Source organism: Rattus norvegicus, chromosome 10, assembly GCF_021556685.1.
Source record: "Rattus norvegicus strain SHRSP/BbbUtx chromosome 10, alternate assembly SHRSP_T2T, whole genome shotgun sequence".
Taxonomy (NCBI): domain Eukaryota; kingdom Metazoa; phylum Chordata; class Mammalia; order Rodentia; family Muridae; genus Rattus; species Rattus norvegicus.
Window position 1 is genome coordinate 42078802 of NC_141543.1, and position 285708 is coordinate 42364509.

At 45.3% G+C, this 285708-nt stretch overlaps 7 protein-coding genes, 2 long non-coding RNA genes, 2 other non-coding genes and 2 pseudogenes across 75 annotated transcripts in view; 8 read left to right on the forward strand and 5 right to left on the reverse strand.

Annotated features, from left to right (window-relative positions):
- Positions 1 to 21620: 21620 nt before the first annotated feature.
- Positions 21621 to 23818, forward strand: LOC134480788 (uncharacterized). Its single transcript, XR_015631213.1, has 2 exons — positions 21621 to 21866; positions 23643 to 23818. It is a non-coding gene; the product is annotated as an uncharacterized LOC134480788 (long non-coding RNA).
- A 43853-nt stretch (positions 23819 to 67671) lies between these two features.
- On the reverse strand, positions 67672 to 69318 carry LOC148002858 (uncharacterized). The gene is made up of 3 exons (XR_015631597.1): positions 69204 to 69318; positions 68756 to 69027; positions 67672 to 68390 (listed from the first exon to the last, which is right to left on the reverse strand). It is a non-coding gene; the product is annotated as an uncharacterized LOC148002858 (long non-coding RNA).
- Positions 69319 to 87065: 17747 nt separating this feature from the next.
- LOC120095363 (U6 spliceosomal RNA) lies at positions 87066 to 87172 on the forward strand. Its single transcript, XR_015632536.1, has one exon. It is a non-coding gene; the product is annotated as a U6 spliceosomal RNA (small nuclear RNA).
- Positions 87173 to 87748: 576 nt separating this feature from the next.
- LOC120095388 (small nucleolar RNA SNORA70) lies at positions 87749 to 87872 on the forward strand (annotated as a pseudogene).
- Positions 87873 to 90778: 2906 nt separating this feature from the next.
- Xtbd1 (XRN2 binding domain containing 1) lies at positions 90779 to 100205 on the forward strand. The gene is given in 3 exon segments (NM_001008278.2): positions 90779 to 91025; positions 93057 to 93156; positions 98770 to 100205. Coding segments are annotated over 3 exon segments (351 nt in total). The 5' UTR covers positions 90779 to 90786; the 3' UTR covers positions 98782 to 100205.
- Positions 100206 to 108069: 7864 nt separating this feature from the next.
- On the reverse strand, positions 108070 to 122988 carry Ube2b (ubiquitin-conjugating enzyme E2B). 2 transcript variants are annotated; one of them, XM_087574631.1, is made up of 7 exons: positions 122892 to 122988; positions 122506 to 122574; positions 120239 to 120319; positions 117803 to 117828; positions 114034 to 114123; positions 111090 to 111178; positions 108471 to 109734 (listed from the first exon to the last, which is right to left on the reverse strand). In XM_087574631.1, exons 1-7 carry the CDS (start codon positions 122948 to 122950, stop codon positions 109606 to 109608), a joined length of 543 nt encoding a protein of 180 aa, XP_087430757.1. In that variant the 5' UTR covers positions 122951 to 122988; the 3' UTR covers positions 108471 to 109605. The 2 variants fall into 2 exon arrangements, with proteins under 2 accessions (NP_112400.1, XP_087430757.1); NM_031138.2 differs by lacking the exon at positions 122892 to 122988 and having other exon boundaries at positions 108070 to 109734; positions 122506 to 122650.
- Positions 122989 to 123083: 95 nt separating this feature from the next.
- On the forward strand, positions 123084 to 208728 carry Cdkl3 (cyclin-dependent kinase-like 3). 51 transcript variants are annotated; one of them, XM_087574024.1, is made up of 15 exons: positions 126614 to 126843; positions 127198 to 127380; positions 133962 to 134156; positions 141807 to 141985; positions 143238 to 143350; positions 145852 to 145991; positions 149009 to 149097; positions 149911 to 150070; positions 150161 to 150489; positions 152433 to 152526; positions 154304 to 154466; positions 155780 to 155877; positions 158187 to 158260; positions 203900 to 204007; positions 208603 to 208728. In XM_087574024.1, exons 2-14 carry the CDS (start codon positions 127216 to 127218, stop codon positions 204003 to 204005), a joined length of 1905 nt encoding a protein of 634 aa, XP_087430150.1. In that variant the 5' UTR covers positions 126614 to 126843; positions 127198 to 127215; the 3' UTR covers positions 204006 to 204007; positions 208603 to 208728. The 51 variants fall into 51 exon arrangements, 18 of the variants coding, with proteins under 18 accessions (XP_087430145.1, XP_087430146.1, XP_087430156.1 ...); XM_087574015.1 differs by having other exon boundaries at positions 127201 to 127380; XM_087574023.1 differs by having other exon boundaries at positions 126614 to 126750.
- On the reverse strand, positions 134961 to 135517 carry LOC134480789 (large ribosomal subunit protein eL21-like). The gene has a single exon (XM_087574943.1). The coding sequence runs from the start codon at positions 135474 to 135476 to the stop codon at positions 134994 to 134996; it is 483 nt and encodes a 160-aa protein (XP_087431069.1). The 5' UTR covers positions 135477 to 135517; the 3' UTR covers positions 134961 to 134993.
- Positions 208729 to 217573: 8845 nt separating the features above from the next.
- Ppp2ca (protein phosphatase 2 catalytic subunit alpha) lies at positions 217574 to 237361 on the forward strand. 3 transcript variants are annotated; one of them, NM_001429961.1, is made up of 8 exons: positions 217574 to 217899; positions 228727 to 228800; positions 229826 to 230035; positions 232165 to 232338; positions 232855 to 232944; positions 233341 to 233502; positions 234912 to 235030; positions 236526 to 237361. In NM_001429961.1, the coding sequence occupies exons 2-8, from the start codon at positions 228750 to 228752 to the stop codon at positions 236596 to 236598; spliced, it is 879 nt and encodes a 292-aa protein (NP_001416890.1). In that variant the 5' UTR covers positions 217574 to 217899; positions 228727 to 228749; the 3' UTR covers positions 236599 to 237361.
- An 11881-nt stretch (positions 237362 to 249242) lies between these two features.
- On the forward strand, positions 249243 to 250072 carry LOC120095320 (protein FAM162A-like; annotated as a pseudogene). Its single transcript, XR_015631598.1, has one exon. The product of XR_015631598.1 is annotated as a protein FAM162A-like (transcript).
- An 11146-nt stretch (positions 250073 to 261218) lies between these two features.
- On the forward strand, positions 261219 to 276285 carry Skp1 (S-phase kinase-associated protein 1). Of its 2 annotated transcripts, none has more exons than NM_001007608.2 (6): positions 261219 to 261301; positions 266259 to 266355; positions 272178 to 272251; positions 273223 to 273366; positions 274455 to 274595; positions 275458 to 276132. In NM_001007608.2, exons 2-6 carry the CDS (start codon positions 266259 to 266261, stop codon positions 275491 to 275493), a joined length of 492 nt encoding a protein of 163 aa, NP_001007609.1. In that variant the 5' UTR covers positions 261219 to 261301; the 3' UTR covers positions 275494 to 276132. The 2 variants fall into 2 exon arrangements, with proteins under 2 accessions (NP_001007609.1, XP_087426417.1); XM_087570291.1 differs by having other exon boundaries at positions 261221 to 261786; positions 275458 to 276285.
- Positions 267521 to 267656, reverse strand: LOC120095419 (small nucleolar RNA SNORA42/SNORA80 family). Its single transcript, XR_015632472.1, has one exon. It is a non-coding gene; the product is annotated as a small nucleolar RNA SNORA42/SNORA80 family (small nucleolar RNA).
- Positions 276286 to 282664: 6379 nt separating the features above from the next.
- Positions 282665 to 285708, reverse strand: part of Tcf7 (transcription factor 7) — a 29928-nt gene continuing 26884 nt past the window's right edge. For 4 of the 10 annotated variants that reach the window (XM_087573383.1, XM_087573382.1, XM_087573389.1 and 1 more), the window contains 2 exons: positions 285379 to 285451; positions 282665 to 284334 (listed from right to left, as the gene is read on the reverse strand). In XM_087573383.1, the coding sequence (XP_087429509.1) occupies positions 284037 to 284334; positions 285379 to 285451 (371 nt within the window). In that variant the 3' untranslated portion in view covers positions 282665 to 284036. 10 annotated transcript variants of the gene reach the window in all.

Below are 285708 nucleotides of genomic sequence, written 5' to 3' on the forward strand. Positions count from 1 at the left end.
TACAGAGCTCACTATCCATTTAGCCACCTACAGTGTGCTGAGGGTCACTCACATGTCGTACTGTAGGTCAGACCCTGTCCACCAAGGGTGTGCAGTCTACAGTGAGACCCACATGCCCACCAAGTCTACAGGCTTACTGAGGGGGGAGGGGCTCAGAGTTGGGGTGCATAGGAGAGGATGTGTGGGGCAGGCGATGACGGTCAGTAAGGGAACCTGCCGAAGAGGCAGGGTAGGGGTACACTGCACTACAGGAAGCAGAGACAGCTTGAGTTCGTTACCTTCATAAGGAGGATGTCATGAGGTACCAACAAAAGGAAGCGTTAGTCACAGAAATGTATTCTCTCTGGAATCTGGAAGCCAGAAATCAGTGTTGACAAGACCTCTTCCTTCTAACGCCTGACTCAGGGGAGGATGCTTCTGTCTCTCCCAGCTTCTGGTTGCTTCAAGCATTCTTTGGCCCGTGGCCACATCTCTGTGGTTTCTGCCTTCCTCACCACGTGGCTGTCTCCTCCATGCCTGCTTAAGTGTCTCTGTGTCTTCACGTGTTGTCTCCTCCTCCTCCTCCTCTTCCTCCTTCTTCTTCCTCCTCTTCTTCTGTATATATACCCAAACCATGCTCCTCGTACCCAATCTTTTCCATGCCTTTCTTCCTCTCCTCATCCTTTCTTCCTCCCCTCATCTCTCACATCATTACCTCCTTTCCTCCTCTTCCCCTCCTTTTCCCTCCCCCTCCCCCCAAACTTTTCCCCCCAGTAGACTGTATTTCACTTTGTAACCCAGGCTCGCCTTCAACTTACTATGTATACTGTATAGCCAAGGTTGCCTTAAAACTCACAATCCTCCTGCCTCAGACTTCTGACCGCTGGGATAGCAGGTGCACTGTACCACTGGATTCAGCTTCAAATCTTCCTGTTTTTTATAAAGATACCAGTCATACTACATAGGCGCCCACTCTACTCTAATGGTCTAATTTAACTGTATTAGGTTAGCTTCCACACAGGGTCACCTTGCAGGTACCAGTGACTAGGACTTCAGTGCATCGTCCTCGTGTAGATGGGATATTGGGACGCAATTGAACAAAAGCAGTGAGCAAAGGCTCGGAAGGGACAGAGCTCAGGGCCAGATGTCTCCCAGGCTGGCCTCATACTCACCATCCTCTGACCTCAGCCTTCGGGTACTCATCATCATATCATGGCAACTTTCTTTTCTCAGTTGGTATAGTGGTTTGGATAAGATTGGTCCCCTAGGGCCATAGGAAGTGGCGCTGTTAGGAGGCATGGCCTTGCTGGAGTAGATGTGGCTTTGTTGAAGGAAGTGTATTACTAGGGGGTGGGCTATGAGGTCTCAGAAGCCAGACTCAGTTGTCTCCCTTGCTCTTCCTGCTGCCTGCCAATCCAGATGTAGAGCTCTTAGTTCCTTGTCCAGCACCATTTATGTCTGCTTTCAGGCTGCCATGCTTCCCGCCATGATGATAATGGACGAGACCTCAGGAACTGTAAGCCAGGACCAATTAAATGCTTTCCTTTGTAAGAGCTGCTATGATCATGGTGTCTCTTCACAGCAGTAGAACTCACTAAGACAGTCGGCAACCTGTCTCTTCAAGGAACCCTCTGACCCTGACATCGCTCTGTGTGGGTGCCTGCCTCTGGTGTAGGGCCCACTTTGTCTACTGCCCAGTGCTTAGGTGAGGCGTCTTTCTCACTGTTCCTTGCAGACTCATAGAGCTCCATGTCAAGTCTGCCTTAGAGCCTTGAATCTGGCCCCTCACTCAGATCCTGAACACTTTTCACCGTCTCTGCCAGACATCTCACCTGGGCTCGGATGTCTTCGCCACAGGGTGCACACAGAGCAAAGTCGCCTAGGACTCAACGGCTCCTGACTGCTGGACCCCACCAAATCCCTCCCAGCATCTTCCTCAACCCACCCCAGACCCACAGATTCCCCCTTGGCCCCACCTACCAGGACTATGGCGAATTACAAGTCAGCTGAAAGCCGCCTTGACCCAACCATCTCCCTTACCTGCCTGTCAGTGTCACCCCGACAAGGGTTATGCCCAGAGAGTAGCTGGGCATTTTCTCTTCAGGAGCCTGACAGGCGGTTGACAGCAGGTCCTAGTCCTACAGGAAAACTGCCACCCAAGCTGGGGATGGGCTAGTCTGTGGGCTTCGTCCACAGTCAGCAGCCTCTGAGGTGAGGGAAGCCAGGCAGTCCTGGCTGGCAGCTGAAGAGGTCTCAGGCCTCCTTGTGTAAGCCTGAAGCTCTAGGGCTTCCCCTCCCTCTAGTGTCTTTCCTCATCCTGGCTAGTGCACAGCCCTTGGTGTACTCCCAGTCTCTGGCTGTTAGTGGCCTTTGGACTGGGGAAGTTAGAGCTCCTGGGGCCCCATGCCAGGCTGGCACTCATAGAATCAGGGAGAGGCTCAAATTGTAACTCTATAGCAGCCACAAGGAAGTCCCACTGAGCCTTCAACCAGCCAGTCCTGTTCTGCCCTCTCTAGCTGAGAGGTGGAGTTCCAAGGTGGACCTGGAGGATAGCTGAGCAGAGAAGCATACAGGACAGACCTGGCTGTAGGCACCATGTGACCACTTACCCTCAGCCCATGTGTGTGGTGCTATCAGGTTTGGCCTCTGAGTGGAGACCCTTGCTACTCCTGCATCGTTGGGGGTGGAAGGCAGTGAGGTGTGCTCATCACCAGATCCCCCAAGACTCATTTAGGTGGGTGAGCCAGTCATGTTTACTTCGGAACTATTTCAGGTCTCTGAACCACTAGTCTAGTCTGGGGCTTCCCAAAATAGCTAGTTAATGGAAGCCAGTGTCTTCGGGAGTGGTTAGGGTCCCAAGGCTCCTGCTGTCCAGTTGAGTTCCAAGTGGGATGTCAGAGGTTCACCTCAGCCCCTGCTCCCCACTTCTTCCCCTTCTCTCATCGAAGACATGGCTTGCTCTGCCGCCCGGGATGCCTCTGGGCCTCCTCCCCTAACAAGCTTCTAGGCAGCCATCATATAGCTGCTCCTTAGATAAATGGCTTCCCGGGAAACTGCATGATGCCTAGGAGAGAATGGGTTTCCAGGGCTTTGAACCTGCGGCTCAGAGGGAGACGCCATCTCTGCGCCTGATGTGAGCCCGTGCAGGAGGTCAGGTTGAGACAGCTGGGCTGACGTCTTTCATCAGGATCATCCATCTTGCCCTTCTCACTGTGATTTAGGGCCATTTGCTTTCCCTCACAATGCCCAGAGGGATGTCTTTTGACTTGCTCCTTGTAGCCTCCTCCTTGTGCCAGGCCTGGCTTTTGAGGCCTTGAATTCAACCTCTCAGTGATAATCTGAGCTGGGTTTGGATGTCCCCCAATAAGCACTGAGTAGATTTAGTCCCCTTCATGGGCTTGGTCCTCTACTAAAGGTGGTAAACCCTGCTGTGTCTTCTTTGTCTCCTCCCTTTATGCCTCAAGTTTGTGATCCCTTGAGAATGGCACCCCTGCTAAGAGGGGTGAGACACCCAAAGCACCCCCTTGGGACAGCACAGTCAGCTTGCTTGGCATTTTCAGATGACCTTGCATGTAGCAAGATCTTACTGTGTGCAAAATCCTCATTATGGTCTCAGAGACCATAGGATCAGCCTGCTTAACTTGAGACTGCTTATCCAGGGGTGTAATACCCCAGCCCAGCAAACCTGACCTCTTTGTAACTCCCTGTGTAGCTAAGGATGACCTTGAGTTCCAAAGTGCTGGGTTACAGGGGTCTATTACCATGCCTGGTCAATGGACTGAGGATTAAACCCAAGCAAGCAGCCTACCAACTGATCTACACACCCCAGTCTCCTCAACATTAAAACATTTTTAAAAGATCTATTACACACACACACACACACACACGCACACACACACGCACACGCATGCACACACACACTGTCATTGTCTACAGACACACCGGGTCCCATTAAAGATGGTTGTGAGCCACCATGTGGTTTCTGGGAATTGAATTCAAGATCTCTGGAAGAGCAGTCAGTGCTCTTAACCACTGAGCCATCTCTCCAGCCCCCCAGGGAAAACATTTTTATTTCCTTATCTTATTCCTTGTGTATGTGATGTATGTGTATGTTCATTATGAAGAGTGCGGGTGTGTGTGGCATGTGCTGTGGCATGTGCTCAAGTGCATGTATGTGTGTATATTTATCAGAGGACAATCATGGGTGGCAGTCCTCCTAGGCTATCTGGTCTACCAACTTCCAGGGATTCTCTTGTTTCTGTGTCTCTCCCTCTGTTACAATTCCTTCTCTTGGGAAGATGTAAACAAGGTCTCCCCTACTACTTAATGTTCCAAAGACAGGCAGCCAAAGTTCACTCTGTGGAACCAATGAGGTTTCTGGGCTTTCTTCCTAAGAGCATAGGGGAGGGGTTACCTACAGGGTAACAAGAGACATCAACCTAAAAGCTTCTGCCCAGCAGGGATGAGCCCCCTCCCCCGTTCTTTCCAGAACTATATTCTCTAGCTCCTCTTCCTGGCATGTGTGATTAGGGAAGATTTGCATACAACAGGTGGCAGGAAGCAGCTGGAACCTCAGGCAAAGATCTCCTGATGCTCCCCACTCCTTTGTGAGGGGGTGTAAAGAGCCAAGCCCAGTGGGGATGGTCTGTTGCAGGGTGCACAGGTGGACCCCCAAGATGGCAGTTGCTATGCTCAGAGGATTGTTGCCACTCACGGTGGGAGTGCAGATTTGCTCTGACCTCACATTTGGAGTAGTAAGTGCTTTATTCACAAAGCCAAGGCCTCAGGCCCCTAAACAGCCTTTTAAATTATGTGTCCCTGCCTGTGCCTGTGGACACCACCTTCAGGTAGGATCACCTGAGGTCAGTAGAGGGCGTCAGATCCCTTTGAACTGGAGTTAAGGATGGGTGCTGGGAACTGAACCTGGGTCCTCTGTGAGAGCAGTAAGTGCTCTTAACCACTGAGCCAATTCTCCAGCTCTCCTGTGAGCTCCCCCTCCTGACTTCTTCTTCTTCTTTTTTTTTTTTTCTTTTTTTCAGAGCTGGAGACCGAACCCAGGGCCTTGCGCTTCCTAGGTAAGCGCTCTACCACTGAGCTAAATCCCCAGCCCCCTCTCCTGACTTCTTAATGCTCTCTGATGTCCTTGAGCAGCGGTAGAAAAAGGCCACTCCTCCACATCTCTATGCTTGCCTTCCCTCAGAAGCTCATGCTATAAAACTCCACTCTAACCCTGGAGTCAGTGCCGGCCCAACCTGGATGACTGAGTTAGTGCCCCTGCACAGGTATCTACTACCTCTGGGCCTCCTGTACATCATTTGCACGATGGAAATAATGCTTGGTTGTATCTTAAAAGTCATTGTGTGACTCAAAGGAGATACCCCGGGTCTGGGAGTATTGCAAGTGTGCCCTAACCCCCACCCCACTGCTAGAGAAGGAGTTCAGGGCCTTACTGATACTGTGCAAACTATCCCCAGCCCATAGAGAATGCTTAATAAACAACAGGTGGGGATTGTTGAGACAGCTCAGTCCGAAAAGGTGCTTGCAGCCGAGCCCAAGGACCTGAGTTTTTGATTCCTGAGACCCAGATGGTGAAGAAGAGAATGGATTTCTGCAAGTTATCTTCTGATCACCACGTATGTGCATAAATAAATAAGACATAAAACCAATAAGTGCTATGATTACTGCTGCTGGAAGGAAGTCCTTTAAGCTAGCCCCTCCTGTGCCTCTCCCTCCAGGCTCCGCACCCATCCACACCGCACCCCCTTCTCACCTCACCTCCTGATGCTCTTTCCTGAGCCTCCTCAGTCTGCATAGGGGTTCATCTGTCCCCAAGCTGGACAAGGATCTCTACTGAAGCATCCTTTGTCCCTGCTAAACCCAGGAGTCTCCTGGAACCCAGTGCCCTCTCTCTTCAGTCACATACTCGCTCTTGACCAAGTTTCAAGAATCAGAATTCTGTGTTGGAAGCCAAAGTTAAGAGACAAAGAGAGGGCGAGGGAGGCACAGAGGGGACACAGCTGGGGACATGTCAACCAGTTCTTCGCACGTGTGTGACTCAGTGACTCTTGTTTCATCAAACGTTCTTACTCTGGGGCTCTCCTTTCTCAAGAAAACAGAAAACAAAGTTTGGAGCCAGGCACTGGGCCCGAAGCCTGAGCTCTGGGGCTGACCCACACGCCACAGAAACCTTACCAGAGCTGATGATTCAACTTCCTGCCTATTGAGAGAGCCCTGACCACAAAGGGCTTGCTGGGAAGAGGGAACAGCTCCCTTTGGAAGGCCAGCTATGATGGGATAAGGGTCCACCACATACCTCAAGGACCCAAGGACCATGCAGTGCGTGAGCAGACTGCAGATGGTCATTCTAGGGCCCTGTTTGTCTTCTGAAGTCTGGTCTCTAAGGGTTAACAGTTGCCAAATAGGGTGACCAGCTGTCTGTTTTGCCTGGTACTGCCCTGGCTTTAACATCTAATATCCCAAATCCTAGAAAATCATCTGTCCACGGCCAACCACAGCCACTGGCCACTCTACACTACCCATGACTTATGGGCTGTGGTGACTGGCACTGTAAGCCCTAGGACAGAACATTCTAGACTAGAGCATTCAGATACAGAACGGATAAACTATGGCCCAAAGGCCACATTTGGCCCTCCCCAGAGTATTTATTTAGCCCATAAGCTAAGACCGGTTTTTACTTTTTTTGTTTGTATTTAATACACATAACCCAGCCTGACTTGAAACCCATTCTATAGCCCAGGATGACCTTGATCTTCTGATTTCCACCTGTGTTGGTTAGTTTTCTTCTACTTGACCCAAAACTAGAGTTACCAGTGAAGAGGGAGCCTCATGGAAGAATTGCCCCCATCAGATTGGCCTGTGGGCATGTCTGTTGGATGGGTCCCGGCTTACTGAGGGTTTGTACAGACCCTGAGCAAATAGTCCCAGATTGTATAAGAAAGCAAGTTGAAGGTCATCCACAGACTGCCCCACCTGGGGGATCCATCCCATATACAGATACCAAACCCAGACAATATTGCGGATGCCAAGAAGTGCATGCTGACAAGAGCCTGATATAGCTGTCTCCTGAGAGGCTCTGCCAGAGCATGACAAATACAGAGTCCAACTATTGGACTGAGAACAGGGTCCCCAATGGAGGAGTTAGAGAAAGGACTGAAGGAGCTGAAGGGGTTTGCAACCTCATAAGAAGAACGACAATATCAACCAACCAGATCCCCCAGAGCTCCCAGGGTCTAAACCATCATCCCAAGAGAACATAGGGGTGGACCTATGGCTCCAGCCGCATATGTAGCAGAGGATGACCTTTTCAGGCATCAGTGGGAGGAGAGGCCCTTGGTCCTATCAAGGCTCGATGCTCCAGTGTAGGGGAATGTCAGGGTCAGGAGGTGGGAGGGAGTGGGTGGGTGGGTAAAGGAGCACCCTCATAGAAACAGGGAGAGAGGGGATGGGACAGTGGGTTTCTGGAGGGGAAACCGGGAAAGTGGATAACATTTAAAATGTAAACAAAAAAATCCAATAAAAGAAAAAATGTAAGAAAAAAGAAAAGAAAGACAGCAAGTTGAGCAAGCCATGGAGAACAAGCCAAGTGACGTTCCTCCATGGCGTCCGCTTTGGTTTCTGCCTTGAGTTTCTGCCTTGGCTTCCCTGTTTGACAGACTGAAAACTGTAAAATGAAATATACCTTCCCTCTCCAAGTTGCTTTTGGTCAGAGTATTTATCGTAACAACAGAGAAGTAAACTGGGGACACTACCTCTGCCTCCCAAGTGCCGAGACTAGGTTTAGACATGGTTTGTAGGGGTTGGGGATTTAGCTCAGTGGTAGAGAGCTTGCCTAGCAAGCGCAAGGCCCTGGGTCAGTCCCCAGCTCCGAAAAAAAGAAAAAAAAAAAAAAAAGACTTGGTTTGTAGGATGCTGGGAGTCAAACCCAGCACTTTGAGGGTGGTAAGCAAGAACTCGACCGTCTGGGCTACAGCCCAGCTCCAGAGTTTACAGTTTTTAAATAGCTGAGGACAAACTTAAGACTAATACCTGATGGCATGTAAAAGTTACATAAGGGGCTGGAAAAAATCTCCCAGTAATACAGAATGCTTACTGCCAGGGTTGAAAAGATGTCATTAAGAGCACTAACTGTTCTTCCAGAGGACCCTGGTTTGGTTTCCAGTACCCAGATGGTGGCTTTCAACCACCTATAACTACACTCCCAGCGGTTCTGACAATCTATTCTGCCGTCCAGTGGTAGCAGGCACGCGTGCATGCAGGCAAAGCACCCGTACACATGAAATAAAAATAAGAGTGCTTACTGCAGCTGCGTGTTGGTGCCTTTAATCCCAGCACTGGAAGGCAGAGGCAGGCTCTGTTGTGAGTCTGAGGCTGGCCTATTCTACCAAGCAAGTTCCAGGTCAGCCAGGGCTATAGAGAGAAAAGACTCTGTCTCAATACAAAAACAAAAATAGTGCTGTCTGCTCTCATAGAGGACCTGGGTTCAGTAAACTTGGTGGTTTGCAAACATCTGTAACTGCAGCTGCATGTGATCTAATGCCCTCTTTTGGCCTCCTTAGGCACCAAGCATGTGTATGGTACACAGACATCTATACCATGAGAGCATTCATACATACAAAAGAAAGTTACGTGGAATTCCAACTTCAGATTTTAGTGCACAGGAATAAAGGACCTAGCTTTGCTAGTCATTCGCATATGGTTTGTGTTGCTTCTGCCCACATGAGTGGAGCTGGTTTCCCTGCAGGCCATCCTTAGGGAACCCATGAGCTACAAAGCCTATGAGACTCCTCAACTGACCCTTCCTGGAAGGAGATGGCCTCTCTAGTTCTAGAACAGGGCAGAGGTGCATGTGTGAGAGAAGGCAGTGGTAACTTAGTAAAGAAACGCTAAGGTGAGGCGGGGGAGCTTAGAGGTCAGTGAGCACCAAGCAAGGCCAGTGTCAGCACATGAGCTGCAGGGACAAGGCAGCAGTCCCCTCTGTGACTTAATTTGCCTGTCTGTACAATGGGATGAAGGGAGAGCAGTAGGAAGCCATCCTTCTCTCTGGTTTCATGGTCTAGATTTCTAGGACATGCCTCTATTCTCCAGTAAGCCATCTATATACAAGGACTGCTGTGTGCCCAATAAGGACCCAACCCTAATCTCTTCAGCCCATTAACTGGGTGTCCATATGGCTTGCAGGCAAAAACCTCATCCCATTCAGACTTCACTCAGGAGTCTCGAAGAGCCCGTGGCACACCTAACACTCTTAGGGTCCCTTTGCTGGAGGGTTCCAAGGGTTCTTCTTTCTGTGTCATAGGGATGGGAGTATTTGCCCTGAAAGCGGGTATAGATGGGCCACAGTCCAGCACCTCCTCCTCCATCACTGGAAACCTGTCAAGTGCCCAGACTGCCTGCCCTGTGTGCGGGCAAGCTGAGCTGAGCCAGCAGGAAGTAGACAAGCTTTGAGTTCAAACAGCAGAGAGAGAGAGAGACTGGGCTCAAGGCCAAGTCCAACCCTCCACCCATCCTGCCTTCACTCTACCACAGGTGCAACTCCCTCTATCCCCCTCCCCCATCTCTCGCTCTCTCCCTTCCTCCCCTCCTCCCTTTCCTCCTGTTCCTCCTCCTCTTCCCCCCTCCCCCTTCCTCTTCTTCCTCCTCCTCTTCCTTCTTCCTTTAGACAGTCTTACTACATAGCCCAAGCTATCCTGGAACTCACTAAATAGTTTGGCATAACTCAGAACATATGCTCCCTCGGCCTCTGAAATGCTTTTCCAGATCACTAAGGAAGAGGACAAGCCTGAAAGGCCTCGGGGAGCAAACCCCTGCTGAGCCTCCACAGCGCCCCATACAGTTTGCTTAGATAAGGCCAGGACAAGTCCTCTTCATGCCACCCGGGGAGTCTCTGATGTTCCTGTATCTTCCTAGGGATGTGACCCTGGGAGGTCATCTCTCTTTTTTCCTAGGTCCCCAGAACTCTGCTTGCTGACCTCAGGTTTGAGCACTTAGGAGAATCAAGGACCTGAGAGGTTGACTGCGCTGGTTCTGGGCTGGCCCTGGAATTCCTGCATGGAGTGGCTTGGGCCACAGGGTCTCTCTCTCTCTCTCTCTCTCTCTGTTTCTCTCTCTGTCTCTCTGTCTCTCTCTGTCTCTCTGTCTCTCTCTCTGTTTCTCTCTCTGTCTCTCTCTCTCTCTCTGTTTCTCTCTCTGTCTCTCTGTGTGTGTGTGCACGCACACACGTGTATTTACTTAGTCATTTTGTGCATATGCATGTTTTGCTTGCATGTATGTCTGTATTCCTGCAGACCTGTGTGCCAGATGTCAGAAAAGGCCAGTGAACCTCCTGGGACTGGAGTCACAGATGGTTGGGCGCTGCCATGTAGGTGCTGGAAATTGAACCTAGGTATAGAAGAGCAGCCAGTGCTAGTAACAAACAAACAAGCAAACAAATAAATGTATGTGCATGTATATTTTAGGACAGTGTCACATGTAGGTACTATGTGTGTGTCCACTCATACCCAGCTTAAATAAACTTAGTAAAAAATATATTTGATGAGACAGCCACAGTAACTTATGCCTTTAGTCCCAGCACTGGGAAAGCAAAGAATCTTTGTGAGTTTGAGGCCAGCCTGGTCTACGTAGTGAGTTCCAGGATGTCCAGACCTACATAGTGAAACTGTCTCAAAAAACACCAACTGAAAACCCAACAAAAATTGGTTTGTGTGAATGTTTTGTTCCCATGCACTCTGCCTGGTGCCATCAGAGGTCAGAAGTGGGTGTTGGAGTCCCTGAAACTGGAGTAATGGATGGTCGTGAGCTGCCACATAGGTACTGGGAATTGAACCTGGGTTCTTTGCAAGAACAAGTGCTCTTAACCTCTGGGCCATCTCTCCAGGCCTCTTAAATACACTTTGAACTGAAGCGCAAATACACACAGGAAACGCACAGATGCTCCCACCCTGCCAGCACTCCTGGTGAATGGAAATAACCCCTTCAGCCCAAGGCTCCCGTGCTCTCTGCCATCTCATCCCAAGGGCAGCCACCGTTTCAGCCTCCACCACCACAGACAAGTTTCATCTATTTTTGAACTTTGTCAATGGAATCTTATAGTACGGGCTATTTTTATGCCTGGCTTCTGTTCACTTGTGTTGTGAAGGATAGAACACTTTGCCCAGCCTCTTGCTGTATTCTGTTCCATGACTCTGTCACTGCAGGGGAAAGAGAGCTGTCTGTGTTTAGCATCTGAGGTGAATGCTGAACTGGTTTTACATGGGGGGCACTCATTGCTTTTATGATGAGCGGGAACTTTATGATATCATTAGAGTGGTTTAAATGATCAGAGAGAGAGCCTTTCAACCAATATCTTCATTCTTTCCTTCTTTGTTGATAGACTCAACCTTCTTTTTTTTTTTAAAGATTAATTTATTTATTTCATATAAGTACACTGTAGCTGTCTTCAGACACACCAGAGGGCATCAGATCTTATTACAGATGGTTGTGAGCCACCATGTGGTTGCTGGGATTTGAACTCAGGACCTTTGGAAGAGCAGTCAGCGCTCTTAACCACTGAGCCATCTCTCCAGCCCATGCCTCAACCTTCTTATTGCCATTATATCCAGTTTATTCAGTGCTGAGGATCTACCTCAGAGCCATGTGAACACTAGGTAAGGACATCCACAGACCATTTATTTACTTATTTGTTTGTTTGTTTATTGGGACGGAGTCATACTAGGCAGCTCTGGTTGTCCTGGAACTCACTCTGTAGACCAGGCTATCCTCAAACTCATAGAAATCCCTCTGCCTCTGCCTCCAGAGTGCTGGGATTAAAGGCATGTGCCACCACAACCAGCCCTTCACATACCCCTTTCAACCTTTGACTTCTGGCAAATACTTGCCAATGTGGCATGTGACTTCTCTGAAGCTGTGAACCACCGTCTTTTCACCCTAGATAGGGCACCGCCAACCAACTAAATAAGCCTGTCCGCTCAAGCCCAACTCGGTGAATCAATGCACTTATTGGACTTATGTATAGGAACTGGGTGTGGAGTTACAGGAACATGGGAGACTCGCATCAGTCACGAAGAGTCCCGTCCCAGCACAGAGAGGCATCCATCTTTAGTTAACTTTCTCCTTTCCATATGTTCTAGCACCTTCCCAAGATCAAGTGAAGCTAAGGGGCAGAAAAGGGTGATGGGAAGAGAAGAATCTCCCTCTACTAGAGGGGACCTGAAACAGAGGGTATCTTTTTTTCTGTTGCCATGACTACACAGCCAAAGGTTTCTATACTCTGGGATGGTAAGGGGTTAGTCATCTTGTACCTGAGAGAAAATCTGTATGTGCCAACTCCCAAACAAGGCTCCAAGATGATGTTCCATGGGATGGGAGTGGGCTGACCCTAAGCTAAATGAACTCTAGAGCTCAGGTCAACTGAGTGCCGGGAACCTACAGAAAACACATATGGGGAGGGAGGGCCTTAGTCCCAAAGGCCACAAAGCCCACTCAGGTGGCACAGAGACCCAACCCAGATCAGACTGACTGATCAGATCAGTCAGAAAACTGAGGCTAGGACACATCTCCCCCAACAAGCCTAGTTTTCTGACTCTGGGTGAACATATATAAGGTCAGGTACTCCAGTGTTGTCACATAATGATACCGGAAGCGAGAGGTCTCCCAACCTAGTCCAAGGCTGCTTTGAGGGACTGACATATAATAGCTCAGGGCTAGAGGTTAGCAGGCTGTTCTCAGAGCCTGGAGGGGAAGGTCTTGATCTGGTCCATTTCTGAGCTGGCTTTAGTTACCAGACTTTAAGATCAAAGTCTTGACTCTGGCAGGTCTCAACAAGCTAGGCTTGGTCCCCTGTCCATAGTAAGTCACTTAGAGAGATACTTAGCCACAAAAGGCGAGGAAAGGATATTTATTCATCTGGGGGTGTGAGGGTTCTGTGTGTCCTCCGAGTTGTGTGCTGGATGTCTTGAAGGAAGGTTAAGGAGCACCTCTCACTGAGGCTTCACACAAAACACAGAGGGAACACAGCCGAGATGCTGGCCTGCATTGCCTTTCTGATTTCTTTGTCATTGTGAATATTACAAGCAGGCTCTCTCAACTCTGGGCCTTGTCCTCCTGTTTGTCTTCCCAGAAAGATTGGGAGAATGAGCTGGGGAGTCATTTTGTTTGTTTCGGGGAGGGGTGGGCTGTGTTTTTAAGACAGGATCTCCCATGTAGCCCTGGCTGTCCTGGAACTCAGTCTGTAGATCAGGTTAACACTGAACTCACAGAGATCCACCTGCCTCTGCCTCCCGAGAGCTGGGATGAAAGCTGTGTGGTTACTATGCCTGGCTAGAGGCTTGGGGATCTTGCTTAGGAAAGGATTCTGTAAGGGTTTGAGTAGAGTCATCCCGCAGTGTGAGGGGCTGGGCTTGAAGGCTGGCACCATGGTTAGCTTACCATACTGAGACACTGACGAAGGTCAGCGGTTGCCTTGGACTCATGGGTTCTGGATTATTGGTGAGAGGAGCTGGTCTCTCTGGAAACCACCTGAGTTTCTTTTCAGTTAATATATTACTTTTATCTGCATGGGCATTTTGTCTGCATGTATGTCAGTGCACCATGCACGTGCTTGGTGCCTGTGGAGGCCAAAAGAGGACATCAGGTCCCCTGGGACGGAGTTACAGATAGCTGTGAGCTGTCACGTGCATACTTGGAATTGAACTTAGGTTCTCTGGAAGAACAGTCAATGCTCTTGACCAATGGTAAGTCATCTCTCTAGGCTCATGGAATCTGTCTTTTTTTTAAAAAACCTTTTTCTTTGTTTGTTTTTGCTTGTTTCCTGGTTTGTTTGTTTGGAGATGTGTTGTGCTGAACCTCTGGCTTCTACCTCCTGGACTCTAGTGAGCCTTCTGTCCTAGCCTGTGGAGCTTCTGGGATCATCACTGGTTGCTGCCTGCATACTCTGTATGTAGCCTGACCTTGGAGAGACAGACCTGGGCCAAGAGTAGGCAGGACCCTCAGTTTGAATATTACCACGAGTCTAGTTTTAATATGGGCTTTTAAACACTTTAGCCTTCCTTCTAGCCCACCACCCACTAGAAGTAATGGAAAAGAAAGGTTATTAGGATACAGGGGAAATACACCTGTTTAGAAATGGTTCTTTGGGGGTTGGGGATTCAGCTCAGCGGTAGAGCGCTTGCCTAGCGAGCGCAAGGCCCTGGGTTCGGTCCCCAGCTCCGAAAAAAAGAAAAAAGAAAAAAGAAAAAAAAAGAAATGGTTCTCTGGAGTAAATCCCGTCTGTGTTGTCAGGAAATCAGGAGTTCAGTTCACAGGAATCAGCAAGCAGCAGCCCCTTGCAAACACAACACAAATACACCAGCAGTCCAGTTCAGTAGTCAGAACAGCAAACATGAAACAGCAGGGGTGGCATGATCCAGCAGAAACAGCCAGGCCTCAGCTGAATTGGCACAAGTCAGCAGGAGAGACCAGGACCACTAGGGACACAGTGCTTTTCTCAATGAAGCAGAGATCAGGGAAGACTTGAGACCAAGAAGAGTTGCAAAGTTAGCTATGCCAGCAAACCCCTGTCACTGTCCGTTGGGTTCTATTTATACTCCCTCAAAACATCATGTGTCTTCCACAAGTCTTGCTTCACCACGTCTTGCCTCAGTCCATGAGTCTGTCTTAGCAAAACTTCACATGAGTCTGTATTAGCTGACATCACTCTGCCAATTGGCCAGAATCTTTGGAAGAGGCAAGAAGTCGCAGGCACCTCTCCGTGTATTTCTTTCTACAGAGTCCCGACAAATGGAGCTCAACAATGCATGTAAAACGAACCAATACATGCATGTCATTACTGAAGAATCCTTAACCATGTGTTCTTTCACATGCTTGCTTTAGCAAAACATTCTTTCACCTGTGTCTGCTTCAGCGAAATGTTCCTTCACATGTCTGCCGTGGCGAAACTCCATCCGACACACTGACTTTCCAAAGAACTGTTAAGTTTCCACTTCCAGGGATGGAGGTACACGCATGATGTGTATGGAGGTCAGAGGACAGCTTGTGGGCGTTGGTCCCATCTTTCCACAGTGTGGGCCCTTTAGATTGAGCTAAAGATGCTCTGGTGGTCATCAGGCTGGGCAGCAAACACACTGAGATGTCTCTTTCTAGCCTAACCCTCAGCTTTTCTTTCCTCCTCTCCCTTTCTTCCTCCTCCTCTCCTTCCTTGTCTTCTCCTTTCTCCCATCTCAGACATAATCTCAGTATCTCACTATAGAGCTTAGCTTGTCCTCAAATCATCCTGCCTCAGTCACTTAAGTGCTGAGATTATAGGTTTGAACCACAATCTGATTCCAGGCACCAGGGAGAACTTTCTAATAGACATTATAATAGACCTAGCTTAGTTTTCTCAATTCTATATGGACAGCTTGGATGAATATCCTATTAAACACACACACACACACACACACACACACACACACACACCCAGTGGAGAGGCACTTGTTAACAAACCTCACACACGGGGCTGGGGATTTAGCTCAGTGGTAGAGCGCTTACCTAGGAAGCGCAAGGCCCTGGGTTCGGTCCCCAGCTCCAGAAAAAAAAGAACCCCCCCAAAAAAAAAAAAACCAAACCACACACACACACACACACAAACACACACACACACACACACACACACAGTGTAAAGGCACTTGCTACCAACCTACACCCCCCAGTGTAGAATCACTTGATACTAAACCACACACGCACACACACACACACACACACACAAAACCAATAACTAAGTATAATTTTTCATTAGTTTATTTATTTTGTATGTGTAGCATGTATGAGTTCATGCATACACATTTACATGTGTGTACCTGAAGACAGACCAGTGGTTGATGTCAACTGTCTTCCTCAATCACTCTCTACCTCATTTAATTTAATTAACTTACATTTTTTTATTATGGGGGGCGTGTATGCTACAGGGTGCATGTGGAGGTCAGGGGATAGCTCTGTGGAGTTGGTTCCCTTCTTTGCATGGGTTCTGGAAATCAAAATCAGGCCATCAAGTTTGGCAGCAGTTTCCTCTGCCTCCTCAGCCATCTTGCCAGCCTTCTACTTTAGTTTTTGAGACAGTATTTTTTCCCCCACTGAATCTGGAGTTCACTGGTCACCCAGTCTAGCTGAGCCAGTGAGCTCCTGGATCTGCATGTCCCTGCATGCCTGCCTTACCCATCTGCTAGGGATCCGAAGTCAGGGCCTTCTGCTTGCAAGCCCTTTACCAACTGAGCTACTGGGGGTCAAGCTCAGGTGACCTGGCATGACTAGCTCTTTGACTTGATGAGCCATCTCCCCTCTCCTAGTCTCTGTGACAGCAACACATCCATCAACAACTCCAGGCTGACACTTTCATATCTTCAAGCCCGGATGGATAGCAAACATGCTCTCCTGACTCTCCAAATATCCACACTTAGCTATGATTGGACCACACGGTTGGGCACAGGATCACAGCCATCTCCAAACCAGCCACCGTCAGCTCTGCACCGTCTGGTAGGCGCCCTGCAGCTAAGCACCCTGCAGAAAGGACTCTGCAGTTTTGCACTATGGTTCTTTTTTTTTTTTTTTTTGGAGCTGGGGACCGAACCCAAGGCCTTGTGCTTCCTAGGCAAGCACTCTACCACTGAGCTAAATCCCCAACCCCACAGTTTTGCACTATGAATAAGGCGTTATTCAGCTGCGTATGTGGGTAAGGCTCTCTGCAACTCAGCACTGTGCACAGCTCGGCAGACACTCAGCTCAGGTAAGATGCTTGAGGTTAGAATAGGTTTGGCCCCCATAGACTTGTGTTTGGATGCTTGGCCCTCAGGGAGGTGTGTTAGGTGTGCTGTTGTTGGAGTGGGTGTGGCCTTGTTAGAGGAAGTGTGTCAGAGTGGGGACGAACTTCGAGGTCTCATAAATATGCTCAAGTTTGTCCAGACTGAGATTTCTGGCTGCCTTTGGATCAAGATGTAGACCTCTCAGCTCCTCCAGCATTGTGTCATGCTTACCGCCATGATGATAATGGACAAAACCTCTGAAAGTGTAAAACAGCCCCAATTAAATGTCCTTTATAAATAAAAGTTGCCTTGGTCACCAAGTCTCTTCACAGCATTGGAAATCCTAGGACAATGCTCTATAGCTCTGTCCATAGGCAAGATCCAGCCAGGCTTGGCTCAGGTGTGACTCTCATGGCTGGGAGTTAACCCCATCTGAAGCACGGGAGATGGGAATGATGGGAGCAGTAGTTGCCCAGGTAACAGGGGGATGCTGGGGCCTGACTGGAGCGATCACAAACTGCTCCTGCAGAGGACCTGAGTACAGCTCCCAGCGCTGCATGTAGCGTCTCACAGCCTCCTGTAGCTGCAGCTCTAGGCGTATCTGATGCTTCTGGCCTCATGGGTACCTGCCCTCATATGCATGTGTATGCGTGCCCGCGCGCGCGCGCGCACACACACACACACACACACACACACACACACACACACACCGCTTAGAAAGTAACAAAAATAAATCCTTTTTTAGAAAGATTTTTCTTAAACAAATTAATGCTGTTGCCAGAAGAAGGGAGAATGGAGACTAAGCAAGGAAGCTACATTATCAACAGGGGCAGGCGAACGTGGATCAATTCTTCTGATCTGGAGCTGTCTTAAGATATCCATCCATGTTCCAATACGCAATAAGCTTGTGAGATGTTACTCAACTCTGAGGAAGTGTGGGGTTTCCTCGGCAGCCCCTCCCCTCAGCTCACCCCTCTAGGACCTAATAGCTTATTATTACTGTTCAGTCTGGGCACCCTGGTTCCCGCAGAGTCACTGTCTGGGCTAAGGTTATTGGCCCCTCAATGTACTGTGCTGTCTGTGAGGGCAGGGACCACAGCGTCCTCCCTTCTGTCACTGCAGAAAGACTTGCTGAGTGGATGTGAATCGCTGTTGGCAGATAACTAGAGCCTGATATCTTCCAGAGCGCTTTAGTATTGATGTTTGCTTTGGTTCTTGGTTTTCCTTTTGGCTATTCAGAATTGAGACCAGAGTCCTGTAAGACCAAGAAGTCCTGTGTCCTGTTCCCTCCCTCATCAGCCAGTCAAACCCAAAGGCTGGCTCAGGAGCTGACAGTCCCATGAAGCCAGGACCAGAAAACTCTCAGTGGAAAGGCACTGTGGGACACTGTGGGGGTGGGGCAGGATGACACACCCAGAACAGCAGAGATGGTTGCACCCCAGGTGAGGGCAAAGCTTGCAGTGCCTGGTGGATGGTGCCATCAAGACCCTGACCGAGCCTGACCGGCAAGGTGCTCTGGAGCCTTGGTCAGCTTTGCTCGGGGGATCTTCGCATGCTTTGATTGTCTTATTATTGTCACACATGTCTCAATGACAGTCTACTTAATTAGGAGCCGTTTTTTCAGGACTCAGAGAATAGGTCAGTGCCAGAGCACTTGCCTAGTATCTCCAAGGCCCTGGGGTCAGGTTACACGGTGCTAGGAGAGCTGACTATTAGAAGCCTAAGGAAGGATGGCTGAATAGTCCCCCTCTTGAGTTGAGGCTTAGAGTCTGGTTCCGAGCCTGTGTGAGACCATATTTTCTGAGTTGAGACGAGAACAAGCTGGGAGAACCCACAACTGGGAGTGTAAACTAGGAAAAGATGTCCACGTGAGCAGAGGTACCTCAGGCTGGGAGCCCCTGTCACCGGAGGCATGCAAGCAGATGTGGGAGCAGAAGACGCCATGCAGGGAGCTCCAGTTCCCCTTGTGGATTACACATCGTATCATCTCCCCTGGATGATCCCAACCAGCAGTTTAGGACAAAACCGAATGCAGGGCGTGGTGGTGCACTCCTGTAATTCTGGCCCTGGGGAGGCTGCAGTCGGAGGATCCAAGCCAGCCTCAACTACATAGGAAGTCTGAGGCCAGTCTGGGCTACAGAAGCCTTGTATCAAAAGGTAACTAAATAGGGCCAGCAAGATGGCTCAGTAAAGATGCCAAGAACGGTGACCAGAGTTCAATCCGTGGGACTCACATGGTAAGAGGAGAGAGCTACTTCAGGTTCTCCTCTGATCTCCACGTGTGCTATGACCCTCACATATGCATACTTGTACACACAATAAAGAAATAAAACGTGCAGCAAAGTGCAGACAAATCCTCACATACACAAACAGAAAACAAACAACTACAAACAACCCATGGGTCAAAACCACAGCTCAGGGACCACAGCTCTGAGTCCTTCTAATTTCTCCCACAGCCTGACAGCCAGGCAGGGTCTGGCCCTGCCCTATGACACAACTGCTACTCATCCTATGTCCCAGAGCAAAGACAAGTGGTTTATTGGCCTCTGTCACTTTAATGAAATAGCCCCTGCACCAAACCAATACAAGCACAGACATTTGCAACTAATTATGGTATTGCTGATCAGTCAAATTCCATTGCAAATTGCATGTTGAAATTGATAGTGTGGAGTCATGAATAAACTGGCCGTCTGAGTAAGTGACACGGGCACACAGGACTAGATAAATAATTCAATTTAGACTCAGCCAGACATTCCAAAGAAGAGGAAACAGCAGATTAGCATGACCCGGAGAATGCTTCTTCACTCCGGGTAGCTGCTGCCAAGGTGCCTGGCTTCCAAGGGCAGCGGAGCCTGCTGTAAGGCTCCTCCCTCCTACTCTGGAAAACCGCAGGGCTTCGAGTGTTCCAGGCTTTAATTCTTGGTCTCTAAATTGTAGCTGTGAGTAGTGGTGGGAGGGAGAGCCAGCCTGTGCTACTGTTTGCTGCCGAGAAGCCCACTCAGGAGTGGTCTTAAGGGACGGACACCTCCCACTCCTGATTCCTGGGCCAGGGAACCCTAAGCCACCTTGAAAGCTAGGTTGTAGGTCTGGGGATGTGCGTCAGATGGCAAATGTTTGTCTAGTGTGGACAGCTCTGGGTTCATCCCCAACATAACGTTAAATGGGAGTCACATGCTTGTCGTCTCAGCATTTGGGAGGTAGAGGCAAGAAGATCAGGAATTCGGAGCTATCTTTGGTTATATATGAAATCCAGGGCTAGCCTAGGATACTTGAGTCCTTGTCTCAAAAATCAAAAGTTACTTATGTTGGCACATGCCTTTAATTCCAGCGCTTGAGTGTCAAAGGCCAGTGGATTTCTATGAGTTGCAGGCCAACCTTGTCTATACAGTCAGTTCTAGGCCAGCCAGGGCTACATAACAAAGGCCTGTCTCAAAAATAAATACATTGAGGGGTTGGGGATTTAGCTCAGCGGTAGAGCACTTGCCTAGGAAGGGCAAGGCCCTGGGTTCGGTCCCCAGCTCCGAAAAAAAGAAAAAAGAATAAATAAATAAATAAATAAATAAATAAATAAATAAATAAATAAATACATTTATTAAAAATTAAAAAGCAAAACAAACAAATCAGTCAAATAAACAAATGAAAGCCAGGCAGGTCAGGAGCCAAGACGTCATTTGCAGAGGTCCCCACCAGGATTTGCATGGGCCTTAAAAACAATAAAACCCAAAGGGAAGTTCATCTCAGCATGTCATGGAAGCCACAAGATGGGATAGCAATGTCTTCAGGACTCAGACTTTAGCAGTGTTCTCCTGGAATGTCATTATAGCCTCATGTCTGGGGTGGGATGGGGGTGGGGGATAGAGGCAAGGTGGTCATACAAGGGTCAATTATCAAATACCTGTGAGATCTGTGGGGTGGGAGGGGCAGCCATTGTAGCCCCCTAATCCTGGGCCAGCCCAGGGTGGAGAGGGTCCACTGGCAGCCATGTTAGGTGAATTGCCACTGCCCTCCGGATGAAGAACAGAGAGCCTGAGAGTCAAAACCGGAATGTCTGCAGGAAAGTGGGCCAGCTATGGACTGGGAGAATTGGCAAGCTGAGCCTGATTGTTCGGGGTGGCTGTGAGTCAGCCTGAGGAGACAATAGGAACGGAATTCAGAAAAAGGTTCAGGCTGGGATATATATTTGGAAGTTACTCACTGCCAAACGATGTTTAAAGCCAGGATCTTGGAGGAGGTTATCATGGTGGGCACAGTAGGTAGAGGCAAGGTCTCCAAGACTGTGCCTTGGAGAGGAACCGATGTGGGCAAAAGGGGTGGAGAAGGGTGGGCCGAGAGTTGGTGCTGAGGTGGGGAGATGAGCCCCTCCTCCTTTATATTTATCTTTGAGACAGAATCTCACTCTGCAGTACAAGCAGGTATAGAACTCACGATTGGGGCAGGTCTAACTCAAGGTCTTCTCGGGTTAGCCTCCCAACCATGCCTGAATGGAGATGAACTCTTTTCTTCTTAAGAACAATTTATTTATTTGTCTGTGTGTGTATGGGTAGGTGGGTGCATGCATATGGAGATCAGAGGATTCCAGGGATTGAACTGAGACATCCATCGGGCTTAGCCGCAAGCACCTTGACCCAGTGAGCCATTGTGCTGACCCAAGATGAACTCTCGTATGCTAAAGAGACAGAAGGAAGGTGAAGTCCGGCAACTGACTGTGGGACTTAAGGATATGGGTGGGGATGACTCTGATGGCATCTTTGGACTAGTGAGAGGTGAAGGGGGCGGTCTATGGGAGTGAGTATGATACAGGAAGGGAGGAGGGCTTGAAGGAGGTCCAAAGGATCTACTCCTTCCGGGAGTCTCGTCACAGAGGGACGAAGAAAGAAGGAAGGTATTTGCGAGCATAAGGTCCTGAGGAACTAACTTTTCCTTTCAGAAAGAAAACTCAGAGGCTTTTTGTGTGTTGGTGGAAATAATCACAGAGACAGGAAAGCACAGTTGAGGAGAGGGTGAGCGTTGGCATGGAGCCCTGGAGAGGCAGGTGGGGTTGGCATCTGGTGCACAGCCGGGTGGAGTGGTACATGCCTACAATCCCAGAAGGCAGAGGTAAGGAGGAAAATCAGGAGGTTTACGGTTAACCTTGGCTTCATAGCAGTTTCAAGGCTAGCCTGAGCTATGCAAGACCCTGTCTGAAAACAACAACAGAGAAAGAGAGAGAGAGAGAGAAAGAGAGAGAGAGAGAGAGAGAGAGAGAGAGAGAGAGAGAGAGAGAGAGAACAAGAAACAGGCCTCCCTGCTGGGGGACAAGGGTGGGTGCCGTCTCAGTGGGAGGAAAGGCAGAGAGGACAGGCACAGATGCCGGTGGGTGGGGAGCCGCAGAGCCAGCACAATGTCTGTGCCAAGGGCTTCTATTTTCTTAGCAAAATCGGAAGAGGTTGTCAGCTGAGAGTGAGGTGGAGGAGGAGGTGTGAAGCAGTCGTCTAGGAGAGCGGGTGTGAAGAGACTTAAGGGATGGGGCGCAGCGGCTGGGCAGTCGTGGACCTTAGAGTGGGACTGGGGGCTGAGTGTGCAGCTCAGGGGGCGAGGAGTGAGCAGCACCGAGGCTTGGACTCCTCCATCTCCGCAAAATAAATGAATGAGTGGAGGCCGGTTGGTGAGAGAAGGCTTATCTTCAGTTCTGGTCTCCTGTGGGGCCCGTGTGGGCATAGAGGGCTGAATTTACTAGGGCTGTGCCTTTGCCAGATGATGGTACTATAGCAGGATCGGATGGAGAGATAGGTAACTTTAGGACACAGCCTCTAGGCTGGGACCGGAGTGAAGCGGGACACTGGACAGATGAGAGTCACAGATGTTTGCTCAGATCAGTGGATTTCAGGGTGAAGTGTTGAGTCGGGGAACCAGAGGAACCGGGTAGGCTGCAGAGAAGGGCAGCGTCTGAAGTTGAGAGGTGGAAGGCTCACACTGACACATAACCACTGCTCAGAAGCCTATCTATAGCAAGGGAGGCTGAGCTGCTGTAAAGAGAGTGTGTGTGTGTGTGTGTGTGTGTGTGTGTGTGTGTGTGTGTGTGTGTGTGTGTGTGAGAGAGAGAGAGAGAGAGAGAGAGAGAGAGAGAGAGAGAAGAGAGAGCACACACTTGGAATAAAGCACTCATCAGGCAGAGGCAGGGGGATCTCTATGAGTTACAGACCAGCCTAAACTGTACAGTGACTTCTAAGCCAGGACTAATACTAAGACCCTGTTTCAAAAACAACAAACAACATCAAAAATCGACCCCAGTACAGGCTCATATACCTGTAATCCCAGCAGGGAGAGGGTGGTGGTTGGTAAGGGAGTAGGTGGATCAGGACTTAAAGGCTAGTCTCAGCTACAGAGTAAATTTGAGTCTAATGACCCAAAGCCCATGTGAAAACTGAACCACTGGTGACATTGATCTCTCTCACTTCGCTGGGGATCAAACTTGGGGTCTGTGCGAATGAATCAACTTCTTTATCATTTTACCAATGAGCTATTTTATAGCCCCTACCCTGACATCACTAATTTTTAATTAATTCTGTATGTGTATGAGCACAGGTGCTCACGTGTCACTCCGTAGAAGGTCAGAGGATGAATTTCGGAAGATGCTTTTCTCACCTTCCACCTTGTGTTTGAGGCAGGGTCTCCCTTGTTTCTATTGCTGACACGAAGCTGGAGGGCCTGTTAGAGTCTGAGGATTCTCTGGTATCGGCTTCTCATCTCACTGGTGGAATGCTGGGATACAGTGAGCACTCAAGCGGCTTCAGGCCTTTCATATGGCCTCCGGGGCTAAACTCGTGTTGTCAGATTAGCAAATGCTTGTGTCTGCTGAGTCCTCTTCCTGACCTGTCATTGGTCTCTAAGCAGGAGGACAAACAGGAAGCAACCCAAGAAGACACAGTGAGCTGGACTTGTTGGCATCTGGTGTAATCGCAGCCCTGGGGACGCTGAGGCAGGAGGATCTCCGGCAAGCTTGGATTGTATAATGAGACCATTTTCAAATTAAAAAACAAAACAAAGGAACATCAACAAGAACAACAAAATCCCAAAGCACAAATGGAACTTCCCTGTGTGGAGGGAAAAACCCCTCATAGTTGAACTTCCCTGTGCCTAGACCTAAGGGGCACATGGATTACCTGAGAGGGGAAACACATGTCCTTAGAGGCTGTTTCTGGTCAGAGCAGGAAAGTGACACAGACTATCAGAAATGAGGCTGAGAATATGGGAGTAGGTTTCACCTGAGATTCAGACAGCCACGAGAAAAGGGGGGCTGGGAAAAGGGCAGTCTGAGAAGAGCAGTGAGTACCTGGGCTGATAGAGGACAGAGGGTTTTGAGTCCCAGAAGAGGATTTGTAAGACCAGGACAAAACGAGAGGGACAGAGGCACGGGATGGATGTGGGGCAGAGAGGAGAGAGTTCTTCATGCTGGTTAAAGGTGGTGTGAGGTCTCTGGAACAGATCTTCCTCAGAGCAGATATGTCTCTGTCTCCTTCGGGTAGAGAATTTATTTATTTTTGGGGTTGGGGGTAATGAACCCAGAGTCTTGGCCACACTAATCCCATTTCTACCACTTAATGCTTCACAGAGCTGATACTGATACTAAACCACAAATACCACAGTGAGAGAGAATCGTCCAAAAGTAGACTTGTGCGTGACAATACCACATTTGTTTGCATGACAATACCACGCAATAAAGTTTGCCCTCAAAAAATAGAGCTTAAAGGGTGCAATTTGGGGCTGAGGGTGGGGGACACAATGGGTTAAATGTGTAGGACAAAATAAAACTAGGTTTTCAAAACCTGTGCCGATCAATTAACAAACTAGTGTTCAGCTGGGGATGGGGCTTGGCTGGTAAAACCTGCACACGGAAAGCCTTGGGTTGGATTCTCATCACTATATAAAACGGGGTATGGTGCACACCTATAATCCCAGGGCTCAGGAGGTAGGAGCATCAGGAGTTCAAGGTCATCCTTAACAACCTAGCAAATTTGAGGTCAGCCTGGATTATATGAAACTCTTGTCTCAAAATAAAATCAGCTGTAGAGATGTCCCAGCATCCAGAGTGCTTGCTCTTTCTCAGGAACAGTATTCAATTCCCAGCATTCAGTGACTCCCAACACCAGCTTGCAACTCCGGCTCCCGGGGATCTGGCGCCCTCTTCTGGCTCCCATGAACACTGTGCATGCACATGGCGCACATACACTCACGGTGGCAAAACACTCCAAACATTCACAAAAATGTGGCACTGCCCTAGAGTCACTCGTAGGCAGCCCGTTGACTTTCAGCAGAAACTGCTAAATCATGAATTGACTTTGCCAACAAACGATGTCTGAGGTAGTGTCTCAGCTGGAAGCAAAACGATCCTTTCTCTTCCACCACGTGAGCTCTGTACCAGTCACCAGCCTCCATTTATGAACCGAAACCATCAATCTTCTTAAAGACAATTCTAAGAACACAAACTATAACAATTGCTAGGTTGGGTTTCATCAAAATTAAAAACTGGGCTGGTGCAGAGGGTCAGACATTTGGCATCAAACCTAGTGACCTGGCTTTGATCCTCAGGACTCGCACGGCAGGAGACAACCAAGTCCTGAGAGCTGTCCTCTGATGTCCACATTCAGGGCATGGCGCATGCACTCCACTTACCCACCTGTCCCCTGCCCTGAGAGTAAAGAAGTGTAAACATTTCAGGAATTATCCAGGGGACCAGATGCCCTCCTCTGACCTCCCTGGGTACATTTGGGCACAAATGTTAACATAAAAACCAGGTAAAAAGGGATGTGCAAAACAACTCTAGCCTTTAATCTCAGCATTCAAGAAGAAGAGTTAGGTGGACCTCTGAGAGTTCAAAGTCAGTCTGATCTACATAGTGAGTTTCAAGACAGCCAGTAATATATAGACTCTCTCAAACAAAACAAAACGAAAATATATTTTAAAATTTTAAGTTACAAAAACTCTTACGGCAGTCTGGATTTAACAATCCCCCCCCCCCTCCACAAGCCATCTCTCCATCCCCTAAAGACAGTCTTTATAAGATTAGGGACGTTTCTTTCCATTTCTGGTTTGGCAAAATACTTTTTAAAATTACTCACCCATTTAATCCAATCAGTGCTGGATTGTGGCTGGAACTCTCTCTGTCTCTATTGAGATAACCAGCCGAGTTTTCTCCTTTTGAAGTCTGTCCTGATCAATTCACACAGACTGCTTTTTGAACATTAACCAAACTTTACATTCCTAATGCAAATATGGCTTGGTGGTCAGTCCTTTGAGTATCCCTTTGTGTCTGTCAAATTCTGTTCGTTAAACTTGTTTGGGAATTTCATAGCTGTGTTCATAAACAAAGCTGGCCCTTAAGTCTCCCTTATTGATCTTCAGATTAGAGTCAGGGCCAACGCTGACTCTGTAAGGTGAGTTAAGGATACCTTCTGTTCTTCAGATGGAAATTCCTAAACTTATGGAAAAAGTGCAATGGTGGTCTATTTTCCCCTTGAATACTCAACATAATGCAAAAGAGAAACCATCTGAACTTGTAGTGTTCTTTCTGGGAAGACTTTTTTTTTTTTTTTGGTTCTTTTTTTCGGAGCTGGGGACCGAACCCAGGGCCTTGCACTTCCTAGGTAAGCGCTCTACCACTGAGCTAAATCCCCAGCCCCACTCGGAAGACTTTTTTAAAAATGGGTTCCATGCAGCCAAGGCTGGCTTAAAACTTGCTTTGCAGCCAATGATAATCTTGAACATCTGACCCTCCTCCCTCTACCTCCAGGGACTGGGATACTGACACAGGCCACCTCGTAACTTTGATTTTTTTCAAAACCTACTTTTGGTTCTTTTTTTTTTTTTTTCCGGAGCTGGGGACCGAACCCAGGGCCTTGCGCTTCCTAGGTAATCGCTCTACCACTGAGCTAAATCCCCAGCTCAAAACCTACTTTTAAGGATGGTGTTTAAATGCTTTAGCCTTCCTTCTGGCCCACCATCCACCAGAGGCAGTGGGAAAGGAAGGATACAGGGGAGGGAAGTGGACCTGTTTGGAAATGGCTCTTTGGAACAAATCCATCTGCACTGTCAGGAAATCGGCAGTTCAATTCACAGGTCAGTAGAGGTAGCCTGATCCACTTGCAAACACTTCATGGTTACACCAGCAGTCCAGTTCAGTAGCGTCAGGATAGCAGCAGCAATGGCATGACCTAGCAGGAACAGTCAGGCCTCAGGCGAATCAGCATGAGTCAGCAGGAGGGATTTGGATCACCAGGAACTCCAGGAAAAGTTCTCAGCTGTGCCTCTCTGAGTGTAGATGCAAGACCAACAAGGATCGCACAGCTAGTTCTATAAGCAAGCCTAACCCAGCCTCACTGTCCATAGAGTCCTATTTAAATCCCTCCAGACGTCACTGCCCTCCACTGGTCTTGCCTCAGCATGTGTCTTGCCTGAGCATGTGAGTCTGTCTCCGCTGACATCACTCTCCCAATCGGCCCAAGTCTGCAGAAGCAGCGAGCAGCGGCAGCACACCACCAGAAGTTTTTTGGTGTGTTTCTCTCTGCGGAGTCCTGACAAATGGAGCTCGACTACACAATCTAAGGCAGACCAATACATGTGTATTGTTAGCAGTGAATGGTTCATCACGTGTCCTTTCACGCGCTTGTGTTAGCAGAACATCCTCTCACCTGTGTCTGCTTCAGCGGAACACCATTCAACACAACTGCTTTTCCAAAGAGCCCTTAAGTTTCCACTTCACCACCACACCTGTTTTATTCAGTGATGTGAGTTGAACCCAGGGCCCCATTCAGGCCAGGCCAAGCACCCTCCCAACATCATCTATGAACAGCACTTTCCTCTCTTGTCTCTCTCTCTCCCTCTCTTCCCTCCTCCCTGTCCTTCCCTCCTACCTTTCCCTTTTTTCTCTTTCCTTTCTTTCCTCTTTTTCTTTTTGATTGAATAACATAGTTCAGGCTAGTCTCAGACTTGCTACATAGCTAAGACTGGCCTTGTTTTTTTTGTTTTAAATATTAGTGTGTATGCACACTTGTATAGCACAGTGCACATGCCAGAGCATGCAAGTGGAAGGCAGAAGACAACATGTGGGAGAGACTGTTCTCTCTTTCCGCCTTGTGGGTCTGAGCAATCAAACCCATCTTTCAGGCTCTGGCCTTGAGTACTTGGTCTCCTGGAGTTCATCACTCACGTTCTCACGAGCTGGGGTTCTATGTGTGCAGCACCGTGCCCCACTACAGATTCGTAACTGCCGTTTGAATCCACAGGATTTATAGGATATTGTGGTTTTCTACTTCTTCATGAGTCATTTGATAACTCAATATTTCTAGGAATTTTCCATTTCATCTATGCCTTTCATAGTTGTTGACATTAAGCTACTCATAACAGCCTCTTGGTATCTTGGCTCCTTGTGGTATTTTACTTACATTATCTGTGTGGTATGTGTATGTGCATGTTCACGTGTGTGTGTGCAGCATCTCTGAGAGTGCACATCGTGTGCATGTATGTGGAGGCCAGAGGTCAACACTGGGTCGCTTTCTTTCATTCGGCACCTTATCTTTTGAGACAAGTTCTCTCGTTAAACCCAGTGCTTGCTGGCTCAGCGATTGTGTGGTGCTGTGATCCAAGCTCAGTGCTTACTGGCAGGCACGTCATCCACAGAGTCGTCTCCCCAGCCCCACTCTTAGTAGCTTTAAAATGTGCAGAGGAACTCTTATCGCCCTTTTTCATTCCTCATAACTATTTCTTCTTCTTCCTCTTCTTCTTCCTCTTCCTCTTCCTCCTCCTCCAACTTCTCCAACTCTTCTCCTTCTCTTCCTCTTCCTCCTCCTCCTCTTTCTCCTCCAACTCCTCCTCCTCCAACTCCTCCTCTTCCTCCTCCTCTTCTTCTTTTTCTTCTTCTTCTTCTTCTTCTTTCTCTTTCTCTTCCTCTTCCTCTTCCTCTTTCTCCTCCTCATCCTTTTCCTCCTCTTCCTCTTCTTTGAGACAGGGTTTTCCCCTGTAGCCCTGGCTGCCCTAGAACTTGCTCTGTAGACCAGATGCTACAGACTAGCTCTGCTGGCCTCAAACTCAGAGATCTGCCTGCCTCTGCCTCCTGCATGCTGGGATTAAAAACTTGTGCCACTACCAACTGCCTAGTTATTTATTTTTAATTAATAGTCTCATCAGAGTTTTATCAATCTAAAGTCTTGCTGGAGTTTGATTTTTTTTTTTTTGATACAGCAGTTTTTGTTTTGTTTTCTTAAACCAAAGTCTTACTCTGTAGCCCAGGCTGGCCTGGAACTTAGGATGTACCTCAAACTCAAGGCAATTCTCTTGCTTTGGTCTACCATGCTGGGGTTATAGGCATCACACATAGTATAAGAGCGCATTGTTTTTAATATGCCCAAGATTGTAGGTTTGGTTTTCAGCACTAATTTTTTAAAATTGATGAACAGAACTTAGTAATATAAAAAATTCTGTCTATTATGTGCTTGGCTTTCATTGAATTCTTTTTTCTCTTGAACAGACTTGGTGGCTCATGCCTGTATTCACAGCACCTGGGAGGCGGCAGCAGAAAGATTAGGAGTTCAAAGTCATGCGCGGCCATGTATCAAGTTTGAGAGGAGCCTAGACCACAACAGACCCTGTCTCCAAAATAAAAAGGCTGAAACTGGAGCTCAGTTACTGGAGTGTCTGCCTCAAACGCACAAAGTCTGGGCTTCGTCCCGGGGCTGCATAAACTTGGTGCAGTGGCGGACACCCCCAATCCCAGCACTCTCCCTAAGGAGGTAGGAGGATGGAGGTTCAAAGTCCTTCTTCACTATTTAGCAGGTTCAAGACCAGCCTGAGCTACATGAGTAAGCCTGTTCCAATAAGAATTTTCTTTCAACACCATTATCCACATTGTTACTGAAGCTGTAGGAGAAAATTGGAAGTTTACTAGAAGAATCTCTGTGTGTGTGTGTGTGTGCGTGTGCATGCATGTGTGTGTCACATGTGTATATGTGTGTGTGCCTGAGCCCAAGCGTGTGCATGCGTATGTGTAAGCATACGTGTGTATGTGTGTGTGTATGTGTGTGTATATGCATGTGTATGTATGTGTGTGTGTGTATGTGTGAGCGTGGGCGTGCTTATGTGTAAGTGTGTGTATGTGTGTGCATGTGTGCTGTTTTGAATGTGTGCATGTGGGTCTGAGGGTGGGGGATGCCTGTGTGCTGAGACCAGGGCAGGATGCTGGGTGTCCTCTGTCTCTCCAGCTTATTCCCTTGGGAGAGAGTCTCTCACTGAATCCCGAGCTCTCTCTTTTTCAGCGAGGCTGGCAGCCAGCAAACCCCATCAAACTCACTGTTGTTGTTCCAGCATGAGACCCCTAACCTCAGCTCTGAGGGTACAGGCACAGAGGCGGGGCACGTAGAGCATTGCGCATGGCCTTTGCGTGGGTGCTAGAGGCCCTCACGCTCAAACCGGGAGCTTTTATCACTTCAGGAGCCCTTGCTGGTGAATCTTGCCAACGTTGACGGCTCCCCTTTGACCTAATCACTCACTTCTAGGAATCAATCTTAGGGAAATGATTCTTGGGAAATAATGAGTCACTTCTAAGAAGCAATTGGAAGGATAGCCATTAAAGCATAATATATAATAATAATAATAAATTTTAGGTGAGTTAGATATACAGTAAAACATTATGCTCAGTATAATACGCCATAACCATTGGGAAATCCCCGCATGGTCCTGAATTATGCACATAAACCTCAGCTATTATTTTAATTCACCACGAGGAAAGAGGAGGTGCATATCATCGTGTTAAAATCCCTTAAAATATTTTCAAATCCTACTCAAACAGCTCTAAATCACAGAGTGGTGTCCACAAAGTACCATCTAACAAAATTGATTTGGTTCCTTTTCTTTTATTGAGGATTTAAAAAAAGTATTTTACCTTAATTTCTTTATTGTGGGGGTGGGGTGGGTGCTTTTTCATCATGGTACACAGGCGGAGGCCACCGTTCAACTGTAAGACTGGCTTTTCTCCTTCCCTGTGGTCATCAGGAATTGAACTCAGAACCAGAGGCTTGGCAGCAAGCCCCTTTACCCACCGAACCATTTCAAGGGCCCTTGCTGCTAACATTAATATTGATTTTGCTATGAGACATTTGGTCTTTGGTTCCTTCTGTGTGGTATTCTTTAGCCTGGCTTTGATACCAAGGTAATACTAACCTTTTTTTTTTTTTTTTTTTTTTTTTTTTTTTTTTTTTTTTTGGTTCTTTTTTTTTTCGGAGCTGGGGACCGAACCCAGGGCCTTGCGCTTCCTAGGTAAGCGCTCTTCCACTGAGCTAAATCCCCAGCCCCAATACTAACCTTTTAATGCAAGTTTTATTTTTTACATTTCCATGTTAACAACTAGTTAATTAGTTGATCTCAGGTCTCCTGTATCCCAGGTTGTCCCTGAACTTGCTGAATGTGCAAGGATAGTATTGAACGTAACCTCCTGCCTCTGTTTCGCAAGTGCTGGGCATCACGGGTAGACACCACCACACCTGCTTTATATGGTACTGGGGGTGCCCTTAGTCACTGAGACATCCCTATCCCTCCTCACCCCAGAGTTTTAAAAAATAGAATACTTGGGGTTGGGGATTTAGCTCAGTGGTAGAGCGCTTGCCTAGGAAGCGCAAGGCCCTGGGTTCGATCCCCAGCTCCGAAAAAAAGAACCAAAAAAAAAAAAAAAAAGAATACTTTTATTCATCATTTGAGAAATTTACACGCACAGTGTATTTGAATTATCGACCCCCTTCCTTTCAGATCAAACCCTGACTCCCACCCCCTGTATATTGGATGAATGATATCCCATTGTAGATTGTAGATTGAACATTAAAAGCAAACTAGTACACAGAACCTCTTATGAGGCCAATTTTAGTATTTTAACATGCACATAAAGACAGAAGAAAAAAGACAAATGGGGAGATACCCAAATATGAACAGAGATTACTTTTTTTGTAGCACAATTACATAGAGTTTCAATGTTAACTACACCTTTGTTTCCATCCTCCCCTCCCCACCCACTGGGCCTTATGTCCCTCCCTGAAGTTTCTGAACCTTGGATGGTGGAGTTTGATACCCATGACCCAGCACAGCTCAGCTCTCAAAGTTATTTATTCTTTAATCAGTTTTGAGCCTTTGCATTAACCTGGCGCTGGACCCTGCATACTGCAGTGCTGAGCCGCCAGCAAGCCGTGTTCACGGTTGCAATGGCGGAGTGATGGTTTCAGAGAGCCGTGAGAAACTGACTTCTGGCACAACGTGGCCACCACATGTGTCAGGTCACCGCAGCTGAGATTACCTGCACAAGATCAAGCCAGCCACAATCACAGGGTGGAGGAGCGGAAGGGAGGTCCCACCCCTACCGGAAGAGCTATCCTCAGTCCCCCTCCGCTTCGGACACAGCTGATAGTGGCATGTGATGCCCCACTGGATGACCCTACACCTGTGTACCTATGAGCAGCACTAACTGGATTCATCAGGTTATGAATAACAGTAAAAGGAAAAGGACGTGGATTTGGGAGGGAGATGAAGTGGGAGATAGAGGAGGCAATGGCGGGTGGATATGACCAATACACATTACATTTTGTCAATGTATGACACTTTCAAAGGACGAAAAATATTTAGCTGGATGAGGTGGTCCACACTTTTCTTTGGTCCTAACACTCAGGAGTCAGAGGCAAGTGGATCTCTGAGAGTCTGAGGCCAGCCTGAGCTACTTGGTGAGTCCAGGCCAGCTAAGGCTACTTAATGGGACTCTATGCAGAGATAGCTCAGCGGTTGTGAGCATCTGCCGTTCTGGTAGAGACCCTGAGTTCGGATCCCAGCATCCATGGTGACCACTTACAACGCATCCAGCTCCAGAGGATCCCGCACCCATTTCAGGCCCCCGTGGGTGCCTGCACACACATGCACACACACAAACATATACATAAATTAAGTATGTAAATTTACAAACAGGATTTAATGCTGAGATCACAGTGTTTTCTAAGTCGATTTACGAGTTCATCGCAATCGTATTGAATTCCAATCTGATTTATTTGTAAAAAGTGATTTTAAAATGGTCCTAGTAATCGTATGAAAATGCAAAACGAAAACAAAACAGGATTGTCAAAATTATGTAAAAATAAACATCAAAGTCCCGTGCTTTTTATTTCTAAACTGACTCAAAGCCACTACCAGGCCTGTGCACTCCTGGGCACAAGGCTTAAACATACAGATCAGTGGAGTAAAGTGGAGACTCCAGAAAGGATCCCCGACCAGTTTCTTACCATGTTGGATCAGAGTTCTCTAGAGAAACAGCAGATAGGATGCATCAAAGGCACGGACAGAGAGCAAGGTGCACCCCTCCTCCTAAAGTCCTAAGGTGATTGACTGGGAGCGTCCCCCACATGGCTCATGTGTTTGAATACTTGATCCTTAGTTGCAGAACTGTTTGGGGATGATTAGGAGATGTGGCCTTGTTAGAGGATGTGTGTCACAGGGTGGGCATAAGGGTACTCTGGGGTTTTAAAAGGCCAAGCTTTTCCCAGTTGTCTGCCCCCCTCCTCTCTTTTTCTCTACCTGCAACTTTTAGATCAGATGTGAGCTCTCAACTATTGCCCTACCAGGGTGCCTGCCTGTGCCGCCATGCTCCCCACCATGACGGTCATGGAGTCACCCTCTGAGACACTAAGCCCCCAATAAACTCTTCTTAAAGTTGACCTGGTCGTGTTATTTTGTCCTTCTAATAAAACAGCAACTAAGACAAGTCTCGGTGACAAACTGAGACACAAAGTTCACTCTAGGCAACTAATTTGTTTATTGTGCTTCTTCATCGAGCATAGTTGAGGGGCTATTTCCGGGGCTGTGGGAACAGGCTATACATGGAAAGCCATTACTCAGGAGGGATGAGGGTTTCCCATAGCCACAGAGATGGAGTCCAGTCCCCTAGTCTTCCCTGCCCGTATTTGTGAGCCCCTCACTGAGGCCACATACAATTAAGGCAGGGTTCTATTCAATATATGTCAGGGGGGTCTAGACACTCAGGCGAGGGTCTTGTGACCCTCTCCGGCCCTCAGTTAGGGAGTGTAAACAGCCAATGAGCCCAGTTAAGATAATCCTTTCACAGCTGAACTCACGAGATGACGGTTACTTGTCTCAAAGACAGTCAGGTACAATGATTGACTTAGTCAATGCTACCTGCATGTTGGCGGCACAGAACATGGAGCTGGAGGCCTCAGTGGTCTCAATTTGGTACCGAAGGCCTTGGATTCCTGCAGAGGACTCAGTCTGTGTCGGGAGGCTGAAGAAGGTGGGTTCTGACGTTAGTGAAGGCCAGCAGCAGCATAGATGTGCTCACGAGCAAAGAGCAAACGTAGGTCTTTCCTCTCAGACTTCTGTGTCTTTGGGTTTGGCTACAAACCGAAGGCGCCTACTTTTAGAAGTGTCTCTTTTTCAGTTAGTCCTTCTAGGAAGTACCCTCTCGGATCCACCCAGAGGCGAACTTCCTAGCTGATTCCAGACCCAATCAAGGTAAGAGTCAAGATTAACCAGAACAGTTTTGACGTGATAGCCCCTGTGTTCTGAAGCTTCCTTTTGGGAATAAGAAGTATGAGATCTGTTGTTTCATTTATAGGAGAGCACAGTTAAGAGACCTTGAACTTTTAAAGCATTGGAATTTGTGTTCCATACCAAATACACGTGTGTGCATACCCATATACATGCAAACACACATGGTTTGCACGCACCCCCCCCCCCCACTGAACCAAAAGCAAACAGCAAGAAGGGCAGCTGGAGATGGACAGATGGCCCAGTGGTTAAGCGAACCAGCTACTCTTTCAGAGAGGACCTAGTTTCAAGTCCCAGTACCCACAGGGCAGCACACGACCATCCATAACCCTAGTTCCAGAGGATCTGACACCTTCTTCTGTCCTCTGAGGGCACCTAGAACACATGGTGCACAGACATTCATATAGGCAAAACAACTCACGCTTAAAATAATAATTTGAAAGTGGAGATGAAGATGTAACAGAACCAGAGATGCTTACAAAGTATATGTTCGTAAGAGAGTCGCATGGATGGCCGGACTGGGTCCACATACTCATATTCTCAGCACGGGGTAGGCTAAGGTAGAAGGCTAGCCTCAAACTTGAGCTAAAGAGAGATGCTGGCGTTTCTCCAAAGAAGGTGTAAAACAGCTAACGAAGCTTTGGGATATGGCTTGGTGGTAGACTTCTCAGCTAGCAATATGGAAGATCTGGATTCAACTCCCCAAGCCCCTGATAGTGAGCACACAATATACCATCCACCATCAGGGAAACAGAAACCATAATGAGATACGACTCCATTCACGATGGTGCTATACTCAAACGGACAGACAGTAACAAGCGTTGGCAGGGAGGTGGAGAAATTAGAATTCTCCTTCCCAGCTGCAGGAATGGAACGTGTTCTGGCTGCACTGGAAAGCAATTAACAGAGGTAAACCACAAACAGTTAACCCCCAGTTCCTGTATGATCCTGCAGTTCTCCCAGGCACACGTTAAAGGGAAGTGAGAACAGTCCACCCAACAGTTCACCCAGGAGTGTTCACGGCAGCAGTACTGACAATGTCCAAAAAGTATACAGATTCCAAATGTCTGTGAACCAATGAATGGAAAGATAAAAGGTAGGATGTCGACATAACACAATAGAAATATTATTTGACCATGACAATCTTTCATAACAATCTTTTTTTAAAAATTTTATTGTATATATATGCAAGTACACTATAGCTGTCAGACACACCAAAAGAGGGTATCAGTTCCCATAACAGATGGTTGTGAGCCACCACGTGGTTGCTGGGAATTGAACTCAGGACCTCTGGAAGAGCAGTCAGTGCTCTTCACCGCTGAGCCATCTCTCCAGCCCTCAAAACAACCTTCTGAGGTAGTGTCTTACTATGGTAGTCTAGACTGGCACAATGACAAACATACACCCATGTATTAGTTTGGGTTTTACTGGTGTGGACAGATATCATGACCAAGACAACTCTTATAAGGACAATATTTAATTGGGGTTGGCTTACAGTTTCAGAGGTTCAGTCCATTACCATCAAGGTAGGAGCAACATGGCAGTATCCAGGCAGGAATGGTGCAGGAGGAGCTGAGAGTTCTACATCTTCATCTGAAGGCTGCTAGCAGAATACTGACTTCCAGGCAGCTAGGATGAGAGTCTTAAAGCCCACACACACAGTGACACTCCTACTCAACAAGGCCACACCTATTCCAACAGGGCCATGCCTTCTAATAATGCTACTCTCTGGGCCAAGCATATACAAACCATCACAACTCATAAAAATAATTTTTGAAAATTTTACTTAATTTAAAAAAATACTTACTTTGGTGATGGAGAGATGGCTTAGAGAACCGAGACTATTTGCTGCCCAAGATGACTTTGTTCAATTCCCAGCACCCACAGGGTGGCTCACAATTACCTGTAACTCCAGTTCCAAAGAATCCAAATCCTGGTTACAGATGGTTGTGAGTCTCCTAGTGTGCTCATAACCACTGAGCCAACTGTCTGGCCCTCTAAGCTGTGATTTTGCCAGGTGAAGTGGTATATGCCTTTAATCCCAGCACTTGAGGCAGAGACAAGAGGATCCTTGCAAGTCTCAGAGCCACGTAGTCTACATGGTCTGTTTGAGGTCAGCTAGAGCAACACAAGGATATCCTGTCTCATAAAACTAGAAACCGCCACAACAAGGCAATGGAGCCAGATCTCTTGTGACCTCAGACAAAGCTACCCTGGGCTGATGGGAAGCTGCAGGCAAACAATAAAGGAAGGAGAGAGAGAGAGAGAGAGAGAGAGAGAGAGAGAGAGAGAGAGAGAGAGAGAGCGCACACTGGAGACTGTGCTGGCTGCGAAGGCAGATGGGAATGAATGAAAGTAGAACTGTTTATTCTGCCATAAGAGACACTGTGGTGGGGTTGGGGACTTAGCTCAGTGGTAGAGCACTTGCCTAGCAAGCGCAAGGCCCTGGATTCAGTCCCCAGCTCCGGAAAAAAAAAAAAGAAAAAAAAAAGAAAAAAAGAAAAAAAGAGAGAGAGACACCGTGGCGTTCCTCAGCTTGTCTCATCAGTCCTCTTCCCTAACTGCCAGGCACCTGCCACTGAAATAGAGCCACCTGGACAAACCACATCCAACCTGACCTTGGACCCCTTCCCTCACGATGTCCACTCCCACTAACCACCTTCTTCTCAATGCCAGGAAGCACCGCCAGATTGAAGTTTAGGGATTCTAAGAACAACTTTCAGGTTTGGCAGGGGTAAAGGGAGCACTCACTTCTTTGAAGCTAGGGGGTGGGGGGAGGACCCTGCAAGATGGCAGTCCATTTGCCTATGTCCCTTACTACTTTCCTCTAGTTGCTATGACAACATACCTACAGAAGTGACCAAAGGAAGGAAGGACTTATTCCAGCTTATGGTTTGAGGGGGTACAGTCCATGATGGAGGAGGCCAATGCAAGGCACCTGGTTACATTGTACCCGAGGGCAGAGGGCAGAAAGAGACACATGCCAGTGCCTCTCTCACTCTCTCCATCTTCGCTCTTTAGTCAGCCATGGTAGAGTGATGTGTGAGTGTGTGTGTGTGTGTGTGTGTGTGTGTGTGTGTGTGTGTGTGTGTGTGTGTAGGTGTAGGTGTGTAGTTACTTTTCTATAGTCAGGACAAAACAACACAACCAAAGCAACTTATAAAAGACACCGTTTAACTTGAGGCTCACAGTTCCAGAGGGTTATAGCCCATGGCTACTGTGGTGGAGAGCATGGCAGCAGACTGGTAGGCGTGGTGCTGGATGGAGCAGTAGCTGAGAGCTTACATCAGATCCACAAGCATGAATCAGACAGAGTGAGAGGCCTACAGGAATAATGGAAGCTTTTTTTTTTCTTTCTTTCGGAGCTGGGGACCGAACCCAGGGCCTTGTGCTTGCTAGGCAAGCGTAATGGAAGCTTTTGAAACCTCAAAGCCCATTCCCAGTGACACACCTCCTCCAACAAGGCCACACCTCCTAATCCTTCCCAAACATTTCCACCAACTACAGTGGGTAGGGGTCAAGCATTCACATACATGGGCTTATGGGAACCATTCTTATTCCAAATACCTCAGTTAGTCCTTTCTCATCAGTTACACCCTTCTAGAAAATGCCCCAAAGATATACCCAAGGATATTTTAAATCCAATCATGTTGACAGTGAAGACTGACCATGGCCCCGTTCCCCTATACACACACTTATTACCCACCGAAGTGTCCATTCTACAGTCCCTTGCCTGGAGCTCTGGGCACCCCTGGAAGCCCCAAGAGATGCTTTGGGGGGAAACTCAAGTCTTCACTCTCTTCTCTCTGCAGCTCCTCTAGCCACCCTCTGCCCCCCAGCAGAGGCACGGGTCCTAGTGGTGTCACCCCATCTCGTCAAGCGGTCCCTGGCCAATGTAACCCCGGCTGCCTTACTGAAGTAAAGGGAGCTTGTAGTCAGAGGTCAGCTTTGGCCGGTGCTTCTAATGGATATAGATGTGTAGCCTTGCGGGGCCTAGCTTAGGCTATGTTGTGGTGGAAGAATCAATTCTAAATTCAGCCCAAGACACACGCCCCTGCCATAACCTACAACCTCTGAGTAGTGTGTATCTGCTCAGACCGCCAGCTCCCCAGCAAGCAGGAAACTTAGAGCCTTGGATGCTGTGTTGGAGACTGGATCTGAGAAGGAAATTGACTAGGGTGTGGGGCCTAGAACTTTTCCAAGTCTGCCAATTCTCATTCTCTCTCATTCTCTCTCATTCTCTCTCATTCTCTCTCATTCTCTCTCTCTCTCTCTCTCTCTCTCTCTCTCTCTCTCTCTCTCTCTCTCTCTCTCTCGTAGCCCAAGTTGGCCTCAAATTCACTAGGTAGCCAAAGCTGCCCTTCAACTCCTGATCCCCCTGCCTCTGCTTCCCACCATCTATCGCTGTACACATGCATCAGCCTCATTCTCTTAGCATTTTACCAGAGCCATCAGCTTTGCCCAGGCTTTGCTCAGGCTGACACACCTTGGAGGAGGTAGCCATCGAGTCTGGCTTTCTCCGTGCCTGCACATACAGACTCACTCATTCCATCTGGGCCAGAGCCAGCAAGGAAGACACGCTTACAAATCGGGGCTCAAACAAGTTCTAAGGGAATTGGGGTGGGAGGAGGCTATTCTGAGCTTTTTCTGTCGCTGTGACAAAATAGCCACCAAGAAGAACTTGTCTGGCAAAGAGATCATTTCATCGTACATTTTATAGTCCACCATCCAAGGAAATCAAGACAGGAACCTGGAGACAGGGACAGAAGCAGAGGCCATCGAGGTTGCTGCTTAGTAGTTTGCTTCCCACCTGGCTTGCCCAGCTTCTTTTCTTATAAAACACTGGCCCACTTGCAGCGGGATGACACCGCCCACAGTGGGCTGGGCTCTTCCACATTAATTAGTAATCGTGAAAATGCTCCACGGACATGCCCATAAGCCATTCCATTCCCCAATTGAGAATCCCTCTTCCCACAAAAGTCTAGATCATCTTAAGGTAACAAAAGCTAACACAAGAGCCTTCTACATTCAGGTCTCTCCTGGAGAGCAAAGAGGTTAGTGACTCAAACAAAGGATCTGAGGAAGCCAGTAGTAAATGGCCTGTTGGTGTGGGCCATTAGTTTTGTTTTAGTTTTATTCATTTATTTATTTTAAGTTGCTCTCACTGGGTTTCCCTGAATGGACTGAAACCCCTCTATGTAGCCCAGGCTGTCCCTGAACTCACAGAGATCCCTTTGCCTGTGCCTCCCAAACCAGTCTCTGACTAGTTTGTTTTTGAGACAAAATCAATAGCCAGTGCTGGCCTCAAACTCCCCACATAGTAGGATGTAGCTCAGGGATAGGTTTGAACTTGTGACCCTCAGCCTCTGCCTCCCAGATGTTGAGATTGCTGGCTTGAGTCACTATGCCTAGTTTCTGCAGTGCTGGGATTGAACCCAGGTTCTCCTGCCTAACAACTGAGGAACAAGCCCAACTAAAGATCATAGGAATCTGTAGGATTCCCTAGCAGATTCCCATCCCCACTGTAAAGTCTTGTGGCTACACTAGAGCCCTTGGTCACCCTCTCCTCTCCTCTCCCTGAGGGCAGGGTGAGTGTAGGTGGGTGGTGGACACACATACTCCTATCCTCATTTGAGGACACAAGTTGTACAGCCTGCTGTGGCCTCCACTTGCTGGGGTACCAAGATCTTTAAATAACCACCAGGGACTCCCCCTTCTCCTCACACTGTAGCTTGAGTCACCCCAAAAGCTTGCCTTTTCCCCAACCTCCCTCTCCAGGGCTTCCTCAGCCTTCTGAGTTGTCCCTCTGAGGTCATGGGCACCGCAGACCACATTTGGCAAGAACCTACAGGGGTGGGTGGGACCGCTTCTTGAAGAGCTCTCTCAGAACTGGAGATTCATTGGTCAACCTCTCTACCAAGTACTCTACCTCAGACGGAGGAGAGAAACAGGAGACTAAAGGTGGGGACGGGGTGGGGCGACAATCCAGCACCCGCGTCTGGGAAAACGGGGAATGTAGGCTGCCTGGATCCCTGAACTTTATACTGTGTAAATGAAAGATGAATAACGTTTCTTATAGAGACGCCCCCTCCCACCTCACCTCCCGCGGTGCTCAGTCCCATTCCCCTGAAGGGAACTAGCTATTTCCCAAAACTCCGACACATCCTGGCTGGAGCTGGCTGTGGGCCGGGCACCCCCGGGCAGCTGGGCAGGGCGGGGTGTCCTGGAGAGCCACGGATGGGCCTCACACCCAGGCTGGGCCAGGACACCCAGTCCTTGGCTGAGGCCCAAACCGGCTCTGTTTACAGAATCTGTCAGCCTGGTTCCCCTCCCCCATCCACCACTTCCCCTGGAGTCCTGGGGGCTGGGAGAAGACAGGCGGGGCCGGTGGGAGCCCTAGCCGCCGGCCTCCCCATGCAGGCTCTGATATTCATCTGTTTCTAGCATCCTTTCTTCTGGCCTCCTTCTCTATGCTCGGAGCGGCACTTCCAACCCTGAGGCAGGTGCATTTCAAGGGGGTTCTGTGGAAACAGAGCTTGCCCCCGAGGGAAGCTGAGATAAGAGGTGCAGAGATAGGCTCGGTGCCCAGCGGTGCCAGGGAGATTCCCAAGGGCTTCCTGGAATTCTCTAGACAGAGGAGAATGAGGCTTTCTGCTTCCTCCACACCCCAAACCCGTGGGCCCCTAAAAGCATTTCCAGAATTCCTGGAGGCACCTGGAGCAAAGTGGATTAGCCCGGAGGATAGATTCGGGACTTTCAGGTCTACGAAGTCCAGTGACGAGGATACCAGGCGAGCCTGCATGGTGACTCAGCTCCTGCCAGCAGCAAGGAAGCTCTGCGTCGGAGAGGACAGGGGGTGGGGGGGTGGGGGGGATGGGAGGTTTTCTGGACGCCCCGCCCCCTCTGCTCCGGGAAGGCCAGCCCACCACACCCAGCTTCTCAGAGGAGCCTGCATCTCCCAAGGGTTTTCCCTTCTGTATGAAGTTACTGACAAAGGCTGGTACTTGTGAAGAGCTCTCTGTGATAACGTACTTTCCTTTAGAGATAAGGAAACTGAGGTACAGAGAGGCCAAGCTACTGAATGGCTGAACTGTAGTTTCCAGGCAACCAAACATCAGCTTTCTCTGTTCCAAGTCACACTGTGTTAGGTGGTAGTGGGTGACCCCAATGTTATCTTCCTAGGGTAAAACCAGGAACCTGGAGATCCCCTGGGCCTAGGGGCTAATTCTGTTTAAAAATGTATTATTCTTGACCAACGTGGTGGCCCTCACCTTTGATTCCAGCTTTCAGAAGCAGAGGCAGGTGGATCTCTTGAGTTTTAAGCCAGCCTGGTCTACAGAGTGAGTTCCAGACATCAGAACAACATAAGAGAAACTCTGTCTGGAAAAACAAACAAACAAACAAACAAACAAACAATCCAACACACACACATTATTTCTCTAGTCCGGTGGCATTTACTGACACCTTGCCCTGGTGGCAGAAGTGCCCCATTCTTGAGTTTCCTCAAGGCCTCTCTCTGAGGAAAACATGTGGGTGCTAGATTAGGTTCCTCAGAGGAAATTACCACCCCAGTGCTCAGCTATGTGTTGCTTACAGATGCTCAGGTCTTTGAGACCTGAGATCTTGGTCAGCAACAGGTCATTCTGCAGCCATGAGCTTTTAGACTTGTGGGGTCAAGACCAGGGCAGTGCCACAGAAAGGTAGTGTTAGTCCAAGCTTTCATCCCAGCACTCTGTAAGTATAAACAGGCAAATATGAGACTAACCTGGTCTACATAGTGAGGGGGAGAGAGAGAGAGAGAGAGAGAGAGAGAGAGAGAGAGAGAGTGAGTCTAAATTCCAAAAGATCAAAAAGCAAAAACCAATGAAGTAGCAGGGCATGGTGGCATACACCTTTAATTCCAGCACTTGGGTGCTTGATCTCTATGAATTCAAGGCCAGCCTGGTCTACATAGAAAACTCCAGGCCAGACAAAGTTACACAGTAAAACCCTGTCTCAGAACAAAACAAACAGCAACAAACCATACAAAAGGCACCAATGGGATGCCCTGTGAGGGAGGGAACAGTGCCTTAGGAAAGAAGTGACTAAAAGAGGCAGAGATGATCTCTCAGGCCCAGCCCCCTGTGCCATCAGCCAAGCAGTGTCTGTTTGAATGTGAAGACTGGTTCTGACAGCCGCACGGAATGGGAACTTTCCCAGACTCTCCCATTTCCTTCCCCTTTGACCCCTTTCTGCTAAACCCTGTGATCTTAATGTCTGTAGACCCACAGAATAGTCAGAAAGAGAGCCCACTGCTTGTCTCCGCCATACATCCCTGCCGCAGTGTGTCCCTTGGTCTCAGTGACCCGTGTTTGCAGATCTGAGAGGTTCTGACTCATGGGAAAATCTGAGGAGGGGAGGGAAGAGGAAATCCTGAGATGGACCCTATTCTGTGGTTGAGATGGTTTGACCTGGTCCCTGTCTAAGATCAAAGGACCTCTCAGAAAAGCACGACCTTAGGCAAAAATCCCTTTACCTCCCAGGGCCTCTGCAAAACTAGAGAATCCAAATACCAGGCCTCCTTCCAGAGAAGGATTGTAGCATTCAGTTGAGTGACTCTTCTGACCAAGCATGTGAGGGTGGGGTCATCGAGCTACCCCAGCTTTGTAGGCAAACTGCATTCTTCTCAGATGTTTCTGGAAGAAGTCAGCTCCTAAGACTAGGAGGAAGAGAGAAGAGAGAAGGGAACTTGAGCAGGGAGTTCATGGGATGGGTTTCTGGTACTGGGAAAGGCTCAGGAAACCTGTGTCCTAAGGACAGACATTAGTAAATCCAGCTTCCGCATGTCTGGCATGGTCCTGGGACTTTTCACTGGATGTCTCGTAGCCCTGCTCTGTGCAGGTCATGGTCTGACCTCCAGGCTCCACCCCTCCCCTGTCAGTTGTCTTGGAGGCTGGTGCAAGATGATCAGGCTTCTTGTGAGAAAGATCTCTGGGTACCATCCTTCCCTCCTATCTCAGCTAACCTTATAGGTCAGAGCCACTCTACCCAACAGCCTGGCACTGGACCTTGTACAGAGAGACCAGCATCTCTAAGTGCTGGGATGGAGGCCCCAAATGATAGGAGACTTGAGAGTGTGCTGCTGGAGGGGCCTTGCATAGCAAAAGCAGGTTGGGAGGGCCTACAGCTCCCAACCCCTAAGGTCAAGAAAGGATCCCAAGGCATGCTGTGGCCTAGGGCCAGACCTAGTTCCATAAGGCTTTAGAGTTGGGAAACTGAGACTGGCCTAAGAGTTAGAAGATTCGGGGTTGGGGATTTAGCTCAGTGGTAGAGCGCTTGCCTAGCAAGCGCAAGGCCCTGGGTTTGGTCCCCAGCTCCGGAAAAAAAAAAAAAGAGTTAGAAGATTCTGGAAGACCACAAGGACTTCTCCCAGCTCCTCACTTGTTACTTTGCTGTCAAAACGTAGCCTTGGCCAGCTCAGTAGAAGGTGACACACATCTCTCCATTGTGGAACGTCAGTTGCCATGGGAGCCTAAGTTAAAGTCTTGTCATCTGTCACATCCTTCTGTCTGTCTGTCTGTTCGTCCATCCAGCCACGCACCTATCTATCTATCTATCTATCTATCTATCTATCTATCTATCTATCTATCTATCTATCTATCTATCTGTCATCATTATTGTTTTGCACAGAGTTTATGTACCTCAGCCTGCCTTCAAACTCACTAATGGATGAGAATGGCCTTGTACTCCCATCGATCCTCCGACCTCCACCTCCTCAGTGCCAGGACTTAAGTCATATGCCGGGTTTTTGCTGGCGACCAAGCCCAGTCCCGTGGGTGTTAAGGGAGGCTCTACCAGCTGAGCTGCAGCCCAGCTCCTGTCGCTGTCCTATTGCTGGGCTCACAGGCACACCATCTTTGTCTTTCTTTGGAAACAAATTGCTCCCGACTTCAGCGAATCATAATTCCCCCCCAAAGAGCAATCTTGAGAATGTCAAGGGGAAATTATTGAATTATCCCAGTTGGCAGAGAAACCTAATTTATAGCAAAGCATTTCTCTTGAAGTTTTAATAGATTTTTTCCCCCTCCGATGAATTTTAATGCTCAATTGTTTCCCGGGCTTGGAAATTTCGTCTGAAGCACTAACATCACTTTTCTCTTCTTGATTTATCACCAGCTCCTGGCTTCTGAGTCTAATAGGAAACCCAACAGCCTATTTCCCTTAAACGTGAGAGAGGCCTTCAGCCTCTGATCAGCCTGTCTCTAGCTCATTAAGGCCTGAACCCTCCCTTGGACCTGGAGGAAGTCTCCTCCTTGTGAAGTTTGGTAGAATTGAACCTCAAGACCATTTCTGTATAAGTGCCACTGGGCAGTGATACTCTTAGTGGTCATGTACCTGGCTGACCCACCAGCCCTCCTTTCTGCCTACTCCCTTCCTCCAAGCCTATCAACAGGTCTGCTGTATCAGGAGGAGAAAACAGGTGTCACATGAAATACAGGTTGACATGGCTGAGTGACAGTGCCCCTGTTTGGACCAGCGGCAGCTCAGCCTCTTGTCAGCAAAGGAACATTTGTGTTGACGTCTTTGTGGTTCAGTGAAATGAACCATCTGGAAATAGCATGGGGAACAACCTGGAAAGGAAGCTGTCTGGGGGTCTCTGTTTATAGGACTCCTGTGGAGAGATCTGAAGGCCCTGCCGAATCCTCCTTGAGAGATTCGGCATGCTGGACCCTCGGCAGCCTTCTTTTATTTATTTAAAAAAAATTAACAATAAATCGCACTTAAGACCCCTAGAATATGTAACGTAAATATTTAAGAGATCTTCTTATTTTATTTTGCATGCGTGAGTGTTTTGTTTGAGTGGATACACCACACACCAGGCCTGTAGAAGTTAGAAGAAGGTGTCCTTTCAGGTGTCTGTGAGGTGCCATGGGGGTGTGGAGAACTGAACCCAGGTCCTCTACAAGAGCCCCCAGTCTCTTCTGAGCCATCCTTCCAGCTGCGTTTCCACAGCTAGCTACCTTCTGAGTGACAGATGAATGCTGTCATGCTTGCAAAGGAAAGGAGGCTCTGGAATGGATGACAGGTACAGAACAGAAATATTTGGGAATAAAACTGACTTCTTTATAGCCCTCTTGGAACCATGGCACCATTTTTTTTTTTTTAACAGAGGTGGCAACTAAGGTTCTGAAACGAGGTTGGGGGACCCACGCAGCTTTGGCAAAGGGAGACTGAGACCCAAGGTCTCAGTGTGTGAGGTTCTCCCAGGCTCTGGCTAACCTGACTCTGGCTCAGGGAAAATCAAGCTCTGTGGGGGAGAACAGTACCCCTAAGGCTCCAAAGGACACTACTTGTCATCCAACAACTGGAGGTTCTGGGAACGCCTTCCTGAAGGTCTCTTTATTTTCTGAGGGCCTCCTTTTCTCTACGGGCCACCTTTCTTCCTGGCCTCCCTCCACCCAGCAACTGGAACCTAGGCCACCCGATTCCGTTTACTCTCTGGCGGACAGTGACTGGTACCACACGTGGCTATGAGCCAGACCCTGGAAAGCTGACTGCGCAGGGCACAGAGGTTTCTGTCCTTTTGAAGAAAGGGGAGAAGGGAACTTGAGTAGGCTGGTCATAAGATCCTGCTTCCTGGGGCCAGGAGCTCATGAGAAGCCAAGACTGGGAAATTTCCTAAGGGGTGCTGGGGAACAGACATTAGAACAGGGGACAATACAACATCCATTGGTATTTTCTGAGAGGCAAAGTGGGAGCCCATATATCAGAAAGCCACTAATAGGAGCCCAAGTCAGTCTTAGGACTTAAGGATGTGGCTTAGTTGGTAAGGGGCTGTTAGCGTGTACAGAACCTGGGGTTTGAGCCTCAGTATTATCTCATAGATGGAACATGGTGGTACATCCCTACAATCCAAGCATTCAGGAAGTGAGAGCAGGAGGAAGTGCAAGGCCATTCTTTTTTTTTTTTTTTTTTTCTTTTTTTTCTTTTTTTCGGAGCTGGGGACCAAACCCAGGGCCTTGCGCTTCCTAGGCAAGTGCTCTACCACTGAGCTAAATCCCCAACCCCGTGCAAGGCCATTCTTAGGTCATCTTTACTTCATAGTATCTGTTAGGTCGGCCTGGGCTACATAAAACCCTGTCAAAAAAGGGAAAAAAGAAAAGGAAATGAGAAAATAAGGTAAATTTGGTAAGGCTGAGAGCTTTAAGAGTCTCAATTGGTCAGAAGAGGTGCAAGTTCCTTGTCAAGGGTGGCTCAGCCCATGGGTTAATTTCCAGTTCCTTACCCACGTTTAGAAGTCCCCACCCCACCCCTAACACCAGAGACCCCGCTAACTAGCCATTCTTACTGTCCCTGGGGCTTGGGTTCCTTGCCAGGGTTTCTGAAAGCTTGCCCTAGGGCAAGTAATTTCCCAGGGTTTGTGTCTGGCATGAGGATCACAGTTTTTGCTTTCTGCCTCCCACCTCTGAAAGAATCAGAGGAGGCACCTCACCTATTGAGCCTGTGGTGCGGACCCAGGGGAGGCTTCTGATGTGGGAGCAGTCTCCAGAGGTGGGATGGAGGACCTGTACAGACCTGAAATGCCTGGAGCAGGAAGCTTCTGTGCTGACTCCTCCAACCCACACACCCTGGCACAGGCTGTCTGGGTCTGAGGCTGTTGGGTACCAAGAGTTGGCTCGCTTGATGGTGGTCATGCAAGAGGCATGCCTGCCATTCAGGCCTTTGGCACCAGGCCATCTCTCATCCCATGGTTTCCTCGGCACTGAGCAAACAAGGCAATATGCAACAGAGCTCCAACTATAGCTGGAAGTTCTCGTAGAGCTTTCCTTCTTTTTGTTTTGTTTTGTTTGAGATAGAATCTCTTGTCGCACAGGCTGGCCTCAAACTCCCTCTGTAGCCAAGGGTGACCCTGAACTTCTGATTCTTCCTCATACAAGTATGTGTGCACTTCCTTGTGTGTGTGTGTGTGTGTGTGTGTGTGTGTGTGTGTGTGTGTGTGTGTGTTTGTGTGGCACAGGCCATAAATGTATGCCAAGACCAGAGAACATTGTGTGTCCCCTCTGTGGTTCTCCGTCTTACTTCTTTAAGACAGACCTCTCACTGAATTTGGAGCTTTTTTCTAGCTAGCTGGTAGCCAGTAAGTCCCAGAGACCATCTATCCTGTCTCTGCCTTTCCTCCCTACCCAGGGCATAGGTAGCCGAGCCCAGCTTTCCATATGGGTGCTGTGGATCCAAGTTCAGCACGGGAATCTGCATGCTTGAGCAACAATCACTCTCACCTCTCACATTTCTATGTTAAAAGATCTATGTATGAATGTAGATAGGCGTGTATGGTATATGTAGTGGTCTGAATGAGACTGTCCCCTGTAGGCTCATCTATTTGAATTCTTAGTCACCGTGAAATGGAACTGTTTGGGAAGGATCAGAAGGATTAGGAGGTGTAGCCTTGTTGGGGGTGGTGTGTCACTGGGGGTGGACCTTGAGGTTTTAAAAGTCCATGCTGGACCCAGTGTCTTTCTCTGCCTCCTGCCTGTAGATCAGGATGTAACACTCAACAAACCCAGCACCAAGCCTGCCTGCCACACGCTCTGCCATGATGATAAAGACTAACTCTCGGAAGCTGTAAACAGCCCCCCCCCCTCCCGGTTAAGTGCTTTCTTTTATGTTTCCTTGGTCATGGTGTGTCTTCACAGCCATAGAACACTAGCTAAGACAATAAGTGTGTTAGTGTATGCCCACACAGAGAAGGCTGTGTTGAGTATCTTCCTCTGTAATTCTTCATTTATTATTTTTGAGACAGAGTCTCTCTCTAGACTAGGATTTGGGGTTTTTTTCAGATACACTGGAAGCTAGCAAGCCCTGGTGATCCTTTTGTTTCTAGCCCCTTGTTGCTGAGATTACAGGCATGGAAGATTGCTACACAGATGCTGGGATCAAACTCTGGTTCTCATAATTACACAGGAAGTACTCTTCAATGCTGAGCCATCTCTCTAGACCATCATATGCTTTTGGACTTCTATTCACCATCAAGACAATGGAAAGAGCGGGAGATGTTGCTTCATTAATAGAGGACTCGCTTAGCCTGCATAAAGTCCTAGGTTTTGGGTTCAGTTCCAAACGCCCACAATGGCAGCTCACAAACATCTCTGACTCCAGTTTCAGGATATAATGATGCTCTCTTCCAACCTCCATAAACACAAGATATACATGTGGTACACAAACATGTATATGAGCCAAATACACATACACATAAAAATTTAAAGATTTATTTGTTGTTATATATAAGTACACTCTGTCACTGTCTTCAGACACATCAGAAGAGGGCATCGAATCCCATTACAGATGGTTGTGAGCCACCATGTGGTTGCTGGGAATTGAACTCAGGACCTCTGGAAGAGCAGCCAATGCTTTTAACTGCCAAGCCATCTCTCTAGCCCCCTTCGTTTCCTTCAGACTATACCTTATGTAGCCCAGCCAGGCGTCAAATTCTCAACACGGCAAAGGATGTCTTAACCTTGATATTCACGGCTACACCTGCTTAGTGCTGGGTGTACAGGCTGTGGCACCATGACTAGATTGTATGGAGCTGGGGGTGGAACCCAGGGCTTTGTACACCTGGGCAAGCAGCCTACCAACTGAGCTGCATACCCAGCCCTTCGGGTTTTTCTTAAATTCTCTGATGCTCCATGAGGTAGGTCAACAGGACCTGAGGTAGACACAAATGTTTTATGGTAGGGAAGGGTGTGGCTGCAGCTCAAAGGGTGAGAGTAGATGAGACCATGGGAGCATCCCACACTCATATGAAGAAAAGTAGTCACAGTAAGTGCAGTTACTACTGGACACCTACTGTGCATCCTCCATTGTGCTGGAGGGCTTTCTGCCAGACATCTCAGACCTTTGAAAGTAGACCTCTCAGGGCAGAGGCAGGCAGATTCTTATGAGTTTTAGGCCAGCCTGGCTTACATAGTGGCTCTATAATTCTAGCAGTCATCTTATTAAAAACAGGGGGTTACAGAGTAATACGAATGTCTGTAATCCTGGACACCCTAATGAAATCTCTTGCCTGTCCCGTTATTCTCCTGTCACTCTGAGGTATAGTCATAACTAGTTCTATCTGCTCAAGGCAAACAGTTCTAGAGTCACCCAACCATTGCTCTTCAGTAAGCCACATAGCAGTAGTCATTGTGTCTGTCAGGATCCAAACACCTTGAGGCTTCGTAGGAGCCACAGTAGGAATAACTGAACATGATCCGACTTCATCCCTGCTCTTGTGCTTAGCCAGCGCTAACTGTAAACACCAGGAGGGATACATAGTAAGACACTGTGGCCAGCATTTGCTTCTTTGTGGGTTCTTCTCTCTTCCACCTTTCTCCACACTCTCAACACCCCTGAAGCTAGATAGCAGAGAAAATGGATAGAAAGGAAAGTGGTGACTTTGTTAGACTACTTCCTGCTGATTAGGGGCATGGAGTTCCCTGGGGCAAGTTTGATCTTTACTGTCAGCATATCTAATTTCTTGTTCTTGTTGTTCTTCTTCTTGTTCTTGTTCTTGTTCTTCTTGTGATTCTTCTTCTTCTTCTTCTTCTTCTTCTTCTTCTTCTTCTTCTTCTTCTTCTTCTTCTTCTCCTTCTTCCTCTTCCTCTTCCTCTTCCTCTTCTTCTTCTTCCCCTTCTCCTTCTCCTTCTCCTCCTCCTTCTCCTTCTCCTTCCCCCTCTCTTCCTCCTCCTCCTTCTTCCTTCTCCTCCTTCTCCTTTTTCTTCTTCTTCCTCCTCCTCCTCTTGCTCCTCCTCCTCCTCCTTCCTTCTTCTTCTTCTTCTTCCTCCTCTTGCTTCATGCATAACTACTAAACAAATCACAACCATCAACAACCAACAGCAACCAACTAACAGCCAACAACAACACCTCTGGCAGGGAGGGGTCCTAGCATTGATGTACCTACTGAAAATTTCCCAGGATTCCAAATGTTACACAATCTCAAAAACTGTCCGCCACTGGCAAAATCATGCCCTTGCTAGAGCATGAGGCAAATCATAGTCAGCTCCTGTGGACAGTCTGAAACAGCCCTGTATCCCACAGCTGAGATTAAAATAAAAACATATTCTTACAATATTTCTGTGCCTTTTAAAAGAAACCAAAAGTTCAAAATTGTCACTTCGAGACTCTGTCTCAACAAAGGATGAAGCCTTGTCTTACAGATAATGGCCTGCAAACCTGCTGTAGGCCTCTGCTTTCTTTACAGCAGAGGCTTCAGCCTCCCTGACAAGAAAGTACAGGGCAAAAGAACAAGATTATTGAACCAGGCTGGAGAGATGGCTCAGTGGTTAAGAGCACTGACTGCTCTTCCAGAGGTCCTGAGTTCAAATCCCAGCAACCACATGGTGGCTCACAACCAACTGTAATGAGATCTGATGCCCTCTTTTGGTGTGTCTGAAGACAGTTACAGTGTACTCATATAAATAAAAATAAATAAATCTTTTAAAATATAAAATAAAGCTTGAGAAGAAATCGAGAATCTTAAAATACCAGGCATGTCTATCTATCCATCCCTTAAAAAATGAATCTCTTGAACCAGAAGGGAATGGACACCTTGTTTTCCTGAGCAGAAGCAGAGAGAGCTGAAGGCCCAATCTAGGGGAAGCAGGAGAGGACCATTGCTAGTCTATGGAGGATGGGAGAGCATGTTAGCAATAGACATAACAGGTGGTTGTGGTCCAGTGTGGAAGTGAAAGTCCCCAGACTGTTGGCAGTCTAGTGCCACAGTCTGTCCTCATGGTCTCTAAAGAAGTTGAGTCAACGCTCTACAAAGAATGCTTAAGGATTTGAGCTCCTTGCACCCAGATTTGTGCACCAAAACGTACATAAAGTGAAAATTACGATTAATTTTTAATTAAGTATTTATTTATTTTGTATGTACACAAGTGGCATTCACGGGACAATCTCTGGACCTTTATTCCCTCCCACCATGAGGATTCTAGGGATTTAACTCAAACCATGAGACTTGGCAGCAAGAGCCTTTACCTACTGAGCCATCTCCCCAGGACAATTTTCACCTTAAAATTATCTATTTTTAATTTTTTATGTGTATATTTGTATGTGTGTTTGTCTGTTTCTGTGTGTGCCATGTGAATGTGGGTTTCCACGGAAGCCAGAAGAGGTCATCATATTCCCTGGACCTGAAGTTACAGGTGATCATGAGCTACCCGATGTAGGTGCTAGGAGCAGAACTCTGGTCCTAAAAGCAGAAAGCACTCTTAGCCACTGAGCCTTCTCTCCAGCTTGTGTTAGACCTTTGAACCATTTTGTGTTAATACTCACATGTGGTTCAAGATAAGGGTCCAGTTTTGCTTTGTTTGTTGAAAAGTCCATCCTTTCTTCACTGAGTGATTATCAGAAATTGTTTGGTACCAGAATTGTGTAATGACTCATACCTGTTCCCCCAGCACCGGATGGCTGAGATAGATGGATCACCATGAGTTCTAAGTCAACCTGGGCTAGAGCAAGACTGCTAAATAACAACAACAACAACAACGCAAAGCCCCTGCACCAGGCAATCTCCTGTTGCTGCATTAAAAGACCCTCACCGGATGCAGCTCAAGGAAGGCAGCTTATCATTTTGGCTTATAGTTTCAGAGAGCTAGATGACACCAGGGGCAGGAGCCAGAAGCTGGCTGAGCACGTCTCATTCACGCAGGAAAAGCAAGTAGGGGGCGGAACAAGCTAGCAGTCCTCAAGGCCCATCTGAACCAATATTCTTCTTCCAGCAAGGCTGTACCCTAAAGGTTCTGTAGCCTCCCTACACAGCACCACTAACCGGCGACCAACTGTTATGTGCATGAGCTTCTGGAGGGCGTTTCTCAGTGAAACCACAACAACGTTGCCCCTTCCCAATTATTCAACCACATATGGGGGCTCCTTTTGAGCTCCGTTTTGTCGTGCTGGTTTGTTATGTCTGTCTTTGTGGCGGCAACTTTTTTCTTTTTGATTAATGTAGCTGTGCAGTTCTGAAGTCAGGAATGGAAAGCCACGTCTTTACTCACTTTCCTGACTGCCTTGGCTGTGGGGGCTTCTGGGACGGTCAGCTTTCACTGTCAACTAGACACAACCTAGAGTCCCTTAAGAAGAAAATCTCGGTAAGGAATTGTCTACATTGAGTTAGCTTGTGGGTCTGTTCGTGTGATACTGACCTGTGTTGATTGAGATGGAAAGACCCAACCCACCGTGGGTGGCGCCATTCCCTAGATAAAGGGAAAAATTGAACCGGGTACAGTGTATGTGTGATTGTGTGTGTTTGTGTGTGCGTGTGTTTGTGTGTGTGTGTGTGTGCTCGCACACGCTTGTGCATGCATCATTTCTCTCTACCTTCGACTGAGGATACCACGACTAGCTGTTTGAAGTTCCTGCCTTGACTTCCCCATAATAATGGACTAACTGTGAGAGGAAATAACCCCTTAAGTTGCTTTTTGTTGGGGTTGTTTCATGACAGCAACTAAAATGAAACTAAAATAGAATCTTTTGAAATATTATATAAATTTAAGATTTATTTTAAACGTATATTCTATGTATATGAGTGTTTTGTCTGCGTGCTTGTTGGTACGCCACGTTCACTCCTGGTTCCTGTGAGCCAGAAGAGGGTATCTGGTGCCATGGAACTGGAGTTCCATGGAAAACAAAGTGTCCTCCGCAAGAGTCAAATCTCCAGCACCAAATTTAAGATGGATTTTTATATTTCTGAAAACTGCTTTTGAGGTCTTTGGTTTCCTCTTGTTGTTGTTGCTGCTGCTGCTGTTGAAACAGAGTCTCATTTAAGCCAGGTGGGCTGTGAATTCTTGCTCCTCACTGCCTCTAACTCTCAAGCACACCGTGGGTATGTACCATGATGCCCAGTTTGCTTTTGGAGTTTTGGCAATGATTTGACAGTGATGGTATTCACCTATGCTATCTATCTATATCTTTCTATGTCTGTCTGTCTGTCTGTCTGTCTGACTGACTGACTGACTATGTATCTATTTATTGAGACAGGGCTTCTCTGTGTAGCCCTGGCTGTCCTGGAACTAGCTCTGTAGACCAGGGTGGCTGTGAACTCACAGAGATCTGCCTGCCTCTGCCTCCTGAGTGCAGGGATTAAAGGTGTGCTCCACTACCAGCTCAAATCACCTATATCGTTTTAAGGAGGGCCTGGACCAGCTAAAGTACTAAGCAACCATGAGGGAAACAAAGAAGAATCATGGTCTGAGTGGGCGGGGGTGGCTGAAACCTGACACATCAAGGTGTGATAGCAAATGGGTGTCCTTTAGGATACCCAAACCTCTGGGGTTTGCAAGACTTCCTCCATCAGAATGAGGACTAGGGGTGGGAGCTGTCAGGACATTGTCATCAGCATCATGAACATTGTACCTGTCTCCTCTTGTCACCCAGGTCGTCTGCTCTCCATGTCCCTTGTTGGTTTATTGGAATGAGAACTTCCTATCCTGACTCTTAGGACCATTGGCTTCCTCAGAACATGACGGAGCATCCCACAGAACTGAAGGATGGGAGGGTTTATTTGGATTCATGGTTTAGAAGGGAATTGTCCACCCTGTTAGGGAAGGCATGGTAGAGTTTGCATTCGGGCTTGGGACAGGTTGGATCGGAACCCTCAAAGTTTTACTCTTAGTGGTCCACCTCCACCAACCATGCCTCCTTCTCCAAAGGTCCCACAGCCTCCAAAGCCAGGACTACCAGCAGGGACTAAGTGTTCAATCACATGAGCCTGTGGGCAATACTTCACCCTCGAGTCACAACGGGGACACTAGCAGTGTTCTTGAAGTGGATGGACTCTTTGTGATACCTCTAACCTTTAGGTAGGCCCTTTCTACCTCAGCCAGCTGTCTTGCGTGTGTCCTCACAATAATGGAGAAGGCTGGGGTGTACCTCCATGAAAGAAAGCTTGATCTACCTGTAAGAGGTCCTGGGTTCCCTCCCTGACACTGGATGGACACACAGACACACAGACACCACAGATACACACACACACACACATACACACACACACACACACACACACAGAGAGAGAGAGAGAGAGAGGGAGGGAGAGAGGGAGAGAGAGAGAGAGAGAGAGAGAGAGAGGGAGAGAGAGAGAGAGAGAGAGAGAGAGAGAGAGAGAGAGAGAGCACTGTCAGCTCCTAACCCCTGACAGAGCCAGGAAGGATCAGACATTCAGACAGGTAATTGCAGAACTCTGTGTGTGTGTGTGTGTGTGTGTGTGTGTATCCAGGGATATAACCCTAGGCCTTACACTTGCTAGGCATGAGCTCTACACCCCTGGGGTGTCTTGTAGGATCTCATTAGGTGACGCTTACCTACGGTGGTGAAAGCAAAGGTTGCCATAGGTGACTTTGTGCACCCTATACTCTTGGGAGATGACTCACCCGGCCCTAAGCTAGACCTCAGGCTTGGCCTCAGAAGAGCTGTGTCATAGCCAGGCACTAAAGAGGCAGAGGTCCATGACCTACACCACGGGGCTTGTCATGGAATCTCAGGCTGGGACTGTAGCTCAGTGGCAGAGTCCTTGCCCAGGATGTGTGAGGACTGGGTGTCCAGCAGTGGAGCCCTAGAGAATTTCAGTTGGGGGAAGAAACCTGTCCAATTGAGTTTTCGATTTCCCTTCCTCTTTCTTCCGCTTCCTACTCTTCCTTTTTTCCTCTTCTTCTTTCCTTCCTTCCTTTTTCTTTCCTTCTTTCTTTCTTTCTTTCTTTCTTTCTTTCTTTCTTTCTTTTTTTTTTAATTTAATTGAGCCAGGGTCTCTCTACATGGCTGACCTGGAATTCACTATGTAGACTCACAGAAATCCACCTGCCTCTGCCTCTCCAGTGCTGAGATCAAAGATGTGCACACCACACCCAGCCTCCTTCACCCTCTTCCTCTTTTTAGTATATTTTAATTAGTCCATTGAGAATTTCATACAGTGTATTGTTATCATAGTCACCCTAACTCCTTCCTCCACACTCCCACCCCACCCCCAGCTTTGTATCCTCTATTTTAAAACAATCCACTGTGCTTCCTCAGTGCAGGCATGCTCCATGGGAGTGTGCAGCACCTAGCAGGGGGCCACATCCTCAGAGAAAACTGACACTTCCTCCCTCAGAAGCCAAAACCATTACCTCATGGTCAGGGGTGGGGACTTGTGACCCCCTTCCTCCTGTGTGCTAAAGAGTCACAACCACAGCTTCTCCAAGTTCATGAGTGCCTTGCCTTTTTCTCCTACACATTTTTTCAGGGGGGAAGGTGGTGTGCATGTACCAGAGCAAACATGTGGAGGTCAGAGAACAGTGTTGTTGTTGTTGTTGTTGTTGTTGTTTTGAGACAAGGTTTCTCTGTGAGGCCCTGGCTGCCCTGGAACTCCATTTATAGACCAACCTGGTCTCAAACTCACAGAGACCTGCCTGCCTCTGCCTCCCAAGTGCTGGGATTAAAGACATGTCATCATGCTTAGCCAGAAGAAACCTTTTAAGTGCTCTCCTTCCACTATTGGATTCTAGGACCTGAACTGAGTTCTTCAGGTTTGGCAGCAAGTACCTCTACCGGCTGAGCCATCTTATTGTCCCAAGCCTCTGGTTTTCTCAAATGCAATCTGTCCATCCGTTCGCTCATTTACTTGCTTATTCATTCAGGATCTACATCAGGGACAGATCCCCTTGGTAGATGCTGGGGCTAGAAAGGTGAGTAGGTCATGGTCTGTTTGGGAAGGCCACAAACCAACGGAGGACTTCGGTGAATGGGAAGAAGTAATGGGGGGTGGGGCACGCTACTCACAGACTCTGACCTGGGAAGCTGGTAAGATCTGCCTTGGTAAGGACAAAGAAGCGAAGAAGACAGAGTAAAAAGTGTGAACAAAGGCCTTAGGGCTGGAGGGAGAGGCCTAGGGAAGAAAGCCATGTCAAAGTCACTCAGGGAACTAGGGAGTCAGAGACTTTCCAATTCACCACGCCGAACAGCCCAATGCCCCAATTTTCATGGCTCCAGGCAGCATCCCAGAACCCTACTGGGCCACCGTTGAACACCCAGAGACCCAAAAGAACTCAGAGATAAACCAGAATATGACCAACTGGCAGGACGTTTCCTCTGCCTTGGGAGAAGCCTTGAAGAGAGTAGCTATGTGCCTGGGGCAGCCATTCCAAGACTGTGGTGTCTAGCAGTGTCTCAAACAGGATACCCCCAAATGGAGGTCGGCAACAGGTGTCTACTGCTTTTAGCAGACTAGAGAGCCCCATCGGGCCTTAACTTACCTTAACCTTCATTTGAGGTAGGGCCCTCAGCTCCCCATAGGGAGTCTAACCCACTTGACAATTGCATTGCTCAATGCTTCTCTGTCTATCTGTCGGTCTGTCTGTCTAAGATCCACGTCCTCAACCATCAAGCCTGGGTCTTCTTCCTTTCCCCTGTCCCCTTGCATGCTATCCTGAATTCTAAGCTGGGACCCTGGTCCTGGCCACCATTGTCATTCACCTAAAGCCATTCACTTCCTCTCAACTTGTCAAGCTTCCCTTAGGTCCCTTGGTCGTTGGGACAAAGGCTTGACCTTTTGGCTTGATGGAGTGGTCTGCACACCCCACGTGACTCCACTTCATCACACCCAGGTCACACACACACACACACACACACACACACACACACACACACATCATGTCCTCTCAATGTCTCTGATATCTGTGGCCCCTCTTGCAGGGGATGCTGCTCCTCTCTTTTAGCCACCCTACTTGCTTCTCCTTTAAGTCTTAGTTGAGATGCTAACACCTTGGATGAACATTCCACACCATCATGGGGTAGGGTGACCGAAATGGTATTAATACACCAGTCCCTTCTCCCCTGGAGAAGCACATGCAGCACAACCATGATTCTTACATCCTCTACTTAGAAAGACTGGGTTCATTTATCCCCAGAACCAGTCTTACTTTGGTGACATTGGAAGGAGAGTCACCATTTTGCCAATACCGTCGTGAAGGTTCTGTAGTTTTCTGGGAGATGGCCTCCCAGGCGGGGGACCAGCTTGGAGGAAGAAAGGCCACGTTACATACTCTGCCCTTCTTCATCTCACCAAGTGACCACAGACTTGGACTCAGCTCTGCCTTGGCTTGTTCTGGCTGGATACGCTAGGCCGAGAGCATTCTCTAGAGACCTGTGTGCCTTTTGAACTTGAGTTTCTGGCTCTTGGGTGAATTAGAATGCTATTCCCACAAGAACTAGGAATGCCTCCCTGGGGCTCTGTGCTTTGAACTGTCTTGTAAAAGAAATCAAGAGGTCCCACACTGACCTTGGGGGTTTTGTTTCTAAGTAAACCCATATCACCACACTCTGGAAGCTAGCACTGTTCGTCCCCAGCCCTGCTCTGCCATCCTGCATCAAGCAGTTAGGGACGGTCCCCAAGAGCCTTCGGGTGCCTGTGTCCAGCTAATTGCAGTGAGGTTTAGGGAAAAAGACGTCAGGGTGACACACTCGTTTTACTGAGCACACATCTGTAATGTGGGAATGTTTTTACAAGCATGCATGGCTCCTGTAATTAAAGATGCAAATCCAATAAAAAGCCCCAGCCCTTAGGCCACAGGTTCAGAGAAACAGTGTTGAGGTTGGGCCTGGTCAGGTGGGACAGAGAGAGAACAGTGGGATATGGTGAAAGAGAAATCTCGGACCGGGAGGGAACATGGGAGATCTTCTCAGGGGGATGACAGTAAATGAATGCATGAATGCATGAATGAATGAATGGTAATGCCTAGCTCAGCCAACACAATCATGGAGACCTGAGTCCAGCCCTGGAGCCCACATAACAAACCAGGAGTGGTTGTTGTATGTATTTGTGATCCCAGTGCCGGGGAGTCAGCGGTAGGTGAACATCCAGGGCCCAGGGCTGATTGGCCAGTCAGTGTAGCTGACTTCCACATAAAGAAACAAGGAACAGGGTGGAAAGTGACTGAGGAAGCTACTTGAGGTTGACCTCTGTCCTCTGTATGCGTGCTTCCTCAGAAGACACACACACACACACACACACACACACACACACACACACACACGAGATGGATGCAGAAAGAGAGTATGGGGTACTAGTGAGAGGTTCAAGGGACTGCAGGGAAGGCCTTAAGTGCCAGCCTGATTCAGAGGGATGCGACCTGCCCAGAACTGCCAGCAGACTCCTTGCATATTCCAGAGAGAAGAACAATGACCAGAAGAGGGTCTTTCTAGATGACCAAGGACAGCTCTAGTCTCACCTGCCCACTTTGACTCTGAGAGGACCTGGTACCCTCTGGATCTTACGGAGTTCATGCTTCCTTCATTCCATAGAATAGCTCCAGAGAGGCTCTTCGGTTAAGACCTCAAGCCAAACTGCTCAGCTTTTCTGCACCTCTCTTTTCCTGGGTCCTGAGGAAGAGCAAGTTTGCACAGCACACATGCCCAGAGTGTATTAGCATGAGCCTGGGCCCTTTTCGTATTGTAGAACTGGCTGCGAGGGCCAGATGAGCATTTAGGTGATGACAGGGTTTCCATGGCTTCTCAAAGGACCCAGAGATCTTGGGGACTCGATCTGATGACAGGAAATAGATCACAGTGGGTCACCCAATACCCCTTCTGGATTTGTCTCCTGCCCCATTAGAGGTGGCTATGCAGTCAGGACTATGAATCTACCCAGGTCACTTGGGTGAACTTCATAGATAAGGACTAGAATTCTGGGAAAGTTCTCAGAGGGCAGAGAGATCCCACGCCCTTCTTAATTTACAGGTGAGATACCAGAGACCCAAAGACAACAAGAAGCCCAGAGGATAATGGCAGAGTTCTCAGCTTAGCAGGACTGCTCAATGGCAGGAGATCAAGGCCACACTAACCCCCAGGGAATCAGAGACTTAAGAGGGCAAGGAGTACAGCAGGTCTGGAATTCCCCTAACCTCTGCCCTGGGGAGTTTGCAGGTGCAGGGATGTGGGCTTCCTCAGATGCCTGGTCCTTCCTGCAGGTGTCACCTCCTCTGGGTTCCCTTCCCTCCCAGCTTCCTCACTAGACACCCATCATGGGGGGGGGGGGTTGTCGCACTTAATCCATCTCTGCATTTTACATTCTCCACTGTTTTGTTTTGTCTGTGTGTCTGGGGTGATGTCAGAGAGCCTTCCTCTATTCTGGGACCCCGGGATGTGGGGTGTGGCTCTTCTATTGTCCTCACCGCTGAGCAGATGCTGAATGAACATTGGTACAACTGAACTGTAGACTGCAAAGTCCAGCCTGGACACAACACTCTGCATCCATAAATCGACCCCTGCTATCCTGCCGTCTCAGTGACCCATCATCTTTCCTCATCTTCTCCCCCAAGATGGGGAGACTGGCCTCAGTTAGAGGCTGGATCGCTCTCTCCCCTCTTTCCCTTCCTCCCCCACCCCTCTGTCTGATAGGACCATGTAGCTCAGGTTGGTCTCAAGCTTGCTATGTAGCCAAGGATGCCTTGGCTTTCTGACACCCCTATATCCAGCTCCTGAGTGCTGGGATTACAAGCATGTACCTCATTCATGTGGAGCTTGTGCACGTGAGGCAAGCCCTCCACCAACTGAGGTTCAGTTCCAGGCTCTGTAGGTGTCTCCTGAAAGGGCATCTATTGAGGAGTCTGCAGAGGTCCTCCAAGCCTTGGTGAACTCTGGACACTGAGCAAGACAGAGGCGAGATGTTGGGAGGATGCTTGCTGTGGTGACTGAGAGCCCAATGTGTTGGGAAGTGTAAGTTTGGCCCAAGCACGCAGGGGAACACAGCCTCTGATACAGCTGGTCAGCTGGAGGATGGAGGACCCAAGACTTCAGCCGCTTGGGCTACCTCCCCTAATCATGGGCACAACCAGATACCTTCCATGCCACAAGTCCCACAGACTTCACTCTGTCCAACCTCTTCACTCTCATTTCCAGTTAGGTCCCAATGTCCATGCTGCCCACAGCAGAACGACCAGCCATTCCCACTAGAAGGGCCTTGCCAGGAACCTGCTATCCTCTGGGTTCCAAGCCTAAGCCTTCTGTTTGCAGATTTTGCCTTCTTCTAAGGCTGGGGTCCCTGTCACTGGCTACTCAGTAAAGCCAGAATCTGGTCCTCCTCCAGCCTCCAGGGAGAGAGAGAGAGCACTCTCATCCTTTGTGTGGTCAGGCCTTGGTGTCTCACACCCTTCCCAGCTGAGTCAGGCTGCTAGGGCCCTGGCTGCGGACTCCAGGAGGTCTCAAGGTAACACCACTGCTCCGTGCAAGCTTGCCTGCATTTGGTCTCTTCGGTTCATTGACCAGAATCATATGATCTTTTTCACAACACAGCTGGTGGAGCTGCCCATCTGCGCCTCTGCATTTGGACCCGTTACTCGGCAGCCTGGAATCTGTTTAAACCTGCAGTTGCGTGTATGTGAGGAAGTTCCTCTCCCCAGGCCTCCTGTGATGGGCAGATGGAGACTCTGCTTCGTTTTTAGGACCACCCTTGGCTGGATTTCAAAAACTGGGTCTGTCTGTTGTCGTTTTTCATTTAGCGAGTGTGTGTGTGTGTGTGTGTGTGTGTGTGTGTGTGTGTGTGTGTACATGCCACAATACCCATTTGGAAGTTTAAGGACAATTTGTAGAAGTGAATTCTACTTTTCTACCATGCGGGTCTCAGGGATTGAACTCAGGTCCTCAGGCTTGTCAGTAATCAGTTATCCTCTGACCCATCTTACCCTCCCCTGACTTTGTTTTTGTTTTTTTTTTTTTCTTTTCTTTTTTCTTTTTTTTCCTTTTCTTTTTTCTTTTTCTTTTTTTTTTTTTTTCGGAGCTGGGGCCCGAACCCAGGGCCTTGCGCTTGCTAGGCAAGCCCTCTACCACTGAGCTAAATCCCCAACCCCTCCTGACTTTGTTTTTAATGTTCAATTGTCTCCTGAGCCCCTCTCAATACAATTTTCTTTTTACATTTATTAATTCGTGAGTCATGAGTTATCAATATGTACTCTCAATAACACACACACACACACACACACACACACACACACACACACACACCCCAGCCAAGATAGCTCAGAAGTTCTAATCCATACAGAAACCAAAGTTCTGTGATGTTCTCTATGTCCCCTAGCCCCCAACCTTGTCAGTGTGGCAGAGACTGATGCTTGTCCTACAGTGTATGGACAAGCAAGCACAGACTCACCCAGAATAAATACTCAATATGCCAGCCTCCTTTGCAGCTATGTGAACAAATTCTGATTAACAAGGTACATGTAGAATGTTGTGCCCAACATCTAGAAAGCATCCTTAGAGGAGAAAAAGCATGCCCTGCCTCCTTTCTTCTTGTTCACCTTAACTGCAAAGCATTTTCTATAACTGACAGCTGGAATGAGAGCAGCCATCTTGGAACTCAAGGTGGAAGCTTCTTTAAGGACAACAGATATGGTTGCCAGTTTCTAAGATGGCTCCCAGTGACCCTCAGTGCCCAGTTCCCAATACTCTTTCTTGTTCCTTTCTCCGTTCCATGAAGTAGGGCTGGCCTGTGTAACCTACAACCTGAGATATCACAGAGATGCAACCATAGAAAGTAAAGCATGTTGCTTCTGCCACAGTGTCATAAGGGACACTAATTGTGCTTTGCTTTCTCGAGGGTTGCAAGCTCTAGGCCAGGAAAGGCCAGGGGCCTTGCTTTGGGTTCACTCAAGTGAACACAAGGATTAAGGTCACAGTAGGGAACCCATGGTTCCTGCCAGCACCAAAGGTCAACTTCTCAGTATATTCCAGCCCCCTCCTCAAGCTTTCAGAAGACCACAGCCCCATTGACATCCCGACTGACAACTGACGCCTCTTGAACCCTGTAGTGAAGTCACTCTGGATTCTTGATCTACAGGAAGTGTGAGGTCAGTGATGTTTGGTCCTGTTTGGAGCCACTGAAGTGTAAATTAGGCAAATGCTCTACTACTAAACCACACCCCAAAACCAAGCCAGAGGTGGCCAGGCCTGTAACCTGGGGTGGCCTGGAGCTCACTATGTAACTGAGAATGACCTGGAGCTTCTAATCCTCCTGACTCTATGCTGGGGACATAAGCTAGTGTGTGTGTGTGTGTGTGTGTGTGTGTGTGTGTGTGTGTGTGTGTGTGTATTTGCATGTGATATGTGTATGTATGTATGTGAATTTGGGCACACAGCACACCATGGCACTCCTGTGGAGGTGAGAGCAGTCTTGGGTGTTGGTCAGCCTTTCCCTTCCACTGTGTTTAAGACAGGAGGGTCTTTTGTTCCCTTCTGCATATTCACCCTTGCTGGCATGTGAAGTATACACTTTTCCCCCTGAAACAGTGTTTCTCTGTGCCCTCACTGCCTTCTGTCTCTACCTCACATCTCATTATAGGAGCCTGGGATCACACAGTCATGCTCCCGCTATAGCGGTGTGAAGATTCTAGGAATCTGAACTCAGGTCCTCATGGTTTCGTGGCAAGGGCTTGATCCACGGGGCCACCTCTCCAGCAGTTTGTTTGATTACATTTATTTACTTGTTTTGTGTGTGTGGGCCACCTCTCCAGCAGTTTGTTTGATTACATTTATTTACTTGTTTTGTGTGTGTGTGCTCATGCCTGTACCTACACACAAGCCGCTCGCTCACAACACATGTCCTTTCTGTCTGTCTGTTTCCTATTTACATTGGGTAATAGTCACTCTAAACTTTTTTTTTTTTTTCGGAGCTGAGGATTGAACCCAGGGCCTTGCGCTTGCTAGGCAAATGCTCTACCACTGAGCTAAATCCCCAACTCCTCACTCTAAACTTCTAACAGTCTACAACTGCAGGTGCCCTTACAGGCTGTCTCAGCCATCCTCCTGCCCACGGCGTGGGGAAGCCTCTGCATTTTTAAGAGGATGGCCAGTTTATTTATCTGTTCATTCGTTTGTTTGTTTTTAAATCTGTAGCTGTGTACAATGGTACACGCCTGCATTCCTAGTGCTTGGGCGGCTGAAGCAAGAGAGTGATGACCCGGACCCTGTGTCTGAAACAACTGGGCTGCAGCTTAGTTTGTAGAGTGCTTGCCTAGTGCACGTGCACAAAGCCAGGGGTTCTGGAGAGCGAGCCTGTACTCCCAACCCTTTAAAGGCAGGAGGACTATAAGTTCAAGGTCATCTTTGGATATATAGTGAGTTCTAGGTCATCCTAGGATACATGAGATCTTGTCTTAAAAGCCAAGAATAAGGGATTAAGGAGCTGGTTCTGTGGGTAAGAGGATAGCCCTTCAAACATGAGGTCCTGGGTTTGAATCCTCTGCCTCCACGAAGAAAGTGGTGAATTTATAAGGGAAAAGTGTACCAAATAGGCAAAACTACATCTTGATAAGGTGCTCCAGATCAGCCCTCAGATGGCAGTCCTGGGGTGACTGTGCATTATGACGTGCCACCTGCCTTCTGGGGACAGGCACTGTCCACCGAAAGCAGCCCTGCGGAATGAGCTACTGCGACGCCAGGAATTCCTCACTGCTCAGTGCTGGTCTCCAAAGCTCAGCTCAGCACGAGGAGCACCCCACGGAGGACCGCACAGGAGTGGGAATACGATTCCACCTGCCCCTCCTCCTCCCGAAAGGCATCCTTCTCTGAATGGCTTGCAGCTGAACTGGAGAATCACTGCCAAACCTCTGCTTGCACAACAGCGCACTTCCGAGGAGGTATACCGAATATTTGTTGACTGAGTCGTGTCTTCCTTCTGACTTACACGATGGTCCAGATACGCGCTGGCATCTGCGCTCGGGGGTGGGTCATCGGCTGGGAACGGCTCCAAGCACTTCCTATTCCTCAGTCTTCCTTAACCAACCTACAGGATTGTTTATATTGGTTTGTAAGGACGGAAACGCACTAAGCTGTGGGTGGCGGTGCCATCTTTCATCCTAGCACTTAGGAGATGGAGGCAGGTGGATATCTGTGACTTCAGTCTGGTCTACAGACCAAGATTCAAGCCAGCTAGGCTGACATAGGGTGATAGGGAGACCTAGTTAAAAAAAAAAAAAATGAAACCTTCCTTCTGGAAATCTCTTCATTAGATATGCTGATAAGCTCTTTGTCTCTGCTGTTCGCTTTGGTTTGTTTTATTTATATTTCGATTTTCAATTGTTTTTAGATCTTTTTTATTTTTATGTGTTCTGTCTGCATGCATGTTTATATACCCCTTGCATGCCTAGTACCAAAGAGATCAGAAGAGAGTATGAGATTCCCCTGGAACTAGTTGCAGACTATCGTGAGCTGCCAAGTGCGTTCTGGGAGTTGAATTTGGGTCCTCTGGAAGAGCAGCTTGTACTCCTAGCCACTGAGCCATCTCTCCAGCCCCTTAGATTAATTTTTTTTTTTTTTTTCGGAGCTGGGGACCGAACCCAGGGCCTTGTGCTCGCTAGGCAAGCGCTCTACCGCTGAGCTAAATCCCCAACCCCCCTTAGATTAATTTTTAAAAGAGATTTTTTTTTTTTGTTTTTAGGTAGTGAGTGTATATCTGTGTGTGGTTCTGTGTACCTGTGTGCAGGTTCACACCTGTGTGTAGGTTCACACCTGTGTGCAGGTTTACACCTGTGTGCAGGCTCACACCTGTGTACAGGTTCACATCTGTGTGCAGGTGCCTACCTGTGTGCATATGCCCACCAGTGTGCAGGTGCCCACCCATGTGCAGGTGCCCAAGGAGACCAGACAGACATTGGATCCTCTAGAGCTGGACTCACAGTTGCAAACAGTCAATGCGGATGCTGGGAACCAAACTTAGTTCCTCTGAGAAGGCAGCAAACATTCTTAAATGCTGAACCATCTCCTACCCACATCCTCTTTTTATGTTTTTGTTTGTTTGTTTTTGATGACAAGGTCTCATGTAGCCTAGGCTGGCCTCCAAGTCCCTATATAGTTAAAAGTGACCTTGAGCTTCTGATCCTCCGCTTCTTGATGTCCATGTCCACTGTGTGCAGGGCTTCATGCATGCTAGCTAAGAATTCTACCAACGAAGCCAGATCCCCAGCCCCTCTGCTGTTTTCCTTGTGAGTAGCAACTTGAGAAGTTAGCCCTACCCACAGCAGTGAGACCACCCCCCCAGCCAGGGAATCCTCTGTCCACCTTTGTGTACTGCAGCCCCACCCACATCTGGAATCTCTGAACATAGGTACTTTGTTCATGAGCTCCTCCTGGTCAAGGCAGACAAAGCTAGAGAGTATGGGCCCAGAGCTTCCCCTCATTGGCCTGTTCTCTCTGCTGGCTTGAGGCCACATCCCTGCTGCAGTGGCCCACCAAGCACATAGTCTCCATCATCTCCTAAGTCAGGGAATGGTGCTCCAGAGAAGTATGAGCATCTCCCTGCCAAATGTGTGGGGAGGGTGAGTCCTATACTCACATACGCTCCCAAGGATGCTTGTGCTCCCCCCACCCCCACCCCACATCATCTGACCACTTCACTCCCTCCTCTAAGGCCCCCAGAGGCTCTCAATTGCTTCTAGGATGCAGTCCAAGCTGCAGGTCTGGCCCTCAGCTTCCTTGCTCCTCAATTTGGTCCCAGCTATGTCTCTGGCACTATCTCCCTCCACCACTGTCTAACTATCCATTCACCCTGGAGTCCAACTCGTGCATTGTCTAAAAGGCTGCTTTCCAACTCCTCAGAGCTGCCAAAAAAAAAAAAAAAATGCCTCCCTCCAATGGCAGCCCATCTCTCATTAATGGATGCCATCAGGACTGCATTACGGAAGATGCTGACGCAGGCATCGCCCAGCTGGTTCAAGCACAGGGCCTCTCTCCCTGGGGCTCGCACTGCCCCTGGGACTGCACCTGGACAAATCTCACGCAGACTGGTTTCCAGCTCTCCGTGGGAGCAGCTGCAGATCCCTCCCACCCCCAAGAGTGGTGGAGCAGAGGCAGTTGTATTAGGACACATCACAGCATCTTGCTGCCAAAGTGACAGCTACAATTATGCTTTGGCCGACAGCTGGAGATGAGAGGATGTACAAACAGCCCAGGCCTCATGAGTGCCTATGAATCAGCAGATCGTGCTGTGTACCCAGCTAGAGGTGGGGTGGGCTCCTCCCGTCACTGTCCAGGTCCTCTGCTGTCTGCTATTGTGTTGCCTACAGAACTCAGGGAGCACCTGAAGTCTTCATGGGAACAGTAGAAGCTACCCAGCATCCAGGGGGACAGAAGAGTCAGGTTGCCAGCCCCAGACAAGAGACAGCCCTGAGGGACTTGGCTCCTATGCAAAGCCATGGACATACCAAGAAGGGCCAGTATGCTGCATAGCCTGGCACGGGTACGGAGCTCAGGTCTGTGCTGAAGCCCTAGGGTTTCATCATGAAGCCTGACCCTGTGCAAGATACTCCCAGCTCACAAATGTGAATGTGTGAGTATCTGTATGTGTGCCCGAGTGTGTGTGTGTCTGTATGTGTATGTGTGTGTTCATGTATGTGTGCCTGTGTGTATGTGTCTGTGTGTGTACTCAAATACACAGAGGACAAAGGACAGCATTGGGTACCTTGCTGGATCATTATTCTAGCTTACCCCTTGAGACTGGCTCTCCCCTTGAACCTGTAGCTTGCCCTTTTCAGTGACACCAATAGCCAGCAAACCCCATAAACCTCTCTCTTTCAGGCCTCATAGCTCTGGATTACAGGCACAAGCAATCACCCCAGTTTTATTTTTTTTCCTTTTTTTTTTTTTTTTTACAGAGTTGTGGACTGAACCCAGGGCCTTGCGCTTGCTAGGCAAGCGCTCTACCACTGAGCTAAATCCCCAACCCCTCACCCCAGTTTTAAATCTGGGTCCTGGGGATTCAAACTCAGGTCCTCATGCCTGTGTGGCCAATGCTCTTCCCATGGGGCTATCGCCCCAAACCCAGATATTGCATCATTTCCTCTTTATCATGTCCCCATATGGTAGTTTCCCCCAGTTCCCAATGTCTCAGTGAAGAAACTGACAGAATCACGATAACTTGTTCAGTCTGGTCTTGAACTTGTGATCTTCCTGCCTCAGCTACATGAGTATCTGGAATGGAATGAATTTTTTTTTTCCTAAAGAAAACTTAGAGCTCAGCAATGGTGATACCTTTAATCATAACACTCAGAGGCAGGCAGGCAGGTCTCTGTGTCCAAAGCCAGACAGTCTGGTCTACAGAACCAGGTCCAGGACAGCCAGGAATACACAGGAAAACTCTAACTCAAATAACAAAGAAGGAGGAGGAGGAGGAAGAAGAAGGGGAAGAAGGGGAAGAAGGGGAGGAAGGGGAGGAAGAGAAGGAAGAGAAGGGGAGGAAGAGGAGGAAGGGGAGGAGGAAGGGGAAGAGGAGAAAGGAGAGAATGAAAGAGAAAAAGGAAAAAGAAAAAAGAAAAATTTTATTTTTACCTTGTATATACAATCAACAAAAATTATGAATAGTCAAAAGTTTAGTTGTTCGAGTTTATTTTTTCTTTTTTTCTTTTTAATTTTTTTGGGTTTTGGGGGTCTTATTGTCTAGGTTGGCCTTGAATTCGGAGATCCTCCTGCCTCTACCTCCCAAATGCTAGGACTAAAGGTGTGTGCCACCACTACCCAGCGACTCAGTTTTTCTTAATGCTTTTCAAATTTACCTATTTATTTGATTTTATGTGTGTGAGTATTTTTCCCTCACGTATACATGTGTGGACTATGACCACCTGGTGTCTGTGGAGGTCAGAGGACAGTCACTGGAACTGGAGTGGATTCTGGGAGTTGAACTCAGACCGTCTGGATGAACAACAAGTGCTCTCAATGGCTCATCCATCTCTCTAGCCCTCCAACTTTTCTTTGAAACATGGCCGCATTCTAGCCCAGGTTGGGTATCAGCTCTGGGTGATCTATCAGGCTTCTGGGTTTGGTTTGTGACTCCTTATCCTGGTCCTTTGAATGCCATCTTGGTTATAGGGAAGGGAGAGTCCTCCAATGCACCCTCACCTCGGGTGATAGGAGGAGTGAGAGGGGATCCAGGAGGACATTGGCCTGGTGGGGAGAGACCACCAAGGGCAGTAAACAACAGCTATTTCAGGTGACAGGCTCCGGGGCTGTGGAAGTGGAGAACAGTCTGGTACATACTTGCACGTTCTGCATTTACAGGGGTCTACGAAGCTGCTCTGTAGCCTGTGTCACCTGAGGGAACAGAAGACAGGAGCCTTTCTCTGTTTTCCTTGCCTTGTTCCTCTTGGATGACCCAGGTTCTAGTCCCAGCCTCAGGAGGGGATGGGCTGAGGTCAGCAGAGCCATACACAGACAGCCTAGGTTGTAGCAGGTTTGCAATTCTTCTCAGAACTCCCGATGGGTGTGGAAGGATTTGGGGGCGGGTGTGCAGCTGGAGAAGCAGGAACCTGTTTGTATTTCAACTGGCGGCTGCCCATGAATCACCAAATTTCATTTTGTGCTTTCAGCCTGCAAAGGCCTCATTTCCACCCAGCCTCACATGGAGCTGGCGGCCAGAGCCTCTTAGTGGGGCTATAAATAGCAGATCATCAACTCACCTCTTCTGAGCTCATCGTAGGCTCCGTTTACTGTGCGTCTTCCAGCTGCCTGCACGTCACCTGTCACTCAGATTTCCCAGGTGAAGCTTGGCTGAGAGGCTGAGGGCAATGCTCTGGGTGTGGGAGGCAGGGTTTGGGTTCAGGGTGACAGCAAGGGCAAAGGCAGACTTTTGAAGAGCTTGACATTTAAGACGTCATAATTATAATTCCAGGTCTGTGTGCTTCTCGCCAATTAAATGCAGCAGCAAGGGACTGTCATTTCTCTTCAAGTCCTAGAAATCAAAGGCAGAGGAGTCACCAAACTTACACCTAGGGAGAGCCACACAGGCGGAGAACAAATGAAAGGGTTTGTGCTTTCCTGAGGAATGTCTCCTAGTGCTGAACAACAGAGACATGGCTCTCTGGCTTCTGCCATGACAGATTTCTCAGAATTATGCCTGGCACTCACGTGTAGGATGCTCCCTGTGGGTCAGGCACCATGCCCAGCCTCCAGTGTGGTACTGCATGGCGCGCTTGCAAAAGCCAGATGAAGCTAACAGCTCGTAGACTTTGCACTGTGTGGGGAGGAGTCTGCTGTTCACACAGGTGACTCACACACAGACAGCAGTACAATCCAGCTGCTGGGCTACAGAGCCTGAGTGAGCTATGAGCGTCCACCCTCACTACCTCCTGGGGATGAGGATTGTGTGTGTCCCCGTGTGAGGGACTCCAGAGAGCCCGACCATAATCTCCTTTCTCAGCTCTAGACAGTCATGACGGTGAGAGGGAAAGATGCCCACAGATTCAAGTCCCCCTTGGCATCCTCAATGTCCCGCCTCGTCATCTTCTCCCACATATTTTCTTCTACCTCCTCACTCAGGAAAGGCACCGTCTTCCCTTAGAGTCCTTCCCCGTGTTTGAGATGAAAATGCAGATTCCTAGTCTCACCTCCAGACCACCCACTAGAAAATCTCAAAGGAGCACTAGGCAGATGTGGTGGTATGCGCCTTTAATGTCAACGCTCAGGAGGTACAGACAGGAAGAGCTCTGTGAATTAGAGACCAGCTTGGTCTACATGAGTTAGAGGCCAGTCTGGTCTACAAAGCAAGTTCCAGGTCAGCCAAGGCAACACGGTGAGACTCTGTCTCAAATGTGTGTGTGTGTGTGTGTGTGTGTGTGTGTGTGTGTGCAGGTATATATATATATGTGTGTGTATATGTGTATGTGTGTGTATGTGTGTATGTGTGTATATGTGTGTTTGTTGGGGGTATGTGTGTGTATATGTGTGTATGTGTGTGTGCATGTGTGTGCGTGTATGTGTGTATGTATGTGCATGTATATATATGTGTGTGTATGTGTGTACGTGTGTGTATGTGTGTATATATGGGTTTGTATGTGTGTAGTGTGTATATGTGTGTATATATGTTTTGTATGTGTGTATGTGTATGTGTGTGTATGTGTGCATATGCGTGTATACACATATGTATGTGTGTGTATATGTGTGTTTGTGTGTGTGTGTGTGTGTGTGTGTGTGTGTGTGTGAAAAGAGAAAAAAGAACAGATGAGGAAGAAAGGCTAAAGGGTAGAAGAAGCTATGACCCAGATCCTCATGTCTGTGTGTCAGTGTGTATATACATGTGCTGGTGTCAGGAATGCATTAGTGCATGCAGGTGTGCATGGAGGGATGCCATTCTCAGGAACCACACACCTTGTGTTTTTCTGACAGGTTCTCTCTCTGGGTCCACTGGTTAGGCCAGGAGCCCAAGGGATCCTCTTAACTCTGCCTTCCCATGCTTTATACCCACCAACCAACACATTTGGCTTTTCTCACATGGATACTAGAAATCAAACTCCCCTGGGCTCCTGTGCTTGCTCTCAGCAAACATTTTGCCAGCTGAGGTATCTATCCTCTGCCCCAGGATACGGATCTTTAAAAGCCCTGTGAGCATCGGGCAGTGGTGGTGCATGCTTTTAATTCCAGGCAGTGGCAGTTAGATCTCAAGAGTTCAAGGGCAGCCTGGTCTACAGAGTCAGTTCCATGACAGCCAGAGTTCCATGAAACACTGTCTCGAAAACAAAACAAAACAACAAAAAAATAGCCTGGTGAACTGTCTAGTCAGGGAACCCCTTCATCTAATGGCCTCACCTAATCCAGCCTTTCCCATCTGAACCCTCTGGTTCAGCAGAACTTTCTTGGAGCACAGACAGCTTTGTCAAAAGCCTTGGGTCGCTCCCTGCTGCCTTCGGGTAAACTGAAGCCATTGGTGTGGCCCTGACATTGGCTTCACTGGCTCTCCTCCAGGCGCCCTGAGCTGGGCTCTGCATATCGGCCTCCTCTCCCTGTGATAGCACACAGCTCTCCTTTCCCTCTTGGACTTCTCTAGGCTCCAGGCTGCACTAGACATCGTGGCATACAAGGCAATGGTGTTCTTAAAACTCTGAGCCCTGAGCAAAGGCGTAAGGAACCACTGATGAAGTACCCTTGTGCTGAGCATGGCACGCCTGTGCTGATGTCATCACTGGCGAGCCTGAGGCAGGAAGACTTCGAATTCCAGGCCAGTGTGACCTACATGCACAGGGAGTTCAAAGTCAGCCTGGCTGAAGAACAAGTTCTATATAATTCTAGGGACAAGCAACCAAAGGGACTCCTGTGGCAGACAAGGCATGGGAGCAGGGACCTGGAAGGGACTCTACAGTACCTGGGCCTTCACCTTACTACCATTTCGAAGTCTTTCTCAAGGTTTCTGCTCCTCCCCGTCCCAGGTGGAAGCCACTGTTGGGTGTTGTTGCTGCTGTCCAGAAGGTCGTGTGCTTTACTAATAGCAGCAGTAACTCCAGCCACTGCTATGAGTGTTTGAGCTATGCCCAGAAAACATCTGCCCAGAAGAGTCAAAGCTTTGCTACAGGATGGGCGTGGTGGTGTGATCATTTAATCCCAGCGCTCAGGAAGCAGAGGCAGGCGGATCTCTGGGAGGTCAAGGCCAGCCTCGACCTCAAGGTGAGACCCTGGAGGGGATGTGGGGGTGGGGAGAGAAGAAGAGGAAGAAGAAGAGGAAAAGAAAAAAGAGAAGAGGAAAGAAAAGCTTTGCTGACTGAAAGCAAGAGTTAGTGCACAGCAGGGCCTGGCAGTGATGGCTTTGAAATGAGTGCAAACTGAGGCTAAAGGAGTCCTGGCTAAGAGGCTGGGGTGCAGCTCAGCTGGTGCCCAGCGTGAAGGCCAGCACCTCACAAACTGGCCAGAGTGGTTCAGGTCTGTGGAGATGGATGCAAGAGTTTGATGAGGATTTCAAGGGTATCCTTGGCTATATAAGAGAGTCTGAGGTCATCCTGGGCTACATGAAACATTGTTGAAGGAAGGAAGGAAGGAAGAAACTTTCAATTAAATATAGCAGATGTGTGCCCTGTGACTCAGACCTGTCCCCAAACTACACTAAAAAGCCATCATGGAGGATCAGATGATGACAAAATTCCATGATTTTTTTGAGACTAGACAAGGAGATGGAGGCGAAGATGTCAATCCAGTCTTCAAATGAAGGAAGGGGACACGGCAGTGACTACCACAGCAGCGCAGGATGGAGCAGAGGCCTGTGTCTGGCAGTGGGGTCTGTGGAGGGTCATGAGAGAGGACTGGTGGAAGCTGGGAAAGCCATGTGTGAATACCAGGGGGGATGGCCACACAATTCCCTGCTCCCCAGGAAACTCGGATCTGCACACCAGGTGCTGAGGGTGGGGGTGGGAGTGAGGGTGGGGGTGAGGGTGGGGGTGGGAATGCGTGTGGTAGATAGCAGTAGAGATACTGAGAGCTTAGCTTCCAGCCCTTCTTCCTCCCCTGCTCCTAGACAACTAGGCTCACGCCTCCTCCAGGCTGCAGACCAAAGAGCTCCCTTTTCCGTAGAACCGAGCAGGCTCCAAGAAAGACCTGTGGGGACAATCACTTGAAGTCCCCAATGGAAAAGCCAACTGAGGATCACTGCCCTTGACCAGAAGTCCCCAGCAGACAAGCTCCACCTAGACATCCAGTCATTTCTTCCCCACACAGTCCTATAATGTGGCCAGTGCTGGAATCCCCAGACATTTCAGGAATGTGTCAGCCGTGAGAGCCAGGGGTGTGCCTGTGGGTGAACAGTGGAGGCAGCCGTGGAAGAACTGGTAAATTCTGGAAGAAAACTTTAACAAGGTCTGAAATCCTCAGAGAAGGACAATCAGACATCTCAAGGCTCATTATCACAAAACAGCAGAGATGAAGAAAGGACCCCGGTTGACACAGTGAGTTCCAGGACATTCAGGCCTACGTTGAGAGGCCCACCTCAAAACAGAAAGTCCCTAAGAGAATAGAGAGAAGAGAGCACTTGGATAAGGCTCTGAGGTCCCTAGAATCCACGTGAAGGCAGACACGCATCTTTCTGATCCCAGAACTGCGGCGAGACAGGAAACAGAATGCCCTGGAAGCTCATGGGCTAGCCAGCTCGGTGTACTCAACAGTGAAGTTGAGATCCTGTCTCAAACGAGGTGAGGTAAGAACCAGCACATGAAACTGTCCTCTGACTGAACGTGAGCTTTGTGGCTCACACACCTGCACCCCAAATTCAAAGGGAAAAGGAGAGCAGGCATGCACAGGAAGGAAACAAAGTGAAGAAGGGCTGGAGAAACGACTCAGTGATAAGAACACCAGACACTCTTCCCGAGGACCCAGAACCCCATGGCAGCTCACAGCCCTCTATAATAGCACTTCTAGAGGATCCGATGCCCTTGTCTGCTCCACAGGATCCTCCGTGCAAAGGAGGTGCATAGCCTCACATGCACATGTGTGCATGTGTGGGCATGCGTGCGCGCGCGCACACACACACACACACACTTATGTGCACATGGGTACACATACACACAAATAAAAGACAAACAAACAAATAAATAGATTTTTTTTAAGAAGAAGAGCCAGGCCTAGTGGCACATACCTGTAATCCCAGCATGGGCAGGAGGATTACAAAGAATCGAAGGCCGGGGCTACAAACCAAGACTGTCTCAAAAACTCACAAAACAACAAAGGTGTGGGGTTGGGGATTTAGCTCAGTGGTAGAGCTCTTGCTAGGCAAGCGCAAGGCCCTGGGTTCAGTTCCCAGCTCCGAAAAAAAGAAAAGAAAAAAAAAAACAAAAACAAAAAAACCCAACAAAGGTGATGTTACCTACCAGTAACATCAACACATCTACACTCTAAAGAAAGACATATACAAGGTAAAAAAAATGTTTTACATAGTCATGATTGGGTTAGCAGAAAACTGATATTACTAGAGACACAGCTTAGTGACTTAATGCTTGACTGGCACACACAAGTCTCTGGGCTCAGTCACCAGCACTGCCGACAACGTAATACTGACTTCACCAAAGACCTCGGCAAACAGTGCGGGAGAACTGGCGAAAAGGAAAGGGATCTCACCGATCGATCGGGACTGAGACTGAAACTCGATGATTGGGCTGATTCGATCCTGGGTTCAATGCCCAGCAGGAAAATACATTTTAAAAATGAGAATAAATGGGTGATTGTTCTCATTTCCTATAAACTATCAGGCCAACAGACTAGCGCTGTAAGCAGCGGTGTAAAGTCCGGTGCGTCAGTGCGCCTCTGATCCTAGCATTCTGAGGCAGAGGTGGGCAGGCGGCAGATCTCTGGAGTTTGAGGCCAGCTTGGTCTACCAGCCATTAAGACCATGAAGGGAGAGCCTTGATTTCTTTGTTTTGTTTTTCTTTTTAAGCACAGAATTTAGAAACGAGAAGAGGCTGAAGCGGAGGGAAACGGTTGCGATGGTTGAGAGTACTGGCTTCAGGATCTCTGGGGAACAGAGGTAGGACAGAGTTGGGGGACTGGGAGCTGCAGTTCCACTGTGTGCTGTTTAGTGATGTCCAACTTTCTATGTTATATGCAAGTATTCAATATTTTCATTAAAATACTTTTTTAAAACTTTCTCCACCCCCTGCCACCCAGTGGTCAAGATTAAGCCAGCCTTGAGTACACTAAGGAAAGACTACCACAGAGGTAGCCTACAATGTCAGTTTTATACTAAATACTAATATAAAATAAGATCTGGGGTGGAGCTCGGGGGTTGAATGCTTGCCTAATGGGTAAAAAGTCCTGAGTTCAATCTCCACCCCACCCACTCTAATGAATTTCCTGAGGCGGGGGGGGGGGGGGGAAGGAGCAAAAAAGATGGCTGTGAATTAATCACCTCACTTGGGTTTGTTTCTGCTGCTGACCTTGTTCGTATGAACTCATGAAGAAGCCACACCCACCTTAGGACTTTGGAAGGCGGATAATGGGCTGGAATTTGTGTGGTGGGAAGAACTGGAGAGTTGCAGATGAGGAGACAGCATTATCTTGGGCTATCTCAGGTCCTAATGGCCCCTTATTGTTCCTGTTACCATCTAACCTAAGTATCCTTTTGACTATCCAGTAAGAATGTTTGGAATGTCTTCTGAGCAGACCAGTAGTTTCAAGATAACATCTGTGGCCAGATGTGGTGTCCCATGCCTGTAACCCCAGCCCTTGAGAGAGAGGCTGAGTCAAGGCTTGCTGGTTGGAGGCCAGCCTGGGCTACAGAGTGAGACCCTGCCTCAAAAAGAACAACTTAAAAAAAAAGGAAAATAGCATCTGCAAGCCATGACCTGCCCACCATCCCCCCCATCAAGATATTTGATAAATGCTTCAATGTGCAGCTTTCCTTCGTTCTATGAAGCTCCTGTAATTGCTTCTGTGGTGGCCTGTGTTGTCTGGAGAAACCCAGGTCTTCATTCAGGGGCCATAGACGCTCAGTTTTGGCTCTCATATTCCCTTTGGGGGTGAGAACTGTTTTACGTCAACATCTCTGTCTCTGTTTATTTTCTTTCTTTCAAAGCCTAAATCTTGACTGGAAAATGTGGTAACATTGCCAGATAAAATACACTTGGGATATTACTTACGCTAAAAAAATTATCACTGCTTATCTGAAATTCAAGTTTAACTGTGTTTCAGCACCATGTAGCCCTAAATTGAAATGATACAGAGAAATCTGTGAAGTGTTCCATATTTTAAGTTAACTGAGCCAAGTGTGATGACACACCACGCCTTTAATCCCAGCATTAGGGAGGCAGGGGCAAGACGATCTGAGTTCAAGGCCAGCCTGGGCTATGTAGTGAGTTCCAGCACAGCCAGGGCTATGTGGTGAGGACCTATTTTTGAAAAAAAGTAAAATTAAATTAAATGTGACTGAGCCAAGTTTGGTGGTGAGTGACTTTAATCCCAGTTCTCAGGCGGCAGAGACGGGCAGATGTCTGTGAGTTCCAGGCCAGCCTGGTCTATGTGGTAAGTTCTAACATGGTAAGACCCTGTCTCTTAAAAGAGAGGAAGGAGAGAGAGGGAGAAGGGGAGGGGGAGGGAGGGGGAGGAGAAGGGGAGAGGGAGAGGAGTAGTCTTCTTTGGGGAGGGGCATGGGATAGCACTAGGGATGGACTTGGAGAGAAAAGTCTGTTACTGAGTGGCTTCCCTAACGCTCATCCTGTATCTGCACTGGATACTCCAGGGGCTGTAAAATGCAGGTTATGCCTCACTGGCCCCACAGTTAGGACTGTGACCAAAGAGACAATGACAAACTGCAGAGTTCCACTAGAGCAAATACTCACAGTCTGGGAGATTTGCACAGAAACTGACCACACTTCCTGGTCATGTGCTAATGGTGACTGGGGACTGTGGCAGAATATTAACTCCTACCACAAGGCCCACTGCTTACATTCCATCAACAGACAAGAGGAGCTGGGCGTTCGGGGCAGTGCTGGAGCCCATGCCTGACCTGTGTAAGGGTCCATCTCCAGGCAGATGAACCCTTTAGCCATGTGGAGCCAGGTAGCTAGTGAGCTGTCAGCAGCTTGGAGGTCTTGGGATGGGTCCTTTCTTTGCAATCAGTTGCTGGTGAATCCGAGGCCTGAAACAGCAGGACGTGCTTGCTGGTCAAAACAGGGCAGGTGGATTGAGTCTCTGGTTCTGAGCGGACATTCTGAATGGCCCAAAAGAGTGGAGATCAAAATCTAGCAGGAAGGGGTTGGGGATTTAGCTCAGTGGTAGAGCACTTGCCTAGGAAGCACAAGGCCCTGGGTTCGGTCCCCAGCTCCGAAAAAAAGAACCAAAAAATAAAATAAAATAAAATAAAATAAAATAAAATAAAAATCTAGCAGGAGGCTTTCTGGTCTAGAACAAGACTTCCCTGTGTCTCCTCCCTTAAAAGTTGAGGCAGATGTCTGTACTTGGGTATTTGCACTCTGTATGCACACCAAACACACACACACACACACACACACACACACACACACACACACACACACACTAATTAATAAGAATGCAGCCAAACACACATCTAATTAATTAATTAATTAATTAATTAATTAAAAAGGAGTTAAGGCAAACAGGCCTGCCAATCTCCTGAAGAAAATGTCCCCTGCTCAGCAGGGGTGGCTGGCCTTTTGCACTACCCTTTGTGTAGCTCTCTGGGTTGGTCCGTTGGTTGTTTATATATTTACTTGGTTTTGATTTTGATTTTGGTGTTGATTTTGGTTTTGTTTTTCAGGACGGAGGTTTCTCTGTGTAGTCCTGGCTGTCCTGGAACACACTCTGTAGGCCAGGATGGCCTCAGACTCAATGATCTGCCTGCCTCTGCCTCTCCAGTGCGGAGATTAAAACATGCGCCACCGCCACCCAGCTAATTTAAAAGAACGTTACGTGTATCATTGCCTACATGAATCGTGTTGATCACACGTGTGTAGTGACCTTAGAGAGTTGGATCTCCTGGAACTGGAGTTACAGGTAGTTGTGAGCTGCCATGGAGGTCCTCTGGCAATGCAGCTTCCTCTCTCCACACCCCTAGATTATCTACTTCTATTATGAATTTAATACAGAACTGCAGGCTAACCCTTTATTTGAATCTTCCCAGGGATAGGGCAGTCGGGGAATGGGGGGAGGTTGAGGGTGCTCACCTGTGGTCCTACCGATTACAGAGGTTGAAACAGGGGGTTATCCTTTGGTTAAAGACCAACCTGGGCTACATAGCTTGGGAGCTGCAAAGTGGAATGCGTTGTCTTTAGCCAACCATGAAGAGTATGAGGCAGAGCCCTGGCCAGTCAGAGCTTTTTGCTTTAGGAATGGAACCCAGAGGGACCCTCCCCAGCTGTGATTGCCCTCTCTGCCCTCTGCCCTCTCTGGGTGTACTTGCTTGCTTAAGTGCAGCCCTGGAGTCTTGCTGAAATTGTTTGGATAATGTTGTCCTTTTCTCTGGACCCTGACCCATTTCTAATAATAGTGGGTTCAAGGCCAGCCACGGCTGCAGGGAGAGACTTTCCCACAAACAAAAGTCACACAAGGTGACACACACTAGCATTCAGGAGATAGAAGCCAGCGTTTGAGGCCAACCTGGTATACAGAGGAACAATCATCTCTAAAAACCAAACCAAACCAACCAACCAACCAACCAAACAAACAAACAAACAAACTTACTTTCCCTGCCTCCCATGCCAAAAAAAAAAAAAAAAAAAAAAAAAAAAAAAAAGACATAAACTACTCAGAGTGGCAATAGTGGCAGAATATCCACTTAGTGGATGCAGAAGGCCTTTTCCACACCATGACCAGAAAAGAAGGAAGGAATAAAGAATAAAGAAAAGGGGTTGGGGATTTAGCTCAGTGGTAGAGCGCTTACCTAGGAAGCGCAAGGCCCTGGGTTCGGTCCCCAGCTCCGAAAAAAAGAACCAAAAAAAAAAAAAAAAAGAATAAAGAAAAGAAAGAAGGAAGGAAGGAAAGGAGGGAGAGAGGGAGGGAGGGGGAGAAGGAGGAGGAGGAGGAGGAAGAGAAAGAGAGAGAGAGAGGCCGAGGAAGAAAAAGAGAATAGAACCTGGCTTCACGGAGCACACACTAGCCCCTACACTTGTCTTGAAAAGCAATAGAGAATGAACAGCCCTTCAAAGCTCCTCTCCCGGGGTCCTTTGTCCGTTTGTAAGCCAGCTCCGCTTTCCCTCCTCCACCTGAGTACTTCAGTTCATCAATGATGTGCTTAAAATAAGGCTCTCAGCCTGAAGTTCCCCTGGTACGGCCCCAGGCAAACAGAACAGCAAAGCGGCTTCACTCGCTGTGATACTCAAGATGAACATGGCAAGCAGTAGCAGCCACTAAACTGGTCTTCTAAGGGCACCCTTGTAAGTTCTGGTGGAGGGAGACTTGTCTAACGAAACAGAAAGACAGTTAAGCTCGCTTTTGCAAAGGCTGAAGCAAAAGTCTGCCTGATGCGATACTGAAAATGGTACCTTACAGGAAAGCAAACAATGTTTTACAGGACGCACGTGCGCGCAGCAGGTGGGGTTATCGTCAGTGGACTAAATAAAAATCAGCTTTGCATGTTCTTGGGAAAGTGCTGTGGTGGAGGGTCTGGCTGCTGGAGAAGTGGACAGTGGTGGTAGACCTCTATATCCGTGCATTGCTATAACCAATGTCTTACTGCTGGAGGATGGCTAAGTGGTTAACAGGGTGTGCTGGTCTCCCAGAGGACCTGAGTTCAATTCCCTCTCGCTACACAGTAGCTCTCAACTATCACAGGTCCAGGGGATCTGATGTTCTCTCATTGCCTATATGGATGCTAGGCACAGTACACAAATATGTATGCATGCAGGTAAAACTCTCATACACATAAAATAGAGCACATTTATTTTTAAAAATATATTTTTAAGCACTTTTCAGAAAAGCTGCTTACTCCTGATACTTTAAGAAACAGTGCAAAGCCCAGCTGGAGAAGTAACTCAAGGGTTAAGAGCACTTTATTTTATGTGAGTGCACTGCTGCTCTCTTCAGATACAGCAAAAGACAGCATTGGATTCTATCAGAGATGGTTGTGAGCCACCATGTGGTTGCTGGGAATTGAACTCGGGACCTTTAGAGGAGTAGTCACTGCTCTTAAGTGCCGAGCTATCTCTCTAGCTCCTCTCTAGCCCTTAAAATAAATCTTAAGACAGATTTAAAGAGTATAAAGCCGGGGCTGGGGATTTAGCTCAGTGGTAGAGCGCTTGCCTAGCAAGCACAAGGCCCTGGGTTCGGTCCCCAGCTCCGAAAAAAAGAAAAAAGAAAAAGAAAAAGAAGAAAAAAAAAAAGAGTATAAAGCCTATTTTAAATGTTGGTTGCTCAATGGTCTCTCTTGTCCTTGTCTTCCCATCCTGTGAAAGGCTTTTCTCAGTTTTCCCTTCTGCTATTGTCTACCCTCACCCTGCGAGAGTATGGCGTCTTACAACGGTCCCACCAGTCATTGCTCACTCTTGCCCCTCAGGGACCCCATTTGACTCTTATTTGCTCTGTGTGTCTCATCTGACTTCTTGGACAGATTACAAGGACTGGCAGGCCAACTGCCGACCAAAATGAGATCCCAGAGGCAGCTCCACGTAGCAATTTTAACTAATTAATTAGTTAATTAGTTTATTGATTTTCATTTTATTTTTTACATTTTATTCATCTGTTGTGTATGGTGTGTGTATGTGTGTGTGTGTGTGTGTGTGTGTGTGTCTGTGAGCACTGGTAGTGCTATGGCATACATATTGAGGTCATTTTGGCCTTCCACCTTATTGTGTTGTGTGGTTTCTTTCATGTGGAGAATTGAATTTGGGAGAGTGTGTGGGACGCCTCGGAGTTGGGAATGTGTGTTTCTGGCATGGAAACCTGCCTTGGGAACTAGATAGGTAGAGAGATTGCTGCCAGGCTCAGAGAGAGGCCTTCGGGATGATATGGGATGGAGCAAAGTGGGTGAGAGGCTTTGTTGGCTGAGACTTAAGATTTCCAGCAGATATCTTGGGGCACTGCAGTGCCGGACCTAGTGGGGGATAAAAGACCGCATTTTTTTTTTTTTATAATTTTACAACAATACATATCTGCAATCCAAACACGCGGATTTGCAACTTTGAGGCCAACCTGGGCTACTGTGGTAGTTTGAATAAGAATGGTCTCCAAAGGTTCGTAAATTTGAACTCTTAGTCACTAAGGAGTGGCACCATTTGCAAAAGATTAGGAGATGTGACCTTATTGGAGAAAGTATGTCAATGGGGGTGGGCTATAAGGTTTCAAAAGCTCATGCCAACTCCAGTCTCTCTCTCTCTCTCTCTCTCTCCCCCCCCCTCTCCTCCCCCTCCCCCTCTGATTGTGGATCAAGATGTAGAGGGAGCCACTACTCCAGTGCTGAGTGCTGTGTCCCCTTGCCATGATGATAATGGACTGAACCTCTGAAACTGTAAGCCAGCCCCAATTCTATGCTTTCCTTTATAAGAGTTTCCTTGGTCATGGTGTCTCGTCACAGTGATAGAACAGTGACTGAGACAGCTACCTAGTCAACCTTGTCTCGAAACCCAAACCAGCAGTCATTGTGTCTCACACTTCATTCTAGTGGTTGGGAGGTAGAGGCAGGAGGATCAAGAGCTCAAGTCATCCTGAGCTACAGAGCAAGCGTGAGACCAATTTGGGCTGCAGTGGACCCTGTGCTGGCTGGCCTTATGTCAGCTTGACACACAAACTGGAGTCATCTGAAAGGAGGGACCCTCAGATGAGATAATGCCTCCATATGATCCATCTGCAGGGCATTTTCTAAATTAGTGATTGATGAGGATGGCCCAGCCCATTGTGGATGGTACTATCCCTGAGCTGGAGGTCCTGGGTTCTATAAGAAAGCACACTGGTTGGAGAGATAGCTCAGCAGTTAAGAGCACTGACTGCTCTTCCAGAGGTCCTGAGTTCAAATACCAGTAACCACATGGTGGCTCACAACCGTCTGTAATGGGATCTGATGCCCTCTTCTGGTGTGTCTGAAGACAGCTACAGTGTACTTATATATAATAAATAAATAAATCTTAAAAAAAAAAAAAAAGAGCACCAGTTGCTTTTACAGAGGACCTGGGTTCAGTTCCCAGCATCCATATAACAGCTCACAACTGTCTGTAACTCCAGTTCCAGGTAATCTGACAACCTCACACAAACATACATGCAGGTAAAACACCAATGCAGATAAAATAAAAATAAATAAATCTTTGAAAGAAAGAAGCAAAGAAGGAAACAAGGAAAGAAAGAAACAAGGAAATAAAAAAGGAAGGAAGCAGACTGAGCAACTCATGGAGAGCAAGCAAGTAAGCAGCACCCCTTCATGGCCTTTGCATCAGCTCCTGCCTCCAGGTTCCTGCCCCATTTGAGTTCCTGTCCTGACTTTCTTCAGTGATGGACGGTGATTTGGAAGTATGGGCCACGTAAGCCCTTTCCTCCCAACTTGCCTTTGGTGATGGTGTTTTATCACAGTAATAGAAACCTTATTTAAACAGACTCTGTCTCAAAAAAAAAAAAAAGTCAAAACAACACAATTAAAAAGAAAGCCATCTCCAAACAACCAAGACACCTAAACAAAAGAACAGAAAACAGAAGAGTTGAAAGTTCTGGAGATTGATAAAAACGAGCTATCCTCACATTTTCACGACTGGAACTCTGGGCCACAAAGAGAAGACAGGCTGCTCGAGAGAGCTTCGATGGTCCTGGACAGTCAAGGATGTAAGACCGGTGACAAGTGCCATTCAGCATTAAAGGGGAATCAAAGTTGCAGCCCGAAGACATGGAAACGCTGGTATCCGGTTTCTGATATGGGATTTGTCAAAACATAGTAAAACCTGTGAAAGTGTACACCCTCTCTTCAATTGGAGAGAAACCAAATTTGTTAGGAGGAAAACACTCACTACATGTCCATCGAAATATGGTTGAAACTGTGAACCATAAAGGCCTCGATAATGGTGGTGACGGTGGTGATGATGATGATGGTGGTGGAGGTAGTTTCCATTATTACTGTTATCATCATCATCGTTATCATTATTTTCTCCAATACTAGGGGTCGGACATAGGGCTAGCTTGTGCTTCTCTGTTTCCAGCTGCTGACCCTATTTGAAGGCTGCAGAGGCTCTAAGAGACGGAGTCTCACTGAAAGAAGCAGGTCACGAGAGGTAGACCTTTGAACGTTTCATTAGCTTCCGGCTCTGCCCTAAGCTCTCTGCTTCTTGACTGCTCAAGATGTGAAAGGCCACCACCACCACAAGCTGTCACCGCATGCCAAGAACCCATGTGTTATTCTTGGCTGTCTCTGCTATAATCTGTGGCTCTCTGGAACCATGAGCCAAAATAAACCTCTCTTTCCAAGCTGGTTCTGATGGGTATTTTGACCATAAGGATAAGAAAATTAACCAACAGTGTCCTTCGTGGACAACAGAGGACGGTTCTTGCCAACTGAGACCGGAGGAACCCATCTCTTCCTGAGGTACCATAGCAGGGGAGGAGTTGAACATTGCTAGGACCACTGCATGCTGTTTTTTTTTAAATATTTATTTTATGAGTGCAGTGTTGCTGTCTTCAGATATACCAGAAGAGGCCATCAGATCCCATTACAGATGGTTGTGAGCCACCATGTGGTTGCCGGGAATTGAACTTAGATCCTCTGGAAGATCAGCCAATGTGCTTAACCGCTGAGCCATCTCTCCAGCCCACATTGCATACTGTTAATTGAAGCACTATTAGTGGTAATGATAGGCCTTCATTGTTAGCTACCTTTTGAATGCCTTTCCCTTTCTCTGTCCATCCGTCCGTCCGTCCATCCATCCGTCCTTGTTTCAATAAGATGTTGTGGTCAGGGCAATTTGACTCTCTAATTGACAGTTGTTAGAAGCTTCCCTTCTGCCCAGGCTGCCCCGAGTCCAGGCTCAATAGCCAAGCAGCCCCTCCTTGGCAGCCAGCTGGACAGCCCTCATGCCAGCAGGCTGCTTTGAACACTTCACGGATGTCTTGAGAGAGCTACAGTGCAACCACAGCTGCTTGCTGCCAAAGCACTACTCCAGCTCCAAAAGGCGCTGTTCCAGATACTTCTGTTTCAGATAGCTGGAGCCAGACTCTTTGCCATGGCTTGGTGAATTCTCAGTTGTTTTTACCCAGGCTGAGGGTCAATGCTTTCCTAGAGGGTCAAGCTTTCCGTAGTGTCTCAGAAGAGTGCTTGTGATTGGTACAGCCATGGTCTTTCGTCTGAATGGACTGTGCTGTGACTGGTGCTAATATAGTCTTTCATTTGCATGAAGGATTATGCCAGCGTGCAAATACCCTTGTCTACCCAATTCTGGCCATGCAAACAGGCTGATCAGTATACTTTTGCGTAAGTGAAGAGACACCCTTCTGTGCTGCCCCCTGGTGTTGTGACATTAGGTCTAGTAAAAGGCTTTTTCTCTTTTTTAGATTGTTTGTTTGTTTGTTTCTTTGTTTTTTTGAGACAGGGTCTCACTATGCAGCTCTGGCTGTCCTAGAACTATGTAGACCAGGATGGCCTCGAACTCACAGAGATCCACTTGCCTCTGCCTCCCAGGTGCTGGGGTTAAAGGTTTGCACCACCCTATCCAGTCTATTACTTCTCCTTCTCAACTTTAAACAAATTTAATGTGTGTGTGTGTGTTTGTGTGTGTGTGTGTGTATGCGCACGCATGTGCATGTGTGTATATGCACTGTTTACATGTAGAAGTCAGAGGACAGCTCTGTAGAATTGGCTCTTCCCTTCCACCTTTATATGAATTCTGGGGATCAAACTCAAGGGGCCAGACCCTCGGGGCAAACCCCTTTGCCTCCTGAGCCATCTTTGGCCTTCCTCACTTACTCTTGATTTTTCTCATGAGTGGAGCAAGCTGAGCTGGGAGGAGACTGCGGAGACAGCCACAGGGCAGTAGCAGCTGTGAAGGTGGCAGCCTCCGTAGTGTCAGCCACAACAGTGGTTAGAGGGCAGCTGAAGAGTCGCAGGGAGCACTGGGTGGGGAGCAGAAGTTACAGACATGACAGAGACTGTGAAGACCGGAAGGCAAGGAACCATAAGCCCCAATCACTGGAAAACTTCCATAGAGCTGCTGAGCCTTAAGGCTCAGGGATGTCTGGATACTAGGCTTGAGTCAGGAAACACGAGCCACTGTGGAAGTTGAGGATCCCAGGACCAGAGCTGTCCCACTAACAGGTGCGCTTACTGCCGATGCTGCCCGCTGCTCCTGCTCACTGTTGGCAGCCAAGGGTTACGATAGCAGCCAGATGCCAGTGCCACTGGTAGGTAAAGCCAGAGCAGTAAGCCTCCAACTGAAGGGTCTCTGACTGCTGAAGCCTGGAGCAAGAGGCCCCGGAATATCATGGTTTGGAGCTGTGAGCCTCTGGGCTTGCCATTTCAGTCTCCGGGTCTCAGACATTCAGAGTCATGGGGGTTTAGACACCAGGAGGTCTTTACGTCACCTAGTCAATAAGTTCTAGCCAGGTAGAGCAAAGGAACTCAGCAGCCAGTATTGATTCCTGCCAAGCACAGTGCAGTGGGTCAACACCTACAAGACAGTCAAAAGAAGGAAAATGTGGGCCAAAGATTCCTCACAGTCGATGTAGCTTCAAGTGTGACAACTATATACTAACAAGGGTGTTAATTCCAGCTCTCAGGAGGCAGAAGTAGGGGGATCTCTATGTGTTTAAGGGCAGCCTCATCTACACAGTGAGTTCCAGGTTACCAGTTCCAGGCTATGTAGTAAGAACTTGTCCCAAAAAGAAACACAACTCAAAAAAATTTTTTTTCCATTAATCATAGCACTTGAGAAGCTGAGGCAGGAGGATTTAGAAGTTCAAGGTCACCAGGTACAAAGTAGGTTTGAGACCAACCTAGGTTATAGGAGAAGCTGCCCTCAAACCATGACAATACCAAAAAGAGCCAGGCATGGTGTTTCCCACCTGCAATCCCAGATCTGGGGAGGCAGACCCAGTAAATCTGAAGTAAGTCCGAGGTCAGCCTGGCCTACACAGCACACACAGCAGGTTCCAGCTTAGCCAAGGCTATGTACTAAGACTTTTCCTCAAAAATCAAAACAAAAATAACAGGGGATGTGGAGAGAGACCGCTTGGTGCAGCTGCTCTGGCAAAAGACCCAGGTTCAGTTCCCATCACCCACATGGTGACTCAGAGTGCCTGTAACACCAGTTCCAGGGGACCCGATGCCTAATTCTGGCTTTGACGGGCACTAGGCTTTGCAGGGAGTTCACTTATATCTCTGCAGACAAAACACTCATGCACATAAAAATAGACTGATGCAAGTTTTGTTTATTTTATTATTTTGAGGCAGGGTCTCAGTATGTAGCTTTGGCCATCATGTAAGACTCTATGTAGAGCAGGCTGGTTTAAAACTCACAGAGACGTGTGTGCCTCTGCCTCCTGAGTGCTGGGATTAATGGTGTATACCACTCTTTAAATTGTATGTTCTGGAGAGGTAACTCAGCACTTAAAAGCATTTGTTCTGGGTTGGGGATTTAGCTCAGTGGTAGAGCGCTTACCTAGGAAGTGCAAGGCCCTGGGTTCGGTCCCCAGCTCCGGAAAAAAAGAACCAAAAAAAAAAAAAAAAAAAAAAAAAAAAAGCATTTGTTCTTATTGAGGACCCAGATTCAATTCCCAGTATGTCAGCTCAAAAATGTCTATAACTCTAGCTTCAGGGATCTGACACTCTCTTCTGCCCTAGGCAGGCATGAGGTATGCAGACATGCATACAAACAGACATGCATAAAAGCAAACACATAACATTTTTAAAATTAAAAAAAATGAAGTCCAAAACATTGTATTCTGGAGAGGCCTGTGCAAAATGCCAACAAATGGCAAACCAACAATAAACAGAATGACTAAGAGTCAGTGTCTAATACATCTCCTAGAATAAGCTCAGGTTTGCAATCCAACGAACTTGTAAAACTATTCCAGAAAGTAATCTTGGGAGAAAGAGGAAGAGAAGGATTAGGAAAAGGAAGAAGAAAGAAAACCAACCAACCAACTAAACAAACAAAACAAAACAAAAAAACCATAACTAGTAAAGCCCAAAGTTCACTGGAACACAACATAGCCAAGTGTGGTGGTACACATCCAAAGTTCCAGCTTTTGGGAGGTGGAGGCAGCAGGATCAAAAAAAGTTCAAGGCCATCCTGGACTACACAGTGAGTTACAGGCTAAATTGGACTACATAAGACCCTGTCTTAAAATAAAATTAAATTTAAATAGGTAAAGGAAGTGGGAGGATTTGTTTGTTTCAGCTTTTGTGTGGTGTGTGTGTGTGTGTGTGTGTGTGTGTGTGTGTGTGTGTGTGATATTTTGGTTTTGAGGTAGGATCTCATTAGAAAGCCCTTTCTGACCTAGAATTCTATATGTAGATCAGGCTGGCCTTGAACTTACAGAGACCTGCCTGCTTCTACCCCAAGTGTTGCGATTAAAAAGGAAACTTGAATATTGAAGTTTCATGCACTTGTTTGGGCAGCGCACCTGCTGAAGGCGGAACGATACAGAGATGACTAGCACTGCCCCTGTGCAAAGCTGACATGCGCATTTGTGAAGGGCTCCATATTGTGTGTTTGTTACTAAGGATGTTTCTTCCAAAACTGATGATGCTATGTTGTCTAAAGTGACATGTTAAGCCTACTTAGTGCGTTGATGTAAAGGAGCTTGAAAAGATCAGGTAAGAAGAAGACACATTACTGTTTTCCCTACTTTGATCGCTTCTGGTGAGTAAATGGATGTTTGGAATTAAAAAGAAAAGACAATGAAGCACATGGTATAAAAGATATATAAGGAATGAAGAAAAAAAGAACAAAGTAGAAAATAGGTATGTAAGTCTCATGGCTCACGGGACCTAAAAAACACACTACCAAACACCATGACCAAGGAAACTCTTATAAGGACAACATTTAATTGAGACTGGCTTACAGGCTTAAAGGTTCAGTCCATTGTCATCCAGGCAGGAATGGTTCAGGAGGGGCTGAGAGTTCTACATGTTCATCTGAAGGCTGCTAGAAGAATACTGGCTTCCAGGTAGCTAGGATGAAGGTCTTAAAGCTCACATCCAAAGTGCCCACACTTATTCCAACAGGGCCACACCTAATAGTGCCCCTCCCTGGGCTGAGCATATACAAATCAGTATAAAACTTCTGCACCCAAACCCAGGATTCTTTCCTCAAGGGGCCCTGGATGCAATGGTGGCAGACAACAGCCTCTTTGGGAGTGTGCAGCCTGTACCTTGTTTGGATTGCTCCGAGGACCTTCAAGATAGAGTTGTTGATGGATACGGTCATCTCTGAGCTCACCCATCCATATTCTAGGCTGCAGACTTCTAAGTCCACTGCCTTTAGGAACCCCCAGAACACAGTGACCAGGTCCACACAAGTCAGGTCATCGTGCCTATCTGCATCAAGATGCAAAATAAGGAACATGCGTCTGAGGTCCTGAGAAAGGCCAGGTTCAAGTTCACTGGCCACCAGAAGATCTACATCTCAAAGAACGGGGACTTCATCAGATTTAATGCAGATGAATTTAAAGCCATAGTAGTGGAAAATCCGATTATCTTTGGTGTCCATGGGGTCAAATACATTGCCATCGTGATCCCCCTGGCCCAGGGGCTGCCTTCACTCCTGAGGCTTTCCCCTGTGCTGACTTCCACATTCTGACAATGTTTATTAATAACGCTCACTCACATCCAAAGTGAGCAAGCAAGCAAACAGAAACAGCAAACCACAAAGTCACATATACTGCCTCATGCATGTAATCCTAACACTTGGTAAGTGGAGGCCCAAGGACCACTATTTCAAAGCCAGCCTCAGCTACCAAAGAAGTCTGAGGGCAGCCTGGGCTACATAAGAACCGGCTTTTAAAAAGTACACACCACATCCCATATACACACAGAGGCACACCTGTAACCACAGCATTTAGGAAGCTAAGGCAGGAAGGCTGAGATTTCAAGGACACTCTGGACCACCAAAAGGGACACCATCTCAAAAACTAAACAAAACAACAAAACAAAAGCACACGCACAAAAAGCCTAACACAATGGAGAGGTGAGTTATTGCCATGCTTATAAATTAGAAGATTCACTAGCAATAAGATGTTAATTCTCGGGGCTGGAGAGATGGTTAAGAGCACCGACTGCTCTTCCAGAGGTCCTGAGTTCAATTCCCAGCAACCACATTGGGGCTCGCAACCGTCTGTAATGGGATCCAATGCCCTCTTCTGGTGTGTCTGAGGACAGCAACTCTATATTCATATACATAGATAAATAAATCTTTAAAAAAAAAGATGTTAATTCTCCAATTGATCGATATCGTCAGCATGATCCTGTATGAAATATCAACAGTCTGTTTCTCTAGAAGTCAACAAAGAGATGTTAAAATTTATATCAAAATTCAATAGCATGGTGGAGCACTTTTAAAATGCCAGCTCTGGGGAGGCTAAGGCAGAAGGGTCTTAAGCTTGTGGCCTATGTTATTTAAAAAAGCCAACAAGACAAACAAAGCAACTGTAGTTATGGATGGCTGTAAGCCACCATGAGGGTCCTGGGACCCAAACCCAGAACCTGTATAAGAGTACCCAGTCCTCTGAACTGCTGAGCCATCTCTCCAGGCCCATGTTCTCATTTCTGGACCAACCACTGCAGTATACAATCCCTTGGCCAAGGATGAAGCCTCCACAGTGTTTTCAAGAGACAAGAGTCTTTCTCTCATGATAAGGTGGCAGCAAACTTCCAGGCTTAAACAATTCTCCTGCCTTGACATATGGAATAGCTGGGACGAAAGGTGTCTGCCACTGTGCTTGGCACATCAAACGTTCTCAGAGTCTGGTCAGCTGAAGCTGGAATCAGAATTACCAGAAACCTTGACTCTGGGTATCCAGGAGTTCCCTTAGGATCCTGCCACTGCAGTGAACTCGTTAGAGCTTGACATCTGTATCCCAGGGACTCAGCTCTGGTCGCAGTTAGCCGGTCAACGTGCTGACTGCTGGGGCAAATCTGTTTCTGTCTTTGGATTCTCATGTTTGGTTCAGATGCTCCAGGCCGGAGTGTCCATACCATGAAGTGAAAGGGATATTACCCAGCAGCAGGGTGTTGGTCCTCACTGCTCTGGCATTTGCCTACTGGGTTGCATTTCTGCCTGCTAGGGTCCTAACACTGCAACAGAAGCTGAGAAGAGAGGCAAGCAGTTGTAGGCCAACCTGGGCTATACAGTGTAAGACCCGGGGCTGGGGGAGGCTATGAAATAGCAAACAGTATGTAATGAACACTTACCTTGAAGCCCACTCACCACCTAAGACCTTCACTAGAACTGGAGATCCTGAATTCTCCGCTTTCCTCTGAACCAACCTTACATTTTATATTTTTACATTTGTGTGTGTGTGTGTGTGTGTGTGTGTGTGTGTGTGTGTGTGACATCAAAGTACCACAACCTGCATGTAGAAGTCAGAGGTCGATTTTCAGGGGTTGGTTCTTTCCTTCCACCATGAGGGTCCAAGCGGTTGAAGTCAAGTGGTCTTCTTCAGTTCCCCACCACCACTTCCACACCCCCAAGATTTGAGCGGACCCTTGCTTCTTCAGCCTAATAATGGCATCCTGAATTTTATGACTTGTCAACGTCCTATTTACTTGGGCAATTCTTTCACTAATGTTTACCTCCCTGACAAAGTTCTTTAGAGTGGGGCATCCTGAGCACCGAACAGAATGCCTTGTAGGTACTGATTGGATGATGAATACAGCAAGCCGGGGAGAGTACGGGGAGAGTACAACCTCGGTGAAGATGTTGAGACCACAGTGGATCCATACAAGAGAGGACCCCGCCCACCAGGGAGATCCACAGAACGTAGGGCAAGCCTCAGCTGTGGCTGAGGATAGACAGATGCCCGCGGAACAACCCAGGGCAAAAAGGGCACTACAGAGCCCCAACGGACACCCAGCTGCCAGCTCTATGCTGGCAGGCCTCAAGATCCCCAGCAGTTGCAACATGCGGTGGGTCGCACTAGGCCTCCGAGCCCCACGAGGGCGCTCCAGGTAGGTCCACCAGAGCACTCGCACTCAGTCACGGTCGCTCTAGCCTTGCGGCGGCGGCGCGGGGCGTGTCGGGAAAGCGGCGGGCTGGTGCGATCCTTGGCGGCGGCGGCGGCGGCGGCGGCGGCGGCAGCTGCGGCAGCTGCGATAGCGGGAGCCATGGTGGGTGGCGAGGCCACCTCCGCGGTGGAGAAGCTAGTTTCCGGCGTGCGGCAGGCTGCCGACTTCGCCGAGCAGTTCCGTTCCTACTCGGAGAGCGAGAAGCAATGGAAAGCGCGCATGGAGTTTATCCTGCGCCACCTGCCTGACTACCGAGACCCACCGGACGGCGGCGGTCGCCTGGACCAGCTACTGTCCTTATCCATGGTCTGGGCCAACCACCTCTTCCTGGGTTGCAGGTGCGGACCCCCGACGGCTGGCTGACCTTGTCCCCATCAGCCTTGTACCCTCAGCTTGGGCATATACCCTGCCCCAGGCTGAAGTTGGCTCCAGCCTCCTACTGATCCCCTCTTGGCATTCTCTCGGGAAAGCTCTTTCTCTTCTCTGAGCCTCGCTTGCCTCTTGCGAATGAGCGGTTGTGATAACTACAGCGGCTAAATGATGAAGAGTGCAGTGCAGCTGTGCTCTAAGGCGGCTGTATTGCAATGGTCATTTTTATTCCAGTTTGAGTCCAGAGGACTCCCTTTTCAGAGTGTTTGAAGTCCATTAACCCCTATCACCCACATTAGATAAAAGTGCAGACTCCCCCTCTAGATGAAGACACGGAGCAACAGGATGTGATATATCTCACCGTTGGTGGTTTTCACGTTAAGGCAGGATGTAATCTTTCCTTCCCTTTCTCTTGGCTTCCCTCTTACGAAAGTAACCATGCTTTCTTGTTGCTGTCCCAACACCCCGCCCTCCCCGTTTTGATCACACCAGGAAGGCAAGAGCCTTGGCCTTGAGATATTCCACCTGGAAAAGGCACCAGGTTTTTATAGCCCCTTGTGATTTTTATTTTTTAACTTTTAAGGCAGTCTTCTTTATAACTGAGACTGGCCTCCAGTTTATTAGCCCAGGAAATCCTAGAACTACATCAGAACTACATCCACCTAAGCACCCAGGTACTGAGAGGTATGCATCTCCAAGTTCTTAGAGGCTTCTAGAGTTTATTGAGGTTGTGTTAGAGCAGTAGAACTTACTCAGACCTGGTTTTTGTAGTGTCTCGTTGGTCACATGACCCTTCCAGTTCAAACTGCTTGGTTTACATTTTGGGTTTTGTACTAGGGATGAAACTCAGGCCCTTACACATCCAACATACATTACTCTGTCACCAGGCCTCACCCCCAGTGCTGAAGCTGTTTGGTTTCAGATCTTGGGATATTTGTCAGAACAGGATGTGGGGATGTTGAGCCAGACACACCCATATCACACACACACACACACACACACACACACACACACACACACACACACACATGCAGAGGCCCATCCTCCCTTCTGCCTTCTAGGTGCCCTTTAAAATTTCAGTTTACAGGATCCAAGCTCAGACAAATGGCTGAAAACTGGACAAAAGGAACAAATGGTGTTATCTTCGTGAGACCAACGTTCTGTGTGTTTTAAAAATAATCCAGTTTTTGGCCTTCAAATCTCATCCATGAATATGTACGGCTAGGTATATGGTGCTCCTGTTTCTGTAGTTTTAATTTAGCTTTTTTTACTTACACCTATTTTAAATTTTGTATGTATGGGTGTTTTGTCTACACATGGCTGCACCATCTGAGTGCCTCATACTGTTGGAGGCCAGAAAACGGCATTGGATTCCTTAGACCCGAAGTTGCAGGTGGTTGTGAACCACTGCTGTGGATGCTGGTATTTGAAACTGGGTCCTTAGAGAGCAAGTGCTCTTAACTGCTAAGTTATCTCTCCAAACTCCTGTTTTTGTAATTTTTTTACAAAGAATTTTTTTTTTTTTTTGAGTTTGGACCTGTACCAGATGTGTGCCCAGTATCCTCAGAGGCCAGAAGAGGTGTCAGATCTCTGAGACCTGAAATCAATAGCTATGTAGGAACTGAACCCAGTTCCTCTGTGAGAGTCTCAAGTGCTCTCTTGGCTGAGCCTTGTCTCCTGCCTCTATTTTTGAAATTCTTGAAGCATCTACTGTATTGGCATTCTTCAAGCCTAGCTCTGTACTCACAGACGGGAAGAAATGTTTGTTAATCTATAATGCCGAGCACCTGTGGTTCCCCCTGCAGTATCAAATCAGTCTTTTCAGGACTTCAAATGTGTATGCATCTGTATCCCAGCTACTGAGACGACTGAGGCAGGAGCATTGCTTAAACCTCAGACGGCACCGTGTGACCTTACCAGTGAGCAAGCAGTTCTGTGTTCTAGGGGTAGCACTTGAGACTTACAGCCCAATAACTACACTTTCTTACTGACCCTCGCAGTTACAATAAAGACCTTCTGGACAAGGTGATGGAAATGGCTGATGGGATTGAAGTGGAAGACCTGCCACAGTTTACAAGCAGAAGCGAACTAATGAAAAAGGTGAGAAGCGTTTGCAAGTGTAGAGACAAAGCCCCCAGCTTACCCTGTATCGGGTTGGTTCAAACATTCTTTTTTTTTTTTTTTTTCTTTTTTTTTTCGGAGCTGAGAACCGAACCCAGGGCCTTGCGCTTCCTAGGTAAGCGCTCTACCACTGAGCTAAATCCCCAGCCCTGGTTCAAACATTCTTGTTTCCTGCCCCACAGTCTTAAGTCCTTCGTCATTTCTTCACAGCTTGTAGGAACCTTTTCATTAACTAGATAACAAGTCAGCGTGATAAATTATGCATTGTCTGTGGAGTAACACATAGGCTCGATCTCTTCGGTTTGTCTGCAACTCTCCTTTTCTCTTGGTGCCAGGGATTGAACCGTGCTCCTTATGCTGGAAAGACTAGGAATCTGTACAGGGGGTCCTAAAAACAAACTAAAAACATTTTCCAGCTATACTGCTCCTGAAGGACTGAATGGACATCACAGACATTTTACACAGTCGTGTTTATTACTGCCCTATTCATAGTAACCAGCCTCGGTACCCAGTAGATGATGAAAATGCAGTTCATATACACAAAGAAATGTTGTGCAAAGAAAGATGAAACTGAACGTTCACAGGAAATGGACCAAAATGGAGATCATTACATCGAACAGAAAAGGCTAGAATGAAGAAAATCAAACTCCATGTTTTCTTTCCCAGGTGAAGTGTAGGGTGTGTGTATTATTTGTGCATTAACGAGAGTTGAGCCTAGAGCCTTGGATGTCCCAAGCACGTGCTCTCCCCTGAGCTTCGTATCCAGTTTTTCTTTCCCTTTTTCACACAGTGTCTTACCCAGGCTTCACCTTGACCTTTAGCCTGCAGGCCCTGCAATGGAAGTCCTGCCCCTGCTTCCTGGTGGCCTCGATGACAGATCTCTGTCTCTAGGCACAGTGGTTTTGCTTTTTCATTTATTTAATTAGGTTTTGTTTTGTTTTTCGTTCTTTTTTCCTCCTGAGTTCTGGGATTATAGGAATAAACCCCCAGACTTGGCTTGTTGTGCTTATTTGAAAAAGGAAAATTCTTGATGAGGCTGTTAAAGTTAGAGGTACTACACTTTAGAGCAGTTCATACACCGTATCTCTGCCTTAGCAGGTCAGGGCTGGACCAGACCTGTATGGACTAACTGATAAGGAATGTCCAGACTCCACAGCTGAGGTCTGGCCTTCAGGACTTAGTCTTATGGCTGTGGCCTTGTCCACAGTGAGCTTTGCCCTAGAGTCTTATGTCTGGATCCTGGGTCCCTGGGGCCAGGGAGAGGCAGAGGAAACGTTGGAGAATGAGGCCGTGAGTCTTGGCTACACCCCACCCCCACCACCACATGTTTTTTTCTCACATCTGTCCCTGTCTCTTTAGGCAGCAGGATTGCTCGTTTCCTAAAGTTCATTTGATATCTATCCAGCCTTTTATATAAAATTTCAAGTTCTTTATTTGGGTAGAGTATAAGATTTACTATTGAGCATGATTCAGGAGATAGTGTAGCCATGTAGAAGCCAAGAGTGTAGGGCCAGCTCTGACACCACAGACAGAGAGCACCCACTTCTCAGCCACCAAGTCTTCAAGTTTACTTACATTAAACTTGGTGATCCCCACATCTGTAGGCCATGGCTTTTGGGCAGCCAGTGAACTTCAGCTTGATCTTATGCAAGGCGTCATCACATGCTTCTTAGCTTTGCACAGATGTACGTGATGACCTAGCCAGTGTGAACCCAGGCCACCCTGTCCTGGAGTTTCCCAGAGTCATCTCAAATATCTGTCTGGAGCCTGGAAGCCGTAACATGGAACAACAGGACAGTGTCTGATTGATAAGGGTGATATGGAAAGGGTGGAGCTATGCTCTTAGGGAAGCCATACTTGCTCAAATGTACTTGACACCAATATTCCAGGGCTTTGAAAGAACCAGCGTGTGGAAACAAAGTAGGAATTCTCCTACTTTTGTCTTCTGTTTTCTGTCTTCTGATCTTGGGCCAGTGAGGTGAGATGGCTCAGCCAGATGCAGGTGTTTGCTGGCAAACTTTAAGACCTGAGATCAAGCCTTGGAACCCATGGTGGAAAGAGAGAATCAATTCCTGAAAGTTGTCTGCTAACCTCCACACGTGCTGTGGCCTGCTCACATATATGAGCACATGCAGAGTGATAAATAACAGTGTAAACAACAGGGATTCTTCCAGGAGGCTGGAATGTGTTTCGGTGACAGTGCTAACCCGGGTCTGGTTACCCTAGAACCCTGGCCCTAGTACCCGCAACAAAACTAACTCCTGAACAAAAGCTGCCAATGAGGACAAGTCATCCACACAACTGACTGCTCTGTGAGTCGGCTGCACAGATAGCTTGTCCTTCCTTTCACATCAGGCGAAGCTGAAGAGCACTAGGCCAGAAAGCTAAAGCCTTGTCTTTGTGCCAGCCAGAACTTATCCTCTAGAGTTGGCGTGTAGTTGGGTTTTCGACTTAGCTGGCACATGAAAATGAATTGCTCAGCACTGTTGGCACCTGGAGATCAGGCAGTGACGATGACTTAGACATAAGCTCTCTAGAGTCAAGTTTTAAAAATACATTTCCCTCCCGCAGCTTTTGAGCAGGTGTCTCTCTATCCAGCCCTTTGTGTTTGGTCTGAGGACTGAGTGTGACAGTGGGAGTCACTGGGAGGACTGAGTGTCAGCAGTTGGGAGGAGTGTGTGCTCTCATCTGAAAAGGGGAATTCGGCACAAGCACGTTGAGCAACCAGCCTTGGTGACCTAAGTGCCACCCAGTGCTCGCCTGCAGCCGGCAGCCTGTAGCCTGCAGCCCATGTGGCTGCTGCAGGAGCAGTGGCCGAGTCAGCTAACTCAGGAAGGGCGGCACCATAGCCACCACTGAGTCAGTCAAGAATAACTGGGTGTGGTGGCCACGCCCTTTGATCCAAGAATTCTGGAGACAGAGGCAGATGGATTTCTGTGAGTTTGAATGAGGCTGTTCTACATATTTAGTTTCAGAACAGATAGGGCAACATAGAGATTCTCTCTCTCTCAAAAACAAAAGAACAAAAAACAAACAAAAAAACGAAAAAGGAAAATGAGCAATGACTGACAAAGAAGCTGTTATTGTTGATTCAAAGAAGTCATTAACGTCATAATTTGCTGCTTCTCCTGAGAACATCTGTATCCCATGAGGAAAGACATCAGCATGAAATTGACCACAAGAAGCAGTGAGAACCTGAAGAACAGGTGTGCCCACACGCCACAAGGGCTCTTGTGCGCTTTGAGGCCATGTTTTCATGAAAAGACACAACCAGGCATGGGGGTCCACACCTTTAATCCCAACAGTCCAGAGGTAGGGGCAGGAAGATCAGGAGCTCAAAGTCATCCTTGGCCACCTAGACAGACAGAGACAAGACTGGACTATGTAGATCCTGTTGAGAGGGACAGGGAAAAAAATGGATCTGACCCTGTGGGCCAGTCTTGTAGTCCAGAGTCAGGGTAGGTGAATCGACTAACAGTGCCGTGTGGAAAGGGCAGTGGTCTGCGTCTGTCCATTTGAAACTCTCTTGAGGGGCTGGAGAGGTGGCTCATTGTGTAAGAGCACAAGTTGCTCTTCCAGAGGATCCCGGTTCAATACCCAGCACCCACATGGTGGCTTACAATCTATAATCCTAATCCTGGGGTATCTAACTCCCTTTCCTGGGACCTCCTTAGGTACCAGGCATACATGGTGCACAGACATACATGCAGACAGAACACCTATGTACATGAGTGTTATGTATAGTTTGTGTTATCCCACTTTAAGCTCTGGGCAGACAGTGCTACCAGCCCCGCCCAGGTTCGGTTGGATCGGTGGATGAGAAACACACATACACATTAGTTTATTTTTAAATTGCTTTAACTCAATAGCTGGGATCTTCTAAGCCTTCCTGGGCTATCACAAATACCCTTCTTTTTACTCCCAGCTCAGCACCCTAAATCTGCCCTCAGCTTAGTTGTGTTTCTAACCTGTCTGCCACCCTATGCCCAGTCGCAAAAGTGGCCAGTGGTCACTTCAGCCTAGATCTCATGTGACTGGTGGCCTTTTTCCCCTCCAAAGTATGACAGATCTCTTCTCTCCTGAGTCTGCTAGCCTGCCTGAGGGAGAACTGGAAGTCCTGCCTATTCCACCCAGCTCATTGGCTGCTAGCATCTTTATTGATCAACCAATTGGGGAACAGGACCTTAGCATCAGAACCGCCCCCTACATCTCGCCTTTCTGTCCAATTAAAAAAAGCCTCTTCTCGGGGTTGGGGATTTAGCTCAGTGGTAGAGCGCTTGCCTAGCAAGTGCAAGGCCCTGGGTTCAGTCCCCAGCTCCGAAAAAAAAAAGCCTCTTCTCTCAGACATCAATTGAGCACAACCATAGCAGTCATGTAAATTATACAGTATGAAATACAATTAACATCTAGTCCATCATATTTGTCAGTTAGATAAATTACCATCACTCCTAACTTAAAGACTTATAATTCTATCCCAGAATTATGTTTAGATTTTAGCCTGTACCATCATCTGAAAACCATGTCTTCCACTCTATAACCTCTCTCTCAATGTCAACAACTTGAGTTTGATTATGAGACCACCAGTCTTCAACCCCATCAGAAATCCGAAAACAAATTAAATAGTGCCACAGTATATAGGAAGCATCAAGCATAGGTCCTATAACATATAATTATGGAGACAATTGGCTAACTGGACAGCCCCTAATTCCGTTACATGAGATAAATAAGGTTTTTGTTTTGTTTTGTTTTGTTTTTTTTTTTTTTGGTTCTTTTTTTTCCGGAGCTGGGGACCGAACCCAGGGCCTTGCGCTTCCTAGGCAAGCGCTCTACCACTGAGCTAAATCCCCAGCCCCGAGATAAATAAGTTTTAAAAAGAAAATCTAAGTGAGGTGGCTCAGAGCTGTTGTCACTGCATTTTCCCGAGTGTAGAAAGGTTGTATTTTATCTTTGCTGAGGGTTTTTGGCTTAGCTAGGAAGTAGGTCATACCTTGAAATCTCTTGATTACTGAAAAGACTCTGGTTGATTCCCTCCCGCTGCTGTGTTAAGGGAATCCATTCAAACACAAGGTGACAGTCAGTGAGCTCTTCACACCCTCCTTTAAAGTCTCCCGAAGTCAAGCTTCTAGCACCTGGAAGGAATGTCGGCTCCGGTCACCACTGTTTGCAGACTCGCTTTTACAGTTTGGAACTGTGTGAACTCCAGAAATACGGAATCTTCACTTCTCCTAAGTGCTCTGACTCTTGTGGAGTGTGACAAAGTACGACCTGAATCTGGCCAGGTTGAATTTAGAACACTGAGTGTCTGTGAGGGCAGAGGCTGGCGGCAGGCGTAGCACTTAGGTGTTTCCGTTATCACTTTAAATTGTGAACTCTTATAGACAGCAAGCCACAAGTCAGGGAAGTAAGGGTCTGGCTTCCAAATGGACCGTGTGGTCAGTGTGTGGCTGCATTTTCCGCATGTAGTGAAATATTAATAATTTCTGAGTAGACGTGCCATCTGGGCCGCACATAAACATTCAATCACTGCTTTACTTGAATGTGTGAAGATGGACTCGATGGCTGTGTAACTGTCTCTTCCTTTTTTTTCTTCAGCATCAAAGCTAAGGCAGATTTCCACATCTCCACCCTGGGGACAGACTTAGGCGGCCTGGGTGAACGCGACTGAGCACTGGCAGCTCTCAGACTCCTGGAATTTGCAGCATAGAGGCAGCTGGAACGGAAGGGGATGAGGCCCAAGGGCTTCAAAGACGTCTTCCTTCTTCCAGGACTGCTGTAAAAATGCATATTTATGTATTTATAAATGTGAACACTCAGAAATTTCTTCAGGATTGTCAAAGCCAAACTTTGTTTAAAATGCCTTTTATGTTGATATAACAATGACAGGGGATAAATTTTATAATTTGATTTTTTTTTTTTCTTAAGCGGAGTACCTATGAATTTAATTCTTGTTTTTACCACACCCCCACCCATTTTTGTCCCGAGGCAAGGCAGATCCTCTGTGTCCTTATTTCTACCTGAACCCACTCTGTACTTGAACCTGACTGCTGATGCCCACCAAAGGACTGTGCACTAACCAGCCATGTCACTGGAGCGCCCCCATGCTGGGCCTAGGGACCTTTGTGTAGGGAATGGGAATCATGTGCAGGCCCGAAGTAGATAGAGGTAGGAGGCAACTTCCACAAAAACATCCAGCCTCATTGTAAAGTTCACCGAGGGCTAGAGATGTGGCTCGGTGGTGCATTGCTTAGCACGCTCGAGGTCCTGGGAGTGATAGCGTTAGATTAGAAACTGCTGGAAGTATGTATGGTTTTGTTCAGCCAACCAGATGATTTCTAGGCACTAGATGCCCATGTGCCTGCATATTTGTTTGCTTCTAGAAGGTTTTCACACTCACAGAACTAACTGCCTTGTACTTCGCCTCTGGATTGCAGTGCAGTCCTGCTCTGCTCTGAGACGGTGGCATTAGCGTTCCACCTGACAGCTGACGTATGTGCTCTGACCCCGCCTCCGGTTCCATTTTTAGTCACCATTAGATAACTGAGCTGCGGGCAGCCATGGAGCACTATACCACAGCAGGACTCAACAGTGGCAGGCTCTTTATGGCCAGAAAAACTGGGGTCTGCCTTAGCTCCGTCTACTGAATACAGGAAGTTGGGCCCCCAGAAGCTGTGGTGCTGATTGGCATCAGAGCAGTGGGACACATTCTTGTTTGCGGCTTGAGATTAAGGCCACATCTTTATGTGGCTTTAGCTCCAGTCCCCAGGGACCATTGATTTAATACCTTGGACAAGCTTCTCCAGGCAGTGACAGACTGCTTGTCACAGAGGGTAGTGGCAAGGTGGTGGCTGTTGGAGGGCAGAGCTCTCTGCTCACTGAGCTAGAGCCTCCTCTTCTCAAAGGCCACCTAGCCTTCCTCCATTCTAATCATCTGTGAAGATTTGTACGGCTTAAGACAAAATACACTTTCCATAATTGTTGATTTTACTTTTTGTCCACAACCCCCAATAAAACAACTTTCCATCGAACGAGGTTAGGTCCCGTTGTGTAACTTCTTCCCATAAGCCTTCAGTGTACTTACTTCATGTAGGTATTTGGACAGCTGGAATCCGGAAGTGAAGCTGGCCTGCAGGCATGGTGTCTTGGGTCCAGCATGGCAGTGGTGCCTTCAGTTCTCTGTTCCCCCAGCCTTCCGGTTTCAGTTTCCTTCATTTCCTCAGCTAAGCTGCCTATCTTTCTCCTCATTTTTATAACTGAGTGGCTGACTCACCTGTGAAATTAGTATTGTGTTCTCTCTGTATTCCTTCCCTAGCTTGAAGTGAGAGTGAGATCATGCAGAGAGGGGCTTACGCACATCCCAAGGCATGCCCAGGAGAGGACTTGGAACAGTGTGTATTGGGCCATGAAGTGAGTATGGAAGTTTCAGATATGAGGTACTCATGCTGGCAGTGCTATGCCCAGAAAATTGCTCTCTGAAATATTCCTGAAAAGTTAATTTGGGAGAGTACACACAGATCTTTAGAGACAATAATTTCAGAACTTAGAAACCACATTTTACTCATGGAGAAATTGCTTCCTTCAACAAATAATGAAAAAAAGAAACCTCGTGTGTGTGTGTGTGTGTGTGTGTGTGTGTGTGTGTGTGTGTGTAAAGATCACACTCTTGGGTCAGATGGGGGAAGGGTAGGGTGGCTGCCAGCTGGGCGGTCTGCAGTATGTGCTTGTCAGCGATGGAGGGGACTTGGTACCCACACTCTGAAAGCCAGCTAAGGAAGTCCACTGCATCACCTAGACATACTCAGAGCCCCACAAAACCAAAGACTGGAAACTAGTAACGGATCTGTTGCCTGCCTTAGATGTGGACTCCTTTGTCCTGGTGGTGAGCATTTGAGCCAGAGAGTCCTGACAAACAGGACCTCACTTATTGGCGAAGTATGTGGGAAGCCAGTGTCTGCACATGGCTGGCACGACTGTGCTTGTGTCTTGTTCTGGGTTTCCTCTCTTGAGAAGCTAGAACATGTTGGAACCAAAGCTTTTTGACAAACTTGGACTCACATAAAAAATGAACAAGTTCCATAAGCGCTCTGCTTTCCCACCACAGGGCTTCAGGGGAGATACCGTTCTATAGAGAGGGAGGAGTGGCATGTGGTCTCCAGACAGTGGAGAGTTTAGACTGACAAAGAGCAGGAGGTACCGAGCAACAAGTCACCAACCAAACACGAGTCCGTGAAAAGCGGCAGATCTAGTAGGCTAATGCTCCTTTGGCTACTCGCAGCCCCCAGGCCCACACACTAAGTCTCTTGGGACCCAATGGCTCTGGGTCTGGGGTCCTGAGCTCTCCGGTGTGTCAGTATGCTCCTGTCTTGCACTATGTACACAGCCTGTGACAGGCCTGCCCCATGCATTCCTGCAAAACACGAGATTCCCCTTCACTCTGGCTAGCGTTCTAGACCGACTGTGGTCCCTACTTCCACTTAAACCTTAGGTTTTAAGCATCTCAACTGCTAAGTCAATGATTTGTGGTTCCCTCTACTTTTTGTATTCATTTATCTTTACAACTTGTTAAATTTTGTTATTGTTCTTTATTGAGACATAGCCCAGGCTAACCTGGAATTTGCTATATAGACTTCACAGCAAATAGGTCTCATAGAGATCTGTCTGCTTCTGCCTCTGCCTCTGCCTCCTGAATGCTGACTAGAAAAGTGCACTGTAGACCCCACAGGTCCTCTGTTGTCTTTGGGGTTTCCTGTCCAGGCCTGTGCCCGCCCAGGCTAGCCTGGGCAGAGAGAGCAATCTTTGTTTTCCTTTGGTATTGCTGTTCTGATCACCAGATCCTTGGTGCTGATTGTGGCTACCTCACAAGTTGTTCCACGCAGAAGGTCCAGTTGGCCAAAGCATCTTTGTGGGGCTGGGGTTGAGTGCCTGCCTCCAGTGCATGAAGGCCTGCGTTTATCCCTAGCAATGCATAAACCAGGTGTGTTGGTGCATACCTATAATCCTAGCACTTGTGTAGCGGGAGTTTGGGCCGACTTCACTGTGCTCTCAGCTGGTCGCAGGTGTGCACTGTCCCAGGAGCTATCTTGGATCCAGAGATAAAGGATACACACACATTAGCTATTCATTTTTTAAAAGATTTATTTATTTATTATACACTGTAGCTGTCTTCAGACACACCAGAGGAGGGCATCCGATCCTATTACAGATGGTTGTGAGCCACCATGTGGTTGCTGGGATTTGAACTCAGGACCTCTGGAAGAGCAGTCAGTGCTCTTAACCACTCAGCCATCTCTCCAGCCCCCTAGCTATTCATTTTTTAAACTGGCTTATTTGTTCTGTTGCTGGGCTCTTCTTAGTGTTCTGCACCTAGCGTGCCCTCACCTTTACTTCCAGGTGTTGACCTCTAAATCTGGCCTCAACTTAGTTGCCTGGTTACCTTCTGTGAATCCCATTGGTCTTGCTGCCCAAGACACTATTGGGCTGCCCTTCTGTGGGCCACTTTCCTTTTCTGCCTACATTTTGGAAGGAAGATCTCCCCTGAAGCTCTGAGTCTATTCTGTCTCCCCAACCCCACCCCTAAACCCCCGCCCTCCCAAGTATCCTACCCTTGCTTTCTCTTCTCTCCTAGCCTATGAGAACCTGGAAGATCTGCCTCTTTTTTTTCTTCCCAGCCATTGGTCACTGGCATCTTTATTGATAGATCAAAAACCAATTGGGGACAAGGATCTTCTGCGTCAGTAAACACAGATTTCCAATTAAACCAAAGCATCAGAACCACCCTCTACATCTCATCTTTTTTGTCCAACTTAAAAACAAAAAAATCCTCTTCTCTCAGACCTAAATCGATCATAACCACAACAGTTACGTAAATGACAAAGCATGATATACAATCAACATCCGGTCCATCATATTTGCCAATTAGATAAAGTACTCTACCGTCATCCCTAACTTAGAGTTACAAGTCCATCTGTGGATTATGTTTTGATTTTAGTCATAACACCATCTCAAAACTATGCTTTCTACTCTATCTCATGTTTTAATGTTAAACAACATAACTTTGCTTATGGAACTATAATTAGTCTTTAACCCTGTCAGAAATCTGAGAACAAAATAAATATTACCTGGGTATATAGGAAGCACCAAATAGCTTCTCAAACTTAAACAACTGTAGAGACAGCAGACTACCTGGACAGTCCCCATTCCTCAAAACGTTGGAGCATCAATCAGCTTTCTGGCCCAGGATCATCTGACAGACCTTTGTAAAGCAGAGTTATGGAGGACTGCTTACACTGTCTAGGCAGAGCTGGCAGTTGACTCTTCCAGATAGTGTCCATTTTGGACAGCATTTTGTCTGTAGATGAAATAGGCAATTTCTGCCCTGTGGCTACTTTGCCACAATAAGCAACCTCACCTGGAGGTAAAGATGCACAATCTCTTTGAACTGTGATGGCGATACTGTCAGGAGCAGACATGGATCTAGTCAAATGCTCTTTAAAAATGAAATAACATTAAATGTCACATTCAGTGATTTTCTTGTGTTTTTGAAGAGTCTCTAAAGTATCTCTGAACTGTTAACCATTTCTATTTGAGCAAACTGAAGACACTTTATTATAACTAAATCAGAATCTAACATAACCATGGATTTGCTATCTGGCCCTTAACTTGTGTTACTTAATCATCTTAAACAGTTTTGGGCAGGACAGTGAGAATCAGGAAGACTAGGAGAGAGGAGAGGGTGCAGCAGCTGAGGAGATAAGCCAACCGGCCATGTAAGTTTTTGGGGAAGTGGCCTCTGGCCACTTCTTCGACTGGGCCTAGGGTAGTAGGGGAAGAACTAGGAGTACCCATTCAATGAAAGTTAACTAAAGCGTTTTAAGAATAACTGGTGGTGGGCTGGGGATTTAGCTCAGTGGTAGAGCGCTTACCTAGGAAGCGCAAGGCTCTGGGTTCGGTCCCCAGCTCCGAAAAAAAGAACCAAAAAAAAAAAAAAAAAGAATAACGTGTGTGTGTGTGTGTGTGTGTGTGTGTGTGTGTGTGTGTGTGTGTGTGTGTGTGTTGGCCAGGAGCAGAAAGCAGAGTAGACAAAACTACTGGCTACACACTTGGGAGAGGGAGACAAAAGCATCAGACATTTAAGGTCATCCCTGATTATGTACTAAGCTCAAGGTCAGCCTGAGTTACATAAGACTGTCTCAAACAACAAAAAATGGGGCTGGAGAGATGGCTCAATGGTTAAGAGCACTGGCTGTTCTTCAGAGGACCTGATTAAACTTCAAGCACCCACATGGTGGTTAACAACTATAACCCCACTTCTAGGGGGATCTGATGACCTCTTTTGGCCTCTGCAGGCATCAGGCATACAAGTGTTACAAAGATATCTGTGCAAGCAAAATACCCATACTAGCACTTGGAAGTATGACCCAGGAGGCTACCCTGGACTACACAGAATTTTAGGTTTGCTTGGGATGTAGGAGACTGGGTCTAGCGCACTCAAATGTGTGGTCACCAAAGCCAGGAAAGGGAACATTTTACCACCGAACTCTCTTGGGCTTGCTTGTGCTGCTGGCTTGCAGAGGAGCCCAGGGTAAGAGTCCTCTCTCTAAAGAAAACCTTTCACCTCCCACTCTGCCTGATACAGCATCTTTGTGTGCACCCATGGGAACATTTCCAGGACCAAAGCCAGTTGCAGTACCATAGGATGACAGGCAACATTTCCTGACATAAGCATATAGCTGAAGCTGGGGACAGACCAGCATCCCAGAGCCCTCCCTCATCTGTGCCAGTGTGGTCAGTTACCAGGTCCAGCAATGCATCCTTTTCTGTGAAAAGGGAGAGTTTCTTTCTGGCTTTGAATGAGGTGATAGGTGAAGGGTTTCCTGTTCCTTGTTATCTTTGAGCCAACCCTCATATCTCCAATTCCATTTTCTAAAATGAACAGTCATGTGGGCCAGCCAGAGTTGCAAGCTCTTTATAAGTGCCACTAGAGCAATGCAGCGGGTGAGCACTGGTATACTTGGCGAAAGTTCTTATTTTAAAGGGGCAACTTTCTCCTCTGAGCTTCAGAAAGGAAGCAAGCAAAGTCTGCTCCTAAGAGGGCAGCTGAAGTGCAATGTCTTCATTCCAGCACCGTTCAAGACATGGTGAAGTCCTCCGATTCGAAGATGAAGACTGATGAATTCAGTCAGACTCTGATCCTCTCTCAGTTAAGGTTTCCAAAACAGTTAGACGGCATCTTACTGTGTGAGAGGGTGGCTGTGTTCAAACCCTGGTCCTTAGACTTGCTAAATCTAGGCGTCCTACCACTGACCCACACACACCCAGCCCAGAGGTGTTATTTTTTAACTGCCACTCCGGAAGTTCACTCCCTAGTAAGCTTTGTTGTCTGCTCTCAGAGACACAGTCAGATGAGTGCCACATGACCTGAGAACATTAGTTATGTCATAAACGGCAGTTAAATCCTTCCACAGGCAAGTTCCCCATCTGAGTCTGAACCCTCCATAGACCGGAGGATGGTTCAACCTAATGTTGAGCTGGGTGTGGACTGCTGATAAGCCCATTTGTAAAGGAAACAGGTTGTTCATCTTTTTGACCCAACTAAATTCTCCAGCCATCCTATGAGTAGAAGAAACATTAGAACCTCGAGATTTTACTAAGATTCTTTTTTCTTTTTTTTCTTTTTTTCGGAGCTGGGGACCGAACCCAGGGCCTTGTGCTTGCTAGGCAAGCGCTCTACCACTGAGCTAAATCCCCAACCCCACTAAGATTCTTTTTAGAAGAAACATTAGAACTTTTTTAAAAGCTCCAGCAGCGATAGGACAAATTTACTAGAAGTGGTGCATGTGTTAGATTGTCCATCCTTTCCTCAAAGGCTAGAGGAAGGGCCCATGCTTTCAGAAAAACTTCTGGTATCTTTGCCGTGTCCTATACTTAGATGGAAAATGGTCTCTATTGGACAGTAGTTCATTTTCTTCCAAACTAGATGGGAACTAAATGGAGCCATAGCTCTGTTAAAGTCTCCCTCCTGTCACTTTTGCACCTCAACAGCTTCAACCACTAAATTTCTCTTTACAGTTAACCCATATGCCTCGTCCCATGGCTGGACACAATAGACAGAACTGTGATCCACACTGTCTACTCCCAGGGATGCTAATACAACTCAATGACACTTACGTAGCAGCCTGGGGCCACTTTGACTCCTAGCAACTCAAAACAGACAAAACTCTGAGTCTTACCATTTGAGCCAAATGTTTCTTTCTGGAGGCAGGGTCTCACTCTGGATAGCATGGCCAAGCTCCAACTAATGGAATCTTCCTGCTTCGGCCTCCCAAATGCCGAGATACAGGCATGGAGCACACCACACCCATATTATATTCCTGTGCCCTTACAACATCTTTATGTGTGTGCCTGTGTCTGCTAGTGCTCACAGGTCAGAAGTTCCAGGTTCCTAGGAGCTGGAGTTACAGGTAGTGGTGAGCTGCCTGGCACAGGTGCTGGGAACTAAACTCAAGTACTCGTCAGGAACAGCGAGTCATCTGTCCAGCCTCCGGTGTTCTTCCTGTGACTAGTAAACAGAAGCTGGGAGTTCAACAGCATGGTGTGTCTCTCCCTCCTAAGGACCTCGGTTCAACCCTCCTCCCACCAGCAAACACCACACTGCGTAGGCAGGGCCTTCATTTACTGAGCTCAGAACAAGCAATCAGCAGCGCTTGGTTCTCTTTCTTGCTTTCCATACACGAGGTTTAGGTTGGATCTCAAAGACTTCAAATGACACTGGTTTTGTGGTTATGTGTACAGGATGGGAGCACATGTCCCGTGTTGAGGTTGGAGGTGACAGGACAACTTTGGGGAGTCAGTTCTCTCCTCCCATGGGGTCCCAGGGATCTGACTCTGGCCGTCAGGCTTGGTGGCAAGCACCTGTTCAGCCATGTCACAGCCAGCCTCTGAAAGTGACTTAATGGACCTATTTTATTGTTAAGATGGCTAAGCTTGAGGAGCTAGAGATTCAAGGGCATTTCCTGGATGGAAGGGGAAATAGTTGAGAAATAAGCCCTTTATATCAGAGAGCAGGAAATTTCTATACCCAGACTTTCTGACATGGGGTATGTGTATGAAGGTGGGAACTGATGACAAACAAAACTTTCCCACTGGACAGTGTGTGCAACTCTACCAAATCAAGTGAAACTCCCTTTACTGTTCCTGATGGTTCAGAGTTCAGACTACTCCAAAAGCCAGCTCATTTCCAAGCTGGCTGACCCAAGACCCCTCATCTCTCTGTACCTAGCTCCCTGATCTCTAATAGAACGGTGCCATGTGGGCTGCTCTCTGCCAGGCTGACCAAGAAAATGCATCTCAAGCACATACATCTAAATCCCGCGCATTTATCTCGACCTCGATGCCTTGCTTAGTTCTAGCTTCTCACTGTACAAATGTATCCAGAACAAAAAACGGATACTTCTGCATGGTAAAAATTTAGATCTGGTCCGCTACCGAACACAAAACAGGAGTGACTAATAGAATGTTTCTAAGGGCTTTCTCCAAGTCAGATGGGCCAGAGAGGTAGCAAAACTTAACAGCCGGTCCACCATCTGACAACTCTTTTAGCTGTTTATCAAGTACGTACTTGAAATGTTTGTTGTCAAATGGATGAGGAAAATAGCTAAGAATGAATATGGTGCTGACACACCCAGGATGTTGTTTAGTGAAATAGCTGAGCCCCTCTCCCAGGTACCGCTTATTTACTGTCAAGTCCCCGGAAGGAAGCTGTGGAGCTAAATAAATGGCAGAAGCATCACATGTCTCACCATGTCCCCCAAGTGGCCTAGAACTCACTATGTGTACCAGGCTTAGAACCACGATCCCCACAACTTCCCAAGGATACAAGCAGGTTAGGTGCCACCATTCTAAGCTTAATAAATTAATACTTTTATTTTAATTATGTAGTGTCTGTTTATGTGAATGCCAGTGTCTGATTTAGTGAGAAGCTTTGGATCCCCGGGGAGCTGGAGTTATGAGCAACTGTGAACTGTCTGAAGTGGGAACTGGGAACGGAGATTGGGGTCTTGCAGAAACAGCACATACCAGTAACTCATGAACCCCTTGGGATAACAACTCCTAAAGGAAAGTATCAGTTCTTATCCATCCCAGGTTTAAACTTTGCTTGTAAACAGAAGACATGGTCACTCTGCAACCCAATGTTCCAGCGGAGAGGCCACCAGAGCATGTCTCTAGGAGGGTGGTATGGATGACAAGAAACTCGGGCTCACTGCAATAGCTGTTTCAACTACTACAGAGACTACACAAGAGGTTCAACAGAATTTACTTGTATATTTTCCATTTTCTATACTACTTGAAGGCATAGGATAGCTTCGTCTTAGCTTTCTACAATACTGTGTTTTAAGTCTACCCAGTAAACTAAGAGGCAGTACAACTTGAATACAACTGAGGAGGTGAGAAGCAACTCGGCAGGCCCTGGTGCTCAACAGTTCCGGAATAAACAGGTAGCGCGCAGCCGCATTAAAAGGTAGTTTGCAAATATTCAAGTTACACCGAGATTCCTTCCAAACCTCTGCCTTGCTCAAACCAGCGCACCTGGCCACTGCTAACACCGCGGCACGGCATTTGGTGAATGGTGATGGTTTTACTTTCTTCTTAATCAAAAGCCTGTGGAGGTGCTGCCACGCAGCAGAGTAAGTCAGCTCTGCTCGAGGACGAGGTGCCAATTGTGAAGTCACAAAAGGTACAGTTTACATGAGAAACGCACATTAACAAGTGGCCCAAATACAGAGCTGGACAGAACCAGACCAGTAAGTCTATAGTTACTCAACTGAACTAACATAAGTACATTCAAAATAAAGCCGGAGATCAGAATAGGTTTTAGAATCAAATTTGCAGACTTTCTTGATAAAACAGAAGAGTGACCTTCTGCAGTTGGAAATGAGGCTCTCACCTGGCGAAGAGCAGAGACTTGGCAGTCCCTCCTGCACAGGTAAGGAAATAAGTGACAAAGTCTCTTGCACTGAAGTTATGTATTTTAACAGCTTTACATGTAATATTCATATATAAAAAACTTTAAGTGCTTTTCTCCAATTTAAAAATCTAAAGAATTCAAAAATAAGGCATTCAATATTTGAAAAAAGTACAGATTTACAAAATGTGTATATTCTGTCATGAAAACTCCACACCAACATTATACACTTGGAAAAAAATACAAACAGGATATATTACAAATTTATGCAGCAATAACTTAGTTCACACCATGCAATAAAAAGTACATTAATCAAGATACACAAGCTTTTGTAGGTTCTAAACTGAAGGACTTTTTCTTTTTTCTCTGCAGAATCCTTAAAACCCGTGGCACTTAAAACTTGCTAGCCTTCCTACTGGGAGGTAAATTATACACAACGACGATGGAAAGGTGGACAGACCAGGTGTCTATTATGAGTCATTCCAGCTCTGCTCAACAATGGCCGAAACCCTCTTCTCATACTCCCGTTTGTTTTCCTGATAAAGCTGTGCTGCTTGGCTATTGGCCGGACTGTTTGGATTCGGCTCATCCAACAGAGACTAGAAGACAGAGAGAAGAAAATGCTGCTCAGTTATATGCTATATTAACAGGACTCAGATGAGGACAAAAAAATTACACAGAACAGAATCGCAAAACCTTCTGAAATGGCATGAAGCAGGTTCCTGTGGCTAAAGGGCATAAGCTTCCAAAACAATTCCGAGTTCCCTTAAGACTTCCCATTTCAAGGAAATCAGCTGACAACACTCATCAGCATATAACAACTTCCTTGCCACGGAATGAGCAGCTAACTCTCGTTAAACTTTAACACCTGTTAAACACCTTAGTCATTTCATTTCATTTATTTTTTAGTGCTAGTATCCCGCCATCTCTCAGTTTTCTAAGACACGTTTTTTTCTGTGCAGCCCTGGCTGCCCTCAAACAGAGATCCGTCTGCCTCTGCTTTCCTATAGCTAGGATTAAAGGTGTGTGCCAGCACTGCCCACCTCCCAGACCCACGTTTTTTGTGGCTGAGGTGTGGGGCATGCTGGGTAAGTACTCCACTACTAACCACTGTCCCCCACATAGCAGGCAGGGAATACAATAGTACAGCTGTGAGATGGCCAGAGTGGGGAGGAAAGAACATGGTCATGAGCAAGCTAGGGTAATGGTCACTCTTCCATGTAGACCATTCCTAAATACATGAGACACGGGACCAGAGCTGCACTATGACAGTCGTGGGGATTGAGGACACACAGGGACTGGACAGATGGACAAAGGTAAGCAGGATAGACAGGTAGTGAAAATCAGAAATGAACAAGGTTCAGTGATGTAGTATGAAACACGACACTCCCCAGAGATAGGCAGAACAGTAAGGCCAAAAAACTCACAAAGACTGACATACATGAAACAGTTTGTTGGTTTTTTGCTCCTCTCAAATCAGCACAGCTACATCAGCCTCCCTAGACTCACAGACCAACAGTTACTGCCCCTCTTTCTCGAATGGAACAACAGGTACAGGTTCTTTGTACCTGGCAGTTCCTGGAGGTCCCTATGGCTTTCTAAGTAATTACTTTACTTCTTCCCAAGATACTACGTGGACACAAGTAAGCCTCACTTGTGAGAATATGGACACATGAGAAGGAAACAGGCCGTGATCAGGCACAGTGGCACATGCCTGTATCTGCAGCATTTGGGAAGAGAGACAGTCTTCCATGGGTTGGCCTGGGCAACAAGAGACCTCTGCCCTCCAAAACAAAACAAAACAAAACAAAAAAACAAGCTGTGGATTAGATCTTGTATGTCAACTACCAAGAGTGTGGTGTGGAGCAGTCGGGGTGTTGTCCAAGTCACGCATTAGTTACCATGAGTAACCAGTTCTACCCCACAGTTATGAAGAAGCTGTGATGCAGTTTACCTGAATTGAAGTTAAGATGGAGGAGACGTCGTACGTGGGGCTCCATCGGTTCTGCAGGATGTCTAAGCATATGCTGCCGTCAGCATACACTGCAAAACAGCACAGGTCGGTCACCAGCAGCTCACCCCACAGTAAGACCTCCTCAGCACACAGACTCCCGTCTTAGAGGGAACCTTGTTCTGAACGTGACATCTGCCTCACTACCCTGTGACACCTCTGGAAGGCTGAGGGAAATCTTTCTGAAGCACAGCATACATTCATTACCCCATTTTGGGTCTTAGGTTGTAGCTTAGTGGTAGCATTGCCTGCTTCACACGTGCAGGCCTGGGTCACTCCCCAGCAACCAAACCAAAACTACTCCACCTTTCTGAAGTCTCAAATAGAGATCCTAAAAACAGCTCACTGTTCTAGATGATTCCTAGATTATCACAAACACAGATATTTACTGGTAGGACTTTACTTTCACAACAGCATAATCTATGAGGCAAAAAAAAACCCCAAACTTCCTCGCGCTCCAAAAATCTGTGGCCCTCGTGTCTAGAGGTGCAGCTTGGTGGTGGAGCAGTTATAGTCATGGACAAAGTCCTGGGTTAGGGTTAGGTTCCCAGCGTCACAAAATAGTAAAGACACATTCAAGGAACATTATTAGTGTAGTCATCAAAAATGCCACCTATCACTGGGTTTGCCTTAGAAATAAGAAGCTTTTGTTATAGATAGGGTCTCACTATGTTGCCCTGGCTGGCCGGGAACTCATTATGTAGATCAGGCTAGACTTGAACTCACAGAGATTGGCCTGCCATTGCCTGTAAAGTTTAAAAATTATATTCGGTAGTTCCATATTTTGATTTTTAAAAATCATATAAACACCTTCACTTTGACTAAATGAGGTCATAGATATTTGTAAAATTAATGTCAAGGACTGGAGAGATGGCTCAGTGGTTAAGAGCACTGACTGGTCTTCCAGAGGTCCTGAGTTCAATTCCCAGCAACCACATGGTGGCTTAAACCATCTGTAATGGGGTCTGATGCCCTCTTTTGGTGTGTGTGAAGACAGTGACAGTGTACCCACACATAAAATAACTCTAAAAAAAACAAAAGTGTTTAAAAAAATTAATGTCAAAATATTTGCAGCTAAGACTGATGATGGCTGATATTGACCCTTATAATATACATCCCATCCCTAAAACCCCCAGCCATACAGAAGTCAACATTCATTGGAAAACTTTACCCCTTGGGCCAATGAGTAGGACTTCGTTCTTTGGGAAGAAATGTCATGCAGTCAAGGCCTGCTATGGAGCCTAGGGCGGCACTGAGCTCTAATCCTCCTGCTTCTTTCTATCTCTCAAGTGTTGTGATTATAGGCATGTTCCTCCTCTGGCAATATTGCCAAAATGAAAAACCCCAGAACCAGGATATTCTCCATAGAAACAGGATAGAGGGGAGACAGAGTGAGTGTGCATGCGTGCGTGTGTGTTTAAATCCGAGGGTCTCCTCTTTCCATCCCTATTACCCCTCTGGGAAGTTTTATCCTCCTGTCCTCACTTGTTCTCTGTGCTAACAGTTAACCTCAGTTCAGACCTTTTGACCTGAAAGTGTAAGTCATCCACTTCTTATCTTTCCTACAGAATCAAATGTCACACAGGCCAGAAGGGGGAAAAAAAAAAAACAAAACCCCACATTTGATAATTTTAAAGCTTTGAACTGGTTTTGATTTTTTTTTTTAGATGCCAAAAAGAAACTTGCATCTAAATGTCTATCAAGTGATCCACAGGTACACAGAATATACCTAGATAGTAAATTATTCATGCAGTAGAGACAAAGTACAGCTACAACTATCCCAACAGACAGACCCAGGGCTTACATAGGTGAAGTCAGTAAGGGCTTGTGCTCCAAGAGCCCATTGATACAAAGCACCTGGACCATTTGTTCTATCTCACAAGAGAAAATGAAGCTGGCCACATTCATACTTTTGCTGTGTCTGTGACTACACCCAGACTCTACTCAACTGGATAATTTTAATGCACTGTACTTTTGTAATATGGTGTAATTGTGTAATACAGTGGTGGAGCACACCTTCAACCCCAGTACTTGGGAGGTAGATAGATCTCTGAGTTCATGGCCAGCCTTGCCTACAAAGCAGGTTCCAAGACAGCCAGGGCTACACAGAGAAAGGCTGCCTTGAAAAGCCAACCAAGCAAACAACAAATCAACAGGAATGGGCAAGCACAATGGTGCACACATTATATATGAGTGTGTCAACCTGAGCCTGGGCGTGCAGCTCAGTTTGTAGAGTACATTTCTAGATTGATTCCTAGCACCATGGAAATTGGGCATGGGGGCACCTACCTGTAAGCACTCTGGAGATAGATGATCCTGAGTTCAAAGTCACCCTTGGATACATCAACCTGAAGGGTAGCCTGGCTATGAGAGTCCATCATTTATCTGTTTTACTCATTTGAGTGTATACACATATACATGTGTGCTCTAGTAACACATATGCAGGTCAGAGGACAACCTGCAGGAATTTGTTCTATCTTCTGAGCCCTGGGGACTGAACTCAGGCTGTCACACTTAGTGGGAAGGTACCTTTTTACCTACTGAGCCATTTTATTGTATGGGCTAGGGTCTCATGAAGGCCAGTCTGGCTTTAAAGTTGCTAAGTAGCTTGAATTCCTGACTACCCACCCCCTGGCTTGAATGTGTGGAAGTTTCAAATAAAATTTGTGTTCTTTAAGCAAATAAATGTTTATTACTTAAATTCAGATGTTAGTAAATTACTTTAATTCACGTTAAAATTCTACAGAACTGTAGCTAACATGGGCATGGAAGCGGCATTTGAAGGTCAGCCCTAACTGTAAGAATACGCTGTACCCAAGGGGAGGAACGAGCCCTCCAACCCTCATCCCATCTCTGACAGAGTCTAAGATAAGAGGCTGCTACTTACCATTTGGATGAAACATTTTGGATAAAAACCTAACGGTTGGTGGTTTATTTGGATATTCTTCAGAAAATTCTATTACTAGTTTAAAAGTACCTAAATAGAAAACAAACCAAAGTACAATAAAGGCAAACATTACTTTTAAATGTCTTCATTAAAAATTCTTAATTCCATATCAAGTTTTGCACAACCACACTGGTTAGCTTGAGAACTCTCATTTAGCATATAAAACATCTAACATACTTCTGTTGTGGACTATGAACAGGCAATCTGGCAAGAACTTGGAGGACAAGCCCTTTTGTGGACTACCGAGAACGTAGTACGTGGTAGCTGCCGTATCTGATGGACTGACTCACCAGTATGATGTGTACAGGCAGACAACACACCTGGGAAGTGTGAGGTCAGAGGTCAATTTTGTTTTGAAGTTCTTTCCTCCCACCTTTACCTGAGTTCTGAGAAATCAAACTCAAGATTGTCAGGGTTTGTGTGGGCAAGCTCCTTCACCCTCTGAGCCATCTCCCTACTCCCCATTGTCAGATTTTTGGAAGGCAACTGGGCCCTAGCTACTAATATTTTAAAAATACACACTTGAAGAACTAGAAAGTTGTTTATAGCTTAAAAGGAGTGTGCCAGAGGATTCTGAGAGCTGACTACCCCCTGACAAAGGACAACTTAGCAGTGAGCACTGATGGGAAAGGTAGTTTTATTTTTCATCTGAATCAGTTATGTAGCTCACATCTTCACTTCTCAGAGATTTGGAACACAATCTTCACTTTGTTACTTTCTATTGTTGCTATTAGTTGGAAACTTGGGGTTCGAGAGGTTAAAGACATAAGCTGAACAACTCTTAAGTCCTATTTTGCTATCTGCATACAGGTTAATAGAGGAAACAGACGGTTAACTACGATGCTATGCTGAGGATGGAAGGACAGCAGCCTTATGCTCGTCTTAAGCTCTTTGCTGACCTACACCTCCAGCCTGGATGTGTTTCAGGTTTACATTCTTATTTTTGCAATTATAGAAACAGCTGGCCTATACACAGTTTCAAGTAAGCACGTGAGGCATTGAGCTCTTTGTTCTCAGAACCACTTAGCAGTCTGAGTCCCACTATGGGTAAGAAGTGGATTCATGAAACGGAGAGGCACAGAGAACAACATACACTATGATTAACTCACCATGGCAACAGACACAAGAACTCCAAGAACCAGATAGAACCAAGTGGCAGAAAAGTTATGGAATAATTTTGTGGCCTGAATATTACCACTTTCTGATTTCCAAAACATTGACTTTAAAAATAGGATTTAATTAAAATAATGGTTGCAAAAATCTCTGAGATTCACACAGCTGAGATTTGTTAGCTCTTGTTTTCAGTACAGACTGCGTCCAATAACCTACTGGAACTTGTACCAGAAATCATTAGCTTGACAGCTGGGGACGCAGCTCAGTTACAGAACACTTGCATAGCAGATAGAAAGCCTGGGGTGGAAGCATAGGAAATATTGTAACCAACCCCAGCTACTCAGGCAGCTGAGACAAGATCTCAAGTCCTAGGCCACCTGAGCAACTCCACAGGACCTTGTCTCAAAATAAAGAAGAAAGGGGTTGGGCACTGGCAGCCCAGTGAAGAGTGCTAGCACTGGGACACCTGAGGTCACTCTCAGCTGTCAAAACAGAGTGCCTGCCTGAGAAAATTCTCAAATTTATTAAAAAGTAACCGAGCCTTACTATATAGTAACCTAATAATACACTTCAGAGACATGCTAAATAGCATACTAACGACTGGACAGTCACAAGGACACACTAGTCTGCACTTGTACTGTTCTCCTTCATGTTTGCTTTAAAGATGACAGCTGGGTTCTCTTATCTACATGCAATCTGTTACAATATGTTGTTTGGTTGACGTACAATATCAGAAGAAAATATGACCTCACAATATGTAACTGTAAAGAATTTTTACAGCCCTTTCAGATAACTAGACTGGTCTGATATTATACAAGCTTTTTTTTTTTTTTTTAAAGGTTTGTTGCATTGAAGCATTGGAGGGAAAAAAAAACCCCAAAAAACAAACAGAAAAAAATCAAAAATTAAAAAAAAAAAACAACAAAAAAAACCCCCACCTCTTTGTACTCAAATACAAGTTTAATGTAATTTAAAAAATATACAGAAATAAAAAACATGTAAAGTACAACAAAATTTAACTGCTGTACTTTAAAGTTTTGTCATTTTTTCTTCTCGGACAATGCTACAGACTAGACCCATGGCCATTCTAGGAACACACTCTACCACCCAGCTACTACCCTAGGCCTGTCAGTCATTCTTTCAAGAAAACATATTTCATGAAAAAAAACCAGCAGACTAAGCTCTGACTGACTCAGCTGTGGAATACTTCTGATATCCCTTCACCATGCAGAATATTAAGGAGCAGACTAAGAGGTCCAAATGTAGTGACATGGGCAATTTCAATAATTGTTAAGTCCTTTTAAACGCAAAGAACACAGCAACTGTCAGCACGGTGTGGGCCACAGTCTCAGCTTGTTCTTAGATGCTCAATTATTTAGGTAAGGATCTAGCTTAATTAGGCTGCTTTTATACCAGCAATGTCAAGGCCAACACAACACTGGTATCAAGGTCATATGATCTCAATAGGGGACTTAAGACATCCTGAAGAGTTTGGGAATGAATCACAACTGAGAAGTCCCAAGATAGTTAAAAAAAAAATTTGCTACAATCCATTCAGTAGCTCCTAGGATTCTTCATGCCTATCTTGAAATAAGGTGACAGTGTAGCATATATCCCCTACACGTGCATACATGTTTAAGAAGAAAGAAGATAGTCTTAGCACTTGGAAGGCAGAGGCAGGAGGATTTCTGTGAGTCTAGACCTACAGAAGGGGCTACAGTGAGAACCATCTCAAATGTATAGATGCTAGGTTATTCTACAGCATTTCTGTCTAAGACCTAAATCCAGACCAGCCTCATTATTCTTCAACAGGCACTTATTAGTCCAGAGTCCAAGCGGTAGGTACCACTTTCTTCTCAGGATTTCAGGTGGCCCCTCACAAATAGATCACAGTAATTATTCTTGTCAAATATGCTGACTAGATGAATTCTGAAGTCATTCTGACAATTACAGCAAAGCTGTTTAATTTTTTAAAATCCACTATAATTAGGGAAAATCTTTTAGTACCTGCTTAAAGCCAATTTAATAAACTTAATTGTGATTACAGATTAGAACCATTCTCCCATTTTCCTGGCTCCTGTCAGAGAGACCCAACTTGAGACGCAAATGACTGCACAGTGTTTCTGGGTGCTAAATGCTGAGTAGTGAAGCTACCGGTGACTACAGATTCAGGACTCAGGGATGCCTGGCAGTGGAGTGCTTGCCTAGAACACACTAAACTCTGGATTTGATCCCTAGCAGGAGGGAAAAGAAGAAATGAAAATTTTTATCATAAGACCCTTATCAATGCAGACAATAAAGCAAGGAAATACAATCACCCTCTTGGTATTAACTGAAGAGCAACCTCTATTAGGCCACCCAACTATAGCACAGACCCACTTAGACCTACAGCTGTAGAGGCAGCCCATGTCACAGAGGAAACTGGTGAGAGGTGACCAAGCTGATCTGCAAAAACAGATCCTCATAAACTCTTAATTTTTCACTTGCTTGCTTAGTATGCAAAGAGTTTACTAAGAGTAGAGCCTGTCTTCAAATAGTGTTAGAGCCTCTTACCAAAAAGCACCCTTTTAATATGTAGATAATAAGAATGACTTACCATCTTCAAAGGGTGTCCCTTCTGGTCTGAAAACAAAAAGAGCTCTGATTAAAACAAGTTTTTCCTTCTTTGTCTTCAGGGAGAGAAGGGTAAGTAAGCTGGGGAACCAGGAAGGACAGTGCTCACCCTGCTGCCTGAGAGCTGCGTAAACATCACCAGTCAGACTGCCAGACAGCCTTGGCTTAAACTCAGGCAGCACAAAGGCTCTCAATGATCAAGTTCTTTTTAAAAGGAAACTTGTCTATGATTTTCTTGAAAAAATAATATAGTACAGCCCAATGCACAGCCAACTGTGGTGGCAAATGCCTTTATTCCCAGCACTGGGAAGGAGGAGGCAGGTAGCTATCTTGAGTTTGAGGCCAGCCTGGGCTACAAGTGAGTTCCATGACTGCTAGAGGCTACACAGAGAAATCCTGTTTTCAAACCCAAAACCAACTAACAAACGAAAACCCAAGAGTGTGCAAGTGGGCATGCACCACACACTCGTGTATTCCCAGATACTCAGGAGGGAGTCAACGGTTGAGACTACCTAAGACGCACAGTATAAGGCCAGCCTGACTTGGCAAGACCACCTCAAACTACAATTTTAAAAAGGATGGTGCAACACATATACACAGAATAGAAAGGGAGGGGGTACCACAGCCCAGGCTGCCTGACCATGCAGCAATCCTCCTTCCTCAGACTCCTGAGTGCTAGGATTTATTAAGTATGAGTCAGTATACCTACCTATTTTGATTTTGAGATAAGATCTCATAAATAGCCCAGGTTGGCTTCTAAATTGTGATCCTTTTGTCTCAGCCTTCCAGAGGCTATGATTACAGATGATTGAAACCAGGACTTCAAGAATGTTAGGCAAGCACTTCCACAACTGAGCTAGCTACATTCCTAGTCCCCTACTACTTACAAATGTAGACTCCTATAAGACAGCTAACTGATTAAGAGTACTTGAGAAAATCCTCTTACAGGAGTTTGGTTCCCAGCACCCATGGCAGGCAGCTTACAACTTAAGGAGATTGGACACTGGCCTCTGGCTGGCTTCCATGGGCACCTGCTCTCTTGTACATGGATCCTTCAAACCCTGTTACCAATTACTGGGTTGACTGTAAAATGATACTATACCATAACTAGCTGTAGTGGAAAACTCCCATAATCCCATACCTACACAAACATACATAATCAAAATAAGTTTTAAATGAAAAAGGATGTACAGAGCTAGCAAGAATAGTTTAGCAGGAAGAACTACTCACCATACTATTTCTTGAACACATACGTGATGGAGGGAGAGAAATGACTACAGTTGTCATCTTACCTCTATATTGAGTGTTGTGGGTTATGGACACCTACTCACACAGTCAGTCAGTCAGCGAGTGTGTGCGCACACACACACAAACAAAAAATTAGAAAGGTATTAAGTATGGTGGCCCAAGCCTGTGTTCCCAGCACTGAGGATGTTGAGGCAAGAGGATCCTAAGTTTGAGAACAATCTGAAAAATGCATGGAGACCTTTTTTTGTTGTTTTTGTAAAACAGGGCCTCAGTAAGCAGCCTGGACCTTAACCTCCAAGTGCTGGATCAAAGGGGCCAAACCTTTGTCAAGAGTCCATCTCAATAAAATTTCACAGGTGCGAAGAGTGAAGCCCAGTGATGGAGCACTTGCCTACAATGTGTTAAGATGCTTGGATTCAACCCCAGCATCACCCAAAGTAAGATGCTTGGATTCAACCCCAGCATCACCCAAAGTAAAACTACCTTCCTTGTTCAATGGCTTCTCAGGGGGCTGTGCATATAGGATTTTTAGCTGAAATTCTTATCACAGCGAAGTTTTCAGTTCCTTTGGTTCCAAGTGTTTTTACGGCTCCAACAGTATGGGCATAAACTGCAAGTGCACAGCACATTTTATGAGTTGATTTCTCTCTTCTCCTTTATCACCCTACTTAATTTCAAGTATTTACTTCTTATTGTTGGGGATCAAGCCAGGGCCATACGCATGGCAGGCAAGCATTCTACCACTCAGCTTCACTCAATGCCTTTACACCCTAGATCATTTACCTGGAGTGACCGTAAAACCATACCATAGCTAGGTACAGTATCAAACTCCCACAATCCCAGCTACTCCTGAGGGCCTAAAGCAAGAGGATCACTGCAGCCCAGTTCAAAATCACCCCGATCAACACTGTAACACCTTGTCTCAAGGGAAAGAAACCAAATTAAACTTAACAGCAAGGAGCAGACCAATTTTATATAAATGTCCCAGACTCAATAAAATGTTTCAGGAGCTGGGTATACAGCTTAGTGATAGGAGCACAATAAGCACAGGAGGCCTATGGTTCTCAAAAAAGTGCCCCCTACCCCAACAAGTGAGCTTCGGATCCACCTCAGCCTCTTTCCTTGGTGCTTATATACTTACTTTTCCTAAGCAGTCGCTATTTCAACTCACCCAAATATAACTGCGTTCCACTGCATGATGTTGTTTTCAGATGGTGCACCACTGACCCCCACAGGTGGGTCCTCTTGCAATCTAGAAATCCAGAGTAGTCATTTTCAGAGTTGAACATAAAGGTCAGTGAGGTCAAATTCTACTGAACCTATTCTGAGAGACTGACTAGACTGACTTATTGTTGGAGCTGAAATGAGCTATGACTTAAAAGAATCAACCAGGTTAATATACTTACTAATACTACCAGTGATCTCTAAGCCCAAAGGACTAGGTGGTCATCCTTCTTCACACAGCAAGATTTAAGATATGATCTCTTGAAGAACTCTTGTTTCCAGACTGCCCTCTTGACCCATTACAAGTTTACAATTTTAGCAATGAAAAATATTTTAGAGAATCTGCAACTACCAGGTGGTAGTGGTGTGCATGCCTTTAGACCCAGCACTTTGGAGGCAGCCTGGTCTACAGAATGAATTCCAAAACAGTCAGGGCTACACAGAAAAACCCTGTCTCAAAAAACCAAAACCAAACACCAAAAACCAAAACCAAACCACACAAAAGCCTACAGTTTTTCTACCTTCATCATGCAAGGATCTCCAGTCCTAACACAAAATCGTAGGAAATCTCCATACACTAAATAACTGAAAAGCATATTCAGTTTAACTAGAAAGCGAACCACACTTTATGGTCTGTGCTTCAGACAGTGGCTTTCTCAAGTAGCCAGAAGCTCCAGCTAGCTTTCCAGCAGTCTCTCTTTTAAAGACACTGCTCTCAGGTCAACTCTACCTTAGGCCTTCATACAAAGTTTCATACAGCACTTTCAACAGACGTCATCATCAATTTCATGTAACCTCAAGATCCTTGGAAAACCACCAAAGGCACCTTGTACTCAATCGGGTACAGAAATTGCAAAAATGAACAAGAGATAATAATGGATGATGTATTAGCCATAATGGCAAGGTTTATTTGCATGCTACAGAGCCAATCAAATATAGTGACTTCAAGCCTTTTGCACCAACAAGGGCATCTCATCTGTCAGATCATAAAAAAAAAAAAAAAAAAAAAGCCTTCCACCATACAAAGTATGTCATGATTTTTAAGTGGACACTTAGCGATCAGTCCACATTAAAAAACAAACAAACAAACAAACAAACCAAAAACCTCAAGCAGATTATGCCACTAACAGGGCTGAGAGGAACGAACTTACTGCCTGATTCCTCAATTTTAAGTGGCTAAAATCAGCAACGAATTAAATGAAGCTGTCCAAGGCCCAAGACCTCCAAATGCCCCAGACAGGGCTTTATAAAGGCAAAGTCGAGCAGTTGCTTCCTGAGAGGCAAATCTAAGTTTTTATAGTACAGATCTGTCTCAATCACAGCGGGTCTGCCCAGAAAGAAAACTTAGAGGAGTATCTTGTCGCTGGATTTCAAGTTACGGTTGCTGCACTTGTACGTTTCCAAGGAGAGGTAAACAACTGGAAGAGGAAGGAGAGGTCATTTTCTTCCTTCAAGCCCCTTATTTCCTATAAACTCCTATTTTCCAAAAGGAGGCCCAGGTGGAGTATCAGATTAGCTCCAGTGTGACGGAAGGCATTTCCCAGGCCGGGGAGGCTATAGATAGGCCTTTATTCGGCAGCCAGATCTTAGTTCCAGAAGGCACTGGCAGCGGAGTGGCTAGCTCCAGGTCCAGGTTTCCCGAGCCAGTTCTCAAGGTCCTTCCAGGTGGGCGGGGGCAGATCGGGTTTCGGGGGATGGGCTAACCACCTCCGGACCTCGCGCAGCAGACCCCACCCTCACCACTGCAGAAAGGGAAAGAGATTTGGGACAGTATTCACCCCAACCCCGCTACAAATAGGAGACCACGGGGCCCTGTAACAAAGCTGGACTGGTCCTCCAGGCGAGGCCAGAACCTCAGGAAAAGCTCCCTAGCACCACCTGCGGAGGGGACACCGCAGGGTGCAGAGGCGGGAGGTGAAGCGTCTGCATTTGGCCTAGGTGGGCCTCTGGGACACCTAGGCCCAGCGATGGCTACCTTCCTACTTTTGGGGGGGGGGGAGGGCAGGTGGCTATAATACCGAACATCTTTACTCAAACAGAGGGAGGTATGAAGCGAGGGAGTAAGAGTCGCCGGTGAGCCGGGGCTGCCGTGGGTCCCGCAGGCCCACTGCCCCCCTCCTCAGGGTCACCGGGGGAGGATATCCCGGATCCCCGCCCTACAGTCCATAGCTTCGGGAAGAGGCCGTCATATTGGGCTAAGACGAGGGCCCTTACCGCTTGAAATCCCGCATGAGCCTCCTACGGGCCGGGGTCGACATGCTCCGCAGCTGCCCCGCGGTCAGTCTGAAAGAAAAGAGTCCCGTTCGGCCCCCCCACCCCCCGGCGCAGCGGCCGAATCACTGTGGGTCGCCGCCGCCACCGAGACTGCACAAACAACCCTGCAATGACGTCTCCCTCCGCCGCCTCCAGATCCCTCCGCCCTCCGCCAGTACCACCGCTGGGAGGAGGGGAGAGGGGGCGGGGCGAGCGGGCGCGCGCGCGACCCTGGAGGCGCAGGAGGCCGTCTTCGGGGCTTCTTGGCTGTGAGGAACTATGGAAGGTCCTCTCCGTGCCCAGGCTGGACACGGGCCGGCCCGACCGCGCCGGAGCCCACACGCTACCTTGCCTCGCTCCCCCCGTCGCTAGTTTCAAGTTCGGCCGGACGGGGAGAGAGGTGCATCCGGAGCCTGAGATTTCGGGGAGAGGAGGTGGGATGACGTCAGGTCACGTGACCGCTAGCGGCGTTGTCAACAATCCACCCCTGAGGGGGAGGGAGCGAAGTATCTAGAACCACGTGTGCCTGTGACGCCATCAGAACAAGTCACGTGACGGCCTAGCCTGGCTCTTGGTTTCAGGTCTCACAAAGCAGGTCCTTGAGTTTAAGGAGTTGACACCTCTAGTCATACATTATTCTTTTGGTCCCAAGTACTGGGACTTTGCATAAGGAGACATTGTGGAAGAAGCCACTTGGCGTTCTGAGTCTTTAAAACGGAACAAAAAAATCTGGACTTAATTCTGTTTCAAGTGGCTTAGCAACTCTGGCACGTGGGACAGGTACTGAAAGTGTGGCAAAGCCTTGTAATGAACAGCTTTGAATACTATGGTCCGTGCAAATCAGATGGGATTAAGGGCATTTGGATCAATTATAGCCTGTATGGGATTTCCATACTTAAAGTCTATACAGAAATGAGAGTGGAATAGATTGTCCAAGCCTTAAAGACTCCATCTATGGAGTCTTAGAATTGGAATCTGTGATTTTGCCTGCGGTGGGGAACAATTGTATTTCTCAAGAAACGAGTGGGTGTGATTTTTAGGGCATATCAATGGGCTGCTGGTTGTCAAAGAAACCTACCAAAATGATTCAGATCGGGGGAGAGATCATGCAGACATGGGTGGGAGTTATATCTCGAGTCTGAGGTAACTTAGTACAAGCTTTGTACAATAGCAAAGAGGGGCCAAACGGACCGGAAGTGCTCTCTCTGTGTGTGTGTGTGTGTGTGGGGTGATTCTCAGCAGGTTCAGTAGCCTTCACACACACACACACACACACACACACACACACACACACACACACACACAGACACACCGCCCCGCAAGCTCCTGGAATTCCCAATCTCAGCTTCTAGCACTGATGTTAGTTCTAGGGACCCGAACGGTGGAGTAGATGCGGAATTCTTTAGCTCTAGAAGGGAAAAGAGCATGAGAATCTACTGCTCCACTCCTTCCTATATACATAGTTCCTTGAAACCAGGAGGGGTTAGCCTTTTCCACTATCCTTATCCCCCCATTCTTCAAACAATTCTCATGATTTAAAATGACCTTGAGAACCCAGCGTCTTGGTGCATCCTGCTAATCCCATCATTCCGAAAGTGGAAAGGATCAGGAGTGTAAGGCTAGCCTCAGTGAATCGAGATGTTAACCACTCTGGGCAGCCTGAGAGTCTCATCCCTCCCCGCCAAAAAGTAACCTTGAGGATTGTCAGGTATGTCTGTGTATTGCTAGCCGCTGCTGTGTCCTCACAATGTGACTAAGCTAAAAGTTAAGTATTCTTACCTTTACGTTTCTTCTTTTTGAGGTATTCAGTAGAACTCCAGGGCCTTACGTAGCCCTGTAAAATTTTACTGAGGATGCAGTGCACAGGCTCAACTCCAGCACTAGGTAGGCGGAGACTGGAGGCCTAGAGGCCTGCACATTCCACAGCACCTAGAGCACGGAGAGACTTTGTCTTGGGGGAAGAAAGGTCTCTTTAAATCCCCTAGGATGGACTTCAACTCCTCTTTGAGTAGCTGGGATAGGCAACAAGTGCCTGGCTTTTTTCTTCCCGCCCAGCCATACCAATCTTAATCTTCCTCATGGTCAAGAAAGAAGACAAATGTGTGTGGGAATATATAAAGTAAAATGGTTAAGAAACTTTAAAAAAAAACTCATTGTGTCGATTATCTAGCAATTTATTACTTTTAAAAATGGACCAGATAGGTTTTTATCCAAAATGAAATGTTTTGATACATTGAATGTGCTTCCCAAAAGTATTAGAAGTCAGAATGTTAACAAATTCACACAATTTCCTGGCCAGGCGGCTTGCTGGAAGCCTACAACTGCAGTCTTAGAACTATAATTTCACTTGTCAAAACAGGGTATGTGTAGCTCAGGCTGGTCTGGAACTTGCTATGTAGACCAATCTGGCCTCAATCTCACATAGCTCTGTCTCTCTTCTGAGCACTGGGATTGTGAATTAATTTGTGATGGCAAGGACTCACTAATTCATGCTTTCCTCCTTGCATATATTTAGTTCATAACAAATACTGAATAAACATACAGTATTGTAAGACTTAACTATGACATTCTTATTTATAGAGAAATGAAGAAAAATCCAAACCAAGTACCCATCCTCCTTATTCTCAAGCTCCAAAGCCCAGCTCTAGCAGTTAGTGGCAAAATTTTAAATACTTCTCAACTGTTTTTTTTTTTTTTTTTTTTTGGTTCTTTTTTTCGGAACTGGGGACCGAACCCAGGGCCTTGCGCTTCCTAGGCAAGCGCTCTACCACTGAGCTAAATCCCCAACCCCCCCCCCTTTTTTTTTAAGCAAACTAGTTTCTTTTTTTTTTTTTAAAGCTTTATTCATTTATTATATATAAGTACACTGTAGTTGTCTTCAGATACACCAGAAGAGGGCATCGGATCTCTTTACAGATGGTTGTGAGCCACCATGTGGTTGCTGGGAATTGAACTCAGGACCTCTGGAAGAGCAATCAGTGCTCTTAACCGCTGAGCCATCTCTCCAGCCCAACTAGTTTCTTTTTTACACTACTTAGCACATTTCTTGTGCACATATTTATTTGTGTGTATAGGTCACAAGACAACTTGGAGGAGTTGGTTTTCTTTCCACTATGTAGGTCCTAGAGATTGAACTCAACTATTGAGGTTTCGTGGCCTTTTTCTACTGAGCCATCTCATTGACTAGTTGTGCACTACAGTTAAATCAAGATCTCTAAAAAAAAAAAAAAAAAAAAAAAAAAAATGGAGCCCTTTAAAAAGTTCTGCGGGTTATTTAAATACATTCCGAGGCGCCCTTGTACATTCAGTCTGTGGCAGAGTCCAGTGAATTACTTATTTTCCTAAAAAGTTTTGCGTTTCACACGTGGTGAGAAAACTTTAAAAGGGCTGCTAGGGCTGGTGGTTATGGTGGCGCACTGCACAGCACTCTAAGCAGACAGATGAGCTCTTGGGAATTTGAGGCCAACCTGGTGGTATACATGGTGAGTCCTACTATGTATGGAGCTACATAGTAGACCTTGTCTCAAAACAAACAAACAGACAAAAAGATTACTAGTAATTGGAAAACAGTAATTGAAAACTGAAAATGTGTACAGAATTGGTGTTAGAAATAAGTCAGGGGAGTAGTGAATGCTGAGTATGTAGCTTACCACTGAGCTAAGTAAGCCCTCTACCCAAGAACCATCTTGTCCCCAGTTTAAGGATTATGTCGACTTTGTGGTCGAAATTGGGTGTATGGAATATTTATGCAGCATTGGCAAACTGTAGCCCCATAAGTCTTCCTTAGATCAGTTATCTCATATCCGGGCACAAGTAAGGGACCAGTAATTACGCAGGTGACAAAACGCTCTCTTGCTGGGCGAACACCTAAAGGGCTGCTATAAAATGCCCCGTTCTCCCTCATCCCCACCACCACCTGCAAGCACGCGGGCTTCCTATGTCCCGCCCCCATCCTGCTGCATCTATCTTCCGCTTCGTGTCACTTTCCCTTCCGGGTTAGGACCCCAGCGATTTCCAGTCTTGCGTACTGTGCTCCGAACGCCTCAGGTCCCGCCCCCACCCGGTTGCCAGGGCATCCGGCTGCCCGGAGCGGGCAAGGTCGGCCAGGACTGGAGGTGTGGTGTCCCGCGTCCGGCTGGGACTTCCACGCAGCCGGGCCGGCGGGACTACAGGATGGGCTGAGGCGGCGGCGATTCTCAGGACGAGGTCCACAGCGCGGCGAGACGGGCCACTCGGGTTGGGGCTGCACAGACTGTGTTTGAGAAGAGGGCAGGACGTATGGGTGACTGTAGTGCTGAGGTGGGGGTCCCCACGCTTGTTGGACCGTGGTCTCTAACAAGGCACCCGCAGTGTTTGTTGGTGGGACTTTTTAAGCTTGACTTCTATTGTTTCTGAAAGGGGACCTCGTATTCTAAATCCCTCAATCCCCGTCTCCATAAAATGCTAGATTAATGAAGGACCTCCTGTGTTCTGTTGAAAGTGGGAGCTTCTCCGACAATTTTAAGAGTACCCACAAACAGCCTCTGCTGTAGCTGTCACTCCTAGTTTTTGTTCCTGTATCCGAAAGTAGGGGATTATTAACTCTATGCATTATCCAGCTTGTATAATTCAAAGTGTGAACGTTTAACATTTTCTTTCTTTATTTCTGTGAAGTAGAAGCCAGGCTTGAAAATGGAGATGTATGAAACCCTTGGAAAAGTAGGAGAGGGAAGTTATGGAACGGTCATGAAATGCAAGCATAAGGATACTGGGCGGATAGTGGCCATTAAGATATTCTATGAGAAACCAGAAAAATCTGTCAACAAAATTGCAACGAGAGAAATAAAGTTTCTAAAGGTTTGCTTCTTTTGCCTTTTATTATATATTTTTTAATTGTTTTTCCATTGGGACCTATCTTGCTATGCAGCCCAGGCTTTATTTTTTATCAGTGCTAAGATTTACAGGCCTACATTGAAACACCCATCTTTTTTTTTTTTTTCCTTATTTGTGTAAGTCAAAAGAGAAATTGTTATGGGATAAAAATAAAATGTTTGAATATTTCCATTAACAGATATACTAAGACCTGTCATAGAGAAACCCTCATTGTCTACAGTCTGTACTTTTTTTTTATTGATTTAAGATTTGTGTGCTTGTATATAACAGAATTATGCTAATATTGTGAAATCACTCAAACTATGCAAGGATAATACTTAATAAGGATGACTGCTTTGTACGAGGAATTGTGGGAAAAGCTAATGGTAGAAAGAAGGAAGGTGGTACACACCTTTAATTCTGGTACTTGGGAGGCCGAGACAAGAGGTAGAACTCAGTCTCTGAGTTCAAGGCCAGTGTGGTCAACAGAGTGAGTTCTAGGACAACCAAGGCTGTTAGACAGAGAAACCCTGTGTTGGAAAAGAAGTGTTCCTTAATGGCATAACTGCACAGGAGGGTATATTAAAATAACTCTGAATATGAGTGGTTCACGCTGGGCCAGAGAGATGGCTCTGTGATTAAAAGCACTTACTACTCTTGTAGAAGACTAGAGTCTTTCCCAGCACCCACATCAGCAGGTTCACAACTGCCTGTAACTTCATCTCCCAGGGATCCTATACCCACTTCTGGTTTTCAGGGACACCTGCAGGCATGTGCACACAATCACATACCCACACAGGTTTTTTTTATTCATTTGTTGTTTATTTAATGGTTAATATTAAATTCCACAAATTCCTGTTTGATGGGGAAAGTTTTTTGTTGTTTTGGCTTTTGTTTTTGTTTTAAACAGAAAATAGGGTATGCACTTGTCCTTGAATGAGTAGGATGAGTGGAGATACTGAGTTCCAGGTTAGGGGAACAGCATTAAGGTCAGAAAGACTAAAGCAGGAAAGAGCAAGAATGGAAAGAAAAAGAACAGAATGCTTGCCTATGAGTTTCCTGTATAGAATTAAAAAGGGATGTGATTGGTGTAGTGATTTGGAAACAGATTTTAAAGTGTTTTAGGCTAAGAAGTCAAAACTTGGTTTGGGAACTTGAGATGTTAGGTTGGGAGAGTGCTTGTCAAGCATGCCTGAGGCCCAAGGTTTGATTTCTGCCAGTACTGTATAAAACTGAGAGTATGTGATCCTGTTACCATCTGGGATACATGACAGCCTGTCTCAAAAGCACAGACTTTTTTTTTTTTTTTTTTTTTTTTTTTTTAAGAGATGGAGAGAGGGTTCTGGAGAGATGGCTCAGTGGTTAAGAGCACTGACTGCTCTTCCAGAGATTCTGAGTTCAATTCCTAGCAACCACATGGTGGCTCACAACCATCTGTAATAAGATCCGATGCTCTCTGCTGGTGTATCTGAAGACAGCTTCAGTGTAGTCTTATACATTAAATACATCTTTAAAAAAAGAGAGAGAGAGAGATGGAGAGTGAAAATTTTAATTGATATTTTAATTAAGCAGTGGTCTGTAGAATGTATTAGACTGAAACCTAAGGGCTCCAGTATTGCTGCTAATATCAGGAATGCCTTTTTTAGAATTCAGCAGTATAAACAGACACAAAGTTAAAGTGATACACTGCAGATCACATAGCAGAGTGTAGAGGAACAGAGAAGGAGTCAGAGATGCCCTGGAGTCCAGAGAACACTACAGCTCACGTGAGTCGGAAGAGAGGTTGAGAATTAGTTCCGTTTTTGAATTGTGACTTGGAGGTGACAGGGATATGTAACTGAAGGCTTTAGGCTCTTACAAACAGCAACAGAATCGGGGGCTCAAGGCATTGCAGGTGTGCTAGTCTAAGCCAAAGAGCTGAGGAGGGAAAAAAGAATGTGAACCGTTCTGTGGAGCGTCCTCCGCTAGAGGCAAACTAAGGTGGGGGGGGGAATCAAATACAGTCTAGTGCATTAGTTTCTTACCTCGAGGCCGAAGTCTACATTTTCTATGTATGATGAAGATCACAGCTATTCCTGCTGTCTTTATCTGGTACAAAAGAAGTGTTTTTCTTCTTTTTATCTGTATTAGATGATAGAAATTAAGTTGCTTCTACCTTCTTTTTTTTTTCTTTTCTTTTTTTTTTTTTTTTTGGAGCTGGGGACCAAACCCAGGCAAGCGCTCTACCACTGAGCTAAATCCTCAACCCCTTCAAGTTGCTTCTAACCAGAATACTGTGCTAGTACCTGTAGACAGAACTGCTCTATACTGGACTGTATGAAGGAAAAATTAAGAGCTAATTATAATTTTGTACTACAAGAGACACCAGTCCCTGCCTGATGAAATGAAACAACACTATTAGGCAATTGGTGCTCCTTAAGTGAAAAATAAAATTAGGAGATAATTAGTAGTCTAGGAAGAGTCCTAGCTAGAAACTGAAACTGAGGGGAAAAAAGCCTCAAATACAAATTTTCTAGTCACTGGAATCTAGGTGCATTAAGGTTTCTTACCATGAGACTGGAGTCTAGGTAAACTTCTGAGCATCCCGCCTCCACCTCTCTTGAACTGAGATTACATGCAGCTCCACGTCTGCTTTGCTTTAATTTTTAAATTGCATTTATTGTGTGCGTTCATACACATCAACAGCACAGGGTAACTTGCAAAAATTGGAAGGCTCTCAAGGGTTGAACTCAGGCTGTCACACTTGACAGCAAGTGCCTTTACCCCTTGAGCCATCCAGCCACCCAGTTTTATGTGGCCCTAGGGACCTAACCCAGTGCTTTGTGCATGCTAGACAGCGTTCTACCAGCGGAGGGGCAGCTCCAGCCCCTATGTAATAATTTTCATAAAACTAGCCAAGAGCGACAAGGACACTGAGGTAAACCCGAAAACATATTTTTTTTGTTATAAATGCACGCAAGTAGCTTACTTATTTGAGTCAGGGTCTAACTGTATCCCTGGATGCTTTGGAATTTGCTGTGTAGATTGGCTGCCCTCAGACTCACTGAGTGCTGAGGTTAAAGGTGTGTGGTACCATGTCCCGTAGATGCAAATTATTTTAAGATACTTTTTTTCTTTGGTTGTTTGTTTTCTAAGAGTCTCACTATGTAGCCCTTTGTGGAACAGACTAACCTCTATTTTACAGAGAGAGAGCTGCCTCATGAGTGCTGGGAGTAAAGGCATGTGACACCATTAGAAAGACACTTTAAACTACACTCACTGACTCCATGTGGCCAGGCCCAACTGCTTTCCATCTCTCCCTACCTTTCTTCCCTTAAAACATTTCTAGACTGAAAATAACTTCACTTCGTGTGTATGGGTGCTTTGCCTGCATGTATGTCTTGGTATCATATTCATGAGTGCCCACAAAGGACAGAAGGACAGAAGGGGATGTCGTATTCCCTGGAACTGGAGTTGCAGATGGCTGTGAGCCTACAGCTTTAGACCAAACAGAGCCCGAGGGACTAGTGAGCTGACTCAGAGTTAGAGCATTTGCTGTTCTTTGAGAGGACCTGGATCCGATTCCTAGAACCCATATGCAAGAATCTGATTTCTTCTTCTGACCTCCCTGGGCATCAGACATGAACCTGGTGTATGGACATAGATGCAAGCAAAATAGTGAATTTTACACATAAAATAGTCAGTAAATCTAAAAGAACCAGAGTCCTCTGGAAGAGCAGCCAGGGCTCTGACATCTGCTTCATCTCCCCGGGCCCTTCCTTTTCTTTACACGAAGTCCAGGTTAGCCTAAAACTCAACGTGTAGCCCAGGCTAGATCAGACTCTTCCTCATTCTGCCTCAGCTGTGGAGTCCCACTATTTTCAATGTAACATAATCTAGTAAGAGATTTCTTACGTCTGTTAATATTCTTAACCTAATATAATTACCCAAATAACTCAATTTTAACTAAATTTTAGAATCTCATTAAACTACCAATAGAGCAGTTAGAATATATCTGTGGGGATGTTGTCTAGTAATAGAGAAAAATCTAATGAAGATTTAAAAATGAACTTTTCTGCTGTTTCTCTCTGTATCCCTGGCTGTCCTGGAAACTCATTTTGTTGACCAGGCTTGCCTTGAACTCAGAGCTCTGCCTGCCTCTGCCTCACAATCTCAGGGGTCAAATGCTACCACCCCTGACTCAATTGTTTTGTTTTTAAAATAAAGGCTAAGGTCTGGAGATGTGGCTTGTGTGTTAGGAACACTTGTCCTTGCAGAAGACTGGATTCGATTCCCAGCACCCATATGGTAGCTCACGACCACTTGCAACTTCAGCCTCAACAGTGCATGCACACGCACAGACGTACACGCAGAGCAGACCGGAAGCTAACAGTTTTCCCTCGGCAGACCATTCCTGTGGTGTTCCCAAGTCACCCTCCACTGTCTCCTCTGCTGTCAGGATTTCAGTGCTGAGCGTCACACTGGGGCTCCTTGCTAAACATGGAAACTGAGAGCAAAAAGGAGGAAGGAATCTGGCATCGTATTTTGGCACAGTTTTCTACTAGTCATGTTTCAAGGATTTTAGTCTCTGTTAGTCACAAGAAAGTAGAAAACTTGACATTGTGCCACTGGAGTTAAAGCAATATAAAAACATTACAGTTTGCTAGTGAAAATAATACTAAAAATACGCTCACTTTTATCCAAGTTAGTATTTTTAATTTTAAAAATGATTAAATATTTCAGGATTGATTGTAGTAAGGATACTAGATTGAAAAAATAGAATAAACTACATAAATGTTAAGTTTCATTTGTTATGCTGATACATAGCAATTTTTGACATTTTAAAATTAAAATTTAAAAGCATTTATTTCTGTATATGTTAATGTGGAATATATGTGTATATGTTTAGGCATACTGTGTACCTGGAGGTCAGAGGGCCATACTCTTCTTACCCCATCTTACTGTTTTTGGAACAGAATCTCTTACTAACACGGAGCTCGCTGACTAAGCTAGACCGGCTGAGCAATGAGCCCCCTTCCATCTTCCCATCCCCACCCTATTCAGCGCTAGTTACAGGTGCCCACTGCCATGACTGGCTTACCTGTGGTTGCAAGCACTGTTTCCACTAAGCCATCCTCCCAATTCCTTAAAATTATTTTTTGACCCATGTTCCTACCAGTACCAAAAGGATTTTTTTGTTGTTTTTAAAATAAAATTTCGATTGTATTAAGTAAGTGTCTCACTGTGTTGCCCAGGCTGGCCTCAGATTCATCTTCCTGTTTCAGCTTCCCAAGTAGCTTAAACAAAGGGTGTTTTGTTGTTTAGTAGAACTGTAGGACAAACAATAAAAATACCATAAATACTTGTATATTTATGTCATTTCTCGTGTTTGCAGGTATTTTAAACATTTTATACTCTTTATCAAGTAGATTCATAAATGACCCCTAGAACTTATGGTTTAACCTGAGTTTAAGACCAAAATTAAGAGAATAAGTTGTGTAAAAATATAGCACATCTTAATGATGTTGGAGGCCAGGCTTGGGCCGGAGAGATGGCTCAGTGGTTAAGAGCCTTCGTTCTTGTAGAAGTTCCAGGTTTGGCTCTCAGCACCCACATGGTGGTTCACAACCATCCTTGAATCCAGTTCCAGGAGATCTAACATCACCCTCTTCTGATCTCTGGAGGCTCCAGACATACACGGTGTGCATACATACATGCAGACCAATACTCAGACATAAAGAATGTGAAAGGCCATGTTCGTGTGAAAACACGAGGACACCTTAGTGGCCAGGTACAGCCCAGCTAGCATGTGAGAAGATCCCAGGTTCAGTTTCCAGAAAACAAAGCAGCCCACGTTGAAGGTGGTGGCTCATATGGCTCACATTTGGAATCCCAGCACTCAGAGGCTGGGACAGAAAGGTTGCCAATCCTGAGTTAGGTGGTCTCCCCATAGCAAGCCCTCATCTCTAAAAATCATCTCTAAAATCAAAATAACCAACATGAAACAAGGTGCACTTCATTATCAGTTTTTGTTTTGTTTGAGACTGGGTCTCACAGTGTAGCTCTGCCTAGCCTGGAAATCCCTATGTTGACCAGGTTGGCACTGAACTCATGAAGATTGGCCTCCCTCTGCCTCTCAAGGGCCGGGATTAAAAGCCCATGCCACCATGCCCAACTCATAAAGTCTTTTTAAATGTCATGCATTAAGTACAAACAAAAAGATAGCGAGACATTTCTCATTGCATTGTGGCACACTATTTCTAAATTAATAAGCAATCTCACCTTTTTCTACAGAGAGCAAGAAATTACACTTACAGTAAGTTTCACACATTAAGAATGTGCCATTCTTTGGGGCTGGGGATTTAGCTCAGTGGTAGAGCGCTTACCTAGGAAGCGCAAGGCCCTGGGTTCGGTCCCCAGCTCCGAAAAAAAGAACAAAAAAAAAAAAAAGATTGTGCCAAATCAGTTGAGACATTGTGTGGAAAGAAAACTGAAACTGTGTTTCATTTCAAAATTCTATAGGTGTTTACTATGAATTACTATTTGAAACAATCTTATTTAAAAATTCTTGTTTCTTTTGTCAATAGCAATTTCGTCATGAAAACCTGGTCAATCTGATTGAAGTTTTTAGACAAAAAAAGAAAATCCATTTGGTATTTGAGTTTATTGACCACACGGTCTTAGATGAGTTACAGCATTATTGTCACGGATTAGAGAGTAAGCGACTAAGAAAGTACCTGTTCCAGATCCTCCGAGCGATCGAGTATCTGCACAACAACAACGTAAGTGCTTCCACGGGAGCCCAGCCGGGCCCAGGGCGTCTCAAGTGCCATTCCCTAAGTCCTATTTTTATGAAGGCTGTTAACATTTTTCTCTGTATAATAATAAGAGACATCCTTAAAATGAGGAGGGGGGAGAGGGTATTGCCTCTCGGTTTATTTGCAGAACCCCAGAAGCCTTGATTGTGTACTTAGTAATTGTAATTACAAGGTAGATTGAGTCTGAGGTGTGGTTAGTTTCACATTCGCTGTGACCAGAATATTGAGAGAATAACTTTAAAAGGGAGAATTATTTGTTTTGTCTTGTGGTTTTAGAGGTTTCGGCCCATAATGCTCTTGGAGCATCATGGCTGCAGGAGCACAGGACAGTGTGTTTGCCTCATGGTAGACAACAGAAAAAGGATCCCAGACAGGGTATATTCCCTCAATGTGCCCCACTTCCCCTAGCCGCCTCCGACACCAGCAGCGGTGTGGGTGTACCCTTCAGTGAGCCTTCTTTACAGGACTCTTCATATCCAACCACTGGCAGATACTGAAAGTGGTACCAGTGATCTGATCTAAAGGAATTGCCGGTAAACTAATGGCCATCTCTGAGAAAATGCATGACAAGGTTGAGAGTCGGAGCTGGGCTTTCATGGAAGCATCCTTAAATGAAGAGAGACCTAGAGTCAGGAGGTGGGTGTTAGGCAAGTTGGTGGATGCCTTTAAGGGCAGAAGGCAGAGCAAAGTGTTTATCACTCAACCTGAAAAAAGTCAAGGAGGAAAGCACCAAACTTCTGATGCTTTTTTTTTTTTTTTTTTTGAAGACTTAGTCCAGGTCCTTTATTTCCTCTGCGTACATTAGGCCATGAATTCATATGGAATGGGCTCCAGCAGCTCGGGCTCCTTCCCGTTAGTCCTCACAAAGTGCGCTTCTCTGGGTGGCGCAGGCTGGCGCTTCAGCTGAACCCAGGTGCCCTTCTCTTTGGCTTCCTTTTTCTTCTGATCGTTCTCCTTCACCCGCTTCAGGAAGCTGTCTCTGCTCTTCGAGTGCTTGATGTGCTCAATCCGCACATTGATCCGCTTGGCCAGAATCTTGCCTTTAACTTGCTTGTTTACAATGATGCCCACAGCATGCTGGGTGACATTGTAGACTCTTCCGGTTTTGCCATGGTAACACTTATGGGGCATTCCTTTTTGAACAGTGCCCATTCCCTTGATGTCTACAATATCACCCTTCTTGTAGATTCGCATGTATGTGGCCAAAGGAACGACTCCATGTTTCCTAAAAGGTCTAGAGAACATATACCGAGTACCCCTCCTCTTTCCTTTTGTGTTCGTCATTTTGGTGAGTTACTGGAAGATGGCTGCCCCGGCGGAAAAGCCAAACTTCTGATTCTTAGAACTGACTTCAGTGGTATTTAAGTACTAATGTAGCTTTGTAGTTTTTGTCTTGTTTTTTAAGACGGTAGTCCCTCTATCTATCTACGGCTCTTCTAAAACCTGCTGTGTAGACCAGGCTGGCCTTGAACTCAGAGTTTCTCCTGGCTCTGCTCTGGAACGTAAGAATTAAAGCCATACCCTACCAAGCCAGTCTAGCTCAGTAGTTTTTTTGGTTTTTGTTTGTTTGTTTGTTTTTGTGATACTTTTCCAGATGGCTATACTCTCTGGAAAACTACATATAATTGGGAAATAGCAATAAATTATATATTCAGAAAAAAGTTGTAAAATCCTCAAAACTAGTTTTGTTTTATTATTTATTTTTGTTTTTTGAGACAGTTTCTCTGTGTAACCCTGGCTGTGCTGAAACTCGAGGTCAGGCTGGCCTTTAATTCAGAGATCCAATTCCCTCCCTCCTGAGTGCTGTGGTTTAGGTGTATAACTGTGTGTGTGTGTGTGTGTGTGTGTATGTATTGAGACAAGGTTCTCAGTGGGTATCCGGAGTTAATCCCAACTACATTATGTATCTCAGGCTAGCCTTGGGCTCCAGCTCTCTCTGTCTAGCCTTCAGAGTCCTGGGGTCACACCGTGAGTGCCCTGGTTGCATTCCAGAGACATTTTGTTAACTAGTTGATGCCAGTATGAGTGTATGCCCCAGGATTTCTCAGATAGGTTTGAACTTCTTTGTTTCTTCCTTTCTTTTATTTTTATAATTATTTATTTTGATTTTTTCCAGAGAGGGTTGCTCAGTTGTCCTGGACTCACCCTGTAGACCATGCTGGCCTCAAACTCAGAGATCCACCTGCCTCTGCCTCCTGAGTGCTGGGATTAAAGGCATGCGCCACAACCTGTTTGCTTTGACTTTCTAATAATAGCTCCTAGCTTCCAAAGGTATTTTGATAGCAGTTGGAGTTTATGCAGTAATGCCTTTGCCAGCTAGATCCAAGAGAAGGGAGTTGTGAGATCATCAGGATCATATTCAGCTGGGCATGTAGTACACATCTGCATTCAGCAGGCTAATGCAGGAGGATCACTGCAAAGTCAGGCCAGCCAGGGCTACATGACAAGATCCTCTCTCAAAAACAGCATGTGCAGTCTTTGAAATTAGACCAACTGTGTTTTCACTGCAAGTTATCTCTGAGAATTCACAAGATTTGTGGAACCAGAGCTGACAGCCCTATGATTCTGTATGAGACAGTGTCTCTCACACACTCACATTCGGACTGTCCTAGAATTCACAGAGATCTGCCTATCTTTGCCACCCAAGTGCAGGGACTAAAGGCATGTGCTGTATTGCTTGGCAAGATTTAACCTTCTTTTTTTTTTTTTTTTTTCCGGAGCTGGGGACCGAACCCAGGGCCTTGCGCTTCCTAGGCAAGCGCTCTACCACTGAGCTAAATCCCCAACCCCAAGATTTAACCTTCTTAAGCTTCCCTGTCTTATCTGCAAAATGACAAGACTGTACCTCATTCACTTAAAAATACCATGTAGGCCATAGATGGAAGGTGACACCCCAACACACACACACACACACACACACACACACACACACACACACACACATACACACACACACACCCCAGAAGTATAATGCACGGAGTGAGCCAGTAAAACAGTAGACTCTTTGCAAATGAGGTATAGCTAAAGTCACTTGGTTTTGAACTCCAGCTAGGGCTTCATTAGACAAGTGACATGCACACAGGCAGACACTGTAAGGTGCAAGTCATCCTGAGCAGGGAACTTCAGAGAGTGTCATTTACCAGCTTCAGGGAGCAGGAAGGAGGAGACATGATTGCACAGTTGCCCTGTATGTTTTTCCAGAGCGCACACAAAGTGCATAAACAGTTTAAAAGGAGAAGGTGGCTCTGGGCAGCTGTACTTGAACTGAGTACTGATACGACTCCTAATGACTTCTCAGCTCCTCTCGCACGTCCACACACAGAATGCCATGGGCCCTAGGTGATGGTGCTCACCTTTAACTCCTGGACTTGGGGGGCAGAGCAAGCAGACCTCAGCCTGGTCTGTATAGTGAGTTTCAGGACAGCTAGCACTCCAAAGTGAGACCCTGTCTCAGAAAACAAAAGAGTGTCATAATGAGACTCCCTCTTTTTACACTAGTACTATATGCTAACAAAAAGGGAGTAAACAAGATGATGTAAAGGTCATCCAGCTTCTCGGGAACATCCATACTGAGGTACTGGATGCTCTGTTTCCTGATTTGGAGCCCCCCCCCTTTTTTGCCCCTAAGTTTTTGTTGAAAATGGGACATTTAAAATAATGTGGCAATTATAGAAATCAGTTTTCTGTCTCTGTGCCTGTCTCTCAGAGTGGGACAGCCAGTAAGTAAGTGCTGTTTGAATGCTGAGTGCCCCTTTGTCGTGCGCTGGCTGGCGGGTGTTACTTTAGTTCCAGTTCTGGCTTTGGGAACACTGCTGGCAAAGCTCTGTTCTAGCTACTTTGGTATTTGCTGCTGTTTTTAAAGGGACTTAAGAGCTGTTTTCCAAAGATACAGGATTGTTTTTTGTTTTATGCTAGAGATGAGACCCAGGGTTTTGTGCATGTTCAGTAAGGGCTGTACCACTGAGGTGCATGCCCAACCCTGTCACCATCGCTTTTATTGTCGTTATTGTAGTAATGGCGTGGTATCAGTTTTGAGATAGGAGAAGTACACTGTCTTTATTCACAGATAACTTGTTCATTTACATAGAAAATTCCCACAGCAAAATTTTCTAATTGTAGGATACAAGATGAACATCCCTAAATCTATTGTTTTTCTATACATTAACAACAAATAATCAGAAATTAGAATTTTTAGATACAATTTATGGGCTAGTACTGTGGTTTAATTGGTAGAGTGCTTGCATGTAGCTCTGGGTTGATCCCCAGCACCACATCAAATTGAATGTGGCGGCTCACCCCTGGAATCCCGCACTTGGGAGGTAGAGGCAGGAGAATCAGAAATTCAGCATTAATTTTAGCTACATAGTGGATGGAATATTTGAAACCCTGCCTAAAGTAAAATAAAATGTCATTTATAACATCAAAATATTATATGACCTAAGAAAAACCTGACAAAGGGTGTAAATACTGCTGAGAAATACTAATAATGCAAATAAGTAATAATAAAATTCCATTTTTAATGGAGTGTCAATGTGACAGTGACAGGCCAAAGCTTCTAAAGTCCATGAACCACACTCAAAAGTCAATTCAAGAGAGACGAAAGACTAAACTAAAACAGAGAAGCAGCTCCCATGGCCCTGGTGGACAAGTGTTTGGTCACAAGGGTGTGGTCAGTTGGCTCTTTGGTTTGTATGTGAAATGAACCCAAAACCAAGATGAGACCAAGCTAAAAAGCTTCTGCATAGCCAAGGGGAAATGGGCAGCATATTTCAGGTAGGATGACCTTTAAAAAAGAAACAGCTTTACAGAGTGGGAGAAAATTGAAAACCAAGAAAGAACTCAAAACACTCAACAGTAAGCAAACGGTGTGGTTAAAAATGAGCAAAGGAAATAGTATTTTTAAAAAGTAGACCATATGTATGAATGAAAGTAGAGAGGTATATGAAAGAATGCTCAATGTCTGCCATCAAAGAAATTTAAATTAAAAACAACAATGAAAGTCACTGCTTGAGTGGCTGTTTGAAAGCTAGGACTTAGACTGTAGCGCAAAGGAAACCTTTGTCAGCTGCTGGTGGGAGTGTGAATTACATGAGCTTTTTGGGCAGCAGTATGCAGAGTCCTCAGTGACATAAAGCTGGAACTTGTGGGTGATCCATCGGTCTCCCTACTGGGCATGTGCCAAAAGGAAACAAAATCAGCTAGTCTGAGACACCGTCAAGCTTACATTCACTGCAGCAGTTAGTACAGCACAGCGTTACTAACTGGCAAAGCACTGCGTTAATCTATGTATCCAACGGTAGATGAATGGGTGCAGAGAATACAGTGAAAAGAGAAAATTTGATGTATATACAAAACTGAGGCTTGACAAGAGGCGTATTATCATCTGTGACAATGTGGGTAAGTTGAGGATATGATGTCACATATAAAACTATAAAAAAGGAGGGGGGTAGAAAATTTCTGTCAAAGATACCCAATATCAGATTAGGAGTAAATTTAAAAGATTTTTTTTGTTTATTATTTATCTTTTACTTAATTCATTAATTCATCTATTTTTGGTTTTTTGAAACAGGGTTTCTGTGTAGCCTTTCTGTCCTGGAACTCCATGGACTAGGCTGGCTTCAAACTCATAGAGATGAGTTCTACCTCTGCCTCCCAGGCAGAGATTAAAGATGTATATCTGTAATGGTTAACTTCTATTCACCTGAAGTAATTGTTCTCTCCAAGGCTTGCTTACTCAGTCTGCTAACCCAGGCCTGGAATGTTTTCAGCCTCTGAAACTTGTTGTTGCTCACCCTTTCTAGTTCTTTCTGATCTCTGGCTGGCTGGTTCAACTCAGCTGTTGTGGCTCAAACTCCTCTCCAAGCTGACTGATTCAATCTGGCTTCTTTCTCTGGCTTGACTTTTTGCTCTGCTTGGCCTCAAACTAACTTTGGCAATCTGTTCTAATCTTCTGGCTCCTTCTCATTCTCTGCCTCATTCTGTCTTCACCTGTGTCAAGCTTGTTTTCTCTTCAATCTGTCTCAGTAAAATTTTCCCAATAAGACTGCTTTCTCTTCTCTCTCTATGTTAATCTCTCTTCAGTAGCCTCTTTTTACTCTGTTCTGAGAGTTGAGCATGTTCTGTTTTGTCAAATCTTTCTCTGATTCACTTTGTCTGCCATTCAATTCGACATCACTTTAAAACTTGGTTGTTTCCCACCAGTGTGATCAAATATTCTGCAACATATACCACCAGCACCTGGCTCAAAAGATTATTTTTGCAATGTTTTAACTATAGTGACTATTGTGTTATTTAAAATTGCTGAGAGTACATTTTAAATCCTTTTCGTAAAAATGACAAGAGGTAAGAGTCATTCCTTGGTGGGTTTTTGTTTTTTGTTTTTATTTGTGTGTGTGTGTGTGTGTGTGTGTGTGTATGTGTTGAGGCAGGATCTTTCTGTCTGGTTGTCTTGGAATTCACTATGTAGAACAGGCTGGCCTCAAACTCACAGCCATTCTCCTGTCTCAGTCTCCCAAGTGCTGAGATTAAAACCATGTGTGACCACACCCAACCTCATTGTATTTTAATAAAAACATTTAATGAAATGTGTACAATTAATAATTATATATAGAATTTGTGTCAATTAAAAAATTTTTTAGCCACCTAGTGGTGGTATGAGCCTTTAATCTCACTACTCAGGAGGCAGAGGCAGATCTCTGTGAGTTCAAGGCCAGCCTGGTCTACATAGTGAGTTCCAGAACAGCCAGGGCTATATAGAGAAACCTTGTCTGAAACAAAACAAAAACCAAAGAACCCACAACTAATCAAACAAAAAACTTTCATATTCTTTTTAAAAATATCTTAAAAGAAGAGGTGCTGAGACTGAAATGGAGCAGTTAGTGGGAGGGAAGAAATGCATGAGTTTGTGGTTTCCAGAACCAAGTGATAAAATGTCATGGAGAGAGACAGAGGAACAGAGCTGAGGTGGATGGTATGCCTGTGATCCCATAAGACTAGCACTGTAAGCTTATCCTTGCCTATATAGAGAGTTGAAAGCTAGCCTGGACTACATGAGACCCTGTCTCAAAAAACAAACAAACCAGAGAGAAAGAGAGAAAGAGAGAGAGAGAGAGAGAGAGAGAGAGAGAGAGAGAGAAGATCAGAGGAGGTGGGGAGGATGGGGAGGAGCATGGTATTTGAGAATCATACATTTAAGGGGTCAGAGAAAGGAACCACTAAGCAAAGAAGATTGTGCAGTCTCAGGACTGCAGAATGGAGGATGTGGTCATATCCTCACACTAAGAAATCAGTAAGGTGGGCAGTTTATCCCAGCATGGGAAGCAGGGGACAGTTAGTCTACAGTATTCTCCCAGAGGGTTGGCTGTGGAGGCAGTGGATACCAACTGGGTCAGTAGATCCATTTGATCTCAGAATGATTCCCCTTTCAGTGTTACACTGTGTCTGTTCTGGCTTCATTTGACTTTGAAGTGATGGGTGGAGAATATGTCACCTGTGCTTAGGAAATACCTTCACTGTCAGCTGTGAGCTCCATTTTTCTCTGAATAGTTTTTGATAGTGTGAAAATGAAACCCAACCTTAACATACCAAATTTTCTTTTGTTTTGGTTTTTTAAAGATTATCCACCGAGATATAAAGCCTGAGAATATTTTAGTCTCCCAGTCAGGAATTACAAAGCTCTGCGATTTTGGGTTTGCGCGGACACTAGCAGCTCCTGGAGACGTTTACACAGACTACGTGGCCACCCGCTGGTACAGAGCTCCAGAGCTGGTGTTGAAAGACACCACCTATGGAAAGTATGTATACTCTGAGAACCTCCAGGCTTATCCTGGTGTGTCCTTCTCTCTGCAATGTTGACACTCTGCCCTCTGGTCTGGGTCCCGTCAGTGAAAAGGGACACCTTTAAAGGTACTAGAAGCCCCCGTGGGCACCTGTGCTACTGCTCTGTGTCTGTGCTCACACCCTCGGGTTTAACGGCTGCAGCTGCTGGAGGCCGATGCTCATGTCCTTACACTGTATCCATGCTGGCTTTAATCTGTGCTGACCTCTCTTTGTTGTTCTGCGCCTATGTTCTACAAAGATTAAACGATTTTATATTTATTTATTTATTTATGTGTGGGGCTTGTGGCATGAGTGTGGAAGTTAGAGAAATCAGTTCTTTCCAACTATGTGGGTCCCTGAGACCCAACTCAGGTCGTCAGACTCAGTGGCAGGTACCTTTACCTGCTGAGCCATCTTGTCAGCCTCTCCAAAGACTCTGGAATAATTTACTATAATTCTGTGTTGAAATAGGGTCTACTGAGGCCTGAGAGATGGCTCAGTGGTTAAGAGCACTGACTGCTCTTCCAGAGGTCCTGAGTTCAATTCCCAGCAACCACATGGTGGCTCACAACCATCTGTAATGAGCTCTGATGCCCTCTTCTGGTGTGTCTGAAGAGAGTGACAGGGTACTTACATGTAAAATAAATAATACAAAATAAAGTAAGAGAAAGAAAAGAATAGGATCTACCAAGTTTCCTGTTTGTTGGGAAAAGTGACACCTTCTTTATAAGGTGACTGAAAGCAATAATTTTAAAAATTGTACTGTTCTAGATGGCTCATCAAGGAGCATGGTCTCACAATTAGCAAATATCCTACAGTGAAAATTTGTAATAATATCTCTTAAACATTATCTCTCCCAGACCCCTGGTTTTGAAATTGTCTCACTGTTTAGTTGTGACTGGCCTAGAAGTCAATATGCAGACTGAGCTGACCTCTCAAAAACACACAGAGACCACCTGTTTCTGTTTAGCTGGTGCTTGTGGCTTTCCTGCTTTGGGAGGGGGGTGTTAATTGAATAACACATATATTGGGGCATTTTCTTGCATGTATACACTTTGATCTGTTCACCTATCTGCCCTTAGTTTCTCCTCTCCCCGCTTCTGTTTGCGACCAGCCTTGCTCTTTAGCTTTGATCTTAACCAGAATGTTTTTAGACTGCTTACCATACAGACTTGTGCCTGACCAACTAATTTAACTTGGGTTTTTGTTTGTTTGCTTTTTTTCCAGACCAGTGGATATCTGGGCTTTGGGCTGTATGATCATTGAAATGGCCACTGGCAATCCCTACCTTCCTAGCAGTTCCGATTTGGATTTGCTCCACAAGATTGTTTTAAAAGTAGGTAGGTATTACTGCCATCCTCTGCCATATGTCTAAGTAGCCACTGCAGATGAGTTCATGCTATGAGTTCACGCTTAGTGAGTGAACATGAAGGAGGAAGGCTCTTGTCTAGACAGGTGATGGCAGATGGATGCCTGTGCTGATAAAGGAGGTAGAAAATTCTGTTTTGGTGATAGTATTTTTTTTTCTTTTTTCTTTTTTCTTTTTTTCGGAGCTGGGGACCGAACCCAGGGCCTTCCGCTTGCTAGGCAAGCGCTCTACCACTGAGCTAAATCCCCAACCCAATAGTATTTTCTTTGCAGGGACTCAATGCCACATGTTAATTGTTGGTGCTAAGAAAAGTAGTACAGGGTATACGCTACTGAATTAACTCTCCAGCTACAGCACCACAGCTTTCTAAAGCTGCCTTCCAGAACTCAAAGTTGCACTTCTATTCAAGGACTTTGTTTTTCCTAAGAAAAACTTCAGTATATCTCTCATTAACAGATTCCATTATCATGAACACAAAGAGATGATTTAGGAAGAGGGATGTCCCAGGAGTTTTTCATATTCCACACCTGAGAGGCCAGAGACACCAGAAAGCAGTGCAGTATCTCCCCATCAGTTCCCAAAGTTCCTGAAATTCTACTTTTTATTTCCCATTAATTTATTTGCTTTACATCCTGATTGCAGTGCCCCCCCAACACTCTTCTCCTCGGAGAAGGGAAAGCCCCCATCGGTACCACCCAACCCTGGGACTTGAAGTCACAGAGAGCTAAGTGCATCCTCCTCCACTGAGGCTCAACCAGGCGGTCCAGCTGGAGGAAGGAAATCCAACGGGAGTTGGGTGGGAGGGCGGAGTCAGAGGCAGCTCCTGTTCCAGTTGTTACTGGACCCACATGAAGAGCAAGGTGCACATCTGCTCTAAGTTACGCACAAGGACTTTTAGTGTTAAAGTTGAGGTAGAAGCCTTTGAAACTGTTGGAGGCCAAGCAGTGGTGGCGCACAACCTCCAATCCCAGTTCTTGGGAGGCAGAGGCAGGCAGATCTCTGTGAGTTCAAGGCCAGCCTGGTCTACAGAGGGAGTTGCAGGACACCCAGAGCTACACAGAGAAACCTTGTCTCAAAAAAACCAGTTATTTACTCAAATATTCCCGTCTCCCTCCCCCTCTTCCTCCTCCTTTTTGTTTTTTTAATACAATCAAGATAATTTCCCAGGGCCTGCCTTCCAGGGGTCAACAATTAACACTGATCACTACAACTACCAAAACATTTTGGTGGTTAGCCTTGTGAATGGTATTTCAATCAGAAGGAGGGGCTTGAGGAGCCCCGAGTATGCTGGGGAAACTCTTCATAAACATGTAATTGTAGGGTTCTGACAAAGAGGGCACCGTGAACAGTCATTAAAGCAGTAAAACCCAGATTAGCACTGAGTGAAGATGATTTAAGGGTTGCACTCTGTGCCTTTCTTTTGTTTATTTTAACTTACATGTAAGGATATTTTGCCTGCAAACTACAAGTGTGCCTACCAGAAGACAGTGTCAAAGCCCCTGGCACTAGAGTTACGGATGATTGTGAGCCATCATGTGGGTGCTGGGAGTTGAACCTGGGTCCTCTATAAGTTCTCTTAACCTGTGAGCCATCTGTCTAGCCTTTAATGTGCCTTTTTAAAAGCCCTGTTCTGAGACTGTGTTAGAAGAGAGCTTAGAAGTGATGACATTAACGCTGTCATTTTTCAGAGGAGACCAAGCCATAAAGCGATGAAGAGACATGCTCTATGGCAGTGTATTAGTTGTGGTGAAAGGTGCTCGAGCCTTGTCTCCACTTGTGTTGACAGTTCTTTGCATTTGGGCTGTTGTCTGGTCTCTTCTTCTATACCAGCCATTCTCAACCTGTGGGCCATGACCCCTTTGGGGGTTGCATATCAGATATCCCATGTATCAGATACATACAATATAATTTATAATATCAAAATTACGGTTATGAAGATACATACATTATAATTTATAATAGCAAAATTATGGTTATGAAGTAGCAACAAAGTAATGTTATGGTTGGGGGTCACCACAGCATGAGGAGCTGTATTAAAGGGTTGCCATGTTAGGATGGTTGGGAACCACTGCTCTGTATACTTTGGTTTCTGATTTGAGGTCAGCCTTGTCTACTGTTAAGTTCCAAGACATCCAAGGCCACACAGAGAAACCCTGTCTCACACACTCCCCCCAAAGTGTCAAATTTTAATGTTTTTGCTGGTAATTTTATATTATTTCCTAGAGCCTGGGGGGGAAAGGACCATGTGGTTGTATGTATTTCACTGCCTATCAGCAAGCGTACTGGAGGAAACCTCAATTTTCAGACTTACTACTGCAGAGCTGTGTTCTTAGCCTATAACCTCTAGTTTATGACATATTTAGATATTTTCTTTCAACTATAAGATAAAAACTAGTGCTCTTCCTTGTCTCCACATGGGATTTTGACTAAGAGCAATTTCATGACTCAGACATTTATTTGTTCTTGTTTCAGGCAACCTGACCCCGCACCTGCACAATATTTTTTCCAAGAGTCCCATCTTTGCTGGGGTGGTTCTTCCTCAAGTTCAACATCCCAAAAACGCAAGAAAGAAATACCCAAAGCTCAACGGATTGCTGGCAGATATAGTTCATGTATGTTAAGACATTAAGACTGGCTGAGAATTTGCAGAAATCATAATACCATGGGGTCTTTTCTTCTCTTTGGTGTTAGAGATGGAACCCACAGTTGGGCAAGCATTCTACTACTGACCCTCATTCCCAGCAATGATACAGTTTAAAAACGTTACCTAAAAAATATTCCAGAAAGACCCCTAAAGTGATGGATTTTTTTGTGTTTTTTTTTGTTTATGTTTTTAAATATTTATTACAAGTACATTGTTACTGTCTTCAGATACACCAGAAGAGGGCATCAGATCTCATTACAGATGACTGTGAGCCACCATGTGGTTGCTGGGATTTGAACTCAGGACCTTTTGAAGAGCAGTCAGTGCTCTTAACTGCTGAGCCATCTCTCCAGCAGTTAGAGATAACATCTCTCCATGTTAAGTGATGTTAACATGTTATAAATTATTGAAAATTAATAGAAATTAAGATTTAAGATACTGAGGGATAAACTGGGAACACTTAAAAGACTTTCCGTGTTTCCCACCACTTTTGGCATCTAGTTTACCAGGCTATGGGGCATCTGGTCTACCAGGCTATGGTTAATCTTTGCCTGGATCTTCCTAACTTTCTACAGAGGCATCTGTTGGCAGCTGTTTGAATGTACCAAAATTCACCTTAAGTTGGAAAAAGTAAAAACACTTAGTGAGGTGTATGTGTGTATGTTTGTGTATGTGTATATGTGTTGGTTTGTGTGTTGTATAAGTATAGTACTTGATAGTATGAATGTATGTGCACATAGATATATCTTGCATGCATGTGTTTCTAGAAGCCAGAAGTTGATGTTAGGTGTCTTTACTTGAATCTCTTGTGTTTTGTTGTTGTTGTTTAGTCAGAATCTCTTTCCAGGGTATAGCTCCATGATATAGTGCATAGTGAACTGGGTTCAGTCCCCACATGGGAAGGGAGATAGAGGGAACGGAGAAGGAGGGGGGACAAGAGAGGAAGATCTCCCTTTCAGTAAACCTTAATCTCCTAGCCAGTGAACTTTATCCACCTGTCTCCTCACTGGTGATAGGTTACAGATATATGGGACCATGGCATCTGAGCTCAGGTCTTCAAGCTCTCATGGCCAACAGAGCCATCTCCCTAGCCTTTACATCATACTTTACATTTTACATTGTGCTTACGGTAGGTAGCGCATGAACACAGCACAAAATTCAAATAGTGCAAGGTGGGTTTATTGTGAATAGTAAATCTTATTTTATTCCTCTAATCAGCGGTTTTCTACCTCAGGAAGAGTGAAGAGACTTATTTCTAGATGAGACTTGTATGACTGTAGTAAAGTCCTTGTTTCTAATACACAGATCTTTTTTGGTTTTTTATTTTTAGAGTTATGTGTATAGCTGTTTTGCCTGCATGTGTGTCCATGCACCATGTGTGCCTAGTGACCACAGGTGCCAAAGGACGATGGCGGGCCTCGAGGTTCCTGACAGTATCCATCTGCCTCTGCCTTCAGGATGCTGGAATAAAGATGGCACTGTCAGCATCTTGCTTGGCTCTTAATCACTAAGCTGTCTCTCCAGCCCTAACGAACACTTCTAAAGAGAAACACCGTCTCTGAAATGTCAGAACAATTACAGTGAAGCATCTATACCGTAGGTACTGGGGGACATGGAAAGCTGAACTCCGTCCCCCAGAACCTAAGTAAAAAGCTGGGGCAGTGGTGTTGAGGAGGTGGGGAGAGGAGGACCCCGGCCTCCTGTCTGGCTGAGCTGCTGAGCTGCTTGTCCAGTGGAAAGTAATCTCAAAAACTTAAGGTGGAGAGTCATGGAGAAAATATTCTGACATCAACTTCTGCTCTCCACACGTGTATGCTCAGCTGCACCGTGAGCTCAGACTCACATCACACAAACACACACACTGTTTCACCAGTTTCTATTGTGGTAACAAAACCAAACACATAAAACCGTGGCATGCAGTCTTCCCGTCTTACTGCTTGTAAGGACAGCCCTCCTAACCCTGCGAGCACTGCTGTGCAGCAGAGCGATAGAATTGTTAGTTTATACTGTGCATTGGAAGATAGCAGAAGCATCTCTTTATATTTTCTTTCTGGTCCTTCTGTATACATTTTTAGGCAAGAGCCAGCAAGATGGGTTGGCAGGTCTAGCATCTTGTTGCAAACCTGGCAGCCTCTATCTCCTCCCAGGAACCCACAAAAAGGTGGGAAGAGCCGACTCCACCATGTTGTCTTCTAAATTCTTCCTCACCAATGATAAATAACTAAACATTTGAAAGACGTCAGTCAGATGATTTAACATCTCTGGGGCTTGGTCTCCTTGAGTGTACACTGGATAACCACGCCTGTGACGTGAGGTGTAAAGAAGTGTGTGTGTGGGGGAAGGCCTTCTCTCAGGAAGAGTGCACTTTACCAAGCAGACACCTTTTATTCAGATCCTGTCTTCATTGTTCTAAAGAATGGGTTCTCTGTGATGGCCGTCTAAGTGTTCAGTTTCAGATGGATCATTATCTGCAGCTTCCTGTTCACAACCTGTCCCATGAGTTGGCTTTGGTTTTTGGTTGTTTTCTCAGCTAAAACCATCCCCAGGGCAAAGAAACAGAGAAGAGCTGTCTGTTGATTTTATTCTATTTTATGTGTATTGATGTTTTGACTGCCTGTATGTGTGAGCACCATGTATGTTTAGTGTCTGCAGAGACCAGAAAGAGGATTTTTTTTTATGGAGGACTTGAATTCAGTCCCTAGATTCTACAAGGTGACAAGAGAGAACCCATAACAGCCGTTTTCTGGCCTCCCTGTGTGACCATGGGATGCATACCCTGACATTCACACAAAATAGTAACTTTTAAAAGCTGCAAGAGTAAAATTCTTAGGTAACTAAATGGTCAGAATTCACTGTTAGAAATCTGCCTGTTAACAGACCCTGTTAGCTCTGGGTAATAACTCTGTCATGTGTCAAACGTTAAAAACTTGATTTTAGGGGCAGAGCCCCAAACCTCATCCTTTATTGGGCTCTCTTCTTTTTTAGGCTTGTTTACAAATTGATCCTGCTGAGAGGATATCATCCACCGATCTTTTGCATCACGATTACTTTACTAGAGATGGATTTATTGAGAAGTAAGCATTCATGGTCTCCCTAGTATTTTATATCAGGGGACTTACTAGAAGGATAGCCACTACATAGAACAATGTTACAAAGCAGAATCATTGAATTTAACAGAAACCTAATGGAGTAACTGCATCAGGGACTGACCAGGCACATGGTAGGTGGCTGGCTGTTGTCAGTCACGGGGCCACAGGGCTGTAAGCAGGGTACTGAGACCCTGTGCTGCAGTCTCACCTCAAACCAGACACCACGTTTAATTCAAGAGCTTTTTAGAGGGTTGTTTCATTTACTTTTAAAGGATTTATTTTTATTTATGTACATGTGCACATGTATATGGATGTCTGTGTAAATTAGAAGAATAATAGATCTCCTGGAGGTGGAATTATAGGCAGTTGTGAGCCACCTACCATGAGCTCTGTGACTCAAACTCTGTGTAAGTCCGAAGAGACAAAGAGCTTCTGTGTCAAAATTCAAAGTGACATTTCATTAGATTCACATGTCTAAGGGAATCTAATGTAAGTCTGTTTTGTAAGTTTTATGTGATAGATTTTCCTAGCAAAATGTCTGAAAGATCTGCTGCCAGCACACAGTTATTGTAAGGTAAATATTTACACCATCTTGGCCAGGTGATAAATGAAGCAGGAGGATTTTATGCTTGATACCAACTTGGGCTACACAGGTATATCCTGTCACAAACAAACAAAAGTAGCGCCATCTCTTGGTGACAGTTACAATTATATAGCACTTTTAATACTTGATTGAGTAGTTCTATTAAGATAAACCATATTAAAAAGATGATCGGTTAATATTGCTTGATTCATCAGATTTATACCAGAGCTGAGAGCTAAGTTATTACAGGAAGCAAAGGTTAATTCATTTATAAAGCCAAAAGAGAATTTTAAGGAAAATGAACCTGTGAGAGATGAGAAAAAACCAGTTTTTACCAACCCTCTGCTCTATGGAAACCCAACACTTTATGGAAAGGTGAGCGTCTTCTTGCTTTTGTTCAGCCTGTGTAGTTGCACATGCTTAGAGCTCTAATGACACAGATTCTCTACATCTCACCTCTTCCAGGAAGTGGACAGAGACAAAAGGGCCAAGGAGCTCAAAGTCAGAGTCATTAAGGCCAAAGGGGGAAAAGGAGACGTCCCAGACCTGAAGAAGACAGAGAGTGAAGGTGAACACCGCCAGCAGGGCACAGCTGAGGACACACACCCCACATCACTGGACAGGAAGCCTTCTGTCTCGGAACTAACAAACCCTGTCCATCCCAGTGCGAATTCTGACACTGTCAAAGAAGACCCACACTCTGGGGGCTGTATGATAATGCCACCTATCAACCTGACAAGCAGTAATTTGTTGGCCGCAAATCCCAGTTCAAACCTCTCCCACCCCAATTCACGGTGAGCTAGAGTGAGAGGAGGCTTGATTAAGTAAGGCGTCCTCCTGTGCGGCGCATTGCAGACACACGTGTACGATGTCAGTATGGACCGGACCTGAAAAGGATCTTCTCAAGTTGCAGTCAAGTAGTAACAGGGCATTCCCTGAGGAGTTCTTGGGAATGTTATGTGAGAAGTGTTTTTCTTAGCTATATAGGTATTAAACTTTTTTTTGAGACAAATTGCCACAGAGCCCAGACTATCCTGGAACTTGCTTTGTAACCGGAGCTGGCCTCCTACACATGGTCTATCAGCCTCAGCCTCTTCAGAGATGGGGTTACAGATGTATGCCAACATGACCAACTTAGATGTTGGTTTACTGATATCTTTGGGATAGCTTTAAAAATACTTATTTTATGTCTGTATGTGTCCCTAAGTATTCATATGAGCACCACCACATTCATTCAGTGTTTGTGGAGGCCACAGGGCATCAGATCTCCTGGAGCTGGACTTACAGGTAATTGTGAGCACCCAATGTGGATGCTGGGAACTGAACCCAGGTCTGTGCTGGACAGTCCGCAATGGTTGAGCCTGGAATATCTTTTTTAAAAGAAAAATATCTTCTACTTGCAGAGAAAAGGATGATTTCACTTAAGTTTTGGCATTCATGTGTTAGTCCACTTAGGATTGCTATGCCAAAATAACCGATACTCTGCTGACATCAGATACTTAATAGAGTGCTGTTTGGCTGGCTGATGGTTAGAGCGGCTGGAACATCCAGCAGCTTGATGCCACTGCTCTGGCACAGGCTCTTTGGCTGTGTCACATCATAGCAAAGAAGGCAAGAAACTGCCCACGTGTAGAAATAACATGTGCCAATACAGAAGAAAGATTTCAGGGGAGGTGCCAGGGTCCTTTATAAAGACCCTCTTTTGTGGAGCGTCCCTCACATGCAAGAGTGCCTCCTAAGGAAAAAGTCATCAGTCCATCCTGAGATCTAGTCACCTCCCTTTTGAGTGTTCTCACCACTTACATACAGGCTCCACCCCTTTGAACACAGCACACTGGGAACAAAATCCCAGTATGCAGACCATTGGAGGACAAACTATATCTAACCATAGCACCCAGCTGCAAAGTAAGCTTTATTTCTGCCTCACAGCAGATTCTCTCCATGGAGAATGAATGGTTCAAACTAAGTCCTTCGTAGCAAATAGCCTTTCAGCAGTAAGTATGTTGGTAGGAAAGCTGTCGGGCCAGTTTTAGGTTTCTGGCCTGTGCTGCAGGTTGAGAGACTGATAGACTACTCGAGCTGGGGACTGGTGATAGACAGTGAAGACATGAGGTCTGTTTGCAAACTTACCTGGAAGGTACATCTGCTCAACCAGAGTCCGGCAGATTCATTTAGGCTCCGGGTTATGAGGATGAGCCGTCTGCCTGGATAAGCCTGTGCACTTGTCTGTGTAAACCCTAAGGTACATTGAACCGTAGGTTGTAGTAACCTATGTTCACAAGGTGATGCCTGAATTGCACTGCCATTAAACCATGGTTGTAGGCCAGTCTCAGACAAGTCCAAAAGTTCAGAACTCTAGAGGTTAAATTATCCAAGTTTAGAATAGAAACGAAGGAACAAATGGGCCTCGAGTCATTTCCTGACATGTTTCACCTGTGGTTAGCTGTGCAGTGGTTGTCCTGTCCTAGAATTCTTGGAACTTGAGACTCAGAAGTTGCCTTTTGACACTCCATGTTCTAGCAGTACCATGGTATAAATCCTTTCCTTTCACATAAGCCAGGGTCTGGTTATGTTGCTTAGGCTGTCCTTAAATTAAAAATCCTCAGTCAGCCACTCTAGTGCCGATGTTATTGATGTTTATAGCCTGGCCCACCGTTTGTAACGTATTGTTCTTAACACTGACAGAAGGACAATTCTGGGAGGTTCTAATAACTTCTCATTTATTTTTAATCAATAGGTTAACTGAAAGAACAAAAAAGAGACGCACCTCTTCACAAACTATTGGACAAACTTTGTCTAATAGCAGACAAGAGGACACAGGTCCCACACAAGTAAGGCAAGATGCTAGTCATTAAAATATGAACTTTTGGGTTGGGGAAACGTCTCAGTAAAGTGCTAGGTGAGCAAGTGTGAGGATCAGAGTTTGGGTCCACAGCACCATGTATAAAACTGGGCACAGTAGTCCATGCCCATCATCCTAGCACTGGGGAGTCAGAGAGGAGGAACCGTAGACTCTGCTGGCATATGGTCCAGGCAAATCAGTGAGCTCCTGGTAGAATGAGAAACCTTGTCTTCAAAAATAGACATCAGTGTAACCTCTGGCCTCCATAAAACATTCCTCCCAGGCCTGGAGAGATGGCTCAGCAGAGCACTGGCTGTTCTTCCAGAGGACCTGAGTTCAATTCCCAGCACTCACATGGCAGCTCACTCCTGTCTGTAACTCTAGTTCCAGAGGATCTGATGCCCTCACACAGGTATACATGCAGGCACAACACCAATGTACATAAAGTACATTTTAAAAAAAATTCCTGCCCTCCTATCCTTCTTCCCTTCTTCCCTTTCTTTTTTTCCTGTGTGGGACAAGTCCAAGGTTTTGCAGGCATTAAATGAGCGCCTACTGAGAATCCCTTCACCAGCCCCTCTTTTCTTCCTGAAAATAGACCATTTTTCCCCTGTGGTTCCAGCTTTTGGGTTGTCTCTTTATCTTTTTTTTTTCTCTTTTAGATTTATTTTATTTTATATGTGATTACCTACTGGTGTTCATGGAGACCAGAAGAGGGCATTGGTTCCCCTTAAACTAGAGTTGTGCATGGCTGTGAGCCACCATGTCGGTGCTGAGACTTGAACCCTGGTCCTTTGCAAGAGCAATAACTGCTCTAACCACTGAGCTGTATCTATATCATCTTATTCTTTATCTTAAATTATTTACTAACGCATGACTTCCACCTTTACAAATCAAAAGGCTTGTGCTTTTCTCTTTCAAAAATATCTTTATGGATTAAAAACACTTGCCAAATAGATGTAGTTGCCTTGCTCTAGAAATGCTAGCCATTCTTTCTCTTTTTTGCTCATCATTTCTTTACATAACACAATCAGTTTATAACATTCAAGGCACAGCATTATTTATTATAACATAAATTGAAACATCCAGGCAGTGGCGCACACCTTTGATCCCAACATGCAGGAGGCAGAAGCAGGAAGACCTCTGTTAGTTTGAGGTCAGCCTGGTCTACAGAAGTGAATTCCAGGAACAGTCAGGGCTGTTACATAGAGAAACCCTGTCTTTAACAACAACCACAAAGTCAAGGTTGTGGTTCTTTAAATCAAGAGCAGTAAACGGACTGAAAACCTCACCTGGAGAACCTCCCTGGGAGACTCGCTGCTTCTGTGTTTAGTGTTGCTCTAGTCTGTTGGTTTGTGTGTTGTTTTGCTTTTGTTTTCTTAGGATCTCACTATGTATCCTAGGCTGGCCTTGAACTCGAAATCCTTCTGCCTGACTCCCAAGTGCTGGGACTGCAGGCAAGTCCACCATACTTCATTCTGTTCTGCTTTTTTTTTGGGGGGGGGGGTAACCAAAATTTTTTATATGAAGAAATGGTACAAATTAAAGAACTTAAGCAGATGTTTTGGTGCGACTTATAGAAAAGATGAAGGCCGCCTGACCTGCATGCCTTGCCTCAGTGACCAGTAAAGTCTGTTCTGCTTCTTGATTATTAAAATAATCTCTGGAACTGTTTTCCATCATCCAGATAGCCAGCATTTGTAAGCTTAAGACTCTATAGCTGGTCACCCACAGTTCTTCACATTAACTGGTACTTGTTTGTCTAGGTCCAAACAGAGAAAGGTGCATTTAATGAGCGAACAGGTCAGAATGACCAAATAGCAAGTGGAAACAAAAGAAAACTGAATTTTTCCAAATGCGACAGGAAAGAATTCCATTTCCCTGAGCTGCCGTTCACAATACAGGCGAAGGAGATGAAAGGGATGGAGGGTAAGTAGGTGGCCCCCCGAGGGGCGGGGCTGCCTGTGAGAACACTTAGCTGGGGTCTTTGTAGAAGGAACCAGTTGCTTTGAAAAAGTAAGCTAAGTAGAGGGCCAGACTTCTGTTCTGGTTTGTTTTGTTTTGTTTTGTTTTGTTGTTCTGTTCTGTTCTATTCTATTCTGTTAGGGTCTATGTGTTTCTGGCTGTCCTAGAACTCACTCTATAGACTAGGCTGGCCTGAACTCATAGAGATCTGCCTGCCTCTTCCTTCAGAGAGTGCTGGGACTAAAGGTCCGCTGTGCTCAGCAAGGGTGAGGCTTAGTAAAGATCATTTTAAAGAAAGGTAAAGACAACCCCAAAGGGTAAATGTTCTGTTAGCTTAATGCTGACATGTTGGGATAGAATTTCAGGAAGACGAACCTAGTTTCACAGAAGGTGGGGTAAAGCACCTTCCTTGCTCAGTTGCCCATGTTCTACATGTTCTGGACATGCTGGGATTTTGGTAGATTTCTTTCTGAATGTAGAATTTGTCATAAATTTAAGCTTTATCTTAAGGGCTGGTGAGATAGCTCAGCAGGTAAAGGCACTTGATGCTAAGCCTTTTTTTTTTTTTTTTTTGGTTCTTTTTTTCGGAGCTGGGGACCGAACCCAGGGCCTTGTGCTTCCTAGGTAAGCGCTCTACCACTGAGCTAAATCCCCAGCCCCTCTTTCTTTCTTTTTATTTATATGAGTACACTGTCACTGTCATCAGACACACCAGAAGAGGGCATCAGATCCCATTACAGATGGTTTAAGCCACCATGTGGTTGCTGGGACTTGAACTCAGGACCTCTGGAAGAGCAGTCAATGCTCTTAACCACTGAGCCCTCTCTCCAGCCCGATGCTAAGCTTTAGTGACCTGAGTTTGATCATGAGATTTACACCATAGAAGGAAAGGACTGGCCCCACCCTTAAACAAATGAATAATAAATATATTCAGATAAAATTAAGCAGATATTTATTTTAAAATAAAATTTATTGTTGTGAGCAAAAGTTTTTCCTTTCCTTAGAAAACAGACACCTAATCGAAATGTGATATAATAGCAAGGTATAAAATATAGAATGTACAATTTGAGAGTCCCCTGATGAAAATAGAGACTTGCTCTTGTGAGATCACAAAATAAAATACCATATCTTACAACTCAGTTACTCAGTTCCTTTGAGACTTGAGTTCTAAAGTGGGCTTAATGACTGCTGGGATACACCTACCTGAAGCCCTTGAGAGGAAATTATAATTTCAAGGAAGGGCCAACAAATTATGTTGTTTTTTTTTTCTCCAAAAGTTAAACAGATAAAAGTGCTGAAGAGAGAATCAAAGAAAACGGATTCACCTAAAATACCAACTTTACTTAGTATGGACTCAAATCAAGAAAAACAAGAGGTAAACACTTAATATTCTTTATAGAATGTCGTTTTGTCTTTACTGAGTGTTTAAATTTAGTTACTATTGGAAAGTTTATAAAAATTAAAACTTTTATAATCTTTAAACTTTAGAAACAGGTCTGTTTTTAATCTTACTTTATTTATATGTATTTTTGGCTTTTTGATACAGGGTCTCACTGTGTAGCTCTGGCTGTTCTGGAATTCACAGAGGTCTTTCTCCCTCTGCCTCCCCAATGATGGGATTAAAGGCGTGTAACACCATACCCAGTTATTTATGTTCTTACAACCAACTACTGAAAGCTTCTAAGTGTTAGTTTCTGTAGTAGTAAACAGCCGCCCTCTGTTGACTTTTCAATGATTAGAACATACAGCATCCAGGACAGAGCAGCTGTGGTGTGTTCACCATCCAGTGTGGTTCAGGTGATCCATACCATGGGATGAGTCGTGGCTGACTGCCCTGTGTAGTACCACTGTGTTTGCCTTTGGCTTTTCCCTTCTGTGTTCTTCCAGTTTTCTGTCTGCCACTGTTCCCTAGCTGTTGTCCTGTCTCCAACCCCACCCACCACAGTAATTCTTAGATTTTACTCAGAAATCTTGCTGTCATCAACATCCATTTGAATGCCTTCTCTGAAGGGAAGGAGAGTAAACCAACAGTGAGTCTCAGCATCCAGGTGGCCTTGGATTTCCTAGTGAGGTCATCGTGTGCATAATTTATCAATTTTATTATTCCCATTCATGATAGTTATTCCTGCTTTATTAAAGAAAATTGAGTAAATTAAAATTATGGGAAGGTCGTGTAGCTCAGTTGGCAGTGTGCTGACCCTGCACACACAAGGCTGTAGCTCCAGTAAATCAGGTGTACAGATCTCTAATCGCAGCACTTGAGAAGTAGAGGCAGAAGGATCAGAAGTTAAAGGTCCTCTTCAGTGACTTTGAGGCCATCCTGGGCCATAAGACTTTGTCTCAGAGAAAACGAGAAAACACACACTCACACACTCACACACACACACACACACACACACACACATACACACATACATATATGCATATGTGTGTATGTATAGATTTTCCTGAAATCCTATAAGGTGTCTCCATTTTGATGTTTAGAGCAATAGCCTTGTTTTGACAGTCCCAGTACTACTTGTGTATGTCACAACCTACTTTGCAGAACCAAAGCTGTTATTGAACAGGAAAGCCATTAAGGAACATTATAAGTTCCTTTAGTTCATTATAAGTCACAAGATTCTTTAAGCTTGTGCACTTAAGGGATGTACTCATGTCCGGGAAATCTACGTAGTACACCATTTGCAAATGTGTTGGCTCATTGGGTGAGTTAGGGATCTTGGATCTGCAGAGAGTTGTGATGTGCCACTGTTCATGCTGCTATTCCGTGAAAGGCCCAGGAGCCCAGACCACATATGCACACAGGATAAATGAATCCAAACAGTTCTCTCAGATGTTTACATGGTGTGGAATTTCTGAAAAGGTGTGGAATTTATTATTTCTTAAAAAGAGTAATAGAAACCAATTGTAGTTATTGGAAGCAACCAGGAGCTGTCAGTGTTGCCCAGAACTTATCTGTACTCCATTCAGAAGCTCTAGTGCATAGCTGAGACCGACAGCACTAATCTGAACACATCTTGGTGAGTTAACACCAAAATTAAGAAAATTCCTGAGCTGGTGAGATGATTCAGTACGTAAAGATGCTGTCAGGTTGGAAGACCCGAGGTCTAGTTCTAGAATGACAGAGCAGAAAGAACGAACCAGGCCTCACAAGCTGGCCCTGACCTTAACACGAACATCATTCACACACAAAATAGATCTATGTAAAAATGTCCTTAGTCATGTATGCTTTCACATGCCTTTAATACCAACACTTGAGGGGCAGAGCAGGTGAGTCACTGTGAGTTTGAGAACAGTCTGTTCTACATAGTGAATTCCAGGCCAGCCAGAACTTCATAGTGAGACCCTATCTCAAAATCTGATCTTCTAAATTTTCAGTCTGTGGTTTATTTTTAGTTTGAGAGAGTATAACATACTTTTCAAAACATGAGGAGGACCTAGGAGTGTAGCACCTACTGCTTGCCTGGCATCAGCTTGGTCTCCAGTACACCAAGACAAACAAAACCAGAGGACAGGGAATGACAACTTTCTTGTTCTCCTCTTAGCTTCCATTGCTTGGTTTTTTTTTTTTTATTACTTCATCAGATCCAAGCACTTCCTAGCTGTGTACCCAACTCTTTCAGGGGTCTTTGTTAGCAATACATTGACATATGAAGGTACATACTGAAGGGGCTCTTTGATCAGACAGAACCGTGCATGACTGTGAATGAGCAGCTTGGTCAAGAAAGGAAAGAGCCCACAGGGAGGGGAGGCCAAGGGTAAGTAGCTCTGTCTAATGAGGAGTCCTTTGTCACCAGTCTCCCAGTGCCCTTATGAGCAATCTCTGCAGTAAAATACAGGTATTTTATCTTAGCCTGGTTTCCTTAGCCAGTGACTCACCACTTCCTGTTTGTTTTTAGAACACAAGAAACGCACCAGCCTAAAGAGAGAGGAACCTGCTCAGTGTAGACTAGAAAGTGTGGCAGATGAAAATTCAGGGGATCCTAGAATTGTGTGTGGTTAAAACAACCCTTTGTTTTTGTCAGTGTTAAATGCACAGAAATGCTGACTAGCATCAAAGCCTGAATAGCTGGGTGTGGTCTCCTATTTTTGCTTTCAAATTTCTAATAATGTTCTTGTTTTCTTAATTTGAATGTTAAATTCACAAATGCCTGTTAATAGAAATACGTTTCATATCAAATCATGTAACTTTGTTTAATCATCCAGCATGTTGATTAGTCTTTACTCCTGGATTTGATTTAGAGCTTTATAATTATAAAAGGGAAAGTTACTTAATATGTAACAGAGAGTCCCAGTGTAAATATATAATATAGAGAGTACCAATATAAACATATAAAACAGAGCATCCTAATGTAAGTATAAAATATATATAGTCCCAAGGTGAACATATAATACAGAGAGTCCCAATGTAAGTACATAATACAGAGTCCCAAGGAGAATATGTAATACAGAAACCCAGTTTGAATATATAACACAGGAAGTTCCAGTGAAAATATGTAATCATCCTAATGTAAATATGTAGCACAGAGGGGTCTGGAGAGACGACTCAGTGGTTAAGAGCACTGACTGCTCTTAATTCAATTTCCAGCAACCACATGATAGCTCACAGCCATCTTTAATGGGGTCTGATGTGCCCTCTTCTGGTGTGTCCAATGGCAGCTACAGTGTACACATATGCATAAAATAAAAAAATAACATGATACAGAGTGTCCCAGTGTAAATATGTAACACAGAGTGCCCCAGTGTAAATATGTAATAGAGTGTCCCAGTGTCAATATGTAACACAGAATCCCAGTGTAAATATGTAGCACAGAGTTCCAGTGTAAATATGTAACACAGAGTGTCCCAGTGTAAATATATAACACAGAGTGTCCCAGTGTCAATATGTAATACAGAGTGTCCCAGTGTAAATATGTAACACAGAGTGTCCCAGTGTCAATATGTAATAGAGTGTCCCAGTGTCAATATGTAATACAGAGTGTCCCAGTGTAAATATGTAACACAGAGTCCCAGTGTAAATATGTAACACAGAGTGTCCCAGCGTCAATATGTAACACAGAGTCTTAGTGTAAATATGTAACACAGAGTCCCAGTGTAAATATGTAACACAGAGTGTCCCAGTGTCAATATGTAACACAGAGTGTCCCAGTGTCAATATGTAACACAGAGTGTCCCAGTGTAAATATGTAACACAGAGTGTCCCAGTGTAAATATGTAACACAGAGTGTCCCAGTGTAAATATGTAACACAGAGTGTCCCAGTGTAAATATGTAACACAGAGTGTCCCAGTGTAAATATGTAACACAGAGTGTCCCAGTGTAAATATGTAACACAGAGTGTCCCAGTGTAAATATGTAACACAGAGTGTCCCAGTGTCAATATGTAACACAGAGTGTCCCAGTGTAAATATGTAACACAGAGTGTCCCAGTGTCAATATGTAACACAGAGTGTCCCAGTGTCAATATGTAACACAGAGTGTCCCAGTGTCAATATGTAACAGAGTGTCCCAGTGTAAATATGTAACACAGAGTGTTCCCGTGTCAATATGTAACAGAGTCCCAGTGTCAATGTGTAACACAGAGTGTCCCAGTGTCAAAATGTAACAGAGTGTCCCAGTGTAAATATGTAACACAGAGTCCCAGTGTCAATGTGTTACACAGAGTGTCCCAGTGTCAATATGTAACACAGAGTCCCAATGTCTAGGTGCCCAAGTATTCTGAAAGCAAAGAAGATAAGCATGAGCAGAAGTTGGGTTCCACACCAAACATGCTGGTCAGACATTGGGTCTTGTCTTGTAGTTTGGTTTAAAGGATGGGACTTCGCTTACCATTTAGTAGATCGACTTTAGTGTAACATTAGTACAGTCACGGCTTTGACAGAAGATATTTACATTTCTTATCCCTGGCTTGGTTTTTAATTTTAGGGTGGAGATGGCGATTGTGAGGGGAAGAATTTGAAGAGGAACAGATTTTTTTTTTCCCGATAGTGCTTTGTATTTTAAGTAATCTTAAAAATACAACCTTGACAAGTCCTTCCTTTTTATTTGATATACAATAGACTGTAACGTAGGTCGCTGCTAAGATAGCTGTCCATCCCATCTACATCAGCATCATCTGCTTTTTTGGTTTTGCTAGCAAAATTTTAACCATTTTTCTCTTTCTTCTAAAAACTGTGTTATTTTGATGCTGTGATTTGAAATTATAAAATCACCTTCTCTACCTGCTTCCTTCCTTGCTACAATTACTGAGTGGGTAGTCACATGATGTGCCCTGCTCACAGCGCTCTTAGCCTGCTGAGAGCCCTCATAAGCCAGGGTCTCCTGGAAAGCACTGGCCTCTTCAAGTGGATGCTCGATGAACCTTCATATCTGTTGTCTTAGCAACCACTCGTTGCCATCACATGATGAAAGACATTCTGTTGTCAGCAGTGAAGCATTTATAGTACTTTGATAACACCAGTGATATGATGACAGTGATATGATGTTCCTAGGTTAAATTCCTTGAGTTGCCTGCATTCTCTGACTCCCCTAGGCTAATCGTTCTTTCCATTTAGCCAGAAGAATTTCCTGAAGAAACAATGCACACCTGGAAAAGGTTTTCTTTCTATCCTGGGCTGTTTTCTGTTGCTGAATAATACAGACTGGGTAGTTAGTTAACATAAAAAAACAAAGATTTTTTAGCTCATAGTTCTGGAAGCTAAAAGTCCACTGATACTGGCCAAAATCTGTTCAGTGTCTGGGAGGGCCTTGCTACAGTTGAGCAAGAGGTGGAGGGCACTCCGTGGAGTGGCAGTACATCATGGAGGTGCCATTTCGTGACTTTGTCCATTCTGAATTACCTCCTGAAGGCCCCAGCTGCCTAATGTCATTGACATATTAGTTTGATTAAGCTTTTTTTTTTTAAGATTTATTTATTTTATATATGTTAGTACATTGTTGCTGACTTCAGACATACCAGAAGAGGGCATTGGAGATCCCATTACCAATGGTTGTAATCCACCATGTGGTTGTGGTTGCTGGGAATTGAACTCAGGACTTCTGGAAGAGCAGTCAGTGCCCTTAACTACTGAGCCATTTCTCTAGCCCCAGATTAAGCTTTTTGTAGAGAGAATATCTTGTGTATTGTATGGATGCATCACCTGTCAACTGAAAATCCTATTGCTTATTGCCTAGGCACGAAGTAGGAGATGGGACATCTGGGAGGCAAAAAGAATTCTGGAATAGAGCCAGGTTCAGGGAAGATCTGGCTGGGGAAGATGTGAGGAGACAGAGGCGTGGTGCCTGAGCATAGGTAACCAGCCACGTGGCAGAATGTAGATCAGAATAAATGACTTCTGTTGTTATGATTCTAGTCAGAGAAGAGCCTAGTTATATGGCCAAGGTATTTGTAAATGTACTTTGAATCTGAGCCTTATTTCTGGAAGCACAGGGTTGGGAGGTAGAACCAGGACCGAACTTCTCCAGCTTATAGCACAGTAACTTCTTTTTAACCTGGGGATGCTGAGAAATGATTCGGGATGCACATGTGCTAGGCAAGCTCTTTACCACTGAGCTAAGATTTGGGCCTTTTGTTGTTTTGTATTAAGACTCTTATTATATATAGCCTCAGCTGACCTAGTACTCTCTATTTAGTATCCAGGCTAGCCTAAGTCTTGGAGCAATCCTCCTGCCTCAGTCTCCTGAATGCTCAAAGTATAGGCATGCTCCAAACATGAGCTTTTGAAGGATATATTTAAACCAAAGCACTACCAAAATTCTAAATTGTTTTTTACTCTGTAAAAATTATAAAATTGTCATACTTGATGTTTTACCATACTTTTGTCTAGTTTCCTAGTTACTAAATAAACATGAAAAAGAAAACAAAACAAATTTTTGTCCTTTAAGACAGTTTCTCTGTATAGTCCTGACTGTCCTGAACTCGCTCTGTAGACCAGGATGGCCTCAGACTCAGAGATCCGCCTGCCTCTGCCTCCTGAGTACTTGGATTAAAGGCATGCGCCACTACACCCAGCAAGAAACCACAATTTATTTAATAATATACTGTGCTGTGTGTTTAACATAGGAAAGTCTTTTTTCATATACTACTTTTATTAATTCCCTGAGAATCTCAGACTGTGTTTTGATCCTATTCACTTCTTACTCATTTCTATAACTCCTTCCAGATTCACCTCACTTTCCTACTGCACACACAATTTCATGTCATATAATATGTTTTTTTATTTTTAATAACCTGTCAATTCAATTTGTGCTGCCTATATTCTTCTGGGGATAAGGGCATCCACTGGAGTATTAGCAACCCACAGGGGCCACACCCTTGAAGAAAACTGATTCCTTTTGTCTAGAAGCTTCAGTTGTCCAAAGCTACACAGTTAGGGTTGAGGACTCGTGAGCCCTTCACCCTCATGCTAGAGTAACTGGCTTGACCCTGTGCAAGCAGCCACAGCTGCAGCTCTGACTGGTCTAGAAGACACTGTCTCACTCTGGTCCTGCCTGACTTCTGCTGCTCCTTCAGTCCCTCTGCCCCTTCTCCCATGATGTTCTCTGAGCCTCATGGAAGACCGGATGGTACAGATGTCCCATTTGTAGATGAACAAATACTCCCCTGCCATTTCTTCTCTGCACTTTGACCAGTTGTGAGTTTCTGGATTAACCACCATTCATGGCATAAAGAAACATCTCTCTAGAGTCCCGAGAGCCACACTAATCTATAGGGATGAAGGAATGACTTGAGAGGACAGGTTGATACTATATGTGCACTTAGTAGAAGAATAGGTTTAGCTCTGGGGTGTATGAACTTCAGGTCATGGGTTCTTAGCTAGATTTACAGTACCAGGTATGCCTTTTCCACTTTGCAGACCTTAATTGTAGTCACAAGCAGTTATTTATCCCTACCACAGTCATACTGCCTATGGCCACACTGCATCTCTTGCCGTACCAGTCATTATTGTAGTGCACAGGTCCATAGCTAGGTCAGCCTGCTGATGACTTTCCCCCCTCAGCAGTCTGCACAGCACCTTCCAGGACTATGCTAGCTAGCCAGCTGGGAAGAAACATTCTTGGTAAGTACCAACTTGATTTCTCCAGGACCTGGGACAAAAGTATGTGGTGACTTTAGGAGTGGGGGCTCACCATTAAGTTCTAGTGTGCAACCAAGAGTACTGCATAGCCTGTGTGGTTTTGGGCGTCTTAGAGAAGTTTTGATTCAGAGTCAGGGAGGCAGCATAATTGGTCCAGTGCTCGCCTAACATGTATGAAACCCTGGGTTCAGTCTCTTGTGTTGCATAAACCAGCCATGTGGCACACATGGGGGCCTATGTTAAAAAAAGCACACCTCTCACCCCAAAAAAGCATATGGGGCCAGAAGATGGCTTAGTGACTAAGAGTTCTTGCTATTCTTGTGAAAGAGCTGAGTTTGGTTCCCAGCAGCCCCACAGGCTCATAACTGCCTGTAGTAACAGTTCCTGGAGATCTGACCCTCTCTTCTGGCCTGTGTCATTCAGTACATAGACATAGGAACACATTACACCAGTGTGTAGGAGCATCCAGAGAAGGAAAGCTGCCCAAGTTCAGAACCATACTGTCTGAAGTGCAAATTAAAGACCCCTACAGGGAAATAGGGCCATGTTACTAAAACAGTCCTCAGAAATGTATAGGGAAATAATCGAGTTATCTTAGGTGAATGAGAAACTGCAGTTCAAGATGATTATAAATGAGAAAACATTCTTTATATTTTTTTAAATAAGGGTTGGAGAGATGGCTCAGTGGTCAAGAGAACTGATTGCTCTTCCAGAAGTCCTGAGTTCAATTACCAGCAACCACATGGTGGCTCACAACCATCTATAATAGGATCTGATGCCCTTTTCTGGTATATCTGAAGACAGCCACAGGGGACTCATATAAGTAAAATAAATATATTTTTTTAATTTTAAATAAAATTAATTTTTTAAAAAAACACTACACATAAAAACACATATTAATGCTGGGCTGTGGGAGTTCAAGAAAGCAGCCCTTGGTTAATGGAAGGCAAAGCAGAACACAGAAGAAACTACTCTCTATGTTACAATCTCCAACAACTTTCTTTTCCTGCAGAGGCAGGAAAGCTGATGAACTGTGACCATGGAGACGGGTCTACAACAATTCTTTTTTTCTGACAAAGTAATCCTGAGGTCAGACAACCTAACCAGCAGTGTGCATCTGTGATGGGTAGCACCCAGGCGGCACTGATGAGAAAACTAGTTAGCAAGCTCTTCAGGCTGTGCTGTAGTCAAGTTTAGCTAGTAGATTAGTTTCTACTTTAGAATTGGTAAGAAAGAGTTGTTATAGGTTACTTTTCATTTCTTCTCTCTGTGTGTTGTTGTTGGCATTGTTTTGTTTTTGAGACTCTCATGTATGTACCTGTAGTTTTGATTCCTTATTTTGGACAACCTGGCAAGCTAACATCATTCATCTTTAAAATGTCTTCAATTACAAAAAGAACAAATTATTCCTGTATAGCCTAGATGTCCCAAAACTCCACATTCAGGTTTTCAAGTGTCTAACAGGGCCATTGAAACATGTAAGAGGCCTCTCCACCTCAGTGCATGGATGGCGGGGTCTCAGACCATGTCCTCTCTCCCTCAGTCTTCCCACAATCCCAGGTGACAGCAACTCCATTCTAATTGTTGCTCAGGACAAATGAGTTAATTTCTACTCCTCTCTTATCTCCATCCTTTCAGGTCTGTTTAGAAGCAGCTCCAGGGTGTAACCACTTCACTCTCCTTTGTTTGGTATGACACCCCTTGCTCAGGCTTGGTAGAAATCAGCCTTCAGTTTCTTCCCAGTGCACGACCAGATGCTCCTAAAAGCCCTCGAATGTGTTGCTTTGTCAGCACACGTGGGTTAGGTGATCGCCTCCCCACAGTCTGCCCCTCCCCCTTTGCTCTCACTTGCCGCTTTCCTGTCCTTCCACCCTGACCCAGAGGGTCAGTAGTCCAGTGCCCTTGGTCCTCAGTCTTCCTGCTTACAAACCCCACCCCTAGTGCTGCGCCTGCAGAGTCTCCCCACTGTCCACTCTTCCAGGAAAGCCTGCTGCCCGTCTGTGCTTCGGTATAAGCAGCCCTGCTGCTTCCAACTCCACCCCCACTCCCATATGCTCTACGAGTGAGTTTTGTGCAGCACTCGGCAGTCTGCTGCTCTTTTATGCTGTTTGTCTTGCGTACTGAAATTTACCTTCCTTCCGATGAGCAGGGTCTGCTGCGTTGTTCACTGTTGGACTCCCTGTGCCTAGAGCAGTACTCAGAATACACTCAGGAACAGTCGATTTGTGGTGAGCGAAATGTAAGCACCACATATGCTAAGTCCTCCAGAGAGCACAAGAAGCCAACGGGTTTGACTTGTTGTTTGACACAGGGTCTCACTGTAGCACAGGTTTGTCCTGAAGTCCTGAGCTTGTGAAAACTCTTTTGACTGCCCTTCTTGTGTAGCTTGGACCACAAGCACACGCTACTGAGCCTAGATGCAGTGGGGTAGATTTGTTTCGTTTTCTGCATCCCAGAATATAGATTATATAGGTCCTGTCAGATGGGCTACATATGACTTCCTCACAAAAGTCTCCTCCAGAGGGAGCCCAAGGTCCAGCCCTTTCAGACCTCCTGGTAGGAGGGAGGGCAAGTAGTTGAGTCCCCACCCTTTTGGACTAGGCTGGGTTCTGAAGATGGGTACTGAATCCATCAGTGCTTTTTGCTCAAAATTGCCTAAATGAGGATGTAATAAAAAGTCAAGCTTTGGGATCGGTTCCTCAGGGGAATGATTCCAAATCTTGGGATGTTTCAAACCAAACCCTAGACCAGCTTTCGTGTGGTCCAGGCAGTGCTGACACTTTGGCAGCTCCTTGGGGTAATTTCTAATTATTACATTGAAATGCACTGTATCATGCTAAAATGCCTGTGACAAACAAGATTTATTATGGGGTCACTTGGCCATCAGTGGCCCTCGGGTTGTTTTTTAGTTTGAAAAGCCATTTCACCTTCACTCTTCCTCAAATCCATCTAGAAAGATCAGAACACTCATTGAAACTGTTAGATCTATATAAGTCTGCAGATCCTTTCATTGAAAAATTGTATTGAGCAAACACTCCTCTTTTAGTAAAAGCCATAGGGTGAAACCATCAGAGTCCAGATGAGCATCAGAGTGACTGTGTGAAAAGGCAGTAGTCAGTGGTCAGCACCTTACCATTGCTTTTTCTCCCTTTAAGATCGATTGACTGATGGAGTTCTACCTGCATGCCAGAAGAGGGCACCAAATCTCAGTATAGATGGTTGTGAGCCACCATGTGGTTGCTGGGAATTGAACTCAGGACCTCTGGAAGAGCAGTCAGTGCTCTTAACCTTTGAGCCATCTCTCCAGCCTCACCTTTACAATCTCTTTAAATTTTAAGTGTATGATTGTTTGGCCTCATGTATGTCTGTGTGCCACATGTTTGCCTGGTGCCCACAAAAGCTACAAGAGGACATCTGATCCCCTAAATCTGTAATTACAGGTGGTAATGAGCCACCTTATGGGTGCTGTGAATTGAGCCCAGGTTCTTTGGAAGAGCAGCCAAACTGCTGAGTCATCTCTCAACCCTCTTTACCATTTTTTTTTTTCGTAGCTGGGGACCGAACCCACTCTTTACCATTTCTTAACTGGGTAACTGTGTGTGTGTGTGTGTGCATTGTTATGTTGCCTCAGGTTTTCCAGTTGGAAAATGAGACAATAACTTACATACACAAAGTATACTTGATCTTAGCCAAAAGGCCGAGAAGCGATTTACATACACAAAGTAAATTAACATTAAAGAGAATAGTTTTTTTCCTGAGAGACATTAAGTTGTTTTAGTGTATATGAGTGTTTTGCCTGCATGTATGTGTGTGCACCATGTGCTGGCCTCATGCACAAGCCAGAGAGGGCATCAGATTCCCTGGAACTGGAGTTTCAGACAGTTGTGAGCTGTCAAATAAATGCTAGAAACAGAGACTGGGTCCTCTGGAAGAACGGCAAGTGCTTATCTTAACCACTGAACTCCCATGTTTTGGCACTATTGTGAGGGTTCCTGAAACCAGACCTAACAGACACAAGACATAGTAGCTTTGTCCTGATCAAGCAGTTACTTGTAGAATTCCTCTCGGGAAGGCAAGCTGTGCTCTTTGTTTGGTTTTGCTCGGTAAGTTGTCAGAGCACATTGTGACATCTTTACTTTGGGAATAAATTCAGCATGGATGTGCCCTCTGCTCTGTGGCATGTTGTCTGAGGAGTTCCATTTGTTTAGACATGAAGCTGGGACAGGCAGTAACAACCCAGCGTCTGCTCTGTGTGTACATGATGTTTCTCTAGAATAAGAGACTCTGTGTTCAGAGGGTGTTTGTGTGTTTGCTTCTTATGTAATGTAACCCAGGCTGACTTCAGTTTTGTTGTGTAGTCCAGGCTGGCCCCAACTCACAATCCTCCTCCCTCACCTTCCCATGTATTTGAGAGCACAAGTCTGAGCTACCATGCCCATATGAATTTAGAATTTAAAAAGATATGGCTGGAGAGATAACCTAGAGGTTCAGAGCACTGACTGCTCTTCCAGAGGTCCTGAGTTCAATTCCCAGTGACCACATGGTGGCTCACAACCGTCTGTAAATCCAATTTCAGGGGATCCAACACTTTTCTCCTGCCAATTGCCAGCACCAGGCATGCAAGTGGTGCAGGGGTAAAACACCCATATTCATAAATAATACAATAATCCTAAGGATAAGCATGCATGTCTCCTCCTGTCCTTGGAAAGTCCTTCAGTGTGTAGGCACAGTGGCCCTCTAGTGGCCTCCTCCCACAGGCAACATCAGTGCTGCAGTTGGTGGCCGTCCTGACCACAGGCCATAGGTTTTGTTTTCTTTTTTCCCCCAGATTTACATTGTTTTGGGTCTTTTCTTCAGAATTTTTGCACATTCACGGAGTTCATTGTTAATTTTCTTGTCTCTGCTTGTCTTACAGGGTCTTACCCTGGCTGGCCTGGGTCTCTCTTTATAGACTAAGGTGCCCCAGAACTCAGAATCCACCTGCCTATGCCTGGAGAGTACTGGGACTAAAGGTGTGCGCCACCACTCTGCTCATGGAGTTCTTAAAGACATGGCTATGGTGTGTTGGTTGCCACTTATTGTAGGCATCTCCAGGCTTCACAGAGGCTGACACTTATTAAAATGAGAGCTCTTTCTTGAGCAGACTTTCAAATGCAGAATCACTAGGCTACCACTGTTACCCTGGGAGAAATATGAGCCAGGGATGGTCACACCGTTTCTCAGCAGGTAGCATCTGCTGACAGGATTGCTGCCACTCGAGTCTCTGGCCACCAACCACAAGCATGCTATGCATTGCAACTGAATCAATAACTAGGTGCCTGGGTTCTGAAATCTGTGGTGTAACACTCATAGGATGAGGCAGAGTCAGAAACAGAAAGGTGGCAACTGGTGGCTCATGAGTTTGACTGTGTGGAACTTACTTCCTTTCAAAAGGAAGCAGAGGATGTAGCGGAGAGGAGAGGGCATGCCCTACTGCATTGATGCCTTGAAGAGTAGAATGAAATCTGACCCGTTTACCAACTAGGTATGGCTCCCATTTCAGCAGTCATGAAAGCCAGCTTGGCTGGGCTTCACCTATCTCCCTAATCACTCAGCTCTGTGGCTTTCTTCCAGTCTTTTCCCCTTGACCTTTGTGTCTCATTTGTCATCATGAATCACCATCCCTTTCTGGAACTACTCTCATCTTTTTCTGTCACATGCCCTCATTCTCTTCTCACCTCCAAATGCTTCTCTGCTCTTCTGATAATTTATCTCCCCACTTGCTTCCCTGTCAGCATTTTCTGGAACACTAGGTTTCAGTTCTTTGTTCTTCCTGTCTCCATGTGAGGAGCTTAGCTTGGTCACCACTTCCCAGGTCCCGAGAGCAGCCTTGTAGTTCTCCCTCCCACTTCATCCAAAGCCTGAGCCTCTTTCTTATGTTTGCTAATATGTCCATTTCACTGTCTGGAGGTCCCACAGACAAGTCTAGGCAGGGCTGCTTTATCCTAGACCATGTTTTCCCTCCAGCTTTTCCTGTTTTTGAAAGTGGAACTGATATGGATTCCTTGAATGTAACTAAGGGACCTGTCTCAGCTCTTAGTCACCTTAACCAGGAAGCTTGGATGCTGGACCATCGATGGTCACCAAAGCTGTCCCCCATTACTGGCTTCTCGGTGTTTTGTTGTACCTAAGAATAGTAAGAAAAGCAAACAAGTGAACAGAGTGAACATAGATTTATTAAGGAAAATGAGACTGACGACTGGGAATGGACCTGCGGGGTGGTATTCTGTTGTGTGGCAGGACCTGGGTGAAGACTTAGGTAATCTTTCTTGAGACTGATTATTTTTGCTGGTCATTTGTGTCATAGGTACAGCTGTGCGGAGTCTGCCCCTCTGCGAGCTCCCTCCAGCCAGCCAGCGAGGTGATCATTTGCTGCTTGTGCAGTCAGGGGAATGGTTGTGAGAGGCAATCATTTTGTTTGTTCATTTTCCCCAAGCTACTTGACTGCAGTGGACCCTGCCCTTTGAAGATGTCTCTTGTCTCAGTTCCATGATTCTCCCTGGCTTGAAACTTGGCACCAACTTGATACTTTTCAGTCTCCAAGTGTCTGATAGCCATTTCAGCAGCAGGCCTACTTAATTTATTCTTGCTGTAACATTCTGGTTCCAGAAAATTATATTAGTTTTTCCTAGTCATCTCTTTTTTCCTCCAGATTCTCACTTTTATTTTTTTTTAACTGTTTCACGTCCTGTTTTGTGATACAAGTTACCTCTTAATTTGTTTGTTCTCAACTAGCCTCAAATTGCCTTCTGTTAAATGTTGTTTATGTGTGATAAAGGTCTGCATTATTATGCTCAGTTGTGGTATCAGTCAGTGGTCCCCAGACAAGCAGAACAAACGGGATAGGATGTTCTAAGAGTAGGCTCCTTAGCTTCGCTCTCATCGGCAGAAGCTGAGCTGCACAGAGGCCATCTGCACACTGGAAAACCAGGGAACATTGGTGGCTCTAGGAAGCTGGAAACCTCAGCACAAGAGACATATGTGCCATAGTCTGAGGCCAAATGCCTGGACGTCCCAAGGAGCTGCTGGTGCACATCTGTACTTAGAGGCTGAAGCACCAAACATTCATAGGAAACAGAAGTGGCAAAACCCACCTCCACTCAGGAAGGATCAAGCATGCAATTGCCAGCTTCCCACTTCTCCTTTTTGCTTTGTCGGTCTCCTGCCTATTGGATATCACCTGAGTTAATGGTTGGTCTTCTCTAGAAAGAAGCTCACTCCATCAAGTCAGCTTGACAGCCATACTAGTCATCAACATTCCCCAAAGAGAGGATATAGAAAATGAACACAAAAACAGTGACAAATAACTTCAATATGTCAGTAATTTAAAAAAATTCCCTAGAGTTGACAGGTTGTTTAAGCAGATAAAGGCACTTACAACCTGAGTTTGATTCCTGGGAGCCCTCTGGTCAGCCATCTACTGACCTTCACATACATATGGGATATACGTATGTGCGCATGCACACACATGGGCACACACACACACACACACATCACACATACATGCACACACACAATCACAAAATAATAAGATAGATAAATGGGATAAGAATTTTATAATTAGCTAAGGTATAAATATAAAATGTAAGGAAGTGAGAACTGCTGCCACAATTCATAAAATATTAGAACACAAAATAAACATTTGTTTAAAAAGATACAGGGCGGGGTTGGGGATTAGGTCAGTGGTAGAGCGCTCGCCTAGCAAGCGCAAGGCCCTGGGTTCAATGGTCCTCAGCTCCGGGGGAAAAAAAAAAGATACAGGGCAAATACTGAAGAAAGTAGGTTTTTTGTAGCTATATAAAATCAGGGGAAAAAAATGAGGCCATAAAATAGGTAAGGGGACTTGCTGCCAAGCCTGCTCAGCTGACTAGGAATGGATGGTGGGAAGAGAACAGGCTTCTGCCGTCTGTCCTCTGACCCCACATTACCACAGACACATGCACACGTGCACACTGAATGAAACAGCATACATAAAAGGGGGCCTATAGGATTAATTTAAATGCTAAAAAGTTTTATGCCAACAATCTGAAGATCTAGTCAGATCCACAGTGTGTATCAGGTCCTAGTTGTATGTTCAACACCCCCCAAAAGGTCTTGTATCTAATAGCATACTTTCAAAACGTGTAAAAGACAAGTTTAGTGAGCCCAAGGAGAACTTGAGAAGTCTATTGTTGCAGTAAGAGATTCTTTTTTGGTTGGTTGATTGATTGTTGGCTGTTGGGTTTTTAAGGGGTCTCCATAGCTCTGGCTCAACTGGACCTCATTATGTAGCCCAAGCTGACTTCAAACTCAGGAGCTCTGCCTCTGCCCCTCTACCCCATTCCTCTGCCCCTCTACCCCATTCCTCTGCCCTCTGCCCCTCTACCCCATTCCTCTTCCCTCTGCCCCTCTGCTCCCTGTCCCTCTGCCCCTCTGTCCCTTTGCCCCTCTGCCTCTGCCAGAGCAAACAAGTCGAAATGAAACAACAAACAAAAAAGCCATGTATAGCAAACAAAACATGGCTATGGATTTGAGCAATGCAGTGCTTAATTTTGCTGTAATAGACATGTAGGAAAGTATTCTATCCAGAAACAAAAATAACTCATACATATGAAAATTTAAATATATTTTCTAAATGTGCCAAGAAGTAAATAATGAAAATCAGAAACAAAAAGGGACATTAACGAAAGGAGAACCTCAACACAAACCAGGAGACTAATGCTCCAGGTTAGAACTCAGTGGTTTAAAACAGAATTAACAAGCAGCTGGGCAAAACACAAGACATTCTTTAAAAGTAAGCATGGCATGGTGGCTGGTGCATACTTACCCTCAGTACCTGGGGGGCAGAGGCAGCAGCATCTGAAAGTCAAGGTTGTCCTCATTGCTATATATAGTATGTTTATGGTCACCATGGGATATGCAAGACTCTGCCTCAGACCAGAACCCAAACAAAGAGCTGACAGTGAACAGTAGTGAGAGGGGATTATTACAGGGGCGTGTATGATGAGTCACGTTCCCCAGTCCTCAGGAATATATACTAATCTTGATATCACACAACTTGAGAGAGGGATGCTGCTGGGGTACAGACAGACTGATGGCATGGCTTAGGCTTCTTAGACTAATGGCATCACCCTCCGTTTCCCTTTCAAGTTGGTTCCTAGTGTAAATGTAAGTAGGACTGCACAGGAATTCGCCCAGACTAACAGACAGACAGTCTAAGACATACACCTGTGACCCTAAGTGGGAAGATAAACAGAAACGCAGCAGGTGAACACGCAGTGAGACTGCAGAGCAAGCGTAACGCCTGAGAGAACCGAAGAAGCAAGAGAGCAAACGGACAACACCCTGTGGCGCTGACAAGCAGAAGCTGCAAAGCCAGACAGCAGAGACAGGCACAAAGTGCAGAGGAGAGAGCTGCCGGTGGAGAGCTTCTATCCAGTGAGGGTTACTTAGAGATGAGGGGAAGGTAACAAAAGCAGAGAGAATATGCTACCAGCAGTCTGACCCTAAGGAAAGCTTCAGGGAGTTCTTTTAATTTTTTTCATTTTGTTAATGTTTTTTTTCTTTACTTAAAAAAGAAAATTAAACCAGGTGATTGTGGAGCACACCTTTGATCCCAGCACTCAGGAGGCAGAGGCAGGCAGATCTCTGAATCTGAGGTCAGCCTTGTCTACAGAGGAAGTTCTAAGACAGCGTGGGCTACACAGAGAAACCCTGTCTCAAAAAACAAAACAAAAAAAGGGTCAGTTGTGTTTATGTATGTCCATGTGAATATATGCCACATGCTAGGGGTGCCCATGGAGGCTAGAAGAAGGTCCCCTGGAGCTGGAGTTAGGTGGCTGAGTTTCCCAGTGTGGCTTCCGTAAGAGCAGCAAATGTTCTCAGTCACTGAGTCGTCTCTCCAGCCCCCTAATTTTACGTGTGTGTGTGTGTGTGTGTGTGTGTGTGTGTGTGTGTGTGTGTGTGTGTGTGTGCGCGCGCGCGCGCGTGCGTTCTACAGTGCTGCTTTGTCAGAGGGACAACTGCAGAAGTTGACTCCTATTCAGTGGAGTTTGTGGGTCAGACATATGCTGCCTCCTGAGCCTTATTGCCCGTCCCTTAAAGGGAAATTGAAAATTCAGGGAAGAATTAAGAACAAATGGGGAAATTGTGGGTAAATATTACATATGAATAAGAGGGTTATGAGGGTTTTAACTGTGTGTGGAGAGCTGGGGTGTACCTGGGTGGTAGAATGTGTGCCTGGCATACATGACTCCTAGATCCAGTCTCTAGCATGCAAGAATATGGCAGTAAAAGAACAGAATTATGTGCCTGACCACAGGAAAAATAGGTAAATACAGCTAATATGCTCTGAGCTTCCAGAGTGAACATATTTTATTTATACGAAATGTTGACAAATCAAAGATAACAGGAATGAGCACAGCTGAATTAGTAATTACAATACTCCAAGTAAATACTAGGATAGTAAATTGTCATGACAGAAAAAAATGGTTGACCCCCTATGCCACGATCAAAAAAGTCTTCCATATAAAGCACTGGAATGTTGAAAATCTAAAAATGGAGGAAATCGAATATCCAACATGAACCAGAAGAAAGCTGACAGTAGATCTTAGGGCAATGATGAGGAAGACAGCAGGGATGTTTTATCACCACCAAGAGGGTCAAAAGAATACATCGATTTAAATCGTAAATTAGTGCTTGCTGAATAGCATGATTTCAGAACACAGAATGCAGAAATAGAACTGGAAGGTGACAGAGCAGTCTACAGGAAACACACTTCTCCTGGTAGCTCATAAAACAAGTGAATGTGAATCAGAAACAACACGCAATGCTGAAATAGCAGCTGGTGGATGAGACCCGATACAACAGAGCACTGTCTAAGCAAGATTAGAACATCACCACTTTTAACTGTAGGTGGTGAGTTTATCAAAAATTGCTTTATGACAATAAACTTCATCAAAGTTTCAAAACATTCAGAAAATTTCCTCTGGCTGCATTAGGATTAAGGTAGAAATTAATAACAAGCTATAAAAATAGTTTAACCAGTACACTGATAAATAATCCACGTGTTCAAAGAATAGAAATTAGGAAGTGCTTGCAACTCAGTGAAGACAGGATGAGCAGACGCACTTCGGGATTTCTTGGAACATTTGTCTGCCATGCTCAAGTGTACCTCCTGGCAGGCAGGGAACTGGGTGGGAGAAGGCTCAGGATCCGAGATCCTTTTCAAAGGTACCTCCCCTCCCCCCCAGTGAGTTAATTTCCTCCCATCAGGCTCTACCTAGTGGGAATGCACAACCACACACCTCCAGCACAACAGGCAAGACCAAGCCTTTAAGCACTCAGGTCTCCAGGGGCACTTACAGAATCCACAGCATTCAGGGACCTAAATTTGTACTTTAAGAAGCCAGTCCAAAACAGTGAACTCCCAAAACACTGAATGGCGAGAACAAGCTAAAAGTATTCTTAAATTAAGAAAACACATTTTCTTGAGAACAGTAAGCTTTGTTTCTGCTATGAGGGAGCAACTACATGACACTTGGTAACTGAGGAACAAGCCATCTGGAATCTCAGGCACTGAGTGGAGAGCCAGCCTCAGGAACAGAGATGAGCATTCTAGCCACAGAGGGCTTCTGCCTAGAGGTAGCTGCTGAACCACACCAGTGAATTGAGACAGAGCATTCACAAAGGGAGAGCGCTCCAGGGATACCGAGGCAGGCTTGTTCTTGGGAGCACTGCGGGATCTTGGCCGGACTCGTCCTCATCAGCATTGCCAGCCTTCTTAAAACTGCCCACAGTCCAGGTCTTTGCCCTTTCACTTTTCCTTCCCTAACAAAGGCAGATGTGTTTTGTAATGCGTTGCCTCTACCTGGCCTCCCAGCCCCCTTCCCAATTTTTCTTACAGCTTTCTGTTTCCCACAGATTTCCTTGGCAAATCTCCAGAATTGCAGGTTCTCTCCTCCAATCTGTTTATCAGACTATGGAGGCCAATACAATAGTGCCAAGACAAATAAATGTTAAGCTTGGGTCTAAGATTGGCTGGCACACCTTGGGTTGGGCAGAATGGACATCATTCTCATTGTCACATGAGCCATAAATAGATCCTGGCACAAACTGGAGCTTAACAACTAAGTATTTCATAGATGACGACTGAAGGGTGTTGTGTTAGGAATTCTGTGCTGGGTGTGATGAGGAGGCCTGTGAAAGACTGAGCGAGCAAAGAGAGAAGACCCACAGAGACAGAGCTGAGCGTCACTGAGTTGTGCTGACCCTTGCCAAGGGGCAAGACACTTAAAGCTCTTCTGAGGATTTATTTTTGTGGGTCTGTGCATGCAGGTATCACTGGAGGCCAGAAGAGGGTGTCAGACCCCCTCAATCTGGAGTTATAGTTGGTTTCAAGCCACCCAGCATGGGTGCTGGGAACTGAACTCTGTGTCCCTACAAAGAGTAGCAGGCTTCCTTAAGTGTCAAGTCATCTCTCCACTGCCAAACTCAAAGGCGTTGAGGCTAGATGGCAAAGCCAGTGGCCTCAGGGTCTTACGGAATCTTAGAAGAGCAGACTCAGCCGTGCAGTGGAGAAGTGGGGAGTTGTAACTGTTAGAGTTGTAGAACTTCAGAGCTCTGAATTCCCAGCACACCAGAGGAGGGAAAGCCCAGAACTCAGAAACACAGAATGAGAACATCCGGTGGATGTGTGCAAGGATGCTGGTGCAGCAGTTTTTGATTCCTGGGGCTTTTGAAGGGGCTCAGTTTCCTTTGCTTTAGTAGTCGCTCTGACTTCTTACTGCTCTGCTCTGCTATGTCAAGGACTTAGGTTGAATCCAAGTGTAGCTTCATTGAAAACATCCTGGGCCTGATGAGGAAAAAGAGACAACAAAAGAATCCAGGGAAGTAGCTTTCATGTGGCAGGAGCCAGGGAAGAAAGAACCCTTAGAATTAGTTTTTTAGGGTGTTTAGTAAGAGATGAGAATGCACCCCTAGATCATGATAATTAGTTGATTTTTAACACATTTTCTCAGGATGTAGATAAGGGAGATTTGCCTCTGAGATGGCTCTAAGAAACTTGGAAAAGGATCTCAACACTCGGGGAAAGGAAAGGGTAGGACCTGTGCTGCATTTATAACAGCAGAGGATGGCATAAAGAGTCTGAGCAGACATGCTAGAATAAATGCCCAGAGAGCTGTGCTCCACATGAGACTACAGAAGACAGCACCATGGCCACTAAGGAAGCACTGCTGAACAGTAGTGTAGGCTTTGAAAACCATGGCATCACACACTGATGCTTTCCCAGAGAAGAGCCAAGTCGTGCACGTCAGCCTCCTCCGTCCTGGGGGAGCTCCAGATTTCGTACTCATGCTGATAGTATAGAGCCTGTGTGTAGCTGTGTCTACTGCGTGTGAATTCTTGTCTGGGGTTATAATTACTCCTTAGATGTGGAATCACACACCGCACAACACTGGACCTCTACACAGTGAAGGAGATGGGGAGTGGCTCTTGATCATGGGATCTACTGGTACTGTGACACAGAGTCCCATTCTAAGGCATCCAGCCTTGTGGGATGCTGGGCCAGCCTCAGAGGAAATGCAAAGAATGATGGGCTTCTGTGGGCTGTACACTAAGTCAGAGACCTTTTAGGGTATTTATTCAACAGACAAGGTACTTGAGTCTGAAAGTCAAGGCGTGGAACCAGAAGTAGTTCCAATGACCATCGCTCCTAACATAGGGGCTCACACCCCACTTAGAGTGTATTGTGTTCCTATTCCTATAATCCTGAGCTTTGGAGACATGGAATTCCTCATCTCAAAAACAGGCATGCTCCTGTCAAGTTGTAGCAAGAGTCCCAGTTAAAAGTTACAACTGCCAAGGCATTTCCTGTGTCCAGAGACTAGCAGACAGGAAGGAAGCCACCATTCTGACAGAATAAGGTCAGGCTGCTGTGGTCAGCAGGACAGGGCAGGACTACTGTGTACCTTTAATTTTTTTCAAAGTCTACTTTTAATGATGGTTCTTAAACGCTTTAACTTCCCTTTTTAGCCCACCACCCCCAGAGGTAGTGGGAAAGAAAGGATACGGGGGTTGGGTTGGGGAGTGGACCTGTTTAAAGGTTCTTTTGGAGCAGCTCCTGTCTGTGTTGTCTGGAAATTGGCAGTGTAGTTCTTCACAGGTCAGCAGTAGCAGCTCCATCAGGGTTACATCAGCACCAGGACCGTAGAGTCCGAATTGCACATTCGGATTGACATTGGCGGCACTGCCTAGCAGGGACAGCCAGGCCTCAGTATGAGTCAGCAGCAGGAGGGACCAGGAGGGATGCCTTCCCTTAGTGAAGCGAAGATCAGCAAAGGCTTGAGACCCACAACGTTCCACAGCCCAGCTATAAGCAAGCCCAGCTCAGCCTCCATCACTGTCCATCGAGTTCTGCTTATACCCTCCAAATGTCACGTGTCCTCCTCGGGTCTTGCCTCAGCACGTGTCTCACTTGCTTCAGGAACGTGCGTCTGTCTCGACTGACACCACTCTGCCAATCAGCCCAAGTCCACAGAAGCAACACAAAAGGCTGCGGCACACCAAGAAGTTTTTTGGTGCGTTTCTCTCTATGGAGTCCCAACAAATGCAGCTCAACTAAGCAACGAAAGGCGAACCAATACATGTGTCCTTAGCAAAGAATTCATCACGTGTCCTTTTACATTCTTGCTTTACCAGAAGATCCTTTTCACCTGTGTCTGCTTCAGCAAAACATCCCTTCATGAGTCTGCCTTAGTCTTTCAACTGTATCCACTTAGGAAAACACTCCTTCACGTGTTTGCCCCAGCAAAACACTATCCAACGAAACTGACTCTCCAATGAGCCCTTACGTTTGCACTTCATTCCTGTGTGAAGAGGACAGAGTGGTGTGTATGCTCAACAGAAAGTAGCCGTGTCAGTGTCTCTTGCTGTTACCTCACACTTCCATTAATTCTGAATGGACACATGAGGCAGCCTCCAACTGGGAAGATATGCTTGCCAAGAGGGTCAGACGCCTTCGAAATAGAGGTTTCTGCACTATCATCCTTGCCCTGAGATCTTGTAAAGGCACAGCTGAGTTAGTGCAGTGGGCCATGGTTCAGCTGGTGTATGAGCTGCTGGCCGAGATCAGCTGACTCTCCCCGGAGTTCTCCCCAGGAAGAAAGTAGTGGGAACTGTGGAAATGCCCCTCTCCAAATTGGGAGTAGATGTATTTTGATGGCTATTTGGGGGCCTCCAAAATGAACCTCTGAGTTTGGGGGGAAAGTTGTTTTCTGGTAGCTTCACTGCTGCATTCAGTACTACATTTTCATGGAGGCCACACTTCCTGCGTTCATCTCTGACGGGCTCTTCGGGGACCAGAAGGTTCTCCTGCTCCGGAGAACACAGGATGCTCTTGCTTTCTTTCCCCTTTCACACAGGTGGGATCCGCATTGCAGCCAGCCTTGCAGCTGCCGCTGGCTCCATTCTCACTGTCTTACTGCAGTTCCTTGGACAGATGTCATCTGTGGCAAGTCTCCTTCTTGCCATATGGCTTTGTGTGCAGTCAAGCTGACAAGCTATGTCGAGGGAGGAATTTGCAGAGCCAACCAAAGAATCAAAGACTATGCTTGCCTTGCATGCATGAAACCCTAGGCTGATATCCCCCGAATACCCACCCAACAATCCAAATGGAACTTTCTAGATCTAAAAGAAGAAATGATACATTCCTTAAGACTGCAGTAGAAAGTACCTAAATTGGGTGATAAGGATCAAAATGAAATTAAACAAAAAATAAGAGAACTGGGGGGGAGGGAGTGAAGTTGGGACAACATTAAAGGAACATGTTCTTGTACTCCAAAAGGAAGGGAAAGGGTAGAAGAAATGATAGCTGAAATGTTTTCAAATGAGAGGAAAACTGTAGGTCCTCATATCGAGAGAGATTTAAATTCTTAAGAATTAGAGTATTAAGTCACAAGATACAGAGATATTCATCGGTGATCATATCATTGTGAATGTGCCTGACCTCAGAATTGTCCTTCAGTAATACTTGGATGGATGAAAGGGACGTGCCATCCACAAGGAGGCATGTGGTGAAGCCCCAGGGCTCACCAGGAAGGCTGGTGCATGAAGGGAAATCAGGCCAGACTCTTTACTGTACCATCTTGGGAAGGAAGAGGAGAGACAAGGTAAGAAGTTCTAGGGTGGGAGTTTGGTTTTGTTTAGGTATTGCTATTGTGCTGGTTTGGAACTCAATACACAAACTGCGTTGTCCTTCAACACAAGATCCTCTGGTGTCAGCCTCCTGAGTGCTGGCAATACAGATGTGTGTTAGTGTGTTATCATGTTGGCTAGAATGGGCTGGCATGAGTCATTGTGGTGGACATGGGGTGAGGGGGCTCTCCTGCATTATCTCCTGACTGATGCTGGTGTGCTTAGAGCAGTGAAAGTGCTCTGAGTGTGTGGGGTTGGAGAAAATATGGGTGGGGGATGGGCTGTGGGTAAGTTTCTGGTCCGTGAATGGCACAATGGCAAGTGAGAGCTGTACTGTCTCTAGGAATTGTCTCATGCTGGGGAGGGAGGGAGACAAAGAGGCAGACAATAGTCCCTTGAGGATAAGAAAGGCCCCATGTGAAGAAGTCTACAAGTCAATATGCTCACCATGTTAGCTGGCTTCTGTTTTCCAGAGGGATTCCCTGATCAGATTGGCCTATGGCTACACTTGTGAGAAACTGACTTGACTGATGATGTGGGAGGGCCTACCCCCTTATGGGTGGCACCATTCCTAGGCCATTGGACCTCGGCTAAGAAAGCAGAGTATGAACAAGCCAGTAAGCCGCCTTCCTCCGGGATTCCTGCTCCAGGCTCCTGCTCTTGGGTTTCTGCTCTGACTTCCCTAATGATGGGCTATTGTCAAGAAGTACTAGCTGAAATAGATCCTTTCCTCCCCAAGGTGTATTCTGCTAGAGTGTTTATCACAGCTCAGAAAGCAAACGCAGACAATTTACCAGTTTTTAAAATGAGCAAGGGAATTCTTATGGGCTGAGTTGTGACCCACCACGCCCCCCTTGGTCAGACTTACTTGTGGAAACCCTAGCCCTCCATGTGCACTATTTGGAGATGGGTTTTGCTGAAGTAACTAAGACTGACTGAAGCTGTAAGGGTAGGCCTTGGTCTGATAGGATCAGAGACACTGGAGACTCAGGGTGTAAATTAACAATAAAAAACAGCTGGGCATTTGCTGTGACCACCTGCAAGCCAGGAGTGCCCTCAGCAGCCCTGTCCGGTCTGACACTGTGAACCTGGATTTGCAGCCTCTATAGTTATGAGAAAATAAATGTCTGCTGAGAGAGTCTCAATGACATTTGCTTGTGGAAGCCCACACTAATTAAAACAGGCCGAGGGTTCTCTGAGGAAGATGTGCAGGTGGCACGTCAGAAGTTTTAGCTCTCAGAGAACCATACATCAAATTTCAATTCAGATACAACTTTACTGCGCCTAGGGTAGACAGAAGATCAGTTAACAAACACCAGTTAGACCCTGGAGAAATTATAGAATCTTCATACACACTGGAGGTAGGGCAGAGAGTCATGGGAGTGTTTTGGGAAAAAGTCTGGTCAGTCCTCAACTGATTCCATAGGAGCTCTACTCCTGCATATGTCCATAGAAGGGAAAGCAATCATCTACAAAGAAACGTGAGCAAAACTGTGTCATATCCATAGCACAGAGTAATATTTGTTCATAAAAAGGAAAAGGGGGGCTGGCAAGACGGCTCAGCAGGTAAAGATGCTGTGCAAGCCTGGGGACCTGAGTGTCAGCCCCAAAGGGAAAGAATCAACTCGACAGTTGTCTTCAGGTCTCCAAATACATACTGTGCTCATGCACCACCCCTCCACACCACACATGAGTGCGTGCATGCACACACACACACACACAATGGCAATAACATCTTAAGGAATTAAGTACTGATGATCTACAACATGGAATAACCTTGAAAACATAAGTTAATCCTATCACTCAGGAGGCAGAAGCAGCCAGTTGAGGCCAGACTGATCTACACAGTTTCAGGGCAGGCAAGGCTACTTAGTGAAAAATAAAAAAGAAATAAAAAGAAAGTTCCACGGGCCACTTAAATATATAGATGGTTCAAATACTCCAGTTACAAAACTGAAAATTGCCTAATTGAAAACCCGACAGCTCTACAGGAGCAGAGAGGGGAAGCGCAGTCAGTCACCGGGAGAGAACCGACGCTCTTATCAGGCAGGGCGGAATCCAGACACAGGACAAGGACAGAGATCCTGTGGGGATCAGATGCGCTATAAACAGGAGCCTTAAGATGACAAAGCAACAGCTGGCAGACAGTCATAGACAGAGCAGACACCAGCCCTTTTTTGAGGTTCTGCATTTGAACCCCCAGCCTCATTATGCCAGAGATGTGCCCTACTGCAGTGATAACCCCAGACTCTCTTATTTTCTTTTGAAACAGAAACTCATTAACTGCCAGGGTTGTCCTTGAACTCACTCTGTTGCCTAGACAGACTTTGAGCTTTATGCTCCTGCCTCAGCCTCCCAGGCAGTTAGGATTGCAAGCCACACTACCTTCTGCACTCTCCAGTAAATGACAAGATGAATAAAAGGAAAGTTAGGAGGGACATAGGTGACCTGAGTAACACACCAGCCTGAGCTACAGATGCTCCTGGGATGCCACACACAAGAAAGCTGAGATACACGTGTTAGAAAATACTTATTTCTAAACTTTTATTCATATGCACTTCATGTGTTTGTATTTGTGCATGTGAGTGCCTACAGTAGCCAGATTCCCTGGAGCTGAAGTTACAGGGGGTTACAGAGCCACTAATGTGGATGCTGGGAATGGAACCCCAGTCTTCTGCAAGAATAGCAAGTGCTCTTGACTGCTGGGCCATCTCTCCAGCCCCAAGAAGCACACATTTTTAAAAGTGTGAAAATAACATTTACTACATGGTCTATGGCTGGCTAGTTTTATGCCAACATGATACCAGCTAGTCATTCTGGAAGAGGGCATCTCAGTTCAGAAAATGCCTCCACCAGATTGGCCTGTGGACAAGCCTGAGGGACATTTACTTGACTGATGGTTGATGTGGTAGGGCCCAGCTCAGTGTGTGCGCACAGAGAAACCTCTGGGTTGGTGGTGCTACTGCTATAAGAAAGCAGACTGGACAAGCTAGGAAGAACAAGTCAGTAAGGAGCGATCCTCCATGGCATCTGCATTATTAGCTCCCACCTCCATGTTCCTGGTCTAGCTTCCTTCAGTAAAGGACTTGTTATTAAAGTGTAAGCAAAATAAACCCTTTCCTCCTCGAGTTGCTTTTGGAAATGGTGTTTATCACAGAAACAGAAACCTTTAACTGAGACAAGTCTATATGGAACCATAAAGCAAATCTCAATACATTTCCATGAATGGCCACCGTAATCTGCTTTTAAAGGAACGAATAAGTTAAAGTGGAAAAGAGAGGGCCAGCCAGATGGCTTCGCAGGTGAAGGCCATCCTGACAATCTGAGTTCAATCCCTGGTACCCACATGATGGGTTGCCCTTAGAACACATCTGAGCATGTGCCCACATACATACAGAATAAATACATGTAGTTTAAGAAAGAAATGGGGGCAGGCAGGAAAACGGCTCACTGTTTAAGAATTCTGACTGCTCTTCCCAGCTCCTCCATGGTAGCTCACAACGCTCTATAGGTCCAATTCCAGGAGAGCCAATGCCCTCTTCTGGACTCTGTGGGCCTGAGGTGCACATGCAGTAGCACACCAACACATGCAAGCAGTACATCTGTACACATAAAAACAAAATAAATACTAAAGGAAGGAGGAGAAAGAGAACGTGAGAGATGTAGCAGTGTGTGAGAGAGAAAGGGACGGTCACTGCAGATGCTGCTGCAAACCTGAGTACCTGAGGGACCAGGAGCGCAGACTCTCAGCAAACCTTTGTATACAAGTGGGATGTTACAACACAAAGGTGTAATAACTAACTCTGTGCCATACATGTGACCACAAATGGGAACAAATCTGTGAAAACCAACACTGACAAAAGATTTAAAAATCCAAGGAGCCTTTACCTGCTGTCAATCATCTAAAAGCTCAGGTGGGCAGGCAGCCCTCCTGGTAAAGGAACTTCCACTAGGCCAAATGGCTTCAGTTAAGTTCCCAACACACATGGTGGAAGGAGAGAAGTGATGCCTATAAGTGGTTCTCTGATCTCTGCTTGTGTGCTGTGACATAAATATACTGCCCCCCCACACACACACTAACTTAATTAGTTAAGAATATTTCTTAGGCCAGGCATGGTGGTCCACACCTTTGATCCCAGCACTTGGGAAGCAGAAGCAGGCAGATCTCTATGAGTTTGAGGCCAATCAGTTCCAGGCCAGGGCTACATTGCAGAGAGACTCTCCCTCCCCCCAAAGTTTAGATATTATTTCTAAATTTTTTTTTATTCTTTAATTCTAGCATCTGGAAGGCAGAGGCAGGTGGATCTCAATGATTTCAAGGCCAGTTTGGTCTACAAAGTGAGTTCTAGAACAACCAAGGCTACACAGAAAAACCCTGTCTCAAAAACAAACAAACAAAAATGCGTTTTAAAATTTTCTGGTATAAACTTGATCCCACTTGAGAGCATCTACATCTATGTGAAAAGCGGGCCAAGACCATAAGTTCTTTCCTTGTAAAGCAATCTAACAACTTCCTATCAAGGGTTTGCTGATTCACCAAAGCTGGCTGGGGAGTGGTTCCGTACTGATAGTCTCAAGTATTCACTCCTCCCTCCAAAGAGATTGCTTATGGCTGCCTGGCATTGTGTGATTAGCAGAGATGCTTCTGGAGAAGAAATACCTCCATCCCAGCAGGCTGAGAGTTGTCCTACCCACTTTCCCAGGCAGCGGTAGGTGGATGGATCGACGTGTACTTCGTGTGAGGTGCAACTGAGAGCATCATAGTGAACTCTGCCCACTTCTTGCTCTTTGTCTTTTGATAGCAGGACTGGAGAAGCGAGTCCCAGATAGAGGTTGCTCTTTCAGTTTGGGCCCTGAACAAAGAAGCCACAGGGACAAAAGCCATAGCTGCTCTTGGCCCAGCCAGGAGCTCAAGAGGGGCAGCAAATTCCCAGCTGACCTGTGAGATGACAAAGGACTCTCCCGTCTTGAGTTACCTCAACTTGAGGATTATTTGCATCCACAGCACAAAATAGCCAAATTGTTGATAATATTTGAGACAAAGTATCATTATGTAGCCCAGGCTACCCTGGAACTTACGATCCTCCTGCCTCAGCCTCCCAAGGGCTATAATTCCTGGTATGGGCTACCACACCCAGTTGCAAAGTTCAACTGATACTGAAAATATTCCTTTGGGTTGGGAGTTTATCTCGGTGGTAGAGTGCTTGCCTAGCTTGTGAGAGCCCCTAGGCTCAACTCCCAGTATTAAATAAAAGAATCAATCAGGGACCGGAGAGGAGAAGCAGCTCAGGTAGAGTCAGCGCCTGCAGAGGACAAGGTTGCTTTCCAGCACCCACAGTAGGCAGCTTGCCTTCCTCTGGCCTCCAAGGGCACCTTTCTATGCATGCACACACAGACTTATAATCAAAAGTAAACATAACTCTTTTAAAAACAACGAGCTGAAAACGTGTCACCAGTTTCATCTTATTTCCATGCTAAAACCCATCAGTGACATGGATTCCCTCTGAAAGCTCCTTCCTACCCTCCTGCTTTGTTTTTCCCAGCCACTTCTCCCCATTTCCTCTTCCCCATGCCCTGCTCTCCCCTTCCCTCCTCCCCTCTCCGTCTGTCCCTTTCCTTCCTTTCCCTCTTTCATTCCTTCCCTAATCCCTTGTTTTCTTTCATTCATTCCTTTTATGTTCTTTTCCTAAAGAATTTTTGTTTTCTGTGTATGACTATTTTGCCTGAACATACAACATGTGTGTACCACATACATGCCTGGTGCCCATGGTGGACAGAAGAGGGCATCAGGTCCCCTGGAACTGGAATGAGCAGCCATGTGCATGCTAGGCCCTCGAGAAGAGCAGCCAGTGCCCTTTATACGTTGTTTTTATGGTGAAGCACCCATCCACCAGAACAGCTTATTTCTGGACTCTGAAGCATCTGCTGCTTTTCCTGTTTTTCTTTTGATTTTTAAACAAACACATCCATGGACTTTTTATACCCTAGACTGGCCTTTAATTCAGTGTGTAGTCCAGGTTGTTGTAGTAAATCTCCAACCCCAGTAGGCCCGTGCAAAAAACACACAAGTCAGTTACTATGTTTAAAAGCTCCCTGCTTAGACTGGGCAGATCTACCACTACACTCATCTACTCCCAGCTCTGGGAGCCCTTGGTATTTACTGCTTCTCTAGGCCATGTGGTTCTGCTCCATCTTCTTTCCTCCTTTTCCTCTCTTTTCCCTTCCTCCCTCCTCTAAAACCTCCAGCCCCACCTCTTCCTTCCAATGCCCAATCACAGGCTCTAGCCTTTTTTTCACCGGTTAGAATGGGGGGAAAGTTCACATGAAATCACCTGAGTAGGTGATCCACTCCTCATTGGTGCAGCACCAAGGCAACCCACATCACCAGGTCAGCCTCAAACTGATGACCCTAACTGCTGAAATCAAAGGCACAGGCCACCACGCATGACTAATCCTGCCTATGTCTACCGTAGTTCATTAGGAACAGCCGCTGTGCGTTTCTGTTCATCGGAAGCATGTTGATGGCACAAATTTGCCTCTAGGAACAACTGTAGCTTTTCAGACAAGACAATATATGCTTTTTCACTATGGGTGAAAATATGTTATAGTTTCTACTACGATAACTTCTCTATGCCGTGTGTTAGTGATGCATATTCCTTAACTTACAGCCACACAGGCGCATTTGAAGTTGTTAGTGTAATTAGAGGATGGTCAGAGACACTGCTCAGTAGTATTTTGCTCCTTTAAAATGTATTTGATTTGGTTTAAATAGCAGCACACATTAAGTGTTTGACTTTGAAAAACATACATTCTGTAGTTGCCGGGTGTAGTATCCAGTAGGTCAAGAGTGAACCTGCCTTCTTCAGGTCTACATATCATATTTTGGTCTTTTGACATGCGCCTAGTTTAACAGTTTTGAGGGGTGTATGTTTAAATTTCCAAGTATGATTTGTAGTGAGAATTCTGGAATTTTGGTTTCTTCAAAAACACAGTACTATAAGAATCTGCTTTAGTTTTAATCCCAGGTGTAGGGATGTAGGGCTGCTTTAGGCCGTCCACAGCAGCTGGCTCTGGTTTGCCTCGTGCTCCAGCAGATAGGCAGCTGCAGAGTATGTGACATGGAATTCTGGGAACTTTTCAGAGGGTATATAAATGCTAGGCCCAGAGGCAGTATTGGAGGTCGTTGGTCATTCAGGTTGCAGCTTGTTAGTAGTCATTGTTAGGGTTTCAAATCTCAGCCCTGCCCGGACAGAAAACATCAAGACACCATGGTTCCACGTAGAGAGGTTTAATGAGAAAAAAGAAGAAGAGAGGAAAGGCGGCCGGCCATGGGCACATGGTTGGGAAGGGGAAGGGGGCAAGAACAGAGAACAACAAAGAGTAAGAGGGGGTAAGAGGTGGGGGTAAGAGAGAGGGTAAGAGGAAAAGGAGGGGGGCAAGCAGCCCCTTATATAGTCAGGCACAGCTGGCTGTTGCCATGCAACTGTGGGGCAGAGCATACCTGGCTGCTGCCAGGTAACTGTGGGGGTGGAGCTTAGACAGAATACCAACAGTCATACTCAAAGAAGAAACAAGAAGAGAGAAGTTAGAGTCAGGAATCAATCTCTCTCTCCTTCTTACCCCCTCTTCTCCCTCTCCCCCCTCTCCTCCCTCTCTCTCCCTCCCTTTCCCCTGTATTCTTTCTCTCCTATCTAGTGATAAGGGGTTAAACCAGGGAATAAAGAGTGGAAAAAGAAGAATCCACAAAGTAGCTAAAACCAGCTATAATAACTGTGGGTATATCTGTTTCTTTAATTTTTTTTTTAAAGATTTATTTATTTATTTTATGTACAGCATTCTGCCTGCATATGTGACTGCAGGCCAGAAGAGGGCACCAGATCTCATTACAGATGGTTGTGAGCCACCATGTGGTTGCTGGGAATTGAACTCATGACCTCTGGAAGAGCAGTCAGAGCTCTTAACCACCAAGCCATCTCTCCAATCCTCTTTAATTTATTTTTACATTTTTAATTTCATGTTGTGTGTGTCTAGATGGAGGCCCGAGACAGCTTTGGGGGTTGGTTGTCTCCTTCCCCCGTGGGTCCTGGGGATTGAATTAAAGTCGTTAGGTTTAGGCTTTTTCCACTGACCCATACTGCTGGCTGGTTCTTTTAAAGCATCATTAAGGCACTTCATATTAGGTTCATAGAACTCGCTCTGTTTTCTTGTTGAGTTGCCCCTCTTCATGTGTGTGTGACTTACCAGGGCCTAGTCTAGTTTGTGTTTATTCTTAGGCTCAGAGTGTTCTCCCCACTCGAGTGCTAACGGTGCCAGCATCTTCCTTATGTAGGTGTGTGTCAACCCTGTGTTAGTATAACTTACATGGTCGGGTTGACAGTTTCCTATTTTTATGCTTTCTTCTCTGCATCTTCAGGCTCAAATATGGAATCATTTTGCTCTTTGTAGTAACATTTCCCTTACTGCAGATTCTGATGACAAATCCATTTAAGTTGTGACTTGTGAAAGCCTTTCTTGTTGTCCCTGCTCCTTCAGCAGCACCTGCTATTGCTTGCTCCCTTGACGATGATGTCATGGATGGGAGGAGGGTCTCACGGGGCTTTGAAATGCCTTCATCTTCCTAACAGCCTGGGGTGTGGTACAGGCATTACTCTCAATGGCCACTTACAGAGCTTGACTGTCATTTTTAAAAAGTGTGGATCTGGGACCTAGAGAGATTACATTTCAGAGAATAGGGTGGGGAATGATAAGAGGAAGACACCCAGCCATGCCCCTCTGGATCTGTATGTGTGTATGCATACACATATGAACAGCACACACACAACACACCAAGACTGTTCTCCTGCTGAACCAATTTCTACCAGGCATGTGTATTAGTGTGGTAGGAATAAACTCTATGCAGAATACTAACACATTAACCAAGTTTGACTAAAAACTGCTGAGAAGAAAAAGACCAGTTGTATATAGATACACTGTAGCAGTCTTCAGACATACATGAGGGCATCGGATCCCATTACAGACGGCTGTGAGCCACCATGTGGTTGCTGAGAATTGAACTCAGGACCTCTGGAAAAGCAGTCAGTGCTCTTAACTGCTGAGCCATTGTTCCAGCCTTCCACCCCTTTTAAAATTATTTTATTCTTTTTTTTCGGAGCTGGGGACCAAACCCAGGGCCTTGCGCTTGCTAGGCAAGTGCTCTACCACTGAGATAAATCCCCAACCCAATAGTATTTTATCTTATTCTCTGTGCATTCGTGTCTTGCCTGCATGTGTGTATTTCTTCGTCTGTTTAAGGGCGTCAGATCCCTGGAACTGAAGTTACAAACAGTTGTGAGCTGCATGTGGGACTGGGAATTGAACCCAGAGAACAACATTTTATTTTGTGTGTGCATGTGTGTATGTGTTGTGGGCATGTTCATGTCATAGCATGCATTTGTGCAGAGAACAAGCTGAGGGAGTTAGTTTTTCTTCCACCATGTTTGAGTCCCGGGTCATTGGGCTTGGCAGCGCCTTTTTCCAAAAGAGACCGAGTTTGGAAGAGGGAACTTTGCCTGCGTACCATAAGGCTAAAGAGGAAAGGAAGAGTCTGCCGTTATTGCACTCTTGCGTGTACATTTGTCCCCAGCAGCATGTGCTAATAATTCTGAAATTGTATGTATATTCTAGGAAAGGGTTGGGCAAGTATACTGTGGAATGAAGTCATGTTTTTGTTAGATGTAGTGGAAATGTTTTGTGCCAGAAAGCATGAATAACTAAAATTATGCAGGCATATCAAAAGGACACAAGCCAATCGGAAGAAGTGTCTAGTAGCCAAATTTGGGCACTAAAACAATTACAGTTACAAGAGTGGAGTAGACTGGATCCTGCATAACAGTGTCTATGAGTACACACATGAATGCGCACATGCGCGTGTGCACGCACACACATGCACAGTGAGGAATATCTATGAATCCATACACACGAAAGGATGAATGTTCAGTCCCTAGACACATGTAAAAACAATGCAAATTTCATATATCTTATGCTTTGCTTGTGTAAAACTGAAAAGTAGTAAACAAGGGGACTGCGCAGCTCTACCTATAGGATGATTCCAGCTAGTGTACACGGAGGACGACAGGAAAGGAAGCCATCATCACCCTGTGACATTAGTAGATGAGTCAGGGCCTTTCAAATGGCTCAGTTAAGGCGCCTGTCACACAAAACCTGTCAACCTGAGTTGGAGCCCTGCAACCCACATGGTGGAGAGAGAGAACTGACTTCTGAATGTTGTCCTCTGACCTCCACATATGCCATGGGCATGACTGTGCCTCTCCCCACTAAATCAGTGAAGCATAATCATAAAAAATCGAAACAAAAATCAGATGTGGCAGATAAGGTGGTGTGTGTCTGTAATCTCAGTAGTTGGGAGGCAGAGGCAGGAAGGTCAAGAGTTCAAACTCATCCTTGCCTACATAGCAAGCCTTTTTTGCCATCCTGAATATACCAAGACCCCCATCTGAACAACCAGCCTCTTGCCCACTCCACAACTAAAAGAATCATTGATGACAATAAAGCAAAATAATGTGTTTTCTTAGCTTTAGACTGTCTCCTCCTAAGAGACTTTTTAGTTTAGAAGGAAAAAAGAATGACTTGTGCAAAGAGAATATTAGAAGCCCTCTAACTTTATCAAAGTTAGTGTGCTTAGAATAGGGTAAACTAAGGGCTAGAAAGATGCTTACTGGTTAAGGATGTTTCCTGCTCTTGCAGAAGACCTGACTGTACCCATGACCCCCCTCTTCTGGCCTCTAAGGGCACCATCATGCATGTGAACACCGCAGACATACACAGAAATAAAAATAATATTTCTACACTATATAACACTGTATAAATTAGATGACATTGGACAAGGGGCAACAAGAACAGCCTCGGAGCAAGCATTGCTTCCCTGGTGTTCCTGCCGCCAAAGAAGTGACTCGATTCTGAAAGTGAGAAAGGCTGTAACGATAGTGGCCTCTAACATCCTAAGGATCAAGGCCATGAATATTAAAGACTGAAGGGCAGGGAGTCCAGGACTAGGGGTATAACTCAGCCAGTGCTTGCTTGGCACACACGAGGCCTTGGATGCCCGCCCGACACGATGTTCACCATAATTCAAACACTCAGGAGGTGAAGGTAGAAGAGTCAGAAGTTCAAGGTCATCCGTGGCCACTACCAGGCCAGCCTGGCTACAAAAGACCAAGAGAGGAAGGGATGGAGGGAGGGAGAGAAAGAGGCTTTAGGGCACATTCATATTAGTCACTGCAGAAAACAGCTTTAGCTCAAAATCTATTCCTGATTAAATAAGGGAAAACACTTTTAAATAGAAGTGGAAGGAGACAGCCATCTGAAGAAGGGAACTATGCTAAAACCCACTGGAACACCATTCATATATCAAGGGACCAGCAAGAAGATGGGGATTCCCTCAGTGTCTTCCCTCCTCTCCAACAAGAGCTCACTGTCAGAAAGGCGTCAGCGTCTTACAGGGCGTGTCAGTAAACCCTGACAGTTTGTAAAACTTACAAGGACAGCCAAAGACTGAGAGCTGCCAGCACATCATAAAAACCAGAGCAGAAGAACTTGTTTAACTATACCACAGGTGGTTTTAAAGTTGTAATTAAGACATTGCTGAACTGATAAAGGGTGGAGAACAAGCCAGTGTAACTGGTGAGGAGCCTGACAACAGGCCCATTCATGCTCAGAAACGTAGCCACTGACAATCCCAGTCACTCAAGAGGCACCACACCTTAAACATGGGACTGGGCTGTGGTAAAAGGACAGAGGAATTGGGCTCTTCCTCATTAGAAACACTAAATATGTATTAAGAATTGTGAGTGGGGCTGGAGAGATGGCTCAGTGGTTAAGAGCACTGACTGCTCTTCCAGAGGTCCTGAGTTCAATTCCCAGCAACCACATGGCGGCTCACAACCATCTGTAATGGGATCCAATGCCCTCTTCTGGTGTGTCTGAATTCAGCTACTATGTACTCATATAAATAAAATTTAAAAATATGTATTTTAAAAGAATTGTGAATGGAGAAACTTGAAAACTTTACAGAGAAAATTAGGACATGTGTGTGTGTGTGTGTGTGTGTGTGTGTGTGTGTGTGTTATGTGTGAGAAAGAAAAAAGTGTGTGAGTATGTAAGTGTATGAATGTGCCTGTGAGTGTAGTGTGTGTGTGCGTGTGTGTGTGTGTGTGTGTGTGTGTGTAGGTCAGAGAGAAAATAATTTCACTCCTACAGTGGGTTATAGGTCAGGCTCGGCAGTGAGGCTTGCTTAGGAAGGGCTTGCTGTTACCTGCTGAGTCATTTCACTGGTCTTAAAATACATTTAATGATATTTCTTCAAAGAGAAGGGAACATAATGGACAAATTGAACTGTATTAAAACTTATGGTTCTCTATGGGCCCAGCTGTTAAGACCACTGACTGCTCTTGCAGAGGACTGGGGTTCTAATCCCAGCACCCACATGGTAGCTCACAACCGTCTGTAACTCCCACCAGAGGATCTGATGTCCAGTAGCAGCCTCTGCAGCACTGCAGGAAAATGGCACCCAGTCAGTGCAGACCAAACATCCCTACACAGTAAAACCATCTCTCCAAAACCTTTTTTTAAGTTTATGATTATTATTCATTGCAGAACAAAAAAATGAGAAAGTTGCTACTTTAAACTTAGAGCTAACACACTTATCTCTAGAGTATGGTGAATTACTAAAATCTCTTTAACAAAAGCGGGGCGTGAGGACCTTCACAGTGCTCAGTGGCAGAAGCAGGCAGATCTCGAGCTCCATGCCAGCCTGGTCTACAGAGCAAGTTCCGTCAAGGGCTACATAGGAGACCCTTTCTTTAAAAAACAAACAAAACAAAACAAAACAAAAGCCACAGGAAATAAGAGAAAGAAAATGAATAAATGATCAATAGCAGGAAAAGATTTTATTAGAAAGCTGAGACATAGAAATGAGGGTGACTGATCATTGGTACACACTGGTGGTGAGGGTGACACAGGGAAATGGAATCCCTGTAGGATTGTGGGAGTGGAGTGGAGGCCTATCTCTGTAGTGAGAATTTTGTTTTCTTTAAAAAACACAGATAAGAATATCTTTTCATTTTAATCCTAGGAGGAATGGGGCTGCTTCAGACAGTCCACAGCAGCTGACTATGATTTGCTTCGGGCTCTAAGAGAGATGCCATTTTGCCTTGTGCAGATAGCTTCTGCAATTGTGTGACTTTGGAATTCTGGGGACTTTTGAGAGCGGATAACCGCTAGGGCTCTGAGAGGCGGGGTTGGTTGTTAGGGGGGGGGGGTTGGGGGGGCAGTGGGGGTGTTGGTGGTGGTTTGTTAGTTGCTGTTAGTTGCTGTTATGGTTTGTTAGGGAGTCATGTGCAAAGAAGAAACAACTAGAAGAAATTAGATATCCTGATGGGGAAGATTAAACCTGCCCCAAGGAACTCTATTTCAGTATCCTCAGTCAGCAAGAAGTAGTGTGGGATAGCAGTACCTCCTTTCTGACCCCTGACCTTATTGAGAGATCACTTCCTTCCCTCTCTATCCCTTTTTCTCTCTTATCTAATGTTATGAGGTTGAAAGGGTGGACAGGGACAGAAAAAAGCCCCAGAAAGTAGCCAAAGTCCGACTACACCCTCCTCTATAAACAGACTGGCCTTGCGTGCTGAAGCCTGGCGTCTGTGTTAAAGGAAGCCTTGCACTTGGGCTTCAGACGAGACTGCTTTCCATGACTGTTTGTTAAGGCAGCACCTGTGAGTGTTGCAACAGTTCCTCAGTAACTGCTAATGAATGGTTGTTTCCACATAGAGAAAATGAACTGCCGATACGGCCGTTCACATGGTAGTCATGAGAAGGGGAAGCTCCGAAAGTGAGGTAGCAAAGTGTCTCCTCAGAAATGTTTTGCATTTGCAAATGGACTTATATAAATGAAATCAGTGTGATATATAAAACAATCTAGGGCTGGGTGGTGTTGATCTTTAATCCTAGCTCTTGGAAGACAGAGATAGGTGGGTCACTGAGTTCAGGATTAGCCAGGTCTACAGAGAGAAACCGTGTGTGTGTGGGGGGGGGGGTGAATCTAGGGAGCTGAAGAGATGGCTTAACAGGTAACATTCTTTCAGAGGACCAGGTTCAATTCCTGGTGCTTACATGGTCTCTCTCTCTCTCTCTCTCTCTCTCTCTCTCTCTCTCTCTCTCTCTCTCTCTCTCTTATATACACACACACATACACACTTATTTTTAAAAAAGAAAGAGGTAAAGAAAAAGTATCCCTATGAAGCTCCAGGAGATCCAACACCCTCTGACCTCTGAGGGCATGAGACACACATTGCACAGACACAGGTTCAAGCATAACACTCATATACATAAAATTTTTTAAAAAAATCACCCTAGCAGCAACACCGCATTTGCCACCAACCCTGACAACCTTAGTTCAATCCCGGGGCCCATATGGGAGGAGAAAACTGACTCTGAGTTGCCCTCTGAGCTCCACATGTATGCTGTGGTACATCCATGTGTGCATGCACACATAAAAAGTTCAATAAAGTTTGTTGTTGCTTTGTTTTTGTTTTTTTTTTTTTTGAGACAGGGTTTCTTTGTGTAGTGCTGGTCATCCTGGAACTCACTCTATAGATCAGGCTGGCTGGCCTTGAACTCACAGAGATCCCTCTGCCTCGGCCTCCTGAGTACCAGCATTAAAGGCATGCTCTGCCACTACAAGGCTCCCTTGTTTCGTACATTCTTTTTACCCCTGCATCCACAATGTTGCCTTAGCCTAGGAACGGATCAGCTAGTTGTCCCACTGATGGCTGAGCACTCGACATTTACTTGTTCTTAGTGCTTTTGACCAGTTATGAGGCTCTGCAGACACCGCTGATACTGCAAAAAGAAAAAAAACTTCTCTGACCAAAGTTTAACAGGAGCATTATTCTGTGGGCATAAGCATAGTTATTTAGAAGGCAATTGACAGGCACATCATGTCCACAGCTATAGTGACCACTATGGCCTGAGACCTCCCCAGATAGCAGTGTTTGGCTTTACAACACTAGGTATGAATCCCTTCCTGTGGAGTGGGCCTCAGGTCCACCCAGAAAGCACTTGGTTGCCTGCCACTACTGCTCCAGTGAACTCCCCTTGCCTGGCTGCCTCATGACTTTACACACAGGGTCCATAACTTTGTAAGACCATTGATGGCAGTTCTCCCCAGCAGCATGTATAGCACTCGGGTACTGTGAGCCAGCGAGGAAGAAGCTCTTAAGTTCCGTGACCAAAGCATATGGTGTCCTCATCAGTAGACCCTTACCCTCTAGTTCTGGTGGTCAGTCAACAGCTAGAGCACACTTCTGTATTGTTTTAGGGAATCTAGGAGGCTATCCCGATGAATAATTCATAGGGAGGTACCATGTAGCTTTAATAATTTTCAACACGTGGTCAAATTTTGTCCCCTATTCTCCCAGGCATTTCCTTCTCTCTTGTATCATTTTGAGGCACATCCTGGTATTATGTAATTCTTCCCTAAATATTTCAAAATCTATCTCCAAAAGTTAAGTGCATCTTTAAAAATATGCAGTTGTTTATCACAGCTACAAATTGTTTAAAACACCAAAACTCTAGTTAACATTAAGGAAGTTTCTCCTGTGTCATGTTTAACATTCTGTTTGAATCAAGCGCCTTTTCACCTTCCATTGGTAATGGGCTGTTCTGTTAAGGCACCAAATGAAATTCTGTTGACGACGCCCAGGGCTGAAGATGTCAGTATGAGCACAAGCTAACTTGTTCACCCAATGGCAGCAGGGTGTGATTCTAGGCTTTACAAGGCTTGTGGAAGCCAACAGCCATTTCCTCAGATGCCTGGTTTGTACGTCCCTGATATAATGCACATCAGGTATTGTGGTTTGTCTTCCTTTCTTTGGCTCTTATACACATGTCCCTTTCATATCTTTCTTGTTCCCATCTCATTAAACGTCTGTGCAGGTTCTCAGTATTTATTGTATCAAACAAGACAAATAGTACTTGTTTACTGATAATCCATGGTAAGCAAATACTGATTTGCACAAACTTACCGTCCTGTTCCTCCATGAAACTAGGAGCAGTGTAGAGTGAGGTGAAAGACTGATGCCCTTGAGCAAACATAAGATAGCATCCTGAAAGTGAGTTGTAGCCCGGGAGCGCTTCACAGGACTGTTTTTAACAGGACGGGCAGCTTCACCTCTCACCCCTTGAGATTTGATACTAAGTGCAAGGAAACTCCCCGCTCCTCTTCTGTTCGAGCTCTCACCTACCATCCAGGCTGTTAGGGTGGGGGTTCTCTGCAGGCCCTTGATCAAACCTTGCTAATTTGATCCTACTGTAACCACTTATTGTGGCTCTTTGGTTTTTCCCTCTTATTTGATAAAAGCAGAAACAAATAGAAGGGGAGGAGAAGGTGACAAGGCCAGTACAGGTACAGTACCCACAGAAACATCATGCTGTTCATAGAGATCCACTCCTTGGAAGGAAGCCCTGAGAGCAAGAACCTGGAGTAGTGGCAGAACTCTTGTTCACATCCTAGTCCTTATGTATTCCATTGCTAAGTATGAAAAACTGAAAGCAATTTAAAAGCATGGAGTACATTGTTTGAGGCTATGGTGGCTCAGTTTGCAGAGTGCTTGACTAGCATGTAAGGAGCTCCGGGTTTGATCCTCAGTACTCCATAAATCAGGCATAGTGCTGATCTCCTGGAATCCTGGCTCTGGCGGGAGAATCAAGGTCATCCTTTGCTCCTTAGTTCTAGGCCACACTAGACTACAGGAGCCGAGGGAGAGGAGGGAAGAAGGAGCAGAGGAAAAGAAAGGAGAGAGGGATAGAGGTGAGGAAGGAGGCAAAAGAGGGAAGGGCAGGAGAGAGGGCCACTGCTGGATACTGTGGTTAGAATGAGATGGAGAGCGCCCTGTCCTAATAAGAGCTTATTGTTTGCCTTTAATGTTTTTCAAATGCACTGTGCTTGGAAACAAAACTGGCCATAATTAGCCAAAGCCCCTCTCCCATGGTTCCCAGCATAGCTAGAAATCTAGAGGAGGGAGGCAACCAGGCAGACCCTCCCAGCAGCCCAGGCAGACCCTCCCACAGGGCCACAGTGGCCAGCAGACCCTCCCACCAGCCCAGGCAGACCCCCCCCACCAGCCCAGGCAGATCCCCCCACCAGCCCAGGCAGACCCTCCCACCAGCCCAGGCAGACCCCCCCACCAGCCCAGGCAGACCCTCCCACCAGCCCAGGCAGACCCCCCCCACCAGCCCAGGCAGACCCTCCCACCAGTCCAGGCAGACCCCCCCACCAGCCCAGGCAGACCCCCCCCACCAGCCCAGGCAGACCCCCCCACCAGCCCAGGCAGATCCCCCCACCAGCCCAGGCAGACCCCCCCACCAGCCCAGGCAGACCCCCCCACCAGCCCAGGCAGACCCCCCCCACCAGCCCAGGCAGATCCCCCCACCAGCCCAGGCAGATCCCCCCACCAGCCCAGGCAGACCCTCCCACCAGCCCAGGCAGACCCCCCCACCAGCCCAGGCAGACCCCTCCCACCAGCCCAGGCAGATTCCCCCACCAGCCCAGGCAGACCCTCCCACCAGCCCAGGCAGACCCTCCCACAGGGCCACAGTGGCCAGCAGACAAGCCTCTTTACTGCCAGCCCAGGGCCGTCACTTTATGAGAAGTCATTTTAATGACATGTACCCAGTTCACACGGTCAAAATATGCTGCCCAGGTGCATTGTTTCCTCTTGTGGTAGGCGTTGTGGGCATCATCACCTGGTATTTGGGTGAGGCGGGAGCTCGCAGTCTTAATGACACTGAGTAGTGAGCAGTGACAGGACATCATCTGACATAAGGTAATACTCCTATGGCAGTTAGGAATACCGAGTGCTGTAGCTGAAGCCCAAGGCAGCCCTTTACCTCATAACTTTGTCTACAGACAAATGTTGGGATGCAAAGTGCAGCATGGCTGTGTGGACGACACCACCTGTTCTCAATGTCATGTGTACACTGCACACATCACAGCTGTATCAGCAGGAAAGGGACGCTGTAAGTAGTTTTAGCCTTTGCCTGCCGTGTTGGAAGTTCAACACTTTGCGAGTTTATTCTGGTGAAAGCTTCTGGAATGAGGAAGTCATAGTCGATGGCCTCCTTTGAACCTGACATCACTGATGTTGCTTTTCCCTTGACAGCCCTTGCAGCCTTCTGCAGTCAATTATAACTCACGGTTGTTGCTCCTGGGGATAACTTCTGCCTAATAGAAGGAGAAATGGTTCCCTTTGACTCTAGCTCAGAATGAAACTGTGTCATAAAGACAATCTCAGGACAACTAAACATCACTCACAGAAATGACTGAGCATTGCCTCACTCAGCAAACTGGTGAATCATGTCCTAGTTACTAGTGTCTGTTTGCTAATCAGATCTCCTTAGTTAAAGATCAAAGTTTTTAGCCTCATAGCATGTAACGAAGAGCAGGAATTCAGGAAAGTTGTGTCTATAACTAATTATAGCTTGGGGTAGGAAGTAGACTGAGAAAGAGGTGTACAGGAGCCATGAGATTCTGGGGTGCTGGACAGGCTCCATAGTGGAGCAGCTGACCTGAGGCTTGACCAGCAGGTGGACTTAACAGACTGAAGTACAGGTCGTGAGTCTTGTACTTGGATCCTCCTGGCAACTCAAGAAGACGGGTGCCATCTTGGTCCCTGGTTAGAGCTGGGGAAGCTTGTGTCAGATTGATTCTCAGAGATACACAGTCGGTGAATGACATAGGCAGGATTCAATCCAGTCTGACATGAAGGGTAACTTTTAAATACTGGGCTATCCTGTTCTTTGTTCTAGGAGTGAATTCAGTGGTTCACTTCATCGGGAAAACACGGCTCTATTGTGAAAGCATTGCCTGTCAGGAGGCTAGAGTATGCAGTGGGCAGAGAGCAGTGGGCTCCTCTGTAAGTCAGGAGTGAGTGAATCACAGAGAACTTTGGATGCTGTGCTAAGGAAGTGAGATAGTCTTAGAGGGCAATGGAGGTATTAGATGCCTATTAAGGAAGTGATAGAACCAGGTATGTCCAGGAAGACAGCTATGGCGTGAAGGGCGGGAATAGGAAGCATGAAAATCAGTTGGCTGCTCTACCACACAACCTTTCAACTAGAATCTGGGCTGGGATTGTGGCCCCTACCTGCAATCCCAGCCCTCAGGAGGCTATGGCAGAAGGATGTCATGAGTTCAAGGCCAGACTGGTTTACATAACCAGTTCCAGAGAAGCCTGGATTGCAGTGAGACCCTGTCTCAAAACAGAGTATTTTCTAGGGAAATTTTTGCACCTGGATCTTCAGGAACTCCGTGAACAGAACTGTGTTTATGTGATGTTATTAAGGCCCACTCAGCAGTCCTTGCAAGGAAAATAGAGAATGTGCACACATGTGTCACTTGTAACTAAAACAGTGTGACAGTCTTTCTTGTAATCCTCATGAATAGCACTGTTATTACGTGATAAATGAGTGCATGTCCTGGTTGCGAGGAGACAGAGATCAACAAAATGGAAAGCTCTCACAGACCGCTGCTTCTTGCCCGTGTTCTGGATGCACATGTGACTCCCTGGCCCTTTGTTCTGGTTCACATTCCTGAGCTGTGTGTGTCACTCTGAGGTAATGTGTGTCAACATGGCATGATATCACAAAGGAGATTGCTCATGAAGAGAGACACTCTAATATTTTCATGGTGAGCATGGCCTCATGACTTCCCACCCCAGTGTGGTACATACATTAGAGTTCCTGAAATCTCAAATGCCACCCTGGGGTCTTAGCAACAAATTTGACATGCCCTCATTTAAATAAACGCCTAAGGGATTGTGGCACAGTTGGACATCCCTTACCCTAAAGTGCAAAATTGGGGCATTTGTCATTTTTAGATTGGGGATGATCAGTCTGAAAAGCATATATAAATTTTTCGAATTAAAAATTCAAATTCTGAAGTCTGAGGTAGCCAGATTTCATCCATATGGGATGAAGGCTGTGTGACCCGCATTTTATAGCTCTCCCTTTGACAGGGTTTTACTTGCTGCCTAAAACCACCTGGATATTATGGAGCTGTTAATTTTAACTACAGAAGTGATTGGGTTGGAATTTTATCTTTTAGAGACGGGTATTAAATATTTACTAGTGAGATTCTAATGCATGGAATTTACCTCAGAACAGCACAAGGAAGTGTCATGGAGGACACCTATAAGTAATAATGACTCTGGGTTGATGGCTGTAGGAACAGATAATGGGGCCATAACTTGCCTGGGGAAGTGGGGCCATTATACTATTCACCGTATTGCATAAATTTGTGAGTAATTATGACCTTTATAGATGTTTCAAATTATACGTGTTATATTTGCTTAATTAGTATGCATATATATATACTATACATGTTTGAAATAGACATGTTTTCAATGATCACTCTTTAGGTAGAGGGCAGGGTTAGTTGTACTTGGATCTCACATCAGTGCTGTGCGATAAGAGAGAACTACTGGTGATTTTTCCAGAGACTCGTCTTCCCAGATGACATTTTCTCACCTGTCAGCCACCTCAGTCAAGCGTGGGCTCACCTAACTGATTGAGCAGCGACTAGCTGTATGTGCGTTTCTCTGCACCGTTTATCTGTGTCCTCGGAGCTTTCCTGTCTGCCTTCTTTCATTCTTTGTAGGGCTTTCCACTAATCAACCTGACATCCTGTGACACTAGATATTATGGTGTCTTGGGGATTATAAAGTGATATATTAAAGAGGAGATAAGACATCAAAGAGTAGATGCTAATGTTTTCAAAATGGTGATTACCTGGGACTGGGATCAGTGTCCAAACCCTCTGAGCTCACTCACACACTGACAGCACACTGAAACTAGGAGATCACAGTATGCTTTTTCTTCCTGCAAAAATAGAAATAATCTAAAGACAGTGTCTTAACTAGTGTTTCTCTCACTGTGATAAATACAACCAAAAGCAAACTGGAGAAAGGGTTTTTCTCAGCTTACAGCCTGTAGCATAATCATTCAGGAGAGTCAGGACAGAGACTGAAGCAGAAATGTAGAACCAGAAACTGGTGCAGAGGCCATGAAAGAGTGCTGCTTACTGGCTTGCCTTTTATGCCTTACTTAGCCTGCCTTCCTGTGCACTGCAGGACCCCCAGTCATTAAGATTTCAGAAGCCTGGTGTGTGGAGCTAGGAGTCTCAGGCTGTTGCCAAGGCAACAGCACAAAACTTTCTTATCCAAGGGCTTGACCCAAGGGGAGGGGAATGGCGGGTGCTGGTTGGCCACTCATCTGTGAGTGCTGAGGAGCTCATGGAGCTGCAGGGAGGTGAATGCTCTCTGGATTTACAGAGACTCTAAGTGGGACTTCTCAGTGTAAGCGCAGGCCCCTGTAGTCCAGGAGGGCTGGTCTGGAGCCAGAGTCATCAGCTGTTGTGACCTGCTGAAATACGGGTGCCAGGAACCAGACTCAGGCCCTGTGCAAGGACGGCACAAGAGCTGCGCTGCAGCCACAGGAGGGATAAAGCACACTTAGAATGCTAGCACTGAGTATGGTGAGAAGGGGTCCTGAGTTCCAGGCCAGTTTGGGCTACCTAGTAAACTCTTATCTCAAAAAGCCAAAATAGACAAATAAAAATAGACCTAATAGCAGCTTTTGCCTGGTGGTGGTGGCACCTGCCTTTCATCCTAGCACTTGGGAGGCGGAGGCAGGTGGGTCTCTGTGAGTTCCAGGCAAGCCTGGTCTTCAGAGCTAATTCCTGAACAGCCAGTTATTACACAGAGAAACTCTGTCTTAGAAAGTCAAACGAGTTAGAAAGCTCTCTGTATTCCATCTCCTCCGTACACGGTCACTTTAAGAGGGCTTAAATGTGTCTGTACAGTCAATCGAATGTTTGCTGGATTCCAACCCTGACCAGTTTTGAAAGCTCACCTAGATGGCTGTAGCCTCTGTGGGGGTGTTTTGGAACTTGCCTGCCCTTGTCAGGTGTAGGGTTGTATGAGGCTATTCTGCTCTATAAAATGCTTCTTAATTGGGCTGCAGCAATGGCTTCAAGGTGAAGAGCATGTATAGCTCTTACAGAGAACCTGAGTTTGATTTCCGGCATTCATGTTGGGCAGTGTGATCACCAGCCTGTAACTCCAGCTTCAGAGGATCTGGTACCTTGCCTTCCTCTGGACTCTGAGGGACCTGCATTCACACTTGGACACCCCCCCCCATAGTCCTATAATTAAAAAAATTTTAATGCTCGGAATTTGTATATTTTTAAATCTAAGTGTTGTGTGTACAGGCATTTTGTGTGTGCACCACATGCAAAGGCCAGAAGATGGTGTTGGGCTTCCTGGAACTAAAATCACAGACAGTTGTGAGCTGCCATGTGGGTGCTGACCCAGGTCCTGTGGCAGAGCTGCCAGTTCTCTTAAGCAGTAAGCCGTCTCCCAGACCCGGGAAATACTTGTATTAGTTTCCTGACACCCAGAAGTAGAATTAAGTATTTGCTATTGTATTTATCTCAAATACAAAAGCTATGCTAACAATGAATGAGAAATAGAAAATTTTAATAAAGGAAGGGAAAGAAAATCCTCAATTCTGTTTGGCTTGGTTTTCTAGAAATTCTATGTCCATATTTTGTGTCAAGATAAGCCTGAGTGCAGATGGGTCAGGTCAGGGGTCCCTGGATGTTTGAACCTGGTATCTTAGCCTCTGAGATAGTGCTGTAGCATTCTAGACCAGTACAACAATACAAGGGTGAGCCCTACAAGCTAAAAGTGCATACCATTTAAAAAGAATATTCAAGGGCTGTATAACATAAAATAAAGAATTTATTTTAAATAAAATATATTTAAAAAGAATATAAGAGATGGCTCAGAGGCTAAAAGTACTTGTTGTTCTTGTAGAGGACCTTAATTCAGTTCTTAGCACCCACGTAGGATGGCTTACTTTACAGTGGTTCTCAACCTGTGGGTCATTACCCCTCTAGAGGTCATATATCAGATATCTTGCATATCAGATATTACATTACGATTCATAACAGTAACAAAATTACACTTAGGAAGTAGCAACAAAATAATTTTTAAAAGATTTATTCATTTTATTATATATAAGTACACTAGCTGTCCTCACACACACCAAAAGAGGGCATCGGATCTCCTTACAGATGGTTGTGAGCCACCATATGGTTGCTGGGAATTGAACTCAGGACCTCTGGAAGAGCAGTCAGGTGCTCTTAACTGCTGAGCCATATCTCCAGCCCAACAAAATAATTTTATGGTTGGGGTCAGCACAACACGAGGAACTGTATTAAAGGGTCTTAGCATTAGTAACCTTAGTTCTCATGGATGTGATACTCTTTTCTGGTCTTTGGACATCTGCATGCATGCACAGGCACACACATACATATCGTTTAGAACAGTATCTCAGTAATCCAGCTTCAAGTTTTATGGTTAACTAGTGGGACTAGCTCAAGGTACAAAGGCCTAATGTGGTCCCAAACAGCCTGTGTTCGATGGTTGCCCGAGTCAGGAAAATATGTGCATCTAATGGCTGCAGTCTGATAGGAAACTGCTGTTCTGTGGGCTTTAACACAAAGTGAGGAAAGCCCTTGTCTTAGTTAGTGTTTTATTGCCCATGCCCACAACAACTCTTATAAATGACAAATGTAGTTAGGGCTGGTTTCAAGTTTCAGAGGTTCAGTCCACTATCATCATGGCAGAAAGCACAGCAACGCACAGGCAGACATGGTGCTGGAGGAGCTGAGAGGTCTACATTTTGGTCCATAGGCAGCAAGGAGAAATTTGCCACACTGAGTGTAGCTTGAGCGTAGAAGACCTCAAAACCCACCTCCACAGTGACATACTTCCTTCAAGAAGACCACACCTCTTAGTTGTGCCACCACTCTCTATGGCCAACCATTCAAGCACATGAATCTATGGGGGCCATCCCTATTCAAACCACCACTGCCCTCATTCCTTCTGGGGATGTGGGCACAGTTCGTCAGCTCAGTCGGCGCGTCAGTTGTCCATGGTGCAGCATGCACAACTGGGAGATGCTCCTAACCTCCTGTACTCTCCTCCGGCAGGTTTTCAACATCTTTCCTGGCTGGTGCAAGAGAGGCAACCTCAACTGGCCATCCTGACCTCCCTCTGGGTCAACCCCCACACTCTGCAGAGAGCTTGCTTCTCTAAAGGTAGAGTTGGACCCACCCCGCTTGAGACGGCTCATGACTACCACCCACTAGAGCACAGGGAGACTGACACTGGGAGCCCTGAGATTTGGTCAGAACGAACAATACAGCTTCCAGCTTGCTATCTGGAAATCTTTGATCCCCAGAGCACACTGAGTAAAACAAAACTAAGTCTGACTCTTTCCAAGCCACCCAGCTGTTAGAAAACTAAGCCATAGAGAGTGGCCATGTCGGGGCACGGGCTGCAGCCCTTGTTTAGGGGTTGGCAAGCCTAAGTGCTGATCGATCTTAGATGTGACATCATTGCAGTTGTGACTCCTCCCAAGGAGGCCCCAGATAGACGTGGAACAAGGAGAAGCCATCCCTGCAGTGCCGTGTTTGTATTCCTGCCCATAGACTCCAGTGTAATGATAGACTTACGGTAGTTATTTTATACAGTGGGTTGGAGTCGTCTGTTACATAGCCATCAAAGTAAAAGACCTCTTCACTTCAGTACTACCAGAAAGGGCACACGGAGGAAGAGAAACCAGCCAAGCATGGTGCCTCCTTACGCCACTGACCCCAGTACCCAGGCTGAGGCAAGTGGCTTCCTCATGAGTTTGAGGCCACCTTGGGCCACAGAGTCAGACAGTCTCAAAAAGGGAAAAAAACGACAACAAATAAAGTACAGATGAGTTAAGGCAAGGGTTGCAGATGCTGTTACAAAATAAAACTAAAAAAATAGAAACTGAAAGTTACTAAAACTGTGAACAAAAACTAGAAATTCAGGGCTGGGGATTTAGCTCAGTGGTAGAGCGCTTACCTAGGAAGCGCAAGGCCCTGGGTTCAGTCCCCAGCTCCAAAAAACAAAAAACAAAAAAACAAAAAACTAGAAATTCATGCAACCCCCTGCTCACTGCTCGGCGTTGTCAGTGAGGTACAGCCTCACTGAATGAGCGTGGCGTTACTACATTTGTGCAGTTAGTCAGACGCCTCTCCCTCCATCCTGAGTTCTTCTGCCTGGCGGCAAGAGTCTACAACCTGTGCCCTCCTGCGGGCCTGGTTTTTGTTTTTGTTTTATTTGTTTGAGACAAATCTGGTCTGGAACTTATGTATAGCAGAGGATGGTCTTGAACTCCAAATCCTCTTGCCTCTGCCTCCAAAGTGCTGCAATTACAGGCCAATACCACTACATCTGCTTAGATGACATTGTTTTGCTCCAAGTCAGACCCAACTATTGGAAGAAGTCGGTGAAGTACAAGGAACACCAGGTCAGTTTGACCTCTGACCCTAGATGACATTATTGCGTTAGTGTTTTTTCAGCCTCAATGCAGTAATTGTTGAAACCTGTATTTTCTAAATGTATATATAAAGTATACAAAGATAAAAGAACTATAATTTGTTTTAAAATTGAGATGTGGGAGGGTTGGGTATGAATGGAATGAGATTGACATATGTCGACAATTGCTGAAACCAGACAGTGGCTAATAGTGTGGGTCTCATTATTATCTGTACTCTCTGTGAACTTGAAACTTCCCATAAGAGAAATGTTAACCAGAGAGTTGGAAGGACTCACTCTTTGCTGCCCAACTCTTCCAGACCTGGGTTTGTGCTAACTGGAGCCTACTTACATAGATCTGAACATGCATGCCCTTGAGACCTATGGTCTTGAGACCCCCCTACTCTACTCTGGAGGCTTTCTCATACAGAAGCAGACTAGCAGATGAAAACTTATTCTTGGGTAGTGCTCAAGATTCTCCTCAAGGGAGGGGGAGGTGGTATGAGAGAGGGAAAAGGGGATAACATTTAAAATGTAAATACAAAATATCCAAGAAAAATAAAATTGAAAAAAAAAAAGGTTCTCCTCAAATTAGCATAATCTTTGGTGGCTAGAAACCCCTTGAGGACAGAAATGTCTTTGGCCTGTTGAGTGCTAGGGACACAGGGGCCATCAGCAAATGTTTGCATTTGATTAAGAAATCTGAACTGAGCAAGGTGGCTCCTGCCTGTAAATCCTAGGACTGGGGTGGTAGAGGCAGGAGGGGCAGGGAAGTGGGTGTGACTAGCTGTCAGTTCAGGGTTAATCCCACAGTTTGCTTTGAATGTTAAATAGTGTTGTTTTTGGTCTTGAAATACATCTGTCAGCAGAAAGATAGACAAATGGGCTGCGTGTTGCTATGCCGAAGACACGTTTTGGAAGATTCTCCCTTTGCATGTGGATCCTTTCTCCTCTAAAGAAAGCTATTAACTCATGCTGCAGCCGGCTGCTCTTGCTTGGTTTTGGCTATGTCACCGAGCCCAAAATAGAAAGTTCTTCTACTGCAGAGCAAAGCAGGAGGTTTAAATTTGTCAATTCAAGAACAAAGGGTAGCATTATGCTGGCTTTTCTAGGAGAGTGAGTAGAGAGAGAGAATGCCTGTTTCATTAGGAGTGATCTGACACTGGCAGGGGCTGGGACCAGGAGACAATCTTGTACTGTGGTAAGCTGGGCCCAGCTCCCACCCTCCCAGCCTCCTCCTGACAGCAGCACTTCTCTCAGGACAAGGGAAAGCAGCTGAGCCATTGGGAAATGGGTTCCAGAAAGCACTGACTTTATCAGACTGGGAGAATAAAATAATTTGGGGTTGGGGATTTAACTCAGTGGTAGAGCGCTTGCCTAGCAAGCGCAAGGCCCTGGGTTCGGTCCCCAGCTCCGGAAAAAAAAAAAAAAAAAAAGAATATAGGGGCTAGAGAGATGGCTCAGTGGTTAAAGGCACTGACTGCTCTTCCAGAGCTCTTCCAGGGTTTAAATCCCAGCACCCACATGGCAGCTCACAACTGTCTATACTCCAAGATATGACAGTCTCACATAGACATACATGCCATGCAGGCAAACACCAATGCACATAAAATAAAGTAAATAAATAAAAATTTTAAAAGGAAGGTAGAAACAGTGTAGAGCTGTTCCATTCCCAAGTATCTGCCTTGAAGAGATAGTGCCAGAGACACAAACTTATGAGCAAGGACATTTGTCACTGTATAAAGAAATGAAAATAGGAAACAACTTAAGGGCCATTATATAAATAGCAACATGTTAGAAAACTCGGTAGGAGCTGAAAGTATGATTGTCACATTGTACCAGAGAACATGAGGAGGTTCATGATCCATGAAATGAATAAATGACCTAGTAAATAAAGCAAGTTCTACAACAGGAACTCAACTTTCAATTTCCCCTGAGTATGTAGACAAACATGTATGCACACACACATACACACTGGGAAGGTGGGCACAGTGGCACAGACCTGTCATTCCAGCATTGAGAGACTGAGGTGGGACCATTACAAGTTTGAGGTAAGCCTGGTCTATATAGAGAAACCCCACCTTAAAACAAAGAAACCCAAACTGACAAATAAAAACTAGAAAAAGAAAAACACAATGTGTGTGTGTGTGTGTGTGTGTGTGTGTGTGTGTGTGTGTGTGTGCACACGTGTGCACACATGGGATCCCTCAGCGTCCAAATCTCCTGGAGCTGGAGTTACAGTCAATTGTGTGCTGTCTGATCCAGGTGCTAGGAAGAATAGTATATGCTTTTAACCACTGAGCCATCTCTCTAACCTAGGCCATTTGTCAGTTTATTCATTTGGAATAATTATTAATCAGTTTGTTCATTTGGAACAAGGATGCACTATTTAACTTTGGCTGGCCTGGGACTCACAATATAGGCAGGCTGTCCTCAAAAATCTGCCTCCCAAGTGCTGGGATTAAAGGAATTCACCACTATACCCAGCCAGGCTATTTATTGAAAAAAATAAACTAACTCTGTGAGGAAGGTGCTATGGAGGAAATGTTGAAACTTATGAATTAAATAACCTTCAGAACACAGAGATCATTTTTAAAAAGTGCCTTGAACATGGCTTACAGGGGCTTTTGAAGTATAGGTTTGCTAGGATTCAGTCTCCCAGACCCAAAAATGGCCACATCAGAGTTAGTGGTCTCTGTGAGAACAGAGCTGAGAGCTAAGCAGCCTTATGGGGAACCTGAAGCCCACACAGAAATCCCTGGGGTGTCTGAGAGTACACATAAGGCAGCTAACCAGCAAACATAGGAAGGACAGACTTGAGGGGTCAGGACATCTGTGTGTCTAGAGGGTTCTGATGAGCCTGTGAGGAAAAGGGTTAGGGTTAGAGGGCTACGATGTTTTATTTACGGTTTGGCAAACTCTGACTTCCACCAACTGTTGAAGGACTGGCTTCCAAAGTCTTCAAATGAGAGGAGGTGGGTGGTACAACCATGGGACAGAGCCAAGGGTGTAGCTGCGGTCTCTTCTCATCTCTCATGCTTTAAATATAAGCTCTGATGTGATCGAGGCACCAGAGATAAAATGCCTTTCTCAAACTAAGCAGGCAGGATCTGGTGTCCACTTTGGACAAGATTGTGGAAAACGGACTTGGTGGGGGTGGGGGGTGGGGGGAAGACGGGGAATGTCTTGGCCTCAGTACTTACACACGGGGTTGAAAAATTTGACACCTTAACATTGTAAACAAATGCAGACATGGTTTCCTGTGTTCTCTCCAACCACTGAGAACAGACTAGGTATGATTTAAGAGAGAATGCAGTTTTAACAATTCTTTTCTTCTCAGCTAAAGAAGTCCGGGTTATTCTTCAATGTGGAGCTCAAGCATCAGCTTCTATAGAAAGGCTTTCCCAATGTCACCAAGCAACATCTTCACTCTTGAGAGCATGAGTAATAAATCTGTTTCACCTGGTGTACTGTCTGCCTCCTTGCTAGAACCTAAGCTCAGTGGACTGTGTGGTCATTGCATGTCTTACCACTGTGATAGAATACCGGATAGAAACAGTCCAAGGGAGAAAATATCATTTGGGCTCATGGCTTCAGAGTCACATCTCTTATGGTAGGGAAGGCATGTGGCAGGGCAGGAGTAGCTGAAACCAGGCCGGGGCTGTTACTGTCTAAGGCCTGCCCCTTGTGAGCTATACTACCCTGGCCCACCTACTACAGGTCCTCAAGTCTTCCAGGATTGCTTCAAGATCTAAGATTAGCCGAGCTTAGTGGTATGTGCCTGTAATCCCAGCACTTTGGGAAACAACAGTAAAAATCTCAAGAGCCTGTGCGCACATCTCAGACTTAAATCATTATATTCTGTCTTGCCCTCATACAGGGTTATGGGCATCTCTTAATACAAAGGGCATTTGGTTCAGCCTGAATATTCCACATGGTGTAACAGTCCCACCCAGCACTGTTCAGAAATGCAGTTTCTTCTTTTTAGACTCAGGGCAGCCTCTCACCTCTGAGACCTTGTAGAATACAAAAGTAAGTGATGTATTTTCAACACACAGTGGCACAGAAAGCCATTCCCAGCCCCAGAGGGTAGAACAGGAATTCAGCACAGTGGTGCAGTAAAGCAAGACTAAAGTGAGCAGGAGAGCCAAGTCCTGCTGCTTCATGGTTGACATCACATGAGGTCCTAAGGCTGGGTTGTCCTGCCCCAGTGACACCAACTGGGTGGAGTGTTCAGACCCAGTGCCTATGCGGGGCATTTCTCATTTACCCACCACAGTGGTGGACCAGGCAGTAGAGAAGAGCTGGAACCAGGGTCTGGGTTGGAATCTTCAAGGGCCTGTCTCCAGTGAGTTACCCCTGCCAGCTGGACCCACCTCCTAAAGGTTCCACCACCTGTCAAAACAGCACCCAAGCCAGGAAAGAAGATCTTAGAACACAAACCTGTAAGGGACCCTTTGAAGTCAAGCCATGTATGACAGCCTAAGTATTGTGCCTTTGAATTTTTCTTCCTTCTATCTTCCCATTGCCTTTCCTTGTACCTGTCATGGTGGCACATACCTGTAGCCCCAGGATTCAGAAGGCTGAGAAAGAGCAAGCATGAGTTTGAGTTCAGCCTGGGCTACAGAGCAAGTCTGAGGCTAATCTGGGCAGTATAGTGGGACATTGTGTCAAAATGGTTTGGGCTGATTATTGAAACTGAGAGCTATAGAGGTTTTGGGATCTAGTCTAGAATCCCCAGAATTAAGAACCAAATTCCTTCTTAGAAATCCGGAACTTAAGAAAATCCTGATTGTGAAGATCAAGGGCCTTTCTACCAAAAAGAAAAAAAAAGGGGGGGGGTAGATGCAAAGGAAAACGCCAGCTGGTGGAACACTATACAGAGTAGCACACATGTGTGTATCTGAAACTATGGAAAGGTGAGTCGTGCAGGCTGGCTGAGTCGGTGTCAGTATCCAAGTTGTAGCCTCGGATCATAACACTGCTGGGAAATGGTGACCTCTCTATATCATTCCTTTCAGCTAAATATAAATCTAAAATCTCTCAGAAATGACTATTAACTAAAAACAAAAATATTAAACCAGGTGTAGTGTTGTATGCCTGTAATCCTAGCACTGGGAAGTGGAGACTGAAAAGATCGGGAGTTCAAGACTTTCCTTGGCTACATAGTGAGTTCAAGGCCAATGTGGGCCATGTGAGACACCAGGGAGAAAAAAAAAAGAAGAAGTAAAGAAAAAGAAAATCAAATTACCAAACATCTTCTGGGGTTGAGAGATTATCTCAACATTATCCATGATTAAGGACTGAGAATTTAAATGTGTACACTTTCCACATTGTTAGAAAAACTGGCAGGAGAGAATGAATATAAAGTCATTCAGATTGATGGGAGCAGACGGGAGATGATCCCAGCTTTTTCTTCCTTGTAGGAGAGCTGTTCACCTGAGCAAGGGAGTGCTGTCCACGATGTGGTGTTTACTTAATTTAAAGGCAAGGCAGGCCATGTCTGAGGAACTTCACTACCCTGGGAGACAACAGGGTTGAGCAAAGACAGTTCATTTTGTCTTGTTTGTGGTGATTCATTCTAAGAACTAGTTTCTCTTTCCCTTCCCCTTCCGAGACTGCTTGTACCCGGTATGGAAGGTCTCATCTGCAAAGCAAGGTGACTTAGAAGACTTGGCTCAAAGACTAGCATACTGACTCTTGCTGAACATGGTGGTGTACGTCATTAATCCTGACACTCAGGAAGCAAAAGCAGGTAGAGTTCAAGGCCAGCTTGTTCTACAGAGTGAGTTCCAGGACAGCCAAGGCTACACAGAGAAACCCTGTCTCCAAAGAACAAAGCAAATAACAAATTCCGTCTCTTATTAGTCAGTTATTGACAGAGGCTCATAGCCTTGTGTCTATTCCCTGAAAGAAGAGCAGGTAAGCAGCATCTTCCTCTAAGAACTGGCCATCCACTGTGGACACCAACTCAGCCATCACTTTTCTCTGCCCACATTATCTTGCCTTTCTTTTGTTTTGGGATTCAACTCCACATTGTCATCCCCAGAATCAGAGCATAACAGTGAACACAGAAAGACCAAGGAGATGACTCAGTGGGTAAAGGTACTTGGGCACTGAGCCCGATGACCTCAGTTCCACCCCAGGGACCCACATGGTAGAATGAGAGAAGCAACTCCTGCAAATTGTCCTCTTGCTCACCCTCTCACACACAATTTATTTTAAAACAATAATGAAGTATACATAAGTAACCAAAGGGTCATCTTGCTGGCTGGTTCACTGGTCAACTTTGAGAATAAACATGGCTGAGAAGGGAGACAGGAGCTCTATATGGACCTCTGAGTGATTGAGCATTTGCCTGGCATGGCAGGGGCACTGAGTGTGGTGCCCAGCATCACAGAAAGGAAGAAAAAAAGCAAAAGAACATAGAAAGGGTGGAGGGGAGGAAAGCAGTAAGGAGGAAGGGGGAAAGGAATCAAGAGAAAAGAAAACTAATGAAGAGAGACTTAAAGTCAACAGAGAAGTGCAAACTGACTGTGCGTGTGCAGGGCTCATATAGACACAAGGGGATAACTAAAGCAAGGGCTCAGAGTGGGAACATGGTAGGCAAGAACAGCTTGTGGCTAGGGAATAAGGGAGCCCAAGAGCTGTGAGAGGGAAGGCAGGAGAAAAGACAAACTGGAATCTGTTTTTGTTTTTCTAGACAAGATTTCTCTGTGTAGCCCTGGCTGTCCTGGAACTCACTCTGTAGACCAGGCTGGCCCTGCTATCAGAGGTATGTCTGTCTCTGCTACCTGAGTGAGTGCTGGGACTAAAGGTGTTCAGCACTGTGCTTAGCAACAAGTTGGAATCTGGGGATGCTTGGTGAGGAGGCAAATGAGAAGGCCACAAGAAAGCTAGGCCTCAGGCTGGAGAGATGACTCAGTGGTTAAGAGCACTGACTGCTCTTCCAGAGGTCCAGAGTTCAATTCCCAGCAATTACTTGGTGGCTCACAACCATCTGTAATGGGATCTGATGCCCTCTTCTGGTGTGTCTGAAGACAGTGACAGTGTGCTCGTACATAAAATAAAACTTAAATAAATAAAAAAAAAGAACATTGTTTCTTGTTGTTTCCAGCGAGTGTGAATTTGACAGCGGGAGGCTGTGGAGTTTTAACTGCATGTAAAGGAGTACAATTTCAAGAGCTCAGAGTATATAAACTTAACAAATGATGGAAGGGTTGATGTCCTGGAAATAAAAAAAAAAAAAAAAAAAAAAAAAAAAAAACCAGTAACAAAAGAAAGCTGGGCCTCAGGGGTTGGGGATTTAGCTCAGTGGTAGAGCGCTTGCCTAGGAAGCGCAAGGCCCTGGGTTCGGTCCCCAGCTCCGGAAAAAAAAAAAAAAAAAAGAACCAAAAAAAAAAAAAAAAAAAAAGAAAGCTGGGCCTCCTTTCTACAAAGAAGTGTGGGGCTGTAAGTGTTGACATCCTCAGGCACAGTGGAATAGTTAGCTGGCCTTCTGGCTATGGGGTTTTGTTTCTTCTTTACATTTTACTTTTACTACATGTGTGTATATGCACACGTCTCATCACACGTGTTCAGAGGACAACCTTCAGGAAATCAGTTCTCTCCTTTTGTCATTGGACACCAGGATCAAATTCAGGTTATCAGGCTTGGTGGCCAGTGCCTTAACTCACTGAGCCATCTCTCTGGCCCCTAGCTATGAGTTCTTTGAACCTATGACTCTCCTAAGAAATGCTCCATTTACTCAGATCTCCTGGATGCTTTCTTTTCCCAATCCTAGAGGCAATATATATTCACTACCGAATTACACAAATTAGTACAGACTTAAAAATGTCACTCAACAGGGGTTGGGGATTTAGCTCAGTGGTAGAGCGCTTGCCTAGGAAGCGCAAGGCCCTGGGTTCGGTCCCCAGCTCCGAAAAAAAGAAGCAAAAAAAAAAAAAAATGTCACTCAACTATTGCCCCCTCTTCTGTAGCTTGCTGGTGTCTCTTGGGAGCAGGTATTTATAAAGATGCTCTATAAAGCTATCATAAAGTGGTGGTTGTTTTGTTTGTTTGCTTTGAGACAGAGTCTCACTATGCAGCCCAGGTTGGCTTCAAGCTCTCAATCCCACTGCCTTAGCTTCCTGAGTGCTTGGTAAACAGGTGTGTTCCACCACACCCAGATATACGTATTGTTTTATAATGTATTTCTGCACTATAAATAGCCATGTGTGTCATAAATAGACTTAGGACAGTACTCAGGAACTGCAGAACTGGTGGCAGTGTTGGAGGTTTGTCCTGCCTTCTGGATGGTGAACTTTGCCTTTCTTTTCCTGTGCAGTTTCCCTCTGTAACTGAGAACAGCCTGGACGTCATGGGCATCAGGCAGGGACGTGATCCTTCCTCTCTTTAGTCAAATGACAGGAGCTGGGAGGAAGGTCAGTCAATAGTGTATCTGTGACAAAGTTCCTGGCCACAAGACTTCGGCCATATCCATGAAGCTCTAAGCCTAGTGAAAAGGCACATGAACTCCCCATCACCCGAAAAGTACAAAAAGGAAGAGCTAGACATCAAGGGTAGAGGTAGCCTTGGATATGTGGAATGCAGAAAGCTGGTGGGTGGCTGGGCAGGCCCAGTTGGCCAGAGCACTGCAGGCTTTTTCTCCTGAGCAGGCCCAGTCAGGTTGTTGGCTGGAGTTTCTGAGGCATAGGAGACGTAGGTGCAAAGAACATATTATCCTTTTTAGGTGTGCTGCTCTTTTTAGATACAGGATTCAGAGCTAACAGGAACATGAGCCTGACAAAATGTATTAATTCTTGGATTTATTCCTAAGTAACTGTCACCATACAACAGGTCTCCTGGTGATGAGGGAAGAGAGGGAGTCTCTTTTGTTCTATTTCTACTTCTCTTTGCTTGAATTTCCTCTGCCATCTTCATTTCCTTCTATGATTTGATCATACATGATGTTTTTATATACCTGAGGGACTTTAATGGGCAATAGGCAGAGCTAATTCTGGAAAGCCAGGGCTACACTGAGAAACCCTGTCTTGAAAAACCCAAATACATATAATCATATATTTATATATTATTAACAATGTTTTAATGATGTATTATTTTATATACTATCTAATGTTTGTTTAATTATAATATATTTTAATCTGTTTTATATATTATTACATGCATTTTTATATACTTACATGTGGCATATTTATATATATGATACTGGGTGTGGTGGCTATGCCTCTAATCCCAGCCCTCAGAAGCAGAGGCAGGCACAGCTCTGTGAGTTGTGGGCCAGCCTAGTCTACACAGTGAGATCTTATTGAAAGAAAGAAAAAGGAATGAAGGAAGGGAAAGAGAGAGCGGGGGTTGGGAGGGAGGGAAGGATGTCCTCCCTGGCTTGGCATCTACAAAACAGGGATTCAAACCCAAGCCCATCGACCCCAGAGCTATTTCTCACATTCCTCTGCTTTCTGTGACCATTGGCTTCAGTCAGAGAACGAGAGGGATCAACAACAAAACTAATTTTAGTTAGAATGCTGGCAAAGTACAGCTCAGTCCTCCATGTTTAATGTCGATGTAATATCTTGGTTAAGAGTGCCTATTATAAAGCTATTTGCTCCAGGTTATCCTCCTCCTACCCCGCCCCATTGTCAGATGTCTTTTATTTATAGCTATGTTTAAACATCCTGGGCAACAGACTCACTGTACCCAGATTTGTCATCTGAGCAATGGTCCTCAACGTTGTCTTAAGAACTCTTTTGGTTTTGTGTAGAAGTTAAAAGGATAATTCTTTTTCTTTTTAAGTTATCTTTTGGCTTTCAAGACAGGGTTTTTTTTTTTTTTTTTTTTTTTTTTTTCCTTTTCTTTTTTTCGGAGCTGGGGACCGAACCCAGGGCATTGCACTTGCTAGGCAAGCGCTCTACCACTGAGCCAAATTTCCAACCCCTCAAGACAGGGTTTTAAACACTAACCCCACTTGCCTTAGACTCATTGTGTGGCCCATGCTGCTCTTGAGATGGAAGCAATCCTCCTGCCTTATCTTCCTTTGTGCTGATATTACAGACATGAGGTAACACTCCAGGCCATTTTAAAACTTTTGTTCCAAGTATTCATCAGCTCTCAAATTGAGTCAGTTGGGTCAAATTGGTTAAGACCCAACTTTCAGATCCATTTATTATATTGAAGTTCTACACAGTGTGAGAGCATTTGGGGTTTCTGATAAGGGAAAAGACATCCTGATTAGCATAGTTCTGTATTGTTTATGATCCGGTATGCCTCACTCTACTGCCCGAATGCTAATAAGAGCTTCCTAGAAGTCATTCCTTAAGAAGTTGCAGCATTTAATTGTTTGGCAGGATATCTAAGTACATATAATTATATCTTCCCTCCATTTTGTGAGGGTGGTGAGCCAAGTAACCTGCATCAGGAGAAATTAATGCCACCAGCAAGGAGAGCCTGCCGAGAGCTAGCACTTTAGAAGAACCTTCATTATAGAACCTTAGCATATACAGTGGGCGGTTAGTACTTTTCAATCTGCCAAACTAGCATCAGCCCTGTCTTTGCAGGTGAAAAAATGCAGGCAGAGGGATGACTACTGATCCTCTTCTGTATTTTAGTAGCTGTGTGACTCTGGTTGAGACCTTGGCAGTATGAAGTTCTCCGTCCTGACCAGTATCTTGAAGAAGCCTCTCCCCTTTTGTGTGAGCCTGCCTTCTTCCTTCCCTTCCAGACAGGACCAGTTCTTGCTGAGTACAGGGCAATGGAGAAGAATAAGGCAAGGCAGCACAGTGAACATGGCTTTAACTATGGGCACCAAACAGTCATTTCTTTATTCATCTCGCACAGTCTCAACTCTTACTCCTGTTTTTTATTTGGAGTTGTTCGATGCAAACCAGAGTCAGAATTTGAGCTGAAAGGACTGGCTGAACAAGTATGTAAGGAGGCTTTTGGAAGAGTAGATCTCAGGTACTTTCTTCCGGAACACTAGTGGGAGGTACCCACTAGAGACAGCAGAATTGGTCAAGCCAGTTCTTCTGGCCAAGCAGGTTGTCCTGGATAAAAGAGGATTCTCATCAGTGCCATTTGTGGATGGGGCCACTGAGGCCATCTAAAGCTTGTGGGTCAGGGTGTCTTCTGAACCCTCTGAGCTGTGTCTTCTCCAGTGTGTGACAGGCTTGACTTTCCCACAGTAGAGCTAGATCAGCTCTTGCCTTGACCTTCATGGATAACTATCCTTTGGCTTCTATACCTCTCAAACTATGGAGGAAACCAGTGTATTCCATCCATTCCATTTCCAGCCAGGAAAGTTCAAGCTCCACCTGGGCAGCAGCCCCTTTTTGCTGCATAACCCCTCTATCCTCTAAGCATCCAATCTGGTCAAGAGTTGACGCTCTGTACAGCTAAGTATCTCTTCAAATGAAGACAGTGCAGTGTGAACACGTTTCACAAGCCCCAGAAGAGATTTATAACCAGGTCAAAGGCCGATCCTTAAGAATATCAGCTTCCTTTACAGACCACGCAGTAGTTGCTTCTACCAGCATCAGAACACAGCCCTGGCTTGTTCTTCTAGAAAGCAGGACAAGATTGTTTCCAGTGGGCACAGGACTCGGAGGAAAGTGCACACTAGGGGTGCAGAAGGCCACATGAGAGGAAGCTAGGCTTGGGATGAGGCCAGGATCGAAGGCCTACTTCGGCCCCGCCATCGTGCAGGGACAGGTGTGTGCTGGGGGTGTCAGGTGCACGGGCGACACATCCCAGCAGGTAAACCTTCCTTCGCCTACGAATGACCTAATTATAGGAGCCTGCAATGGCCAGAGGTGGAGAAGGTCACTCCAGGCAGCCTGCCACTAAGAGTCGGTTCTTGTCCCCAAAGATGTGGGGCTCCCTTGCGGTTCCCATGGCTGCTGGACAAAGCGCCTTAAGGTTGCTTTTAGTCATCAGGCTGCCAGACCCCGGGCCACATCTGAGAAGTATCATCCAGCGGCCTTCCAGAAACAACAGGTCAAAGGGAGCCAGACCTCACCTACACGGACTGCTCATGCGCCAAGTCTGCGCAGGCGCCCTGCTGAGCCTGGGGCTCCAGGAATACCGGGGTACGCCGCTTCCAGCACTGCGCTTGCTCCGACTCGCTTCTTCCCTTCCCCCCCGCCACCCTCCCCGCGGGAGGACCACGCCCCAAAAGCGAAGCCACTTCCTTTGGCAGTCAGCTTCGCTGCGCCTGCGCCTGGGCTCCACAGTGCGCAGCTCTGGGTCCCGGCCCCACTCCGTCGCCCTCCCCGCGGCTCCCTGACGCCGGCGTGACGTCACCACGCCGGGCGGCCGCCATTACAGAAAGCCGAGTCCCGAGCTAGGGCGAGCGGAGGAGGAGGCACAGCGGCCGGCGGCCGAGCACTGCGGAGCGAGCCAGCGGGCCGGCGCCAGCGCCCAGCAGCCGCCTGGGGCCGCAGGAAGCACCCCGGGGAGCGGCGGCGGCGTGTGCGTGTGGCCCGGGTGCGGGCGGCGGCGCGGGAGCAGCGCAGAGCGGCAGCCGGTTCGGGCGGGCGGCATCATGGACGAGAAGTTGTTCACCAAGGAGCTGGACCAGTGGATCGAGCAGCTGAACGAGTGCAAGCAGCTCTCCGAGTCCCAGGTCAAGAGCCTCTGCGAGAAGGTGAGCTGCTCTAGGCCCAGGTGCGGCCTCTGCCCGGGCCTTCCTATTAGGAGGCCGCGGGGACGGTGCAACATGGCGGCACGGAGACCAGACCCCTCGAATCTAGCAGACCGGCGCCCGGCGCTGCCTGCGGCGACTCGCGAGGGACCCGGCGCCCCCCGCCTCCCGCGCGCTGATTGGATGGCGCCGCCACCGCGGCCTAAAATGGCGCCGCGCGCCGGACTCCGGGCTTCGGAGCCGCCGGGCCGGGCCCGGCCCGGCACTGGGAAGCGGGGCGGTCCGGACCCTTCGTGGCCCGGCTAAGGACTGGCAGTACTTTGCGCCCGGGAACGGGTTCCGGACTCCTGGAATAAAGGCATTGCGCTTGCACTCCGGCTTGCTTCATGGAGCGGGCGCTGCCCTGAGGGTCCCCCACAGGCGGGCTTGTAGGCCAGACCCCAGCGCCTGTGGAAAAAGGTCACATCGCTTTCGTGTGGTTTTCCACACGTCGGCTTCCTCAGAGCCCTGTTTAAAGTGTGTGTTTAACGATTATGAAGGTAGTCAGTAACCCAGTTTCTACGAAGGTCATAGTGGTAGTGAAGAGAGGAATATAAAGTTTTCATAGTTGGACAAATGGAGGATTTGGTGAGTCATACTACATGAAGAGCTTTGGGATTGGAAATCCAGTGTCACTTTAATTTATGATGTATATGCTGACTCAAATTGGGTAGTGTGAAACCCTTCTGTGTGTAAGTACTTGGCATGGAGCCATTTATTTTTAGAATGAGCAACACAAACGGGAAGAGAGTCAAATTTTTTATCCTCTCTGGTTGCAAAAGTTTCTTGGATTGTATTTTTGTGACTACAAGCAGTAGTAGAAATCCCCATATTGGCCGATTTTTCTATTTCAGACATGATGTTTAGTCCACTCCTGGAAGTGATAGTATCTCAGGTTATCTCATTCCTTTGGTTTCCCCCAAGAATTGGGGAAGCGAGTTGTTCAGCTGCCGGGTCATGTTGTATTTTTGAAGTCTTAATTAGTGCAATTTTCTACTAGAAAAATGTTCGTCTCCATTTTAGCTTCTCTTTTCAGAGTTAATTTAACATCTAATTTTAGTGGAGAATTAAGGATTATGTTAGTAATTTGTGTTAGCAGGAAGAATTTTTGGAGCACAAAGAATGCTCATTTCTTTGTGGTTTGGTGTAAAAAGGAGATTCTTGAGTTTGAATATTTTCTGATGACAGTTTTTCAGAAAATGCTGAGAACGATTGAGGTTTAAGCCAAATATAGGTTTATCCCTTCCCTCCTTCTCTCCCAAGTATCTGGCTGCCCTGGTACTGGTTATGTAGCCAGGGTAGCTTTGAACTTGTGACATTCCTTTTATCCCTGCTTCCCAAGTGCTGGGATTACGTGTGTGCGCTATACCATTCAAATGTCCCACTTGAATCTCTAGTGTTTTGATCTTTGTTTCTCACACATCAAACAAGGTTGGGTTTTTTTTTTTTTTTTTTTTTTTTTCCCTCGGAGCTGGGGACCGAACCCAGGGCCTTGCGCTTCCTAGGTAAGCGCTCTACCACTGAGCTAAATCCCCAGCCCCAAGGTTGGTATTTTTAAGGTTTAGAAATAAGGCTTTTTAAAAAATTACTTAGTAAATATTGCCAGGTCTTAGTCTCTAATTGCTGACTCGGAGTGTAGGGCTTTATGTGAACCTTGGATGACTAGTCATTTGTGTGACCACTCATTGGACTGTTAGACCCAGACACCATTACTTTTCCTTTCCCAACTGAGTAGTCCTCGTTTCTGTACTTAAAGATAGTTAAAACACATACTCCAAGATTGTATGCTCTTATGAAGGCACCCAGAAAACAATGAAGAATACCTGGTACATTTTCTCAGGGAACTTTTTAACATAGTTGGAAAGACTAGGCTGGCATTGTCAAATTGATACTCAAAGAACAGTGGTTCTCAGCCTTCCTAATGCTGTGACCCTTTAATACAGTTCCTCATGTTGTGTTACGGTGACCCCCATCCGTAAAACTATTTTGTTGCTACCTCATAACTGTAATTTTGCTGCTGTTCTGAATTGTGGATATCTAGTGTGCAGTATATCCAGTATGTGGCCCGTGTGAAAAGGTCGTTCAGGCTCCCCAGAGACCTGCTCTAGAGTCACCTGGATAGGAAGTCTCAGGAATGTTCATCTAAGTCAGGTTGGCCTCTGAGCATGTTTTAGGAGCATCTTCATTTATGTTGAGATGGGAAGATACACCCACTGTAGATGGCACCATTCCCTAGATGGGAGGGAGGGGTATTCAACCGTGTAAGGGTGGAGGGTGAAGGAATATCCCTATGGGAAAAGTCTCCAGTGCCCTGAGTTTGACCCTTTCCTTATAGAACCTACATGGTGGAAAGAATGTACTTCAGGTTGTCCTCTGAGGCATACACACAAGTAAATGTAACAGTGTAAGCATGCATGCCTTCATTGCTGTGTTTCTGATGAGGTGATGTGAGCACCTCCCTCAAATTCCCTGCTGTGATGAACTAGGGCTGTGAACTAAAACCTGTCTCTTGAAGCCAGGCATAGTGGTGTGCCCCTTTAATTCCAGCATTCAGGGGAATCTCTAATCTACAGACCAAGTTCAGGGATAGCAAGGGCTAAACAGAGAACCCTGTCTCAGGATGGAAAAAACAAGACTAAACTAGCTGCTGAAAGTTATTTTTGCTGGAGTGTCTTTATTCCCAACAGGAAACTAAACTATGGAAATGAGTAGGACACTGACCCTCAAGTAGGTTTGCTTTGGGAGAACTCTAAGACACTACATTCTGAGATGGGGTGAGGGCTGAAGTTTAACGGCATTTTCACATCTTCCTGAAACTCAGATGTGAGGCTAGTCAGCTTAGATCTCTTTTTCTCAATATGTATACATGTTAGGATTTTAATGTATGCATGTCAACAGTAGCAGTGTTGCTTCCAAGCAGAAAAGATCCAAACTGGGGTTTGGGGATTTAGCTCAGTGGTAGAGCGCTTGCCTAGCGAGTGCAAGGCCCTGGGTTCGGTCCTCAGCTGGGGGGGGGGGGGTCCAAACTGCATCATAACAGTGGTGAGCGTGGTTTTCATGTTGCTGACTCATTAGAAATAAAGATGGCCTACTGTGTGTGCACCTTGCTGGGGTTTTGGGTGAGCCCATGCAGTTCCATCTTAGGCACAGTTCCATTGACAGATTGAGACGAGTAAATCTACCAACTTGCTGAGTATGGTCATGTGTGCTTATAATTCCCAGCACTCTAGAAGCTGATGCAGGAGGATGGCCAAGAGGCAGATGAACTTCCGTGAGTTCAAGGCCAATCTAATCTATATAGTAAGCTCTAGGTCGGCCAGGACTTGGGAAACAGGTAGGCAGATCTTTGTGCTAGAGGATAGCCAGGGTTACATTAGAGAGGTCCTGCCTCAAATATAGACAGACACTATGAGGTCATTTAGTTTAAACATTTGTTACTTGAGAATGGAAAAAGGAAACTTCTTGTTATTGATTTGATAAGCTGGTTGGTTGGTTGGTTGGTTTGTTTGTTTGTTTGTTTGTTTGTTTATTAATGAGACAGGGTTTTTCCCTGACTGTCCTGGAACTCACTCTATAGACCAGGCTGGCCTTGAACTCAAAGATCTACCTGCCTGTTTCCTAAGTGCTGGGATTAAGGACATGTGTCATCACCACTCATTGTTAAGCTAAACTTTTGACCAAGTTTGCATTCTCTCTTTTCTTTTTAAGATTTATTTTGCCTGTGTCTATGTATGTGCACCATGTGCATGCCTGGTCCTCTTGGAGGTTGATAGGAATTATGGATGGTTGTAAGCCACCAAGTGGGTACTTGAAATAAAACTCAGGTCCTTTGCAAGAACAAGTGCTCTAAACTGCTGAGCCATCTCTCCCACTACCAAGATTAAGTTCTTATATAAAGTAATATATTTATTAATTTAAAAGGCTGTTTGGCTGTTTCCATAGCAGTAGTTAAAATATTAAGGACATGCGGGAGAGACATGCTAGATTGTTTTCCTTATACTTGGGCATGGTTACTGTTGTTTGTAGATACAAAACAAGGACTTGGAAAGGTTAAGTGTCTGGAGTTAGGTTCCTTGGGGTAATGACTTCTAATCCCAACGCCCCCGTCTTGCTTTCAGAGCCCTGTTGAGGTAGTAAGGGAGAAAGTTGCATGTAGATTGGTCCGGCATAAACCGCATACTTGGTGATTCTGTAAACTGAAGCATTGTGTTCCTGCTGCTGCCGGGCTCCATTCATGTCATATAGTGTTGTCCCACCTCTCCTGGAAACAGTGATTCTTTCATTTTCATGTGGCTAGCTTCATTTGTCCCTCAGATAAGATTAGGTGTGATGAAAATCATAGGGCATTTTATTTGTCACATAATATAAATTATAAAACATTCTAATAAAGGTAGGTGTTTTGTTGATTTTTTTTTTTACCATAGGCATTTATAAAATGCTATTCTTTTAATCTCCAAAACTTCCACATACCTGTGAGTGTGTTCCGTGTGCTGCTGACAGAGTGATGTGGCATCTAGGATTAACTGAATGAGAACTATGTTCACATGCTGGTTCTTACGTCCTCCCTGCTCTCTGCTGAAAGTTCATAATTCTGTCTAACTACTTAGCATGAAGGTGGATCTTGTGTGGTAGCAAGAATAATGGGCCCTTTAGAGTCCCAACTATTCAGAGGTGAGGCAGAAGGATTTGCATGTTCAATACCAGCCTGAGACCCTGTCTCAAATGAAGAGAAAGCTAGGGATGTATAGTTCAGCCATATAGCACCTGCCTGGCCCTCACAAAACCCAGCCGCAGAAAGAGGGAGTGACCCATCCTATAGGAATAAGTGTGACAACATTCATTTCTATATTGTCTGATAAATCAACATTTGTGTCATGTCAGTTAACAGTGAAGTATCCTTTTAGTGTGTAGAAGTAAGCACAGAATTGCACGTTGAGTCTTGTGAGGGGACCAGCAGCACTTTGTTGCTACTATGATGTTCATTCTCTTTCGTTCGTTCGTTCTTATTTCCTTTAAAAAAAATAAGAAATCGTCTTTGGAAAAGCCATCCTCTTATTCCTTTGCTGTGGGCTGAACTGGGTTTAGGAGGGGGAATGTTTTGTTGGTGGTGTCATTGTTTAAATAGCTTTCTTTATAGGAGTGGGGTAGGGGGAAGAAGAGAGAGCTAGAAAACTGCCAGTTATGGGGGTGAGAGGTGACTTCAACAATCTGGGATCAACTGCTTCATTTCTTCACAGTACAGTGGTTTTACCTATTTATTTTTATGTATTTTTGAAATTTTTTAAAAGATATATTTATTTATTAAGTACACTGTAGCTGTCTTCAGACACGCCAGAAGAGGGCATCAGATCCCATTATAGATGGTTGTGAGCCACCATGTGGTTGCTGGGATTTGAACTCAGGACCTCTGGAAGAGCATTCAGTGCTCTTAACTGCTGAGCCATCTCTCCAGCCCCTTTTAATTTTATGTATGTGAGTATACTGTCTATGTCTTCAGACACACCAGAAGAGGGCATTGGATCCCATTATAGATGTGAGACACCATGGAGTTGCTGGGGATTGAACTCAGAACCTCTGGAAAAGTAGTCAGTGTTCTTGACCACTGAGCCATCTCTCCACCCCTATGTATTTATTTTTTTAATTTGTTTATTTTACATATATGAATACACTGTAGCTGTCTTCAGACACATTGGAACAGGACATCAGACCCCATTACAGATGGTTGTGAGCCACCATGTGGTTGCTGGGAATTGAACTCAGGACCTCTGGAAGAGCAGTCATCCCTCTTAACTGCTGAGCTATCTCTTCAGCCAGGTTTTTTACTTATTTATAAAGTTGGGTTCTATATTGGAAGGGTGAACACAGTGGAGAGAGTATGTGTCTGAGTCCTGGATATTTGAACTAGTTGACCAGTTAGCTGGTTGCTCCTCCATCCTCTCTCCTTCCTGTTTATAGGTGGAGGTTTTTTAAGTCCATATTTTATGTTTTCTGGTTAATGATTATCTTGCAGATATCTTACCCTTGTGTCGGGACAGAGCAAAAGGCTGCAGCTTTGGCTCCAGACTGCCCCAGTAGTTTACCTGGATAGGGGTACTTGGGAAGTTGAGTTCACAAAGGCTCTGCAGATCTGGTTGTACTTCTGTTTTGTGTTCAGTTAGTTGGTCAGCACCTTAGGCCTTCACTGCTGAATTTTGTCTTCATGGCATACCTCTACACAGACTTACTAGTTTAACTTTTCACTCTAAATAATAGTAAAGTTTCAGCTGTGTGGTGATGCTTACCTTTAATTCCCAGCACAGCTTTTGGAACCAAGAAAGAAAGTTTTGTTTATAGGGCATTGAAGGTAGAAGTTGGTTCTCTACCTCTGCCAAATGGGGCCCAGAGGTTGAATTGGGTTTTCCCAGGCTTGGCAACAAAAACCCTTACCTGCTGAGTTATCTTGCCCTGACAAACATTAAAACTAATGTTAGCTTTTTTACGTGATTGATGGTTAATGTCTCCTTCTAGAGACTGCCCAAGGGCAGAATCTGAGAAATACAGAATGTCTATAATAAAGCATATTATTGACCGTCCAGTGAGCTGTATTGAATTTCCCTCCAGAGCATATCTTGGTTATGAGGCAGCCGAGCATAGCTTTCCCTTGGTGGGGGTTTGGCCCAGTTTCGGATTTACTGCTTAGTTGGGCCTTGGTGTCCATAAGGAGCACAAGTGTGTTAAGGAGAGCTTGATAATGGTGGTCTACTGTGTGCATGCTTGCTCCTTCTTTGGGGCTGTTCTGAGGGTGTTTGGCTACCTATAAAAACTATATCTTCGTGGGCTGCTGGAAGGTAGGGGAAGGTGAGAGATCCACATGGTTGTGGATATCTCAGCACTGCCTTTTTGTTTTCAAAGCCCTGGATTTGGTTTCTGGGATGGCAAGAACAAGTTCTGTTGCTTTCCTTGTCATTTTGATGAATAGCTGGAGTTGGGGTCATGTGCTTCTAAGTCAGCCAGTCTTAAAGATTTATTTATTTTATGTGAATACACTGTCACTGTCTTCAGACACACCAACAGAGGGCCTCAGATCCCATTACAGATGGTTGTGGCTACCATATGGTTGCTGGGAATTAACTCAGAACTTCGGGAAGAGCAGTCTTAACCACTGAGCCATCTTTTCAGTCCTCGGCTAAGTATTTAGGAAAGAGGGTGACCTTTTCTATAGTATAAGTTAACTAGAAATGACAAAACTATCTGCCTATCAAAGAAATGATGAGTATGTGGTCGGGGTTTTATTTTATTTGTTTGCTTTGTTTTGTTTTTAAATTATTGTCTTTGAACAATCTGCCCTGGATGGGTTACAAGGTCTACTTCACACAAACAAGCCTGCTTTTCTGTCATCTTATTTGATGGTTGGAGTGGCCCATATTTAAGAATATCCAGTCTATAGGTAACGTATAGCAGGCTGACAATAAGGTCTTGTTTAATAGACTGTTTCTAGTTTTAACCTTATTATAGGGAGTTCTATTAATTTTTTTTCTTGGAATTGAATGTTCAATCTTTGTTATTTGAATTTCAGAAGGGTTCTGATGACTCAATTGTTATGGTACTAAATTACATTATTTTTTTAAACTTTATGGGTTTTGTTTTATTTTTGTGTTTGTTTGTTTGTTTGTTTGTTAAGGTTTCTCTGTGTAGCCCCAGCTGTTCTGAAACTGTCCTCAAACTCAGAAGTTCACCTGCCTCTGCCTCCCAAATGTTAGGATTAAAGGGGTTTGTTGTGTTCATTTCTCTGTTTGTTATTGTAAGTGTTATCAGCAGAGAAATTTGAAGGCTGGGGTTTTGTTTTTCCACACAGGGTCTCTACTATGTAGCTCTGACTGCCTTGGAATAGTTAAATAGACCAGAATCACAGAGATCCATCTGCCTCCCCCTCAGTGTCTGCATCACCACACCAGCCTGGGCAAAATGTTTTGGTGGAAGCAAAAGGGGGTTCAGTGAGGTGGCTCAGAGGTTTAAGGTGTCAGTTACGAAGCCTGGCTGCCTACTTTGATCCCAGGCAACACATGATGGGAAGAGAGACTTCCATACATTGAGTGTTGAATGCATGCTTACCATGACTCACAAGTGTGTCTCCCCCCTCTGCTTCTACTACGTAAATGTGATAATTTTTTTAAAAATGCTTTCTTTTGCTTTAGGTACAAGAGTAAAAATGGTAGTGTGAAAATGGACCATTTTAAACACTCCAGTGTTCTAACACTAATCAAATTATTTTGAAAAGTTCTACCAAATTAAAAGTTGTATTATATCCAACTTTGAAAGCAGATTGATGAAGGCCTACAGTCTGTCTGTGGTTGGTTCCATTAAGGTCTGTAGAGGCTGGGTGGGGTAGTTCTTACTCTTAATCTCAGTACTGAGCAAAGGCTGAATTGGAGGCCAGCCTGGTATACATAGAGAGACCTTGACTTAACAAAATAAATAAAACTGCTGGGCACCACTCAGGAGGTAGAGGCAGGCAGATATCTTGAGTTTAAGGCAAGCCTGGTTAGTCTACCAAGGGAGTTTCAGGACAGCCAAGGCTACACAGAAACCCTGTCTCTAAAAAACAAACAAACAAACAAACATACATACATACATACATACATACATACATACATACATACATACATACATACATAGTGTAAAGGTTTGAAAGATCATGAAGGTTCTTCAGTCCAGCCCTCGGACTCATGTCTCTTAGTTTTCAGTGCACAGTAGTATCTCTATAGCCTTTATTGTCTTGACATTTAAAGTGATCTTAGTGTTGACAAATTGACAAGATATAAAAATCACATATAAAGCCAATTCTTTGTAAGTTTGCTCTTTTGTTTTTGTGTATCTAGCACTAAAGAGATGGCTCAGCAATTAAGAACACTTGTTGCTCTTCCAGAGGCTCAGATTCAGCTCTCATTGTCTATGTCTGGTGGCTCACAGCCACCTGTGATGTGACTTTAATTTCAGTAGATTTGATGCCCTCTTTTGGTTTCTGTGGATATTTATACATATGTGGCATACAAACACATAAAAATACACAAAGTTTTTTTTTTTTTAATGCGCATTGGCATTTTGCCTGCATGTATGTCTGTATGAGGTATTGGGTCACTTGGAACTGGAGTTAGAAACAGTTGAAAGCTGCCGTGTGGGGTTCTGGGAATTGAACCTGGATCCTAGAAGAGCAGCTGACGCTCTTTAACCATTACTGAAATGATCTCTCCGGCCCCATAAAAATCTCCTTTTTTTTTTTTTTTTAAAGCCATATGTTATTAAAGTGTGCAAGTACATCATCAGGTTTGGTAGCAAAACTCCTTTACTGCTAAGCCAGCTCTCCAGCCCCTGTTAAAACTTTTTTAATAGATGGCTTGATTACATCTGATATATACCACTACTTTTTCCTATGTTAAATCATTACTGTTTTCTGAAATTTGGCCAGGGCAGGAAGAGAAAGACCTAACTGACTTTCTCAAATTTACTTACTGTTTAAATTTTTTTTTTAATTTGCTGTTTTTTTTTTTTTTTTGTTCTTTTTTTTTTTCGGAGCTGGGGACCAAACCCAGGGCCTTGTGCTTCCTAGGCAAGCACTCTACCACTGAGCTAAATCCCCAACCCCTTAATTTGCTGTTTTGATCAAATTCAGATTATTGGAGTTAGTGGTAAGCACTTTTATCCTCTAAGCCATCTTGCTGGTCTTAACTTTCCCGGATTTAGAAGTTAAAGACTTTCCCATAATGCTCATTCTTTTCATTTTCACTATGATAGTGCTGACGTTAAACATGCAATTTACTGGACAACATGAGTAAGTATCTGCTCCTGAGAATAGAGCTCTAGATGGTACGTGTAGGAACAAATCCTAGGAGACATATTGCTGTGACCTCATTGTACACCTCCTTTGACTGTAGTTAGGGAATCTCTATATTCACCAAGAATTCAATGGGGTCTGACTCTGCATTAAGAACTGGGAGAGGTGGGGTTGGGGATTTAGCTCAGTGGTAGAGCGCTTGCCTAGGAAGTGCAAGGCCCTGGGTTCGGTCCCCAGCTCCGGAAAAAAAAAAAAGAACTGGGAGAGGCATGTTTGTTTAAAAAGTAGGCTGCCAAAGACGTTAGTTCTAGAGGCAAAGGAAACTACTAGTTTCTGTAAGCAACATGTGTGACAGGTTTAAAGTTGGAGAAAACACCACAAAATGCCACTGGTGGTTATTTCACCTCGAAAATGGTTGTGATTTATAGGGATATTTAGTGTTGTGTGTGCCTTTTAAAAACAAATACATCCTTTTTGGCTAAGAAGTATTTCTTTTAAATTGAAAATAGTCTTCTAATCTTGGAGGATATCTAGAAATAGGCTCCCCAAAATCTTTGGAGAGTAAAAAATAGTAACTCTTCAACATGATTGTATTTAGGATAGTATGGGTAGATTGGGGGTGGGGGAGCCCTTCAGTATTACTGACAGACTCCATTTTCAAAGATTGCAGCTTTAGGGAATAAAGCAGAGAGACCTGTGTCTCAAACGTGTAACTCAGGTTTCCTTCATCTTAAACTGTGCTAATGTTAAATTGTTACCAGTAGGCATCTTTTTTCTCTAAGTGGGGTTTGGATGTTACTTTTGACAGAGGATCTCCATAAGTAATCGTCCAGGCCGGCCCTCACTGCTGGAATTATGTATAGGATAGCTAAAGTTCAGTATGGGCAATTGGTTGCATATCTAATTAAAATGGTCTGCCTTTCCTTCCTCATACTCGGTCTTGTTTGTTCAGTCTGTTCTCTTTTTTCTCCCAACTACAGCCTTTATCTTCTTTGCCGTGGGAATGACCCGTTTGGCACACCAGTGTCTAGCACGGGGTGGAATCACTCAGATGGTATAAAATAGAATTGTCTTCTAGCATACATTTTTAGCATACATAGTTGTCTGTTGACTGAACGATAGTTTCTAAATGTAGCAGCCTAGAATGTATGTATGCTACATTGGATATTTTAAGATGAGAACTTTATATTTCTTTATAAAGAAATAGAATGAAATGGGGGGAGGGATTAAATGTCTTAACCTCCAAAAAAATCCAAGACCAGGAACCCTGAAAGCCTGAGCAGCTAGCATTAGGTGCTCTTTTTCTCCCCCTCCTTTAAATTAATTTACTTACCTGTATGTATTTCTCTGTGCCACTTCTGTGCAGTGCTCTTAAAGGCCAGAGTAGCTATTGGATCACCTAGAACTACAGATAGGTGTGAGCAACCATATAGGTGCTGAGAATTGACTTTGAAATCGCAGCCAGTGAGTCATCTCAGCCCAGGTCTTGTTCATTTTCCTTGATCTTGTGTGGATGCTACTGATGTCTTCATTATTCTATTGAGATGGAAATTTGATAGCCTTTACAAATTGATGATGATCGCTGAATGTAATCTTGGTACATAGTCTCTAGATGTCCACTATAAGGTAGCTAATGGATAGAGTGTAACCATATATAGCCAGTTGGCTAGTGAGATGACTAAGTCCCTTGCCAGCAAACCTGAGAACCTGGATTTGATTACTAGAACCCACATAGTGCGCACAAAGTGTAATTTTTAAAATTAAAAATGATGGGGCTGGAGAGATAGCTTAACAGTTAAGAGCACTAACTATTCTTCCAGAGGTCCTGAGTTCAATTCCTAGCAACCAACCATATGGTGGCTCACAACCATCTGTAATGGGATCTGCTGCCCTCTTCTGGTGTGTTTGAAAACAAGTGTACTCATGATAACATAAATAAACCTTTTAAAAATAAATATAATTTAATTAAAAATGTTGATATCATTCTTGTGTTGCATATTTTACAGGTTCTGTTTCTTGAACAGAAACATCTTTGTTTGTGCCATTTAATGTATTGCTTTATTTTTTCTTCATCTGCAGGCTAAAGAAATCCTGACAAAAGAATCTAATGTTCAGGAGGTTCGATGTCCAGTCACTGTGTGTGGAGATGTGCATGGGCAATTTCATGACCTCATGGAACTCTTTAGAATTGGTGGTAAATCACCAGATACAAATTACTTGTTTATGGGAGACTATGTGGACAGAGGATATTACTCAGTTGAAACAGTTACACTGCTTGTAGCTCTTAAGGTAAGTTTACTTTTTTTGTTTGGGCCTTTTGAACTGGGTAAGAGCTGAGATGTTCTTCTCCTACCATGATTTATAGATTCATCTGAATCTTAATTTTAGAACAAATTTCCACATTTAGGAATGCAAAATAATGTGTCCACGTCTGCATTTGGAGCTAGGAAGATGGTTCAGAACACAGTGCAATGGGATACCACAGGAGTGAGTTAGTTAGTTTGTTTGTTTGTTTGAAACAACCTCAATGCATAGCTCTGGCTGTCCTGAAACTCACTATGTAGACCAAGCTAGTCTCAAACTCAGGGTTCATAGCTTGCCTCTGTCTTACAAGTGCTGTGATTAAAAGTGTGCACTACTATGTCCACCTGGGTTGTTTTTGTTTTTTTGTTTTTGTTTTTTTTTTTTTGTTTTTGTTTTTGTTTTTTTGTTTTTTTGGGTTTTTTTGTTGTTGTTGTTGTTGTTTTTTTTTTAAGATTTATTTATTTATTTTATGTACAGCATTCTGCCTGCATATGTTACTGCAGGCCAGAAGAGGGCACCAGATCCCATTACAGATGGTTGTGAGCCACCATGTGGTTGCTGGGAATTGCACTCATGACCTCTGGAAGAGCAGTCAGTGCTCTTAACCACTGAACCACCTCTCCAGCCCCAACCTGGGTTTTTTTAAGTGTTAGCAGCCCGACCAAATAGAAGTTTTAGTTTGGTACATTGGCTATGGAAGTGCTGTAGCAGCTGCCTTGACGTATTAGGAGGGTGTAACCAGCCATGCTGGTTGTATCATTTGACAGTCCTGTGAGAATTCTACTGAGGAAGAATTAAGAGGAAAGGATCACATTTCTGTGAAGAAAATATATTGCCTTTAATATTAGAAAAAGAATTTGATTTAAATGTCCAGAGTGAGCAAAAAACTAAATAGTTTGTTCTCATGGAGTAATTTGCAGGCATTACACATCACCTAATAGCATCTGCCTTAAAGTGTTACTTGGCTTTACCTCAGGAGGGAAAAGCTATACCCTTTTTTTTTTTCCGGAGCTGGGGACCGAACCCAGGGCCTTGCGTCTGCTAGGCAAGCGCTCTACCACTGAGCTAAACCCCCAACCCCCTCTATACCCTTTTCTAGGCAACATTCTCATTTTTATCACAGAATATTCTGAACAAGAAACTTGCTGTCAGTGATTAATATTAGAGAAGCAGTTTCAGCCAGAACTGTCTTTGATTAGTATCTGAGTTGCATCGAATTATTAAGTGGAGAGTTCTGAGTAGATGGTGGGCAGTTTGTGCAATGACTCCAGATACCCTGAAAGAAGCTCAGCGTCATCCACTCGGTGGAAGGAAAGGGCTCCCTTTAAGAGGTCATAATACTACTTCATATACCTAGCTGATCTCTTAGTTCAGTGGTAGTCTGATCCAACGTAGAAAGCACTCATCAGCCAAGACTCTATGGTGAGACCCTGTCTCAAAAAACAAACAACAACAACATACTCTATGTGCCAAGGACTAAGAATGCATGCATGGTTGTCTTCCTAAATGTCATAACCCCAAATCCTAATTCCCTGTACACCAGAGTGTGACTGTCCATCTATAATTCTAGCCCTAAGGAGGCAGAGACAGGAATCCTGACACTCACTGATCAGCTAGCTTAGTCTAATGAGCTCCAGGCCAGTGAGACACTGTCTCTAAGGAGGTAGGTGGCCATTTCTGAGGATGGCACCCAAGTTTGTCCTCTGGCCTCCAGGTGTGCATGAACATAGGGAAGAAGATGGGAGACTACATGGAGAAAGCAGCTGTCTATAAATGAAGAAGATCCCAGCTCTGCTGACACCATGGAGGACAAGCACCCCTGTAGTGTATGAGCCCGCTCTAAGACTAATGGCAGCCTTAGCAAATGAACACTGGGAATGGTTGTCCGATCTTAAGTGGTGTCTGAACAAATGCATCAAAACAGATCCTTGGCTTTAATTAATTTTAAAAAAGCTTATAATCTAATTTCAGTTCATCGAAGTTTAGAGATATGTACTTCTTAATCCCTCCTTTTCCTCTCAATTGGAACTCTGGATTCCCCTATAGTTTTATGAAATGTCTATTGCCTTTTTTTTTTCCTTCAAGAACTAGCATCTGTGGTTCGTTTTCCTTAGGTTCGTTACCGAGAGCGTATCACCATACTCCGAGGGAATCACGAGAGCAGACAGATCACACAAGTTTATGGTTTCTACGATGAGTGTTTAAGGAAATACGGAAATGCAAATGTTTGGAAATACTTCACAGACCTTTTTGACTACCTTCCTCTCACTGCCTTGGTGGATGGGCAGGTGTGTGTACCATAAAACTCACTGCTGGTGTCCTTTCTCCAGTCATCTGCTCTCTTGGCGTTTAGCAGGCACCAGTTTTCCATAGTGACATCTGTATCCCTTTGGGATACTTTTTAGTAAAACTGATAATCTTTTTTCTATGTGCTGAACTGTCAGGATAGGATCATGGGGGTGGAAAATGTAGTCCGTTCAGCCTTGGGGGCGTTTGCAGAGGGATCTGGGAGATATAAGGGATTGTTTGCCAGCCCTGAGTATGCGGATGACTGTCAGTCTCTGGAGGGACTGGGTAGCTAGAGAAACACTTTGTCGAAGGAACCTCAAGTGATGATGGTTGGTCAGGAACAAGAAGACACAATTGGTAGTTGGGATTGGGGCAGAACAACAGCCAGTTCTTCAGAGTTCCATCCTCAGTGAAGCGGAGAGCTTAGAACTGATGTAGCTAAAATTTGGGGGTTCCTGCTAAAGTGTAGTCCAAAGATTTTCGGTATTGTCACCATTTGTAATCAATCTTTTTAGATCTTCTGTCTACATGGTGGTCTTTCACCATCCATAGACACACTGGATCACATCCGAGCACTTGATCGCCTACAAGAAGTTCCTCATGAGGTATGACTTTGATAAATTCTCAGAAACTCTTTAGGAAGAACAAAAATTATTTAGTTATAGCATAATTTATCATATGTTGACTAGTGTTTTCAAAATGAAATTACATCAGCCCCTTACCATTGCTCATTAAAATTAAGAAGATTTCCTTGTCATCACCACTACCCATCTGTCTAGTAATGAAATTTGGATACACAGGCAGATGAGACAAGCTATTGAGCGCGCTGTGCCTTGTGGGAATTGCTTTTCATTTCAGAGATGCCCTAACTGCAAAATTCAAGCTGTGTTCAGCAGGCATACTCAGAATGTGATTTTGTAGAGTGTTGTTGCTTCTGGTGAATTATCAAATGAAGATTTCCACATTTGGAAGTCAGTTTATAACGTGTACCTGCCTTTTAGGGTCCAATGTGTGACTTGCTGTGGTCAGATCCAGATGACCGTGGTGGCTGGGGGATATCTCCTCGGGGAGCTGGTTATACCTTTGGCCAAGATATTTCTGAGACATTTAATCATGCCAATGGCCTCACGTTGGTGTCCAGAGCTCACCAGCTGGTGATGGAGGTATGTTCTTTTCTTGAAACCTGTCAAATTACTTGTGGTACCTGAAGGAAAGGAGTTCCTTTCTGTTACCGTCAGTGAGATATTCTTTATTCCTGAAGAGTCAGCCACTGAGCTAAACCCTCTTAAGTCAAATGAAAGTCAGGTCTGTGGTTGATAGTGGGCATCCACTTACTGTTTCTTCAGGTTCTTAATAACTCAGGGGACTTAATGATGTGATGATGAGAGGGTGAAGATGTGGAGCCATGGAGAAGGGTATAGTATATTGTGGTGGCTTGTTCCACATTTATCTAGTATGTCTCTGTGTAGGAAAAGAAAGATTAAAATGTTGATGTTCTTTGGCTAACTGGCTTGTATGTGATTTAAAAGAAGCCTTTGCTCTGGTAGGGTTCTTACCTTGAAACATTGGCTACCATACTTTGAGAATGAGGAAATGGAACATTCAAACTATGGCGGTGGGCAATCTCTTGTGCTAGAGTTTGTTGCCAGTACTGGTGGTCAGCCAAGCACAGTGGTGAATGCCTTGTTGGTTCATTAGTTAGCTAGTTTGCTGGTTGGTTGGTTGGTTGGTTGGTAAGGCTGCAGCCAAACTGCCTTGTAATCCAGACCAGCCTAGACTGCAAAGTGAGACCCTATCTCCAAGAACAGTTCATTTTAAAACCAAGTTTAAGGTCTGTCTTAGCTAGGGTTTTACTGCTCTGCAGACACCATGGCCAAGGCAACTTTTACAAGGACAACATTTCATTGAGGCTGGTTTATAGGTCCAGAGGTTCAGTCCATTATCATCAAGACAGGAACATGACAGCATCTAGGCAGGCATGTTGCAGGAGGAGCTGAGAATTCTATACCTTCATCTGAAGGCTGCTTCTAGAATACTGGCTTCTAGGTAGCTAGGATGAGGGTCTTAAAGCCACAGTGAGTGGCACACCTACTTGAACCAGTCCACACCTTCTACTAATGCCACTCTTTGGGCCAAGCATATGCAAACCATCACAAGGTCATGTCAGTGAGAGACGAGTTTATTTATAGTTGCATTTGATGGATAATATTTAAGATGATTTGGTTGGTCTCCATGTAAACTAAGCTGGCCTCAAACTAGAGATTCACCTGCCTTCTGAGATTGAAGGTGTTTGCCACCATTCCTGGTTTGTTTTTAAATGCTTAAAACAAGACAAGACAAAACAAAAATGGAGCTGGAAAGATGGCTTAGCACTGGCTGCTCTTCCAGAGGTCCTGAGTTCAATTCTCAGCAACCACATGGTGGCTCACAACCATCTGTAATGGGATCCGATGCCCTCTTCTGGTGTATCTGAAGACGGTAACAGTGTACTTACATAAAACAAAAAAATTTTATTTTTAGCAACACCTATGTGGGTAAGTAGGTAATTTTTTTTCTGTCTCTTTTTTTATAGGGATATAACTGGTGCCATGACCGGAATGTAGTAACAATTTTCAGTGCTCCAAACTATTGCTATCGTTGTGGTAACCAAGCTGCAATCATGGAACTTGATGACACTCTTAAGTATTCTTTGTAAGTATCTGCTCTGAGCTAGCTCTGTGTTGTCCAACTCTGCTTAAACCAGAGCACTGGTTGACTTTTGACTAAATTTTTGTGGGAATGGATCTACACATAACAGAAACTAGTTTCTCTTGATTGGAGCCTGGTATGAATTACCAGGTCTTCAATTTTTTGTTTGTTTGTAACAGGGTCTCTATATAGCTCTGATTGTCCTGGAATTCAATGTGTAGACCAGGCTGGCCTTGAACTCACAGAGATCCATCTGCCTCCCAGTTGCTAGTACAAAAGACCTATGTTACTACACTCATCGATCTTCCAACTTTTAAACACATATTTTTACTTTAAGTGATCTTACTATAGAAGGGGCCCCAATGTGTGAAAAAGTAACCTTGCAGACTAAAGTTGGCTCTTTTTGAAGTACAGTTATAACCCATGTTCAAAGCTATAATCTTAGCGTTTGGGAGACTGAGGCAAAGGCAAGAGGGTTGCAAAGTTAAGGACATCCTTGTGTCTGAAAACAATGTAGGAATAGGGGAACAGTTGTTCAGCCTATAGTCCTAGTTTATAGTCCACCCTTGAGGGAGGTTGAGGCTGGAACTAAAAGTGCTCCTCAAATAACATCCACAGCCTAGATGTAATACTACATTCCACCTGAGACAGGGGGGTTTCTATAGAGTTCCAGTGGCTTTATCAAGAAGCCATGACTCGGGTTGGGGATTTAGCTCAGTGGTAGAGCGCTTGCCTAGTAAGCGCAAGGCCCTGGGTTCGGTCCCCAGCTCCGAAAAAAAGAAAAAAGAAAAAAAAAAAGAAGCCATGACTCAAAACCAAAAGGCAAAGCTGGTGTGTGTGTGTGCCCTTGCATGCTGCTGCTGCTGCTGCTGCTGTTCCCTTAGCCTTCTTCATTCTTAAACAGGTAAACAGGTCAGGGCTCCCCGCCTAGGGAATGGTAACAGCCACAGCGGGCTTGGTGTTCCCGAACCTGGTAAGACAGTCTTCCACACACATGCTCACAGGTTAACCTGATTTAGATAAGTCTAGTCCTCAGTTGGAACTGTTCCCAGATGATGATTCTCTGTGTCAGATTAATTAAAACTAACCGGGGCTGGGGATTTAGCTCAGTGGTAGAGCGCTTACCTAGGAAGCGCAAGGCCCTGGGTTCGGTCCCCAGCTCCGAAAAAAAAGAACCAAAAAAAAAAAAATTAAAACTAACCATGTGTGAGCAGCAGTCCCTGACCCCAAAATAAACCAGCAACTTGAAACAGATTTTGCTATATGGTTTTAGTCAGCCCAGAGCTCTATCGATCCACTGGGGCCTCTGCCTGCCAAGTGCTGATGTTAGAGCTGTGCCCCAGTATACCTAGCTCTATTAAAGTTGGATTCTATTCTTTTAAAATATATTGAAACTGGATAGGGAATAGACCATAAAAATTGAAAAACAGAAGATCTTAATTTTAATAAATACATGAGTGTCTTCATAAAAACAGTGAAATCGTATTTTGCTTTTCAGCTTGCAGTTCGATCCAGCACCTCGTAGAGGCGAGCCACATGTCACTCGTCGTACCCCAGACTACTTCCTGTAATGAAAGTTTAACCTTGTACAGTATTGCCATGAACACCGTCTGTTGACCTAATGGAATCGGGAAGAGCAGCAGTAACTCCAAAGTGTCAGAAATAGTTAACATTCAAACTTGTTTCCACACGGACCAAAAGATGTGCCATATAAAATACAAAGCCTCTTGTCATCAACAGCCGTGACCACTTTAGAATGAACCAGTTCATTGCATGCTGACGCGACATTGTTGGTCAAGAATCCAGTTTCTGGCATAGCGCTATTTGTAGTTACTTTTGCTTTCTTGAGAGACTGCAGATCTAGGATGTAACATTAACACCTGTGAGTCCAGTTGACTTCCACTTAGCTGTAGCTTACTCAGCATGACTGTAGATGAGGATAGCAAACAATCATTGGAGCTTAATGAACATTTTTAAATGAGTACCAAGGCCTCCCCTCTTGTTGTGTTCTTTCAGGGATACTATTAATTTAATTGTATGATTTCTCTGCACTCAGTTTCTCCCTTCTCAAATCTCGGCCCCGCGTTGTTCTTTGTTACTGTCAGAAAACCTGGTGAGTTGTTTTGAACAGAACTGTCTCCCTCCTGTAAGATGATGTACTGCACAAGTCACCGCAGTGTTTTCATAATAAACTTGAGAACTGAGAAAGTCAGGTTTGAATTGTATCAGTGGGCACGACTGGTGCTGTTTATTAAACAAGATAAATCTATTGATCAATTTCAGAATTTGTAGAATTCCAGGTAAAGAAAAATAAAGATCAAGGCCACTGTGTAACCTCTCTGGCAACTCCTTGGTGTTCTTGAGAAGAACTTGGGGACTTGTTTGACAGACTGCAGCTTGTCTTGTTGCTGGCCTGCGCTTGTGAAAGGAAATCTGTGCTGCTTCAGTAGGACTTGATTGTTAAACCATAGAACTTGAGAGTTATGTGTTTAGGATTTTACTTAAAATGGCATGTTTTCAGGTAGAACTTAACAAACTAAATGATGTGTCTAATTAGTGTAGTTTCTGGTTACAAAAATACTGCTATGTATATTTCATGGACTCTTTAAAATGATTGACAGAACGGTAAGTTCTTAGCAAACATTTGTACATTTCTTGTCAAGTCATGTGATCTTAGAGTTAGTTAAACTTGTCTCAGATAAGCTGCTAGGACCTTAGCTTGTGTTCCGTGACTGGTAACTGAGTGACGCCGAGTAGAAAGGAAGCTGACTTGGGATTGTGTTTCTTCGTCCCAGATCCGAGAGTGGAGCCTGAGCGCCAGTGCTCAGCAGTGATGAGTTTTCCTTTCTGTTCTTTGACTTGGCTTAAAACCGAAGACAGTTCTTCTGCGGGGACTGAATATTTGCTATTTTAAGCTACCTGGGCAAACATCAGGATGCTTGATGATTACTGTGTGAGTGTAGTAAATAAATGTTTCCTTGCTTTGTACTGTGTTGAATTTGGAACCAACAGTGAAGTTACAACACTGCCCTGTATAAAGAAGCTGGTTTATGGGTTCATTTTTCAAATCAAAAGGCCCTTAGTTTTTCCAGGTGTCTCATTTTTATTCTTTGCTGAGTTAGAAGAAACACATTCTCCAGCCTGTTATTTTCTTCCTGGCCAAACAAGCAAAATCTATGGACAACGATTTTTTTTTTTTTTTTAAACTATGGTGGGTTGTGGGAAGGGCAGGGGGCAGGGTCTTGGTGTGGTTTGGAACTTGTTATAGGCCAACCTGTCCTGGAACTCATGTGTGATTCTGCCTGCACATGCCACCATGCCTGAATTAAGAATGAACAACACTTCTGATCCAACACTCAAAGAAGATGGATATCAGGCAGCTGTTTTGAGGATCCTGATAAGAAAAATGAGGGCTCTAATGGAGTCTTAGTTGACACTTGTCATGTGCATATAGATTCTCAGAATGGGGCTTGTGGCAAAGATTGATTGGTTTTAAAATCATTCAGAGGCAGTTACTAGGCTTCCTAAGTTTGAAAATGTTAATACTTTAACTAATTGTAAAATCAGTAAAAATGTGTGAGTTTAATAATTCTAAACAAATTATAGTTGGAAGAGAATCACTCAAATAAGAGAATTTTTTTAATGGGTACTATAGTGAGATTGCCATGATTTTTTTAAGCCTTTTAAGATTTAAGAACAAAGAATTATCAGGAATGTTGCCAAGGAGTCTGGACAGGTGAACCTTTTACCTCCCAGCTGCCTATAACTCCAGCCGCAGAGGCCCTGACGCCCTCTTCTGGCCTCCACAGCATCAGGCATACACATGGTATACATGCCTGCAGGCAAACCACTCGTGTAAAATAAACATGAGTCTTTAAAGACGTGCTAATGGCTACAGATGTAGTTCATTGGTAGAGCACTCTCCTAGACCCGAAGGCTGAAGCTTGGTCTGTGGGATCTGCATGGTGGAAGGAGAGAACCGATCTCTGCAAGTTGTCCTCTGGATTCCAGATAGAAATGGTGGTGTATGTACCCACACACACAGATGTTCAAAAGACATAATTTGGGGGCTGGAAAGTGGAGCCATAGTTGAGAGTACACACTGCTCTTCAAGAGGACTCACACCCACCTCTGAAGCCTTGCAGTTCCCTGTGACTACAGCTCTAGTGGATTTGGTGCCTCCAGCCCCTGGACATCTGCATTCCTGTGCGTATAAACACATGGATCCGAACACAAATTATTTTTTTAAAAGTTTGCCTTGAAACAATTTATAAAGCTTATTGTTGGGTTTGAGTACTTGAAAAATACGCATAATGTTTTTAGTAAAACAATGTACTACTGAAAGGGTACCAGGTAATGTTGAGATTTGTATGTTGTGTGATGTTTAAATCAAGCTACGTATCCCTCAGACATTAGAATGATCACTGTGATCATTCTAGCTGTTTGAAATGAAATGTACAATATGGTAGCATAGTGGCTGCCTGCCTGTGTAATGGCACATCAGAGCCTCTTGAAACGTTCAGTGACAGTTTGCTTGCCTTCATTGCAAATGTAAAAGGTTTCTTCCCTTTTTCTTGGCTTATTTATGTGTGTGGTTCCCACAGAGGCCTCTAGATCCTCTGGAGCATCAGAGTTGTGAGCTGCTGGTGTGAGTGCTAAAAACCAAGTTTAACGCCTGGAAGAGCAACAGTTGATTATTTGGAGGCAATCCTGGGCATAGGCCTAGGGTTAAGATCCACAGCTTGGCGGGGGCGTGGTGATTCACATCTATGATCTCAGCACTTGGGAGGCAGAAGCAGGTAGGTGGATCTCTGAGTTCCAGGCCAACCGGGCATACGTGGTGAAGCGGTCTTTGTTTGTTTGTTTGTTTGTTTGTTTGTTTGAGATAGTCTCACTATGTAGCTCTGGCTGTCCTGAAATAATATAAAGACCAGGCAGGCCTTGAACTTCTCCCCACTTGCTGAAATTAAAGGTATATATTACCACCATAAACCTGTCTTAGAAATGAATAGTCGTTGTTCATTTTCTAACTACAACTGGGTTTTGCAGTGCTGGTGGTTCTCTTATGGGATAACTGGTTTTTACTGTGATCCTAGAAAGGGCCAATAGTTTATAGGCTTAGTTTTGAAGTGGTTTTGTTCTGACCTAAACCTGTTTTGTTTTTTTTTTTTAATCAGCCCCTTAATCTAACAATTCTTTTGACTATTTTTACCTTTTATAAATTTAAGTCTTTTTGGTTTTTTTTTTTTCCGCAATTGTGCTTATGTTAAGAATAACCTTTGTAAGGCTGTAAATGTTCACGCTCGCCTGGTGATTGATGGCCATGCCTCTGTCAGTCTCTAATAGAACTGTGAAGATAGTGTTTCATTGTGATGTTTTCATACATGTGTGTGATCTCCATTTTTCTCATTTTCATTCGATACCTGGATTGTATGGGTTAGTAATATGCCTCTTGTTTTTGTTTTGAGACAGGATCTTCTTTTTTTTCTTTTTTTTCTTTTTTTTTCTTTTTTTTTTTTCTTTTTTCTTTTTTTTTTTTGAGCTGGGGACCGAACCCAGGGCCTTGCGCTTCCTAGGCAAGCGCTCTACCACTGAGCTAAATCCCCAACCCCAAGACAGGATCTTCTTATGTAGCCTTGGATGGTTTGAAATCTTGAGGGGAGGGACAGAGAGAGGGAGAATGAAAATTGATCCACCTGCTTTTGCTTCTCTAAGTACTGGAATTAAAGACATGGGTCACCACGAGTGACCTAGTGACCTCTTTTTTTTTTTTTTTAACTTTTTATTTTTCTGGGTTTCTCTGTGAATCCCTGGCTATCTTAGAACTCTGTAGACCACGCTGGCCTTGAACTCAACATAGATCTGCCTGCCTCTGTCTCCCCAAGTGCTGGGATTAAAGACATGGGCCGCCACCATCTAGCTACGGCAATCTTTTGACAGACCTCTCTGGAATTCCTGAATTTCACCCAACAAAATGTCTGGAGTAGAACTTTTAAAGAATTCATTTGCTTACTTTCATATTTTTGTCTTCTGTCTTATACTTATGGGGTGTATATAGGTCAGTCACGTGTTCAAGGTGCAGCCTTTTTAGGATGTACCTCGAGGTTGTCATGGAATGTTGAGTAGTTGAGGGATCTTGTACCTAGATCCGTCTTTGCTGCTTCAGTGATGAGTGTACCTTGATACATTGTGTATTGTATTGGTCTTTCTCTGTTGGTTTCCCAAATTGGTACTTTGGTAGATCAAGCAGGTAAGTTTAGACAGTGATGTCTGTGGAATTGCTGCTGATTTTGTGAAGAAGTACTGTGTGAAAGGGCATGGAAGCAGCCTGTCCTGAAGTTGTACACAGACAGGTGGCATCCAGTCCTACTGCTTCTCTCTGCTGTTGCTCCAGGATGGATATCTAGCAGTGCAATGGGTGCTGTTGCCGTAGGATGGATATCTAGCAGTGCAATGGGTGCTGTTGCCGTAGGATGGATATCTAGCAGTGCAGCGGGTGCTGTTGCCGTAGGATGGATATCTAGCAGTGCAGTGGGTGCTGTTGCCGTAGGATGGATATCTAGCAGTGCAGCGGGTGCCGTTGCTCCAGGATGGATATCTAGCAGTGCAGCGGGTGCCGTTGCTCCAGGATGGATATCTAGCAGTGCAGCGGGTCTTGAGCCCCCTTCCTACTTCCTAGCTATTTCTACTTGAATCCTAGTCATAGAGTTGGGGTTTTATGTCTTCTAGTCTTTAAAGATACTTTTTCAGAGATGGGGACTGAACCCAGGGCCTTGCGCTTGCTAGGCAAGCGCTCTATCACTGAGCTAAATCTCCAATCCCCGTCTTTAAAAATACTTGATGTTGTAGTGGAGTTGCGTGTATGTTTTATGTAACTGTTCACAGATGCCTGACACAGGCATCTTAGGAGAGGAGAGGTTTATTTTGGCCCAGTTTTGGGGTTACAGTGAGAAAGGAACAGAGGTGAGGACTGCTTGCTGGCTTTGTGGCAGCAAGAGGGGGAGTTAATCAGGTTGTGGCCTCAGAGGAGGAGCAGAGAAAGGCACAGGAGCAGAGAAGGTAGAAGCAGCGAAGGCCTGCCCCTGCAACTCACCTCTGCCAGCCACATCTCATAACTTCTCAGAACACCACATGTTAGGACCGCCTGTTGAGCCATGAACTGGGATAACGTCCATAATGGACGCTGGTATGTAGAATAAGGTGGGCACTGGGAGCACGGCTAAGTGGCAACGTTGCTTCAAAAAGTGTTACAGGAGGGAAGGGGAAAACCACCAAGATAACATGAAAATCAAGCGGATGAAGTGGAAAGGCATCCACCACGAGACCACCAAACACAGCAGGAATGATGGGAGCAGAAGGAAGATGGCCATGGAACTACACATGAAGATGAGAGATGGAAAGCAAAAGGAAATAATATTCAAAGTGAGAAGAGAGAAATGAATTTAAATTAAAAACAAGACAGGGTGGGGTGGGGATATATGATGCCAGTGCGTTGCAGTCAGGTATGAAATTCTTAGTAAAAATTGCCCAGGCCTATACTGCAGGTAGTACTCAGTTACTACTGCCCAGCATGTTGCACTCCTATACTGTACTCCATATGCTTCCTGTAAACACAAAAATACCACCTCCTAATGTGTCCCATAGTCCCTTCTGTGGTGGTCAAACAAGGGTGACTTACTCCTGCCAGTCTTGTCTTGATGATCCTTGGCTACTGGTAAGAGTAAAGGCCAGGTAATGCTCACCCTACTATTGTCACATTGGTCAGTGCAAGCAGTGGGACCAGGGCTGTATCCCAGCCCTTGGTGGAACTGAAGTTCCTTGAAGCTTGAGTCAAGTGGCAGATGTCCTCAGAGAAGCACATGTTAAGGGGGATAAAGGACTGAAGGTACCATAGTAGGCCTTGTGCTTGCCATTACCCAACTGTAGGCGGTTTTTAAGTTACCTGTATGTGTCAGTGTGTGTGTTTGGCACAGGAGTGTGGTGACCACAGAGGTCCAAAGTAGGTGGTGTATCTCGTGGAGCCAGGCTGGAGAGATGGCTCAGTGGTTAAGAGCACTGTCAATTCTTCCAGAGGTCCTGAGTTCAATTCCCAGCAACCACATGGTAACTCACAACCATCTGCAATGGGATCTGATGCCCTCTTCTGGTCTGTCTGAAGACAGCTACAGTGTACTCAAATACATAAAATAAGTTTGGTTTTTTTGTTTTTTTTTTTTTTTACTGAATTGAGCCACCATGAGAGTCAAATTCAGCTCTTCTATAAGAGCAGCAGTTACTCTTAACCACTCAGCCATCTCTGCATCCCTACCACTGTAGTCTTGTGTGTCTCTGTCCTATCCCTTTACGGCAATCGTGAATGGACCTCAAGATTCTCATCACTGCATTGTGTGTTTACACCAAGAAGTAGCTGTGTCCACAGCTCCCAGTGTAGCCAAATGGAAGGCTGTTGCTGCTGCTGTTGCCTGCCACCTCTACTCATTTCTTCTCCATTGTGTGTCTCCCTGACTGTGGGCTTTGTAGGGCCATCCTTGATGTACCTTTCCTCACCTTTCATAAGACAGCCAGCCTCTGGTGTCTCCTCATGCACAGTTATGAATGTGTGTTTCCCCATCACCAATCTCACTAAGCAGCAGTTCTGAGTCTCAAGTCTGAGCTGCTGGAAGATTGTTTGATTCGCCCATCTGTTCTTTTTGAATGGTCAAAAGCTATGCTGAGACTCACTATGTGGCAGAGGTAAGCTTTGAATTCCCAATCCTGCCTCCACCACCAACCAGCCAGCATGCACACTACAACTGGCCTCTCTTACATATGTTGATGTATAGATAGGTGTTCCTGGTGTGTGTGTAAATTGGTATTAGTACAGGCTGGCCTTGAACACACAGAGATCTGCTTCTGCCTTCCAATTAAAAGCATGCACCTTTTTTCTCACCTTTTTTCCCTGTTTGGGGGTGGGGTGGGGGAGGGTTTACAATGCATCCCTGAAAGCCAGTACCTGTAGCGGCCAGAAGGGGCCGCTGGATCTCCTTGGAGATAGGGTTACAGGTAGTTAATTGTGAGCTTCCAGGCATGGGTTCTGGGAAATGAACCAGAGGACTCTGCAAGAACAGTCAGTCAGCACTCTTTTTTTTTTTTTTTTTTTTTAATTTTTTTTCTTTTCTTTTTTTCGGAGCTGGGGACCGAACCCAGGGCCTTGTGCTTGCTAGGCAAGCGCTCTACCACTGAGCTAAATCCCCAACCCCTCAGTCAGCACTCTTAACCACCGAGCCATCATCTTTCCAGCCTGTCTCAGAGGTCTCCTTAAAGCAGAATCTTAAGGATCGATTGTCTTTGTAGATCCTAATCTTAGATCCTAAGGGTAGAAGGGATGCAGAGGACTAGAAATAAGCCAGCACTTTAAAAATAGGGCTGGGGGTATGTGAGTTTTTTGAAATGAGATTATTTACTTAAGCCACCTAGACACACTAGAACATTTTTGTCTTCAGCCTGACTGGCAGATGGCCCTGCACCATTTTGTGCGTCAGAAGTACAACATTAAGTGATTTGCCATTTCTACCAATTCCTCAATTTGGTGTTGTGCAATCCTGGGACACAGCTGGCATAATGAGGCGTGCATAGCAGTGCTCCATGCAGAAGGAAGAATCCCTGAAGACGGCTGAAGTGAATGCAGGGCAGTCAGGAACAGTGATACATGTTGGGTCCTGAAACTGCAGCTGAGAGAGAAGACTGCATAGCCTGAGCTTCCGCTGTTGCAGACATCTTGTGCAGCATGCTTCAATTGTGAATCAGCTCAGGTTAGAGCAACGAATGGCCTGCTACTAGAACATTCTCAGGGGGACCCTGGCTTTGAAAAGCCCCGATCTTTGCTGGAATCCTTCAGTAGGCTTTGAAGGGCAGGCACATAGCTTTGGAGTTTAGAGAAAGTGACCTGTGTGACTGGTGGCTTTTGCAAGGCAACTATGTGCTGAGACCTGAGGGAGACACGAAGGACGCTTGCAGGCAGGCTGTTAAGTATTGGCACAGGTCACAGATCATGTCCTCAGAGTTCGTGCACTGAACTCCCTCTCTCCATGGCATTTATTTGAACCAGGTTTTATTTATACTTACTTGTGGTACACATGCATGGAGGTCAGGGACAACCTGTAGTAGTCCCTTCCACCATGTGAGTTTGAGAGAAGGAGTTCAGGGCATCAGGCTTTGAGATAAACACCCTTACCCACTGAGCCATCTTTTACTGGCCTTTGAAACAGTTTTAAATTAATTTTTATCTTATGTGTATACGTGTTCCTGCTTGCTTGTCTCTATGTACACCATATGCTTGCAGTACCCAGAAATGCTAGAAGACAATGTTGAATTCCCTGGAGGCACCTAATGTGAATTCTGAAACTGATTTCAGGTCCTCTACAAGGACAGCAAGTGCTCTTACCCACTGAGCCATCTCTCCAGCCCCTGTCTCTAATATGTGTGTTTGTGCACATATGCACACACAGCACATGCACATATGTGCACATGGGCATGTAGGTGCCTGAGGAATCCACAAGAGGGTGTCAGATCCCCTGGAACTAGAGCGACTAATTGTGAGTTGCTCCATATGAATGCTGGGAACTGACGTTGGATCCTCTACAAGAACAGTGTGTACTCTTGACTTTGGGTCTGGTCCTTGGTTAATATTGCAAAACATAGTCAAACACCTCTGTCTCCTGCCATCACAGCTATCAGTCTGCAGCAGCAGCACCTCTAACTTTGGCCTGCATGAGACTATCCTATCAGTATGCAGACACAGCTCTCTGAACTCCCGGAAACAAACTCCTTAAGCACTTGCCCCTTCCTGTGCTCCCACAAGCAAAACTTAAAGAACATCTTGGGGACTGGAACTGGGGCTTGGTGGCACAGTGCATGCCCAGTGTGTGCCAAGGCCTTGGTTTCATTCCCAGGTCTGTGGAAAGCAAATGTCAGATCACCTCGTTGTCTTCTGTTGGTCCTTTCCGATTTATTTTTACTTTTAAATTTATGTTAGTGTTTATGGTGATATAGATTTGTGTGTGTGAGTATGTGTACATACATTCAAATTGCCCAGGGAGGCCAAAAGAGGGTATCAGATTCCCTGGAACTGGAGAAGCAGATAACTGTGAATAACTCTGGAATAACAGCCAGTACCCTATCTCTCTCTCTATCTCTTTCCCCCTCCCTCCCCCTCCCTCCCCCTCCCTCCCCCTCCCCCTCCTTCTCCCTCCCCCTCTTCCTCTCTCCCCCTCCCCCTCCCTCCCCCTCCCCCTCCTTCTCCCTCCCCCTCCCCCTCCTCCCACTCCCTCCTCCTCCCTCCCCCTCCCACTCCCCCTCCCTCCCCCTCCTCTCTTTGAGACAGGTTTTTTTTTGTTTGTTTTTTTTTTTAAAGATTCATTCATTCATTTATTATATATAAGTACACTGTAGCTGTCTTCAGATACACCAGAAGAGGGCATCGGTTCTCTTTACAGATGGTTGTGAGCCACCATGTGGTTGCTGGGAATTGAACTCATGACCTCTGGAAGAGCAGTTGGGTGCTCTTAACCGCTGAGCTATCTCCAGCCCAAGACAGGTTTTTTTTTTTTTTCTTTGTATAGCCCTGGCTATCCTGGAACTAGCTCTAATGACTAGGCTAGCCTCAAACTCAGAGATCTGTCTACCTCTGCCTCCCAGGTTTTGGGATTAAAAGGTCTGCACTGCCAGCACTGCTGCTACCTCAGACTCTGCCCTGCAAATCTGTGAAGAGATGGCAAAAAAAAAAAATCCCAGCTTGTAGCCTCAACTTCTACTGTGAGCTTCTGAGCTACATAACCAACTGCCCACTTGATGTGCTTCCTTTGACCAGCATCTCAAAATGAGTTCCTGGGGCCAACGAGCTGATTCAGTGGGTAAAGGAGCTTGCTGTCAAGCCTGATGACTTGAGTTTGGTTCCCTGAATCCATGACGTGGAAAGCAAGAATTGATTCCCACATCTGTCTTCTGACCTCTGCCACAAGCTGAGTCTCATCCCTCTTCAAAAAGTAAATAAGAAATAAAAAGAAAATGACATCCTTGTCTCGAGTGCAAATTCCTGGTCCCAGAGGTCCAGTAGGGAGACTTCTAAAACTGTCTTTCTCCTTATTACCTGTCCTAGCTCAAGCCTCCTAAGAAAGCTCTCCTGCCCCTGCTGCCCAACCTAATGTGAACCCATTTCACAGAGGGGCACTGGCCCAGTGCTGGAGGACTGGACAGAGCTGCACTGGTTTTTTGAGGCCTCTGTTGGCCCGACAGGGTCAGACTAGGTCAGACAAGGCTTCTGGACAGGACCCCACTGAATTCTAGGTAGGAGGAGCAAAGGTGGGGGCGGGGGCAGAGTTGCTCTGTGACAGACAAGTGGCCCTCTGGCACTCTGGCACCATCTGCTGGGCAGACTACTGGGTGATGATGGTTTAGGGCATTAGCTAGGATGAAGCTGTGCAGCGACAGTCCCCTATCTTTGCCTTCTCTGAGCCCTTGGGGGCACCCATCTGTTCTAGTAGGTTCTCCATTCTGAGGTGGAGTGGAGCAAAGCACAGGGCATTCTGTTCTGATAAGCTTTGGCCTCCTGTGTTGGGATAGCCACAGCCAGGCCCAAAGCCTATGTCCTCACTTCTCTGATGTGTAATCTGGCACCATTTATGTAGCCACACCATCTTTCCCTGGTGTTACAGAGTTGAGCTCCTGCCTGGCACACTAGTTTACACAGTGCCATTCCTCAGCTCCTGCCTTGGAGGGAGGCCCACAACCTGGGCCTCTGGTGGTATAGGGTATAAATGTGTGTCAACCAACTCTCTCCTCTGTCACTTAGTTGTGGACACCACTCTTGCCTTGAGTTTCTGACGAAGCATCCTGAGGTGAGCAAAGGCTCTGCGTGGGATGGCCCACGGAGAGGCAAGGACAGACTTTTCTGGAGCTTTGTCCAAGGTCAAGGGCCAAGGCTAGACTCTGGGCACTAAGCTGTCCTAGGGACCTTCCCACTGCGCTGCTCCCAACACCTTTTGTTGCTCCTCCAGCTTTGGCAGAGAGTGGTTGGGCAGCCATGTGAATGAGCGGCCACTGAAGCTCTAAGGTGACACCGACACGATGTAAAGCACACAGAATGTATTACCACATTGCTGGGTCCTAAAAACAATCTTTCAGGGTCTGGAGGAATGGCCTGGCTGTTCAGAGTACTTCTGAAAGATCTGGGTTCCACTTCCAGCACCTACATCGGGAATTCACAACCCTGGCCTCAAACACCAATAGCTCTGGTTCCAGGGGATCCAACACCCTCTTCTGGCCTCGGAGGGCATTTGCATGGATATGGTGCACATGCATGCATTTAGGTACATACGCATAAATATAAAACAAATCATACATTAATATTTTTTTCTTTTTCTTTTTTTAAAAATTTATTCATTTATTATATATAAGTACACTGTAGCTGTCTTCAGATACACCAGAAGAGGGCATCAGATCTCTTTACAGATTATTGTGAGCCACCATGTGGTTGCTGGGAATTGAATTTTAATATTTATTTTTTAAAAATTTTCTCTTTCTGCTGGGCAGTGGTGGTGCACACCTTTGATCCCAGCACTTGCAAGGCAGAGGCAGGTGGATCTCTGTGAGTTAAGGCCAGTCTTGTCTGCAGAGTGAGTTCCAGGACAGAGCTACACACAGAGAAATCTTAAAATTTAATCTATGTGCATGTGTGTGTGTATGTGTGTGTGTGTGTGTGTGTGTGTATGCTGCACACGCGTGCGCCTGTGTGTTCTGTATGTTATGCCATGCATGTGGATATCAGAAGGCTGCTGAGTCATCTTGCTGGCCCTATTTAAAATTTATTTTGTGTGTATGGTGTGTGCGTGCGTGACACATATGTTTTTGGAGACCAAAAGACAACATCTGGGAGTCAGCTCTCTCTCTCTTTTTTTTTTTTCCGGAGCTGGGGACCAAACCCAGGGCCTTGCACTCGCTAGGCAAGCGCTCTACCACTGAGCTAAATCCCCAACCCCGGGAGTTAGCTCTCTTACACCATGTGGATACCTGGGTTTGAATTTGGGTTGACAGGTTTTGAGGCACTGAGCCATCTCTCCAGTCCACATGCTACTGTCTTTTGTTTGTTTAGTCAGGTTTTTTGTTGTTTTGTTTTGCTTTTTTTTTTTTCCAAGACGGAATTTCTCTGTGTAAAAGCTCTGGCCGTCCTGGAACTCACTCTGTAGACCAGGCTGGCTTCAACCTCACAGAGGTGCACCTGCCTCTGCCTCCCAAGTGCTGGGATTAAAGGTAGTCGCTGCCGTTGTCGGCGGAGCAGCGGCCATGTGGAGCCTCCGCGGCCTGCGCCTGGAGGCTGGGCATTATTTTAGGTTATATGAAAGAAATGCTTCCTCAACTCCAAGGTTAACCAGAAACACCGACTTGAAGATGATCAGTGGATTCTGGACCAAGCCACAGGAAAGTCCCAAAGCTCCAACCCAGTCTTACAGACACGGGGTGCCGCCGCACAAGCCCACAGACTTAGAGAAGAAGATCCTGCTGTGGTCAGGCCGCTTCAAGAAGGAGGAAGAGAGCCCAGAGACGATCCGGTTTGAGATGCTTGGTGCTGCAAAGAACAAGTTCTGGGTGAAGGTCAGCTATTTAATGAGGGCCCCCGACAGTGGCAGTTTATTCTATATGGTTATTGAGGGCAAGAAGGCTGTGAAAAGACGAGTCTTTACAAGCTTGAACCTAGAAAGGAAAGCCTGTCTGAGAGAGGAGGCAGCTATGAAGGCCAAAACAGACGAGAAGTATTTGTGCCGGCTTTGGGAAAGCCAGGAGTAAGATTGCAACAAGAAGCCTGCTTTAGAAAGGATGTGATCTAGGGGCTGGGGATTTAGCTCAGTGGTAGAGCGCTTACCTAGGAAGCATAAGGCCCTGGGTTCGGTTCCCAGCTCCGAAAAAAAAGAACTAAAAAAAAAAAAAAAAGAAGAAAGGATGTGATCTGAGACCCACTTTGCAGACATGTGCTTTCCACAGACGTATTCCACTTCCCTATTTCTGCTGTAGAGAAACAAGTACATTTTCTTAAAGAATGAAAAAAAAAAAAGGGGGGGGGGTTAGGGATTTAGCTCAGTGGTAGAGCGCTTGCCTAGCAACCACAAGGCCCTAGGTTCGGTCCCCAGCTCCGAAAAAAAGAAAAAAAAAAAAAAAAGAATGAAAAAAAAAAGGGGGGGGTTGTGCTGCCAATATGCCTGGCTACATACATAACTTTTCTTTTTGCTGAATTGATTCATGAAACCACCTCCTGGATCAAGATAGAAAGAGCCTAAGGCTCCAGAGATCCCCCAACACCCGTCAGCTGCTCAGCAGCCATTGCTAGTTTTCTTCACCTCCCTTTGTGGTCTTTGTTGAAAAGGATTCACACAGTAAGTCATTTTGCACCTAGTGACTTTCGTTCAACATTGACGTACATCTATGCTCTGTTGGTTTTCTCTTTCAGTTTAAAAGTTTATAGCAGACTGGAGAGATGGCTCAGCGTCTAAGAGCACTGACTGCTCTTCCTGAGGTCCTGAGTTCAAATCCCAGCAACCACATGGTGACTCACAACCATCTATGATGAGGTCTGATGACCTCTTCTGGTGTGTCTGAAGACAGCTACAGTGTACTCATATATAATAAATAAATAAATTTTTTTTAAAAAAGTTTATGGGGGTTGGGGATTTAGCTCAGTGGTAGAGCGCTTGCCTAGGAGGCGCAAGGCCCTGGGTTCGGTCCCCAGCTCCGAAAAAAAGAACCAAAAAAAAAAAGTTTATGGCATGAATGTCCTGCAGGTTATTTGTACCGCAGACAGTGTTGTTATTTCTTGTAGAGAGCAGCAGGGCGAAACAAAGATGGCACCGACATCCAGCCTTGTCTGGATGTCGACAACTTACTGCGCATGTGCAGGCTTGTCCCCTTGCTAGGGCGGCCATACGATAATGAGATATAGGGCGCCCTCCAGTGGTGAACAACAGTACGGCACATGTGCGGTTTTTGTGCCAGGTGTCAGTTGACCGTTAATATGCTAATGAGGGGCGGTACCACGCTAATGGGGTGATTCATTCTCCGCCAATCCCTGGAGGACAAGTAGTGGGGTGATAGTGGGGTGATCCATGCCCCACCAATCCCTGAGAGATAATTAGCATACTGTTGTGTATATAAGGCCAGTGACTTTGCTGCTCCGGGTCCCTGTTCAAGAGAGCTGTAACACTAAGAAGAGCTGTAACACTGAGAAGAGCTGTAACACTAAGAAGAGCTGTAACACAGTAAAGGCTTGTTCACAGAAGAATCCTGTTGCTGCGTGCTGGCGGGACATTGGGCGCGCAACAATTTCTAACTTTTTTTTTAATGTATGCGATGTTCTGCCTGCATATACGCCCGACTAACAGAAGAGGGCGCCATATCCCGTTGCAGACGGTTGTGAGCCACCATGTGGTTGCTTGGGAAATTGAACTCAGGACCTCTGGAAGAGCAGTCAGTGCTCTCAACCTCTGAGCCATCTCTCCGGTCCTATTTCTAACTTTTGATTCATGAATAAAGCTGCTGTCATGGCTCGGGCGTGGTCTGAGCGTGACCACTCTGAGGATCCCCATCCTGAAAGCTCAGTCTCAAGTGGTGATGAGGCGGTGGAACCTAAGTGACTCTTTTTTTTTTTCTTTCTTTCTTTTTTCTTTTTTTCCGAGCTGGGGACCGAACCCAGGGCTTTGTGCTTGCTAGGCAAGCGCTCTACCACTGAGCTAAATCCCCAACCCCCTGACTCTTAACTCTTAAAGTACCTACTTAGAGGTAAGTGGGTCATGGGGCTCTCCCTTTGAATGGGGCTAACACTGTTCTTGTGGAGTGAATTAGTTCTTGACAGAAAGTATTCGTTCAAAAGTGTCCTCATCCTATGTGCTTGGCGCTTAAGACAGTTCTTATGAATATTGAAACATAACCTATGGAAGCCATATTTTTAATGATTTATTTATGTTATGTATATAATATAACTGTCACTCTCTTCAGACACACCAGAAGAGGGCATCGGATCCCATCACAGATGGTTGTGAGCCACCATGTGGTTGGTGGGAGTTGAACTCAGGACTTCTGGAAGAGTAGATAGTGCTCTTAACCGCTGAGCCATCTCTCCAGCCCATGCACTTACTTCTATTGGACATAAATTCAGTACTGGAGTTGCTGAGACCCCAAGTTCATGGATGTTTATCTTTGGTAGGTATTTCCAATTAGTGGAGTCCACCAACGCGTTTGAGAGTGTCGGTTCTTCCATGGCCTTGTCAACACTTGATACTGTCAGTCTTTTAAGTTTAGCCATTCCAGAGACATAAATAAATTTGCCAAAAACGATGACATTTCTCATTACTGTCATCAAGGTCTGACTTACAAATGAGGAGAGTGACAGGCTGGAAGGCACCTTTCCCCTATCTCATGAGACATTTAAAGCAGGTGGGTGGTCGCAGGTCTGCAGAATTTCTGAGTGAGCTCAGACCCAGGAATCTGAAATCTGAGAGCGGTAGGAGTTAATCTTCTTCTTACCTGCTCTGGAACACGTGTAACCACAACACCCCACTGAGAAGACCATGGGTGGACAGTCTTGTACTGTAGCACCTGGAGTACTTCCCTATGCAAATAGAGCATCACCAGCGTCGCAAGCTCAGCCAATAGGAAACATCTACCCCCTAAATCCCACCCCACTACTTAAGGTTCATCTGTCCCTGTCCATGTGGAATAAAGCTCACAAGTTACTTCACTGAGGATTGAGGTCACCTGAGAGTGCTGTCTTTACTGAGCTGTAACACTTGGGGAAGCATTCTCTCTCCAGAAGCGTTCATTGATGGACCTTGGACCTGCCTGGGGGACAGGCTCAAACCGCTGCCACGCCTATAGCTGTTGCTGTCAATGCTGCGGTAGCTGATGAGAGACTTGGGACCTTGGCTACCTGCCCAGCACAGGCTGTCCAAACCTCCTCGCTTCTCCTCTAAGAGCTGTAACACTTCCGCATTCCCGCTGTACCGGAGCTCGGTGAAAGTCCTGACTCCCCTTCCCCCTCCACGGAGCCAGCAAACAGCACACCTGTAGCCATATGAACTTGAAACACCTCGGACTTGCGTCTATCAAAATGGCAGCTCTCCATTTACTACTGCTCCCCCAACAGTTGAAACCAGAGTGTGATGGTTAATGTCAACTTGACAAGATCTAGAATAAACCTGTGGGTTTAGTATGACCCTTTCACAGGGGTCACCTAAGACCATGGGGAAACAGATGTTTACATTGTGATTCATAACAGTAGCAATATTACAGTTATGAAGTAGCAACAAAAATAATTTTATGGCTGGGGGTCAACCCAATGTGAGAGAACTGTATTAAAGTTCACAGCTTTAGGAAGGCGGAGAGTCACTGCTCTAGACACCTGTGAGGGTTTATTCAGATTAGGTTAATGAGATGAGACCACTCTAATGGAGGGCCACACCATTTATTCTGGGCTTGAGGCTTAGACTATGGAAAGAGGAAAACGCTGGGGATGGAAAGATGGCTCAGTGGTTAAGAGTGTTTTCTGCTCTTGCAAAAGACTTGAATTTGGGTCCCAGCACCTGGTTATTCTCTCTCTCTCTCTCTCTCTCTCTCTCTCTCTCTCACACACACACACACACACACACACACATACACACACACACACACACACACACAGAGAGAGACAAACACACATTTATTTTTAAAAATAAATGTTGTTTTTTTTTTCTAGATAGTCCAGGCTGTCTAGGACTGTCTTGGAACTCATTCTGTAGACCAGATTGGCTTCAAACTCTTACAGATCCACCTGTCTTCTGCCTCCTGAGTGCTGGTATTAAAGACATGCACTATCATGGCATGGCTCATAAATTAAAAAAAAAAAAACAAAAACCTGTCGTAAGTTAACCGAACTTAAATGCTCATTGTTCTCTGCTCCTCCTGACTAGGGATACAACGTGACCAGCTGCCTCAGTCTCCTACCACTGCACCTACTGTGAGCCAAGATAAATCCTTTCTCCCTTAAGTTGCTTTTTTCAGAGTGTTGGGGTCTGAAAGTCACCCCACAACTATATGAACATCGATGTCAGTCAGACAGGGATGGTTCATTGAACACATATCCTAGTACTGATCAAATCAGGGATGAGGTTCAGAATTATTCGAGCATGTGACAACAAACATCTCTCAGACAGGCTTATAAATGACAAAACTGGGTTGAAGAGATGACTCAGAGGTTGAGAGGACTGACTATTCTTCTAGAGGTCCTGAGTTCAATTCCCAGCAACCACATGGTGGCTCACAGCCATCTGTAATGAGATCAGATGCCCTCTTCTGGTGTGTCTGAAGACAGCTACAGTGTACTTATGTATAATAAATAAATAAATCTTTAAAAGAAAGAAAGAAAGAACAAAAGGCGTTGAGGATTTAGCTCTGTGGTAGAGCACTTGCCTAGCAAGCACAAAGCCCTGGATTCCATCCTCAGCTCCAGAAAAAAAAAAAAAGATAAAAGAAAAAAAAGAAGAGAAAAAAAAAGGAGCCACAATGAGCTCATACACAGATTCAGGAAGTGTTTCCTGGTGGTCAGCTCTGACTCGGGATATTTTAGAGGTTCATATTAGAACTTTTTTAGAGGTATATTTAAAGATTCATATTGACCTTTAAGTTGATGGGTCGTATGTATAAAGCTTTGTGGAATTTCTTAAAATTAAACCTCATACAGAACATAGCAGGGATGTGGTCAGCTTGACCCTGCTCTGAGTCATTATTTTTGTGTGTCAATGACTGGCAGGCATATTACAGCAGCAATATGAAATAGCTGGCTGGCATGGGACAAAATGGCTGCAGCTATGCTGGGGGAGGGGGTCAGACTACAACACAGGGTATTTTAGCACAGCAACAGAGGTACCTAATACACTAGGTAAAGATTCTACCAACGAGCTTTTTAGTTTAAGATATGGTTTCCCTATATAGTCAGGCTGTCCTCAAACTTGCAATCCTTTTGCCTCAGTCTCCTAACTCCTGGGATTGTAGATGTGTTAGCATTCTTAGCAAGAAACTTGGTGGCAGGACCCAGGGACAGTTTTCCCCACTTTCAGACTCCCCAAATTAATCTGGAGGTTTTGATCTGCCCCTGTTGTTGGGTTGGAGCATGGGGGAGTGAGTATGGGAGAGCCTCTTCTCAGATTCACACTGGCAGTAACTGCTCTCTTTTGGGCCTTAATTCCTCCAATCCCAGCGTTTTGGCAAAGGGTCACTGTCAGGCCTCCTCCTTTTCAATTCTTGAATTCTTCCAACACAGGAGAGCAGGTCTCAGAGAAAAAGTAGTTCACTCAGGATTATATAACAGAGGCGGGTGGTGAGCTCTAGAGTGGCGGCCCCAGAAAGAGGCAACACAGTAGCAGTCTGCAGTCAGGAGATCTCAGAACAAGCACACTGAATTACTGCTGTTGTATGACAGTGTTCCTGGGGCGATGCTAACACTGTCTAATCACCTGGCACAGGGAACAGAAGGCAGACAGAAGCAAGCAACCACCGAGTTCAACCTAGTGGGCCAGTGAGTTTTACGAGGATTGAGTGTAGTTGAGGGGTTACTTATAGGAGCAGAAATATCTCAAACACAGCTGTGTCCCGAAAAGCCCACCCCAGCATGGGTGACTGCTCGTGAAAGCTAGAAACCAGGAGCACACTGCACACTGTGCAGGCAGCTAGCTCAACAGCTTAAGAGTCACTTCCCTGGTCTTTGCCTCTTCTAGTTGCTGACACTTCTCTGATAAAGTCTGTGTGTTCTTCACTGCCTCTGTATGCTCATGGAAGGGCAGAGCCTAGTGAACCCGGCCAGTCTCAGGTACTTTCTGAAGCTATTGAGTCATTTACAGAATTCTATACCTTCCCTTGCAGGGTTATCAGGAGCTTCCCTTTGAGAAGGAAAGCTACTTAATTTAGATGCGATCCTCTGGCCTCCCATGCACACCAAGAGTCTTCCCTATGGGTGGATGCCTAAGGTAACAGGAACTGAATCCTGAGCTGCTCTGGGTCACATGGCTGATTTATTGTTTGGCTGAGACAGGGTCCCGTCTAGAGATTGATGGGGGAGGACCCTGCCCATTACAGGCAATGCTGTTCCCAGACAAGTGGTCCTGAGTCAGTAAGACAGCAAGCCTGTAAGCAGCACCCCTCCATGGCCCCTTCATCAGCTCCTCTCTCTAGGTCCCTGCTTTCCCTGCTTTTGATGATGACCTGTTATATAGACCCATGAGCAAAATAAACCCTTTCCTCCCGCAGTTGCTTTCGGCCATGGTTTTTCATCGTAGCAATAGTAACCCTAAGACACACTCATAAATAACACACAAACAAATCACATTTAAAACAAAACAAGAACAAACACACCAGGACGTTGGGGTTGGGAATGTAGCTCAACTGGTAGAGTGCTCATCAAGAAGCACAAAGCCCTGAGCTCCACCCCCGCCCCAAGTATACAGACGAGACATGGTGTGCACATTTTTGATCTCAGTACTTGAGAGGTAAAGACAGAAGGACCAGAAGTTCAAGGTCACCCTCAGCCACATAGCAAGTTGGAGATACGTGACCCTGAGATACGTGATGGGACCCTGTCTCAGCCAAACAATAAATCAGCCATGTGACCCAGAGCAGCTCAGGATTCAGTTCCTGTTACGGTCAGATCTCATGGAGGCATTTTCTCACCCGAGGGGTCTCTCTTCTCCGATGACTTTAGCTTGTGTCGTTAGTACAGAATGTTTGCCTACATCTAAGCAAGCACACCACGTCACTACAGTGCCACCTGCAGAGGCCGGAAGAGCTCACCAGATCCCCATGAGATACCTAACATGGGTGCAGAGACCTGGACTCCGGTCCATGCTACAGCAGCAAGTGCTCTTAAATGCTGCATCTCTGCCCACCCCACCCCCCCATTCCTGTTTTTTTTTTTTTTTTCTGGGTGTAACCCTGTACACATTTATTCACACTCAGTTTCATTATTCTAAGAAAGTATCAAACCAGCTTGCAAAACAATAACTGAGTATGTGTGGTACAGAAAGAGCTGGAATGATTGTGGTGGTTAAATATCATGGATGAATAGCTTGCTTTCATTTGTCAGCAACCTTTGTAGTGGCAGGCTTCCGGTGGGCAGACAAGTTCCTCAGTTCCATGACCAGATGACCAAGGAGAATTCTTACATCTTGCATTTGTCTGAGAAGGCGGTTTATCCGGTAAGTAAGGTAGGGGTCTGAGAAGGAGAATACTGGCTGCTCATCAGAAGGAGTGGGTAATAAAGGCAGAGGACCAGGAGCTTTTGCAGGAGGAGGGGTTTCTGGAGTAGCTGGTTTCTGAAGAGATTGCTCCTCCATATTCGCGCTCGTCCAAAAAGCCCCCCATTCCTGTTTTAAACCCGCTGAGGCGGCTCGTCTTCAGAGGAATCTTTCTGGAGACATTTGACAGCAGTGGACACTCACTAAGGCTAATCATCTCCAGAAATAACTTATCAAAACAACTGCCTTTTCCCAAGGGCCCTGCCTGACTCCCAGGCTTTCACTTTGCCTAGAGGCTGTATCCTGGGAAACGGGTATACATCAGAACTCTGGAGCACAGGAGGAGATGGGGAGAGAGGCAGGGCTCAGTTCCGGGTCATGGTATGTATGTTGGGGCCACAGCTCTGCTTTTCAGATTGTGTTTATTTTATTTTTAAAGATGTATTTATTATATATGAGTACACTGTAGCCGTCTTCAGACACACCAGAAGAGGGCATCGGATCCCATTACAGATGGTTGTGAGCCACCATGTGGTTGCTGGGAATTGAACTCAGGACCTCTGGAAGAGCAGTCAGTTAACCGCTGAGCCATCTCTCCAGCCCTTGGTTTGGTTTTGTTTTGTTTTTAAGTAACTTATTTTTGCTTTATGTCCATTGGTGTGAGGGTGTCAGATCACCTAGGACTGGAGGTACAAACAGTTGTGAGCTGCCATGTGGGTACTGGAGACTGACCGAGTCCTCTAGGAGAAGCAGCCAGTGCTCTGAGCCGTCAGTCTTGTTAGCTCCAGTTTGTTATTTTCAAGGAGGAGTGTCTGAGACTACTCAGGTTGCTCTAAAACTCATTATGTAATCCAGACTTGGCCTCAGATTTGTGCTTCTCTTGCCTCTCTTCCTGAGTGCTAGGGTTCCATGTGTGCATCATCAGGCCTGCCTAAACAAAGGGGTTTTGATTTCACGTATGCAGAGAGAATGAAGGGTGGCGCAGCTTTGGAGCACACGCGCACATGCACACGCGCGCGCACGCACACGGGAATCCTGACGAGTCAATTCTTTCAGATCTAGACTGACAATTACTATAAACTGGATGGAGATGCATTGCTCCCAGCTTATAGTCTGCAATCCTGCAGCCATCCTGGCTCCTTAAGCGGAGGTTTCCAGAGAAAGTAGAGTTGATTCAAAAAGTCTTTCCTGATAAATACTGCTGGCTCCTCCCTGGCAGCTCGTTATCACTGAGGCCCTATTACAGAGGTTTCTCCACTTACCCTAAGCTTAAGAATCACCTTGGATGGGGGTTGGGGATTTAGCTCAGTGGTAGAGCCCTTGCCTAGGAAGCGCAAGGCCCTGGGTTCAGTCCCCAGCTCCGGGGAAAAAAAAAGAACAACAACAAGAAAAAAATCACCTTGGATGGTTTAAAAGGCAGAAAACCCTGGGTTCGGTTCCCAGCTCCGAAAAAAAAGAACAAAAAAAAAAAAAATCACCTTGGATGGTTTAAAGGGCAGAGAACCCTGGGTTTGGTCCCCAGCTCCAAAAAAAAGAAAAAAAAGGCAGAAAAGCCTGCCCCACGTTAGATTCATTACACTGGAAACTGACCCAGCTGCCTTTCCTTGAGTGGGGCCAATTATAAGTGCATTATTCACTTAAACATTCTTTTTTGATTTAGGTTCTTACTCTATAGCCTCAGCTGATCCAAAATTATGTAGACCAGACTATTCTTGAACTCACTAAGTGCAGAGGATGGTCATGAACTTCTGAGTCTCCCGTTTTTGTCTCCTGAGGTTACAGACTTGTACAGTTTATGGGGGTGTTGGGAACCAAACCCATGGCCTCACACATGCAAGGCAGGCACACCACCAATTGAACCACATCCCCAGAACCAGAAAACAGACTTGCAAAAAAAAGTTGTAGTGCTGTGCCTAACTCACTTCAGGGAAAAAAATTACTATGTAAAACATGCCTATGAACCCATAGGCAAATGGCAGGAAAATATACAAATCACCCAACATTTGCCCCACCTGCTAGCTCCATTTCTTTGAGGCAAACAATTTCTTGTGCATCTTTTGTGAACTAATTTGTACCTTAAATAGTCTGGGCACCGCAAGGATTGAACCCAGGGTCCTGGGCATGCTAAGCTTTGTCCCAGCACTAAAACCTCCATTTTCTCCTCCAAGCATTGGTTAATTCCTGTACCGAGGCTTTCATCCCTCTGGAGAAACATACACCTATCTTGTGACAGGCAGTGTACTGGCTTCTTAGACTAGCTGTATGACCCAGGACTGTTTAAGGAGCCCACCAAGTTTATGCCATGTGAGAGGAAAAGGCTCTCCAAGTGGGCCTTTCCTGGCAGGCCCTAAGTAGGAGCTGCGAAGGGCAGGCAGTGCTGCAGATAAAGAGCCTGAGAACTGTGGGCCTTTCATCTTCTGTCATCAGCTGTGGCACCTGGCAGACATTGGATACCACAGCCATCAGACAAAGACCTGGTCATTCAAGCCATTGCTTGGCCTCTCTGCCCAGACTTGTCCTGGAGAAACTGTAGGCTCTGGTTTCTTTAGGAGGCCCTGTGTGGAAACGTCTTTTGTCTTTGTGGTGCCAGGAATACCATCATGTGCTCATTGGCTAGGTGAGCCTGGCGCCTTGGTGGGGATAGTGATGCTCCCTAGACACAGCGGGGCAGGGCAGGCAAGTGCCCAGTTCCTGGCTGGGCTGAGGCCAGATGGGTCCTTTCAGACCTCTCCCTTTACTTCAAAGTTGTTTCATTCTAGCGACCTTATCACAGCCTTCTGTGAGCTGCCCATACAGCATAGTCTGTTCAGGTTGGGCTGACTGTCCTGGTTCACTACTGGATGGATTCCCAGCGCGGGCCTCACAGGCCTCACACACAGGCAGAGAGCATGATTACCCGAAGAATATACCCTCCATTCCACATCCCTGTTTTCTCTCTCCAGGCTTGGCGCTTCACTCCAACAATGGCTATTTGGGGTGTGAAAGCCTCTTCAAAGTTCAAAGGTAGGAAATAAAGGTTAAGATTATCCAACAAGGTGGTGCCTGCCTCCCAGCGCTGAGCTATTGGAAACACAGATCTGAATTTAAAGCCAGCCTGGTCTAAATAGCGAGTTCCAAACCTGGTTTATCTAGTAAGACCCTGTTTCAAAACAAAACAAAACAAAACAAAAAGAGTATAAGGCGAGTATATGTGGTGAAAAAAAAAAGCCGGTAATCTCACGAGTTTTAGACCAACCTGGTCTACGCAATGAATTTGCAGTCACTCTGTGCCAAACGAGACCCCGTCTTAAAATGCAAAGAAAATAAAAACTAAGCAGGTGCACCAAGTCAGGAGTATTTAGAGACACCTTGACTCAACATCCGTAATTTTTTAAAGCTCAGTTATCAGTGGAGTAAGGTTCAAGTCCTTAATTCCAGGTCGGAAAAAAAAAAAAAAACCAAACAAACCAAAAACCCTTATTTCCTTGGGTTATTAGGAGAGTAACAGTGGTCAGGCTGAGGTGACTCCTTTAAAGCACACCCACCCACAACCGGTTTTGCGGTTTGTTCTTTCCAGGCTTTTCAGGACTGGGGTCTTTCAAGCAGTTTAAGACAGCCTCTGCCTGAAAGACCCTTCGGGTCGCGATGGTTCCCCAGCCGGTGCCGGCGTCCGCACGGAAGGAGAGCACGGCGTTGTTCAGGACGGCGGAGTAAAGTGGAAGTCCCCCTCCTGCTCAGCCACCCTTCCACCCATCGCCGCTCAGCACCTCTCCAGGAGACCTCTGCGGCGCCCAGAACCTGCCACCCGCCTTCCGCATGCCGTCAGGCACTCTCAACGGCCAGCCCGGCCGGCTGTGTGACGTCACGAACTCGGGGTCCTCGGTGCCCTCTTCCCGCTCCTATAAAAGCTGACGCCGCGCGGCGCTGCTGTAGTGGCCTTGTTCTCGAGACTTCTATTCGGTTGTGAACTCTGTTCGGCAGCCTCAGGCCTGCGGTCTTGAGACCGAGCACGGTGAGTAGCAGCCCGCGAGCCGGACCAGGTCCTGGAGGGAGGGGCTGGGTGGGAGCCCCGGGTTGGCTGTGGCGTGCACGAGGCGGCGAGTCGGCCTGGCGTGTCCTGAGGCGCTGTGCGGCCCGTTGCCGACCCCGGACCGCGGGAGGCGCGAGGCGGCCGAGTCAGGCCTTCTAGGGCCGCCCATCCTTTCGGCGCTCGCTCGCTGCTGTATCCAGCTCTGTGGCAGGCCTGCTCTTTTGCGGGCGACGTCAGTCGGCCCCGAACGCGGCTGCAAGGCCTAGGCTTCGTCCCGGGCCTGCCTTAGCGACAGGCTTGTTGCTCCGCGCTCCAGGGCGGGTTGGCCGCAAGGCTTTGAGTAGGGGTCCCGGGCCTTCCGGGTGGTGGCGGTCGTTGCCACTCGATACTTAGCTCTCTCCCTTCCTCCTGTATCTGGCGACATTTGCTCCTTACTGGTCTTACCTATTTAACCACCGAATATGCAGGTAACAGGTTCCCGATATTTCTTCGCTTTTTTTTTTTTTTTTGTCACGTCCTGCAGTCTCTGAACTTATTGTAATAGACCTTGTCGTCTGAGGTGTGTGACTTTTAGGAGCCCTTGACGCTAAAACCCAAGGTGTTGGGTTTTTAAGGGATAGTGTTAAAACATGCCTCTTGGCTCACTTTTTCATGGAGTCCTCAGGTTTGGAGACTCAGTTTTTCATCAGAATGTTACAGTAGACTGTGTTGTGGCAAAGAACAATGCACTCCCTTCTGCCCTGCAGTCCAGTAACAAGTGGCAGAATTTCGAGTCACTTAAAACAGGTTTGTTTTTAAAGTCTGTTTTAAGTGTACTAGAATTCTCATGCTAGACTTGGATGGTGGTTTAGTTTCCAAGTCCAGGAGCTTAGAGAACTAAAGAAGGGTTTTTTGAAAGCATATCAAATCGAAATCTCATACATTATTACTTAAAAATTTTGCACTTAATTCCACCACAACAAAAGTGAAGTCTAGGATTACAGAGTGCATTGAATTACAGATTAACTGATTGCCTCCCTGGCTCTCTTGCAAGTAACCTGATACCTAAATTTGACTATGACTAAGCATGTCTTTATTGTGAATTATTTCAAGGAAATATGGAATTGTCTTTTAAAATAACTTTATTAGCCACATAGACTTGTTCCTGAGTGATCATTACAGTGCTGGGGACCATAAAGAGAACATAGTGTTTTGCTATTAAAAGCTGGTCTCTTTAACTTTTATTGTTGCCTTATAAGGAGGGTCTGCTGCTCTGGGCTTCTCTGTTCTGCAGCATATTTGTGAGTTGAAAAGTGAACTCTTGAGTCTTTTCAACCATGGATGATTGTAAAACAAGCTTTATCCCCCCCCCCCCAATTATTGTTTACTTGAGGAATGGGGACAAGTGTCTCAGAAAGCTGAATGAATATTTTAGGAGATACGCCGAGTCTTAAGTGTTTGACCCTTAAATAGGTACAATAGTTATTTTAAGTGCTAACCCTATAACACCCAGGTATTCCTCAGAAGCATAAGACCTGCAGAGTTACATGTGAGTTGGGGATTTTGGTGCCCACCTTTTTTTTTTCTTTTTTCTTTTTTCTTTTTTTCGGAGCTGGGGACCGAACCCAGGGCCTTGCACTCGATAGGCAAGCGCTCTACCGCTGAGCTAAATCCCCAACCCCAGGTGCCCACCTTTAATCCCAGCACTGGAGGCAGAGGCAGGTTGATGGCTGAGTTCAAAACCAGTCCTTGCTACAGAGCAAGTTGCAGGACAGCTAGGGCAACACAGAGGAACCCTGTCTCAAAAACAAACTACTAAAAAAAGTTGCTTATGAAATTTTTTTTTCTTTTTTTTTTTTGGAGCTGGGGACCGAACCCAGGGCCTTGCGGTTGCTAGGCAAGCGCTCTACCACTGAGCTAAATCCCCAACCCCATGAAATTTTAAAGAGGTCTTGAATTACTCTTTTGGAGTAATGAGGGGGAAATCTGAAGATGATAAATTGCTGGTTTAGAGCTTTTAGTATTAATACTGGTTTGCTTTTGTTTGGTTTTGGTTTTTCCTAAAACTCAAGTCATGTTAGGAGCTAGTTGCTTAATTTTTTTAATATATGAAATTATATTTTTCCTAATGACTTATATTTTATCTCAGTTGATGCATTTTTGGATGGGGGGGTTGTTGAGATCAGTTTTTGAGACAGGGGCAAGAAAACTAGGCTAGCCTTAAATTTATTTTGTATGTATCAAGAAGATGGCCATGAACTCCTAATGCTTCTGTTTGCCAAAATGCTGGGATTGTGGAAATACTTATACTCTGTCTCACCTTTTGGGCAGAGGGAGAGGGCAATATTGCAGATTGAACTAGAGCTTTATACATGTTAGGCATTACACTCAGGAGCTGTATCCCCAGCCTCTTTTATATTTCATTTTAAGCAGGCTCTTAATGAGTTCCACCAAGGCTGGCTTGACCTCATTATGTAACCTAGTCAGTCCTTGAAATTATGATCCTCATCTTTCCAAAAACTGGACTTCACAGGACTGGTTCCTCTGTATATCCCTGACAGTTCTGGAACTCACTGTGTACACTGGCCTTGAACTCACAAAGATGCACCTGTACCTTGACTCCCACGTGCTGGAATTAAAGGCATACAGTATTACCATGCTATTTTAAATTTATATTTGTTTGAGACAGATTCTTATGTAACCCAGACTGGACTTGAACTTGGCTGTGTGCCCAATGTCTGAATTCCTGCATCTCAAGTACTGGGTTTATAGTACCTGCCACTATGACTTAAATGTATTTTGTTGTTTTGTTTGCTTTTTTGAGACAAGGTCTTTAGGTGTAGTCCTGGCTGCCCTATTTATTACATGTAAGTACATTGTAGCTGTCTTCAGACACACCAGAAAGAGAGCATCAGATCTCATTACAGATGGTTGTGAGCCACCGTGTGGTGGCTGGGATTTGAACTCAGGACCTCTGGAAGAGCAGTCAGTGCTCTTTTAACCACTCAGCCATCTCTCCAGCTTTGTTTGTTTGTTTTGAGTTTCTCTGTGCAGCTTTTGGCTCCCCTGGGACTTTCTCTGTAGACCAGGCTGGTCTTGAACTCTAGATCCGCCTCTGTCTCCCAAGTGCCCAGATTAAAAGGCATGCTTCGCCACTGCCTGGCTGAAGCAGGTCTTTTTTTTTAATTTGGTAGGTACTTAGCCAGACGATTTCAAACTTGGACATCTGAACAATAGGTAATAAAAAAATTTAAAAGGAGCTGGGTTCACACCTTTACCCTAACCCCAGCACTGGGAGGCAGAGGCAGGCAGATCTCTCTGTGAGTTGAGGCCAGCCTGGTCTACAGAGTGAATTCTAGGACAGTCAGAGATACACAAGGAAACCTTGAAAAACCAAAACAGAAAAAAAAAAAAGACTCTAAATTTAAGCTCCTTACGGGTTTTAGGGATCTTACTGACAGCTGCCTGTATGACCTTTATTTTCTTGTATGTGGTCTTGCACTTGTTTAGAAGTGAGCATATCCTAGTCTACTCTTTGGAGTAGTTTACTTGCTTTTTACTGATAGATTTCATTGTAGGATATTTACTTTTATTTGATAGCTTTATTTATTTTAGACTGACTTTGCTCGGTTTGTTAATAATTAATTGTGGCAATTAATTTTTCAGATTGAGTAGTTATTACTCCATGAGAGCATAAAGGAATATGGAAAGCATGTATAATATCTGGATTTCTTGGACCTGCCAGCAGATGAACAATGACACAGAGACTTAATAATTTTATTATAGCTTAGGCTACCTCCTCGCTTGCTCATCCAACTTAAATAACCCCCATTAACCCCTCTCTCACTCCAACTGCCTCCCTGTCCCCATGGATTTCTTCTCCTAGAGACCCTCTCTGAGCCCAGAAGTCCCGCCCTCTCTTTTCTGCCTAGCTATTGGTGGATCAGCTCTTAACATCCAGCAAGAAAGGTGAGGAACCATAAGATTAACAATACCCAAATCCCAGCCTTTTTCGGCTCTCAGTCAGTACAGAATTAACATCTGAATAGTATAAAAGACAACCTTCAAACGTACAAAAGTCACCCCAACAATGTATCTTAACATTTTTAAAGGACTAGCAAATGGTTGGCTATCAAACCTGATGACCTAAGCTTGATCCCTAGAACCCACACAGGGGAAAGAGAGATCCATCCTCCTGCAGCTCGTTCTCTGACCTCCACATGTGTGCTGAGGTATATGCACACCCACACATTCTAAAAGTAAATGTCAAAAACACAGCTCTTAAAACCAGTTGTAAATTCAGTACTGCCTTTAAGTAGACCTTAAAGGCTGGGAAATAATCCTCCCTCCCTCTCTCCCTCTCACTCTTCTCTTTTCCTCGACCCTCTCTCCCTTTCCCTTGAATTTCTCCCTCTCCCCCCTTTCTTTCTCTCTCTTTAAATAAAAGCAGAGCCAGTAGTTGGTGGTGCACACCTCTAATCCTAGCACTTGTGAGGCAGATGCAGACAAATCTCTGAGTTTGAGGCCAGCCTGGTCTACAGAGTTCCAGGACAGCCGACTGTTAACACAAAGAAACCCTGTCTCAAAAAACCATATATAGGGGGCTGGAGAGATGGCTCAGCAGTTAAGAGCACCGACTGCTCTTCCAGAGGTCCTGAGTTCAATTCCCAGCAACCACATGGTGGCTCACAACCATCTGTAAAGAGATCCGATGCCGATGCCCTCTTCTGGTGTATCTGAAGACGACTACAGTGTACTTATATGTTATAATAAATGAATAAATTTTTAAAAAAATATATATATATTTCAACAATTACAGGCTTGTTTGAAGAATTTAGATGTGTACAGTAATTGTAAGTTACTGCTTTCTGACTAGTTGATGAAATAAATGTCTTGTGGAATGGAATTAATAGCACTTAAATTTCTGTTCAATTTCTATTAAAAAAAATTCTATTTTTAGATGCCTACGATAAAGTTGCAGAGTTCTGATGGAGAGATATTTGAAGTTGATGTAGAAATTGCCAAACAATCTGTGACCATTAAGACCATGCTGGAAGGTAAGTTTATGAAACCTTGGTGTGAAGGAAGAGGGTATACAACTTAAGATGTAACTTAGAAGTATTTACTTGAGCTAGACTATTATAAGCTTGAGAAGGTAATTTCCTTTCTGCTTTGTGTGAATAAAACCATAAACTATTACAGTGTTGGGGTTTTGTTGTTGTCATTTTTGTTTTTAAGGTTTACTAGGCAAGTGGCTCATACCTTAAATTCCAGCACTTAGATGAGAGATTGGGGATCTCTGAGTTCTAGACCAGCCAAGACTACATAGTTGAGACAACTGTCTTACAAACAACCAAAAAAAGATTATTGTGTGTGCAGGCAAGCCATGTCATGCCAGATAGTATATTTCAGGAGTAAGTTTTCTACTTTCACCTCTCCTGTCCTACCTTATTGGCTTTTGGTGTGTTTTAACTTTTTGTTTTGAGACAAGTCTCTCTTTATAGCCCATGATGTCCTGGAACTCCTTGTAGACCAGGTTGGCCTTTTATTCAAGAAAATTCACCTGTCTCTGCCTTCTAAGTGGTGGGATTAAAGGTGTACTCACTATACCTGGCTACTTTGTTGTTTTCTAAGTTTTTGTTAATTATGTGTGTATTTAGGCATATAGGTATATATATATGCACATGTTTTCAATTGCCTGTGAAGGAGTTAACAGGTGGTTGTAAGCTGCCCAATATGGATGCCAGAAACTGAACTGGGTCTGCTCTAAGAGCAGTACATACACCCTTTTGACCACTAAACCATTTTTCCAATCCCTGTTGCTTACCCCTCCCACTCCCTTTTGAGACTGGGTCTCTCTTGTTTCTGCTACAAATCCTTACCTCTTTGCCACAAAGAATGCTTAGATTACAAATACAAGTTACCACATCCAGCTTCTTATGTTGATTCTGAGGATCAAATTCGGCTCATCTTGCTGACCCTAATGTGACTTTACATATCAGACAATGTTTCCTTTTTGTTTGTTTGGTTTTTAGTTTTTTGAGACAGAATTTCTCTGCAGTCTATCTTGAAACTACCTCTGTAGACCAGGGTGCTTGCCTCTGAGTCCTGAGTGTTGGACTGAGTAAAGGCACAAAGCACCATGCCTGACTACAATAATTCATTTCTATTTCAAGTAAATTGGATTTAAAAGTTTTGTTTTACTTTTTTTTTTATCCTTGTTACTGTGCGACCCACTTCAGTGCCAGCAGCCTAAGACAGAGAGGCCAGGCCATGGTTCGGGGCTACAGGTTGATCTAGCACGGGACACTGTTGAGAGGCCCAGAGGAACGGGCCTGCCATAAATCCAAACCCATGCACTTGTTTTACTTTTGTGTTTCTAATGATTAAAATCAAAGCATTTGGAAGGGGGTTGTCTTCACAACAGCCAAACAGAATGCTTGCTGTTTAGCTGTAGACATTAGCTGTGTGGATTGGGTGCTGTTGAAGACTTAAAAAGTCCACACCTGAAGACTATCTGCATTTCATTTTTTAAAAATTATTTTCTGTGTATGGCTGTTTTGCTTTGCATGTGTATTGTGTACCATGTTCATGCAGAGGTAAGAAGAGGGCATGTGATTCCTTGGAACTACAGCTCTGGATGTGGGGGCTGGGAACCAAATCCAGGTCCTCTGCAAGAGTAACAAGTGCTCATAACTACTGAATTGTCTCTGCATTTAGTTTTTATTATGTGTCTCTCTGTGTGGTGTGTATATATGCATACCTCAGGACAACTTTTAGGAGTTGGTTCTTTCCTTCTGTTGTGAGTTCTGAAGATCTCTGATCAGTTAGTCAGGCTTCCATGGTAAGCACTTTTTTACCCAAAATGTATTTTTTAAACAGGACTTTCTTGTTGTCTACTTGTTAACATGATGAAACTTCTGTAACACATTTGTGTGATCGAATAAAGAAGGATAAGAATGGGTCCTGAGGGGTGGGGAGGTGGCTCAGTGGCTAAGAACACTGGTTTCTCTTTCAGAGGTCATGAGTTCAATTCCCAGCAACCACATGGTGGCTCACAACCATCTATAATGAGATCTGATGCCCTCTTCTGATTGTCTGTTATTTTGTCTTTTTTTTTCCGGAGCTGAGGACCAAACCCAGGGCCTTGCGCTTGCTAGGCAAGCGTTCTACCACTGAGCTAAACCCCCAACCCCTCTTCTGATTGTCTGAAGACAGATACATTAAATAAATAAATCTTAACAAAAGGAATGGGTCCTGAAATTTTGAAAGCTTACTAATTAATATTAATAGTAGATATAGAAAATCTACACACCAGTGTTTAAAGTTGATGGGTGAAATAACTTAGAATATTCTCTGTTACAAAGTTTTACATAGGAAAGGTCTGCAGCTTATAAATTCTTGAAGGAGGCAGAGAGTAATACAGGTCTAGTGGCCAGTGTCTATAATTTTAGCACTTGGGAGGTTGAGGCCCTAGAACAGGTTTGGGAGTTATATATAAACCTTAGCTATAAGATGGTGAAAAGAATGTGAAACATAATGTTTGCTCTTAAAGACTTTACAAACTAGGAAGAGTACGAGATACTAAACAAAACTGTCAAGTTTTATGCCAAATGATATTGTAGTAGTATCTTGAGTGGTGTCAGTCCATGTTTTAGAAAGACTATAGTGAGACAGATTTTAAGTTCCATAATTTTGAGAAAAAAGTAGTTAGGATTATTAAGGAAAATTAAGCTATAGTGGTGCATGCCAGTAATTACAGCACACAGGAAGATCAAAGCCAGCTTCTACATAGAAAGTTTAAGTCCATCCTGAACTGTCCTCTCCAAAAAGGAGAATTGAGGGGGCTAGAAAGGTTGAGTACTGGCTGCCCCTCCAGAAGACTGATGTTCGATTCTCAGCAGCCACACATCTCATTCATACCGCAGCTCCCTACTCTCTGCAGCTGTATTCCCTAGGCCATCCAGCACCCTCTTCTGGCCTCTACAGGCACCAGGTGTGCAGGTGGTACATGGACATAACAGACAAATAATCATCCACATGGAATGCATAGTTTTTTTAAAAGGAGAAATTAATATTTTTAGTAGCTATTTGTCTAGATGGAATAGAATTATAATACAGTAATTGGTAAAGATGTAAATGAATTTGAGAGGAATATTGACTTAACTTGAATTGTGTTGAAGATGCCTTTGAGAGAAGAGGGAACATTTCTAGGTGCCTGGAGTGCTTGCAAATTGCATAACTAATGTAGGGCCTTTTTTCCCCTCTTGAAGTGTCGGGACTGAACCCGTTATTAGACAAGTGCTCCTCACCTTTAGGTAGAGGACTTGTAATGCACAGGATATGTCTTCTATGTGACTTTAAAATAAAAGCTGGACATGCTTTTTGGTAATTGGTACATGTCATATGGTGCTTAAAGTCCTATATTCTGGTAATGAACATTGTAGATCCCTTCAATTAAGTCTGTAGTCAAGTGCCTGTTGAATGTAGTAGTATAGAATGGTCACAATAAAGAGAAAGTGGTTCAAGTATCTCTGTAAAGATAGCTAAGTAACAGCAGATTTGCTCCCTCAATACTTGTTTTGGCAATGGAAGTATCTTAGTGGTTGATGTGCTGATTTGACCTGTGTTGCTTCAAAGAAGTATTTGCCATTTTTAAGAGCATTAGTTGCCTAGAAACTTGTGCAGACTGGCTTTGATCTCAGAAGTAAGTAGATTGATAGATAGCAGTAGTTAAAGGATTTCTTTTCTTTGTATCCTTTGTGGACTTTAAGCAGAATGATTTCATCTGAAGTACCTGTAGCTTATAGGATTCTAGCCTATCGAGATCTGGAGTTCTTTGAGTTTGGCATCTTACTGCTTTCTTTGTTTTGTATCGGCAGTGTCCCTGATTAGAGTTTCATGTGACTTTAAAAGACAAAATTAAACTTTTTTAAACTGAGGATAATCAGAAGTGAAAATCTTGATAAATGTGCGTGTGGATTGGCTTATTTGTTGAAGTCAGGAAGTGGTATCAGATACAGGTATCTGTCAGAAGACCCTGAAACTAAATAGCTTAAAGGAGTGTGTTTTTCCTCTCATATATGGTCCTAAAGATAAAAACTGCAGCATATCTGAATACTAGAGAAGCAATTTTTTTTAAGATTTTTTTTCATTTATATGAATACATTGCAACTGTGTTCAGACACACCAGAAGAGTGCATGGGATCCCATTACAGATGGTTGTGAGCCACCATGTGGTTGCTGGGATTTGAACCCAGGACCTCTGGAAGAGCAGTCAGTGCTCTTAACCATTGAGCCATCTCTCCAGCCCATAGAGATGCAATTATTTATTTATTTATTTCATGTATATGAGTACACTGTACTCAGACACACCAGAAGAGGGCATCAGATCCCATTACAGATGGTTGTGAACCACCATGTGGTTGCTGGGAATTGAACTCAGGACCTCTGAAAGAGCAGTCAATGCTCTTAACCGCTGAGCCATCTCTCCAGCCCAAGATGCAATTCTTTTTTTTTTTTTTTTTTCTGGAGCTGGGGACCGAACCCAGGGCCTTGCGCTTGCTAGGCAAGTGCTCTACCACTGAGCTAAATCCCCAACCCCCCCAAGATGCAATTCTTAATAGTCAAAGGACCTTAATATTACTCAAGCCCTCTTCCAAATAGCTTTATATTTAAACAAAGGTAATATTTTATGTTGTCTTTGAATACCAGTATCTCACCTAAAGAGATACTTTACAGTATAGATATTTTAACATCATTTGTTTGGGAAAAGGGGTGACTTTTATATATGAAACTTGAGGCTTTGCTTTTTGTTTTGTCTTTTGCTTACTCTAAGCTGGGAAGAAGTCTAGGACAAGTGTTGGAATTATGATGAGAGATGATCGTGTTGGGGATTTAGCTCAGTGGTAGAGCGCTTGCCTAGCAAACGCAAGGCCCTGGGTTCGGTCCCCAGCTCTGAAAAGGGGCGGGGGGAGATGATCTCTGCTGAAACTTGTTGTAAAAGGACCTCAGTGAATGCTTTGTGCTCAAGTGCAGTGTCCTTTTTGGTTCTCATCTAGACTAAGGGTTGACCTTTTACTTTTCATTTGACTTTTAAAATATATTTACTTTTTTATGTATAAATGTTTTGCCTGCGTGTATTTATGTGCACCCTGTGTGTGCAGTCTCTATGGAGGAAAGAACATTGGTTTCTCCTTGAACTGGTATTAGAGACTGTTTTGCAAGTTGATGTAGAGGAGAATCCCCATAAAGTGATTAATCATAGTTGTGTAGTGGCTAAGGTCTATGACAAAGAATCTCAGACCAAGGATATCTCCAAAGAGTACTTCAAATATAAGAAATGAACCATTAAAATATTTTGGCTCATTTGAGGTGGGGGAAGATTCAGGTTTTCCAGATTGTTGCTCAGTTATCCATACTTCTTTAAATTACCAACAAGAATATGCTCCCATGCCCATCCATACTAGCTAGTTTTATGTCAGCTTGACACAGACTAGAGTCATTTGTAAAAAAGGAACTTCAATTGAAAAAATGTCTTCATTAGCTTGGCCTATGGGCATTTTCTTGATTAATGATTGTGGGAAGGCTTAGCCCATTGTGGGTGGTCTCATTTGTAGGTAGGTAGTCCTGAGAAAGCTGGCTGAACAGGCAGACAGTCAGTAAGCAGGGGCTTCTATTTTAGTTCTTGCCTTTAAGTTCCTGACCTGGTTCAGTTCTTGTCCTGGCAGGCTCTTACCTGGAAGTATAAGGTGAAATAAATTCTTTTCTCTCCAACTTGCTTTTGGTGTTTTATCACAGCAATAGAAGTCCTAACTAAGACAGTAGTATGTTGTTACAGAATTGAGAGATAATGGTTTCGCTCTCCTGATTTTCTTAGATTTGGGAATGGATGATGAGGGAGATGATGATCCTGTTCCTTTACCAAATGTTAATGCAGCAATTCTAAAAAAGGTAAGTGATTATCTTGTTTTTCTTATTTTGGTACTGGGGATTGAATTTAGGGTCTCAAACATGCCTAACATGATCTATTAGTAAACTAAGCCCCAGCCCAGGTAAGATTTTTTTGGGGGGTGGAGTTTGTTTTATTTCTTTGGTTTGTTTTTTTTATTTGTTTATTTATTCATTTGTGTTTTCTAGACAGGGTTTCTCTGTGTAGCCCTGGCTGTCCTGGAACTTACTCTGAAGACCAGGCTGGCCTTGAATTCAGAGATTGACCTGCCTTTGCCTCTTGTGGTGATATTAAAGACGTGAGGCACCACCTCCTAGCTTGGTTTGTTCTTTTTAAGATGGAGGTCTTCTTTGATAGCTCAGGCTGGCTTTGAACTTGGAGAAATCCTACTGCTGCCTGTGGATGCTAGAATTGCAGGCTTGTGCCAACATACCTTTCTAGACTTCTTAATGGACTTAGGTTATAGTCATTCCATTGTTTCTTTGTATGAATGAGTAATTTGGTTTGTGATATATGTGCATATGTGTTTTGGCTGTGTACCTGAAGACAGAGGAAGACAGATATCCTGAACGTTCCTTCTCTATTTTCTGAATCTAGAGGGAGACTGTTAACCAGCAAGCTCTCCAATATTACCAACACTAGGAGTTGCAAGTGCACTGTCTCAGTGTTTTTATGTACATACTGAGGATTCAAAATGGGGTCCTTGTGCTTCTTCAGCAAGTACTCTTACTGACTGTGCTATCTTAACCAGAGGGGTGGGTGGAGGAGAATGAGAACATGTGTACCAGTCTGTATGTGTGTACACGATAATTAAGTTTTTGTTTTTTTGTTTTTTTTTTTTTAATTGACTCTTAACTTTTTTTTGGGTCACCTTTAGCTAGTTCTCATCACAGTGTAGTGATGTCTGCGCCCCCTCCCCCCCAATTGAACTGAAAGTCTTGTAATAGAATGCCAGAAGAATTTGTTGTTGTAGGTCATTCAGTGGTGCACCCACCACAAGGATGACCCTCCTCCTCCTGAGGATGATGAGAACAAAGAGAAGCGGACAGATGATATTCCTGTTTGGGACCAAGAATTCCTGAAAGTTGACCAAGGAACACTTTTTGAACTTATTCTGGTATGTTAATGTATAAAGTAGTTCTATTGCAGAGTCTTCGCCTATTGAAGGATTGAATTGACTAGGTCCATTGATCGTCAGCTGTGGATACTCTCATGTGCAATGTAATATACATTAGTAGTTACATTAAATGTAATGGTTCAAGCACTTTTGAGAGTTAGAAATATCAGGTCAGATAAAGCAAAACTATTTTGCTGCCTTTGTGAAACAAACATTACAGGCACAATTAAAATGTAAAAGAATATGTTAACACAAACCAGAAGAAAGCTGGAGTGGTAATATTTTGAAGTTAAGAGGGCTATTTTCATAATGATAAAGGGGATTGATTCTTTAAGAGTAATAGTCATAGACACCTAGAAGCAGAACTTCAAAAAGTGAAAAAAGAATGAAACACAAAAGTCAATACATAGTCGTGCAGGTATAGAAATTCCAATCTTGCTTCTCAGTAATTGTAACAAGTGGACAGAAAACCAGGTCAGGAACACTGCTGAACAGCTTGTCTCAATTTATATGCAGGATGTTATATTTAATTATGGCCATATAAATTCTTGCCGGGATAGACTAAGTTCTGGGCCATACAAATCCCAGATGTAAAAGTATTCAAGTTATACAAAGTGTGTTCTCTGACCTCAGTGGTAGAAGCGTGAAAAATGTTTGAAGCTGGGTGCAGTGTTGCATACCTTGAATATAGAATAGGGGGCAGGGTTGAGTTTGAGGCCAGCCTGGTCTACATAGCATGTTTTAGGATATTCAGGGCTACATAGTAAGGCCTTGTCTCAAAGTAAAACCTGGGGGAAAATTGTGAATATTTGAATATTCAGTAATTTCTTACTTAGTAATTTGTAAGCCAAAGGAAAATTTTAAATTAGTATCTTTAATTGAATTTAAATAAACTTAAAATCCAAGATAAAGGTAAAGCAGTGTATCAGAAGAAAGCCAGTGAAAGGTGAAGTTACATTGAAAATAGCATTAAAGGGCAGAGAATTTCAGAGTTCATTAAGTGAGGTATCATTTTAAGCTCCATTTGATGTAAATTGTTAATCTCAAATATTCAGTATATATGACTAAAAGCCAGCTATCATTTACAGGCTGCAAACTACTTAGACATCAAAGGTTTGCTTGATGTCACCTGCAAGACTGTGGCTAATATGATTAAGGGGAAAACGCCTGAGGAGATTCGTAAAACCTTCAATATCAAAAATGACTTTACTGAAGAGGAGGAGGCCCAGGTAGGTAGCACACAGCCTGTCTTTGATTACTTTTTAAAAAGAAACTGGAATGCAATACCAAGACAAGAAAAAAAAGACCATCATAAAGTCTTGGGCTAGTTCTGCAGTTATTGGGGCACTTACCGAGAATGCCTTTGAAGTTCCATGATAACAGGGGGGCATGATGGCAAATGCCTTTTATCCCAGTACTTGGGAAGCCGAGATAGACTGAGTTCCAAGGGCATCCAAGGCTACACAGAGAAACCTATCTCAGAGAGCAAAAGAACCAGTAACAACAAAAGTCTTGACACAGAGGCATCATGGTCATCTCTGTCTCCTGTGGTCTATCTCTAGATCTAAGCCCTTAGGTGAGAGAGATCTTGAAGACTTTAATTTTAATTCATGAGTGTGAGCATGGTGCCTAGAAATTGGAGTTATAGGTGGTTGTGAGCTGTGGGTGGGGGTGGGATAGGAATTAAGCCTTCGAAGATAACAGCCTTAACAGTGTGATGCTGTTCTTTTTTTAAACATAAGAAAAATTTTGAACTGAAGGGGTTCTTCATTATCAGATTCTTTTTTTTTTAACCTGTGATATTTTTATAGGACATAAACTGTTGGTTTTAGAGCTCAGGGCCTGATAGTACAAGAGTGGATGGGTTGGGTTTGCTTGCCAGCTTAGAAGTAGGGCTAGAGCTCTCAGTTGCATCTGCTGTTCACTGTTAAAGTTAGTCATCAAGTCTGTTTTTACTTAGCCTAGTATTTCCCCAGTTTTCCATGTTCCTCTCTCACATGACACAGGCTACTGATGATAAAGACAGTATAGGTAGTGCTTCGCCATCTCAGAAAAGACCACTCAAGGTATTGCCTTGTCTGTCTCTTCTAGGTACGCAAAGAGAACCAGTGGTGTGAAGAGAAGTGAACTGTGCCTGTCACTGTAACACTAGAAGGGTTGTTCCAAATGCTAGTTGCACTGCTCTGTTTATAATTGTTAATATTAGAGATCAGTAGACAAACACAGCCTTGTCCTCACTGCATGTGTAGTTCCAGTACAGATCAGACCTGTGGCTGAGTTTCTTCTATGAGCAGAAGTTTCCTTTTTCCCCCCATTACTCCGAATAAAACCGAACTATGGGTTCTCTGTGGAAAGTGGCATTTTGGGCTTTCCCTCTTTCTGTAAAGTGATTTCTCCCTCTAGTTCATTGTCCAGTTAACTTCAGTGAGCCTTTCAAGGTTGGCATTGTAAATAAAACAACTTAGGAGAGAAGTATGCAGAAATAAAATTAACAAAACATTTGTTCATGAATCGGAAACTGGAACAAGGCAACTTGAAGTTAACGGTGCGGATGTCTTCCGACCTCTATGCTGCTGGTAAGCTCGTGTGCAGCTGGGCTCTCTTAATTGGATCTGAGGCCTTGTTTTGTCTTTTTGGTTTTTTAATCTTCTCAGCTTTGAATACGTTGCCTAGAGACTTAGTTTACTACCCAGTTTGTGGTTTGGGAGGGGGGACTGTAACTCAACAATTTGTTAGCTTTTCAATTAAAAAAGACACTTACTTCATGTGGTATGTCATCTTTTTATCATTGTTCCCATACAGGGAAACACTATTTGCATGTAAAAATTAATTTAACCTTTAACATTAAAGTGTATGGTAAAACTCAGAACACAGCCATCCTAAGTACAAAGATGCTTTTCAATAAAAAGTAGTACAATAGAGGTAGTAAACAGTTGATTTTGTGGATGTAAATGTGTTTTCTCACGTAATGAATTAAGTTTGGTTATTTTTTAATTGAAGAGAATCTTGCTGGAATGGTGGTGCCCACACCTTCAATCCCAGCACTTGGAAGGTCAGCCTGGTTTGTAGAGGAAGTTCTAGGATAGCCTGGGCTACAAAAAGAAGCCCTGTCTCAAAAAGCAAAAGAAAAAAAATCCAAGAGATTCTTAAGCAGTTTGTCTTTCACTGGAGGCTGTTAACATTTATGCTACTTGTGAAGCCAATACTTAGTCCTTTTTTTATTTTTATATTAAAATACTTAATTACATTAAATTTTTCACTGTGTGTGTGCGTGCGCTGACAATTTGTCAGCTGTCTCCTACCACCCGTGTGTCCCAGGAATCAAGCTCAGGTTGGCCACTTTTACTTAGCCATTTTGTTGCCTTACACCTCCCTTTGAAACCCCCAACCCCTACCCTTCTTAATACATAACTGCTCAGCCACTGTTTTTAGCTTCCTTTATCGTAGGAAGGTTTTTTCCTTACTTATTCTATAATGCTGAATATTGAACCTATGGCTTTAAACATGTTAAATGTTCTCTTAGAGCTACATTGCTAGACATTTTCTTTTCCTGTTCAGGCTCTCATTTTGTTTTTTTTGCTAGCTAATGACATAATAACACATAATCACGTTACTTTACATTCTTGTCACAGTTGCTGTGAAACACGCTGGACTAGATTATCACTTTATACAGCAATTTGGTTCTTCCCTTCACTTTTCATTTTTCGAAAACACACCCTACCTAGCATAGTCAAAATGTTGCCTTTTAATTCCTATTTATTTTCTTTATTCTCAGATACAAGGCTTAGCTATATATGTCTAGGCTGGCATTGACTCAGGATAGGGTCCTCTTGCCTCAGCCTCGAGAGCACTTGGAATTTTAGATGCACACCACCATGTTTGGTTCCCTTTTGTTTTCTACACAGAAGTACAATACTATAACATACATGTCATCTTGTTTAGTCTGGTTCTGCCATCTTTGAGTGTAAGAAGTCTTTACATTTGAATTTGAAACCTTGGTTAAAATATTAAAAATACAGCTAAGTGGTGGTGGCAGATGCCTTTAATCCCAGCACTCAGAAGGTAGAGGCAGGCAGATCTCTTGCAGGTTCAAGGCCAGCCTGATTTACAAAAGGAGTTAGTTCTAGGATAGCCACAGCTACACAGAGAAACCATGTTGTGAAAAAGAAAGAAGATAGGAATAGGACCTATAAGGTGGTTGAGTAGATAAAAGTACTTGCCCCAAGGCTAATGAACTGAATTTGATCCACGAGCCCACAGAATGGAAGGAGGAACTAACTCCTGTGGGTGCTCTGCCACTTGCATGCCTGACACAAAAGCACGCACACTAATAGCCAGATGGTGGCACACTCAGGAGGCAGAGACAGTGGGGATCTCTGAGTTTGTGGACAGCCTGGTCTGTAGAACTAGGACAGCAAGCTAGTCTAGAAAAACAAAACACACACACACACACACACACACACACACACACAGGGAGCCACAGAGAGAGAGATAAATGGAAATAAAATAGGCTAAGAAAGTATAAAATATTATCTGGCTTTTTTTTTTATAAATAAAGATTTTATTTTATTTATTTATATGAGTACACTGTCACTGTCTTCAGACACACCAGAAGAGGGCATCAGATCCCATGACAGATGGTTGTGAGCCACCATGTGGTTGCTGGGAATTGAACTCAGGTCCTCTGGAAGAGCAGTCAGTGCTCTTAACCGGTGAGCCATCTCTCCAGCCCCCCCCCCCTTTTTTTTTAAAGAGCATTGTCCCTTGTGATTCTGAAGAAATTTAAGGGTCTGGCCCCCATTGTGTTGGTTTAGGAAGAAAAGGGAAGTATAATAGTATAGTGTTAGCTGGAGTGTTTCACTTGCCAGTTACTGCTATAATAAACAGTATATTTACCCAGCTTAGTAACCCTGCTTGTGTCAGGACAAACCCAAGTCTTTACTAAAGCTCTAGGATTACTGTTACATATTGTGTTTATAAAGTAAGTGTCAACTTCCAGGAAAAAAGAGCCAAAAGGTGGGGAAATGCCAAGTCTTGTTATGGCCCAGGCTAATCTCAACTTATGGACATAGCATCTCTCTCTCTCTTTTTTATTTTTATTTTTTTTATTTTTTTTTTTGGTTCTTTTTTTCGGAGCTGGGGACCGAACCCAGGGCCTTGCGCTTCCTAGGTAAGCGCTCTACCACTGAGCTAAATCCCCAGCCCCAACTTTTTTTATTTTTTATTTATTTTTTTATTTTATTTTATTTATGAGTAGAGTGTAGCTGTTTTGAGATGCACCAGAAGAGGGCACCAGATCCTATTACAGATGGTTGTGAGCCACCATGTGGTTGCTGGGAATTGAACTCAGGACCTCTGGAAGAGCAGTCAGTGCTCTTAACCGCTGAGCCATCTCTCCAGCCCCGGACATAGCATCTCTTAAGGACTGGAATTGGGGTCTGTGGGGTGGGAGGAGTGTTAGCATTGATCTCATGCTGCTTTGAGATTTAGGGACATCACTATCTGTATTTAAAAGATGAAGTGGACAGAAGATATGCTGTGTTTGTGTTTTCTCCTTAACTTTGAAAGCTATAGCCTGGTCTTTCCTGATGGCTGTCATAGACATCTCACTATATAAGATACTGCTATATTGGCTCCTGTCAAACTTCTATTTGTCAAGAAGCTGAATTCTGCTCCATAGTCTCAACATGATTCCTACTTTAGACAAATGAAAAATAATCATAGGATTCAGATTAATAGATCTGATAGTTTATGTAAGGGAAAACTGGCAATTTGGGTCTAGTGTTCTGCAAACAGGTTCTAGGTCTGGTGTTGAGCCCTTTTCCATGCTGGCAGTGGGATCTGTGCCTCCCCATTTACTTCCTGTCAGGTACTCACTTGTTTGTGTGTTCATATGTTCATAAATATTCATATGTTGAACTCAAAGGACAACTTTGAGGAATTGGTTCTCTCCTTACACTATGGTGGGGCTTGAACTCAATCTGGCATACTTTGCAACAAGCACTTTTACTAGCTGAGCTACCTTGCCAGCCCTCATTTCTTTAAAAAAAAAAAAAATTATATAAGTACACTGTAGGTATCTTCAGAACTCATCAGATCCCACCCATTATAGATGGTTGTGAGCCACCATGTGGTTGCTGGGAATTGAACTCAGGACCTCTAAAAGAGCAGTCAGTGCTCTTAACCACTAAGCCATCTCTCCAGCCCCCTCATTTCTTCCACCAAGTATTTTCCAGGCTCTCACCCATTATCCATAGCAGCTAGACCTTACTCTCCAGGGGTGCATTTACTCTTTCATTGGTTTGAAGACAGCCTTGACTGTCCTGAAATGTGGGCCTCCACTGCACTGCTCCCTCCCCTATTTAAACATTAACATGAAGGCTGACTTGAGCCTGGAGTCTTGCTCCACTGCTTGAATCCTGCATGGCCCTGAGGAAGTTGAGAACGGTGTCTGCTATGGTTTTAGCTTTTCAGTCTTTTTATGATAGTCAATCCAGGACTTGGAGGCCACTTGATGATGGCAGGGCTTACTGTTACTTACCACTGTTCATGCATTCCTCTACAAGGATCAGAAGTGAGGAAAAGTATACAAGTTAGGTGCTGGATGAGAATGAGGGGAAACTCATAGCCTTGTATTTGAACCCAGGCTTTTGTATATGATAGGCGAGTACTCTGACAATGGAGCTACATCCCCAGACAGGGGACTTGTTCTTGATCAACCTTTAGGCTTAATTAAGGAAATATATTTTATTGTATCAGATTGGTGATTGCCAGCTAGAATTGAGGGATGTCAGATTTTGCCTGTACCCATAAAAAGTGCATAGCTGCCACCTGCAGTGCAGTGCTTTTCAGTGCTTCAAACTCTGGCTGTTTGGCCTGTCAGCTTTAATTTTATGCATACAGCTTCCCTCAAACCCCCTCTGAGGATTTGATCCCAAGGCCTTGTGTATATTAGCTCTGCTAATGAACTACATCCTTAGCCCTTCTCATAATTCTTTCTTTTTTCTTTTTTTTTTTTTTTTTTTTTTCGGAGCTGGGGACCGAACCCAGGGCCTTGCGCTTGCTAGGCAAGCGCTCTACCACTGAGCTAAATCCCCAACCCCCCTTCTCATAATTCTTATGTCCTAGAAGTACCTTGGAAATACCGTAGTACCTACTTCACAGATCTTTTATTTTTAAAATTTTTATACTTGTGTGTAAAAACATGTACATTAAGGAGCTCATATGAAGATCAGAGAACAACTTAGTCCTTTCTCACCAGATCATGCTTGGCAGCAAATTCTTTACCTATTGAGTCAACAGGACATTATTGAGGTAGGGTCTCATTATGTACTTGAAGAAGGCCTTGAACCTCGAATCCTATGCAGTGTTGTTGGTATTACTGACTTTAAATTCCTAAAGCTTGAAGAGCTTCCCCCTGTCCTAGCTTCTAGCTCAGTGGATATCCTTGTTTTGTGTGTTCCATCTCAAGTTCTGGGATTATAGGACTGGAAGCACTGAAGAACTTTAAGAAAGCTCTGAAGAGACCCTAGTCTTCCTAACCACAGAGAATGCCACCTCAGCTTTATGTAGTTAATTTGGGGTCTTAAGTTCTTTACATAGGCCTGGTAAGTCAGATTTGACATGGTCTTGTAATTCTTGCCCCTTCCGTTTTCTGCTGATCAGAGGCAGGAAAGAGCAGAATGTAAAGTGCCACCCCATCTCTACAAAGCCAGGCCTTCCTATCCCTGCCCTTTGTTTTCTGAACAGGGATAGGCAGAGATTTCCCTTGGGCTTCCACACACAAAAGAACTTGAGATATAGTTGTATCTCAGAAGAGTTCAGTCAACTGGGCTTGGAAAAGAGGGAAACTTCTGCCTTCACATTGGGAGGCACAGCGTCAGTTGCAGCTTTGATAGCTTGCATGGCCCAGCTCTCACTGTGACCATTCAGCACGGAATGTGAAGCGGTTGTAGCAGAAGGGAGCAATTAATGTATTTTGCAGGGAAGTCCTAATTGTCTTGGGATGGGTCACAAAGGCTAGGGAGGAAATCTTGTTCTCTAATGACTTAGAAAGTTGGGTTCTTGGTTGCTTGCAGGATGAAATGGTGTGATATTTGAAGTTGAATTAGGTTTCCATTCTCTAGTCCTTAAGACCTCCTCAGGCCTCAGGAATGTAGTACTGTGAATTGGGAGGCTTCAAATTTTGTTTTCAGAGTCTGTTTTTCTGAAGAGTTGCTTTAATTCTAACAAAGTTGCCAATGTCTTCTCTCCACCACACACACACACACACACACACACACACACACCCAGCTCTGCCCTCCACAAAGAGTGTATTGTTCATGTACCAAGTGTACTCTAAAGGATACACCAGATCAGATACAAAAAAAACCCAACTTGCACCTGGTAAGGTTTTAAAAAACAAAACATGTAGGCACACAGCCAGAGCAGAATTCTTTAAAACTGGACAAATGCAGATGTCCAAAGATTACCTGATCATCTTTAGCATCTACCCAGAAAAAGGTTAAAGTCCCAGGTTACACACAACTTCCAGTGTCCTACGTAAGTACTTAGGGAACTAAAAGTTGCAATGCAGAATAATGGTCTGGTGACTATCCTTAAACATTAATTATCTAATGGTTGACCTACTGAGGTGGTGTTTGTACCATTTACATTCATGATGGAGCTCTAGAAGTTAGCAGCACAGTGTACTTTATCATGCTGTACCTGCATGTAAAAATGTAGCTACTATTCAGACTTCACAGGTCTTATACTTAAGTGCCTAAAAAGGCAGTCAGTCTTTTTAAGAATGGAGCAGTCTTTGTGTAGGACTTAATAACATTAAACTTTAAGATTGGACTGTGTGTTTTTCTCCAAGTTAGTTTGAAGTGCCTTTTCTTCTGTCCTTTAGGAAAGTAGATCTAAGTACACTTCAGGATGGACTGTCCAATGTCTGGACAGCGATTGCCAGTTAGCGCATTGGTGCACAAGGTTACTGGGGAGTAGGCCAGCCTGCCTTGATTGTAGTGTCAGGATTAAAAGCAGAGTTGAAAAGTTGAGCTCAGCTGTGGTAATCAGGACCAAGCAAGCCCTGTCAAGAGATGTTGTGATTTTTGTTTTTTCAGTTTGGCAGTCTTGGAATCTTTGTTCATACTAAGAGATACACTCCAGGTTTTGTGACCAAAGAGGAGGAACATTCGTAGGTACTGTTAACTGAGAGCTGCCGTGCCGGTGCTGGGAATTAACCTGGATTCTCTGCAAGAGCAGCAGTGCTAAGCCACCTTGCTGTTAATTGAAACAGCTTATTATTCAGTCAGGCTTTGAAAAACCAAGTAAAAAGAATCTTTATTCTCCTGTTTAAAAAAGCTTTTCTATGGTAATGCATTAACAATACAAAAATATTTGAATACAACAGTTTTTCTTTTTGAGAAAAGGTCTATGTAGCCCTGGTTGCCCTGGAATTCAGAGGTCTGCCTGCCTCTGTCTTCCAAGTGCTGGGGTTATAGGTACACTGTCACACTTGGTCAGACTTCTTCAAGACTTCTAACACTACACTAGAAACATGATCTTTGGATTGAGAAGTGAGCGACTAAAGTAGGAACTAAAGGGCTTTGTTTTTTTGTTTTTTTTGTTTTTTTTTGTGGAATACTTGGATAACCCCTTTTCTTTGGATTCAGGCTATATACAGTGAAAATGCAAAAAAAAAAAAAAGTTAAGTTAAAACAAAACTTGTTTTTCAAGGCTCAAGGTTAAGTTTGGCTCAAAGAGTTTCTAGAATGTGGCAAGGAACCATGTCCACCACAAAGAGGTTTTATGGGCTCCTTGCTTTAATTGGAACAGATCTCTACCTTCAGCCCCACAGAGAAACTGAAGCTGGCGGGTTCTAAATGCTGAAGGATGAGTTCTGGCTGTTGGGATTTGCCCTCTCACAGCTGCCCAGGAGCTGACTCAGCTGAGCTGGAAAGGAACTGGGAAGAGGCTGGTAGAGAAGGGTGCACACTGAATTTAGGCCAACTTTAACTTATTGCCTGTAGTTTCTAATGCTAGTGAGCTTGTCAGGAAAGACTGAAATGAAAGCTGACTACTGCCCACCAGTAGGTAGGTCAGTGTTGTTGCCAAGGTTGAAAGGCCTAAAGTATCCTATTCCCTCCTCTTGCAAACTCCTGAGAACACAGTAAGACACTTCCTCTGGCCCAGCTTGGGAACAGCAGCTGTTTTTTGTAAACAGAGCTTCTCAGTTTCCTTAAGAGAGAAACATTATTGTTTGTGTGGCTGGTCAACCACAGAGTTATTTTGTGTGACAGACCAGGTATTCTTGGTCCAAGAAGTACTGGCATGGAGAAGGTATGGCAGAAGGCAGAGAGGCACTTGTAGAGTAGGCAGCTGACGAGGTCAGTCTGCCCATCTGACCTACAGCCAAAACAAAACCTACTAGGGACAATAGGGATGTCCAGCCAGCAATAAGAAATATGGCTGTCACAGGCAGCAGGATCCCCTTTAGATGATACAGCTACATAGATCTGATCCCCCACCTCTTGAATTGATGGCCCCTGGTTCAGGGAGTTGTATAGCCTTTGAAATCTTCACCACCTTAAGAGGGCCCCTATCTGGTTCCACGTGAGCTGGTCTTGTTGCCTCCTTCTGAGTTAGGGGTGGGAAGCCAGGTGCTCTGTGCCTAGCACGCAAAGCTGTTAGGCTGCCTGTCTCTGAGATTCTTGTTGCTGTATTTGTGCATTCTGGAGGGTGCTGTGGGGGGTCTTTGGAGACTTAGGGGCTGGAAGAGTGAGAGCTGCAGAGCGACCTGAGAATGTTGGTGCTGGTTCCACTGGGCAGGCAAGCAGTTCTGTGGGGAAGGTGGGCAGCAGAAGGTACGAGGGTGAGTCCTGGGGAGCTGGGGACCGGGGATAGCCTAGAGCACTGTCATCGGAAGGAACGGGGCTGGGGCAGCGGCCTTCTCCGGGTAAGTACCGAATGCATTTCTTTTTCCTCCTAGGAATAGTGAAGAGAGTTATCTGTAAACAGAGGGTGAATCCATAGTCACACATCACACCAGAAAATGGCTGTCCTTGAACAGGCCTGCTAACCACTCTGTCCTCTCTCCATGGCCAAGGAAACTATGCCCATCTTTCAGCCCCACCTGGCCCAGACCCAGGATAAGTGCAATTACACAGAACAGCCACAAGGTGGCAAGAGGAATCTTGAGTTGTAGGCCTGTGGGGTGCTTCCTCTTTTCCAGGGGAACCAACTCTTAGTTTGGGTCTATTTGTAGAGATTCTATGGGCATTATTAAGGCAAGGTTGACTGTGATGCTTGTGAGTAATCTAGCACGTTGGGGGCAGTTTGTCTTTTGTTCTTTGCTTTAGACGGTCTTCCAGTGGTGCTGGCTGGCCTGCCTTAGCCTCCTGAGTGCTAGGGTTCCAGGTGTACACTTGTCCCCAGCCACAATCTGTCTCAAATAGCACACGTGGATAGAATAGGACTTCTTCTAGGGATGGAGTCTCTATTTCCTATTGTGAGCACGACACACATACACTTCCTCTTTGTTCTTGGATGCTTCTCTCCCTGTATCCTGTGTCTCCTCTTTTTGGTGTTAGCGGATCTAAGATGGCAGTCACACCTGGTGATCAGACTATTTCTAGGAGTCTGATACTATCACCTTGTATTTCTTAAGCAGGCATTCTATTTTAAAAATGTGAGAGAATTTGTGGAACTTAATCACTTTGGAGCTGGGAGTAGGGGCTTCAGTCACCTAAATGTATGACAGGTTTGTTTCTTAAGGATTTGGTAAATCTGACTGATACCAGACCCACCTTTGGTTATGTGTGTGTCTCCTTTTCTACTTGTCTCGCCTAGACCAGACATTTCCACAAGCAGTACTCAACATTCACTTGTATTAAGAGACAAGGGTTCCCTTCTCTCCAGGGCTTGCTAGGGGACTGAGGGACCAAAGGAAGGGCTGCAGACCCGGCAGAACATGTGCAATAAGGGAAGCAGCTTGAAGCAAAGGGAGAATGATGGTGGGGACAAACCCACCTGCACGGACCACACCAATCCGTCTGCTGGTTGAGGCCAAAGCGAGCACGACATTTCTTAGGCGAGCCAGGGTCTGCTCACACCCATGCCAGAGGGGCAGAACAGGGCAGAGGGCGAGCAGGCAGGCAGCAGGGCAGAACAGGGCCCAGAAAGAAGAGGTAACATCAGTGTTAGCCAGTTACAGACACCCCATAGCCCCCACAGGCAGAATGGACCTTCCCATGGCATAGCTAGACCCAGGGGAAGCCTTAGGACCCAGAGCAAGGTGTAAGGAAAGGCAGTCACCCAGGTGGGCAAAAGAGTCAGTGGGAAGAATGATGGAATGTGGAG

What these genes read in the sequence shown, in the direction of transcription:
- Ube2b (XM_087574631.1), bottom strand. Translation starts at nt 122,950, where the DNA reads ATGCACCTCTCTCCCCGTCCGGCCGAACTTGAAACTAGCGACGGGGGG. An exon ending in TGGAACGCAGTTATATTTGG is followed by an intron (nt 117,829 to 120,238) that starts GTGAGTTGAAAT and finishes TTTTGTTTTCAG; the next exon opens with ACCAGAAGGGACACCCTTTG. An exon ending in CAAAATGTTTCATCCAAATG is followed by an intron (nt 111,179 to 114,033) that starts GTAAGTAGCAGC and finishes GCTGTTTTGCAG; the next exon opens with TGTATGCTGACGGCAGCATA.
- Cdkl3 (XM_087574014.1), top strand. Translation starts at nt 126,823, where the DNA reads ATGGGTGACTGTAGTGCTGAG. An exon ending in CAAGATTGTTTTAAAAGTAG is followed by an intron (nt 143,351 to 145,851) that starts GTAGGTATTACT and finishes TTCTTGTTTCAG; the next exon opens with GCAACCTGACCCCGCACCTG. An exon ending in AGAGATGGATTTATTGAGAA is followed by an intron (nt 149,098 to 149,910) that starts GTAAGCATTCAT and finishes TTGATTCATCAG; the next exon opens with ATTTATACCAGAGCTGAGAG.
- LOC134480789 (XM_087574943.1), bottom strand. Translation starts at nt 135,476, where the DNA reads ATGACGAACACAAAAGGAAAGAGGAGGGGTACTCGGTATATGTTCTCT.
- Ppp2ca (NM_017039.3), top strand. Translation starts at nt 217,798, where the DNA reads ATGGACGAGAAGTTGTTCACCAAGGAGCTGGACCAGTGGATCGAGCAG. An exon ending in TCAAGAGCCTCTGCGAGAAG is followed by an intron (nt 217,900 to 229,825) that starts GTGAGCTGCTCT and finishes CTTCATCTGCAG; the next exon opens with GCTAAAGAAATCCTGACAAA. An exon ending in CACTGCTTGTAGCTCTTAAG is followed by an intron (nt 230,036 to 232,164) that starts GTAAGTTTACTT and finishes CGTTTTCCTTAG; the next exon opens with GTTCGTTACCGAGAGCGTAT.
- Skp1 (XM_087570291.1), top strand. An exon ending in CATTAAGACCATGCTGGAAG is followed by an intron (nt 266,356 to 272,177) that starts GTAAGTTTATGA and finishes TGATTTTCTTAG; the next exon opens with ATTTGGGAATGGATGATGAG. An exon ending in CTGAAGAGGAGGAGGCCCAG is followed by an intron (nt 274,596 to 275,457) that starts GTAGGTAGCACA and finishes TGTCTCTTCTAG; the next exon opens with GTACGCAAAGAGAACCAGTG.